A 281821-nucleotide genomic window follows, 5' to 3' on the forward strand; every position below is an offset into this window, starting at 1 on the left:
TCCGGCCAGGAGCCTCGTTCGCGGTTAGTGGGGGTGATGGGGCTGTGATTCCTGCCACCTGAGGCTGTGCTTCCGGGGAGACGGAGGTTCCAGGGATCTCGGAGCCGCCCTCTTCCCTGCTTTCTGGTGCGGCCGCCCTGCCCGGAGAGGTTGCTCTCCAGGGGCTGGGGTTCCAGGCCGGGCTGAGCTGCTCAGCTCCCCGAGGCAACAGAGCCCCAGGGCTGCAGAGAGTGAGGGCAGGCCTGGGGCAGCTTGGCCACAGGGTCTCCAGAGCAAGACGACCCCCGCAGGCCAGGGTCAGGGGCCACGTGACTCAGCTCCCCCAGGCCAGACACGAAGCTAGGACCCCCCTCGGGGAGCGCAGGAGCCTAACAGCCCCATGGGGCTGGCGCGAACCCTCCCCTCCGTGGCAACAAGCTCTGTTAGTGTAGTCATGGCAACCGTCTCCTGCTCGGGGCTGAGCCAGGGCTGAGGGCCCTTCCGGGGGGACTTGACTGTGTCTGCCCCCAAGACTGGAGGCGCAGCCTCGGCTTCCGCGGCCTATCCCATTACTTACACCCTTCCTGTCTTCTCACTTGTCCACTCGGCCATGGGGCCCAGGCTCCTTCCTAGCACCTCTGATTGCCTTCCTCTCACTCGTGGTTGCTGCCCAGACCCACACTGGGGAGACTGGCCGTGGCAGTGGGGCTGTCAAAGCTTCCCGGCGAGGACGGGCCCCTCTGCCCTGTGGCCCTGGGCGCGGCGGGGCCTCCAGCCCGTCACTCCAGCCCGGTGGGGTTCCAGGAGCAGCTACTTGCTTGTCCCAAGGGGCGTCCCAGGCGCTGGCCTGCTGCCACCTGCCCGGCTCCGCGGGCAGGAGAGCACACAACCTCCGCCACGGCCCCAGCCTCATTCGGTGTCGATATGGGTCTCAGGGGGCAGCGCCGTGTGTCCAAGGCCCCCCACTTCCACTCTATTGGGCGCCCACCCCACCGCTGCTGGAAGTATTGGGCCCGTTTCCAGGAACTTCTGTCTGGCTTTTTGCCAGGACCCACGTCTGAACCCCGCATGGCCTGACCCTGTCCCCATGCTGGGAAAGTGACCCCTGTGGGCGTGGGACCATCACCTCCACCTTGTCCTAAACCCACCCTTGCTGGCGACCCCTGCCCCTACTTCACTCCACCTTTGCCCCGGGTGGGCGGGATGTCATGGAATTGCCAGATTCCAGAGCCTGCCTTTAGAAGGGTGTGGCCCATGGGACGGGGCTGGGCAGGGTCCCCCAGGGGCCCCGTCGCCCTGAATCCAGTAGGAAGCCCCCCCGTGGGTGCAGAGCAGCCTGCTCCAGGCTTCCCCCACTCCATACTCCTTCCCCTCCGTTAGCTAAAGCACACGCACAGCAGGGTCCCTGCCCTCCCACCAGCCACCAGCTTCCTGGGATGCCTGGGGACACCACAAGCCTCTCCACCCATCAGTTGCATTTCCCCTTCCCTTCCCTGCACTGGAGGCTTCAGGGTCGTATCATCCCCCCTCACTCTAAGCCAGCTTCCAGACCACGAAGGGCGCTGCCACACCAGTGAGGGGGGAAACCCCGGGATGCCCCACCCGTCCCTCAGACACCGCCACCCCAGTCCCCGGCATCCTCGGATCCCCAGCCTGCCCAGCCTCTGTCTGCCAGGCTCTGGCCTCTCTCTGTGGTCCTGCCAGACCCAGCAAAACTGCTTCCAGGTCCCCCAGGGATGGTGGGACTCCAAGAAGTTTGAGGGGAGCTGTGTGTCGTAGGAGAGGACACAGGCTGCCCCGCCAGCACCCCCAACGCCACCCCTCCCGTCTGCTGTGGTTGGAGGGGCCAGGGTCAGCCCTGGGGTCTGCCTCCTGGGGCCACAGGGATGATGGTGTCGCTTGGTCATTTCTGGTCAGCTTTCCCTGCTTTGGCCGAGGATCAAAGTTGAAAGCTGAGGTAAGAAGAAAAATGGTCGTCCCATCTGATGGGGGCCCCGGAGAGGCCGACCTCACTCCTGAGGTCCCCCGGCTCATGGTGGCCGTGTCCAGCCTAGACCAGGGTCTTCTCGTCTAGGCCAGCTCAGTGGCTCCATCTCCCCCACACCCGCTCTGACACGACAGGTGTCGTGTGGTGACAGCTCTGGCTGAAGAAGCCTGCGGGTTGGTCACCCACCACCTGGGGCCCTGGTCCAGCCCTGACATGGAACTGGACGTTGGCCACGAAAGCCTTCATCTCCGTGCGACTTTGCGCCGTCTAGGACGTGTCGCTTTGAGATCTGTGTGCGTGTCTCACGGAGGAGAGGGGGCACACGCCTGCTAATGACCTGTGTGTTGCTTGGTGTCAACCAGGCACAGCCACCTTCACTTGGACACGAGCGTTCCCAAGTAGCACAAACGCCTTTCTGTTTAAAGAAACAAAACTCCCAGCACAAAACACCACCTTTATCCGGATGTGCCTGGCTGGGTCAAGGCCACCCCAGCCACTTTGGCTGCGACCAGGCAGGCTCCTGGCAGCACGATTATGGGCGCCCAATACGGGGGCTCAGCAAGCAGGAGGGTCGAGCCAGGACTCAGCTCTGGTCCTTGGTACAGCGTCACCCTCACCGGCCCCGCCACCCCCGAGCCGAGTGGAGTCGGGGCTCCCAGTGCCAGCCACAGCTGGATGCAGTCAGCCGGGTCCCTCTCCTTGATCTGGAGACAAAAGAGTAGAAAGTTAGGAGGTGGCACCCAGGACTCGCGGATTGAATCAAGCGTAATAACAGTGTCGCGGCTTCTGTTGTCTGCTGTTTGCGTTTCTGGTGGAGAAGTTATTAGTGTGGAGCCGGGGAGGGGGTCGCCGGTTCCCAGCCAGTCTACATCTTCTGGGCCCCAAAACACAGGCATCGGACGGGATGCTGTGTCCCTGCACACGGCGCCTCCAGGCCTGCCCTGACCACCAGCTCTGGACCCTCAGCCTTGCCAGGAAGAGAGGGTCATGCAGCCCACATGTCCCAGCCCGTGTCCACCCTGAGCTGTCTGTCAGCTTTGGTACAGAGCCAGTGACCGACCCACCTGACCTTTTGAGAGCCTCCTAGAGGCGGGGACTGGGCTGGGACTCCTGAGGGCAGAAGGGGGCTGCTGCAGGGCTTGGGGTGGTTCTGGGAAGACCCTAGAATTCTTCTCCTGGCTGTCAGTTGGCTGAGGCCAGATTGGGCTGCAGAAGGGAGACCCCGTCCCTCCCCGACCCTGACACCCTCCAGGCCTCTGCAGCTCCTGGGGCAAGAAAAGCTGACCTGGAAGACCGCAGTGTTCTCGCCGAGGGCCCAAGTGATTGCTGCGTGCCCAGCCTGGCAGGAGAGAGCCAGGATGGGCAGGTGGGCCGTTTAGAGCCCCCCCCCCCCCGCCCCCGTCTCAGTGCCTGGGAGGCACAGCTGAGGTGCTGCGTTTAAAGCAAAGGAAAAGGCCGCCACGGTTCACATGCCGTCTCCTTTGAGGGACCGGCTGGGCCTCCTGCTGAGCTAGTCTTGGCTGGGGCAGGGCCAGAGATTTTTCATTTCTTTCTCTTTTCTTTTTCTTTTGGCTGCGCCGCACGGCTTGTGGGATCTTAGTTCCTCCACCAGGGATCGAACCTGGGTCCATAGCAGTGAAAGCCGGCGTCCTAACCACTGGACCGCCAGGGAATTCCCAGATTTTGCATTTCTACCAAGCTCCCGGGGGATGCTGGTCTGGGGACACGTTTGAGGTCCATTGCCCTACCCCAGGGTCCCCCCAGCACTGCTGACGTGGGGCTGGGTCATCCTCTGGGGGGCTGTCCTGGATGCCCTGGGGTGTGGAGCAGCCTCCCTGGCCCCACCCACTCAATGCCAAGAGCCCAGCCTGGTCATGGCAACCACAAATGTCCCCAGACATCGCCCAGGGTCCCCTGGGGGCAGAATCACCCCCAGGGGAGACCCACTCTCCTAGAACCTAAGGCAGCTCACATTCTAGCAAGGGAGACAGATGATAGATGGACACAAAATGTGATAAGTGCCCTGAAGATAAGCAAGGTGGAGGGAGAGCCACGAAGGGAGACAAAGACTAATTTAGCAGTGTGGTCAGCGGGGAGTCTCTGAGGGCCTCACTGGAGTCAGAAGATGGGTGAAGAGCTTTTCTGGCAGAGGAAGTGGCCTGTGTAAAGGCCCTGAGGTCTCCCTGCATGTCATGGTCCTTTTCTCTGACTGATCAAAGCTGTCCGGCTCTCTGTTAAAGGATGCAAGTGTGGCAGGGGTTCATCCTGCTGATGGCTTAGGCTCCAGTGACCCCGCTCCTTGGAGGTGTTGATGACAACACAGCCCCGTATGTGCAAGAGCCCCTCAGGCCACTCCCAGGGGCTAGGCAGGTGGCTTCAGTGAAGGACCAGCATCTTCCACCAGAGGCTGGGGTCCAGCTCCCACAGGAGCTGGTGGGCAGAATTTGGGCTCGAGACACCAGCCCATTCATTTTTTAAGGCAAACTGTGTTTTGACAAATGACCTTCTTATTTTTAAATGTTGACACCAAAGTTAAAAACAAATAAAAACCTCTGTGGGCCAAACAGCATCGGTGAGAGGCCGTGGCGCCCAGCCTCAGCTTCGCCCACATAATTGTATTAATCCCTGGAGCACAGAAAGAACAGAGCATGAGACCCAGCCACCTTCCTCCCTGAACAGTGGGTCTGGAGAGCGGCCCCCACCCGGAGCAGCTGGCAGGAGGCCCATAGGCTGCAAGGCCAGGCGAGGAGCAGGGACCTCTCAGGTGAGTGGCTGTCCCTTTACATTTGAGAGGACTTCTGCAGATCAAGGACAGCCGAAGGCCAGGTGTGCGTCCCTGGGCCAGGCCCCCAGACAGCCTGGCACAGCAGAAAGGCTGGCTGTGGCTTCAGAACCTGATGGACCCGAGCTCCAGCCCCAGCCGGTCTCTTCCCAGCTGGGCCACCCCAGGGGAGCCGATCCCGTTCTCTGAGCTGATAAAACCCAACCCTCTCTTGCACTGGTGCATGAAGGCCAGGGCTCTCCCGGCCGGCTGCGGGAAAGGGGGCACTGCCGTCCTAGTTTGGGGTGCTCGGGTGGGCGTTGAGCCCCGTGCCTGGGAGAGCGAGGGGGAGACTCTGGGGCCTGTCCTCTCCTGGCTCATCCGGCCCGGAGCCTGGCCTGGGAGCTATAAATAGCAGCTGCAGGGTGCAGCGTGCCCACACTCCTAGGCGTGAGTCAGCCTGCCCCGGCCTGGGCTGGTGCCTGGAGGAGCAGAGGGCCGGCCCAAGGCTGGAAGCCCGGCCCAGTGCCCCTGGTCACTCAGAGACGGAAGCAGGCAGGCAGTCGGAGCGGGAGGGAGCAGGGCTGTCATCTCTGAGCTCCTGTGTGCTCAGCAGCCCCAGGAGGGTGGACGTCATGCCTGATAGATCACTCCCAGCGACGCTGGGAGGCAAGACAATGGTGATCCTCATTCACAGATGGGGAGACTGAGGCTCAGAGGAGCTCTTGGCCGGGACGTGGAGATCCACAGGGCTGTCTCCATCGCTGGCTGAGAGCACTTGGAGATGTGGGGCTGGGGCCAGGCCACCCTCTGTGGTGCCCCACATGGCCTAGGACAGGGCAGGAGTGGGGTGTGTCTGGGGGACAGCTCCAGGCAGCCGGGGTTGGATGGGGAACCGGAGGGGAGCTTGGGTCAGGTCGGGAGCAGCTTGAACGCCAGGCTGAGAAGCTGGACATTGACCCGGAAGTGAAGGAAGCCAGGGGTGGCATGAGAGCAGAGGAGTCTGTGCGGTGAAGGCCAGGGGAGAAGGAGGGCTGGAGGGGGCTGTCCTGGGAGGCCAGGAAGGAGGCGGGTGGGATGGTCCAGGTGCTAGAGGCCGGGAGGTGCAGTGGAGGGGCTGAATCAGGGAGAAATGGGGCCCTTCAAGTCCCCAAAGCAGGACGAACCTCAGAGGCCCGGCCTCTGGGGGAGCCAGATGGTCTTGGGGGCAGTGCCCACCTCTCCAAGGGAGCAGGAAGGGTCTGGCTCAGCCAGAGCCACAGACATGTTGGGTCAGCAAGAATCAAGGAGCCAAGAGCCAGAGGAGCCCTTGGGCTCCAGCTGACCATCTGCTCACACACCTCATGATGGGGAGCTCATCACCCTACAAAGAGCCTCTTTCACCCTCCGACTGCTCTGACCCCAGAAGGTCCCTCCTTGTGGGACCCTTAGTGTCAGCCTATCCATCGAGGGGTGCCTGCTTCTAACAGGCTTGGGCCCTGGGGCGTTCTCACACCCACCCCTGCCTGGTTCAGTTGCTGTTTCCCAAAGCCCAGTCTTCTCTGAGATGAGTCTCCACCCTCCCAGTCTTCAGGAGGGAGGGGTGATGGTACCCTGTTGGCCTAAATGTGGACACACAGAAGTCAACCGCACAGACGCTTCCCAAAGGCAAACGTTTATTCTCAGAGACAACTCCTATTTGATGAAGATAACATTTTCCTACCAGAAAACTGCAAATCCATTTCCCTTGTCTCCCTTTGTTCACCCCCAGCTTCAAAAGCAACTGCCCTCCCACCCCACCCCTGCCCCCAGCTCAAGGGCCCAAATGCCATCTCTGCCTTGGTGGCCTGCCCTTAGGGGCACCCACCCAAACCAAGTCCCACCCTGCCAGGACAAATCCCCCCCCACCCCCCCACCCCCCCACCCCCCGGGATGGAGACTAGTCTCCAGGTACGTCCCCACTGCCCCGAGCCCCCTTGGGCCACCTCTACCTTCTCATACATCTATTGATTGATTGATCGATTATTCATTCCATCAATGACCTCCCCGCTGGGGGGCCCTGCCCTGGACCCTCACCCCCACCAGCCCAAGGGTGTCCCGTTCTGTTCCCCCAGGCCCCTTGTCTGCAGTTCTGCCAACTGGCCCCTTCTCTTTGCTCCTGGGTGACCTCGGCTCTGCCCCCATCTTGCCCAGCGGCCGGCTGCTGGGTGGCCCTGGGGTGCGCCAGCTTCCTCCTGGGGAAGAAGACCCCACCCCTATGGCGTCCCTGGCAGGAGCCGGTGTTCACCGGGCGGGGGTCCAGATGGGGCGGCGGTGACCTTGCCCGGGGGCGCGGGGCTGGGGGGAGGGGCGGAGCGCGGCGCCCGGCGGCGGGCGGGGACGGGCGGGGACGGGCGCGGGCGCGGCGGCGGCAGCAGCTCCGGCGTGCGGGGGGCGGCGGCGCCCGAGCGGACACGGAGACGGCCAGCAGCAGCCGCGGCGGCGCCGCAGGGACGAGCGCCCAGGTAGGAGGCCGGGGCGGGGGACCGGGGCGCCGGGGCCCGCTGCGTCCCCCCGCGAGGCCCGCAGGTCCTCTCCTCGCGCGCCCTCCTTTGTCCGAGCCCCACCCTCCCCGGCCGCGGGGCCGGGCCCTCCACCGGACCCCGCTCCCCGGTCCGGCTGGGCCCCGGGCGGGCTGCCCTCCTCGTGCCCACCTTGGACAGCTCCCTCCCGGCATCACCCCTCCCCCGCGGTACTGACGGGCAGCCTTTCGGCCGAGCCAGCCCCTCCTCCGGCCCACAGGAGCCCCCCTGGGTCCCGCTGTCAGGGCGCCTCCAGGAGGAATCGAGTGGGCCCCGAGCCCGTCTCCCCGCACCGCCGCCCCCGTTCAGCTCTCCTGCTCCCTCTCCCAGCCGAGGCCCTCATCCAGGAGCCCCTCCTCTGGTGGACGGCCCTCCCCCACCACTTAGATCCTCCTCGGGCCCAGGGGAGCCCCCTCTCCTCAAACCCCTCACTGGTCACGTAGTCCCTATGTCAGACCCCCTTGGGTCAGGCAGCCCGAGCCCCCAGGCCCTCGCCTGGGTTGGGGCCTGCTTTCTGCACCTGAGGTCGCTCCAACCTCCCAGTAGCAGTGGGCTCCGGGGACCCAGGGCCTGGCAGCTTCCCCTGGCCCGGGAGCCTCAGGGTGGGCTGCGTTGCACAGGGGAAGGACCCCAGGCTGTGTAGCCAGCTGGGGCCGGGTTCAAATCCTGCTCTGCTCTGCCACCTCTCTGCTGTGACCTTGAGCCCATGCCACCCCCTTTTGCGACTTGGTGCCCACAGACCCCTTCCCCCAACCCCAGCCCATGGGAGGTGCAGGTGGCTTTCAAATGGCACCAGGTGGATCCCTGGTGTGGGTTTGCGGGTTGTTGAATGGGGCTCCGAGTCAGGGATCCCAGGCCGCGGTGGGCCCCTCCCGGAGGACACCCCTGCTGACAGGCCTGGAGCACTGCCAGGGGGTCTGCACCCAGAGCGAGGCAAGGGCTGGGTCTGGGGTGGAAGAACGGACGGTCACCAGCCACCCCAAGTCCCTCGGCCAGTTGTGGTGGTGATCCCTGGCTGCATGCTGATGAGCTCCCTTCTTGGGGTGCCCACCCAGGAAAGGGTAGCGACTGCAGAGCAGGCTGGCAGCCCTGCCAGCCCCCCACCCCCAAGTGCTATGCATGTCACCAAGATGCCTAAAAACAGTCCCCCACGAGTTAGAACCGCTAAAGCTCCTACAAGTTTGCCTGGCACGTAATTTGTGAGGTACGTGTCGGCTGTTACCTTCTCCGTATGTCTTTTTCTGACAAACCTGGTACTTTTGATCACTGAGGGCCTTCCCAACCCACGACCAGCCGAGTGCTTTACACCCTGGGCCTTTGTGATTGATAACCATGTCCGTCCATCTTTACTGAGGGCTCTGTGTGCCAGGCACCTGGCCAAGGGCTTTATCCAGCTTATGGCACTGCTTGTGCCAGCGGCTCTGTGGAGTGGGCACTGAGACTGCTCCCATTTCACAGATGAGAACATAGAGGCTCGGGAACATCAATTTACTTGCCCGGGTTTCCACCGCCAGGGTCTTTCACACCATTGGGTCTTGCTCCCCGCCCCCCACCCCCACCCCGCTCCCGCCCACCACACACACACCTGAGGGAAGTAGCATGGCCTGGGTGCAATCTTGCCATATCTTCTCTATCCCATTGTAGACCCGGCCCCGTGTTATGGGACCCTCAGAGATGGCTGAGAAGGAGGCAGGGAAGGGGTCTCTGCTGTTTCTATAAGTAAGGACGCAGATGCTTGGAGACAGGCTTCCTGCCTTCCCACCCCCAGGTCACAGTTCTTCTCCCACCTCCATCATTTCAGGAATTGCTGTGCTGTGTGACCTCCCGAGGTCACTGGACCTCTCTGAGCACAGGGTAGGGGAGAGGGGAGAAGAGGACCCCCTCGCAGGGAGTTCTGTTCCTACGGACACATCAGACCTGAGCGGGAGGCCAGGGCAGGCCAGACCATAGACTGGGTTTGGAGTTCAGGGAGCGAGGCTTTCTCTCTTTAGGCTAAGTTTTACTTTTCTCATCTACAGCCTGGGCTGCTGTGGGAAACCCGCTTCATGATTTGCAAATTCTTGGACCTCCAGCACCAGGATCACAGTTATGGGATGAGGGGAGGAGAAGAGCTTTAAAATGCAAGTTCCCAGGGCTGTGGCCCTGAACCAAGGGATTCACCACTTCCAGGGCTGAGGCCCTGCAGTCTGCATTTTAAAGATGCCCTACCACACAGCTCCCACGAGGTTGACGAGCCTCTGGGCTGGAGTGAGAGCAGGGAGCCTGTGATGGCCGGAGAGAGGCACCCCTTTACTTATTTTGTGGAGGAGAAACCTGAGGCTCAGGGTGGCAAAGCAGCTTGCCCAGGTCACAAAGCCAGGGAAAAGCCAGTGCCACCTGGGGGCTGGGGGAGCATGCAGGTGGAGAAAGCAGTTGGTGTGCACCCCACGGTGGCATCTCCATGCCTCTTCCAGCCCAGAGACCACTCCTCCCCCGCCGGGCAAGGAGTTTAGGCCCCAGATTTCGTTGAGGGGAAGCAGACAGGCAGAGGGTCTGGCTCTGAGCCTGTGTGCAGGGCAGAATGGCAGAGTCGACCAAATCAACCGGGATGCAGGAGAAATGCCGCTCCTCTGAGAGGCCGACCTTCCCACCCCCTCCTAGTGGGTGGTCGCTCTTGTCTGACACTCCTCTCTGTGCAGGGTCGGTCTGGGGTTCTAGCAGCCGAAGCGAGCCCTCCCGGCCCCACCCCGCACCGCCGCGTGGAAGATGCCTGAACAGAGCAATGACTACCGGGTGGTGGTGTTCGGGGCGGGCGGCGTGGGCAAGAGCTCCCTAGTGCTGCGCTTCGTCAAGGGCACGTTCCGGGACACCTACATCCCCACCATTGAGGACACCTACCGGCAGGTCATCAGCTGCGACAAGAGCGTGTGCACGCTGCAGATCACCGACACCACGGGCAGCCACCAGTTCCCGGCCATGCAGCGGCTGTCCATCTCCAAGGGCCACGCCTTCATCCTGGTCTTCTCGGTCACCAGCAAGCAGTCGCTGGAGGAGCTGGGCCCCATCTACAAGCTCATCGTGCAGATCAAGGGCAGCGTGGAGGACATCCCCGTCATGCTGGTGGGCAACAAGTGCGACGAGACCCAGCGGGAGGTGGACACCCGCGAGGCCCAGGCCGTGGCCCAGGAGTGGAAGTGCGCCTTCATGGAGACATCGGCCAAGATGAACTACAACGTCAAGGAGCTCTTCCAGGAGCTGCTCACGCTGGAGACACGCCGGAACATGAGCCTGAACATCGACGGCAAGCGCTCCAGCAAACAGAAGAGGACAGACCGCATCAAGGGCAAATGCGTCCTCATGTGAGCCCAGAGCGCCCGCCGCCGGCGCCCTGCTGTCCTGGCCCCAGGCCTCTCCCCACGTCCTGTGCCCCCGCTGCCCCCCTCCGCCCCCTCTTCCCTCTCCTCTTCCTCCTTTCCCCTCCCCCCTACCATCTCTTCCACTTCTTTCCCTCCAATGTCTCCGGCGGCGATGAGGCCCTGCCGAGCCTGTGGCAGACCTGGGGCTCCAGCCCAGCTCTGTCGCGCCACTCTGCCTTCCCCTCCCTCTTTGCCCCGCCCCCCGTCCTGTCTGTAGCCCTGCCAAAGCCAAGCGCTGGAGGTGGCCCCCTTGATCTGCACATGGGAAAACGGGGGAAGCTGCCTGTCCCCACAGGGACTCAGGAAGCCGGTTTTTCCTCCATCTCCGTGTCTCCCAGGACTCCCACCTCTGACTCTGCCCCCTGGGTGCCCCCAGCCAGACCTGCACCCTGCCCCTACATTAGATCACTGTGACCTTGCCGGGGAGGAGGGAGTTGAAATGCACATGGACCTCAGATTTTCTTTTCTCCAACTTGGTGTTTGACATACACTCCCCTCCCCCTTCCATCCCTCATGACCTCTGGCCTGTGCCCCCCTCCCCAGGTCCCAGACCACCCCTCTTGCCCCCGTCCCCACGGATTGGTGGGGGGCCTTGCGGGCTGGGTCTCAGGCCGCCAGGCAATAACCACAGGGCTCACAGCAGTGCCCCGCCAGCCCGGAATCTCACTCCTCGCCCCGCCTGGGCTTGGGGTGCAGGCAGGGGAGGTCCGGGACCGGCCGATGGCCACGGCACAACTCCAGGGGACTGTCTGGAATGAATATGGAGGGACTTCCCGGACATAGCCCGCAGACAGAGATCGAGACAGTTTGTCGCCACCGAGCCCAGGGCAGGGGACCCGGGGTGCTGGTGAGGGGTTGCCGGGCCCTGTCCAGAGGCAGGCATCTGGACCCAGCACCGGCAGGATCTGAGGGGCTGGATGCAGAGCTCTGCCCAGCCTGATTCCTCCCACCTACGGGGCCCCCCCCGGGGGGGGGGCGCACCCAGGAAGGCGTGGGTCCCTGCCACCACTGTGAGATTCTGTTTCTGTGAGTGTCTAGATGACACCACACTCACGGGACCCAGTGAGGCTGTGTCGGACAGTATGAAGGTGACCTGTAGGCCTGGGGTGGGGTGGGGGGCACCCATGGGATGATGCATTGGGCCCCTTGGTGCGCTGGGCGGATGGCTTGTGTCTAAGCGTGTGTGTGGGGCTCCTGTGTGTGTGATGGTCTGTTGTGTGATCCCAGTGTAGGGTGTAGGCAGGGGTGGCTCGTGTGGTTGCCAGGAGGACCAGACACCTGTGATGTGTGAGCCTTGGCACCTGCAAGAGTGTGACTGTGTGCAGCTGTGTTTTGGGGAGTGGGTTACGGGATTTAGCAGAGAGCATCTGTGGACCTGTTCGTCCCGACTGTCTGAGGAGCACCACGCCTGCTGCACTCTGTCGTAAGGGGGCTCTCAGCCCAACATCTGTATCCATCAGCTGTTGCTGGGGAACAGAGGAGCGCAAACTCAGCAACTTGCAACAGCACACATTTGTGGTCTCAGCATGAGGCCAGCTGGGCTGTGGTCTCATCCAAAGGCACGACCGGGGCAGATCCACATCTAGCTCATGTGCTCCTGGGCAGCATTCAGTTGCCTGTGGTCTCAGGACTGAGGGCCTCAGCTGCCTGCTGGCCGTGGCTGGAGCTGCCCTCAGCTCCCTGCCTCCTGGGCCTCTCCCTGGGGCCACTCACAGCGCTGGTGTCATCAGGTGCAAGGAAGCGGCACGTGTGTGTGTACGTGCGCGTGTGCACCCGCAAAAGAGCGGTCATGTGACCACATGGACTGTACGTGGGTAAGAGGGACTGTTTGTGTCCATCTTGGTAGCAGTGTGTTTTTTTCCTTCTGCATCTGTATGGCTGTTCACTCCGCAAATATTTACTGGGCCCACTGTGAGAAGGAGGGAGAGTGCGTGTGTGCACGTGTGTGTCACCGCCCGGCGTGTGGACAGGCCCACGGAAGAACAGGTAGCACCCTGTCTGAGCACTGCGGAACACCCCTGTCCTGTGGCGGGTCCAGGGCCCACCAGCAGCTGGTGTTGACCCCTCCCACTTGAAGGTGCCGGAGAAAGTGGGGCTGTGCAGGGGTCTGCAGCCCTTTCTCAGGGACACACCCTGATAGCACAATCTCCCTGGGGCTCTGCCTGCCTCCAGGCCTCTCCTGCCCCAGGCCCTGCCCCGACCTTGGGGTTCTCCAGCAGGAGGGGGCCCAGAGCCTGCCCCAGCTGCTGGCCCGTCCTGCCTCGGCACCGCTGGGTCTGGGGACCGTGCCAGGCCGCGCTTGCTGTCCCCGCCCCTGCCCCCTCGCCTCCCGCATGTGGGTGCCCCCCGCCCCCCGCTGTGGGGTCTGTGTAGCATTCGCTCTACAAATAGTCTTCCTGCAATAAAGAAGTGGATTCCGCATTCCCCAAAAGTGTGCCTTTTTTGGGTTGGGGAGGTCAGCTCGCTACCTGTAAAGGATGAAAGAGACCAGAAAGATGGGGGTGAGGGATGGGTCTGTGGGAAGAGTTCAGACTTTTGTGACGAGGACTCTGGGGCATCATGGGAACATTTCAGTGCTTCACCCCTGTGACCCCCACAAGAGATCACACCAGCCCTGCTGGACCCTGTACTTCCTGCAGCCATTGAGGTGAGCGGGCAGGCACTATGATCCTCATATTACCTGGAGAACAACCTGCAGGATGTAAAGCAACTATACTCCAATAAAAATTAATTAAAAGAACAACAACAACAAACAAACCTACAGGGCCTCAGTTTTCCCATCCACTAAATGGCTCAGGGCAGATTTCGTGAATTTATAAACATGGCCAGGACTAGAGTGAGAGAGCGAGGCACTCACCACATGTGACAAAAAAACTCAGCCATCTAGATACATATTTTACTGCAATATTTAATGTAGAGGAAGCCATGATGAACAGAACATCACTATTTTTGAAATAAAGACAGGATCTGACAGGGCTGGGGCTAGAGAGTAGCAAAGGAGGTGGTTTGCACCAGCGCAGAATCAGATCTTGTCTTTCTTTAAAATTTTAGTTATTTTGTTCATCATGGATTATTTCTGCATTTATTTTGACTTTTTAAAATATGGCATTTATATAGTATTTATCTGGATGGTGAGTGTTTTGGGGTGCCCCTTTAGGTTCAGGATTTGAGAAAAGTGCCTCACTTGCCTCACCCCAGCCCTGCCCTAATCTGTCTTTGGGGCTGCAAGAATCGCCAGACCTGATTTTTCAAGAGTGCCTAGAAATCTGGATTTCTCTTTGTGAAACAACCTGATTTTTAAATGTTGGCAACGAATTTAGAATTTTACAGCATTTGCGGGCCACCAGTTTGCAACCCTTGTGCAGACAGTAATTCCTCCTGTGGGATGGAGCTGGGGAGTGAGATGCTGTCCCCAGGCACCTGGTTCTGTCTGTGCACCGCAGGGGGTGAGCAGGGAGGTTCCTGCAGGGATGACAGCAGCCGTGGGGGGGCCCAGCTGGGAGGCCAGCAGCTCAGATCACAGAGTAACAGTGTTGCACAAAGTTCTGGAAGTCCCAGAATACGGTGGCTCCATCCTCCTGTATAAGAAAGCCTCCCCTCCATGACCGCTGGGTACTTTTGGAGACATACCAAATGTTTCCCAACATCAACGAGGGAGCATGTTAAAAATGCACATTCCAGGCGTTCAGTTCCTTTCAGGATTCTGGTTCATTCGATTTGGGTGGGGGCCCAGGAATCTGCATTTTTCAATCAAGGCCCAGGAGTTAGGATATTAAGAAACCCTGGACAGGGTTGGGCAAATGACCTTGAGTTTAACCTCTCTGAGACTCAGTTTCCACCCCTGTGAAACGGGGGGTAATATCGTCTCGCCTCCTAGCCTTATGCAGAGCGTTCAACGAGAGGAAGCAGTTATTATTATTGTCTTGCAGGTCAAGCGACTGATTAGGAGGGGATATTCTCCCCCCGCACGTGAGGTAGGATTCGGATTTGAAGCCGCGGCCCCACCCGGGATTCGAACTCGCGAAACGCCTCGCGCCTCCTCGACGTCACTAAGTCACCTCTGAAACTCGGCTCGCCGCCCCGCTGCGGGGTGCCCCACACGGTACCTATTTGCGTATTAGCATAGCTCCTCCCCCCTGCGCGTTCTCCCCTTGCGGGTGGCCAGCAGCAGTGCCACTCAACGCTCCGCCTCCCGGCCCCGCCCACGCCCCACGCCCCACCCCCTCTCCCTGGCGCAGCCTACCCCGCTGCCTGCCCTGCGCCCCGCCCCGAGCCCTGGCTCCCGCCGCCGGCGCCCGCGATTGGCCGCGTTGGGCGCCAATGCCCGCCCCGTGCGAGCCGCCCCCGCCCCCGCGGAGGGGAGCGAGCGCTCGCGGGCCCGTGGTGGGTTCGGCTGCGCTGCGTGAGGGGCTGGGGCGGTCGTGGTGGCGCGAGCGCAGGTAAGGGCGCGTGCGGCCGCGATTTGGGCCAGGGTCTGCCGCCACCGCCTCGAGTGCCGGGGGCAGGGCGCGGCCGGGGCGGATGGGAGGCCCGGGCGGCCGCGGGTGGCGAGTTCTGGAACGGCTGCGGACGGACTCGGGGGTCGGGGTCTGTGAGGAGGGGCCGGGGATCCGGCTTAGGGGTTGGGGTCGGGGTTCCTGAAGGGGGTGCTGGGCTGGGGGTTTGGGGTGGAGTTGGAGGCTGGAGCTGGGGGTCGAGGTTAGCTGGGGAGGGGACTGCGATGGAGTTGGGGGTCCCAGTGGCCGAGGAGGGTGATAGAGGAACTCGGGGTCAGGGTGAGCTGGCACAGGGCCAGAGAGCTGAGTTGGGGGGAGCCGAGGGAAGAGGGGGCGTCAGGCTCCTTTCAGAAAGCTTCCGAGGGCTATCAGGAGAAATGGAGAGTTAGGAGTCTGTGAGTGATGAGAAAGGAGGGGTGGGGGAGGGAGGTGGGATAGAAGCTGAGAGACAACCCCCCCCCCCCCCCGGTTTTGCGGGAGGTTGATTATTCCGGAGGAATTGGGGGGATCTCGGTTAGAAGTCAGTTATGAGGATTGTGGAGGGGAATCGCCTCCACTTTGGCTAATCACCTGGTGTAGAAGGGGGCATGGGGCAGAAACCCCTTGGCAAGGCAGTGAGCTGCAGGAGATGGGCTTTGGACACACTTTGCAAGTTCTGTTTCTAGGAGGCAGGGTGCAAAGGGGAAGCAGAAAGGCTCGTGTTGGTGACCGAATTTTTCAGGAATTTGAGGGCTCAGGAGCCCGGAATCAAAGTGGGAGTTTTGGGGACAATGATATTGAGGGAAGTGGGTGGCGCTTTTATTTTTCCTGGGGAGCGGGGGTTGCTCAGGGCTGGAAGGTGGGCGGTAGAAGACAGGCGTGATGAGCAGCAAAGAGCCAACGCCAAGTTCACAGACTTGTTCAGTCGCGTGCTGTGGTCTCGCACGGGTTGAGAGTGTAGCGGGCTCTGGAAGGTGGGCCTGTGTTCCCATGTCCACTCGGGCTGCTTGCTTGGCTGTGTCGCCTCTGGGGATTTAGTTTACTCCTCTGTAAAGTTGGAATAATAAAATAGGAGCAGGTACCTCACAGGATGGCTGCGAGGGTCAAATGAGGGGATGCGTGTACCTCGCACGCCCCTGGCACATGGCGAGGGTACATGTGCGTTGATAATAATGTTCTAAATTAAGGTTTTTTGGGGGGGAGGAAGGTGGGTGGGTAGAATTACTGGGTTGTCAGGGAGGGGAGAGAAGGAATCACTTGAAGCTTGACACCAGTCCCTCAATCTTGGGGTGCACATAAGAATCCCCTCTGGAGCTTTAAAAAAGAATCTGCAAAAACAATTGTTTCTTCATGTTATTAAAAATGAGGGGAGAACAACAACAACAAAAGCCAGGTCTACGTGCACCTGCCTGGATTCTGAAACTTTATCGAGGAACAAGCACATCTACTTAAGAGAAAGCTTCTCGGGTGGTTTTGATTAAGTGTACCCCACAGGAGCCATTCGGATGTGTGCCCTGAAGGGGACCACTGGGCCACGATTATATGAGCTTTACAGCTTGGGTTCACGTGACGGACCAGGGTCTTGCCCCTTGGCAGTGCTGACAAACATCGCACTGCTGGCATTGGGGCTGGGTCTGTGGGGGGCCGTCCTGGGCACTGGGGGGCGTGGAGTAGCATCCCTCGCCCCATCCACTCAATGCCAGGACTCCTCCCCCGCCAGTGTGACAATGACAGATGTCCCCAGACGTCACCCCCTGCCCCCAGGGAGCAGAATCACCCCTGGTGGAGACACCTTTCGGAAACAAAACTAAGTTATTTTCTCCTTTAAAGGTCACACCTCACCTTTGATCCTTAGGAAGTATGGCCATTCAGATTTGGGCTAGTTTTTATATCATCTCGTGTTCTAGTTTTGAGAGGAAAAAAAAAAAATCACACCGCTTTTAGAGAATTTTAGAAATGCTGACTTCTTTCTAGGTGGGTCTTTTGTGTGGCTTTTGAACACCTATACTGATTTTGAATATAGGATTAATTGATTGGCTGCAGTCACTGGAAGATGCCTACATTTGCGATTTGTTTCCTTGCCTGTAACCTAGTGCAGGAGGCTTCTACAGGAGCTTGAGTTCTTCCAGTGGTTCTTGGTCACCACCTGCAAATAATTGTCACGGAGGCCATTGTTCTCTGCTCCATGTTTCCTAAAGCCTGGGGCCCTATAGTTTGAAGGGAAAGACAACTGAATATGAATTACCCTGACACACAGACAGTTCAGCTTCCTGCTTACTGAGTGGAAGCATTTTTCTGGGTACACCCTGTTGTGGTGTAAAAAGTGCCTTCTTCTCACCAAAGTGTTATTACAGGTTTTCTCATTTGCATCTGGAAACAGTCGTCTTTAAAATTGTATTTCCTATGGCATTTGTGTTGTTTTCCTTTGGCTGTGCCGAGGGGCATGCAGGATCTTAGGTCCCCAGCCAGGGATTGAACCCGTGTCCCCTGCAGTGGAAGCGCAGTCTTAACCACTGGACCGCCAGGGAAGTCCCAGGCATTTGTGTTCTTGAAGCTCCTGTGTAATTTCTTAGGGAAGCGTGGTTGGGCCAGGCTTCCATGACTTTGGAACTTTCTGGAGCTTTCTAGAGAGGACGGTACCCAGGACAGTTGCATGAATGCTGGGTGTTGACCCAAACTTCAACCCCTTCCATTGCTCCCTGCAGGCTGCTGTGTCTTCACAGCCCAAGGGAGATGGGCTGAGCCACGTCTTTGTTCTGGGAAGGTTTGTCTCCTGCAGGCCCCGTCCTTGACGATGTCAAGGTTTGCCATGTTCAATGCTCATTTCAACAGCTCTGGACCTCGCTTTTCACCGCTTCTCTCTTGTGCTGCCCTTGGGCATGGCGTCTCCCTCTCTCTCTTCAGGGTCTAGAGAAAAGTGTTCATTCCGTATGTCACCCAGGAGACCTCAGAGACCTGACTGGGTCACTGAAAAGGTGGGTGACTTGTCCCAGGCACTCACATCCCGCCCCCTCCTCGTCCACACTGTGACGTTGCATCTTGTCCTGCAAGCTGGTGGATAGGGGGGCTTGTGGGCAGCTCTGAGACTCTTAACAGAGAGAGTACCAGTTCTCCCTGAGAACCTTGCAAAGGGCAAAAGTCTTACTTTTTTATTTTTTAAATTGAGGTACAATTGCCGTTTCATAAAACTCAGCCACTTTAGCACACAGTTCAGTTTTTTCGTACGTTTATCGAGCTGTGCAGTAATCTCTAGAAACCCGTCTTAGAACCTTCCATCACCTCAGTAAGATCTCCATCCCCATGAGCAATCACCCTGATTCCCCCTCCCCAGCTGACAACCACGAATCCACTCTCTGTCTCTGTGGATCGGCCTGTTCTGGATGTTTCCCATCAATGGAATCACACCCTGTGTGTCCTTCTGTGTCTGGCTTCTCTCACTGAGCATCGTGTTCTCAGGGTCCAGCCACGTGGTAGCGAGTGTCAGGGCTTCTCTCCTTTCGTGGCTGAGTGACGTTCCCGTGTGTGGAGGGACACATGTTTATCCGTTCACCTGTCGGTGGACATCTCGGCTGCTCCCACATTTTGGTAGTAAAGAATCGTGCTGCTATGTAAATGGCTTTTTTCCTGGGCATTTGACAGCCCACTAAACTGAAGCTCAGAGGTTGGGGGTGGTCATGCGGGCATCAGCACCCCCGGATCTGCCTTTCTCTCTCCTGTCTGTGTTTCTTCCCCCCTTGAGTTAAGTGTTTCCCCGTCTCTCGATCAGAACATCCCAGCTGGCAGATCAGCCTCTGGTCTCTCCCGCTCCGATGGGTTGACCCCCCCCCCCCCACCCCATGACCAGAATCTTCTCTCTAAAGCTGAGATTGGTTCGTCATTTTCCCGCCACCTTCACCAGCTCATCACCCACTCGACAAAATCGAGATTGCTCCCTTGGCCCTTGGTGGCACCGGGGAGTTGGGCCCACCCCACCTTCGGAGTGACCTTCACTTGGCCTCCAGTTACCACCGCTCCCAGTCCTCCTGGCCTCCCGCCCAGCTCAGGCCCCCCGGCTTTCCTGGATGGTGCAGTGTGCTGTCTCCTTTGTCTGAAATCTTCCTTCCTTCCTTCCTTCCTCTCCCCAACAAAGGCTGGTTGTGTGCCTATTTTAAGCTTCAGACCGGGTGCCAGGCTCCGGGAGCACCACGTGAATGGGACGCTTGTGTGCGTGTGGGGCGCAGCGTAGAGACGGGGCCCCCGGGGCCTTTCTGTCCCTGGCCCGGCTCTCTGAGTTGGGGTCCCTGGGGGTGGCGGAGATGGGGGCCCAGGCCTGTGTGTTCCATGAGCTCCCCAGGTACGCGGCGACAGGAAGAAGTCTGTTGGGGGGCGGAGAAGTGGGGATGACACCTGTGCATAGGACGTCAGGGGCAGAGGCCAGAGAGAAGGTTTGCACCGAGAAGTTTGCCAGGGCCAGGGTCTCCCCCCTCCCTGGGCACGCTAGACCCTGGGGCTGGTCATCCTCTATCCGGGGCCCTCCTGGGCACCGTGGCTGTGGAGCAGCTCCCTGGCCTCCATCCTGTCGATGCCGGGATGCAGTGCCGAGGGGGAGAAACTGATTTGTAGAAGTTGCTCCCCTTTTGGGATTTTCTGAAAATTAACTGTTTGGAGATGATAAAAGACAAAAAGATGACCCATCTTTGCAGTATGTCAATTAGTTTGCTTTTCATGACTGTGGGTGTGCATGGGAGTGTGCATGTGAGTTTCCGCAGCTCTTTGCTAACATGATGAGGTGCCGGGCAAGGGGCCAGGTGAATCTGGGGTGCACGTTAATTTGAAACCTGCCTGCCAGCTCTGCTTTGTGACAGTTACTAATGATCGTATCTTTTGTCCTTGGTTGTCAGGACCATGACCCCTGCCCCTGCCTTCTTAAGAAGCTCCTTAATTTGTTGGACAAAAAAGTCAAGAGAAATCAAAAACAGGAGATGAATCCAGCCAAGTCCGTGCAGCTCCCGTGCTGGAGCAGACAGGCTGTGGCTGGGAGGGTCAGAATAAGGCCCCGGCCCTACCAGCCCTGTCTTTGCCTACTTGTGTGACTTTCCTGGGGCCCCCGTAACAAAGCGCCACAGACCAGGTGGCCTGAAGCAACAGAAATCTGTCTTTTCCCAGTCCTGGAGGCCAGAAGTCTGAAATCAGTGTGGGTCGAGCCACGCTTCCGCTGGGGGCTCCGGGGCAGGGTCCTTCCTGCCTCTTCTGGCTTCTGGAAGGTGGTAGTTTCCAGCAACTCTTGGTGCTCCGTGGCTTGTAGATGCATCACTCTGGTCCCAGCCTCGGTCATTACGTGGCCATCACCCTGTGTGTCTGTCAAAGAAAACCCAGGACTGGACAGTAGTTAGAACAGTAAAAACAGACTTTACCCTGAAACGATTGCAACGGGGAAAAGAAACCTCAGTGTAGAACTAGGCTCCACTCTGAATACGGCATGGACACGCGGGGACGCATAGCCAGGGAGCCGGTGGGGGTCCGTGGATGGAAAATGGCCAAGAGGAAGCATAAGGGAAGATTCTGGTTAAAGGGACCTCTGAAGATTCCGGCTGCAGGTGGCCGGATCAGACATCACCTGGGGGAGGGGCTGAGGAGCCGTAGCAGGTATTGGGAGTTATCAGATGTGGAGGCTGGGGGGGGTCTCAGTCAACCAACTTAGCAGGATCCTTGTTAAAACTGGACGATGCAGAGATGAACACGGGAACCCAAACGTCGAGGTCCCATTGAAAAGTTCAAGGTAGCCTGAGTAGAATCGGGTCAAGGAGAGCATCTATATCAAGGCTCACGTGTGTCCACATTTCCCTCTTCTGAGGACACCAGTCGTTGGCTTAGGGCCACCCTACTCTGTGTGACCTCACTTTAGCTCAATGACACCCACAAAGATGCCATTTCCAAATCAGGTCCCATTCCTAGCTACCAGGCCTAGGCAGCGCACGTATCTTTGGGGGGGGGACACTGCACCCCACGCCACCTAGAAAGGGGTCACCCTCATGAGGTGGGAGTCAGCTTTTGTGGGGCACTGTGGTCCTAGTTTCTAAATGCGCTTTCCCCCTCTCCCCCCGTTCCCTCTCTCTGAACACCAGAAAAGTCAACATTGGCGCCATCTGACAGAAGATGGAGAACTCGGGGCCTGACCGGGCCCCTGGGAGGAAGCGGGAGTTTTCAAGTTCTTGGGGACAGGAGCGTGGAGGAGGTCACAGGTTACCTCGCAGCCCCGGGGAAGCTCTTGGTTATTTGTCCTCTGTAGGACGAGGCAGGAACACCCTCCTTGGCCACTTCCAGGTTGTACAGATCCAGTGAGGCACCTCTGGACGAGCTGGTGGGAATTTTCTGTAAACATGAGGCGTTCTTGTTATTAACGTGATGGGTTTGATGAAGGCAGGGTTTCTCCTCCTCGGCAGTGTGGACGCTGGGGGTCCGTCCGGTCATCCTCTCTGGGGGGCTGTCCTGGGCACTGTGGGGTGTGGAGCAGCCTCCCCGGACCACACCCACTCGATGCCAGGAGCCCCCACTCCTGATAGCCATAGATGCCCGAGACATGGCCCAGTGTCCCCCGAGGGGGCAGAGTCACCCGCAGATGGGAACCATTGGGCTGAACTATGTCTGATAAGATTTTACAATTCTATGATTGCACTAAAGTAAAAAGATACTTTAAAAAATTTTTTTAATTTTAATTATTTATCTTTGGTCGCATTGGGTCTTCGCTGCTGAGCACGGGCTTCAGTAGTTAGCTGCTCCACGGCATGTGGGATCTTCCCGAAGCAGGGCTTGAACCCGTGTCCCCTGCATTGGCAGGTGGATTCTTAATCACTGCGCCACCAGGGAAGTCCCCAAAGATACTTTTTTTTGCTTATTTCTTTTTGTTTTCTGTTTTTATTTTTTGGCTGTGCCGCACAGCATGTGGGATCATAGTTTCCAGATCAGGGATCGAACCAGCACCCCCTGCACTGGAAGTGCGGAGTTGTAACCACTGGACCACCAGGGAAGTCCTTTAATAGACTTTATTTTTTTTTAGAGCAGTTTTAGGTTCGCAGCAAAACTGAGCAGAAAGTACAGAGGTTTCCCATACGCCCCTGCCCCCCATGTGGACACAGCCTCCCCCATTATCACCGTTCCCCACCAGTGAGACATTCGTTATAATCAGGAAACCTACGTGGACATGTCACTATCACCCAGTGTCTGTAGTTGACCTGAGGGTTCCCGCTTAGTCTTGTATGTTCTACGGGTTGAGACAGATATATACGGACATGTATCCACCTTGACAGTACCATGCGGAATAGTTTCACTGCCCTAAAAATCCTCTGTGCTCTGCCAGTTCATCCTCCCTCCCCATTATTTTGTTTTTATGGGCAAGGAGCTAAGAACAGCTTAGTAACCTTGAGTGCCTGTAGGGACAGGTTTAACTCTGTAGTGTACGGAGTTTTATATGAATTATTCCTCCACGGTCTCCACTCCAAAAAGCCATGCTGTCCAAACAGAAACAGGATTTGAGCCTCAGATGTAATTGTATTTTTAAATTTTTTTGGCTGCGTTGGGTCTTTGTTGCTCCACGTGGGCTTTCTCTAGTTGGTGGTGAGCGGGGGCTGCTCTTCATTGTGGTGTGTGAGCTTCTCATTGCTGTGGCTTCTCTTGTTGCAGAGCATGGGCTGTAAGCGTGCAGGCTTCAGTAGTTGTAGCACGTGGGCTCAGTAGTTGTGGCTCGCAGGCCCTAGAGCGCATGGGCTTCGGTAGTTGTGGCGCACGGGCTTAGTTGCTCCTCGGCATGTGGGATCTTCCCGGACCAGGGCTCGAACCCGTGTCCCCTCCATTGGCGGGTAGATTCTTAACCACTGCGCCACCAGGGAAGTCCCTACTTTTTAATATTTTAAAATTTTATTTTATTGAAGTATAGTTGATTTACAATGTTGTGTTAATTTCTGCTGTACAGCAAAGTGACAGTTATACACATATATACATTCTTTTTTTTTTTTTTTAAATTTTGTTTTCTGTTACGGTTTATCCCAGGAGTTTGGATATAGTTCCCTGTGCTCTACAGTAGGACCTTGTTGTTTGTCCATTCTAAATGTAATAGTTTGCATCTACTAACCCCAAACTTCCATTCCATCCCTTTCTCTCCCCCGCTCCCCGCTTGGCAACCACAAGTCTGTCCTCTATGTCTGTGAATCTGTTTCTGTTTCATGGATAGGTTCATTTGTGCCGTATTTTAGATTCCACGTATAAGTGCTATCATATGGTATTTGTGTTTCTTTTTCTAACTTACTTCACTTAGTATGATAATCTCTAGTATCAATGTTGCTGCAAATGGCATTATTTTGTCCTTTTTTATGGCTGAGTAGTATTCCATTGTATATATGTACCACATCTTCTTTATGCATTCATCTGTCTGTGGACATTTAGGTTGCTTCCATGTCTCAGCTATTGTGAATAGTGCTGCTATGAACATAGGGGTGCATGTGTCTTTTTGAATTAGAGTTTTCTCCAGATATGTGCCCATTTGGTGGGTCATTTTTAGAGCTACTGAAATATCTGCAGGTTGAAAATGTGGATTGAGAGTCAGAGCATCTTGGAAAGTCAGTTGTGGAAGGGCCCCGAGATTGACCAGTCCAGGGGGCAGCGTGGCTTATGGGCCAGATCCTCCATCGCCATCTATTTCTGTAAGGCGCCTGAGCTAAGAATGGTTTTTCTGTTTGTTTGTTTGTTGTTTTGGCCCTGCCTCGCAGCTTGCGGGATCTTAGTTCCCCGACCAGGGATTGAACCCAGGCCCTCGGCAGTGAAAGCACTGAGCTCTAACCGCTGGTCCCCCAGGGAATGGGCCACCACGGAATTCCCAGAATGGTTTTTACATTTTTCTTTTTCTTTTTAATTGGGATATAGTTGCTTTACAATGTTGTATTAGTTTCTGCTGTATAACGCAGTGAATCAGCTATATGTATACATATATCCCCTCCCTCTTGGACCTCCTCTCACCCCCCATCCCACCCATCTAGGTCAGCACAGAGCACAGAGCTGAGCTTCCTGTGCTATACAGCAGGTTCCAACTAGCTATCCTTTTACACAGGGCAGTGCACATACGTCAATCCCAGTCTCCCAATTCATCTCCCTCCCCCGGCCCCCTGCTGTGTCCACACGTCAGTTTTCTATGTCTGCGCCTCTATTCCTGCCCTTCAAACAGGTTCATCTGTACCATTTTTAAATGGTTGAACAAAATCAAACGACGTCTGATATGTCATGACACATGAAAATTACAGAGTTCACGTTTCAGTGTCCAGAAGCAAAGTCTTATTGGCACAGATCCACATGCATCCGTTCACGTGTTGCTCATGGCGGCTTTCCCACCACACACGAGACGCTAAGGCTCTCAAAGCAGAAAATATTGATTCTTTGGCCCCTTCCAGGAAAAGTCTGGCCGCCCCTCTAGTCCAATTTGTGTGATTTACAGATGGCGAGACTGAGGCCCAGCAGTTTCCCGGGTTCATGGCAATGCTGGGACTTGAGCTTGGGGTTTCATAGCTTTCATGGTTTCATTTAAGCTCTAGTATCAGGAGAGCAAATAATACTTGACTTCTGAGACGTTGCCTCTGATGCTGCCTAGTTAGGAGCTTGGATTCCCATAGCCTTCTGGGTGAGCGGGGGTTAATGATTTGGGAACAGCTGTATGGAATGATTATATTTCCCGTAGCATTGTGCCCTACTGAGATGGATCATTGATTTTCTGTAGTGTCATGAGACGTGAGGGATACGCGTCTTAGAAATAACAGGCTTTTAGATTTAAAGAACCGTGGCCTCTGATAGCTCAAAAATAGGTCTCATTTTAAGACATCAATTATGTTTATTATAACGTTACTTAAAAATGTACAAACATCAAACTTTGTATATAAATGTCTGTGCTCGTAACTTTTACATAATGAACAGAAAAAAGCATGTAAAGTAAATGAAAACAAAATAGTAACACAGTGAAGTAATGGGCATCCAAATGCACATTCAGATGGACGCTTGTAATGTCAGGCGATGGGTGTCTTTTAGAAAGATGTTCCAAGAGCCACAGTTTGCCACGCAAAGCATCCCAGAGCGTCCCAGAGCGAGCTTGGAAAAGGCCAGGTTGCGGTGAAAACTAGGCTCCCTTCCCTGGGCTGGGGCTCCTTGCTCAGCACCTGCTGAACTTAGCACTGCCTTTCTCTTTAGGTTGAGAAACTGACAGATTAGTTCTTCCAGGCTGACTTGTAAATATTTGAGGCAGGAGCCAGAAATGGAATTTTTTTTCCCCTTCAAATTGCTACTGAATGAAATGCAGAGCTGTTCTTTTTTTTTTTTTTTTTTTTTTTTTCCCGGAGTTGTTTTTGACTTGAATGATTGACAGCAGGAGGTGGTGGGAGGAAGCTGGGCTGGTGGGGCTTTGGGGAAGAGCTGGGCGGTTTTTATTGTTTAAAAAAATAGATTGGCTTCGTTCTGTCTCTCTGTCTCTGTCTTTCTGTCTCTGCCTCTCTCTCTGTCTCTCTTTGTCTCTCTCCTTCTGTCTCTGTCTTTCTGTCTTTCTCTCTGTCTCTCCCTCTGTCTCTGTCTCTCTGTCTTTGTCTCTGTCTCTCTCTCTTTGTCTCTGTCTCTCTCTGTCTCTTTCTATCTCTCTCTCTCTCTGACTGTCTCTTTTTCTCTGTCTCTCTCTCTCTGTCTCTCTGTCTCTCATCAGACGGTTCCAGGAGCTTCTCAGGGACTGTGTAAAGAAAACAAAGCATGTCCAGTGATGTTCACAAACCTCACATGTGTGTGCAGTTTGGGGCCATGAAGGACAGGGGACCAGGGTTCTGGAACCTCAGGTTCCAGTCTCAGCTCCATTTCTTTCTTTCTTTTTTTTTTTTTTTTTTAATATTTATTTATTTATTTGTTGTGCCGGGTCTTAGTTGCTGCATGTGGGCTCCTTAGTTGTGGCATGAGAACTGTTAGTTGCGGCATGCATGTGGAATCTAGTTCCCTGGCCAGGGATCGAATCCGGACCCCCTGCATTGGGAGTGCAGAGTCTTAGCCACTGCACCACCAGAGAAGTCCCTCAGCTCCATTTCTTATTTCCAAATTGTCAAAGTCCCCCCTCCTCTGGGCCTCTGCTTCCCTCACTGTGAAATGGTGCATAGGATAAGCTGATACTCATGCCCGTCGCTCTGGGTGCCACAGCCAGCACCCCACGTGTCGTCTCTAAGAAGGATAGTGGACTGCATTCCGAGATCTGCTTTTTAAAAAAAATTTTATTGAAGTATAGCTGATTTACAATGTTGTGTTAATTTCTGCTGTATAGCAAAGTGATTCAGTTATACATATATACTCTTTTTCATATTCTTTTCTATTATAGATTATTACAAGATATTGAATATAGTTCCCTGTGCTCTATAGTAGGACCTTGTTGTTTATCCGTCCTATATATAATAGTTTCATCTGGTAATCCCAAACTACCTGTTTCTTTTTAATTAACTTTTTTTATTTTGGACTAATTTCAGGTGTCCAGAAAAGTCACAGAGGTAGTACAGAGAGTCCGGTGTACCCCTCACCCAACCTCTACAACCACCAGCATCCTGCTTTCCAGGGGTGCCTTTGCCACCCTAGGAAATCAGCATGGGTGCGTCACCATTGACTCAAGCCCGTACTGAGTTTGGATTCCACTAGCTTTCCCTGATGTCCTTTTCTGCCCCAGGGCCCCCTCCAGGATCCCACATGACATTTAGTCGTCACATCTTCTTAGCCCCTCTGAGCGATGACAGTTTCTCTAACTTTCCTTGTCTTTCATGCCTGGACAGCTGTGAGGAGGATGGGTCGGGAGTTTTGCAAGAAGCCCTTTGGTGTGGGTTAGTTTAATGCTTTTCTTGTGATTGGATCGAGGTTACAGATTTGGGGAAGAACCCACAGCTGAGTGCCTTCTCGTCCCGTCCCGTGGGTCCCCGACACCCACGTGGCATCACCCAGATGTTAACCTTGAACACCTGCCCCAGGTAGTATTTGCCCCCTCAGGTATGCAGAGGCCCAGATTAGTCTCCTCCCTGCCCCCCGTCCCTCCCCCGCCACCAGAACTGTTCCCGGACGGATGCCAGATTCTCCATCCTCTGTGCTGTGAACTTTGCCTTGCATCTTTGCAATGTGGTGTCAGCTTTCTCCTGGTTCGATCATACCCAGCGAAGGCTGTGCTCCTGGAAGTGACTTCAGGGAGTTGAAAACTCATTGTCTTGCATACTGTGGCCGCAGACACTGCTGGGTGTTGGGGAGAAACGTCTTCATCCTACTGTGAGACACATGGGTCCCACCCATCCCAAATCCATGCATTGGTGGGGGGCGGACTTGGACGGGTCCCTCTGCTGGTGACTGAAATCCCAGCGGAAGCCAGCCCTTCCTGAGTGTTCTGGCCCAGCTTTGCATAGGTGCCATGTTCTGATCAAAGGAGGGGGAGTTTTGAAACCCCAGGGAGTTTTTTTTTTTTTTAATATGTATTTATTTATTTATTCATTTTGGCTGCGCTGGTTCTTAGTTGTGGCATGTGTATCTTTAGTTGCTGCGTGTGGACTTCTTAGTTGTGGCATGCGGGATCTAGCTCCCCGACCAGGGATCAAACCGGGGTCCCCTGCGTTGGGAGCGTGGAGTCCCACCCCCTGGACCCCCAGGGACGCCCCCGAAACCCTGGGGGAGAGTTTTGGCACAGACGGCCCGAGGCTGGGAGGCCTCCTGAGGGCGCTGCTGCCCCTGCCCTCCCGCCTGGGTCCCTGCCTCCGAGCAGCGCCCTGGGTGCTGGCTCACACATTGGAGGAGCATCTGGCCAAAGCAGAGGGTTGCTGGAAAGCAGCCTGCTTTGTGGGGAGGTGTTTGGTGTGTCCTTTAAAAGTGAAACTGGGCACCCCGGGGAGATGTCTGGGAGAAAGCAGGCAGGAGTTGCCCCCGCTCTGGGACCTGGGATGGTGAATGGGACCCTTTGTTGCTCCGAAGCCTTTTTTTCAGTGGCCTCTTTACTCAGCCATCAACGTCGGATGGTGCCAGGGACGGGTGTAGGGACCATCCCATGCATGTTTCCCGCCGCCCCATGGGAGGGCCCTGCCAGTCATGGTAGTTTCTGGGAATCAGTAAATCAGTTTATCACATGCCAGACACCATCCCCCTTCCTTCTCCCCTACCCCTGCCCCTCTCTGCTCAGCACCGCGTGAGCACCCTAACTCACCTTCCTGCATCCACTTCCGCCCATTCTGATTTCTTTTCTCATCGTGGTGAGTTACACGTCGCTTTAAATTCACCACTTTAACCGTTTCTAGTGTACATCTCCGCAGCATTAAGTACATTCACGCTGTTGTGCGACCACTGCCCCCCTCCCGCCCCCGCATCCATCCTGCACCTTTTCATCTTGTGAATTTGCAACTGTCCCCATTAAACACTCCCCTGTCCCCCTCCCCAGCCCCTGACAACCAGGAACCCACTCTGACTCTGTGAATCTGCCTGTTCTGGACGTTTCCCATCAATGGAATCACACCCTGTGTGTCCTTCTGCGTCTGGCTTCTCTCACTGAGCATCGTGTTCTCAGGGTCCGTCCACGTTCATATTTTACAGCAGAATAGTATTCCTTTGTACGCATCTGTCACGTTGTTTTGAGGCATTCATCTATAGATGGGCGTTGAGGTGTTTCCACTTCTCGATTGCTGTGACTCGGGCTGCAGTGAACGTTTGTCTGGCTGTTTTCAGTCCTCTTGGGTGGATAACCAGGAGTGGCATCGCGGGGCCCATCATCTGTTTTTTTTTTTTTTTTTTTTTTTTGCGGTACGCGGGCCTCTCACTGCCGTGGTCTCTCCCGTTGCGGAGCACAGGCTCCGGACGCGCAGGCTCAGCGGCCATGGTTCACGGTCCCAGCCGCTCCGCGGCATGTGGGATCCTCCCGGACCGGGGCATGAACCCGCGTCCCCTGCATCAGCAGGCGGACTCTCAACCACCGCGCCACCAGGGAAGCCCCCATCATCTGTTTTTAAACCTCTAGATTGTTTGTGCTTCTCTGCCTGGTGGGATTTTCATCCATTTGCTGCTTCTCTCGCAGCTCAGCCCTGGGGGACTCTGGCAGGATTTGAGTTCTTCTGGCTGATTCCATTCACCGGCTCCCGCCTTCATTCTTGTTTCTGTACAGCCGGCCTGGGGCAGCTTTCTCTGCACTGTTGATTTGTCTCCCTCCTGCCTCTGGGGTCGCACTCCTGCTTCCTTCCCCTGGCCTGGAATGCCCTCTGCTCTCTGTTCTGACAAACGCCACCTCCTTGCTGCCAGCCTGACCCTCCTACGGCCCCCTGTTCCCTGTGCCTGGCTTCAACTTACTCCCGTGTCCAGTGATGCCACCCTGAACCCACCGGACTCCCAGCTACCTCTGCTCAGCAGTCGTCGGGGAACCTCACCCAGTTTTCTTTAGCCTGAGCTTCAGTGTTTGGTTGGTTGGTTGGTTTTCTCTATAAAGGAGGCACCTGCCTCAAGGGCGGTCAAGCAGACCACACAGAATGTTATGTCTAGTAGCCAGCAAGGATTAAATGTGCAGAAAAAAATGGGTTTTTTATTCAGACAAAAGCATGGAAGAGTGAAAAAAGCAGAAGCAAGCTGTGATTGATGGCCCCAAGGACGTCCCGGTTCTGGTCCTGGGGCCTGTGGACATGTCACCTCATGGGACAGAGGGGACTTTGCGGGTGGGATTAAGTTAAGGCCCCTGAGACGGGGATGACCCTGGATTCCCGGTGGGCCCAGCGTCATCCCAGGGTCCTTATAAGAGGGAGGCGGGAGGGTCAGAGGCAGAGAGAGATGGGAGATGCTGCGCTGCTGGCTGTGAGGATGCAGGAGGGGCCGCGAGCCAGGGATGTGGCGCCTCTAGAAGCTGGAAAAGGTGGGAACCGATGCTGCCCTGGAGGCTCTGGCAGGACCAGCCCTGCCCACGCCTGGATTTAGCCCCGGGAGGCCCAAGTCACACTCCTGACCCCCAGAACCATGAGAGAATCAATGTGTGTGTGTGGGGGGTTATTTTTTTACCATCTTTATTGGAGTATAATTGCCTTACATTGTTGTGTTAGTTGCTGCTGTATAACAAAGTGAATCAGCTATATGTATACGTATAACCCCATATCCCCTCCCTCTTGCGTCTCCCTCCCACCCTCCTTATCCCACCCCTCTAGTTGGTCACAAAGCATGAGTGGGTCTCCCTGTGCTATGCAGCTGCTTCCCACTAGCTATCTGTTTTACATTTGGTAGTGTATATATGTCCATGCCACTCTCTCACTTCGTCCCAGCTTACCCTTACCCCTTCCCGTGTCCTCAAGTCCATTCTCTACATCTGCATCTTTATTGCTGACCTGCCCCTAGGTTCTCCAGAACCTTTTTTTTTTTTAGATTCCATATACATGTGTTAGAATTACGGCATTTCTCTTTCTGACTTACTTCACTCTGTATGACAGTCTCTAGGTCCATCACATCACTACAAATAACTCAATTTCGTTTCTTTTTATGGCTGAGTAATATTCCATTGTATATATGTGCCACATCTTCTTTATCCATTCATCTGTTGATGGACACTTAGGTTGCTTCCACGTTCTGGCTATTGTAAATAGAGCTGCAATGAACATTGTGGTACATGACTCTTTTGGAATTATGGTTTTCTCAGGGTATACGCCCAGTAGTGGGATTGCTGGGTCATATGGTAGTTCTATTTTTAGTTTATTAAGGAACCTCCATTGTGTTCTCCATAGTGGCTGTATCAATTTACATTCCCACCAACAGTGCAAGAGGGTTCCCTTTTCTCCACACCCTCTCCAGCATTTATTGTTTGTAGATTTTTTGATGATGGCCATTCTGACTGGTGTGAGGTGATACCTCATTGTAGTTTTGATTTGCATTTCTCTAATGAATAGTGATGTTGGGCATTCTTTCATGTGTTTGTTGGCAATCTGTATATCTTCTTTGGAGAAATGTCTATATAGGTCTTCTGCCCATTTTTGGATTGGGTTGTTTGTTTTTTTGATATTGAGCTGCATGAGCTGCTTGTATATTTTGGAGATTAATCCTTTGTCAGTTGCTTCATTTGCAAATATTTTCTCCCATTCTGAGGGTTGTCTTTTCGTCTTGTTTATGATTTCCTTTGCTATGCAAAAGCTTTTAAGTTTCATTAGGTCCCATTTGTTTATTTTTGTTTATATTTCCCTTTCTTTAGGAGGTGGGTGAAAAAGGATCTTACTGTGATTTATGTCATAGAGTGTTCTGCCTGTGTTTTACTCTAAGAGTTTTATAGTGTCTGGCCTTACATTTAGGTCTTTAATCCATTTTGAGTTTATTTTTGTGTATGGTATTAGGGAGTGTTCTAATTTCATTCTTTTATGTGTAGCTGTCCTGTTTGCCCAGCACCACTTATTGAAGAGGCTGTCTTTTCTCCATTGTATATTCTTGCCTCCTTTATCGAAGATAAGGTGATCATATGTGCGTGGGTTTATCTCTGGGCTTTCTATCCTGTTCCATTGATCTGTACTTCTGTTTTTGTGCCAGTACCATACTGTCTTGATTACTGTAGCTTTGTAGTATAGTCTGAAGTCAGGTCGCCTGATCCTCCAGCTCTGTTTTTCTTTCTCAAGATTGCTTTGGCTATTTGGGGTCTTTCGTGTTTCCATAAAAAATTGTGAAATTTTTTGTTCTAGTTCTGTGAAAAATGCCATTGGTAGTTTGATAGGGATTGCATTGAATCTGTAGATTGCTTTAGGTACTATAGTCATTTTCACAATGTTGATTCTTGCAATCCAAGAACATGGTATATGTCTCTATCTGTTTGTATCATCTTTAATTTCTTTCATCAGTGTCTTATAGTTTTCTGCATACAGGTCTTTTGTCTCCTTAGGTAGGTTTATTCCTAGGTATTTTATTCTTTTTGTTGCAGTGGTAAATGGGAGTGTTTCCTTAATTTCTCTTTCAGATTTTTCATCAATAGTGTATAGGAATGCCAGAGATTTCTGTGCATTAATTTTGTATCCTGCTACTCTACCAAATTCATTGATTAGCTCTAGTAGTTTTCTGGTGGCATCTTTAGGATTCTCTAGGTATAGTGTCATGTCATCTGCAAACAGTGACAGTTTTACTTCTTCTTTACTGATTTGGATTCCTTTTATTTCTTTTTCTTCTCTGATTGCTGTGGTTAAAACTTCCAAAATTATGTTGAATAATAATGGTGAGAGTGGGCAACCTTGTCTTATTCCTGATCTTAGTGGAAATGGTTTCAGTTTTTCACCATTGAGAACGATGTTGGCTGTGGGTTTGTCATATATGACCTTTATTATGTTGAGGTAAGTTCCCTCTATGCCTACTTTCTGGAAGGTTTTTATCATAAATGGGTGTTGAATTTTGTCAAAAGCTTTTTCTGCATCTATTGAGATGATCATATGGTTTTTAATCCTTAAATTTGTTAATGTGGTGTCTCACAGTGATTGACTTGCGTATATTGAAGAATCCTTGCATTCCTGGCATAAACCCCACTTGCTCATGGTGTATGGTCCTTTTAATGTGCTGCTGTATTCTGTTTGCTAGTATTTTGTTGAGGATTTTTGCATCTATGTTCATCAGTGATATTGGCCTGTAGTTTTCTTTCTTTGTGACATCCTTGTCTGGTTTTGGTATCAGGGTGATGGTGGCCTCGTAGAATGAGTTTGGGAGTGTTCCTCCCTCTGCTATATTTTGGAAGAGTTTGAGGAGGATAGGTGTTAGCTCTTCTCTAAATGTTTGATAGAATTCGCCTGTGAAGCCATCTGGTCCTGGGCTTTTGTTTGTTGGAAGATTTTTAATCACAGTTTCAATTTCACTGCTTGTGATTGGTCTGTTTATATTTTCTATTTCTTCCTACTTCAGTCTCAGAAGGTTGTGCTTTTCTAAGAATTTGTCCATTTCTTCCAGGTTGTCCATTTTATCGGCATAGAGTTGCTTGTAGTAATCTCTCATGATCCTTTGTATTTCTGCAGTGTCAGTTGTTACTTCTCCTTTTTCATTTCTAATTCTGTTGATTTGAGTCTTCTCCCTTTTTTTCTTCGTGAGTCTGGCTAATGGTTTATCAATTTTGTTTATCTTCTCTAAGAACCAGCTTTTAGTTTTATTGATCTTTGCTATCGTTTCCTTCATTTCTTTTTCATTGATTTCTGATCTGATCTTTATGATTTCTTTCCTTCTGCTAACTTTGGGGTTTTTTTGTTCCTCTTCCTCTAATTGCTTTAGGTGTAAGGTTAGGTTTATTTGAGATTTTTCTTGTTTCTTGAGGTAGGATTGTATTGCTATAAACTTCCCTTTTAGAACTGCTTTTTGCTGCATCCCATAGGTTTTGGGCCGTCATGTTTTCATTGTCATTTGTTTCTAGGTATTTTTTGATTTCCTCTTTGATTTCTTCAGTGATCTCTTGGTTATTTAGTAGCGTATTGTTTAGCCTCCATGTATTTGTATTCTTCACAGTTGTTTTTCCTGTGATTGATATCTAATCTCATAGCGTTGTGGTAGGAAAAGATACTTGATGCGATTTCAATTTTCTTAAATTTACCAAGGCTTGATTTGTGACCCAAGATATGTTCTATCCTGGAGAATGTTCTGTGAGCACTTGAGAAGAAAGTGTATTCTGTTGTTTTTGGATGGAATGTCCTATAAATATCAATTAAGTCCATCTTGTTTAATGTATCATTTAAAGCTTGTGTTTCCTTATTTTCATTTTGGTTGACCTTTCCATTGGTGAAAGTGGGGTGTTAAAGTCCCCTACTATTATTGTGTTACTGTTGATTTCCCCTTTTATGGCTGTTAGCATTTGCCTTATGTATTGGGGTGCTCCTATGTTGGGTGCATAAATATTTACGATTGTTATATCTTCTTCTTGGATTGATCTCTTGATCATTATGTATGTCCTTTGTCTCTTGTAATAGTCTTTATTTTACAGTCTATTTTGTCTGATATGAGAATTGCTACTCCAGCTTTCTTTTGATTTCCATTTGCATGGAATATCTTTTTCTATCCCCTCACTTTCAGTCTGTATGTGTCCCTAGGTCTGAAGTGGGTCTCTTGTAGACAGCATATATACGGGTCTTGTTTTTATATCCATTCAGCCAGTCTGTGTCTTTTGGTTGGAGCATTTCATCCATTTACATTTAAGGTAATTATTGATATGTATGTTCCTATTACCATTTTCTTAATTGTTTCAGGTTTGTTATTGTAGGTCTTTTTTTCCTTCTCTTGTGTTTCCTGCCTAGAGAAGTTCCTTTAGCATTTGTTGTAAAGCTGGTTTGGTGGTGCTGAATCCGCTTAGCTTTTGCTTGTCTGTAAAGATTTTAATTTCTCTGTTGAATCTGAATGAGATACTTGCTGGGTAGAGTAATCTTGGTTGTAGGTTTTTGCCTTTCATCACTTTAATTATGTCTTGCCACTCCCTTCTGGCTTGCAGAGTTTCTGCAATCCCCTTATGGGGATTCCCTTCTATGTTATTTGTTGCTTTTCCCTTGCTGCTTTTAGTATATTTTCTTTGTATTTAATCTTTGACAGTTTGATTAATATGTGTCTTGGTGTGTTTCTCCTTGGATTTATCCTGTATGGGACTCTCTGTGCTTCCTGGACTTGATTGACTATTTCCTTTCCCATATTAGGGAAGTTTTCAACTATAATCCCTTCAAATATTTTCTGAGTCCCTTTCTTTTTCTCTTCTTCCTCTGGGACCCCTATAATTTGAATGTTGGTGCGTTAATGTTGTCCCAGAGGTCTGTGAGACTGTCCTCAATTCTTTTCATTCTTTTTCTTTATTCTGCTCTGCTGTAGTTATTTCCACTATTTTATCTTCCAGGTCACATATCCGTTCTTCTGCCTCAATTATTCTGTTATTGATTCCTTCTAGAGAATTTCAAATTTCATTTATTGTGCTGTTCATCATTGTTTGTTTGCTCTTTAGTTCTTCTGGGTCCTTGTTAAACGTTTCTTGTATCTTCTCCATTCAATTTCCAAGATTTTGGATCATCTTTACTATCATTACTCTGAATTCTTTTTCAGGTAGACTGCCTAATTCCTCTTCATTTGTTTGGTCTAGTGAGTTTTTACCTAGCTCCTTCATCTGATGCATATTTCTCTGTCTTCTCATTTTGCTTAACTTACTGTGTTTGGGGCCTCCTTTTCGCAGGCTGCAGGTTCGTAGTTCCCGTTGTTTTTGGTGTCCGCCCCCAGTGGGTAAGGTTGGTTCAGTGGGTTGTGTAGGCTTCCCGGTGGAGGGGACTGGTGCCTGTGTTCTGGTGGATGAGGCTGGATCTTGTCTTTCTGGTGGGCAGGACCGCGTCTGGTGGTTTGTTTTGGGCTGTCTGTGAACTTAGTATGATTTTAGGCACCCTCTCTGCTAATGGGTGGGGTTGTATTCCCGTCTTGCTAGTTGTTTGGCATGGGGCATCCAGCGCTAGAGCTTGCTGGTCGTTGAGTGGTGTTGGGTCTCAGCGTTGAGACGGAGATCTCTGGGAGAGCTCTCACCGATTGCTATTACATGGGGGCCAGGAGGTCTCTGGTGGTCCAATGTCCTGAACTTGGCTCTCCCATCTCGGAGGCTTAGGCCTGACACCCAACCAGAGCACCAAGACCCTGTCAGCTACATGGCTCAACTTGGTACGAGGGATGCTTGCCAGTGAATTAAGGTGCGAAAAAGACACAAGGCATAAATACCAAAGGTGTTGCATGTGGTGCCAACACTCTGGTTCCATGGAGTCCAATGTGTGTGGTTTTAAACCCTGAATTTGTGGCAGTTTGTTACAGCAACTACAGGAAACTAATGTGGTTTAGGGAACTACAGCACGGGTGAAGCTCTGTGTCCTCACAGCTTCTGGTCCGTGAGCTTCTGGTCTGTTTCTGGTCCATGACGCGGATCACAGTTCCTCCCTGTCATGGGCTGCACTGCACCCTAAAGGGAGTGTGGAATTTCCAACCGCACACTTTCCACCATGTCTGTGGCTGAGCCCGCAATGCAGGATTCTCTCCTGGCGCCTCCTGGAGACGTGTTTCGCATTATAGTTAACGTCAGCTGCGTGTCTTTAGAGGGGTTTTTATTCACTCAACCCAGGTTGAATCTTTCAGAATGTGCTAGAATGTGTGTTCCGGGGCTAATGTGCTGCCTTCCTGCCCACAGAGCTGCAGTTGCGTCTCTTTCCCCCTCCTTCTGCCCCAGGTCAAGTTTCCAGTGATGTACTGGTCACTGTTGTCTTGCATTTAACTTTGTGCATGGTGGTTCTCACCCAGGGCTGTGCTGGTCCCACGAGCAACTTCCTGCGGTGCCCCTCTGAGGGTCTGTCTTCAGATACGGAAACTGAAGCTCAGAACAGGGGAGCCAACACCCCAATGTTCATAGCGGCACTATTTATAATAGCCAAGATGTGGAAGCAATGTAAATGTCCATCGACAGAGGAATGGATAAAGAAGGTGTGGCGCATATATACAACGGACTATTACTCAGCCATAAAAAAAATGAAATAATGCCATTTGCAGCAACATGAATGAACCTAGAGATTATCATACTAAGTGAAGTAAGTCAGACAAAGACATATTATGTGATATCACTTATATGTGGAATCTAAAAAGTAGTACAAGTGAATTTATTTACAAAACAGAAACAGACTTAGAAAAAAAACCTTCTGGTTACCAAAGGGAAAAGGAGTGGGGTGGGATAAATTAGGAGTGTGGGGTTAACAGATACACACTATTATATATAAAACAAGTAAACAACAAGGATTTACTGTATCGCAGAGGGAACTTATATTCAATATTTTATAATAAACTATAATGGAAAAGAATAAAAATAAGAATACAGATATATTCACATCGTGTATAACTGAATCACTGCTGTATACCTGAAACTAACACAATATTGTAAATCAACTATACTTAAATTAGAAAAAGAACTGGGGAGCTGAGTCAGGCGGGACCCCAACCCCAGGCTGTACCACCCTGTAGCTCTTTGGTGAGACAAAGCCAATCACGCTGCCTACGTTTTGCACAGGCTTTTTTGTCTTGTCGAGGGAACCAGCCATGCTTCCTTCTGGCTGTGGAATTGGGTGTGTGAAGCTGGCATTGGTGTACCTATCTCCTAGCATTGAAAACTGTGGTCTCATGTGAAAAGATGCTCCACGTCAGTAGCCCTCAGGGAAATGGAAATGAAAACCACAGTGAAACACCCCTTCACATCCATCAGGATGGCTAGAATCAAAAGACAGACAATAACAAGTGTTGGTGAGGACGTGAAGAGGGTAGAACCTTGTGCCCTGCTGGTGGGAATAGAAAACGGGGCAGCTGACCGGAAAACAGTCTGGCAGCTCCTCAAAAGGTCAAACCTAGAGTTTCCATATGACCCAGCAATTCTACTCCCGGGTGTCTGCTTAAGAGAGATGACAATATATGTCCACACAAAAACCTGAACGTTAATGTTCACACAGCGTGATTCACAGTGGCCAAAAAGGTGGAAGCCACCCAAGTGTCATTTCATCAACAAACAAGCAGATATATGAAACTGTGGTCCATCTGCACACGGGAACATCACTCAGCTGTGAAAAGGGGTGAAGCCCTGACACTCCCTACCATGTGGATGGACCCTGAGAACACGATGCTCAGTGAGAGAAGCCAGACACAGAAGGACCCACAGGGTGTGATTCCACTGATGGGAAACGTCCAGAACAGGCCGATCCACAGACACAGAGAGTGGGTTCGTGGTTGTCAGGGGCCAGGGAGGGGGAGGGGGGTGACTCCTGATGGGGACGGGGCTTCTCTTTGGGGTGATGGAAAGTTCTGGAACTAGACGATGGTGATGATTTCACAGCTCTGTGACTATATTAAGTGCAATTGAATTGTACACTTTAAAATGGTTAAAATTGTAAATTTTATATTATGTTTATGTTACCAAAAAAGCCCCCCACCTATTGGTCTAAGTGGTGACATTTCAGGGCGTGAGCCCACTGGCAGTCCTTGACGGGCTGTGGGGGACTCCCGTTTCTGGCTGAGGTCAAGCCCTTGGAGCCATGATCTCTGACACGTTCTCGTTTTAAGCCCCGTCCTTGAGAGTCTGGCACAGGGGCGTGAATTCCTCTGCGTCTGGGGCTGCTGAGCAGTCACACCTTGGACGTAGGTCCTGCCAACCCTGGGCCCTAACCGGCCATGCATGGGACTTAGAAGGACGGCAGATGCTGTGGGGTCCCTGGGAGAAAGCAGTGAGTGAGGCAAGGCTGTGGGATTGTTGAAAGTCCTGCCCTCCTTTCAGGAAGGGGGACTCGGAGAGGGGGTAAGGTGTGGGGGAGGTGAGAGGTCAAGAATTATGGAACTTTCTGGAACCTTCTGGAACCGGGTGGAATGCAGGTGGCCTTGTGGCATAGTGGGACTTCGGGGTTGGAGTGATTGCTTAACCACTGGATGACTTTCTCCCTGCATGATTTTGGGCCAGAGGATGAGAGATTTTTGGATGGGGCAAGAGGGCCTTAGGGTGTCACAAGAATGGACTTGTCCTTTGAGCCAAAGGGACATTTGCACTGACATCTGTGGAAGGTTGGCAACGCACAGGCCACGCTCGGTCACTGCTAGGGCAGCGTCCAGTTACCCGGGAGTGGCTGGCGGGCCGGGGGAATATCTGTGCGCCGTAGACATCTGCGTTATTGTCTCGCAGGTGCAATCCCCGCCGTCTGCATTCCTCGCCCTCCACGCCGGATGTTCTGCAGGCTCATTGCCTCCAAAGCAGGGTCCCCCCCTCGGCCCTAATGACATTGGGGCTGGGTCATCCTCTGGGGGGCCGTCCTGGGCACTGTGGGGTGTGGAGCAGCATCTCTGGCCCCGCCCACTCAATGCCAGGGGCACCCCCATCCAAGTCATAATGACCACGGATGTCCCCGGACATTGTCCAGTGTCCCCTGGGGTGGGGTGGGGGAAGAACTGGTATGTAATGGGATCAAAGCCAAAGATAACGTGTTTGGAATTGTCAGCTGCTCTGTGATGCCCGTTGACATCAGAGCGAAGCTTGAAGCCCCACACTGACTCAGCACTGCCTGGAATGTTCTGTCTCCAGATGATGTTCCCAAACCGTCTTCCCTAGAAAAATTCTTGGTAGCACGTATGGAAATGTAATTAAGCGGCCGTTTTTCCTCTACGGGGATGACACAGATTTGGGTCTGTAATAAAGATGAATGAGTCCCTCTAGCCCTGAGGGCCAGGCCGGGCAGGCTTTCTCAGCTTCCCCACAGCTGCTGCGGTGGAGCCGGGTTGTCCTCTGTGGGCCCGTCCTGGCTCTGTGGGTGATGGAGCAGGATCCCTGGCCCCCACTTGCTCGATGCCAGGAGCACCCCAGTTGTGATGACCGTAGATGTCCCCAGACATGGCCCAGTGTCCCCTGGGGGCAAAATTGTTTCTCTTCTTCGTTGAGAACCTCTATGCAATATATGTGAATGTAAGTTTTTCTTGGTATCCTACAGGATCTTGGGGAACTGTTTCCCAGCTGTTCTCTGTGGGGCGAAGCCCACATATGAACCAATTTAGGTCATGGCTGTCCTTCAGAGCTGTCCTCAGGAGAGGGGCCACGCAAGCTGAGATTTGCAGTCTCTCACCAGCCTGGTTTGGTAAATAATGTTCCCTGCCTTTTTACCTCCGAGCGAGCGACCTCCTTCTCTCCTTGCTGGCCAGCATTTCCTGGTCTTTGCAGTCATGGGTTTTCAATGGATAACACTGAACTTGGCCATGGCATTCTCCCTTCCACTATTCCCTGAGCCTGGATGTCTCATAAAAGCCAGACTCCTGTTTCCTGTGATGGTCCGGGGGTTTAATGAGGCCCCCTCTGTGGCGGAGAGACCCTTTAGTTCCACCGTGCACCTGTCTCCAAGAATGTGATCTGTTTCAATTCATTTATGAATATGACCAACTGTCAGGATGGTTGGCACAGTCAGGACATATTTGAAGAATATAAAGCAGTTTGCAACCCCATAGAATGTTCCATGTGTTAAAACATTGGCAGTCCCAAGTGTGTAAAAATCTGGACTTTTATCTATTCTGGTCTCAGCCAGAGGGGGAGGCGTTCTGGCAGTTCTGTTTTAAGAAAAGTAGTACGATATATATACATATCTATAACATAAAGCATTGTTTTCTGAATCAGTTTTTATTTTTGGTGACACACAGCAGCACAGCTTTCAAACCTGGTAATGCAGAAAAACTGCCCGATGTAGTATTTGCTATCGAGTGTGAAAATCTGGTTATGATCATCAGCTAAGGATAATTCAGCACCCCCAGATTTCACATCGAAGCAGGTTGTCCTCTCCATCTTCAAACAGTCACCTTGGGAGACCTTGTCCTTGGAACATTGCATAGACGTGATTGCCTTCAAGAGCAGGCTGCACTGCTTTTGTATATTTCAAATATGCAAATTTGTATGTTTCAAATACATTTCGGATTTTCATCTTCAGAGAGTAGATTTGAATTTGGAAACAGTCCATATTAGCCTGCTAATGCTGCATAACAAGTCACCACACACTTAGCGGCTTGAAACAGCACACGTTTATTGTCTCAGTTTCCGTTTCTGTGGGTCAGGAATCCAGGTGCAGCTTAGCTGGGTCTTCTGCTCAGGGTCTCTCAGGCTGCAGTCGGATTGTCGGCCTGGGCTGCTGTCTTATCTCAACTGGAGAAGGATTGCTTCCAAGCTCACTCCTGTGGCTGTTGGCATGGCTTAGTTTCTTGTTGGCTGTTGGCTGGAGGCTGTTCTCGGTTTTTTGGCTGTTGGCCAGTGGGCCTCCCCAGCATGGAAACCTGTTCATCACAGCAGCAAAGGAGAGAGTCTGCTAGCAGGGTGGAAGTTACATTCTCACACACCATAGTCATGGAAATGACATCCCCAGCCAATGCCGTATTCTAGCGGTTAGAAGCAAGTCACAGGCCCCGCTCGCACTCAGCGGGGGGGGGGGGGGGGGGGGGGCAGTGGTACAGGCACGGGGACCAGGAGTTGGGGGTCGCTGGGGGACCATCTTAGGGTGCCCTCCACCCAGCCAAAGATCACTCAGTGGTGAGTAAGGTGGACGGCCCAACAGGAACAGGGTTGATTTTGCTTGAATGGGAGATATTATCATTGCCAAGTCACAGGAGTGTGTTTCTTCGGTATAAGGTTTTTGCTTTGTCTCTGAAAATGATTTCTGAGGATGCATCCAGAAATGTCATGAGATGGCATATTGCTTGGAGATAGTTTCTCAAAGTGGCTGTTTGAAGAGAAGGATGCCTACTTAGTTCTTTCATGGTGGTTAATCACCCAGCTACTTGCCTTGGATCACCTCATGTGTTAATGGAGAATTAGAGACCAGCCTTTGCTTGTTTCAAGGGTGACTTAGGATGGGATGAGAGGGAGGGTGGCATGCTTGGAGTACTGGATTTGGAGTCCTTCAGGTGTGGGTTGCATCCAGGCTGTGCCACTCAGCAGCTCTGTGACTTTGGTAAGTCACTTAACTTCTCTGAACCTCCATCTTCCCATCAGCAAAATGGAGATGTAAGGGTGACACATAGAAGAGAGCCATTAGTGGGAAAACTAGTGAAATCTGAATAAACCATGGAGCTTGGTTAATAGTAACATAGCAACGTTGATGTATGACAAATGCACCCTGGTTATGTGAGTTAACATTAGGGGAAGCTGGATGAAGGATAAACAGGAGATATCTGTATTATCTTTGTAACTCTTCCGCAAATCTAAAATCATTCCAAAGTAAAAAATTTATTAAAAAAAAAGAAGACTCTACTTTTCACCTTTAAAATGGTGACTATTTTTTTTTCTTTTTTTTTTTTCTGGTCGCACCCGGCGGCATGCGGGATTTTAGTTCCCCAACCAGGGAATCGAACCCATGTCACCTGCAATGGAAGCAGGGGTCCTAACCACTGGACCACCAGGGAATTCCCCTAAAATGGTGGCTATTAATAAAAGTAATACCCGTGTTGATGAGGGTGTGGACAGAAGGATAGTATAAGGTGGCATAATCTTTCTCAACAATAATTTAGTAGTGTGTTTCCGGGAACCTTAAAAATATGTAACGGTCTCTGATCCCTCAATGCCATCTCTAAAAATATATATTAAGAAATACATCAGTAATTAGAGATAATTACTCTAAAGTAATTAGAGTAAATAAATAATGCAGCAGCATTATTTATAAAGCAAAAAGTGGGAACAGTCTAAGTGGCCAATAGTAAGGAAATTAGTTCATCAATTATGATATATTAACTCAATGTTAATATATCATGGGCCATGAAAAACTGCGTCTTCAAAGAATACTTAGTGATGTGAGAAAATGCAGTGATAGAATGTTAAATAAAAATGGCAGAGGAAAAAGTGCCTAGTTGCTTTCCTTATAATTAAAAGCTAATTCCTGGGCCCAGAAGCTCAGCTGAAAGTTTCAAGTTTGCTTTTCTAGAAAGCCGTGGCCAATGCCCAGTAAATCATATGCGGAGATGTTCTGTATGGTGCCTGTGTCTTGGGGTGCATAGGCCCCTAACGTGAATGACAGTAGATGGGGTTACCCGTGCATTGACTGCCTGTGACAACACTGCCGCCTCTCGGAGTTAGATTTCCGGAGCCGAAATCCACACGGACTTCATCTCCACAGAGCAGCCTTTAAAGTACAAGTTGGGGGGCTTCCCCGACGGACCAGTGGTGAAGACTCCACGCTTCGATCCCCGGTTGGGGAACTAAGATCCCATATACTGGGCGCGCCGCGGCCCAAATTGGGAACTTTTACGATTAAAAACAACAACAGCCCTCCCAGCTTCTCAGGACACTTGGAGGAGCTGAGGTCATCGGGCCACTTCCCACGTGGTGGCAGCTGGGCCGGGAGCAGCGCCCCCTGCCAACAAGCCAGGTGTCGTGTCTCCAGGGACCCACAGCGCCATCACCCGCCCGCCTGCCTCAAACTTGTGACCGTGGGTCGGGCACAGAGCTCAGCGCGCTGCCTCCTCCTCGGGCCTCGAGGGGGGATGTTCCCGGACGAGCTGCTTCCCAGCACACAGCCCTCCAGGAGACGTTGGGGAGTCAGGGGAGCGTGGCGGATGCCGAACCGGTTACCCGGGAGCACTTTCTGATCGGCGCGAAGGACGCGGCTCGGGGGCCGGCATACGTGGGGGTCAGGAGAGTTGGGGCATGGGGTGAGGCTGGGAGAGCAGGAGGGAAGGCCAAAGAGGTGGTGCTGTGGGTTGAACTGTGTTTCCCCCAAAAGATATGTTCCAGTCCTAATCCCTGGTACCTGGGCATCAGGCCTTATTTGGAATTAGGGTCTCTGCAGATGTAACTAGTTAAAATGAGTCATGCTGGGGGACTTCCCTGGTGGTCCAGTGGTTAAGACTTCGCCTTCCAATGCAGGGGGCACGGGTTTGATCCCTGGTTGGGGAACTAAGACCCCATAGGCTGGTGCAGCCAAAAAAGAAAAAAAAGTGTACTAAAAAAAAAGAAAGAGTTATACAGATTTCAGTGGGCCCTACATCCAAAGGATGGTGTCCCTACAAGAAGGCCACGTGAAGACTCAGACGCACAGAGAAGAAGGCTGTGTATGACAGAGGCAGAGATTGGGCTGATGTGTCTACAGGTCAAGAACTTTAAGAATTCTTTAAGAATCACCGGCGGCCCCGAAAGCCAGGAGAGAGGAGGAAGCACTTCCTCCCTCACAGCCTCCGAGGGAACCAGCCCTGCGGACACCTTGATCTCGGGCTTCTGGCCTCCGGCACTGGGAGAGGACACATTTCTGTAGTTTGAAGCCGCCCCGCCTGTGGTCATGTGTTGCGGCCAACCCCAGGAAACGAATACAGTTGGTGAGGGTCAGGTCATGGAGTAAACAAGGTTTGGAAAACCAAAACAGAACCCCTCAGCAAGCCACATATTTGGAACTTGTCAGATATGGAACATCTGGAGGTGCCCGGATTGCTGCGGCCTGACTTTTGGTTTCACCTCATCTCTGCCTCCCTAGTTTGTTCTCTGAGTGACGGGTAGAGTCCAGCGCTTACTGCCAAGGAGTTACTTTCAATGGAGCAAGTGGTTTCCATATTTGCCACTGGGCCACGTCTGAGGGCATCGGTGGTTGTCCCGACCAGGGGCTCCTGGCATTGAGTGGGTGGGGCAGGAATACTGCTCCACACCCCACAGTGCCCAGGACGGCTCCACAGAGAATGGTCTGGCCCCGAATGTCCACAGTGCCAAAGGGGAGAAATCCTGTGTTAGTTATTTGGAAAAACAATTGAGTTAGGTCCCTAGCTCTTACGAGACACCAGAATAAATCCCCGATGGTCAGATGGTGTAAGCCAGGGTCACCCCTACTGTCTTTGAGTCACCTCCTCTCCCTCCCACTCAGGTGTGTATTTAAATGTGTGCAGCATCCCAGACCTCAGACGTCAGATGGTCACGGGACGCACAGCTTCCTGGGGGTCCGTGGGATCCCTAACCCAGGGGGTCTCACTGAGGGTGATTCTGCTCCCGGGGGACACTGGATGACATCTGGGGACGTCTGTGGTGGTCACGATTGGGGGTGCTCCTGGCATCGACGGGGTGGGGTTGGAGATGCTGCCCCACCCCAGAAAGTGACCGCAGTGCTGATGAGGAGAAAGCCTGGCCAGAGGTGACCTTCAGCTGAAAGCGTGGGTCTCAGCACCGGGCCCAGAGCTGCACCGAGGCAGCTGGGGCTCCGGGAAGATGAGCTGGGGCAGCTGTGCCCGTCCTCGCTCAGCACGTTCTACCCTCCAGAGGCTACAGGGCTGACCTTGCAGGGTCAGGGAGACGCGGTTCCCGCCAACACCAGAGCACAGAGCAGAAGCCTGGCTCCATCCCACGTGAGAGCGAGGTTGAGATGACAGCGCAGCCCACGGACCACAGCCTCAAAGGCAGACAGGCTGGGGGGCTGCCAGCCGCTAATCACCCCGACAGTCCCGCACACCTACTATGACACGCGCTCCCTGGGGCCGGGCTGGGGCGGGGTTGGCAGTCGGGGATTGGGCAGACCCCCTTCTGGCCGAGGAGGGGATAGATCGTGGGGCAGGCCTCCTTGGCCAGAGCCAGGCAGAACCAGCCCGAACTCCTTTCACTTCCAGGGAGGCTGCCTCTGCTGTCTTCATGCCTCCAACAGAGCCTTCAGTGAACACTTAGTCTGAGAAGAGAACCCTGCGGGGCTTTGAGGCGGTGAGAGAGGATCTTTGTGCAGACCCAGTAAACACTATGAAGGGCCGGGGGGTAAATATTTTCAGCTTTACGGGCCAGCTGGTCCTTTGTAGGAGCGAATGTCATAGCTGATGTGTAAGTGAATGGTTGTGGCCGTGTTTCAACAAAACTGTATTTACAAACACAAGGGGCGGGCAGGATTTGGCCCACGCGCCGATAGATCAGCACTGCCCATCTCCTTCTGAGGCTTCCTCCCAACTTGGTGGCCGAAGACTGGCTTTATTGCCTCTCGGAGCCTCAGTTTCCCCATCTGGAGAGTGAGTTTAATTACGCTCCTATGGACCCGTGTGTAGATTGTTAGCTGTTGTAGGTCAGTGGTTCTCATCTGGGATGTCCTGCCACAAGGGACACTGTCTGGGGACATCTGTGGTTGTCACGACTCGGGGTGATCCTGGCATCAAGGGGGTGGGGGCCAGGGAGGCTGCTCCGCACCCCGCAGCACCCAGGACGCCCCTGACAGGGAATGACCCGGCCTTGAATGTCTGCAAGGCCAAGAGGAAGAAACCCTGATGTAGATAAAAGTGTCCAATAAGTCAACTTGCAAAGACCAGGATGCCGCGTCGTATTAGCTGTCTGTCTGGCTTTCTTTGGACTACAGCTTCACCCTCATGTTCCAGAACTCTCCATCCATAAAACCGCTGCCCTCCCCCAGGCCCAGGCGCTGGCTGCATACTCAGCAGGCCTCGCTCCAGCACTGCCTGGGCGCCAGGGCCTTCCGAGTGGATGCACCATGTGGCCCGGATCTGCCTGGGATGTTCCAGAAGATTCCTCATGTGAAGCAGCCCCTGTGCCAGGGTCCACCATGGCTGTCCCAGGAGCCACTCAGTCACCTGTCTTTTCTCCCCCTCCTCACTCCTTTCCTGGGAGCAAACTTCCCCTGCTGATTGGCATATCCTGTTCTTAGCGTCTTTTCTTTTCTGGGCTTTATATAACCCTGTCATTATTGCATGCTGTCATGGGGACTTAATGTTCCTTCAATCACATTTCAAAGCCTTCTTGAACATAAGTAGCTAATTGTCATCACTCCCTTCTTTCCTTTTTCTTCTTAAATGAACTTTTCATTTCAGACTAGTTCTAGATTCACAGGAGAACTGGGAAGACAGTACAGAGAGTTCCCACGTACCCGCCCCCCCGCCCCCGCAACCATTCCCCCCCAACCCGGTTCTTAACATCTTACATCAAATCTGGTACATTTGTCCCAATTAAGGAACCAATACTGATATGTCATTATTAACTAAAGTCCGTACTTCATTTGGATTTCTTTAATTTTCCCTTGATGCCCCTTTTCTGCCCCAGGACACATGCAGGATCCACAGGACACTGAGTTGTCACATCCTCTAGAGGTTTTCTTAGACTCTCTGTCCCCAGGAACCATTTCTCCCTCTAGGGAAGGATTACTTGGGGCCGTTACCGGTGGCGATTTTGCAGACGGTAAACTGCCCTGTCTAGAATGATAAGAACATATTTTGCTCACCAAGTCGAGCTATTTTGGTTGCCTTTTGCAGCCAAGGTTGATAGAGAGGAGGTATTTGCTAACAGAAGTCGGCCCATCAATGTTTTTCAAGGTGATGGGGAAGCAACAGCCCCTTCTCTGAATCTAAGAGAAATGACGCCTCTGTGGCGGTGAGGTTTCGTGTTGCAGATGGCCTGGGATGATCTTGCTGGGTGATGGTGAGGGGCAGGCGGGGTCCTTCTGGTTAGGACCCGGGATCTAGTTTCCCTCTGCAGCGGTGCCTCCGTGTGAGCACTGGTGCCATCTCCTCATAGACCATCGTCCAGTCTGGGGGTCGCAAGCTACAGCCTCTGGGCCGGATCCAAGCCACCTGGGTTTGTAAACGTTTGTCGGCACAGAGCCTCACCCACTGGTCGATGACTGGCCAAGTCCGGTAGTAGCGACAGTGGCCAAAAGTATTTGCCACTGGCCCTTCACAGAAACACTTTGCTGAGCCCTGGCCTTGTCAGCAAAGCAGTTAATAGATGTTCTAATGTTATGAAGAAGTCCTACTAATAAAGAAGTTATACGCTATTAACAATATGCCAGGCACTGACTTCTGCATTTTATAGATGTTCACTTATTTAATCTGAAAAAACCAACCTGCTCAGGTGTGGGGTGCTGATGTCATTGCCATGTCACAGATTTGGAAATCGAGGCACAGGCGGGCCTTAGTCAGTCATGAAGGTGGGTCTGAACGCCACCCATGCTGCCTCTCAGATGCAGGAATATCTGTCCCCACCCACCCCCTTCCGGGGGACTGAGTGAAGCTATTTTAATTTTGAGTGGAAAATGAAATCTCTGTGTACATGGTTTTGTTTTTTTTTTCTGTCGGAAATTGGTCCTCTTCCCAAAGCAGTCGCCCGTTCCCCCATACGGTACAGCGCCAGGTGGCGGGGGGGTCTGATGATTGCTGCCTAGCACAGTGGGGTGATCCTGTCCCCAGGGGGACAGTGGCAGAGGTCTGGGGACGTCTGTGTTGTCACACTGGGGGTGCCCTGGGCCTCGAGTGGATGGGGGCAGGGATGCTGCTGTACCTCCACAGCACCCAGGACGGCCCCCCACAGAGGAGGACCCGCCCAGTGTCAGCAGGGCTGACGGGGGAGACCCTGTATTAATTATTTGGGAAAATATTGAGTCTGTTCCCTGCTCACATCAAGAAGCAGAATCAACCCCCAGGGGTCAGACGGTAAAAAGCAAGGAGGCCCCACCTTGTGTTCCATGGAGGAGGGTTGGGAGTCTCTAAGGCACCAGGACACAGAGCTGAGGGCAGCAGCCTCCTTCTCCCCTTTCTGCTGAGCCCCCAGAGACCTTTAGCCCCTGGGTCAAGCATGCCAGGACCTTTTGTCCCGTCTGATTGGGGTGTGCTGGCCCCTGATCTGTTCAGTCCCGTGGCTTTGGAGCAGCGTGTCTGCCCCTGGTGCCTCCCTGCGAGTCTCTGCCGGGGCTCAGAGCTCAGGTGGCGAGGCTCAGGCTGCCGTCCCCCACCCCCCAGGCTTCTCCTCCCACTTCATGCAATCAGAGCTCCTCAGGGTGACACATTTAGATGGTTGCTGTGGTGATGAGTGAAGGCTGGGGTGATAACTGCAGTGCGTGTCTATATTGAGCCTCCAGTGAGGCAAGGTGCGCCTGTCACACGCTGGTGGGATGTCGCTGTGGGAAGGGAAGGGGGCTCAGACCTCCCGGGCCCACCCACTCGGTTCCCAGAAGGGGCCTGGGCCGGGGGGGATCTGCCTATCGCCAGGTGCTGGGTCCCTGCCATTCCTGCCCGTGAGGGGCATGCCAGAGCAGAGGATCTCCACAGGGGGCAGTCTCGCCTCCCAGGGGACACTGGGTCACGCCTGGGACGTCTGTGCTCATCACAACTGGTGGAGGGGCTCCTGGCATGAGTCCGTGGGGACCAGGGATGCTACTCCACACCCCACAGTGCCCAGGAAGGCCCCCCACAGAACGACAGGCCCCCATGTCAGAAGGGCCGAGGGCAAGACCCTGCTTTAGGGAGAAGCATATCAAGGCAGTGGATTTGTTCAGTCTCAGAACCAGCTGCTGGTATTTCTTGATGATCTGTGAGACCCCAAAGGCTTCCTTTTCTTGTCCCAGTTGTTCTACTGCTGTCCCCTCGTTGAATTTACTGTGTCCCGTTAGTCTCTTGTGTCCCCCCCAGATGATCAGGTCTATAGATGGGAAAACAAGAAAATGAAAAATCCAATGCTGTTAGTTTCTTGCCGTTAGAAAATCATACTGGTTGAAAAAAATATACATGGAGCTGTCTGGTGAATCAGCCCAGATGGCAGGTGTATCGGTCATCTCTTGCTGTGTAACAAATTACCCTAAAAACTTAGTTTAGACAACCAACATTTACTCTCTCACAGTTTGTATGGGTCCGGAACTTGGAAACAGCTTAACTTGGTGGTTGCGGCTCGGGGTCCCTCGGGAGTCTGTAAAGCACACGTCAGCCAGGGCTGCCTTATCTGAAGGCTCGATGGGGCCAGAGGAGCTGCTTCCAGGATGGCCACTTACATGGCTCCTGTCCACATGGGCCCCCATGGTGCTGCTTGAGCCTCCTCACTACATGGTGGCCGGCTCCCTGAGAGCAGACGGAAGCCACACGTCTTTTTTTTTTTTTTTTTTACATCTTTATTGGAGTATAATTGCTTTACAATGGTGTGTTAGTTTCTGCTTTATAACAAAGTGAATCAGTTATACATATACATATGTTCCCATATCTCTTCCCTCTTGCGTCTCCCTGCCTCCCACCCTCCCTATCCCACCCCTCTAGGTGGTCACAAAGCACCGAGCTGATCTCCCTGTGCTACGCGGCTGCTTCCCACTAGCTATCTATTTTACGTTTGGTAGTGTATATATGTCCATGCCTCTCCCTCGCTTTGTCACAGCTCACCCTTCCCCCTCCCCGTATCCTCAATTCCATCCTCTAGTAGGTCTGTGTCTTTATTCATGTCTTACCCCAGCACACGTCTTTTATGACTGATCTCAGAAGTGACCTGCTATCACGGTTGTCATGTGGAATTGGTCACGAAGACCCTGATACCAAGCGGGAGGAGACTGCAGGAAGGCCGTGAATCTCAGGAGGCTGGAAGCATTGGAGACGCTGCCACAGCAGGTGAACGTAGCTCTGGAAATCAGTCAGGATGGGAACATTAGTTGCCCAATGTCCCTAAAAAACTAAAAGAAATGAAAGGGCACACCACCTGCCACCACAGAGAGATGCTCTATGGAGTGACTGAGATTGTGATTTTATCAGGAATTAGGGGCACAGTCCATTCCCAGGGCAATCTGGGTGGAGTCGCAATTCCTGGAACCCTACTTGGGATGCCTTTTGTCCACTTATTTTAGCCACTTTCACCCTCCTCCCCGCAAAGCTTTGACGACAGCAACAGGCTGGGTGGAGGACAAGTTTCTATGGTCCCATCTCTGCATTCCACGCAGTGTGGAGCAGAGGGGCCTCGCCAAAAGCGTCACGCCAGGAGGTGGAAGGGACTGAATCTCCCAGGCGGGGAGTGGTGATGGGAACGGGTGAGAGTCAGGCTGATGTGCGGAGTCTGGCCCACGCAACAAGAGAAGGAAAGAGGTTGCCTGCTGCCCGGTGCGATCTTGTAGAAATCAGCTCAGCACTGGCCAGAATATGCTTTCCATCGGCCGAGTGAGATTTGGGAGTAATCCCAGGGCGTGATTCTATTAGGGCTCTTGTGTGATCCGCTTGTGGGGCCTCCATGGTCCCCGGGCCTGGGGATGGCTGCGGAGTAGGATAATCCAGGCTGGAGTGGCCAGAAAATCTTGATCCTGATGGTATGATCTTGTTATGATACTGGCAGGGGCTTTGGGAGCAACGTAGAAAATCCATTTGGCCAGGATTGACCCAGCTTGTGTCTGGGTCCTGTTCACAACAGCCTGATGAATGGGCTGGTCAAGTGGGAGCGCAGAGCCGTTGTCTGGGCTATGATGGGCTCCCTCCTCCCTCCCTCCTTTTCTTTCTTTCTCTCATCAGAGTTCCTGGTTCTCGGTATAACCCTCCTAATTCGTCCCTCTTCTAATAGGCCGCTTTTTAGAGTACTTTTATTTTTTTTAAAAATTTTTTTATAAATTTATTTATTTTCAAAATTTTTGGCTGCGTTGGGTCTTCGTTGCTGCACGTGGGCTTTCTCTAGTTGCGGTGAGCAGGACTACTCTTCGTTGCAGTGCACGGGCTTCTTGATGGAGTGGCTTCTCTTGTTGTGGAACATGGGCTCTAGGTGGGCGCGCTTCAGTAGTTGTGGCTCGCGGGCTCTAGAGCGCAGGCTCAGTAGTTGTGGCGCACGGGCTTAGTTGCTCCGCGGCATGTGGGATCTTTCTGGGCCAGGGATCGAACCCTTGTCCACCGTATTGGCAGATGGATTCTTAACTACTGTGCCACCGGGGAAGTCCTGGGGACCTGCTTTTTTTTTTTTTTTTTTTTTTTTTTTTTTTGCGGTACGCAGGCCTCTCACTGTTGTGGCCTCTCCCGCTGCGGAGCACAGGCTCCGGACGCGCAGGCTCAGCGGCCATGGCTCACGGGCCCAGCCGCTCCGCGGCACGTGGGATCTTCCCGGACCGGGGCACGAACCCGTGTCCCCTGCATCGGCAGGCGGACTCTCAACCACTGCGCCACCAGGGAAGCCCGGGACCTGCTTTTTAAATGCAATGTTCTAGGGCTAGATTCACTCACATCGTCGGGTGTTACAGTGTGCAGTAGGCAGAATAATGGACCCCCAAAGACATCCGTGTCCCGATCCCCAGAACCTGTGAATGTGTCACCTGATGTGGTGAAAGCGACTCTGCAGATGGGGATAAGTTAAGGCCCCTGAGATGGGGATGAATGTCCGGCCTCTGAGGCGGTCACACCAGTGCACCTCCCTGCGGCCGCATTGCAAAAGGTCTTGTGCTTTTCCATCCGGGTCCTGCTGAGATGCTTGAGGGCTCCCCCCCACCCCACCCCGGGCTCAGCGAATCGGGAATTAAGAACGGTAGGTGGTTGGTCTCTAGCTCCTATTGCATTAGGTGCGAAGTGAAAAACAACAATTAAAAAAAGGAAAGAAAAAGCATTTTCCTGGAACACCCCACACGAGAGGTGGGGCTGCCACACCCATATGACCTTGGATGGGTGGAGGTCCCTGTCAGTGTCGGCCTCCTGGGTGTTCAAGCAGGAACCCACCCCGCATCGGGTGCAAACCTCTTCAAATCAGAGAGCTCCGTCTGCTACGAAAACCGAGAGGGTTCCTGGTTCCTACCCTCCACTCGGTCAAAATTGCCCGATGGATCATTACCTGACCTTCCAAGACTAGACAGGCCAGACCCATACACACAATAATAATTAGAAAATGAAGTAGTACTAATAAAATAATAATGGATTATTCCGATAAAACGAATAGAATAAGGAAAAAAATAAAATAATGAATAATTATGAAAGAAGATAAAAATAATTTTGGGGGGTTCATCAGTTTTATTTGTGTTAATTAAGCACAGCTAATGAATGAATACTTATTTATTCATGTCGAGGCAATTTTCTTTGCCAGATCAGTGAACAGTTTGTAAAGACAGAAAATCACCAGGCTATACCATGGAATCTGTGCAGTGAACAGAAATCACACTTTTGTAAATACGTTCTTCACACATACCAAATACTACTGTTGTTCTTTTTTTTTAAATTTTACTTATTAAACTATAGTTGATTTACAATATTGTGTTAGTTTCAGGTGTACAGCTTCAGATTCTTTTCCACTGTACTTTATTACAAGATACTGAATATAGTTCCCTGTGCTATACAGTCGGTCCTTGTGTATCTATTTTATATGTAGTAGGTATCTGCTAATTCCATACTGCTAAGTTATCCCTCCACCACCCCCCATCCCCTTTGGTAACCGTAAGTTTGTTTCTGTCTGTGAGTCTGTTTCTGTTTTGTAAATATGTTCATTTGTATCATATTTTATGTAAGTGATATCATATAATATTTGTCTTTGTCTGACTTACTTCACCCAGTATGATAATCTCTAGTTGCATCCATGTTGCTGCAAATGGCATTATTTCTTTCTTATTTTTTAAATATTTATGTATTTATTTTTGCCTGTATCGGGTCTTAGTTGTGGCATGCAGGCTTCTTTCTAGTTGTGCTGTGCGGGCTCCAGAGTGCGTGGGCTCTGTAGTTGTGGCACACGGGCTTAATTACCCTATGGCCTGTAGGACCTTAGTTCCCAGACCAGGGATCAAACCTGCGTCCCCTGCGTTGGAAGGCGGATTCTAACCACTGGACCACCAGGGAAGTCCCTCATTCTTTTTTATGGCTGAATAGTATTCCATTGTACATATACACCACATCTTCTTTATCCATTCATCTGTTGATGGGCATTCAGGTTGTTTCCACGTTTTGGCTACTGTGTATAGTGCTGCTATGAACATTTTTAAATAATAAAAATAATACATAATGAAAGAAGGTAAAAATAATTTTTAAATAATAAAATAATGAGGTAAGAATTAAAAATAAGTCATAAACATCAAATAATAAAATAAAGATTTTAAACAAAGAAATAATTAAATAAAAGCAATACTGAGTACCTGGAGTACTGAGTACCTGGCCGAGAAGGGGGCGAGAAGGAAAAATGGAGCAGCCACTTTGGAGAACAGTCCAGCAGTTCCTCAGAAAGTCCAGTGTGGACTTGCCAAATGACGCCGAGGTTCCACTGCTGGGATTGTGCCCGGAGAACGGGAAGCTCGCGTCCATCCACACAGAGATTAGCGGGAGAGACGTGCTGCAGTGGCCCCTTCCTGGCTGTGAGGTCTCCCGAGCTCCGGGGCGGCCACATGGCCGGTGGTGGTGGTGGTCCTGCCTGGCACCTGATGTCTGCTCCTGTGACCCAACGCGACAGCGCTAGGGCGGTGTGTGCACACCAGGCCCCGGGCGGCGACCGCCAGCTTTCCTCATTGCCATCCCTCCTTCATCTGACTTTTCTTTTTTTTGTTGTTTGTTTTTTTGTTTTTGTTTTGTTTTTTTGCGGTACGCGGGCCTCTCACTGTTGTGGCCTCTCCTGTTGCGGAGCACAGGCTCCGGACGTGCAGGCTCAGCGGCCATGGCTCACGGGCCCAGCCACTCCACGGCATGTGGGATCTTCCTGGACCGGGGCACGAACCCACGTCCCCTGCATTGGCAGGCAGACTCTCAACCACTGCGCCACCAGGGAAGCCCCTGACCTTTCTTGCAGAGTGGCCCGGAGGCTCTAGATTTTCATAAATGAGGCTCCAGAGAGAACTCAGTTCAAGAAAAGGGAGGTGCCTAAATGCACCGTGGGATCTGGATGGGATTCTGGCACCGACCGGAGAAGGACTTTTGTGGAGAAACCAGTGACATCTGGAGAAAGTGTGGAGTTGGTAGTAGTGTACCAATGTTGGCTTCTTGGTGGTGACAAACGCATACCGTGGTGATGGACATCAGAGGTTGGCAAATGAGCCTGGGGGTCAAATCCAGCCTACATTAGCCTGTTTTTAAAATTGTATTAATTAGCTATTTAAATTATAATTAATTAATTTTTATTCTGTAAAATATACATAATATAAAATTTCCCATCTTCACCGTTTTTAAGTGTGCAGCTCAGCGGCACTAAGCACACTCACACTGTCATGCAGCCATCCCCACCATCCATCTCCAGAACTTCCTCATCTTCCCAGACTGAAGCTCTGTCCCCATGGAACACTGACTCCCCAGCCCCTGGTCCCCACCATCTACTTCCTGTCTCTGTGGATCTGACTCCCCCAGGAACCCTCTGTGAGTGGAATCAGACAGCATTTGTCCTTCTGTGTCTGGCTTCTCTCCTTGAGCATCACGTCCTCAAGGTTCATCCGTGTTGTAGCAGGTGTCAGAATCTCCTTCCTTTACAAGGCTGAATAATATTCCACTGTATGGATGCAGTATACTGTTTATCCTTGGCCTGTTTTTATACAGCTTAGGAGCTAAGTGCCTTTTCCATTTTTAAAGGGTTGAAACGAACAAACAGGAATATGCAGCAGAGAGCCTGGAGCTGACAGATCCTGAATAGTGAACATCTGGTCCTTTGTGGAAAGGTTGGCCGACCTCTGCTCTAAGGTGTTAACATGAGGGAAGCCGAGTGGGGGTGTTTGGGAACACTCTGTACTAGCTTCGCAACTTTTCTCTAAATCCACAATTATTCCAAAATGAGAGATTTTTAAAGGAAAATTTGGGGAATGAGGGAGGTCCTTTTTTTAAAAAAATATTTATTTATTTGGTTGCACCAGGTCTTAATTGCGGCAGGCAGGCTCCTTAGTTGCAGGGAAGTCCTTCTGGAGCAAGATGTGAAACGCCGGAGTCGTGACTCAAAACCACCTAGGACTTTGCCTTGAAGCTGCGTGTGCCTTCTCCTCGTTTCTCTTTTTATTACAAGCGTTATTATTTTGTAACTTTGAAGATGATGATTAATCAGGTAGTGTGACACTGCTTCACGTTTGGGACCTCCCCGCTGGAGGATTCCAGGACATGAGATGCACCACCGTGGTTTTGGCAGTGTTTCTCTCTGCTCAGAAACTTTAGGATTTCTCTGTTCCTGGCCTGCAGAGCCCTCTGGAATCTAACTCTGGCTCAGGGATTGTCACACTAATTCTGTAAAGTCCAGAGTGTGTATATTTGGCTTTGCAGGCCTCGTACTCTCTGTGGCAACTACCCAATTCTGCGGTTGTAGCGCAGAAACAGGCTCAGACGATCCAGAAATGAAGAGGAGTGGCTGTGTGCCGATAAAACTTTATTTACAGAAGCAAGCAGTGGGCTGGATTTGGCCCATGGGCCAGAGCTTGTCAACCCCTGCTCTTGTTTATCATTTCACCTTTATCTAATATTTCTCATCTGCCTGTCCAGTATTGGGAAATGATTAGGAATTCATGCCTGGGGTCTGTCCGACCTGCTTTTAAGGCCTGGCTGTGCTCACACGTGACCTTGAGCAACTTACTTTCTTCCTCTGTACTCCATTTCTTCCTTCATAAGAAGTGAATTATAATATTTGTTAGGATAATTAACTGAACATATATATATATAAATGAGTGGGTATATATATATGTGTGTGTGTGTATATATAAAACAGCACAGAGACTGGCACGTATGTGTTCAAAAACTACTATTCTACTGTATGATTTATTTAAATAGTCTCCTATTGTATTAGTTAGTGCTGTGTAACAAATCACTACAAACTTAGTGACAACACACTTCTATTATCTCACAGTTTCTTTGGGTCAGGAATCTGGGTTTGGTTTAGCTGGGTCCTCTGTTCAGGGCCTCTCTCTCACTGGTTACAGTCAAGGTGTCAGCCGGGGCTGGGGTCTCATACAAAGGCTCAACTGGAGAAGTTGCTGCTTCCAAGTTCATATGGTTGTAGGCAGGGTTCAGCTCCTGTGGGGCCTTGGTTCTGGAGGCCACCCTCAGTCCCCTGCCATGTGGGCCTCTCCGACACAGCCGATGGCTTCACCAGAGCATGCACACTGAGAAGATGACAGTCTGCTAGCAAGATGGAGGTTGATGGCCAAAAGGCACGTGAAAAGATGCTCAAAGTTGCTAATTATTAGAGACATGCAGATCAAGGCTACAATGAGGAATCACCTCACACCAGTCAGAATGGCCATCATCAAAAAATCTGCAAACAATAAATACTGGAGGGGACGTGGAGAAAAGGGAACCCTCCTACACTGTTGGTGGGAATGTAAGTTGGTGCAGCCACTATGGAGAACGGTATGGAAGTTCCTTTAACAGCTAAAAATAGAGTTACCATATGATCCAGCAATCCCACTTCTGGGCATATATCCAGAGAAAACCATTATTCAAAAAGACAGATGCACCCCAGTGTTCACAGCAGCACTATTTACAGTAGCCAAGACATGGAAGCAACCTAAGTATCCGTGAACAGAGACATTGAGATAGAGGATGTGGTACATATACACAATGGAGTATTACTCAGTCATAAAAAACAGTGAAATAATGCAACATGTAGCAACATGGATGAACCTAGAGATTATCACACTAAGTGAAATAAGCCAGACAAAGACAAATATCGTGTGATATCACTTATGTGTGGAATCTAAAAAAAAAGGATGCAGATGAACTTATTTCCAAAACTTATGGTTACCAAAGAGGAAAGGTGGGTGGGGGAAAGGATAAATTAGGAGGTTGAGATTGACATATACATACACTACTTACTATGCATAAAATAAGTAACCAACAGGGACCTACTGTATAGCACAGGGAACTCAATATTTTGTAATAACCTATAAGGGGAGAGAATCTGAAAAAATATATATATGTCTGTGTGTATGTATAACTGAATCACAGTATGTATGTACTACGCTGTGTACCTGAAACTAACATGATATTGTAAATCAAGTATACTTCAATTAAAGCAAAAAGAATTACAAAGAAATGCAGGTCACAGCCTCATGGAACTTGATGACAGGAGTGGGCCTCGCCTAACACCACCCAGCTGTGTGGGGCTGGCCTGCTCACCCCAGATCCATAGGGCTCTCCGGTCTATGCCCTTGGCACCGACTGGATTGTGCAGAATCCTGAGAACTGGCGAGCACCTCCTGTGGGCCGGCGGTGACAGCAGTGTGAGCTGCCGTGGTGAGCAGAGCACACGCTATTCCTGCAGTTTGGGATCTCGCCTCTCTCGGGGGAGACTCAGCTTTGAACCATGTGATAATGGTGGGCACCAGGTGTCTTCAGGGGGGATGACAGTGTCCCGGGATTAGTGTGGTGATGGCACAGCCCTGTGAATCTCCTAAAGGACACTGAACTGGACACTTTATTTATTTATTTTTGGCTGCATTGGGTCTTCGTTGCTGCGCACAGGCTTTCTCTAGTTGGGGCGAGTGGGGGCTACCCTTCGTTGCGGTGGGCGGGCTTCTCATTGCGGTGGCTTCTCGTTGCAGAGCACGGGCTCTAGGTAGTGTGACTCGCAGGCTCTAGAGCGCAGGCTCAGTAGCTGTGGCGCACAGGCTTAGTTGCTCCGCAGCATGTGGGATCTTCCCGGACCAGGGCTCGAGCCCGTGTCCCCTGCATTGGCAGGCGGATTCTTAACCACTGCGCCACCAGGGAAGCCCGAACTGGACACTTTAAAAGGGCGAATTTTATAGTAGGTGAATTCTTTCTCAATTTTTAAAAAAGGAAAAGGAAAGGAAAGAGTGTGGATGAGGTGGGGCTCACAGGTCATAAGAAGTGCTGCCCGGGGGCTTCCCTGGCGGTCCAGGGGTTAGGACTCTGTACTTCCACTGCCGGGGGCGCAGGTTCGATCCATGGTTGGGGAACTAAGATTTTGCAAACCGAGCGGCACAGCCAAAAGAAAAATAGTCCTGCCTATGACAAGAGTGGGCGAATGTCCTATCCATGCAGGCCTCTGATCACCACCCTTCTAAGTTCTGTCTGCTTCCCTCCAGTGATTTATTTCTCCCTCACAGAGCTGGGCACCTTGCACCTGGCGTTTTCGTTGTCTGTGTCTGAGATTTACCGACCCTGCCTCGTCGGCAGTTCTGAGGGCAGGGTGTGTGGGGGGTCAGCAGGCCCCGGCTTCATGCAACCCTGTCTGCACCCCAGGGCTCTGCTGTCACCATCCTGAAATTTGTGATAGTTTTTGAACAAGGGGTCCCACATTCTCATTTTGCCGCCAGCTCTGCGGATTCTATAGCAGGTCCTCCTGATGGCCTCGATCCACTGCTGGCCCCTCACGGGGGGCTCGGGGTTCACCCTGATGGGAAAGTGAAATCCTAGCATCTTTGTCAATGAATATCACAGGGACAGCCTGGCGCCAGCTGGTGCGCCTCGCAGCCTGCTGTCTGTGGGCCCCGGGGACGTGTTCCTGTGGGCACAAGTTTCGTCCTCGCCCTTCTCTGCTCCAGTCTAAGCCAGTCTGGACTGAGCACAGCCGGGGTGGAGGCTCTGTGGTGGTCACCTCACTGCCCAAGTCCAGCTCCAAGGACTAGAGGACAGCCGGCAGCGGGCGTTTAGAGGGCTGGGGCGTGGGGAGATTTGCAGATGGTAGATGTGAGGGCAGAGAGAGAGACACCATCTCAACAATGATTCATAAGCTGCCCATGTTCACAGCAGTGTGATTCACAGTAGCCAGAAGTGGAAACAGCCCGAATGTCCATCAGCGGATGATGGATACACCCACTGTGCCCCTCCACACACGGGAACATCACTCAGCCGTGAAAAGGGGTGAAAGCCCTGACACTCGCTACCACGTGGATGGACCCCGAGAACACGATGCTCAGTGAGAGAAGCCAGACACAGAAGGACACACAGGGTGTGACTCCATTGATGGGAAACGTCCAGAACAGGCCGATCCACAGACACAGGGAGTGGGTTCATACTTGTCAGGGGCTGGGGAGGGGTAGGGTGGTGACTGCTCATGGGGACGGGGTCTCGGGGTGATGAGAACGTTCAAAGATTGATTGCGGTGACGGTCACACAACTTCGTGAGTGTACAGAAAGACCAGTGAATTGTCCACTTTATGCAAATGGTGTGGCATGAGAATTATATCTCAATAAGACCAAAAAAAAGGTGCCTGGTTTATCAGTCACCATCTCCAGGTTTGGCTAATGTCCCCGAGTCGCATAAGGAGCTGCCATTGGGGGACTGGGTGAAGGGTGCCCGGGACCCCTCTGTACTAGTTTCCAACTTGTCGTGAGTCTTTCTTTGATTCAAAAAACAAAAAGTTGAAGGATCGGAGGCGTAGTCGGTCCCTGCAACGTTGAGGCGAGTCTCGGCCTCTAGGTCTGTGGGCATGTTGCTCTGGCCCTCACATCTCTCATCCCTGCGGTCCACTGCTGCCCGGCCCTCCGCGCTCTCCAGGGCGCCCCTCTGGCCTCAGTGGCCAGAGCAGTTCCAGTCCTAGGCGGCGGGCCCGGTAGAGCAGATCCTGCTGCTGGAGGAGATTCTAGCCGCTCCAAGAGCCCAGAGGGCGTTCCTGAGGCCACAGCGCCACCTTCAGGTGACGGTGGGGATGTCGGTTCTCCATCCTGGCCTTTGATTGGCAACAAATTAGCCTCAACTCAGAGAAAGGGAACCAGCATTTAAATTTTTATTTTTAAATCATTTTTAAAATTTTACTTATTTTTGGCTGTGTTGGGTCTTCGTTGCTGCACGCGGGCTTTCTCTAGTTGCAGCGAGCGGGGGCTACTCTTCATTGCGTTGGCATCTCTTGTGGAGCATGGGCTCTAGGCATGCAGGCTTCAGTAGTTGTGGCATGTGGGCTCAGTAATTGTGGCTCGCAGTCTCTAGAGCGCAGGCTCAGTACTTGTGGTGCATGGGCTTAGCCGCTCTGCGGCATGTGGGATCTTCCGGACCAGGGATCGAACCTGTGTCCTTGCATTGGCAGGCAGATTCTTATCCACTGTGCCACCAGGGAAGCCCTTTTTTAAAAATCATTTTTAACTTTAAATTTTCATATTGGGGTATAGTTGATTTACAATGTTGTGTTAGTTTCAGGTGTACAGCAAAGTGGTTCAGTTATACATACACATATATCTACTCTTTTTCAGATTCTTTTCCCATGTAGGTTATTACAGAGTATTAAGTAGAGTTCCTTGTGCTATACAGTAAGTCCTTGTTGGTTATCTATTTTATATATAGTAGTGTGTGTATGTTAATCCCAACCTCCTAATTTATCCCTCCTCCCCACCTTTCCCCTTTGTTAAACAAACCAAAAGTTTGTTTTTGAAATCTGAGTCTCTTTCTGTTTTGTAAATAAGTTCATTTGTGCCATATTTTAGATTCCACATATAAGTGACATCATATGGTATATTTCTCTTTCTGACTTACTTCACTTAGTATAATCTCTAGATCCATGCATGTTGCTGCAGATGGTATTATTTTGTTCTTTTTTATGGCTGAGTAGTATTCCATTGTATATATGTACCACATCTTCTTTATCCATTTGTCTGTCGATGGACATGTAGGTTGTTTCCATGTCTTGGCTAATGTAAATAGTGCTGCTATGAATGTTGGGGTGCACGTATCTTTTCAAATTAGAGTTTTCTTCAGATAAATGCCCAGGAGTGGGATTCCTGGATCATATGACAACCCTATTTTTAATTGTTTGAGGAACCTCCACACTGCTCTCCATAGTGGTTGTACCAATTTACATTCCCACCAACAGTGCAAGAGGGTTCCCTAAATTTTTATATATTTTTTTAAATTTACTTATTTTTTGGCCATGCCGCGAAGAATGTGGGATCTTAGTTCCCCGACCAGAGATTGAACCCATGCCCCCTGCATTGGAAGTGTGGAACCCTAACCACCAGACTGCCAGGGAATTCTCTCCCTAAATTTTTTTTTTTTTTTTTTTTTTTGCGGTACGCGGGCCTCTCACTGTTGTGGCCTACTCCCGTTGTGGAGCCCAGGCTCCGGACGCGCAGGCTTAGCGGCCATGGCTCACGGTCCCAGCCGCTCTGCGGCATGTGGGATCTTCCCGGACCGGGGCACGAACCCGTGTCCCCTGCATCGGCAGGCGGACTCTCAACCGCTGCGCCACCAGGGAAGCCCCCAGAGCAATTTTTATGTCTATTCACAAGCGCACGACTCTTCCATGCGGACACTGCTAACACCCACCCAGCATTTCAGGGCCAATTGTGCTCAGCTAACGTGGTACGTTTGTCTTCCAGGGAGCGGACATTGGGTTCCTGAACCTCGGCGCTGAAGACAGCCAGGCCTCCAGCACAGGTCAGTGTCCTGAGGTTTTTCTTTTCTCCACGTTCAGTGTTTGCACAGGCCTTTGATTGGCAGTTCGGAGCCAGGATGAGTTAAGAGGTTGGGGTTTGCTGTCCAGGCGGCGTCCTCGCCATGCACGCCTGCATCTTCCCAGCTCTGCTTGTTTCTGAGGGCTTGTCTTATCCATCAAGAGGGCATGGCAGCCACAGGGAACGTCTTCTGCCCTTGGCTCTGGGAGCAGGGGCACAGAGCAGGGAGACTGGCAGGGTGGTCCGGCAGGGTGGGTCCTAGCGCACCCAGGATGGGCGCAGAGCGGCGCGGGCCCGTCAGTGCCACCTGCTTCCCAGCTCTTAGCTTCCTCCTCAAGAGGCTTAATTGGGGTCTACGGTGCTTCACTCCATTTCCCGTTGGCGTGGAGGGTGACCCGTCGATGGCCATCGGCCAGAGCAGAGCTAAGTCGTGGGCTGCGACAGATATCTGAACCCCGTCACCCACCGCAGTGGGACAGCAGGTTGGGAAATGTGGCGAAGGCCTCCGGAAAATGAAGTCAGGAGCAAAATAAAGCTCAGTCCCGGTCCTTTAACTCTTGCTCGCTTGTTTGTTTCTGGTCTTATTCCCAGGAGGACTTTGAGTAGCTTTTGTGACGTTTGAAGAGGAAATAGCATGAGAATGAATGAGGTTGCCCCATGGCCTGCCTGGTTCATTGACTGTAATTGTCAGGGACCACACTCCGTGCTTCTCTGATTCTGTCACAAATGTCTTTGCTACTTCCGTGGAGTTTCCTCTTTCAGGCCGTCTTTGGAATAAACTTCCGGTTTCTAACAAAAATACAGATGGATCTTTGATTCAGGTTGTGTTCAATCTAGCAAGAAATTTGAGGGAGATCTGACATCTTTATAACGTATATTCTCATTCAGTGTGTGTGTGTGTGTGTGTGTTTGTATAAATGAAAACATGTTAGACAAGAAGGCAGACACTAAATGATTCCATTCAGATGATATTTCCAGAAAAGGCAAATCTGTAGGACAGAAAGGTGACTCGGGGTTGCCAGGGGCTGGGGCGGGAATGGGGAAGAACTGTGCTTGGGCACCAGGCATCTTACAGGGCGAAGGGGAGGGTCCAGAACTGCGCGGGGTAGGGGTCGGGGTGGTCTCGTGACTTGGTGAACTGACTACAGAATCTTTGAGTTGTGTCCTTCAAACTGGCCAGTTCTATGCTGTGTAAAGTGAACCTCAGTAAAGTTAAAACGTATATATTTTAGCTCAGCTTGGGAGGGAGGCTGTGCCTGCAGACAAAGACCAGAAGCTGAGACTGGAACCCTGGGGTCCGTCTGGCCGGTTTATGCTCCGCCAAGGCCCCAAACAGATTCAGTGTTAACTCTGTTTCACAAAGTCGCCAAGTGGGAGGGGAGTTTGGAGAACAGCCCGGAGCCAGGTGAGGTCGCGCAGGGGGTATGTGTCTGTGCAGCGTGCGGGACGAGCTAGCCCCGCTCAACCCTTCTCTGTAGTGTTAACATCTGACCAACTTCTTGTAAAAAGAAAGTGAATTTAGACAACGACAAAGGAGAGGTAAGTCACCCCAAACCCCCCACCCATCGAGGACCACTGCTGACACTTCAGTGAGTGTCCTCCCGAATCTCTCTGTGAATTACTTCTCCCGCACGCGCGGGGTTTTGGAGAAGTAGGATTTTCTGTTTGATGTACGCACTCCCTTGATGGGCATCTTCCCTCATCCATAAAACCTAGATTTCCATCTTCTTTCCTGAAGCCGGATGTTACAGATGAATTATAACTTATTTCATTAAAAAAATTTATTTATTGAAGCGTAGTTGATTTACAGTGTTGTGTTAATTTCTGCTGTACAGCAAAGTGATTCAGTTATACGTATATATATATTCTCTTTTCATATTTTTTTCCATTATGGTTTATCACAAGATATTCCCTGTGCTATACAGTAGGACATTGTTGTTTGAATTATAATTTATTTCTTTTAAAATAATTTTATAATTGATTTAACTGGTCTTATTAGTAGGCTTTTTTGAGGGTGTTCATTTTCTTTTTCTGTTTTTCTTTTTTTCTCTCTCTCTTTTTAAATTTTGCTACGTTCTGGGGTGGATGTCCTTGTGCAGACTTCCTACATCCTTGGTTGCCCTTTGGGGTAAATTCCTGGAAGTAGGTTTGCCTTGTCTGTGAATTTAAGTCTGAGTGTTCTCATTTACATTTTTTTTTTTTTTTTTTTTTTTTTTTTGCGGTACGCGGGCCTCTCACTGTTGTGGCCTTTCCCGTCACGGAGCACAGGCTCCGGACGCACAGGCTCAGCGGCCATGGCTCACGGGCCCAGCCGCTCCGCGGCATGTGGGATCTTCCCGGACCGGGGCACGAACCCGTGTCCCCTGCATCGGCAGGCAGACTCTCAACCACTGCGCCACCAGGGAAACCCCCTACATTTTTAAAAAATCATATTTTATACATTTCCTATGCAACTTGAAATTCACTCTCTTTTTTTAAAAATTTTATTTATTTATTTATTTTTGGCTGCATTGGGTCCTGGTTGCTGTGCACGGGCTTTCTTTAGTTGCTGTGAAAGGGGGCTACTCTTCATTGTGGTGGCTTCTCTTGTTGTGGAGCACAGGCTCTAGGCGTACGGGCTTCAGTAGTTGTGGCTCACGGGCTCTAGAGCGCAGGCTCAGTAGTTGTGGCGCATGGGCCTAGCTGCTCTGCGGCATGTAGGATCTTCCTGGGCCAGGGCTTGAACCCGTGTCCCCTGCATTGGCAGGCGGATTCTTAACCACTATGCCACCAGGGAAGCCCTCATTTACATTTTGACCTTCAGCCGCAAAGACCTCCAGAAACACAGCATTTCCCATCCCAGGGTGCGTCTCCCTATCCTCCCAAGTTCAGTTTTAGGTCCTGGCCAACCTGACAAGCCCAGGTGATTTCAGCTCTTGCGTCCGGGCGTCCTTTTCGTGAGCACAGCCGTTCCTCTAAGGCGAATGGCGCAGCTGTGTCCTTTCTGTTGGGGTTTCTCTCCCAGCGATTTTTTTTTTTTTTTTGGCCCCGCCACACGGCATGTGGGATCTCAGTTCCCAGAGCAGGGACCAAACCCTTGCCCCCCTGCATTGGAAGTGCAGAGTCTTAACCACTGGACCACCAGGGAAGTCCCAGTGATGCGTTTAAATTCTATTTCTCTGTCTGTACGCCGTCCATTGCGAAATTTTTTCTGAGCGTGTCTTTGCACTTTGCTCATTGTGGGTTTTGTCATCGGGCATCTGAAACGTCTCTCGCACACCCACGTTCTCCTCTGTGTTCTGTGTGGCCTTCCTCCACCTGTCAAGATTATAAAAACAATTCACCTGCGTTTTGTTTCTCGTGTATTTTACCCTTAAATCCTTGCACCATTTGAAATTCAGCTGTGCTAGTGGGTCTCACGCAGGCATGATTCTGACCCCCTGCTCCCCACTCAGGGGACACTGGGCCATGTCAAGGGACATCTATGGTTGTCATGACTGGGGGGCTCCTGGCATCGAGGGGGTGGGGGCAGGGATGCTGGTCCACACCCTGCAGTGCCCAGGACGCCCCCCACAGAGGAGGGCCAGCCTCCCTTTCAACAGTGCCCAGTGACAGACCGCTGGGGGAGACAGAATTGTACCCTGAGCTGGTGCCCACCGCCGGCCTTGCAGGGGTTTTCTGTTCCAAGGAAGCCTACTCTCCTGTACGCGCTCCTGGAAGGGGGGAATCTGGGCTTTTCCTGATTGCTTTTTAGTCTCATAGTCGCTATGAGCACATCCTGTTTGCCAGGCCTTGTGCTCAGCATCTACAGGCGTCCTCATATCCAGTTCCCCACAGCACTGGGGGCGGGCAGGGGGGGGGGGTCTCCTGTTGCTGGGCCGCCGCCTTTCCAGGGAAGCCAGGGTGTCACCAAGCAACCCACCCATCCTGATGACAGCACGCTGATCCGCTGCACTCAATTTCTGCAGACACCAGGGCTAAAAGAGGACCCGGAGTTTGGGGTCTAGGGCTGGAGACATTCCCCAGAGTGCTGCGGTTCCCACTGGCGGCCACTAGGGGGCAGTGAAAGTCCACGGGGTCTCTGGCGGGGCCGGCCTTGAGCCAGGCAGGGATGTTGATGGAGGGTGTGCAAGGGGGCGCCCAGCTGTCTTCAGTCAGTCCTCCTGGAGACCCGTGACCACCCGTCCACGTTCTCCGAGACATTCTGGTTCAGCCCCCAGGGTCCCATGGTCACCCTGTTCTGGGCATACACACCACACCCCCCTGCCCCTGCTTGCAGACCTCTGTGGGTCCATTGGGTGTAAGAGGGAGGCACAAGACACGGGCTCTGTCACCTTGGCAGGCTCACGGCACCTGCACCCCCGAACCCGCCCTGGCCCCAGCACCCTCCAGTGACCGGAGCAGAGCCTGGACCAGGGAATGAAGGCCAAAGGGTGAGGGTGGGCAACTGGGTCTTGCTTCTGTGACTGTCTCCCCTGGCGCCTGGAGCTGGGCCAGCGGCTCTAGCCCCTGGGGGGCTTCCCCAGGCAGCCACCCTCAAAGCCTCCTTGTTTAGAGGAGAAACAAGCTCCCAACAAGGAAGGCGAGGGTAAAGAGACCCCCTGCATGGTCCTGGTGGAGGATCAGTGTGGCTGGGTCTGGAATGACCATGCCCCCTTCTCCCCCTTTGTGGCCATAAGGATTATGGGGTAGAAAGTCGGTGTCCCCTGCGGCACCCTCGGGCGTGTGTCACCTCCCAGTACAGTCACCTGGGCAGTGGCTGCCCGGCCTGGCCAGGCACGGGGTGACCCTCCCAAAGATTTCCTCCATCCCCTCAGCAAGGATTTCCCATTGTCTGCCCAGGCCAGGCTCTGGGGGACGCCAGTGAGCAGGGCGGGCAAAATCCCCAGCTCTCACAGGACTGATGTGTCAGTGAGAATCATGGACCCATTTGGGGTCTCTCCCTCTCAGGAGTGCTGACATCAGGGCCTGGACGCTGTGCGGTGTGGAGCAGCCTCCCTGAGCCCCTGGTTGTGACAACCACAGATGTCCCCAGGCATCACCCAGTGTCCCATGGGGGCAGGGTCACCCGGGTGAGACCCCTGCCTCACTGATCCCTCTCTCACTCTGTCTTTGGATGTGTTTAGGGCCCCACTGGGTGGATTTTCCTGTTGGTTTGGAAGCTCTGAGTGGCCACGACCACAGCCGGTTGGTTCCTGCCTCATGGAAGGGCTTAGCAAGTGTCCCTACAGCGTGGCAGCTGTCCCAGGGCTCTGGTGTGGGCCATCGTGGTGCTGGCTTTCCTTATGGAGGTGCCGTCGTTCTTTGAGCAAGAGCTGGGCTTTCCAATATGGTAGCTGTGAGCCCCAGGTGGCAACTGAGCGCCTGCCTGAAAGGGGGCCAAGGTGGAAATGAGAAGATTTTGCACGGACTGGGGTGATTCTTGGTTGAGAACGATTTCTCAGGCACTTCTCCGGCCCTCCCGCCCATGGTGAGAATGCAGAACTCCGTGACCTCCCAACAGCGGGGTGTTTTTCTGATAGCCCCTGTTCTCCCGGGAGTTTGCGAACATTTCTGCTGAAAGCGCCTATTGGAGCCCTTTATCTTGAGAGAGTGGCCCTGGTATGGGGAGCAAACTCCAACCCAGCGCGCAAGCCAGAGCGTGTTTCTTTCTCCTGGTTGGTTACCCACTTCTGATCTGTCCCGGGTGTGTTGAAACGCACATTATTATCAGTTCTCTCCATGGACAAGCTGTTCTCCTGAAAGAACTGCCAAGATAGACAGTTAAAAACCTTAAAACGTTCTGCTCACGGAAGGTCACGGCTTCTGCTGTCCCTGCCTTCCTGACAGAGCATATATGATACCTATGTAATTATGGGGTCCCGCGCGGAAACCGGCCAAGGGGGCCCCCGCTGCAGCCCACAGGGCTCAGAACCCTCTCCCTGCAGGCTGCAGCTCTGATTCTGGAGAGCAGGCCACGTGGTGCTTCCCATGGCAGCGGGGGCAGTTCAGACATGAGTTTGACCCCCTACAGCAGGGTCTCACCCTGGTGATCCTGCCCCCAGGGGACACCTGGCCGTGTCTGGGGACGTCTGTGGTCGTCATGACTGGGGAGTTCCTGGCGTGAGTGTGTGGGGGCCAGGGAGGCTGTTCCACACCCCACAGTGTCCAGGATGGCCCCCCAGAGGATATCCCAGCCCCATGTCAGCAGCACCCAGCGAGTGGGAGGAGAGACCCCTTCTCCACAAGATTTTTGCTCCCAGGATCAATCGAGATCACTCTCTTTATGCTCTACTGTGAGTTATTACCGTGGTTCCCACCCAGGCCCCACTCTTCCGACCCTGTGGGCGAATCCCCTTATGGACTGGTTAGCGCTGCCACCTGATTCTACCAGTCTGAGTATCGAGGCCCAGAGAGGCTCATGTCTGAAACAGCAGAGCTGGGCTTCCTCCCGTGGGGCAGCGAGAACTGGCTCAGCCCAGGCGGCAGCCAAGGCACAGAGACCCCTGTATCCCCAGTCACGGGCGCGTTGCTAGGCAACCACTTGAACAGTCAGCCTCCCTCAGGGCAGGGATGATACACACATGGGGTCGTAGGTGGAGTCACAGATTCAAGGCCTCGTTTGACTCCAAACATGCACAGGGTGACAGTCACATATGGTAAGAAGGTGGGGGGGCAGGGGAGGAGAGGGAGCTGCAGGAGGCTGAAGAGTGGCCCATTTGGGGTGGGCAGAAGGAGCTCCCCACACCCCAGGGCCAGTTCTCCACCCTGCAGTGCACTGGCCTGACTCCATCTGAGCCGGTGGGCTCCGAGGACGTGCCTCTTTCTCCTTATTCCCTCCCTTCCTGCTTCATTCATTGAGTCAGCCGATACCCCGCGGTGCCAGGCCCTGCCAGGCTAAAACACGTGTTTCTCTGTGCAGAAGCTCCCAGTACAGTGTACACAGTGGGTGTGTGTGACAGAGGACTGAGGCATGGCCTGGGGAGGGCCTGGGAGTTGGGGCGGGGGGCGGGGCCAGGGGGCTGAGGGTGGGTTGGGGACCTGAGCAGGTGCTGCCAACTGCAGGGTCACAGGGAACTGGGGTGTTGGGAGCTTGTTTCTAATTGCCATTGGTGTCCCCCCAAATTCAGATGGTAGAACCTACCCCCCAGTGTGGTGATAGTTGGAGATGGAGCCTTTGGTGGGTGTGATCTCGTGACTTATCATAAATACATATTTTGGACTTCAGCCATGTGTCCTGGCGCCCAGCTCCCAAAGCCCTTGGAATTTCCCAAGCTGTAGGAGCATTCCCTGCGTGTGACTAAATGTGACAGTGATTGTAAAACCCCAGGCAGTCTGCTCTGCCATCCCACGAGGAGTGTACTAGCTAGCCATTGCTGTGTAACAAGCCGCCGCAGGCTCAGCAGCTTACACCTCCCCTGTCTATCGGGGCAGAAGTGTGGACACAGTGTGGCTGGGGCCTCTGCTCAGGGTCTCACTTGGCCTGGCCAGGGCTGAGTTCTTACCTGAGGCTTGACTGGGGAAGGATCCACTTTCAAGTTCTCTCAGGCTGTCGGCAGGATTTGGTTCCTTTCAGTCGTCAGGCCCAAGTGCCCACTGCCCTGCTAACAGCATGCTAGGGATGACTCTTAGCTCTTGGAGGCCACTGGGTCCTGGCCCAGCCTCATGGTCTCCTCTGTGGGCTCCCTCTCCCCTCAGACTCTCACTGCAGGAAGGGCCCTGCCCTTGGACTGGGTCAGGCCCACCCACGTGATTTGTCCTTTTGATCAACTCAAAGTCAACTGACTCGGGGCTTTAAGTATACCCTCCAAATCCCTTCTTCTGTGCGAAATCACCTAATATGGGAAATGGTATCACGTTCACAGTCCTGCCCACACTTGGGGGTTGGTCCACAGGGGGCAGGGGTTTGGGGACTTAGAATCCTTATGGCCACAAAGGGGGAGAAGGGGGCATGGTCATTCCAGACCCAGCCACGCTGAGCCTCCACCAGGACCATGCAGGGGGTCTCTTTACCCTCGCCTTCCTTGCTGGAGGCACCGCGGGTGGGTCAGGGTTGGGGTAGAAAGGCGGTGCTTGGAGAAAGCATGCTTTGTCCTCGTCACAGCTAAACAAACCCATAGCTTCACCTGGTTTTTTTAATTAATTAATTAATTAATTAATGTATTTATTTATTTTTGCTGCACTGTGGGGCATGTGGAATCTTAGTTCCCCTACCAGGGATCAAACCCGTGCCCCCTGCAGTGGAAACTCAGAGTCTTAACCACTGGACCGCCAGGGAAGTCCCCTCACCTGTTTTTTTAAAAAAAAACCTTTAATTTGAAATAATTCCAGATTCATAGGAAGTTGCAAAAACCGTGCAGAGCGATTCCATGCACCCTTCCCCCAGCTCCCCTCAGTGGCAGCATCTCGTGTAACTTATGCACAAAAATAGGAAGTTGGCGTAGGGACTGCGTGTGTGCGGAGTTCTGGGCCCTCTGTCACTTGCACGGATTCGGCTCTGTTTAATTTGTGGGTGTGTAGGACCGTCACATGTCTGCAGAGTGGAGAGAGCTCTTCCTGCTGTGTTTGGGGGGGCTGGGAAAAACAGATACGAACATCTAACCTTGGGCGGCGCAGTGCCCCACGCTCGTCGTGCAGGGCTGTGCCTCTCTTTTCCCACAATTCTGGGCATCTCGTCTGCCGCCTTATTAGGCAGCCAGCCCTTCCAGTGGGTTTATTCTCTTGGGGGGGGTTGGTCTGCAATTCTGTGGAGGCTCCCAGCACCAGAAGGCTCAGGTTCAAATCCAGATGCACCCCTCACTCGCACGGGCACCCCAGGCAACTCACTTGCCCTTTCTGAGCACAGGGGGCGGGCCCGCTGTCACCACCGCGGTCCTGGCATCCACAGGAGGGCCGCCAGAGGGAGGAGTGACGGGGAGGGCTGGGAGTTATAGTGAGGTACCCCAGTTCTCTCTAGGGGGTGAGAACCGTCCCTCATCCTCCCCTGGCCATTCTGCCCAGGCTCCGAGGACTGCTGAGACATCCCGTTGTTGGAATCAAGGCTTCCTCAACTTCCCCAGAGTTCTCTGCCGTCTTCTCTGCGCCCTGAATGGTAGGCGCTCCCCAGGCGGTGGGGGCTTGGTGTGTGCTTCTTCCTCACGGGAGCCCATACAGTGGCAGCACCCCATGTCACTGCACCTCCCGTGGGAGGGGGAATTCCAAGATGGCACCAAAGACCCCCGCCCCCCTGGTGTCCACACACTGTCCTATCCCTGCTCCTCAGTGTGGACAGAACCTGGAATGGACGGGATGCCACTCTGTGGTTAGGCTGATGTGATATGGCCCAAGGGACTTTATAACAAAGACCCCTGATCGGTGGACTTTTGAGTTCGGTCATCACAACGATTGTCTGGGTGGGCCTGACCTAATCAGACGAGGCCTTACAAGAGACCAGAAGCCTATCTAGAAGGGTCACATCCACAGAGACAGGAAGTAGATGGTGGGGGCCAGGGGCTGGGGGAGGGGCTGGGGAGTCAGGGTTTCATGGGGACAGAGCTTCAGTTTGGGAAGATGAGAAAGTTCTGGAGATGATGTTGGGGATGGTTGTCCAACAGTGTGAGTGTGCTTAATGCCACTGAGCTGTGTGCTTAAAAATGGTTAGGATGGTTATGTGCTTTTTACCACAAGAAAGAGAGAGAGAGAGAGAGAGAGAGAGAGAGACCAGAGCAACAGCAGACACTCTCCTACTGGCTTTGGAAAAAGCAAACAGCCATACGCTGCCCGTGGAGGAGGCCATGGGAGCTGAGAGCAGCCGCCTCCCAACAGCCAGCAGGAAAATGGGGCCTCACTCCTACAACTGCAGGGAAGTAGACTCTGCCAACCAGTCAGATGAGCTTGGAAGGGGACCCTAAGTTCCTAGATGAGAGCTCAGCCCGGCCAATCCCTTGATTACAGCCTTTTGAGAACCCGAGTTGAGGGCCCAGTTAAGCCACACCCCCGTTTCCTGACACAGAAACCAGGAGATGACAAAGGGTGTTGTCTTAGACCCTAAGTTGGTGGTGATTTGTCATGCAGCAGTAGCTGATCGATACACCTACCCCGTTGACTTCCCACGCTCGTTCTGAAACTCACCTCAGCTCTGCCAATTAGAGATAATCATCTCCATGTCACAGAAGAGAAACTAGGAGCAGAGAGAAGCCGAGTGTTAACACGATAACTGTTCTGTGACATTCAAATTAGCTGCACCTGTCACCCCAGGCCGGATCGTAAGCTCCTTCGGGTCAGGGATCTCTCCCCAACTGCGGGCCGGATGTTTGGCGAGTGAAAGAAAGAATGAGGCTCAGGGAGGAATCCTCACCTGACCTCCTGAGCAGAGAGATGAGCCTGTGACCAGGACCGGTGGCATGGTGGGGCCAGCGGAGAATGTACTCATCGTGCACCGGAAGGAGTGATGACCGCACTCTGACTCCCTGGCTGAGTCAGCGGCCGGGGCCAAGGTCTGAGCTCGTGAGCCTCCTGGAATGGGACGCGCCGTCCCTGGGTCCCTGACTAACATCCCAGCCGATTCACAGCTCTGCGCGGATGAGGGGCGAGCTCGGAGCCAGGGCCCTCTGACTGCAGGACTCACAAAGCCAGGCAGCCCAGAGCCACAGAGAGCCAGGCTGCCAGCTGTGGGCGTCCTTGGCTCGAGCCGGGGCTGTGGAGTGAGGACAGGCATGCAGAGTAGGTGGGAGGAGAGGCAGCCGCACACGCACGTGCCCCCGGCAAACCAGCAACCAGGTCTCCCGCGTCCCAGGGCCGAGGGGCAGGGCCCGCTGGCCTCCTCGACACTGTGAACACTGAGGCCAGGTTGTTCTCTGTGCGGGGTCGTCCTGGGCTCTGTGGGGCGTGGAGCAGCATCGCTGGCCCCCACCCACTCGATACCAGGAGCCCCCTAGTCGTGACAATCACAGATGTCCCCAGACATTACCCAACATCCCCTGGGGGGTAGAATCACCCCAGTTGAAACCCTGGTTGAGTGAGTTGATGGTGACAACACTGCTTGAGGTGCTCCCTCTGGGGCTTCAGGGAGGCCTTCTTGGAGGAAGTGACGTCTTGAGTTGAGCATGCCAATGCCCTGGAGCCGATTGGGGTGGGAGGGACGCTCCAGGTGGCGGGAGCAGTGTGTGCCTAGGAGTAGAGGCTGGTTCCAGGATGGCAGGCAGGGGTGCAAGGTGAGGCAGAGGGAGCGAGGTGGCCTCGGGCAGAGACCACCTTATCCTCAGGGCAGTGAGGAGCCATAGAGGGTTCCAGCCCCACCCATGGCAACAATCAATTGACCTTGTTTTCCAGATTAGGAAACTGAGGCACAGAGAAGGTGAGGGTGCCCCAGTCGCCCCCAGCAGTGGTGGGCAGAGGCCCAGGGGGTTTCAGGGCCGTTTCTACAATGCTTGGGGGTGGGGCTGGGCACACCGGAGCCAGGCCCAAGAAGCGGCACCTGCCTCAGCACCTCCCAGCTCCTGACCCCTGGTCAGGCAGGCATCTGCTCCCGCCCTCAGTTTCCCTTCGGTAAAACTGGGGTGGTAGCTGCCCCGGCCACCCTGGGCTGCTGCCTGAGGAGATGAGGTCATCAGCTCTGCAATCTGTGTCCCTGGGCGGCACAGCGAGGGCTCTGGACGGATGGGAAGCGTGTCCTGTCACCCCACCGTCACTGGAGTTCTCTCACCCGAGCCCCACGCCCTTCCCCTTTCTGGGCTCTACCTTCCTTCTTCCTGAAGGTTTCAGGGGTCTTCCAGCTTCTCTGGTATCCATGGAAACCTGGGCCTGAGTGAGGGACCCCCAGGCCCTTCAGCAGGTTGCTGGAGAGCCCTGGACCCCTGCTCCCCATCCCAGGGCCCCTCCCCTTGACTGAGGGGGAGAAAGAAGTCGGGGAACCATAGGGACAGAACATGCCCCTGGCCCAGAGCCCACGCCCCTGGGAGGTGAGCAGCAGGGGTCCACCCTCTGCGGGTCCCGGCCCCGCAGCCACCAGGAAGGACGACAGCCAGGGCAGTGCTTCCATGTCCTGAGCTGACCTTGTTTTCCTGATCTCGGGGCAGGAACAGCTTGGCCAGCAGAGTGGACACGTCTAAGCTCAGTAAACAGCCAGGGAGCCGGGGGTGGGAGCTGAGGTGCCGGGTCCCCATGCCTGCCCACCTGCCCTCCCCTCCGTCCTTGGGAATTATCAGGAAAGCTCAGTGGAGCAGGTCCCTGAACCCTTCCCTTAGCACTCTAATGTGCTCAGCCACCTCCTGGAGGGTGGGGTGGGGTGGTGGGTATGCCGCCTGGTGACGGTCGCCTGTGTTGTGAGGCCACCAGGGTTGCCCTGTTTACGCATGGGCTGCGTTGCTGCACACACGGGCACCCAGGACAGACCCAGGCTCTTGTGAACATTTGGAGCATCTTCGTGTGTGTGTGTGTGTGTGTGTGTGTGTGTGTGTGTGTGGAAATACAAATGGCATTAAATTCACCATTTTTAAGTGCACAGTTAAGTGGCATTAAATACATTCACATTGTCGTGGAACCATCCCCACCATCCGTCTCTAGAACTTACTCATCTTCCCAAATAGAAGCTGTCCCCATGAAACACTGACTCCCCAGCCCCTCCCCCAGCCCCTGGCCCCACCATCTACTTCCTGTCTCTGTGGATGAGACTCCTCTAGGGACCTCCTGTGAGTGGAATCAGACAGTACTTGTCCTTCTGTGTTTGGCTTCTCTCACTGAGCATCGTGTCCTTGGGGTCCATCCACAGTATAGCAATCGTCAGAATCTCCTTCCTTTTCGAGGCTGAATCATTTTCCATTGTGTGGATGGACCACGTTTGTTTGTCCATCATCCGTCCGTGGATACTTGGGTTCTTTCTACCTTTTGACTGTTGGGAGTCATGCTGCTGTGAGCACAGGTGTACAGTTATCTGTTTGAGACCCCGCTTTCAATTCTTTGGAGTATGAAACATTTTTTTGTTCTGGTTTGACACCTTGGCCCCAGCGTGCAGGTCACCTGTCCACTCCCCCAGGACAGGGGGAGCCCAGTCTGAGCTGCAGAATCAGGGAGCTGGGCCAATACTTGGCTTTTCCCTCGCATATCCTCACTCGGGCCCAGACACCCCTAGGAAGAAAAATTAAGTTTTTGCGTAAATAAATATGCCACGGTACAAGAATTCAAAAGGTGCAAATTGTGTCCTGCGAAAATGGTGTCTCCCCTCCCACCTGTGCTCCCAGCTCCCAGCCTCCCTTCCTGTAAACAAGTGACTTACTGGTTTCCGGGTCTTTCCGCAGACATGCTCTGCATCCCAGGCACCCTTTGTGGCCATTAACTTTTGCAGGGCAAAGCTGTGTGTTCCTCAAAAGCTTCCACTGACAGGAGTGGTTCAGAGGGAGGCCGGGGCTGGGGGCCAGAGGGAGCTGTTAGGTCAGCAGGCCTGTGGGGCGTGTCAGCTCTGGATGAGCTCCCCTGCCAGGCGCTATGGAGCCACGGGGGCCCCACCCATCCCTCGCCTGGCCCCCCGCCTGTACACAGTGGATTTTTTTTTTTTTGGCCATGCCTTACGGTGTGTGGGATCTTAGTTCCCCAGCTGGGGATCAAACCCGCACCCCCTGCAGTGGAAGCAGGGAGTCGTGACCACTGGACCGCCAGGGAAGTCCCACAGTGGATATTTAATAATCATAACCTACCCCCATGTTATGGACTGAATGTTTATGTCCCCCACATTCATATGCTGAAGCCCTAACCCTCAGTGGGATGGTGTTTGGAGGTGAGGCCCTTGGGAGTTGATTGGGTTCGGTGAGGTCATGGGGGTGGAGCCTCTAGGATGAGATTAGTGTCCTTATATGGGGATGGAGAGGGCTCTGGTCTCTTATAAGGGGATGGAGAGAGCTCTGGCCATGTGAAGTCACAGCAGGAAGGCGGCTGTCTGCAGGCCAGGAAGTAGGCCCTCACCAGGAACCCGCCATGCCAGCAGCCTGATCATGGGCCTCCAGCCTCTGGGACAATAAGGAATCATGTCTGTGGTTTAAGCCCCCCAGTCTGCAGGGTTCTGTGATAACAGCCTGAATGGCCTAATATATCCAGTCAAAAATAAAATTTTAAGTAGAAGCAGTCCCCCCAAGGCACTGTGAACGCTTTTTTTTTTTTTTTTTTTTTTTTTAATTAATTAATTAATTAATTAATTTATTTATGGCTGTGTTGGGTCTTTGTTGCTGTGCACGGGCTTTCTCTAGTTGCGGTGAGCGGGGGCTACTCTTCATTGCAGTGTGCCGGCTTCTCACTGCGGTGGCTTCTCTTGTTGCGGAGCACAGGCTCTAGGCGTGTGGGCTTCAGTAGCTGCAGCACACAGGCTCAGTAGTTGTGGCTCACGGGCTTAGTTGCTCCGTGGCATGTGGGATCTTCCCGGACCAGGGCTCGAACCCGTGTCCCCTGCATTGGCAGGCGGATTCTTAACCACTGCGCCACCAGGGAAGCCCACTGTGAAACGCTTTTTGAGGACAAGAGTGGGCGAAGGAGACCCTCTGCTAACCAGAGGGGTGTTTGGAGGACGGACTCTTCCATAGGCTGTCAGAATGTGGGGAAGGGAAACCGCAGAGGGGTGATAGCGTCCTGAGACCACCGTAGCAGATGACCCCAGACTGGGCAGCTTAGAACAACAGAGACTTATTCTCCCACAGTCCTGGAGGCCAGAAGTCCGAGGTCAAGATGTCACAGAGGCTCAGGGGAGGGTCCTTCCTGCCTCTTCCAGCCTCTGGGGCTCCAGGCAGTTCTGGGCTTATGGACACATCAGCCCAGTCTCTGCCCCCATTGTCATGTGACCTTCCCTCTGTCTCTGTGTGTCTCTCCTCTTCTTATAAGGACACCAGCATTGGGTTAGGGCCCATCCTATTCCAGCATGACCTCATCTTACTTCAACTAATTACATCTGCGAAGACCCTATTTCCAAATAAGGTCACCAAACTAGTCTACTCAAGCTGCCACAACCAAATACCACAGGCCGGGGCCTTAAACAACAGACGCTTATTCTCTCGCAGTGCTGGAGGCTGGATGTCCCAGATCGCGGTGTCGGCAGGGCTGGTCCCCTCTGAGGCCTCTTTGCTTGGTGTGAGGACGGCCGCCTTCTCCCCATGTCCTCACATGGTCTCCCCTCTGTGCATGTCTGTGTTCTAATCTGTCTTCTTATAAGGACCCCAGTCCCATTGGCTCAGGGCCCACCCTCAGGGCCTCATTTTACCTTAATCTCCTCTTTAAAGATCCCATCTCCAAATACAGTCACAGTCTGAGGTCCTGGGGGTCAGGGCTTCCACACAGGAATTTGGGGGACCAGAATTCAGTTCATATCAGTCACCATCTGAGGTTTGGGGTGGACATGAATTTTGGGGGCACACTGCTCAACCCACCATGTGGGAGCTGGGTGGAACTCAGTAAGGGACTGTGGCGGGAGCGGGCGGGGCAGGGAGGGAGGGTAGGAGGGCGGGTCACAGGGGGAGGGGAGCCTGCAGCAGATAAAAGCCCAGTGGACCAGGCTCACTCTTGGCCAGAGCAAGTCATTTAGCCAAAATGTAACCTCTACCCGGAGCACGATGCCGGGAAGGGAGCCTTCGTGCCTTTGTAAATGAGAGTGGAAACCAGGGCTGGAGGAGGTCACCCAAGGTCACAGCACAGCCTTGACTGGACAGCATCTCCACCCCTCAAGTCCGTTCTGTGCACACTACCAGCTGTCCAGCCGGGGGTAACGATGCTGTGGAGACACCCAAGGGTCCCCCAGTGAGGCTGGCACCGTGGCCCTAGAATCCCACCAATCGCTGGGACATTTCCTTGAAATCTCTTTTGCCTGTAATTGCTTAAACGTGTTGAATTCTTACCCGAGATCTTTCCAGTTTGCTTTGAGGGAAAACCACTTTGACTTTTTCCTTCTTTATAACGTGCTGATCTTGCGGCACGAGCGCCCCCTGGGGGTGCCATGGGCACTGCCCTGGGGTGCAGTCGGGGGACCGGGTGAGGGCTGTTACTATGTCTGAGGGGTGACTGCAAGGTGGGGCAGTGATTGGGACACCTCGCGTGTAGGACATGGAACAGGACAGTGTCCTGTAGCCAAAGCGCGGGGCTGTGGGCTCTTTTTCTTTTACTGAGATATAGTTCACACAGCACACAATTCATCCTTTAAAGTGTTCAATTCAGTGCATTTTAGTACCCAGTTGTGCAACAGCCACCACTAGCTAATTCTAGAACATTCCATCACCCCAAAAGAAGCCCCGTCCCCACCAGCAGTCGCTCCCCCTATCCCCCTCCCCAGCCCCTGACAACCATGAACCCACGCTCTGTGTCTGTGGATCTGCCTGTTTTGGACGTTTCCCATCAGTGGAATCACACCCTGTGTGTCCTTCTGCGTCTGGCTTCTCTCACTGAGCATCGTGTTCTCAGGGTCCAGCCACGTGGTAGCGAGTGTCAGGGCTTCACCCCTCTTCATGGCTGCGTAATGGTCCACGGTGGTGTTTGCTTTTGAAAGATGTTATGCGACAGACATTTCAATGGTACTGGTATTCTGATGTCTGTTGGGACCCCACACCCTGTAGGTTTTGGCCTGATTTTATTTATTTATTTTATTTTTTATTTTTGGCTGCTCACGGCATACAGAATCTTAGTTCCCCGACCAGGGATGGAACCCTCGCCCCCTGCGGTGGAAGTGCGGAGTCTTAACTACTGGACCACCAAGAAAGTCCCTGGCCTGATTTTAAACAAGCACTTGCTACAAACTTGCTATAATGGAGATCAGCAGTAGCAGACTTTTTGGTAAAGGGCCAGACCTTAAATATTTTCATTTGCAGGTCAGGCTGTCTCTGCTGAAACGACTCAACTCTTGTATCTTGAAAGCCACCAGAGACAATACCTGAGGGAGGGGGCGTGGCTACGTGCCAGTAAAACTTTACAAAAAAATGTGCAGAGGACCGGATGTGGCCCTCGGGCCAGAGGTCACCAACCACTCTTTAGGACAGAGGTTCTCCAGCGTTTTGGTCTTGAAGGCTCCAAAGAGCTTTTTTTTAATTTGGGTTATATTTATGAAAAGTTACTAGATTCAAAATTAAAACTGAGAAAAATCTTAAGTATTTATTAATTCATTTACAAATAACAAGAATAAGCCCTAAATGGCATTTTTGTTTTCCCCAAAACAAACAAAGAATTAGTGAGAAGATGGCCAGGAAAAGCCAGAGGCTTTCACTGCCCAGAGGTGACTGAGGATACGTGAGTGGCGACAGAACAGAGTGTCAGGATCCTGGGGCAGGACATTGGGGGGAAAACTAGGGAAATCTGAATAAAGTGTTCCCATGTCACTTTCCCAGCTGTGACAAACGCGCCCCGGGGAAGGGTAGTTGGGTGAGGGCAGACGGCACTCTCTCTACTGTCTTTGTAACTTTTCTGTAAACCCCAGATTATTTCAAAGTACAGGTTTGTTGAAAAAAAACAGGACAGAACAAAACAACTGTGTGGTCGAGTGAGCACTCCACCACAGTCAGTGGAGGGTGAGGATAGCGTCGGGGAAAGTGGCTGGAGAAGCCGGGGAGGGGGTGATAGTGGCTGGAGAGTGAGTGGCAGGTCAGACCGTCAGTCAGAACACCGACCCGGCGCCCAGCACAGGCCGAGGGTGGTCGTAGGTGCCGGCCATGGTGGTGAATGAAGCCCTGCCCTCCAAGGACAGCGCTGGCACAGACACCCAAGTAAACAAGAAGGACAAAACAGGACTTCCCTGGCGGTCCAGTCCAATGGTTAAGACTCCACACTTCCAATGCTGGAGACGCAGGTTCGATCCCTGATCGGGGAGCTAAGATCCTGCATGCCGCGCGGTGCGGCCAAAGAAAAAAAAAGGGCAAGAGGAAGAAATCAGGAAATGTGCCTGGGGGAGCCGAGCAGAGAGATGAGAGCCCCGGGGTCCAGGGAGGTCTCGGAGGAGGTCTTGTCTACGTCCACGCCGGCTAGGGGGCTAGGGAGGGCATCTGACGCAGAAGGCAGGCGCCGAGGGTGAGGGAGCTCCAAGGGCTCCCTGGAGGCGGGGGCTTGCAGGGTGGGAGGTGGGAGGTGGTGGGCAGGGCATGGATAGTCGTGAGGCGTGACGGCCAGGCGTCCTGGAGAATGGCCCTCTGTCCAGGCTGGTCTCGTGCTTTTGATCAAACCGATGGGGGCCCAAGGCTCGCAGCCCCCGAGGCAGGGTCAGAGCTGCAGTGGCAAGTCGGGCTCAGCCCCGACGTGGCTTAACCCAGCCTCCCCAGAAGAGACCAGTCCCTCGTCTAGGCCAGTGGGTCTCAACCAGGGGCGATTCTGCCCCCAGGAACACTGCACCATGTCTGGGGGATCTGTGGTTGTCACGATGGGGGACGGGGTCTGGCATCAAGTGGGTGGGAGGCCAGACGGCTGCCCCACAGAGGACGACCCCACCCTGATGTCAGCAGCACCCGGGGGTGGGGTGGGGGGGGGACGGGGACCCTGTGTTAACTATTTGGAAAAAGCATTGAGTTCGATCCCTGCTCACGCTGGGCACTTGGGTTTAGAGCCAGGCTTGCACGCAGGTGGACTCCAAATCGCTCTCTGCTTGGAAACTCAAATGCCTGTGACCCTGGGCTTCCCTACCCTCCCGCACCCCCATCCTGAGCGTCCCCCCAGGCGCTGGTGGCCCACATGGCGCTCAGAGGGACGAGGCCTCAGAAACTCCTTCGTCTTGCAGCTGTGGTATCAGCGAGAGGATCTTCAGGGCCATGTACGAGATGAAAACCTGAGCCCCTTGCTCAGAAGTTTCCAGGAGATTCCAGACGGTGAGAGCAGAGCATTAAAGCAAGGGTGGGCCCTGGGCCGGCACTGGCTCAGCTCTGAGGTCCAGGCCAGGCGAGGGGAGGCTCTGGGCCCCAGGTCCCTCCCCCTTCCCCTGCCTCATCCCCTGCGGGTGCCCCCGCCTACGGGCGAGGCCGAGTGTCTGTCCTTGGCGCCGGGCTGTGTTTACTTCACCCGCCCCAGTGTGCTGGGCCGGGCTAACCAGGAAGGGGCTGGGAAAGACGGTCCTGCTCACGGGGCGGTCTCTAGGGCCATGGCTGCCGACCGGGGACAGCGTGGGGCCCAGGCCGCCCCCCCCACCCCAGCCGCGGGGGCTGTGGCTTCTTTCCCCCGGCGTGTTGCTGACGTGCAGACGGGACACGCCACCTGAGTGGTGTGGGAAGGAGAGGAGGCCATTCAGAGACACTGGGCTCACCCGACCGTCAGCAGTTTATGCTGGTGTCCAGTGTGAGCAGGGAGCAGGCTCAGTTTTCTCCCAAGTAATTAACCCAGGGCCTTCCCCCTCGGCACTGTGGGTGTGGGGCCGGGTCCTCCTCTGCGGGGGGCCGTCCCGGGCACCGCGGCATATGGAGCGTCCTCCCTGGTCCCCACGCACTGGATGCCAGGGGCACCCCCCGTCGTGACGACCACAGGTGTCCCCAGACTGTTCCCAGGGTGAGAGCCACCTCCAGTCCAGGCCCTCTGAGGGGCAGGCAGGGTGCAGAAGCCGAGGAGTCCCGCCCTCCTGGGGCAGCTGGGTCCCTTTCGCAGCACCTGCCGGGAACAAGCCTGGGGTCACGCAGAGCCGCCGCGGCCGCAATGCCAGGAACACAGCCCAGCCTCTGCTGGATTTCTTGGCTATGATGCAGAAGGGCTGGGAACTGTGCTTTCCAGGGATTGGGCAACCAGAAATCTCAGCATCTGTGTTCTCCGTTTCAACACACAGCAGCCCAGCAACCAGCAGCTCCATAGGTTCCTCACTCTGCTCCTCAAATATGTCCGCTGTCCACACGGGGCCCTGGGCAGAGGGGCTGACCAGCTGCTTCCAAAGTCATTTCTATTATTGGACCCAGACGGGGGGGGGTCTCATTGGGGCTGATCCTGCCCCAGGGGACACTGGGCCATGTCTGGGGACGTCTGTGGTCATCTTGACTGGGGCGCTCCTGGCATCGAGGGGGTGGGGGCCAGGGGTGCTGCTGCACACCCTGCAGAGCCCGGGACGGCCCCCCAGAGGATGACCCGCCCAGTGTTGTCTCCGGACTCCTTCTAGTCCTGGGAGCTCGTGATTCTGGTCTTGGGTCCACGGGATGATGCCAGGACGCTGGTGCAGCCCCCTCTCTGTCATGGGTGGGGGTCATGGGTCTGCAGGAAACGTGCCCCGTCTGAAGCTCCTGCACCCCTCGCACGCACGGCACGCTGTCCTCTGTGGGACGCGGGGATCGGGGAGGTGGGACGTCGTCCTGACGCCCTGTCTCCGATTCCTCAAAGCCCTTTCAGAGCAGCCCAGGGTCTTGACGGCCGCAGCCTCGCACAGTGATGTCAGCAGACAGCTCTGTGGCCGCTGGCCTGCGGCTTCCAAGAAGCTCACACCCGCTCCCGGGAAGGAGCTGCGGGGACCCGCCTGTTTCCAGCAAACTCTGTGTCGGGGAGCCGAGGGAGGTGGACGGGGAGTCAGGCCCCAGCCCAGGCAGCTCCTGCAAACCCCCTCCCAACCCAGATGGAGCTGCAGGTCCCACTGCCAGGCTACCGTCTCCAGGCTGAGTCAGGGCTGTGTCACGTGGAGGAAAGAAACGCCAGCTCAGCAGCCGCAGAGGCAGCCTTAGAAGCTTTGTCAGGTCATGTGACCTCCCTGCTCGGAGTACCCCCTCCCCAATCTCCCAAGGGCTACAGCTCACCTCTTAGTGGCCACAGGGCCTGTCAGCTTTTGACCTCGCTGCCCGCTACCCCAAAAGGCATCGTCTCGCCCCAGGACATTTGCACGAGCTGCACCCCCGCTGCCGCCACCTTCCCTCCAAATACCCACACGGCCGCCCCTCATCTCTTTAGGGTGTGTGCTCCAGTGTCCCCTTCCAGCGAGGGCTCTCCTCTCCAGCCCGTCCTTGAATCCCACCGACACCCACGGTCCTTCTGAACTGCCTCGCTTTTCTCCATGACGCCTCCGAGTAAAACTGTCTCTGTTTCATGTAGTTATTTGTATGCATGTTTCTCTCCCCCATCTAGAATGTTAGGTTCACCGGGCTTGCCCAGAGGTCAGCGGTCAGCACACTTTTTCCAGAAAGGGCCAGAGAGGGAATATTGTCGGCTTTGCAGGCTGACACTCTCCGTCAAGACGACTCAGTTCTGCTCTTGTAAATTACCGGTTGTGCCGCCTGCCAATAAAACTTTGTTTAGGAGAATTTGTGTCAGACGATCACGGAACGGAACGTGTCTTGGGGAACGTCCCACCGAGGATGACCCGGCCCGGATGTCAGCAGTGCCGCTGCGAGACCCTGCCTCTACCCCACACGCGTTGGGTTGTGACCTCTGGAAGTTTCCACGGTGCACAAACATTGGGTGGCCCACCCCTGAGCCTCACTCTTGCCGCAGCCTTCCAGGTGACCACACGTCCTTCTTACGGTCACACTCGTGACCGGCGAGGCAGGCTGGGCTTATCCTGAGGCTCATCCCGTGCTGGTCCAGCGCTCTCATCTTCCTCACGGGGCGCTGGTCGCCAGGCTTGGCCTGTGAGCACTCCTGCTTCGCTGAGTCCGCTCCGGTCGGCCCGGGAGCTGGTGCCGTGGGTCTTGCAGCAGTAACGTCAGCAGCCCCCCATGGGGTTCTCTTTCTGCCCCGCCCTTGCCCCTGCTGATGCAGGGAGACAACGACCCACAGAGGATGCGACATGATCGCCCTGCAGCAGCCGCCTGGAAGGCACGCGGGGTTTGCTGCTGCCCAGCCTGTAACGACATTCTGGGGTGGCTGTCAGGACATGAGGGGACAGAAGTGCCCATAGCTTCAGGGCCACCCCTCAAGGCACATTGCAGGGCGCCCCGTGTCCTTGATCCCAGCAGACCCTCGAGTCACTGCAGAAATCACTGCTGCGAATTCCAGAAACGTTCAGAACGGGCAGATCCACAGAGACAGAGAGTGGGTTCGTGGTTGTCACGGCCTGGGGGAGGAGAAGTGACTGCTGATGGGGACGGCGTTTCATATGGGGGAGATGAGAATGTCCTGGAATTAGATAGAGGTGATGGCTGTACAAATGCCAATGAGCTGAACAGTGTAACGTGATTAAAATGGTAGCTTTTATGTTACGTGCATTTTCACCCCCGCCCCCCAGGCCCAGATGTGCAGAGGCCCTGCACAGACCTGGTAGGCAGGGAGTGGATGGTGTTCACGAAGCTCCTCACTGCGTGAGCCTGCTCAGGCCACCAGGTAGGAGCCGTCCTCCCGCCCTCCCTCCATCCGTCTCTCCAGCTGATTTGGGCCCCAGACATGGCCCCTCAGGACGCTGTGGCCTTCTCGGGCTGTGGGACCCGTGGTTCTGGCAGGAACGGGTCAGGCTCCCCGACATCCCTCGGAGCCCTGGGGCAGGCCCAGGGAGCATGGCTCAGTGGGGACCTTTTGTGTTGTATGTGCCCGTCCTTTGTGCTTGTGGGGTATGTCACCCCCAGTGTGACAACCACAGAAGTCTCCAGACATGGCAGTGCCCAGGGGGCAGGACTGCCTGGATAGAGACCGGGTCTAGGGCAGTGCCCCAGGATCCGAAGTGAACATCCAGGAGCTGGGCCTGTGCAGAGGGGGCTGACCCAGCCTGGGCGAGGGGAGGGGAGGCCCCCGTGAGAAGCAACGTTTCAACCAAGGTGGTCCGGGCAGCATGCTCGCCCCTGTCCTTCACAGGAGGCCCGCGCCCAGGGCCCACCAAAGTGCTTTCACTTACGTTAAAATCAGTCAACCAAGAGTGAATGTCTTAAGGAATATATAATAACAACCCAGCCTGGTTTGTATTCATCTTCACAGCTGTGCAGTTAATAAACTATAACTTCCCGGGTTGCTGTTTGGAGGCAGGGGCCTACCAAGGCAAACCTGTCTCGGGCTCGCACCCCACAGGCACACCCCATAGTGCCTGGGAGGGCCGCCACAGAGAATGACCCCGCCTCAATGTCAGCAGTGCCGAGGGGGGGACCCCTGCATTTATTATTTGGAAAAATACTGAATTTGATCCATAGCACAGCTTAGACTCCAGAATAAATCCCCAGCGGTCAGCCGGTATAAACCAGGGTGACCCCCAGTGTCTGTGAGTCACCTCCTCTCCCTACCCCTCAGGTGTGTATTTAAGTGTGGGCAGCAGCATCCCCGGACCTCAGAGGTCACATGGTCATGGAACGAAGTCTCCTGAGGGTCCGTGGCATCCCTAACCCAGCGGGGGTCTCACCTGCCCTAAATCAATGCAGGTTTTGCAGGCCCTCCACCTTCATTCTCAGGCTCCTCGAGGGCTGGAACCCCTCCTTGTTCACCGCCGATACCCAACACCTGGGGTCCGCCTGCCACACTGCTGGGCGGACGTCGTGCTTCCCGTGCAGCCGTGGCCACCAGGTGGCAGCACAGCCCTCCCGCTGGCTGGCATTTCTGGCTCCCGGTTCCAGCATCCCAGAAACACCGCAGTCTAGACGCCCGCTGGCGGGATTCCTCTCCCCTGAAGTCAGCCTGCGGAGACCTTCGCGATCCTGATGTTCGGTCATCGTCTCCTACGGTGCACTTCCAGGCTGTCTCGCCAGGGGCCAGATCACTGGGCTGAGCGGCTTCACGGTGATCTGGGCAGGGGCAGCCCCGGCACAGCACCAGGGGCGCCCCCACTTCTCGGAAAGCGGGTGGGGAAGGGAACCGGCCCCCAGCAGATTCACTGCAGGCCGCCATCGGGGCCAGCGCAACCGGCTGAGCTGGGGGTGGTGGGGGTGACAGTTTCTGTGTACGACTATGGCCTTTCTCCCACCTGGCCCTCAGCCTGCCCTGGGTCTGTCTTTGAGTTTCTTCCCTTTGCTGCCTTTTGGGAACTGAGAGTCTCAAACTAAGTGATCAGAAGACAGATGTGCACACCCTAGGCCACACTGAAACCCATCCAGCCAGGGAGAAGCATACCCGGCCCGGCTCCAAGCCCCTTCTGAAATGGGGCGGCGTCTTGCAGAAGTTACAGCTGGTCTTTGTCACCCCTCCTTGGGCCGCCCAAGCTCACCCTCTGCGGCTGAGACCCTTGAAATGTCTTCATCCAACAATATGTGCCCCTGAAGGTTTGGGGGTGGAGACTGAGCAACGCTCCAGGCCAGGCAGGGCTGAGGGAAGTGCCCGCTGGTGCCACCTACAGAACAAATACTTTTCTAAGAAAGTGCTGACGTGCTTCCTTGAAGCCTGATAAGGTGGCAGTGTGGTGGAAAGTTTCCGGAGGGAAGCTCTGCTGACATGCGGAGAGGCCAGCGGCCTCCTCGCCCCCTCCCCAGCACACACACACCAGGATCGTCTTCAGGCCCTTCAGAAGGGCCTCACCAGCGTGTCACATCCGCGGCAGGTGCTTTGGGGTGGCACAGACCCGCACCTTGCCGCCTGCCCTGAGCCCTCTTCTCCTTCTTTGGGAAGTTTGTCCTAAGGGCCCTGGGGAATCAAGAGGGAGAGGGGCCTGGCATTCATGGAGAACCTGCCAAGTGCTGGCACTCTCATCCCCCAGCGACGCCAGTGATAGGGGCTTTATTCTGTCGACAAGGAAACTGGGACTTAGAAGACAACGCCAGCTGCCACTCCAGACCAACAGAAAACAAAAAATGAACCCTAGCTTGTACCCCGTTTCCGGTAGGTCATTCTGCGTTGTGCTGGCCCCTTCCAGGTTCTGGCAGCCGGGCTGATGGACCCTTTAACAGGCAGGACCCTTCTGGGTACCTGGACAAGTACCAGGACATGCTGGGCAAGCGTCACTCCCACCCTCCAGCTCTTTTTGCACAACTGGGATTCTAGAAATGTCCAAAATGCGGCTCAGAGAAGGGAACCTGAGGACCACTAGCAAGTAGTCAGCTGCGCTGGGTTACTCACTCGGATCCATCAGTCCCAAATCAAAGGGCTGAGACCAGGGTGCAGAGAGCCAGGCATTGGAGAAAAATCCAAGGGGGCACCAAAAACCTCAGTGATCAAGATAAAGAATATTGAATGTAAAGTGAAAATTAACTAGTTCAACTTCATTTTAACTTATTTATTTAATCTAATTAGATTTCATTTAAACGTAAAATGTTTTGATGTGACATTAGTATTTCTATTGAAAATCTAAAAGCAAAGCAAAAATCCATGATGAACTGAATTTCAAAATTTTAAATCAAGACAGGACCAGTCATTCTGATTTTTCCTCTTGACTGGGACTCCAAGATGGGTCTCACGGCACCGTTCACAATCCTGTCTTGATTTTAAAATGTCAATATCCGGGTTATGGTGGATTTTGTGCATTTGTTTTGACTTTTTTTTTTTTTTTTTTTTGCGGTACGCGGGCCTCTCACTGCTGTGGCCTCTCCCGTTGCGGAGCATAGGCTCTGGACACGCAGGCTCGCCGGCCATGGCTCACGGGCCCAGCTGCTCCGCGGCATGTGGGATCTTCCCGGACCGGGGCACGAACCCGTGTCCCCTGCATCGGCAGGCGGACTCTCAACCACTGCACCACCAGGGAAGCCCCGTTTTGACTTTTTACAACAGCGCATTAAGATATTTATCTTGATCGTTGGGTTTTTGGAGGGTCCCCTTCTGAAGATCCTCACTCCCCATCATCCCAGGGCTTGTAGATGCCTGTCGGATAGATGTGCGCCTACCGTTGTAAAGAGTTACACTTCCCAAAAGCCAGCTGCAGGCTGCAGAATGGGGAGGCCTGGTCTGGGGTGTTTCAGGGATGGCAAAGGTGAAAAGGGAGTCAGGTGACCCAGTGAGTCCACTCCAAGAGAATCAAAGAGATACTCAAGCATACACACCCAAGTGTATGTGGAACCCAAGTGTCCATCAGCAGATGATAGACAAACACAAGGTAGTCCCTCCACACACGGGGGCATCACTCAGCCATGAAAAAGGGTGAAGCCCTGACACTCGCTACAGCGTGGATGGACCCTGAGAACACGATGCTCTGTGAGAGAAGCCAGACACAGAAGGACACACAGGGTGCGACTCCACTGATGGGAACCGTCCAGAACAGGCAGCTCCACAGACACAGGGAGTGGGTTCCTGGTTGTTAGGGGCTGGGGATGGGATGGGGTGACTGCTGATGGGGACAGGGCTTCCTTCGAGAATGTTTTGGAACCAGATAGAGGTCGAGGCTGCACAGCACTGTGACTGCACTTTCAAATGCTTTACTTTGATTTTATGAAAACCTCATGTCAATTCTTAAAAAAGTTTGCAGAAGGAAGTGTGGCTTTAGAGCAGGTCCGGGCTGTGTTCACAGGCCTGCAGGCATCTGACGGAGGCCGTGGTGCTGGCCGAGAGGGTGCCAGCAAACCACAGACCTGGGAGGCCCCCGGGGCCACGGTGTCCTGCGCTTCTGTCCACCGCACGGGGGAACTTGGGGACCCTCCCTCCAAGCTCTTTGCAGGGGGAGGAGGGGGCCCTGAGCACCTCGGCCCGGGATGTCCGGCGGAAGCGAGGGAAGCTCTGCCAGAGTCCCCACCTCGTGACTCTGGGCTGAGTCCCAGACAGCACACATGTGCCTGCATCGGGCCCACGTGAGCCAGCTGCCTGTGTCCCATCGCGAACCTGCGTCCCTCGGGGAGCTCGTGTGCTGTACCCTCGGCTCCCACGGTGCTGGCTGCGCCGGCCACCTCTGTCAGAATATCCATGTGCCCCGCCCCCGGCCGGGTGTGTGTGTGTGTGTGTGTGTGTGTGTGTGTGTGTGTGCGCGCGCACGCACGCGCACAGAAAACCTCCCAGGTCCCGTGTGTCATCTCTGTTCGCAAGTCTGCCCTTGCATGGCATCGGGTTTCTATTTTTCACCGGGCGGATCCTGTGTAGGCAGAACCTTTGCTGAATCAGGTCTTACTCTCTCGTTTAGGCTTCTCTCCTCCTCTGTCCCTTCCCCGCCCCACCTCCCCTCCACCCACTCGCCACCTGCAAACGTTCTGACTTTGAGGTGTCGAAACTAATGTGTTTTGCGCACGGTGGCCCAGCAGCCAGCAGGCTCTGTCTCACCTTTCTCTCAAATGCCATCTGACCTCAGGAGCCCCTCAAGGGACTGCCTGTGAGCTCCCGTGACCTTCCCGGCATCTCCTCCGCTGTGGCCCGCGTGCGTGCTCTCTGACAGCTGGCCAGGCAGGAACCTGTTTGCTGCCGTTGGCTGCAGCTGCAGGCCAGGCTCTCTCAGGCTGCTCCCTAGAAAGCCTCTCACTTGTTTTTAGTGGTGACCACGGGTTAATCCTGACACCCACCACGCCGTTTCCCGCAGCAGGTGGCGGCAGCCCCGCAGCTTAAGTGGGGATGGATGGGGCATGCCGCCAGGGTGGGTCCCAGTGCCAGGCTGAGCCCCGGAGGCAAAGCTGACCCCGGGGTGGATTTTATTTTCCAACCTCATTTTTCTTGTTTTTTCTTATTTATTCGTTTTTGGCTGCGTTGGGTCTTCATTGCCACGTGCATGCTTTCTCTAGTTGCGACGAGCGGGGGCTACTCTTTGTTGCGATGCACGGGCTTCTCATTGTGGTGGCTTCTCTTGTTGCGGAGCACGGGCTCTAGGCAGGCAGGCTGCAGTAGCTGGGGCGCACGGGCTTAGTTGCTCCGTGGCATGTGGGATCTTCCTGGACCAGGGCTGTAACCTGTGTCCCCTGCATTGGTAGGTGGATTCTTAACCACTGCGCCACCAGGGAAGTCCCTTCATTTTTCTTTTCCCTTTTTTTAAAAAAATATTTTGGGCCATACCCTGCAGCATGTGGGATCTTAGTTCCCCGACCAGGGTTGGAACCTACGCCCCCTACAGTGGAAGCGCGGAGTCTTAACCACTGGACCGCTAGAGAAGTCCCCTCCCATCTTCATTTTTCAAAAAAAATTCCACCATTTTAATCTTTTTGAAGCAGATAATTCATTGGCATTTAGCACATCCACAATGTTGTGCAACCAGCACCACTGCCTGGTTCTGGAACTCTCTTGTTGGCCCAAATGGGAGCCTTACCAGCTCCGTGTGGAGGCATCCTCCAGGAAGACACCACCGCCTCGCCCGTTGCTTCAGCTGCCTTCTCTCCTGGGCAGGCCGCCTGGTGTTGGGCATGGGGGCATTCCTGTCAGCATGCACGTCGGCCCTGGAGAGAGACTTCGGGGTTGGCTGAAGAATGACTCCCCACCAAAGATATCAGGTCCTAAGTCCCAGGAACCTGTTAGCTGAGCAGGCGAAGATTTTGCAGGTGTGATTTAATGAAGCCTTTTGAGATGGGGAGATTATCCTGGTGGGCCCTTAATGCAGTCATAAGAAGGAGACAGAGGGACTTCCCTGGCGATCCAGTGGTTAGGACTCTGAGCTTCCACTGCAGGGGGCGCGAGTTTAATCCCTGGTCCAGGAACTAAGATCCTGCATGCCACGCGGTGAGGCCAAAGAATTTAAAAAGTAGAAAAAAAAAAAAAGAAAAAGGAGGAGGCAGGAGGAGATTCTGCACAGACACAGAGGAGAGGCCACAGAAAGACAGAGGCAGAGACTGGAAGGCCACGACCACAAGCTCAGGACACCGCGGCCTCCAGAGCTGCAGGAGGTGGGAAGGACCCTCCCCTGGAGCCTCCTGGGGAGGCGAGGGAGCGCATCCCTGCCGCACCTGGGTTACAGCCCAGTGATGCTAATTTCAGACTTCCAGCCTCCAGAACTGCAGAGAATAAATTTCTGCTGCCTTAAGCCACCAAATCAGTGTGGTTTGTTGCAGCAGGCCCAGGAAACTAACACAGACTGCACAAAGGTACCCAATCTACCCCCCAGAATTCAGTTGCTTTCCTGGGCCCTCCGGGCAGACTATTTCTTTTTTTAAAGAATAATTTTATTTATTTATTTATTTTTGGCCGCGTTGGGTCTTCGTTGCTGCGTGCGGGCTTTCTCTAGTTGCGGCAAGAGGGGGCTACTCTTTGTTGCGGTGCGCGGGCTTCTCATTGCAGTGGCTTCTCTTGTTGCGGAGCACAGGCTCTAGGCACCTGGGCTTCAGTAGTTACAACACGCGGGCTCAGTGGTTGTGGCTCGCAGTCCCTAGAGCACAGGTTCAGTAGTTGCGGCACACGGACTTAGCTGCTCCATGGCATGTGGGATCTTCCCGGACCAGGGCTCGGACCCGTGTCCCCTGCATTGGCAGGCGGATTCTTAACCAGTGCGCCACCAGGGTAGCCCCTGGGCTGACTATTTCTAAGGTGGGGGGAAGCCCCAGCTGGATTTTGCCCTTTCCACAACATCTGTCTCTGGGAAAAGCATTCCAACAGACCACACTCCATCCCTGAATGTGGGGAGGGGGAGATGCAGACTCTCGAGGTGAGAAGTGGAGAGCATGGGGAGAGGTCTTCTTGCCGTGGTTCAGAGGCATGGAGCAGAAAACGTCCAGTTCCTCAAAAAAGAAACATCCCTCCTGGGAATTCCAGTGATCTTTTGGCGGTCCAGTGGTTAGAGCTCAGTGCTTTCACTGCCGAGGGTGCAGGTTCAGTCCCTGGTCGGGGAACTAAGATCCTACAAGCCGAGCAGCGCGGCCAAAAAGAAAGAAGAAAAAGAAAAAAGAAACGCCCCTCCCTCTTGAGTTCAGGTGTTCAGGTCCTCTGTCTGTGAAATGAATCTCCGTGAGGCAAACTCTGAAATTCCTCCCAGCTCTAATGCCCTACAAAAAAACAAAAACAAAAACAATCTGTGAACAATGAATAAAAACAAGCTTAACGTTATCCTCCCAAATGCAGAAGCTGCATTCTCCAGATAGTTGGGTTTCCTATATTTAGCCCCCACTCAGTCCGCATGAGCCCTGCATAGTTTTGGGCAGTTTTGGGTCCAGGCTCCACGAACACAGGCCTGAGTTTGCATTTCCCAGCCTGGGATGATTAGATTCCTTGGGCTTCTCCAGAGAGCTTCCACCGTCCGGTCTGCAGCCTGGAGGGGTGGAAAGAACACAGCAGGTCGGCTCTTGGTAGCAGGATGCCCGCCCTGCCCCACCCTTTCACCCTCGCCAGCCCCCGACCTATGACCTCTCGACGCTTCTGTGCCCAGCGCCTGCCCCAGAGCCCAGGGTCTGGGTTCCAGCCTTGATCTGGCCTGTCCTCCCCGGCCTTACACTTCAGTGGTTGCTACTCTCACCCTCTGACCTCTTCTGGTTGTTAAATATCAACCTGGCTATAAAAGGCAATTCTGATGGAAGAAAAAGTGGAAAAGAGGAGAGGCGTGGCCTGCTGCCCGGGCTGAGACCGGCTTCTGCTTCGAGCCTGGCGTCTGGGACTCATTTGATTCCCAGAATACCGTCGGTGGTGGCTCATTCTGTTAGTGGCTCGTGCTCAGATGCTCCAGGGCCCTGGCCCCAGGTGTCCCCACAGTCCGCCCGCCAACCACAATCTCCCTTCATCTGCTCGCCGAGTTGGGGGCTGGTGTGACCTGGGGCCCTCACACAGTCTGTTCTTTTCTGCTGATTGCTTCTACCCGAGGCCCAGAGGGAGTAGAGCGAAGCCAGAGCCTGTGGGTGGTTCAGCCTCGGTGAGAATCACGTCTGGGGCCCAGCAGGCTTCCTTCCGGGGGACGCCTCCAACACGCTCCTCACAGCTTCTGGAAGGAGCGGGAAGGACCCTCTGGGATTCCCACCGCCTTTTCTTTTCCTGGCTGGCATCTTGTGGGGGCAGGTGACGTCCGCTCCCTTTCTGCAGGTGCCTCTCTTTTCCTGCTGCCCAGCAGTGGGGACACTGGCGGGAGGGCAGGGGTGACAGAGGCGTATACCGCATGGAGGGCCGTGAACCTGCAAAACGGCATGGGCCTCAGCGGGACCCCTCCATCTCATCACCTTGGAAACACTGGGCAGTCAGCGGTTGGTCGGATTGAACTGAGGCACGGTGGGTCTGGGGCTACCTACCCACAGCCAGAGTCTTTGGAGACGCAGCGTCCCAGGTGTATCCCGGGACTTGAGCTGCATGTGGTGGACTTGGGCAGGTCTGGTGCCGACTTTGAGCTCATTTTCCCAGCTGTGAAATGGAGAGGAGACCCTGCAGCAGGTTCTCCCTGGTAGCGTCCCAAGACTAAGCACTCCTGGCCTCTGTCACTCGCATTTTCTCACACATGTGTGCAGTTTTCCAGCAGTTACGTGGGTCTCATGTCACAGCAGATTGAACGCAGAAGCTGGCATAAGAATCCGGCCGTCTTCTGTTCAGACACACGGAACAGATTTGCAAAATGCAGCAAACAGCACTGTTCTCCCTAAAAAAAAAAAACTTTTTTGAAAAGCTGCTACTTGTCATTTGAAAATGTAGTCCTGCTAAAATTTTAGAAATAGGTTTTTTGGGGTTTTTTTAACACAAGCTGTCTGGGATCCTCGATATTTTTTTTAATAGACTATTTTTTAGAGTATTTTTAGGTTCACAGCAAAATTGAGAGGAAGTACAGAGTTCCCAAATACCCCCTGCACCACCACTCATGCACACTCTCCCCAATACCTTTTTATCATCATAATGATGTACATATATGTGGTTTTTTGGACGAGTTCCTCATCCAGAGATAGGATTTGCAAATATTTTCTCCCATTCTGTGGGTTGTCTGTTCACTTTCTTGCTGGTGTCCTTTGAAGCACAAATGCTTTTAACTTTGATGACGTTTCCCCATTTATCTATTTTTTTCTTGTGTCACTTGTGTTTTTGGTGTCATAGCTAAGAAGGTTTTACCTGTACGTACTTCTTTTTTTGTACTTTTTATTTGTGTTTAAGCATACTCTTTTTTTAAGTAATTTTATTTGATTTATTTATTAAAAAATTTTTTTGGCTACGTTGGGTCTTCGTTGCTGTGCACGGGCTTTCCCTAGTGGCGGCGAGCGGGGGCTACCCTTTGTTGTGGTGCGCAGGCTTCTCATTGCAGTGGCTTCTCTTGTTGCGGAGCACAGGCTCTAGGCGCACAGGCTTCAACAGTTGTGGCACACGGGCTCAGTAGTTGTGGCACACGGGCTCAGTAGTTGTGTGCAGGCTCAGTAGTTGTGGCTTGTGGGTTCAGTAATTGTTCATGGGCTCAGTAGTTGTGTCTCACGGGTTCAGTAGTTGTGGCATGCAAGCTCAGTAGTTGTGGCACGCAGGCTCAGTAGCTGTGGCTCACGGGCTCAGCAGTTGTGTTGCACGGGTTCAGTAGTTGTGGCTTGCAGGCTTAGTAGTTGTGGCACGAGGGCTCAGTAGTTGTGGCTCGCGGGCTCTAGAGTGCAGGCTCAGTAGTTGTGGCACACAGGCTTAGTTGCTCTGCAGCATGTGGGATCTTCCCGGACCAGGGCTCGAACCCATGTCCCCTACATTGGCAGGCGGATTCCCAACCACTGCACCACCAGGGAAGCCCACCTCATTTGCCTTTAAGGCAGAAGCTGCGGCGCATCTCATCCAGTTCAGTTTCCGTGTCTCCCGTAGCCTCTGGACAGGAGAACTTGGATGTGGGGACCAACCCTTCTGCCTCCAGAGTTGGTGTTGTTAGCTGCCATGACTGTTCCTCTAATTATTATCTTTTAAAAGATTAAAGTTGAGATAAGGCAGAACATCCTGGGGGGCTATCACTCAGTGAGTCCAACACGGCCGTTTTCCCTCCAGTGTCAGAAAAATCTGGGGTACCTTCACCTATATACAGAAGCAGATGGCTTGCATTTAGGGGTCATGATATTAAAAATAATAGGAAGAGAAGCGGTAATCACACACCGCAAGTCTTTTCACCGTGAGAGCATCTGGAACAGGGACTGAACGGGAGAGCTTAATTCGGCATCACCCATCTCACTCCGGGTGTGTCCTCTGTGGGTGCCTTCGCAGAATGGTGGGTGGACTTCCTTTCTGCTTGGTTTACAAAACTTTCCTCATGTTGTATTTTCAGTCCAGCTTACAATCATTGAATTCATGATGCCAAATGCTCAGATAATGAGACTTACCTTAACACCCCCCGCTAAACACAGCAAGCCGCTCCCAACTGCAATAATGTGAATTTTTGCAAATTGCACTCTGTTATAAGTGCATTAGGAACATTCATTAAGGGGTCAGCCCAACCTGAAGTCCATGAAAATGCTGGATGAGACCTTGGAAGGCCTGGAATTCCAAGGAGAAAACGCTGTTTTCAACCTTATTGTGGTTTTGGAGGCCACATTTCGGTTCACTTGTCACTCGTTTTTCTAAACTTCTTGCTTAAGTTTTTGCAAGTCATTTGGAGGCTGCGGATGGAACTTTTTCAAGGGAGACACAGATCGAGAAAAAGCATGTAGTTTATGACTTCCGTGGGTGTCAGCTGGACTTCCCTGCATTGCCATGCCTTTTTTCCTGCTCTGTTCCTCTGTGCCTTCACCCACCCACGGCTCCAAGTAGCAAGCACCCCGTGGGGGCACTGACCGCACAGCCCCAGGAGATGTGGGAGGGGTTGACTGACCTGCCCAGAGCCATGCAGCCGGGGAGTAGGAGTCCCCAGACCAACCTTTAGCAGATGCGCCACGGACGTTCCTTGAGCTGAATCAACAAAGGCCAGTTGCTTGTTCATGTGTCATGAGTTCCTCTAGATCAGGGCTCTCATCTGGGTGAACTGGCCCCCAGGGGACCCTGGACGATGTCTGGGGCATCTGTGGTTTTCATGACCGGGGGGGCTCCTGGCACTGAGTGGGCAGGGCCAGGGGTGCTGCTCCGCATCCCACAGTGCCCAGGACGCCCCTCAGAGGATGACCTGGCCCTGAATGTCCACGGTGCTGAGGGGGAGAACCCTGTCCCTACCCCATGGGCTCTGTGAACAAATGAAGTTCACTTGGCAAGGGATGGGCCCTTTTCTGTGAATTGACTACCTGCGGAAATGTGACCAATTAGTGTGAAATGCATGTTGATCAAATGTTAGGTACTGTATTTGAACCAATAAATGTGAATCCTTCTGCAAAAAAAAAAATAAATGAATAAAATGCAAGAGGCAAGGATCCCCGAGGGGTGGGAGCAGGGAGAGGGGAGACCACCACGTCCCTTCATTCAAGTGCTTCCGTGTTGCCTCTGAACTTTGATGTTCCAGACCAAACCTGGGTTGACAACCTACTTCACAACCTTAGAGAAATGCCCAGACTTCCCCGAATTTGGGGATTTTGGTACCCCCTGGCATGCAGGCCTGCCAAGGGATGAGGGATCGTCCTCAAGCTCTGCATCCTGCATTCCGGAGGCCGGCAGGGCGGGGCTGTCTCCGCCAGCACCCCTTGAAACGCTCTCAGAAACCAGACTGGTTTGTTTGGATGAGCTGAGGAAGGGCTGGGCCAGTGCAGGATTTATTTTGGTGAAACTGAAACCTCAGATCCCAGCGTAGATTTTCAAAAAGGCAGATAATCCCCGAGTCAGCGAGGAAAAGTGCAGTGCTCCCGGGGTGAGCCCAGGACAGCAGGCCAGCCAGCAAAGCACCACGTGGTATTTATGCTTGCGGAGCGAAGAGTAGGGCGCCCTTCCTGCGAGCAGGACCCAGTGGCATTTGGCTTATTTCCAGCCACACCTGGGGCACCCCGCTTCCTGCCTTGTCCTGCTCCCCAGTTCTCAGCCCCAATTCCTCACCAAAACTCGGGGGAACTGTTCCTTAGAAACTCAACTTCCCATTTTTGGAGATGTTTCTTAGAAACTAGACTTCTTTCCAGCTTGTAGTGAAGTGACCTTTTAGTTCAGCTTCAATCTTTTTTTTCCTTCATGTAAAAATAAATTAATACAGAAGTGATACTGGCTCAGTAGAAATCAGCATTCTCTCAATCTTCTTTTTTCTTTTTTTCATGATCCTTTTTAGACTTTCTTGTCCTAATTGCTTTATCAAAAAGAATAATGCTGGCAGTGGATGAAGACATACCATATATCTAAACGCCATGAGTTCATAATGATACTTTTAAAAACCTCTTAATTGTTGAACCCTCCTACACTGTGTGGGAATGTAAGTTGTGCAGCCATTATGGAGAACAGTATGGAGGTTCCTTAAAAAACTAAAAATACAGCTATCGTATGATCCAGCAATCCCACTCCTGGGCATATATCTGGTGAAAACTCTAATTTGAAAAGATACGTGCACCCCAATGTTCATTGCAGCACTGTTTACAATAGCCAAGAAAGACATGGAAGCAACCTAAATGTCCATTGACGGATGAATGGATAAAGAAGATGTGGTATATATACAATGGAATACTACTCAGCCATAAAAAATGAAATAACGCCATTTGCAGCAACATGGATGGACCTAGAGGTTATCATACTGAGTGAAGTAAGTCAGACAAAGACAAATGTCATATGCTCTCACTTATATATGGAATCTAAAAAATAGTACAAGTGAACTTATTTACAAAACAGAAACAGACTCATAGACATGGAAAACAAACTAACGGTTACCAAAGGGGAAGTGGTGGGAGGGATAAATTAGGAGTATGGGATTAATAGACACACACCAATAAATATAAAATAGATAAACAACAAGGATTTACTATACAGCACAGGGAACTATATTCAATATCTGGTAATAACCTATAATGGAAGAGAATCTGAAAAAGAATATATATACATATATATAGCTGAATCACTTTGCTGTACGCCTGAAACTAACACAATATTGTAAATCATTTATAGTTCAATTTAAAAAACCCTTAATTGTCCACCTTTGGAGGTTGCTCATTTTTGGGAAAAATTCAAGTTCTGGTAATCAAAGAGTTGATGAGAAAAAATTCTCCTATGGAAGACCCATAAAATACTAACAGCACGGGGGCTTCCCTGGTGGCACAGTGGTTAAGAATCCACCTGCCAACGCAGGGGACATGGGTTCGAGCCCTGGTCTGGGAAGATCCCATATGCCGCGGAGCAGCTAAGCCCGTGCGCCACAACTACTGAGCCTGTGCTCTAGAGCCCGCGGGCCACAACTACTGAGCCCACGTGCCGCAACTACTGAAGCCCGCCTGCCTAGAGCCCGTGATCCACAACAAGAGAAGCCACTGCAATGAGAAGCACCGCAATGAAGAGTAGCCCCTGCTCCCCGAAACTAGGGAAAGCCCACACGCAGCAATGAAGACCCAACACAGCCATAAATAAATAAATAAATAAAAATTTAAAAAAAAGATGTTGGGGGTGTAATAAAGATCACCACAGTTAAAAAAAAAATACTAACAGTGCAGGTACACTGTGTATCTGTTTATGTGTTGTCTGTACAGCTGGGCTTCATGCATAGAAAGAGTTAGATTTTTCTCGCCTCCCGGGGAATCGAGTTTCACCCCCTGTCGAGAATGTATTTATAAATAACACAGGCATGAGAAAGTGGAAATCTCCAATCGCAAGCCCTGCTCCCTGGAATTAACCCCCCGTCGAGAGTGTGGGATAGATGGGAATGGATGGTCATTGACACAGGGACAGGAGGCCGAGTGTCCAGTCTAGATTTGCCCACAAATTTTAATTGTGAGTCGTGGGCAAGTTTCTTTGTTTTCCTACATTTCAGCTTCCTCATTTGTTTGGTGGAATAAAAACCATCACAAGAACGTCGTGAGCATGAAATTGGATAATTTATAGAAAAAGCCAAGTGCAAGGCCAGATGAGAGTAATGTGCTAACTAAATGCTCCCATTTCACCTCTGACCTTTCTTTCTAGACTTTTCCTGTGCACGCACCCATGGAAGTGCGATGTGTGACGATGCTGAGTGCATTGCACTTTTGCCAACCCAAGCCTTAGCTGGGACTATCCCAGGTGGCCTGGGCTGAGAGCACGTCCCTTTGTAGTGACTGGGTTCTGCTGGGTTCCTCAGATGTTTGGGACCACACTTTAGGTTGATTTCTTAACTCCAGGTTCTAAGCCACGTGGGGTGAGAACAGGACTATGGCTGCCAATCCCCAGGGAAGCGCATAGGCTCAGACGGAGGTGGGCATCTTACTGCACTTCTGCACTGCCGGGTGGACTTTCTGTCTAGTCTCTCTTCCCCTAAGGATGCAGCCCTATGGGGGTCCTGGCCTTTTAAATATATATATATAAATATAAATAAAATTTTATTGTGGTAAAAGACACATAACATAACATCACCTTAACCATTTTAAGTATAAAGTTCAGTGGCATTAAGTTCATTCACACTGGGCTTCCCTGGTGGCGCAGTGCTTAAGAATCCGCCTGCAATGCAGAGGACACGGGTTCAAGCCCTGGTCCGGGAAGATCCCACATGCCGCGGAGCAACTAAGCCCGCGAGCCACAGCTACTGAGCCTGCGCACTACAACCCCTGAAGCCCACGCGCAATAACGAAGACCCAGCGCAGCCAAAAATAAATAAAATAAATTTTAAAAACAAATTCATTTACACTGTTGGGCAACCATCCACACCATTCATCTCCAGAACTTTCTCATGTTCCCAAACCGAAACTCTGTCCCTTTTACGTTCCCTTTCTGATATTTCATTTTTAGAGTAAAGAAATTTTGCTACAACCAGTTGCTGTATGTTAATCTTGTATCCTGCCTGCTACCTTGCTGAATTCGTTTATCAGCTCTAGTGGTTTTTGTATGGAGTCTTTAGGGTTTTCTATACGTAGTATCATGTCATCCTCTTATAATGACAATTTTACCTCTTCCCTTCCAGCGTGGATACCTTGTTTATTTTTCGTGTCTGATTGCTAGGGAGGGCTTCCAATACTATATTGAATAGTGGTGGTGAGAGAGGGCATCCCTTGCTTGTTCCAGATTTTAGTGGGAAGGCTTTCAGCTTTTCACCGTCGAGTATTATATTGGCTGTGGGTTTTCTGTCCCCTTTAAACACTGATTCTCCATCCCTTCCCCCAGCCCCTGGCCCCCACCATCTACTTCCTGTCTCTATGGCTTTGACTCCTCTAGGGACCTCTTGTGAGTAGAATCAGACAGTATTTGTCCTTCTGTGTCTGGCTTATTTCACTCAGCATCATGTCCTCAAGTTTCATCCACATTGTAATGTGTGTCAGAATTTCCTCCCTTTTTTTTTTTTTTTAATTAATTTATTTATTTTTGGCTGCATTGGGTCTTCATTGCTGCACACGGGCTTTTCTCTAGTTGCGGTGAGCAGGGGCTACTCTTCGTTGTGGAGTGCAGGCTTCTCATTCCAGTGGCTTCTCTTGTTGTGGAGCATGGTCTCTAGGCACATGGGCTTCAGTAGTTGTGGCACGTGGGCTCAGTAGTTGTGGCGCCCAGGCTTAGTTGCTCCAGGGCATGTGGGATCTTCCCGGATCAGGGCTCGAACCTGTGTCTCCTGCATTGGCAAGCAGATTCCTAACCACTGCCCCACCAGGGAAGCCCTTCCTCCCTTTTTAAGGCTGAATAATATTCCAGTGTTTGGATAGACCACGTTTTGTTTTTCTGTTCGTCTGTTGATGGACACTTGGGTTGTTTCCACCTTTTGGCTATTGTGAATAATGCTGCTATGGATATGGGTGTGCAAATCTCTGTTTGGGTCCCTGCTGTCAGTACTTTCAGGCCTACACCCAGAAGTGGAATTGCTAGATCATAGGTAATTCTATGTTTAATTTTTCGAGGAAGCTTCATACTGTTTTCCATAGTGGCTGCACCATTCTACATCTCCCCACCAGCCATGCACAAGGGTTCCAGTATCTCCACGTCCTCACCAATCTTGTTCTTTTCTATTATTGCTTTTTAATTTTTATAACAGCCATCCTAATGGGTGCAAAGGGGTATTTCTTGTGGTTTTGACTGGCAGTTCTCTAATGGTTAATGCTGTTGAGCATCTTGTCACATGCTCATTGGCCATTTGTGTGTCTTCTTGGGAGAGATGGCCATTCAGGTGCTCTTTTTTTTTTTTTTTTTTTTTTTTTTAATGCGGTACGCGGTCCTCTCACTGCTGTGGCCTCTCCCGTTGCGGAGCACAGGCTCCGGACACATAGGCTCAGCGGGCGTGGCTCACGGGCCCAGCCGCTCTGCGGCATGTGGGATCCTCCCAGACCGGGGCACGAACCCGCGTCCCCTGCATCGGCAGGTGGACTCTCAACCACTGCACCACCAGGGAAGCCCTGGGCGCCCATTTTTTAACCAGGTTATTGTCGGTTTAATAGGAGGAGTTCTTTATGTATTCTGGATATTAACCCCTTATTGGATATATGATTTGCAGATATTTCCCTCCATTCTGTGGTTTGCCTTTTACTCTATCGGTAATCTCCTCTGATGCACAAAGGTTTTAATTTTGATGAGGTCCATTTTTTGTTGTCGTTACCTGTGCTTTTGGTGTCATATGTAACAAGTATGTACCCTTCATATACTGGGGTGGAAAGGACACTTTATCCCTGCAGCCTCTCTCCCCAGAATCCATCACCCCAGTCTAACTAGGAGGAAAACATCAGACAATCCCTTGCAGTGGGACTATTTCACCAAGTATCTGGGCACCTGTGGCCTGCTCAGGCTGACACATAAAATTAACCATACAACGCCTAAATGTAGCATCTGGTCCTGGGTGGGATCCTATGACAGAGAAAGAACACTGGGGAAATGCTAAGGAAATCTGAATAAATGTGGATTTTAGTTAGTAATGATGTATCGATATTGGTTCATTAATTAAGACAAATTGCCATATAATGCCAGAAATTAACAATAGAGGAAACTCGGTGTGGGGTGCATGGAAGCTCTGTACTATCTTCACAGTTTTTCTGTAAACCGAAAACTATAAATTAGAAAGAGAAAGACACTATAAACACAATAGCAACACCAGGGTGGCTGAGCCCAGCAGCCAGTCTCTCAGCCTGGCAGCCGATGCGCCCCTCCCACCATGCGGGTGTGCAGCCCTCTGGCGTCTTGATTCTCTGCTAGTTTTCTTCCTTTTTGTGAGCCCAGTGTTAGTTTTCTTTAATCTGGTATTGCTTGGGCTTTACAGGAAGGGAGACATAGGCAATGCAGTCTGCCTTGTTGCTAGAAACAAGTCCCGTGACAGAAGGAGATCTTTTTCAGAACAAAACAAAAACATAACAACTATACTTTTCTGCCTTTAACAAAAACTGAACAGTGTATTTTGGCTCTCACTTTTTGTCAGTACAATAAGTATGCTGTATTTAACGTCCCTAAATTTTAGTTTTACAACACCTGTAGGTTCATAGCAAAATTGAGGGGAAGGTGCAGAGATTCCGCATATGCCAGCCCCCGACACATTTAAAATTTAGTCATTGACAAATGACCTTCCACAAAACTTATACCAATTTAAACTCCCTTCAACGGCACCATTGCCCCCACAGCCTTACCATAATGGTTAGTAATTAAATGTAAAAGTTTTGCCAGTCAGTTGTGTGAAAAATGATGTCTCTTTGATGTATTAATCTTCATTTATTTGATCATTAGAGAGATTGATCACCCTTTCCCTCTTTCTTTCTTTCTCTTTTTTCTTTCTTTCTTCCTTCCCTCCTTCCTTTCTTTCTCTTTCTTTCTTTCATTCTTTCTTTCTTTCTTTCTTTCTTTCTTTCAGCTGTTTGTATCTCTTCAAGTACCTTTATTTTTCCTGAGATTTTCTTCTTATTGACTTGTAGGTGCTCTTTACATGTGATGGGCACTAACACTTTGTCTATTGCATATGCTGTGAGTGATTTTTCCAGTTTGTTATCTGTCTTTTTATTGGCTTTATGGCTCTCACCCATTCTGAAGCTCCCAAGTGTAGAAGAGAGTTTCCTTTAGTCATTAGCCCTGGGAAAAACTTTTCCTCTACATTGGTTCTTTAGTTGAATAGCTTTGTCCAGGAGTTGGGTGTGAGAGGAACTCCGGGTCTCATGCTCAGTCCCCCATAATCTCTCCCTTAAAAAAAAATCAATTAACTTTTTTTTTTCAAATGACAACACACTGAAAAATTCAGGAAATAACAAAAAGGCATAAAGAAGAAGCACAAATGATATTATATTTTTCCTCTTAAATGCCACCACTGCTTTTCAGTGTGGCTTCAGAAAAGCAAGGTTTGCCCTGAAGCTCTGCAGGCCTGGTCAGTCCTTGGAGACACAGGTGATGGGCAGCAGCCCCTTATTCCAGGGCGGTCTGTGGGGTCTGTGGAACGCCAAGGTTGGATCCCACATGCATCTCTGGCATCTTACAAGAGAGAGAGCGGGGCAGAGTGGAGACAGCGTAGAATTTTGGCAAATAGCATGGGCACATAGGAGTATTCCTTACAAATCTTGTAAGAGGTGGCAAGGAGGGCTGATTATTTTTACCCTCCACATCATCGGTTCACAGAGCCTTCTGAGCGAGGAGCACTTGTTTGTGAGTAGAACATGCTGCGGGAGAATTTTCTGCCTTGTCCTCTGAGAGATGTTGTGTTGCTAGGTTATCAAGAGCTTCAGGAATCCAGGGAACAGTGTACTAATAAGAATCATGTTTAGGGGTTTCCCTGGTGGCACAGTGGTTGAGAGTCCGCCTGCCGATGCAGGGGACACGGGTTCGTGCCCCGGTCCGGGAAGATCCCACGTGCCGCGGAGCGGCTGGGCCCGTGAGCCATGGCCACTGAGCCTGCACGTCCGGAGCCTGTGCTCCGCAGCGGGAGGGGCCACAACAGTGAGAGGCCCGCGTACCGCAAAAAAAAAAAAAGAATCATGTTTAACTTTGAAAAATAAAATAGGTATTGACATTTTTAAAGGATAAGAATAGTATTGGATCATGGTTTGCAGCTCCTGAATTCTAGTTGCAGTTCTACCGTTTCAAGTGTGTGTGTGTGTATGGAGGGATGGACAGATGGATGGATGGATGAATAGATGAATGCATGAATAAATGGATGGATGAACAGATGGATGGATGGACGGATAGATGGATGGAGAGAGAGAGAGTGACAGTTTTATTGACTAGTTCACATAATTCTACCATTTCTAAGCCTCAGTTTTCTCATCTATAAAATATGTGAAAATGATTATGCACTCAATAGAGTAAAATTGAAAACCACCCTCCTGTTCTCCCTCACCTGTTCTGTTTCTCCCATAGCACCTCTAATTTTTTTTTTTTTTTTTTCGGTACGCGGGCCTCTCACTGCTGTGGCCTCTCCCATTGCGGAGCACAGGCTCCAGACGCGCAGACCCAGCAGCCATGGCTCACGGGCCCAGCTGCCCCGCGGCATGTGGGATCTTCCCGGACCGGGGCACGAACCCGTGTTCCCTGCATCAGCAGGTAGACACCCAACCACTGCGCCACCAGGGAAGCCCTAATCTTTTTTTAAAAATGATACTCTTAAAAACCAATGAGTCGGAAGAATTCATTTGGATAAAGGGCCCGACCTCTTGATAATGTTGTTACTTATCATTTATTTTCTAACAGCTTTATGGAGTTAAAATTTATATACTATAGGGAATTCCCTGGTGGTCCAGTGGTTAGGTCTCCTTGCCTCTACTGCAGGGGACATGGGTTCAATCCCTGGTCGGAGAACTAAGATCCCACAAGGCGCATGGCCAAAAAAAAAAAAAAAAGAAAGAAAGAAAGAAATTGAAAAAAAATAAAATGGACATTAAAAAATTTTTATATACTATAAACTTTACCATTTTAAGTGTACAATTCAACAGTTTTTAGTATATTTACAGAATTTACAACCGTCACCACCATCTACTTCCAGAACATTCTCATCACCCCCAAAGGAGACCCCGTCCCCATTATCACAAGATGTTGAATCTAGTTCCCTGTGCTAAATGGTCATAAACATCGTACAGCCCTCCATGCTCAGGACCCAGGGGCACCAGATCAATGTTTTATTACCCTTCCTGCTCCCATGGCCTGGATACGGGAGGAGGGGACCAGATTAAGGCAGTAGAGGTGGGAAAGATGCAGGAAGGCCGAGAGGCAGGCGGGAGATTTGAGGAGCCATGTGAGAAGAGGCCTGCCTGGGGGACAGCACGGGGGCCCCAGTGTCACACCTAAGTCATCAGGGAGAACGATGGTGCCACGCGGCCCAGCGGGGGAGCCTGGAGGAAAAGGGGACCAGCTGGAGGAGTTCGTGGGGTGACCAGCCATCTGGGCCACCCTGGTTTGCCAGGGCTGAGGGGTTTCCAGGGTGCAGGACTTAGAACACTCAACCAGACAAGTTGGTCCCCCTGAGTTTGGGGTTCCCACGAAGCAGCCAAGGACAGATGCGTCAGCAGACAGTTGGGAGCGAAGGTGGGAGGAGGATGGAGAAGAAATACGGCCCCAACGGAACAACGTTCCCACAGGGCTGGCGTCTGGCTCCAGCTGCCCTCTGTCCCCACCCTGTTCCCGGCCAAGGAATCGGCCCTTTGACCTGCCCTGCCGAGCTCTGGGCAGCTGTTGACTTTCAAAACAAAAACTGAAAACCTCATGACGTGTTTTAAGAGGTCTGTTTACTACCTGTCCCTCTGCAGAGAGCCCGTCATGGGCTTATCTCAGTGGGACTTTCTAATCTGATGCCCTTCTAGTTGTCCCGAGGGAGTCAATGAGACCGTAAAGGCCAGTCGTAGTTCGGCAGGACCCCCGTGCCCCCCACCCCCCCACCCCGAGCCCTTGCCCCGTCCCCACCAAGCTCAGGAGAGACTCGTGGCTCCAAGACTAGCTTGGTCTCTCAGCGGCCTGTTGTGCGCTGCACTGCTGCCATGCAGTTTCTACCCAGATCTGTCATCTGCACGCAGAGACACGGTCTTCCTTCTTCCTCTCCAATCTGGACGCCTTTTATTTCATTTTCTTGCCCAACTGCCCTGACTGGAACTTCCAGTACACATTGAGTAGAAGCAGCAAGAGTGCACATCCTTGTGTACCCCCTGGTGACGGTGGAAAGGCGTGCAGTCTTTTACTGGGAGCATCCTGGTGGCTGTGGGGTTTCTGGGATACCCTGGATCAGGTTGAGGAAATCCCCTTCTTTATTTCTTTGGTTGTGCCGGGTCTTAGTTGCAGCCAGCGGGCTCCTTCGTTGTGGCTTGCATGGAAGTTCCCTTCTATTCCTGGTTTGGTGAGTGTTTTTATGACAGAGGAGTGTAGAAAGATGTCACGTCTTCATCTGCATCATATTGAGATGGTCTTGTGGGTTCTGTCCTTTATTCTGTCGATGGGCTGTATTATGTGGACTGTCAGATGTTAAACCGACTGTGTATTCCGCCACGTGGCCGTGGGGTAGAATCCTCTTCATATGTCGCTGGGTTCGGTTTGCTAGTATTTTGTGGAGGACCATGGACGTTTGATCGATGCACTGAAGAAGGGATTACGGAGGAGGAAGAGGAGGTGTGGCTGAAAGGTGTGGCATGGCGGGGGGGTTGCTCTCGGAACTGTCCTGTGTCTTGACTGTGGGGGGAGGCGTGAATCTACACATGCACTGAAGTTACATAGAATGACGCACACACATGCATGCACAGGACACCGGGGACATCTGACTAAGCTCTGTGGGTTGTGTCAGTATCAATTTCCTGGTTGTAATGGACTGAATGTCTGTGTCCCCAAAATCCATATGCTGAAGCCCTAACCCCCATGGGATGGTACTTGGAGGTGGGGCCTTTGGGAGAGGATTAGGGTTAGGTGAGGTCATGAGGGTGGGGCCCCCATGGTAGGGTTCGTGTCCTTGTAAGGAAAGGAAGAGAGACCAGAGCTCTCTCTGCCATGTGAGGTCACAGCAGGAAGGCAGCCGACTGCAGGTCAGGACGTGTACCCTCACCAGGAACCTGCCACGCCGGCACCCTGATCTCAGACTCCAGCCTCCAGAACCAGAGAAATGAATGTCTGTGCTTTAAGCCCCCCAGCCGGTGCTATTGTTCCTACAGTCCAAGAGGACGAAGACACTGGTTATGATACTAACTATAGTTATGCAAGATGTTACAACCGGGGGAGGTCGGGGGAAGGGTCCACAGTATTTCCTGCACGTGGTTTTTGCAACTTCCTGTGAATCTGTAATGACTACAAAAGTTTTAAAATTTACTTTTTAAAGCAGAAATTAAAAACAAGAAAGGCACTGAGTGGAAGAGAGTGGCTAAACCCACACAGGCCAGACAGCCCCCGAGGGTGGCCCTGGGCCCAGAAAGGGACTGTGTGTGTGGAAGCTTCCACCCAGGACAGTGCAGGGCAGGGCCTCCAGCACGTCCTCTCTCTGAGCTCAGAGAGGCAGCACAAGCTTGGCAGTCCCCTTGTGAAAATGGAGCAGTAGAAGTGCCGGAAGCCTTTGAGCAGAAGAGGACTGGTGATGCTTTTAACGCCACCAAGAATTGCCAGCCACCCTGAGGTCAACAGACTTTTCCCATAAAAGGCCAGGTAGCAACTGATTTTGGCTTTGGAGATGAGGAGGTCTCTGTTGCAGCTATCCAACTCTGCCACACAGCCTCCAGAAGCTACTCGTAAAGGAATGTGGGCGGCTGTGTTCCAATAAAACTTTATTGACAAAAGCAAGCAGTGGACCAGATGGGGCCTGGGCCATGCTTTGCCCACCCCCCGGCTGAATCTGGGCGTGAGCACCTTGATGAGAGTCACCGTAGACTCCCCTTTTGCCAGAAGTTGGTGAATAAGCAGCAAGAGCTTCTGCTTCCTTAAGTTCAAGATCGCGGGCACGTGTCCAGGGACCATTAACTGGATGCAGAGAATGGCAGAGGCCTGCTGCTCCACGGCCGCAGAGATTGCCTTAGGGCCTGTGCTGTGAAGTGAAATACGTCTCACAGGGACCATCAACCCGTTTGGGGACGGGCCCAGCTTCCTCGTGTGCCTTTGGGGTGTCATGGCTTCTACGTTGCTGGTTGTATCTACCTACCTGTCTACTTTCCTATCTATCTACCCATCTGTCATCTAAGAATCTATGATTGTATGTATGTTTCTGTCATCTCTATCTATTTATCTATCTATCTATCTATCTATCTATCTATCTATCTATCTATCTATCATCTGTCTATTCATCCATGTGTCATCTATCTAAGAATCTATGTATGTATATTTTTTCTATCATCTAGCTAGCTAGCTAGCTAGCTAGCTGCCTACCTACCTACCTACCTACTAGAGAAGCCATGGGTTCACACTGAGATCCCAATTCCAAGCCCATCCCTCCACGTTCCTTGTCGCCTGCCCCTTTGCATGTTTGCAGATGCTTTCTCGAAGCACAAGAAACAAGTCTCTGAGCATCCCCAGTGTGTTTCCCTTTTTGCTCAAGGACACCACCTTCATGATCTCACCAGTCTCTGCCCCCCTTGTCGGCCCCCACTGCCCAGCACCCCTGCCCTGCCCCGTGGTCCCAGGAAGCACCCTGCCAGCTCGGTGCCCTGGGTGCCAGCGTGGCTCCCCACCCCCTTCTCTGCTAGATGGGGGACCCCGCTGCCTGTCCCGCCAAGCCAGGAAGCAAAGGTGCAGGGCATGGCCTAGACTGTTCGTGCTTCCTAAACATACGCTCAGGAAACAGAGTGAAGTTGCAGACGAGAGTGGGGGAGTGTGGGCGTTGATAAGTGTCTGCCGAGTGGGGTGCCGCCACAGGGCTTGATGCTGAGAGCCGTGTGGCGCGGGCACCGAGAAGGAGAAGACGCAGATCTAACCAAGCTTCCCTTCCACGAAATCCTGCAGTGAGGGACCCCGTCCTTAGCTGGGGGTGGATCTGCACCTCTGAGTTTTCTGGGAAGGAAAACTCAGCAGCCAGCTTCCTGCAGAGAGAAGCCAACCGGAGCCTGTGGGCAGAGTGCACTGCCCCCGCCAGCCACTCTCTCTGACTCATTGTGTCTTCATGACCTTGTTTCCTTCTGAGCCCAGAGCCCAGCATCAGGCCTCCTCCTTCCTCCCTCTGACCCTGGTGGGGTGGGGAAGGGTAGGGGGAGGCTGGCCATTACCTAGCAGGGGTCTTGCCCCAGGTGACTCTGTGCCCCGCAGGGGACACTGGGCCATGTCTGGGGACATCTGTGGTCATCACAACTGGGGGGCTCCCGGCATTGAAGGGGTGGGGGCCGGGGATGCTGCTACACACCCCGCAGCACCCAGGACGGGCCCCCACAGAGAAGGAGCCCGCTGGTCAGCAGGGCTGGGGGTGGGGGGGACCCTGGCTAAGATGAATCCCCTTCCCCCGGGAGACCAGTCATGGGGCTTTCCTAGTATCTCTGAATTCTGTTTCATGAGTGTTGGCCGGTGCTCCTCCTGAGAGCTCCTGGAGGCTGAGACAGCATCATATTCCTTTCATGCTACAGTGGTTGGCACTATGCTCCTCAAGTTAATAACCTTCTTTTGAAATGTACAAGCCCCCAAATGACTCAGCAGCCCAGCTGTGCTCCCCTCCAGCCCCTGGCTGGTCAGTGATCATAGCCTGCGCAACCCATTCCCCACAGGCCTGGCGCCCTGTTGTCATAACGACCAAAGCCCCTGGCGTTCCCAGGCCCAGGTGCTAGATCCAACAGCTCCCCCAGGTCCCCGGGACTCTCCCAGACCTCAGCCTTGGCTCCGCTGCAGCTGGGATTCTCATCACAGAAATCACTGACCAAGGAGCGTCCATCCATCTGTCTGCCGAGGACCTGGGCAGCATGTCGGCCGTCAGAACCCTCCCCAGGTAGACAGTGTAGCACAGGGGGGTGCAGATGAGATCTAGCGGGCAGGAGTGACCCTGGATCCCATCAAGAAGGGGTTTGGTCCACATCCAGAAGCCCAGGAAGGGTCTGACTGCAGCACCTCCCCGATTTCTTCCTAGGTCTGTGAGTCAGCCGTGGTGAAGCCCCCAGCCCCATGCGGGCCTCACCTGGTGATCCCGAGGTGGCTGAGACAGCTTTGCTCATCACGACTGGGGGGCTCCTGGCATCCAGTAGGTGGGGGCCAGGCATGCTGCTCCACAGCCCACAGTGCCCCACAGAGAAGGACCCGCCCCGAACGTCCGCAGGGCCGAGGGGGAGACAGACAGGAACACAACAGAGATTTATGGGGTCAGGCTTTGGTCTCAGAAGGATGGCAGCATGTGGGGAGGACGCAGAAACGGCCAGACCAGAGGTGGGGAACGGCCCTGGAGAGCACTACGGGTGTTGCAGGACAGCAGCCGGTGGGGGCTGGCAGACACGGCAACTGGTCTGCTGTGGACAGAGACCCAGCGGCCAGGGGTGGGGGGGCACGCAGAAAGGAGGGAAAGTTCTTGGAAACAAATACACGGAGGAGACGTGTGCATTTGTGTGGAATATATGTGTGTACGTGCATAAAGGTGTGGCGGTAAATCTGTAAATATCTATCACAATCCGTCTTATCTGTTTATCTTATCTATCCTTTACCTATCATCTCTGTATCTTTTTTTTTTTTTTTTTTTTTTTTTTTTTGCGGTACGTGGGCCTCTCACTGTTGTGGCCTCTCCCGTTGCGGAGCACAGGCTCCGGATGCGCAGGCTCAGCGGCCATGGCTCACGGGCCCAGCCGCTCCGCGGCATGTGGGATCTTCCCAGACCGGGGCACGAACTCGTGTCCCCTGCATCGGCAGGCGGACTCTCAACCACTGCGCCACCAGGGAAGCCCCTCTGTATCTTTTTTTTAATCTATTTTTGTTAACATCTTTATTGGAGTATAATTGCTTTACAATGGTGTGTTAGTTTCTGCTTTATAACAAAGTGAATCAGCTATACATATACATATATCCCCATGTCCCCTCCCTCTTGCGTCTCCCTCCCTCCCACCCTCCCTATCCCACCCCTCTAGCTGGTCACAAAGCACCGAGCCGATCTCCCTGTGCTATGCGGCTGCTTCCCACTAGCTATCTGTTTTACATCTGGTATATATATGTCCATGCCACTCTCTCACTTCGTCCCAGCTTACCCTTCCCCCTCCCCGGGTTCCCATCTATGTATCTTATGTATCATGTATTTATTTGTCATCTCTCTATAGATCATCCACGTATTGATTGATGTCACCTGTCTATCATCTCTTTCTCGTCTGTATAAAATCTGTCTATTGATCTGTCATCTGTTGATGCATAAACTACCTGTCATCTCTCTGCACAACACGTTTCTCAGGGGACCACTGGGCAGTGATTTGCAGGCACCATGTCCGTGACCCTGCATGTCTCAGCGAGCACCTGCTGTGACACCCTCACACGTCAGCACAAAACCAGAACCTTATAGCACCTGCTATCCAGACCAACAGAATTTTCCACGTCGCCCCTCGAGCGTGTTTTCGGGGCTGGTGGCTGCTGTTCTCTGGGCTCCAGAGCCCTGCCGCGATCCCACGCTGCCTCTGGTGACCACCCTGGCCTCCGTCCATCAGGGAATGGAGTCTTTCTTTCCTATGAAAGTGACCCCTTTTCTAGAGCCCGAGCATCTTATGGAACGTCCCACCTTCTGGATTTCCTATTCCTCCCGTAAAAGAAGGAGAAGGCGGGGCTTCCCTGGTGGCGCAGTGGTTGAGAGTCCGCCTGCCGAGGTAGGGGACACGGGTTCGTGCCCCGGTCCGGGAAGATCCCGCATGCTGCGGAGCGGCTGGACCCGTGAGCCATGGCCGCTGAGCCTGCGCGTCCGGAGCCTGTGCTCCGTGACGGGAGAGGCCGCAACAGTGAGAGGCCCGCATACCGCAAAAAAAAAGGAGAGGACGGAAGCTGCCCCTCTGTAACAAAGGCAGAAGGAAGGAAGGGCTCAGAAAACACCTTTCCCAGCCCCGACAGAGAACTGTGATGGCAAAGCTCGGCATCATCACACGCTGTGCGAGCTCCTTGACCGCGTGACAGTCACCACACACGGGCAGCTTACACCAGAGATTTATGTTCTCTCGGTCCTGGAGGCCAGAGGTCAGAAATCAAGGTGTGGCACAGTCGTACTCCCTGCGGAGGCTCCAGGGCAGGGTTCTTGCTGCCTCTCCCAGCTCTGGGGTCCCTGACAATCCTCACATCCCTGGGCTTGTGGCCGTATCACTCCAGACTCTGCCCCCATCATCACATGGCCGTCTCCCCGTGTGTCTCCGTGTCCCAAGTTCCCTCATCTTCTCAGGACACCAGGGCCACCCCACTCCAGTACGACCTCTTGTTAACTTGATCACATCCTCAATGACCTTATTTCCGAATAAGGTCTCGCTCACAGATCTGGGGGGTCCAGGCATGAACATGCCTTTTTGGGGGGATACAGTTCAACATGCACAGATGCTGACACCACTGGGGGAATGTGTAGGGGCACAGGAGGGTTACCAAAAGACGATCTATCAACTGCAGCGGGGAAGGACCCTCGGCAAAGACCCAGCCTCCCCCCGCGTCCCGCAGCACGTGGCTCGAGCTGCCACACAGCCGCCCAGGACCGTGTTACCGAACAAACGCGCTCTGGCTATCAGACCTTGTTGCAGGAAACTGGGGCGGGGTTATGGACCCACCAGGAAGCACTTTGCCGGCTCTGATCACCTTTTGAATAAACCTTCTCCTTCTTGGATAGTTTTAGATTCACAGACGAGCCACAGACGGGACAGAGTGTGCCCATCACCCACCCACCCCCGTGTTGGCACCTGACACCTCCCGGCCATCCGTGTGCATCAGCCTTAATGGGACCCCAGCGTTTATTCGGTTGTCACCTTCCATTAGTGTCCCCTGTCTGTCCCAGGACCCACGTGATGACAGGCTCCTTGGGGCTGTGACCTTCTCGGGCTTCCCTTGTGTTTGATGATTGGGACAGTTTTGAGGACTGGCTGGGAGTCTTGTAGAAAGTCCCTCTCAGGGTCTGTCTGGTGTCTTTCTCATGCTCAGGCTGGGGCAATGGCTTTGGGCAGAGAGACTGCGGAGGTGAAGGGCCCTCTCACCAGCACATCCAGGCTTGCGCTGCCGTGTGACTTAGCGCTGTTGGTGAGCCCGGCCAGGCCGTGTCCACCTTCTCCGCCGTGGTGAGGACTTGAGGTCATGTTTGTTTGGACCCACTTGTAATATTTATTCTGCTTTCCCACTGGGGGGATGGTTGTGCATCCGTTCTCTCTTTTTTCACTTGAGGGAATCTTGGCTCAGCAAAAACCCGGCTCCAGGGTCTGTGTGTCCTTCCCGCCTGCCCCGTCCTCTGTCTTGGCTCACGGACCTGGCGCCCCAGCTCACAGCTTCCCGGCCACACACGTCACCCCAGCCACCTCCCCGTGAGGCCCTTGCTCTGAATTTAGGGGCCTGCTGAGCAGATGGGAGGCTCGGCAGGGAGCTGGCAAGGTGCTCTGGACTGTGGGAAGCGTGAAGCCACGGCTTCTGCACCAACGGGGGTGGCACAGGGTGCAGGCTGCGCCCCCCAGCTCCTTCTCATGCCGTCACCGTGTCCCAGGACACCAGGCCCAACCAACACGTGGTCCACGGTTTGTAAAGTGGTGAAAGGTCGGGTATTTTTAAGTAGCTTTTCCCCCACCATCTATGAAAATGATACTTGTTCATTGTTTAAAATTTTTTCAGAAAACACACAAAGGTTTACAGAAAAAGAGAGATACTGAGAGTCACTGAACTGTACACTTTAAGAGGGTATGTGCGTGAACATACCCCAATTGAAGTTGAAATTTGCTAATTTAAAATTAGCAGAAGTTCACCACTGTTAAAATACCCTCCAGGCTGTCTTTTTCTAACCGTTTGTTTTCAATATAGTTTCAAATTTACCAAGAAGTTGTAAGAATAGGACAAGGAACTCCTTGTACCCTTGATATCCACGTTCGCCGACTGCGTACGTCTACTTTATTATTCTATTTATAATTCTCCTTCTCTCCCTGTGTGTGTACGTGTACGTAGACGTGTGTATGTATACATCATACGTAGATAGGTGTGTGTGTGCATATATGTACATACACAGTTATAGGATGTAAACTGTGGTATGTATAGTTATATGGTTATCCATACACATACAGTGGTATATATATGTAGTTGTACATGTATGCAAATCAATTTTTCTGAGCCGTTTGGGGCTAAGTTGGAGACATTATGCCCCTTAACCCTTAAATCCCTCAGGGTATCTGTACTAAAAACAAGGACATTCTCTTATGGAACTACAGGACTGTTATCAAAATCTGGAAATTTCACATTGACATGGGCTAAGCCACGGTCAAATTCTGTCACTGTCAAATTCTGTCACTGTCCCCATGTCGTCTTTCACAGCCATCCCATCCCAGACCCCTCATTGCATCCAGGTGCCCCAGCTTGTCCGCCTCCTTGGATCAAAGGCCAAAAATAACAGTTCATTGTATTACCTATAATTTTTTGATGATGACGGTTTTAAATGTTTCATGATGGCCATTGTAATAGCAATGCTTTTTGCAGATTGTCTGTGTGCATTGTTAACAGTTCATTTGGAAGGTTTTAAGGTCATTTGCAACTTAGGGAAGAGGTGCAGAAACAGTACAGAATTCCCTAATACCCTTCACCCAGCTTCCCTTGGTCCATGTCTCTTCCATAATCACAGAACATTGATCAAAGCTGAGAAATCAGTCTTGCTGCAGTTACTACTAAAGCATGGAACTGATTCGAATTTCAGCGGTTTTTCCATGAATGAACTTTTCCCATTGTCCGTCCTATCCACTATCCCACATTCATTAAGTTGCTTTGTTCATCTCTCATTGATTTGTTGGAAATCTTTATATATTAAGGACAACATACCTGTGACAAAATATATCCCATTTTGCCTTTTCATTTTGTTGTGGGAAATTAGGAATCCCATAGACCAAAGTCCTAATCCCAGCCAGAGACGGGGGGCAGGTCTCATAGGAACATGCCACGTCCTGCGTTAAGGAGAGTTATGGGAACAAACATCAGACACCCAGCAGGGCACAGGCCACACGCCAGGCCCTCCACAAACTGTTCCCACACCTTCCCATCCCCCCTAAACATTCGCTGTTCCCCTAGCGTGTGTTGAACAAACAGCCACACATGATCGTGTGAAAAACCTCAGGATTTTACCCCACAAAGTTGTGCTGGCCATGAGCCAACGTCATCCATCTGAGCCAACATCTGTTGAGTGAGGAGGAATGAGTGGGACCTCACCAGGCACTTGGGGGTGGGGGTGGGGTGTCTTCTGGTCTCCCCGCTGAAGGAGAAAGGATGGTTCCCCGGAAAATGCGGAGCAGGAAACTCCATCCTTGCAGGGCAGGGCACAAAGCCCTCGGTGCAGCCGGCATCCAGGCTGCAGTCAAACTGCTCATGGGTTTGACTGCAGGTGTGACATTGCTGCCTATTCAGGACGCCAGGGATGAACACGCCAGAGAGAGATGAGCACAGGGCCAGTTCTCACCCTCCTGCTGTTTGGGAACTCCGCTGATCCCTCCTGGGAGCCCTCCTGGGCAATTTGCAAGTGAGGAAATTGACACCTGGCATCCAGGCCGCCCCATCCCCATCATTCTGTCACCTAGACCATCCTTTTTTTTGTTGTTTTTTTTTCTCTAGTCTCATTATTGGGGACTTTCTGTCCTTAGGACAAACTCCTCTGGGGGCAGGGAGGGGCCAAACCACAGATTAATGACTTGTCAGGCTGGGATTGCTCAAGAAAGTACTTCTGACGCGGGGACCGCAGAGAGCGTTCTGCAAGTTTCATGTCAAATCTTCCTCACGGCCTGATATGGGGCTAAAGAGGGGAGAAGAAAGATGGGCCCTCAAGAACTGGGGAGGGGACTTCCCTGGTGGTCCAGTGGTTAGGACTCCGTGCTTCCACTGCAGGGGGCACGGGTTCGATTCCTGGTCGGGGAACTAGGATCCCATGTGCTCCGCGCGGTGCAGCCAATAAAAAAAAAAGAACTGGGGAGGGACATGTGGGCCAGCGAGGGCTCTGCTGTGCAGACGGGGCAGAGGTCATGAGGACCTGGGCTGGGGGCGGGGCGGGGCAGGGCAGGGTGGGTAACATCAGCTTCGGTGCTTGGGCCCTGATCACCCCGACACGTCCCTCCCACGGCTCCCTACATAGCTTGTCAGACATTTATTGGGTGTCTGCTCGGGACCAGGTGCTGGGGATCGCTTAAAGTCCTGATGTAGCCTAGCAGTGTGGCTGAAGAGGAAATGGCCCTCAGGCAGAGTGCCCAGGGGAGAGCAAGGCCAGGAAGGCTTCCCAGAGGAGGCAGCTGAACTGAGTTTGAAAGAAGGGCAGCCTAGAGGCCATCAGCAGGCCTGTGGGTGGGCCTGGGACGGGGAAGGGGAGTTCAAGAGAAGGTGGAGTCACCTAAGCCGGGAGCATGCCCCCCACCCTCCAAGTGCCGTGGGGATGAGCAACTTGGAAAGTTCTCTCTGTTTGAGATTCCTCGTTTACAGAATCAAAATCGTGTTCTCTCTCCTGCCTCATGGTCCTCGCCAGCTCTGAGGACAATACTTGCTGAGCTTTCTGGGGCCGCCTAGCGCTGCACCAGAAACCTGGGGGCTTAAACTGCAGGGATTTGTCCCCCACAGTGCTGGAGGCTGAGCGTCCAAGGTCAGGGTGTCGGCAGGGTGGCTCCTTCTGAGGGAGGGACTGTTCTGTGCTCTCCCAGCTTCTGGGGGTGCTGGCAGTCCATGGCGTCTGTTGGTTTATAGAAGCGTCACCCCATCTCTGCCACCGTTGTCACATGGCCTCTCCCTGTGTGCGAGTTTGTGCCCAGGCGTCCCCTTTTATAGGACACCATTCATATTGGATTAGGCCCACCCTACTCCAGTGTGACTTCACCCTGAATAATTACACCCGCAGTGACCCTACTTCCAAGTGTCTTAGTCCAGTCAGGCTGCTGTAACCGAGCGCCAGAGACTGGGGGCTTATGCACAGCAGCGTTTATTCCTCACGGTACTGGAGGCTAGAAAGTCCAAGATCAAAGCACCGGCAGATTCCACATCTCTTGAGAGCTGCTGATTCCTGGTTCACAGTCATCCGGCTTCTCGCTGTGTCCTCATGTAGCAGAAGGGCAGGGCACTCTCTGGAGTCCCTTTATAAGGGCACTAATCTCATTCATGAGGACCCCACCCTCATGACCTAGGCACCTCCCAAAGGCCCCACCTCCTGATACCATCACATTGGGGGTTAGGATTCAACATAGGAATTTGTGGGGGGACTCAATTCAACCCATAACCCCGTCCTCACCCATGAGAGCACATAAGGAGGAGGAGCATTACAGCTCAGCAAGCCAGGACAGGTAGTGATGGACTCCAGGGCCTGGGCCCACAGGGCCAGTCGGTGTTAGCACATCCTGGGACCCCAGGCTGCCCGGAGGTCTGAGGAGCATACCACCACCACCCAGCCTCCCTGCAAACCACACCAGTTATTAAAATGGCTTGATTTAATCATGGGTGATGGTTTTTTAAGAATTCTTTTAGAACAGTGTGTGTGGCCAGCAGAATAATGGTCCCCAAAGACATCCATGTCCTTATCACCAGAACCTGTGGACGTGTCACCTCACAGGGCAGAGGGGCTTTGCAGGTGTGGTTAAGGCCCCTGAGATGGGGATGACCCTGGATTCCCGGTGGGCCCAGCATCATCCCAGGGTCCTTATTAGAGGGAGGCGGGAGGGTCAGAGGCAGAGATGGGAGACGCTGCGCTGCTGGCTGTGAGGATGCAGGAGGGGCCGCGAGCCAGGGATGCGGCACCTCTAGAAGCTGGAAAAGGCGGGAACTGATGCTCCCCTGGAGCCTCCGGAAGGACCAGCCCTGCCCATGTCTGGATTTTAGGACTTCTGACCTCCAGAACCATGAGAAAATCAGCATGTGCAGCTTTAAGCCACTAACAGGTGGTATTTGTTATGGCCGCCCCAGGAAACTCACACACACCGTTACTGAGGAGTTGGGACTTATGACTGTCCTTTGCTTGTTTGGTGACTAGAAAAGCATCCTTTAAGCCCTCTCTCCTTGGTTCTGCGAGACCCCTCAGATGGGTGGCCTGTCCTTGCGTGTCACTGAGGAGGTGACCAGATGCCCGTCTCCCCTCTTGTCACCACAGACATTTCCAGACCTGTGGGCAAACGCTTCCAACACCTCCAGCGGAACCGCTTGTGTGCTCAGGTCCCAGCCCTGGGCCCCACTGTCCGGTTCCTGCCCCATGTCCACCCTGTGACTTTCCCACTTTCCCTTCTCCCTGGGCGCCCGGCTCCCAGAACCAGCCCCCGCGGTGTCCCGGGTGAGTCACCAGCCAGAGCTCTGGGTGCCCACCTGGCCACCCCTCTGCAGGATCGTGACCCAAGGCCCGGGAGGGCGGGAGGCCTGGGAGCCGCCTCCTTTGCTCTGGTTAACGTGACACGTGTCAGGTGCATCCGGGCGGCCACCTCCCGGGCCTCTGCCTCTGGACCTGTCCAGGAAGGGGCAGGACCCCAGGAGTAGGGGTCCCTCCAGAGTAGGCAGGCCATGCGGGCCAGGGTTGGGGAAGAGGAGCAGTTTGCAACCTCGGGATGTTTGTCCATTTCACCGTCCCTCCCAGCCATTTCCTGGCCCTTCGCAGACAAGCAGTGCTGGCGGCCGGCCAGGGCTGGTGGTTTTCCACGCAAAGGGGTCAGGTCAGGCTGGGTCCACACCCCTGACCTGGGAGGCAGCAGACAGGGGTTCCAGGCCTTGCTGTACCCCTTTCTACACCTAACACCGTGGACACAGGGGCCGGATGATTCCTGGGGGGGTGGGGTGGGGACAGGGATGCTGACCCTTACCCGTGGCACCCTAACCCGGGACGGGTCCCCAACAGAGAAGGACCCGGCCCGGCTCAGCAGCGCCAAGGAGTCTGAAGGCACAGCAAGCAGGTGCTTCTACATCCAGGTCCCCCGGATCCTGGAGCACGGTAGCCAAGGCTGCCCTTCACCAAGTGAGCAGTCCTCAGCCTGCAGGATGGGCGTCTGTTACCCGCGCCCCAAGCACAGTTTCTTGAGTTATTCACATTCTGCCTCGTTCCACAAAGAATTGAGGTGACCGTCCAATCCAGTAGAAAAACACAAACCTCTTTATGAAATCGAGCAGGGGGCGAGTCCCCACGGGGCCGCCCTTGGCGCTCCAGTTCTGGCACCGGCTTCTCCGAGGGTCCTGGGCTACGGAGGGGCTCGGGCCCAGCTGAATCTCAGTGAGTCTCAGAGCCTCATCTCTAAAAGTCTTCTCTGTGCTGTGGTAGTGCTGCTTACGAACACCATACACTTTGTGTGAGAACGCTCTACTTCTCCTTTTTGATTTGTTGATAAATATAAGTATATAGGGTTTCCCTGGTGGCGCAGTGGTTGCGAGTCCGCCTGCCGATGCTGGGGACACGGGTTCGTGCCCCGGTCCGGGAGGATCCCGCGTGCCGCGGAGCGGCTGGGCCCGTGAGCCATGGCCGCTGAGCCTGTGCGTCCGGAGCCTGTGCTCCGTGACGGGAGAGGCCACAGCAGTGAGAGGCCGGCGTACTGCAAAAAAAAAAAAAAAAAAAAAAATATATATATATATAAAATATGCGTGCATAAGTATATACATATAAATATATAACACATGCAGACAGTGTATTACATACGTGTATATGTGTATGTGTGTGTGTGTATACGTGTGTTACATATAATGTGTGTAACAGCCAGATCCACTGCTGGAAGGCCCCTCCCCGCTTTAGGGCGCACCCGGCAGGCATCTCAGCCTTGGAGCCCCAGCACAGCCGCCTCAGGCAACCTTGAACCTTCTCTGTCTTTTCTCAGCTCCGGGGCCCAGGGGGATGGTCTCAGGCATGTGCTGACTTTATTCAGTGATCTCCACCCTCCCCTTCTGGTACCAGGCCTTGCATAATCCCCTCTACCTGAGTGTGCGTGAGACCTGTGACTGCCTCTAACCAGGAGAAGGTGGCAGAGGTGACAGACGTCACGGCCATGAGTGGGTTATGTCCTGTAAGACTCCCATTCAGCAGGCTCCCCTCGATACCCTCCCTGGCCAGCCTCGAAGAGGTCAGTTGCCACATATGAGAGGGTGTGTGGAGGGGGCCCTCGTGGCCAGGACCCAAGGGCGGCCTGTGGGAGCCGAGCGCCGAAAGCAGGGACCCCAGTCCTGCAGCTATGGGGAGGCTGGTGTAGCAACAGCCTGAGGGAGCTCGGAGGTGGGCCCTTCCCCAGTCGAGGTTCTGATGAGATGGCAGCCCCAGCCCTACCTGGATTACAGCCTCAGGGGCCCAGTCCCAGCTTAGCTGTGCCCTGAATCCTGACCCCCCAAACCCTGAGATACTAGATGGTGGTGATTTGTTGCTCAGCATAGAAAACAAATCTGCTGCCCTGGCGCCCCAGCCTGCGAGCCTGCAGAGGAAACACAGAGCCTACAGAGCTTTGCACATGTGACGGGGGGCCCGGGTGACTGTATGCAGAGTCAGTGAGCTCAGAACAAAAGGAGTGCCCAGGCCGCCTGATTTCCAGATGTCTGAGGCTGGCTGGCAGCTGCTTTTAGCCCCTGCCCCTCCCATGCTGCTGACCCTGTCCCCCCGCCCCCCGCCCCCGGGCTCTGCACGTGTCTGGGAGCCACAGTGGCCTAGCAGGAAGGGGCCAACCCCACCCCGTGCAGACTCCCAGCACCCCACGTGCAGGCCGGGACGGAGCTCGCTGCTGGATGCGGCCCCGGCGTGTTTGTTTTTATTGCCGGGCTCCCAGGCCCTCCCGGGCCGCACATCTGCACGTCATCTGAGGCGGCCCCACCGTGGGTTGGGAAACTCAGTCTTGGTGGCCGTCAGCCCCGCGACCCCTGCTCTGGGAACATGCGTGCATGCGACGTGGATCTGAGTGTCTGCGTGTGTGTGCGTGCATGAGGGCGGCGTCCCTTCTCCTGGGCTGTTCATCTCCCAGCAGCTCTCCAGACGAATTCCCAGGGGTGGCAAACACGCGCGTGTGCGCGCACACACGCACAACAACCCAACCAGTGTTTCTTCACTGGTTCCCCGACAGCCCAGGGACAAATGTCCCCCCCAAAGCAAAACAAAGCATGACATCCAAACACTGTCTTTCTTTCTTTCTTTCTTTTAAATATTTATTTATTTGGCCGTGCTGGGTCTTGGTTGCAGCACGCAGGCTCTTAGTTGCAGCACACAGGCTCTTAGTTGCAGCATGCGAGATCTTACTTGCAGCATGCAGGATCTAGTTCCCTGACTAGGGATCGAACCCCGGCCCCCTGCATTGGAAACACAGAGTCCTAACCACTGGACCACCAGGGAAGTCCCCTAAATAGCGTCTTTCATGGGGTCACCCAGCAGGCCTGTGGGAGGAGCCATGAGCCCATTTAATAGATGGGGATAGTGAGGTTCAGATAAGAATGGGGCTTAGAACAGGTATTGATGTGGAGAAAGTGAAACGTTCACTGTTGATGGGAATGAGAATAGGGCAGCCGCTATGAAGAACAGTCTGGTGGTTCCTTAAAGAATTAAGCATACAGGGACTTCCCGGTGGTCCAGGGGTTAAGACTCCGCGCCACCACTGCAGGGGGCACGGATTCCATCCCTGGTCAAGGAACTAAGATCCTGCATGCTTCACAGTGTGGCCAAAATTAATAATAATAATAATAATAATAATAATAAATTAAATAAAGTAAATAAAAAATTTTTAAAGGAATTAAGCATAGGACTTCCCTGCTGGCGCAGTGGTTAAGAATCTGCCTGCCACTTCAGGGGACATGTGTTCAAGCCCTGGTCCGGGAAGATCCCACATACCACGGAGCAACTAAGCCCGTGAGCCACAACTACTGAGCCCGTGCACCACAACTACTGAGCCCACGAGCCACAACTACTGAGGCCTGCGTGCCTAGAGCCCGTGCTCCACAGCAAGAGAAGCCACCGCAATGAGAAGCCTGCGCACCGCACGAAAAGCAGCCCCCACTCGCTGCAACTAGAGAAAGCCCGCATGCAGCAACGAAGACCCAACACAGCCATAAATAAATGAATAAAAATTCATTAATTTTAAAAAAAAGGAAGGAGATTCTGACACCTGCCACGACCTGGATGAACCCCAAGGACGTGATGCTCAGTGAAATAAGCCAGACACAGAAGGGCAAATACTGTCTGATTCCACTCACAGGAGGTCCTGGAGGAGTCACATCCACAGAGACAGGAAGTAGATGCTGGGGCCAGGGGCTGGGGGAGGGGGTGGGGAGTCAGTGTTTCATGGGGACAGAGTTTCCTTTTGGGAAGATGAGAAAGTTCTGGAGGTGATGGTGGTGATGGCTTCACGACAGTGTGAATGTACTTAATGCCGCTGAGCTGCACACTTAAAAACAATGCAGATGGTGAATTTTATGTTAAGTGTATTTCCACCGTTAAAAAAAACAGAAGGTCTCACAGCGTACCTACCCTCTGAGGCGACCCTCTGCAGGAGGGCTGCTTTCCTCCCCAGCACCCACGTCTCTCTGCACACTCCTAACTCTAAGCCTTTGCTTGAGCCCCTGGCCTCGCAGAATTAATTTTTAAAATTTAAACAGAAAGCAGGCTTTCCTGGAGAGAGCGCTCGGGCTCCGGCTTGGCAGACACCGACATATGTCCATGGTGGACCGTGCTGTCGAACTTAGGGTGGGATGACCAGGTGCAGGTACACTGAGCATCCAAGACAGGTGGTGGGCGGACCACAGTGGGGGCAGGGTGGGGAGAAGCCAGGTGGGTTTACCTGGACTCTGCCCAACATAGGTGTGACGGCTCCCGGAAGACCCAGGCGTGGAGGTGAGATGAGGCATCTTCAATCTCGGGCTGTCCCGGCTCCTCGGGGCTGAACTCGAGGCCTCAGCCTCTTTCAACAGCCGGTCTCTGGTCTCTGCCCCTCGAGGTCTGTCACATCCATGCAGTGTTCTTCCAGCTTCTTCGAGACACAACACCATGGGAGGTGAGGATCGATTCCGTGTTTGACGTTTCTCTGCAGAGAGCAGAGAAGCAGCGTGACCGAGGACACGGGGCCCAGACAAGGTGTGTGTGTCTTCGGGTCATGTCCCTCTGACCCACCTGGCCTCCATCAGCACATAACTGGCGGCGGAGGGGCACCCAGAGCTGTGACCCACACAGTGTCCATTCAATCGAGGAAGTCCACTCCTTTTGACCCAACTTAATCCTCTCCAGGAGCTCTCCACATCAGTACCTGGAGACCTGCCTCCTTCTTTTTCACAGCCACGTAGTATTCTGCTGCTTGGCAAAGGCAGGGAGCACATGTTTTAGGTTTGCAGAATGATGCTGGCTCAAGAAGAACAGGCTTTCTGTATTTAACTGCCAAATTGGGTCATTGGCAGGAGCTGCACCGGTTTAAAGCTCCAGCAGAAATGACCACAACTGGCAAATCCACACGGACGGAAAACGGATTCGTGGTTGTCACGCCTAGGGTGCCCCTGGCATCAAGGGGGTGGGGCCGGGGAGGCTGCTCCACACCCCACGGAGCCCAGGACAGCCCCCCAGTGAAGAGGACCCGGCCCGGTGTCAACAGGGCCAAGGGGGTGACCCTGATCTAGTATCATATCAACAAACTATGGGACTTCCCTGGTCGTGCAGTGGTTAAGAATCCGCCTGCCAGTGCGAGGGACATGGGTTCCAGCCCTGGTCCGGGAAGATCCCACGTGCTGCGGAGCAACAAAGCCTGTGAGCCACAACTGCTGAGCCCACGCGCCACAGCTACTGAAGCCCGTGCGCCTAGAGCCTGTGCTCTGCAACAAGAGAAGCCACCGCCATGAGAAACCCGTGCGCTGCAACGAAGAGTAGCCCCCGCTCGCCGCAACTAGAGAAAGCCCACGTGCAGCAACGAAGACCTAACGCAGCCAAAAATAAATAAATAAATATTTTTTAAAAAAACACACAAAAAAACTATGCATCATCGTACGTGCTTGTTCTTCAAGAATTTGGACAATTACGATCTGTTTTGTAGCCATTATTATCCCCCAGTTAGTCAGACAGTTAGACTTAATTCTGTGTTTACTGGATTCTACCAGGCTTTTCAGTTTCTCCCACTGATGAGTTGTGTTTGTGTGTGTGTATTTGTATATACATATGAGTGTTTTGTGTATGTGTTATGTGTATCTCTGTGTATATGTGTTTTATTGTGTGTTTTTATGTGTATTTGTATATGTATATTTGTATGTGTGTTTATGTGTTTGTGTGTATTTGTATGTGTGTGTATGTGCGTATGTGTTTCTGTGTTTGAGGGTTGTGTATGTGCGTGGGTGTGTATTTGTATGTGTATGTGCGTGTGTGTGTGTGTGTATGTGGGTGGGTGGGTGGGTGTCTGCGTGGGTAAACCCACCATCCGCGCCTGCCCTGCGTCATGAGGGTGGTTCCCAGACCAGCTCTGTGGATGCTGGTCCCCAGGTCCTTCCCTTCACTCTGCACATCTGAGCAGCGTCCCGGAAAGGATGCGGGACTCTCCCGTCACCCAGGGCCAATGCTGGGTCCACTAGCGCGGCGCTGCCTGGTGGTCTCCCCTCTGGGCCCCTTTCTCCTCTGCCTGGAGCTTGGAAGGTCTCCCCCTGGACCGGCGGCCACTGTAGCTCAGAAGCCACCGAAGACATGTAAACAAGACGAAACAGAAGACCCCAGAGGAGACACGGATCAGCTGATGGAAAAGGCGAATTGTGTCTCAGGGAAAATCTCCACAGACAGGATCACCATCAACATGTAACTTGAACAGATGGAGCTTCCAGACCAGGGGTCGCAAACCACAGCCCAGGGTGACGGCGTGTTTTGTAAATAAAATTGTGTTGGCACGCGGGCAGGTCCATCCATCTACACGTGTCCGGCCGCTTTCCTGCTGCGGGGCGCAGTGAGCAGCTGGGACAGGACTGACTCCAGGGGCTTTACAGGAAAGGGTTGCCAGCTCTGCTTTACAACCTCCATTTAGACCTTTAGCAGTGGGCGGGCGAGGGTTCGGGAGAGGTCGCCGCAGGGGCAGGGGTTGCCGAGCCCCAAATCCTGGTCTCTTGTCGCCGGCCCTTCCCCACCGAGTCAGACCAAGCCAACAGCCGGGGGTGTGTGTGAGTTCCCAGGGTGGCTGTAACAAAGTTCCACACAACAGAAGTGTATCCTCTCCCAGCCCTGGAGACCGAAGTCCAGGATCAAGGTGTCGGGAGGGCTGGTTACGTCTGAGGACGCGAGGGAGGGTCTGTCCCAGGCTCTCTCCTAGGCTCTCTCCCAGCTTCTGGTGTGGCCGGCCGCCCTCGGCCTGTACACGCCTCAGCCAGTCTCTGCCTCTGTCTTCACGTGGCCTTCTCCTTGTGTGCGTATTTGTGTCTAAGCGTCCCCTCTCATAAGGACACCAGTCATGTTGGATTAGGCGCCCCCGCTCTGGCATGACCCCATCTTCACTAATTACCCCTGCAACAAACCTCTCTCCAAATCAGGTCGCATTCTGAGGCCTGGGGTTAGGGCTGCCACATCTGAATTGGGGGAGACACGATGTGCCCCATGCCAGGGTGTGTGCTTCCTCCAAGTGTCTGCTCCGAATCTGGAGAGAAGTGCCCGGGCTCAGCAAGTGTCGGGCGATGGCGTTGGGGCCTGGGCAGGGGGACAGTGAAAGGCCGCAGAGGGTCACGGGAAAGCACCCACTCTCAAACCAAACACATTCTGCAGGGGCTGGCGCCGATCTCCTCCTCACCAGGAGCCCCTGTCTCCGCGGCTCCCCCATGCTCTCAGAAGCTGGACGGCGGGCCTCGGAGGCCGGCTGGGCCGAGTGCCAGGTCACAGAGAATGCGTCCTGCTCAAAGGCCAGGCTCTGCTCCTCTGGCTTCAGTGACTTCTCGGAAAGATGGATGTGTCTGGTGCTGGCCTTGCTGCTGCTTGGAGAGCAGGCACCCCCCTCTCCCCAGTCTCAGGCCTGCCTCTTCCCTCCCCCACAGCCCGCTCTTTAGTTTGGGTGCAGAGGGCCCCCCTGAACCTCAGATCGTCCTCGATTCCTCCCCCACGTTCCCAACCACTTAAATTCCTCTTCATCCCCATCACATCCTCCGTCCACACCCCTCAGGGTTCTCATCCGGGCTGTTTCCACCTGGTCTCCAGGTCTGCTTATCCATGAAGCCAACGAGAATGCTTTAGTTTAACATCAGAAGAAAACCATGAATATACTGATCCAGCCTGGATGGTGTCCATCTTTACACCAATGTGGTCGTAAAGTATGTTCAATATTTTTTTATGGAGAGGGACCTTGAAAGTCATAGTGAGGCCCTGCTTTTGTTCCTTCCACCCTGGACCCATCACTGCCTGTGTGGAAACTTCCTTCGGCCCCAGGAAGAGGCCCAAACTCTCCACACAGCACGCACGTCCATTTTGGACCACACCTGCCTGGCTCTGGCCACTGGCCCCCCATCTACTCTGCTCTGACCTCCCACATCCTGGCCTGAACTCGGGGTATCATCCAGCTGGGGCCTCCCACCAGGGTTTACCCAACCTTAAGCTCTGGGCCTGGACACTGTCTACTGTAGGAAGCTTGTTGTACTTTTAACTCCGTTTTTTTAAAAAAAAAAAAAGATTGAGCCATAATTCACATACCATAAAATTCACCTATTTAAAATATGCAATTCAGTGTTTTTGGCACATTCATAAGGTTGTACAATTATGGCCACTACCTAATTCCAGAATATTTTCATCACCCCCCCCCCCCACACACAAATAACCCTATACCCCATTCAGTCTTCCCCAGCCCCTGGCAACTCTGAATTCACTTTCTATGTCTGGGAATCTGCCTGTTCTGGACGTTTCCCATCAGTGGAATCACACACTGTGGGTCCTTCTGTGTCTGGCTTCTCTCACTGAGCATCGTGTTCTCAGGGTCCGTCCACGTGGTAGCGAGTGTCAGGGCTTCACCCCTTTGCGTGGCTGAGTGATGCTCCCGCGTGTGGAGGGACCACACTGTTTATCCATCACCCAGTGATGGACATTTGGGTCATGTCCAGTTTTTGCCTGTTACGGAGGATGCTGCTTTGGACATTAGTGCACACTTCTGTGTGGACGTGTGTTTTCATGTCCCTTGGGTACATACATAGGAGTGGAACTGCAGGGTCAGAGGGTAATGCTTTTAGCCTTTGGAGGAGCTGCCATTCCTTAACCTCAGAGGCTGTTCGTCCCTCCAGCTCAGGGTTCTGCAAACTACAGCCAAGGGGGTGGGATCTGGCCCTCTGCCTGTTGTTGTAAATAAAGTTTTACTGGCATACAGCACGCCCATGACATGTTGTCTACGGCGGCTACTGAGTTGAACCTTTGCCACAGAGACTGAAATATTTACTATCTGGCCTTTTATAGAAAAAAGCGTGTTGATAAGTAGCACTTAGATGACACACTGTGATCGTCTATTTATGCATCTTGAGAGCCCCTCCCTCTACTTTGCTCCTGCGGAACAGAAAGCTCCCCACTGGCGGGAATGTGATCTTCTGTTTCTGTTTCCTACCATCATTAAACGTGGACTCATCACCCCACCCTCGCCTTCCGGGAGCATTGAACCCGTGGAAAGCCTGGGCCTCCCTTTCCTGTGGGTGCGGGCCGGCCTCACCCGGGGGTCCCGCCCTGGCTGCCCGGTGGAGTCACCAGGGACCTCTGCAACCGGCCACACCCAGGCCAGCTGCCACAGTTCCCCCCCCCCCCCCCGGGCAGACCGCAGTGGCCCCTCCAGAGGGTTCCAAAGCTTGGGAACCCCGGGTAACTGGTTCCTAATCCCAGATGTCTGCGGTTCCCATGGATATAGTCCCAGAGGCAGGGAATCCACAGACCATTTCTCCCATGCAAACAGCCTGGATGTATCAACCCTGCAAGGTGCAGGCATCTCAAGGGGGTTTGGGGTGCCTTCTCTGTACTCCCCCAAATGCCCAGAGCCAGTCAGTCCAGCGGTGGGAGGGGAGCCCTTGTCACTCAAGGTCCCAGCTCTCACAGCTGCAGGGACGTGCATCTAGAGACTTTTTTTTTTTTTTTTTAATTTCCTGAGACTGCTGTAACAAAGGGCCGCAAACTGCATGGCTCAAACCAGACATTTATTCTCACACATTCTGCAGGCCCGAAGTCCAAGCTCAGGGTGTCACAGGGCTGTGCTCCCTCCAGAGGCTCCAGAGGGGGACCCTTCCTGCCTCTTCCAGCTTCTGAGGCTGCATTGTCCTCAGCTCGTGGCCGCATCACCCCAGTCTCTGCGTCCGTCTTCACGAGGCCTCTCCCTGTGTGTCTGAGTATCAAATCCCACCCCCATTCCACTTTCTCCGATAAAGACACCAGCTATTGGGTGTAAGGCCCACCCTGAATCCAGGAAGCTCTGGTGGGGGGTGGGGGGACGGGACGCAGGGGGCACGACATGGATATTTGAGGGGCAGCATCGGACCCGCTATAACCAGTGGACATTATTTTTGTTTAGGCAAAAAGTACCCAAACTAAAAACGAACACCAGACGATCTTTCCAGAGAACGGTCACCCCACTTTGCAACCTTTCCTTTGATTTCTTCCTGCCATTTCCCCTCCCACGCCAGCTACCACCGTCATTGCCTCGATGACTTGTTGTTTGCCCTTGTGGAAGCGCATCAAATCCTTCTTGGTCCAGGGAAGGATGGGAGGGTAGGTAGAAACGTTTAACTCAGTGGACAGTTAAGGTGGTAATCGTGTTGCAATAAATAAATGTATCAGACTGACACAGGAACACCTGAAGCTCACACAGGGTTGTGTGTCAATTATGTCTCAATACAAATACATTTTTTTAACGTCTTTATTGGAGTATAATTGCTTTGCAATGTTGTGTTAGTTTCTGCTGTATAACAAAGTGAATCAGCTATATGTACACCTACGTTCAATACAAATACATTTTTAAAAAGTAAGTTGAACCACTGTAAAGCAACTATACCCCAATAAAGATGTTAAAAAAAAAAAAAAAGTAAGCTGAGGGCTTCCCTGGTGGCGCAGTGGTTGGGAGTCCGCCTGCCGATGCAGGGGACACGGGTTCGTGCCCCGGTCCGGGAAGATCCCACATGCCGCGGAGCGGCTGGGCCCGTGAGCCATGGCCGCTGAGCCTGTGCGTCCGGAGCCTGTGCTCCGCAACGGGAGAGGCCACGACGGTGAGAGGCCCGCGTACCGCCAAAAAGAATTTTTAAAAAGTAAGTTGAGAGTAAACAGTTGTATTAAAAATTCCTACTTGAGGGAATTCCCTGGCGGTCCAGTGGTTAGGACTCCAAGCTTCCACTGCGGGGGTCACAGGTTCGATCCCTGATCGGGGAGCTAAGATCCCAAAAGCTGTGCGGCACAGCAAATGAAATGAAATGAAATAAAAATTCTTACTTGAAATGAATCCACTGAAGGGATTTAAAGACGTTAACTCAATAATCCTAGAGCAGGAACTTTGCTCAGTGGAGCTCTGCCCCCCAGGGGACACTGGGCCATGTCTGGGGACATCTGTGGTTTTCATGACTGGGGGGCTTCTGGTATCGAGGGGGTGGGAGCAGGGATGCTGCTGAGCCCCCCACAGTGCCCGGGACGGCCCCCCACAGAGTGACCCGGGGCCCCAACGTCAGCGGGGCCGATGGAGAGAATCCCTGTCGTAAATACTGAAGGTGAGGATAGCTTTCAACTGAAAAAATATATATATAATGTTTATTGGTCATTTAAAAAAAATCAGCTGTAGGTGTGTCTCCGTGCAGCTGTGACAAGTTGGGCCCCCCCCTTTTGAGCCAGGCTGAGGGCACGAGGGGGCCATGGCAGCTGCTCTGGGGCATCGCGGGCCCCCAGGGTACCTGGTCTGATGTGAACCTTCCGAATCCGTTGGATTTTTGCTTCAAAGCCCCGAGTGGGTGGAGGGCATGAGTGCTCGCCCGGGAGCCCAGTTTCCTTCTGAGAAGCAGAATGCAGAGTAACTTCTAAGAGAAGTGCCTGAGGAAGGGGATTACCCCACAGTCTCCCCAGAAGAGCTGGTGAAAATCAACAAGAAGCACTTCTGGTTTCTTTCACTGCCTAGGCAGCTTCCTCTGCCGGGCGCTGTGCTCTCAGGCATCTCTGAGATTTAAAAAAAAAAAAAAAAAAGTAGATGATCTATTTTTGAATCCTTCTCGGAGAAGCCCTTGGCAATTGAACAGCTGAGCTGAGACCAGCAAGGACAAGAGCTTGCGCAAAGGCACCCAGAGGTGGAGCCGGGAGTCCTGGGCAAGGACAGGGTCGTGCAGAGAACAGGACCCGGTCCCCCACCGACCCCCCCCCATCCAGCCCTGCTGACATCAGCCGGGCATCCTCTTGGGGGGCTGTCCTGGGTGTTGCGGGGTGTGGAGCAGCATCCCTGCCCCCATCCACTCGATGCCAGGAGCTCCCCAGAGTACCAACCACAGATGTCCCCAAGCACCGCCCAGTGTCCCCTGGGGGCAGAACTACCCTAGGAGAGACCCCTGCCCTAGTGACCCACTCCCCCAGCTACACACACACACACACACACACACACACACACACGTGAAGACCTCCCCCGTGTCCTGCATGTAAAGCAGGGCCTTGCTTATGAAAAAGCACAGAGTCAGGGGTTCTGGAATTTTCCTCCCTCTGTCTCATGGGTGAGCCATGGAGCTGCATGTGTCTCCAGAAGCACCAGGGACCCTGCCAGCCGGGTCTGCAAAGCAGCCGTTAACACCTTTCTCAGGAGAAAGAAGGGAAATTCAACTTCTGACCCGTAATAAACACTCAGCGAGTGTGATGACCCCAGCCCAGCCCCATCCCCCCACCCAGGCTCCACCCTCCAGGAAATGAGGATAAAATCAGAAGGGACCTAGGGAGCCAGGCCTCCTCAGCTGTACCCGTGTCAGCCCAGGACCCAAGGCCTTTCCGCTTGACCCAGGCCACTCAGCCCTTGATCCTGGAGCCACAGCTGCTACATCTAATAATTCGGGTTTCGTTCAGTTAAAAAATACTTTGGGGACTTCCCTGACGGTCCAGTGGTTAAGACTCCGTGCTTTCAGTGCAGGGGGCCCAGGTTCCATCCCTGGTCGGGGAACTAAGATCCCACCTGCCATGTGATGCGGCCAGAAAATTTAAAAATAAAAAAATACCATTAAAGAAATATTTTATTGCTTAAAAAAAAACCCGCTAACCATCATCTGAGCCTTCAGCGAGTCATAATCTTTTTGCTGGTGGCAGGTCCTGCCCCCGGGCTGTGGACGGGGTGGCCGTGGCCATTTCTTAAAATAGGGTAAGAATGAAGTCTGCCGAATAGGTGGCCTCTTCCTCTCACGAACGGTTTCTCCATGGCGTCCAATGCGGTTTGATGGCATTTTATCCGCAGGAGAACTTCCTTCACAGTTGGAGTCAATGCCCTAAAACCCTTTGTCAACTAAGTCTATGTCCTATCCTCAGTCCTTTGTTGTCATTTCAACAGTCTCCCCAGCTTCCTCACCAGGAGGAGATTCTTCCATCTCCAAACCCGCTTCTTTGGACTCAGCACACTCTTTATTCCTTGCGGGAACGTGTTGCCCCAAACCTGCAATTTGTAAAGAACGCGATATCCGTGAAGCGCGATAAAACGAGGTATGCCCACGTATCACGTGTCATATCCGTCGGGTTATTTTTATCATCGTTGCCTTAGTTCGCACCTCCTGCAGTGCTAGGCACCGTCTTTGTCTTGTTTCATCCTCACCGTGACCCCGAGAGTGATGCCGTGGGTCCTCATGTTACAGACAGGGCATCAGGGTTCAGAGAGCCAGTGGGCCGACGTCCAGACCAACACCCCGAGCCAGGGCCAGAGCTCGCTTAAAATCCCCTCCCTGCACCTCAGCTGGGCCAGAAAGACCAACTGCTCACCCCCTCTGAGCAGATGCTGGCTGGCTGTCTTCTAGAACATTCTAAAATCTTCTAGGAAGTTCTTCTCACCTAAACAGCTCATCCTGCAATCGGAATCTGTACCCTCTTTCCCATCCTCACGAGTGAAAGTCAGGACGGCCATGATCATGAAAATGATGATAATAAAATAAATCATTCCATCGGAATAGTGATTCACTGCAGGAGGAGGCCCTGGGATGCCTTCGGGGGTCTTGGAAATGTTCTACGTCTTGATGCAGGTCATGGTGACTCAGGTGCACACACTTTTTAAATGCATGCATGGTCTGTATGTGAGCAAACTGTACACTCTTCTGTAGGCATGTCCTACTTTTAATAAGAGTGTGGCAGGAACTCCCTCGTGGTCCAGTGGTTCGGATTCTGCGCTTTCACTGCCGAGGGCCCGGGTTCAGTCCCTGGTCATGGAACTAAGATCCTGCAAGCTGTGCTGCGTGGCCAAAAAAAAAAAAAAAAAAAAAAAAAAGTGCGGGACAATAACAGGTGTCTGAATCCAAGAACCATAGATTGGTGCCCATGCCTGGCAAGGCAGTGAGTAAGTGGGTGAGCAGCCCAGTGACTCCGATGGGACTGTTTTGCAATCTTTTTTTTTTTTTTTTTTTGCGGTACACGGGCCTCTCACCGTCGTGGCCTCTCCCGTTGCGGAGCACAGGCTCCGGACGCGCAGGCTCAGCGGCCATGGCTCACGGGCCCAGCCGCTCCGCGGCATGCGGGATCTTCCCGGACCGGGGCACGAACCCGCGTCCCCTGCATCGGCAGGTGGACTCTCAACCACTGAGCCACCAGGAAAGCCTTGCAATCTTTTTGAAGGTCAAGTTGGGAGGTGGATCAAGTCCTCTATACCTTTAAACTCAGGGTTTACACATAAGAATTCATCCTCAGGGGCTTCCCTGGTGACGCAGTGGTTGTGAGTCCGCCTGCCGATGCAGGGGACGCGGGTACCGCAAAAAAAAAAAGAATTCATCCTCAGGAAAAAAAAAAAGAGAGAGGCACACACAGAATTCCCTGTGCTTTGATATTTGCCTCATGTGCATTGATTCTCATGGTACAATGATTTAAGAAGAGGAAAGAATCAGAAACAACCCAAACATCCAATAATGGGCAACAATAGATATACATAGTACTACTGCTAAAAAAAATTGTATTATAGTATGTAAATAGTACTATACATAGTACTACTGCTAAAAAAAATTGTGGTACATAAATTGTGGTACATCCACAAAGGTCCTGTTGGTAAATGTAGCATTAGTATCCTGGACAGGACCCCGGAACAGAACAGACATTGTTTGGCGGGGTGGAGTAATGGTGAAACCCAGATAAAGCCTGGAGTTGAATTCAGAGTAAGGCGCCTGGGTCCATTTCTTCATTTCGATGAGATGCCGACCTTAAGAGGAGCTGGCTGAGGGCACGTGCAAACCCTCTGTGCTGTTTTTGTCACTTTTCTGTCCGTCTAAAATCATTCCAAAATCAGTTAGAAGAATTTGTGACGGCATGGGAAAATAGTGGTTCCCCTCACAATGTGATAGATAGTAAGCAAATTAAGAAAATTTGTAAAGGAAGGTGATCAAATGGCATGTAGGACCTGAATTTGTAAAAATGGACAGGTATGTGTATATGCCGTGAAAAATCCAGGTGGTGGGACTATGGATGATTTTTTGTTATTTCATGTGATTTCTAGATTTGGGAAAATGCAATTGTGTTCCTTTCATGGTCATAAAGAAGAGAAAATATGTATAGAGTTGATTCTTGTCATTGGCAGCGGTTCTGGGCCATAAAGTCGCCGCAAACACTGAATTAGTGAACACCGCACCACCACTCCTGGGGACACACAGGGCCAGGATCTCATGAGCCTCCGTCACCCCATTGTCACGCCCGATTCCCACTCACACTCGTGTGATGTGCGTTTCTGTTTAAAGGCGCCTAGTCTGATAGCAGTTGTTGATTCATTCACGGCGGGGCTGTAACCCTGGCCTGAACAAAGCTCATCTAACACACGTACTGTCCCCGTGAGTACGACACCGCCCTCCTGCACTTGGGACGCTGGCCGGCACTTCAACTCTACACTGGGGGGCCATTTTAGAGGCAGAATCGCCCGCCAAAATCCCCAAAATGCCCAAAACATAGCCCTAAATGGTGAAAAGGACCCTGGTTACCACCCGGTTCCACTCCAGCTGGGAAGATGGTTGTGGGTGACTCGAATGTTTCACTGCTCTGTCTATGTCCTCTAATGACTGCACACACCCACCCCCAAGTATCAATCTGGGGGTTACAAATACAATCTAGCCAGTAGGTGAATTCCCAAGTACAGAATCCGAAGGTATCGAGGCTTGACCCTATAGAACACTTTCCGTGGCCCGTTCCCACGCAGGCCTGTTGGCATCCACACAGCAGGCGGGCCCAGCCCTCGCCGGGAGCATGGGCTGGTGCTGAGGTGCTGCCTTTGCGCCCCGACACCCCGGTGCCCCAGCACACTCAGCCCAGCAAAGGTGTGTCTCCCCCTCCAAGCCCCGGGAGCCCAGTGTTGACCTTTAGCAGGAGCTGGGGTTCCCCCGCCTCAAGGGACCAGGGCAGGAGCGCCCCCTGCCAGATGCCTTACTCTGTGTCTGTGTGTCTCACCCAGCACTTCTTAAGACAGGGGTCTCACCTGGGGGTGACTCTGCCTTCAGAGGACACTGGGCCCTGTCTGGGGACATCTGTGGCTATCGGGACTGGGGGGCTGCTGGCATCGAGGGGGTGGGGTCAGGGACACTGCTTCACACCCCACGGTGCCCAGGACGCCCCGATGTCAACAGTGCCGGGGGGCAGAAGCCCTGCTTTAGAGAAAGCTGCCCCAGGGACTTCCCTGGAGGTCCAGTGGTTAGGACTCCGAGCTTCCACTGCAGGGGGTGAAGGTTCGATCCCTCGTCAGGGAACTAAGATCCCGCGTGCCACGCGGTGTGGCCAAAAGAAATAGTGAAAGCTGCCCCAGCCATCTCCTTCCTGTGGCTGAGACTCGGCTGGGTCTTCCCCCCCGCCCCGTGGTCTCTGATGCCAGCCCCCTGGGGCCCAGGGCCACTGAGAAAGGCTCGGTGGCCCTCGGCGCTGGCCCTGGAGTGGCAGCAGCAGCATGTCCCTTTGTGTAGGTGGAAAAAACCCTGTAGGTTTGTGGAGGGAGCTAATGTTTGTGAAGGAAGAGGGGCCGGCTCTCCGAGACCGAAGGGGACCTGGAGGGAAACAGCCTCGCCCGAGGCAGGCCCCGCAGCTCAGGAAGCCTGGCCTGCACTGGGCAGGGGCTTCTCTTGACCTCCCCACAGCAAGCCCGCAGTGGGATGGGCCCCAAGCAAGGGCCTGCCTAGAACTCGAGGGTGGTCTAGCTGCTGGCTTGTGAACTGTGGTCAGTGGCCCGGCAGCTGCCGGGGGTCCCCGCCCCCGGAGCACAGGCTGAGGCATCCTTCTGGCCGAGCAGGACGTGTAGCCCTGCAGCAGAGGACAGGCCTCCGTAGCCACAAATGGGAGGCTGGTGCTGGCCGCCTGGAGGGGACGGGGTTACCGCTCACCTCTCCCTCCTGGCCTTGGTGGGTGCCTCCCCGGGCGCCGCAGTATGGAGAGTGGGGTGGAGGCTGGCGTCCAGCCTCAGGGTCACCCTGACAGCTGGACGTGGCGGCCCCAGGGCCCCTCATTGCTGTGTGCATCAATCATCAGACAGAGACTGGACTCCGTCCAGGGTTCCGCTTGGAGCAGTGGGTCCCATCCCCCGGAAGGCCAGCGGCTCCAAAGTACCAGAGCCCACCCCGCCCCCGGGGTCGGATCACGGGGACTTCCATACTTTCCCGGTGACCTCCTGGCCCCAGGCAGCCAGCCTCAGATCCCTCGCCTTCCTGGCCCCGTATACCTGTCACCTCTTCCACTCGGGGTTAATTGCTTTGCCCCGAGATCGCTTTTTCCACCTCTCCCTTTTTGGCCCCGGCAAGTGGCTTCCATCAAAACCGAAAACCAGACGTGGAAAAACCCCAAGCGTGACACATCAAGGCTCGGTTCCATTTCCAGGCTTGGGGTCCCCGTGTCCTGAAATGGAATAATACAAGTTCCAGACAAAAACTCAACTCCCCCCTCCCCAGAGAAACACAGTTGTCTCTCCTGAATGGATCGGTTGTAAAGAATAAAGTGAAATCTCCAGAGGCACCCCCATTCCTTCTCTGGAGGACACGGCGGGTTCCAAACCAAATGCCACATTTTCGGTGACAGCCAAGTATCTCTCTGAGAAAAGCTGGAGCTAATTACGTTAAAAATATTTAACCGTGATTTTTTTTTTTTTCCTCTCTCTCTCTCTAAACAGGGTCAAACAGTGCTGCTTCTTGGAAAAACTGAAAAAGGTATGTAGCGTTTTCTCTTACTTCACGAGCTTGGAATCCCTTGTTTTTGAGCAAAGGAACAAACAAGCCAGAGTGTTTCGTGCGCACATGACACACTGGGAATTGTGTCACCGTGAAACGAGCTCCGGGCTCCCAGCCAGGAAACCCGAGTTCAAATCCCAGGTCCACCTCTGAGAGGCTCTGCCATGTCTGGGCGGGTTCCTTTCATCTCCCTGCAGAGGAAATAACACTCTGTGACTTCCCAAGCGTGGTGCCGGCCGTTCGCGAAGGGGGCTGTCCAGCAGGTTGGAAATGTGCGCCTTTCCAGGAAGTGGTCCGTTTCGTGTAGATTACCTAATCCGCTGGCAACCTTGGTCCCCAGCACCCTCCTACAGCCCTTCCCACTTCCAGGAGCTCAGTGGTCACGCTTGGCTCTGGTCCCCGGCATCTTACCCCTTTTTCTCCCCATCAGTCTGGCTAAAGGCCAGGATCACCCCTCTTCTCAAAGGACCAGTGTCAGTTTCTCAGGCCGCCCTCTGGTTTCTCTGGTCTGTTTCATTTATCTCCGGCTCTGTCATTTCCTTCCTCCTGTGGGCTTTGGGTTTCGCTTGCCCTTCCTGTCCTCGTTCCTTCAGGTGTCAAGTCGGGTCGTGGATCTGGGACCTTCCCCGATGCGCCCTCTGCAGCTGTCACTCCCTGCCCCCAGCGCCCGCATCCCACAGGTTTCAGCAGGTCGCGTTCTCAGGCCAGGCGCTTTCCACCTTCTCCTCAGCCCCACTGCTCGTCTGAGCGCGTGTGGTTTAATTTCCACGGGTTCCGTGACCGCTCTGGGAAGGAAAGGGCATCGGGAAGCCTTTCTCGGTGGCTGGACGTTGTTGGGAGTATGGCTGAAATGGGATTCTCTTGGGACCCTTCGTGGGGCTCGCTGAGAACATGGAGGGAGAGCTGGTTTGAGGCGGGGGGCGCTTCGCTCTGGACCCCCGGCTTCACTGCTTCGGCCCTGAGCCTCTCGGAACACCTGCTTCATACAGCTGGAGGGGGGTGGGGTGTGAGGCCCGAGGACACGGGGCTTGATCGGCTGTGAGGTTTGGGGGTCCGAGGTGGAGGTGGCTAGAGCAGAGGCTGAGACAGAATCCCCTGAAGTCGCTCGCTGGGGCCGCCATCACAAAGTACCACCGACTGGGGGGCTTGCAACCGCAGAAACGCGTCCTCACGCGGTTCCGGAGGCCGGAAGTCCGAGATCCAGGTGCGGCAGACCGCCCCGCCCCCCCCCCCTCCCGCCCACTACAGGCTCCGGGGAGGGTCCTCCCTGCCTCTTCTGGCCTCTGGTGGTTTCCAGCATCCCTGGAGGCCTTGGCTTGTGGCTGCATCCTCCCAGCCGCTGCCTCCTCTTCACATGGCCTCCCCCGCGTGTGCGCATGTCCCATTCTCGTGTAGACACCAGTCACTGCATTTAGGGCCCCACCCCAGTACAATCTCATCTTAACTAGTTACATCTGCAGTGACCCTATTTCCAAATGAGGCCTCAGGTATCAAGACTTAGGACTTGAATGTGTCTTTGGGGACACACTTTAGCCCACAGCCCTCCTGGCACTGTGTGCCCTTTGCAGCCAGGAGGTCCCAGAGGGTACCCAGTGCCCATGGCACTGGGATGGCAGCGCTCTGGGCCACAGAGAAGCCAGAGGGCGCTGGGACTCCCTCCCCGTCTCTGAGGGACTGTGTGCTCTCCCTCCCTCTAGGATCTTCCTTCGGGGCTTCCCCTCAAGGCCTCTGGTTTGGCCAGTGCCGCCCTGGGCGCCCCCCACCCCCGGCAGCGGCCCCGGTAGGGGAGACGGGCTTTCATCTGCAGCCCCCACGCGGCTCCGTGAGCAGAGCTAATGCCCCCCTTCAGCCCCGAGCCCCCGTGTCTGCCACGTCTGAGCAGGGTCAGAGTCTCCAGCAACCACCCCCGCCAGCACCCTCAGCCCAGGCTTTCATGCTTCCAGGCACGGGGTGCTCACTCCCTGAGTCCCAAAGGGCTTTGAGCAGTGGCCGCTGATCGGGGTGGCGGCCCGGCTGAGTCCCTGGGACCCGGGTCCCTGCCGCAGCCCAGGGTGTGGCTTGGAGCGCTCATTTCACGTCCCATACCTGCGAGATGGGGATGAGAACTCCCAGGGGGCCTAAGGAGGACTGCAGACGCTGACGCAGGCCTGGCCCACGCAGGGCTCCTCGTTAACTGTAGTGCTCACACGTGGAGGCTCACCTCCCTCCTGCCTGCACTCCTCGGGCCCTTTTGCCCCTGAGGATGCCACACCTCTCTGCTTTGTGCGGCCTGCAAGCGGCCCAGGCAGAGCCGGCCCAGGGTGAGGAAAGCCGGGCACCCGCCCTGAGCACAGAACTTAAGGGGGCATTGAAAATGCAGTCATCGCTATGCTGTATCTTAACATAGCAATATGTCCTAAAAATCAAAATAAATGCCCCCAAAAAAATCCATGGTCAAGATTTTTTAAAATTTATTTTTTTGGCCGTGCCACACGGCTTGTGGGATCTTGGCTCCCCGACCAGGGATCGAACCCTCGCCCCCTGCAGTGGAAGCTCAGAGTCCTAACCACTGGACTGCCAGGGAGCTCCGAAGATTAGAATTTCAATTAAAGAGGGGATTGCTGGGCTTCCCTGGTGGCGCAGTGGTTGAGAGTCCGCCTGCCGATGCAGGGGACATGGATACGTGCCCTGGTCTGGGAAGATCCCACATGCCACAGAGCGGCTGGGCCCGTGAGCCATGGCCGCTGAGCCTGCGCGTCCGGAGCCTGTGCTCCGCAACGGGAGAGGCCACAACAGTGAGAGGCCCGCGTACCATCAAAAAAATAATAATAATAAAGAGGGGATTGCTTTGTCCTAACCCCAGCCCCATCAGATCCTGTCCCTAATGAAAAACCTTGACATGTGATTCATCATGGATATTTTGCATTCATTTTGACTTCTTAAAAAAAATACTGCATGAAAGTATGTGATCACGGTGACCAACTTTTCGGTGCCCCTTAGATTCTGTGCCTGGGGCGGGCGCCTTGCCATCCTCACCCCAGCCCGGCTGGCGAGAACGGTGGTGACAAAGATGATGACTTGAAACGCAGGTACTCCCCAGTGGTCACCAGATACCCTCATCTTGGTCTTTTCACGCTCTCCATCAGTGGACCACAGGTCCGCAGCCCCTTTTCCTGATAGGGAGGCCAGTGCTCAGTTGCTTCTGGTCCCCGGGGACACACACGTGTACAGGGATCACAGCAGAGCCACCCCCCGCCAGGCTCAGGTGTCAGGAGAGCGGCTGGGGCCGCGGCCGCATGGCCTCGTGCTGCAGGGTTAGGCCCACACACTACAGCACCTGCCAGCGGGGAGGACACAAAGCTCCAGCCCATGACTTCGGCCGGCTCCACCCGGGCCCCGGCCCACTCCCAGGCACCTGGCCGGCCCACTGCTGACCATCCCCTACCACTTCCTCATCCCCCGCTGCAGACCCCACTCGGCAGCCCGGCTGGTGTCTGTCAGGTGCCTCCTGTGAGCCAGACCCGGCTGCTTGGTCTCATTTTGTCCTGGTAGAAGCCTTGGGGAGCAGGTTTTCTCATCCCCATTTTATAGGTGAGGAAGCTGAGGCTCAGCAGCAGAGAGACTCAGCAAGGCCCCGGGCTGGTGGACCATGGGGCCAGGGTTCCAGCTCCTTTCTCTCCACCCACAAGGCACCTGGCAGTCCGTATTAGTCAGGGTTCTCCAGAGAAACGGAACCAACAGGATGTGTGTACACAGAGAGTTATTTTAAGGAATTGATTATGGAGGCTGCAGGGTGGAGACCCAAGAGCCGACGCCAAAGGCAGTCACTGGAGAATTCCCTTCCACTCAGGAGAGGCCCTCCACCTCCACATCCCCCGCAGTCTCATCCAGAAACACCCGCACAGAAGTATCCAAAAGAACAACTGGCCACAGACATATCTGGGCATCTCGTGGCCCAGCCAAATTGACACGTAAAATTAACCATCCCATAGTCTTTTTACTTTTTTTTTTTTTTTCGCGGTATGCGGGCCTCTCACTGCTGTGGCCTCTCGCGTTGCGGAGCACAGGCTCCGGACGCGCAGGCTCAGCGGCCATGGCTCACGGGCCCAGCCGCTCCGTGGCATGTGGGATCTTCCCGGACCGGGGCACGAACCCGTGTCCCCTGCATTGGCAGGCGGACTCTCAACCACTGCACCACCAGGGAAGCCCCTTTTTACTTTTTTTTTAAAGACCACGTTCCATTTTTTATTTTATTTTATTTACTTAAATATTTATTTATCGGCTGCATCAGGTCTTAGTTGCGGCACTCAGGATCTTTCGTTGTGGCTCACAGGCTTCAATCTAATTGTGGCGAGTGGGCTCAGTAGTTGTGGCATGCAGGCTTAGTTGCCCCGTGACATGTGGGATCTTAGTTCCCTGACCAGGGATTGATCCAGTGTCCCCTGCATTGGAAGACGCTTTTTTTTTAATTTCATTTATTTATTTTTGGCTGCGTTGGGTCTTCATTGCTGCGTGAGGGCTTTTCTCTAGTTGCGGCCAGCGGGCTTCTCTTGTTGCAGAGCATGGGCTCTAGGCACGCAGGCTTCAGTAGCTGTGGCTCACAGGCTCAGTAGTTGTGGCTCACGGGCTCTAGAGCGCAGGCTCAGTAGTTGTGGCGCACGGGCTTAGTTGCTCCGCGGCATCTAGGATCTTCCCGGACCAGGGCTCGAACCCGTGTCCCCTGCATCGGCAGGCGGATTCTTAACCACTGCGCCACCAGGGAAGCCCTGAAGACGGATTCTTAACCACTGGACCACCAACGAAGTCCCAGTCTTTTTTCTTTTTCAAATTTGTTAATGACAAAGTCACAACTTGGCACCAGGTCTATCGACCGCAAGCCCAAGTTCCCTCCCACCCACCCACCCACCAGGTTTGTATTGGTGATGTGTTCTGAGGAAATGGAATTCTGCTTGGTTGAATTCTTTAATTCAAAGATAAACTCAGCACAGATCATCTCTTTTCCAATTATTGGGTTTGGGAGAATTTGAGCAGTGGTGATTTTGCCAACTTCTCTCTTAGAAACAAAAAGATGGGACTTCCCTGGTGGCGCAGTGGTTAAGAATCCGCCTGCCAACGCAGGGGACGCGGGTTCGAGCCCTGGTCCCAGAAGATCCCACATGCCGCAGAGCAACTAAGCCCGTGCGCCACGACTACCGAGCCCACGTGCCGCCACTACTGAAGCCTGCGTGCCTAGATCCCGTGCTCCACAACAAGAGAAGCCACCGCAATGAGAAGCCCGCACACCTCAACGAAGAGTAGCCCCCGCTCACTGCAAGTAGAGAAAGCCCGCGTGTAGCCAAAAAAAAATAATTAAATAAACAAGTTTAGTTTAAAAAAAAAAGATGTCATTTGACCAGTTTCCTGCTGAACAGAGACTAGCATTATCAGAATTTTCTTGGTCGTATAATGCAATGAAAAAATGGTAAAGAAGTCTCCAAACATACCTGGGCATCCTATGGGCCAGCCAAGCTGACATGTAAAATTAACCATCGCATACTCTCCCGGGCTGCATGGCCCCTTGCCCACCTGGATAGGACCCCTCAGAGCCCTCGGGGGCCATCACCACTTTCCCTGAGAGTCAGGGTGGGGCCAGCAGTGGGAGTTCAGTGAAAAGCTACAAGCTCAGCTATTTGTACAGAAATGTGCACAGCTGCACGACTCACAGCAGCCGAAGGTGGACACACTGTCCATCGGTAGATGATGGATACACCCACCGTGCCCCTCCACACGCGGGAGCATCACTCAGCCACGAAAGGGGGGGCGTGCAGCCCCGACACTCACTACAGCGTGGGCGGACCCTGAGAACACGATGCTCGGTGAGAGAAGCCAGACACAGAAGGACACACAGTGTGTGCTTCCATTGATTGGAAATGTCCAGAACAGGCAGCTCCACAGAGACAGAGAGTTGGTGGTTAGTGGTTGTCAGGGGGCTGGGGAGGGGGTGGGAGTAACTGCTGATGGGGACGGGGCTTCTTTTTGGGGTGATGGAATGTTCTGGAATCAGAAAGAGGTGATGGTTGCACAGTAATGTGAATGCACTAAATGCCACTGAATTGTACACTTAAAAATGGTTAAAATAGCAAATGTTATGTCACATATATATATTTTTACAGTCTTTAAAATTTAATAATGTAATATACCAAAAAAACCATTGAGTGAGTGAACATTTTCAGTGGTGAACTGTTTGTTTTCTGACTTTCTGTCTCAGCGAAGCTGTCAACAGGGAAAAGAGGAGGAAGCACAGAGCATGCTGAGGGGTCGGGGGTGGACTGTGAGAGCCGTTGAATCACAGTGATTTGTTTTCTTTCCCGTGTTCCCAGCATCTCGTGGCTACGCCGGGGTAACGGGGACAGACGTTGGGAAATGTTCCGCAGGGCAGGCGTGAGCGGTGAAACACAGGAACAGAATTCTAGTCCTGCCAGGCTCGGTCCCTGCAGGTGCTTGGCATGACAGAGCCCCCATCCCTGCCGTGCCTGGTGCGGTACCCATCTGGGTGCAAGTGAGACCCGCCGGGCACATCTGCAGGGAGTGCTGGCGGGACAGACAGCAAGGGAGGAGGCAGGGCTGTGATTTCCCAGGTGGGAAATCCTGGACTTTCGCAGCAGGGTTCCAGGTGATTTGTTTTAAAAGGCGGCAAGGAGTGATGAACGGTTTTCTTTCAACATGGCTCTTTGGCTTGGAATGGATGGATCAGCAAACTTCTCTCTTCACTGATGTGGTTCCTTCCCCGCCACAACCTTGGGAGTCACGGTTGGCCACGGCCTGGGGCTGGCTTCTCAAAGCAGGACACACAGCGGTACCTTCCTAGGGCAGTCATTTTAGTCAAAGGCTTTGGGGTCAGGAGGGAGATGTTATTATTTTTTTTATGTTAGTTTTGTATTTTCTATTTGTATCATCTTTACCGTCACACAGATTAATTTAGGAGTGGCAGGCCCAACTGACATGACATCGTAGGAAAAAATGAGGGAACGTCGACAGGCCACATCAGGCCGCATCCCCTTGCATCTCCTCCGGACCTGGGTCCTCTCTGCAGGTTGTGCTTCTCTGCTGTATTAGCTAGCGATGCTGCATGACAAATACCCCCAAGCTCCACCCACTTATTATCTCACAGTGAGTCAGGGGTCCAGGCACAGCCTAACGGGGTCCTCTGCTCAGGGTCCCACCAGGCCACCATCCAGGTGCCAACTTCTTACCCAGAGGCTTGACTGGGGGAGAATCTGCTCCAGGGTCCCTCGGGGTGTTGGCAGAATTTGTGGTGCCTGCAGCTGCAGGACTGTCGGCAGCTCCTAGGGGTCACCCACCGCTCCTGGCCACATGCACTTTTTTTTTTAAGATTTATTTTTATTTATTTATTTGGCTGTGCCAGCTCTTAGTTGCAGCATGTGGGATCCTCGTTGCGGCATGCAGGACCCTTTAGTTGCAGCATGTGGACTCCCACTTGCGGCATTCAGGATCTAGTTCCCCGACCAGGGATTGAACCTGGGCCCCTGGCCTTGGGAGGGCAGAGTCTTACCCGCTGGACCACCAGGGAAGTCCCCACGTGCACTTCTTTTTTCTTTTTAAATAGATTGATTTATTTATTTACTTTTGGCTGCGTTGGGTCCTCATTGCTGCGCGCGGGCTTTCTCTAGTTGCGGCGAGTGGGGGCTACACTTCGCTGCGGTGCGTGGGCCTCTCACTGCGGTGCCTTCTCCTGTTGCGGAACACAGGCTCTGGGGGCACAGGCTTCAGTAGTTGTGGCACGCGGTCTCAGTAGTTGTGGCTTGCGGGCTCTAGAGCACAGGCTCAGTAGTTGTGGCGCTCACGCCTAGTTGCTCCACAGCATGTGGGATCTTCCCAGACCAGTGCTTGAACCCGTGTCCCCTGCATTGGCAGGCGGATTCCCAACCACTGAGCCACCAGGGAAGCCCCCCACCTGCACTTCTTAAACACAGTCGCCTGCCTCATCAGGCCAGCAAGGAGGGTCTCTAGGGGCGAGGGCAGAAGTCCGAGCAGCTCTGCCTGGCCTTCTCTGAGAACACACCCACCGGCTGCCCTGCACCAGTCCCTGAGGATCCCATGAGGTTACGTTCGCGCCTTCTGTGCACCTTCTCCACTTCCTGTGTGCAGTGCGGCCCGAGGCACCTCTCCCAAGTCCTGCAGAGACCCTGAGAGCTGGGCACCCAGCCCCAAGGCAGCCACGGTTCCCCTTTCCAGCGAGAGCCGCAGGAGACCTCAGTGCTTCCTGGGCAGCCCTGCACTTGGCCGCATTTCTGCATTAACGAGAAAAGGCGTCATGGAATTTGGACAGGCGAGAAACGGGATGTCAATGTGAACAGAATCAGACACTTCATCTCATTGTTAGAAATTCCACGCAGGTCATCGAAACCTCGTCTTGGGGCAGAGACCGCCGGGAAGCTGAGATTAACTCCCTCCCGCCAGGCGCATTCTACAGACCCAGTGCTGGTCCTTGCACCCCTGCTGCCTCCTGTGGATACCTGGGCCCCGAGATCCCTCCTTCCCTCCCTTCCGCTCACTGGGGCTCCTTGGACGCTGGGCTGTCAGTGGGGTAGCTGTGATTGGCCCTCTGGAAGGTTCCGCAGTGCTCCCCAGCCGTGTCCCCAGATGAGGACACAGCCCAGCAACACCTCCGTTGGGGCCGAAATTTGCATCCCAGACCAAGACTGCTGCTCCTCTGCCCCCCCCACCCCCGGCTGCTGAGTTTGAAGGTCAAGCTTCCAGCCAAGACACACAAGGGTCAGCACCCGAGTAGGGGGTTCCGTCCAGATGTCCTAATGCTTTGTTTTAGTGCCAGGCAGCCTGAGCTTTGACCCCATGCCCCTGTGTCCGCACCTCGTGGGCACCTGGGTCCCCTCGGGAGTTCGGACACTGAGGATGCATGGCCGGGCCCGGAGGAGGTGCCCGGGGGCCACGTTGGTGGCCTCAGCCCACCTGGGCTTCTCAAGTGAACCCAGTGGGACCAAAATAATGTATATATTTCACAGGAAAGAGGCTCCCAGGCTGGCACACTCCTAGGCCATTCATAAAGGGGTCTCCCCCTGACCCCCAATCCACCCAGCACTGCTGCCATAGCCCAGCCGTTCTCCGTGGGGGGCCGTCCTGGGCGCTGCGGGGTGTGGAGCAGCATCCCTGACCCCACCCACTCGATGCCGGGAACCCCCCAGAGGGAAGACCAGACATGTCTCTAGACATCCCCAGTGTCCCCTGGGGGCAGGAGCGCCCCGGTGAGACCCCTTGTTCTAGAGTCTGGCACCTCACACAGGCACATCTCTGAAACCGTTCAAGTAATCTCACCATTGGCCCTTTTTTTTTTTTTTTTTTAAACATGAAAAATGTCCCTAACTACAGCTAGCCCTTAGGGAGAGCCTCTGGGTCTGTTTGGTTCCGGCACTTTCTAACCACATCAGAGGTGGAGTAACCTGCTCAGTAACCACTGGTCATTCTGATGCTGGGGTGTTGAGGCTTCAGTGCCCTGGGTGTTGGCTGTCAACCCAGAACCCAGAGCAAAGAGCTGGAGGCCATGACCCAGGCCCAAGGTCCATCCGCAGCAGCACGTGTGCCCCGGGCAGGCCATCCTGAGCACATGCCCGCGAGTGGCATCCACTACGGACTTCAGGTGCGGCCAGTGCTCTGCCCCTGGCAGCCTGATCCTGGGGGCCTGTCCTGGGAGAGAGATTGGCCCTGGGGAGAGAGTGAGTTCCTGGAAGGAGCCTCCTTGGTAAATGCCCTGCACTGCAGCCACCAGTCCCTTCCGTCCAGATGGCCCTTTGGTGCCCAGCTTCAGCCACGGACCCCAAAGATGTCCCTGTCCTGTGGATGTGTCACTTCACATGGCAGAGGGGACTTTGCAGGCAGGGTTAAGTTAAGGCCCCTGAGACAGGGATGACCCTGGATTCCCTGATGGGCCTAGCATCATCCCAGGGTCCTTGTAAGAGGGAGGCGGGAGGGTCAGAGGCAGAGAGAGACGGGAGATGCTGCGCTGCTGGCTGTGAGGATGCAGGAGGGGCCGCGAGCCAGGGATGCGGCGCCTCTAGAAGCTGGAAAAGGCGGGAACCGATGCTGCCCTGGAGCCTCTGGTAGGAACCAGCCCTGCCCACGTGTAGATTTTGACCCAGAGGACCTAGTCAGACTTCTGACCTCCAGAACCGTGAGATAATCAATGTGTATGTTTTTAAGCCACCAAATTTGTGGCAATTTGTGACAGCAGCCACAGGAAATGCAATGCCAAGGGATGTCCAGGGAGCTGTGTATACCCCAAGAAGGGGTTCTGGTGCAGCCTTGTGCGTGGACAGCAGACCAGGGGCTTCTCAGAGAGGGTGACACTTCATGGGGTTTTGCAGAATGTGTAGGAGTTTGTCCAGGCTCAGGTGGGAAGGCCTGGACCTGCCCTCCCCTCTCTCCCAGCCTCCTGCCCTTTGGCTCCAAGCTGCACTCTCACGGGGCCAGGGTGATGGCATTTCCTCAGTGCCGGGAAGCCGAGAATGGGGGTGACACCCTCCACGGGCGCTTGGCGTGCTGGCCCAGCCCAGTGCCTGGCTTGCACACCCTCACATGACTGCAGTCATCCTCCGGGTGCACAGAGAGGGCCCTTTCTTCTGCTCCCGCATTAGCCACATCGTCACCCTCTGTCATTGTCCGCCCACCTCCCGGCTCGGGCCAAGGGCGGCCGTTTGCCCTGCAGCTCTGTTTTTCCCTCGCTTGTGGGCACCTCATTCATTCCCCTTTTTCTAGCCTTTTCTAAATATAGCTGCCAAGGGACCCGATTTAGCCTGTGCATAAAAGGACCGGCTGACAGGGAGTCACAAGACGCTGGTCTTGGAGTGGGGTGCAGGGCAAGCCTCCTGCTGGGAAGCGTCTGCCTGCCAAAGACCCAGCCGGTCTTTTGCGGCCCCCACGTCCCACCAAAGGTCATGATGCCCAAGGTCACAGAAGCCATCACGTGGCCAGCCCTCCCCACGCCAGGCCAGGGTGACCTCGACCCTGGAGAATCTCGCGCCCAGCAGGGAGGCCCGGATCCCGGAGCCCAGAGCCAGCCCTGGCTTGGGGGAGCGGGGGGCGGGGATGCCTGCTCGGCTCCTGGTTGTTGGGGGGTTCAAAGAGGTTTTGTCTCCTCACTCCTAGTAAAGTCCAAATGCTAGTGTGGCACCCGTGGCCCTCCGCAGGTCCCCTCTGTCTGTGACCCCTCTTGGAGCCAGGGGTGAGGCCAGGAGGCCTCCGCATCCCGGATGCTGGGGACACCGCGAGGCACCTGCCCCTCCCTCTGACTTTCTAATGGCGTGTGCACGTTTCTGTAGGGTCTAGGGCAGGTCTCTCCACCTCTGGCACTGCTGACGTCGGAGCTGGGTCATTCTCTGGGGGGTGCGGCGTCCCTGGCACAGTGGGGTGTGGAGCAGCCTCCCTGGTCCCACCCCCTCAATACCAGGAGTCCCCCAGTCGTGACAACCACAGATGTCCTAGACATCGCCCCTGATGGAGACCCCCTGTTCCAGGGGCTTCCATGCCATGGACTGTGACGCAAGGGTATCCCCTGGAGGCGTGCAGGTCCGAGGCCTCACGCACACAGTAGGTGTGTAAGAAATGCACGTGGGCACAGCCCTCGGTCAGCCAGCTCCCCGGGCCCTGCAGGAGGGCAGCTTGTTCAGCGAAGCCCAGAGACTGTTCTCCCAAACTTCATCCCTTTCTGTTTTGCTTTGGGATTGTTTATCCTCTTTCATCACAGCAGCCCGCCTCCTCTTCTTCTCAACACCATGTACTGGGGGGCGGTTATCCCCGGGGTGGGGGAGAGCCCGCTTTCTCACCTGCGTCTCATTTGTACTCCTGTCGAATCTGGCTGGAGGTTTGTGTTTTGGGGCGGGGGGTTGTTCTGTTACCTTCCTGTTTAATGGCAGGTGGGGATGGGGGTCAGCCTGCCGGGCCCTGGGAGGAAAGAATTCAGAAGCTTGGTGAGCTGTAAAGCTACCGGTTCTGGAAGTTTTAAAGCAAAATGAAGGCTGTTTCTGTTCTCTCTGAGGACAAGGAATTACTGCCCTCCGCCTGCCTCCCCTCTCTTCCCTTCCCCTCCCGAGAGCAGAGCTCTGTGGGCTGGGGACGAGGGCCAGGGACGCAGGCTCCCGCTGCCAGCTGCCCCCCTCCCTCTGCAAGGCCACCTTCTTGGGGCTCTGACTCACCCAGCTCGCCGGCCACACAAGCCCCATCCGCCTGGATGAGGAGGCTATAGAGGAGGGTTTCAGAACCGCCTGGAAGCAGCAGGCTTTCTCTGAGCTGAGATTCACTGAGACCAACTTCCTGTGCCGTCAGGGGATGAAATGCATGTGGCACTCATGTCCCAGGGAGCAGGAACCACGGGGAGCAGGTTGGCCGCTAATGGGAGAAGCTGCCAGAAACTCCTCTGGCTTTAATGCTTTACCTGTGTCTCAGGGCTGTTAACAAAGAGAATGAGTGCCCTGTCCACGCTCAGCGGAAGGAGTGGGTGCCAGCTGGAATTGTCCCCGGCCCCATGGCCAGCGTCTAGCATGTAGAGTGCTGGAAAGAAGCCAGCCCAACAGTCAGGAGACCCCACTCAGGCCTCCCCTGGCCATTGTATCAGCTGTCCGTGCTGCGTAACAAGCTGTCACAGACCCAGCAGCTTCCAGCTCTCAGTTCTGGAGGTCGGCAGTCGGGCCATGGTGTGGCTGCCCTCTCTGCTCAGGGTCTCACCAGGCTGCAGTCAAAATGCCTCATCTGGAGCTCATTCATATTGTTCCAGAATTTGGTTCCTTGCAGGTATAGCAGCGGGGTCCCCCCCACCCTTGCAGCCACCCCCATTTCCTGCCACCCGGCCATCTCCAGCTTCAAAGCCAGCAACACAGGGTCTCCCTTGCATGGAATCCCTTTCACATTCACTCCCCTGATTAGAGCAGGCCCACCAAGGGTATCTCCTCTCTGTCACCTGTGCCACACGACACGGCCCAGCCCAGAGCTAAATCCCTTCCTATCCTCGGGTCCTGCCCACACTCTAGGGGAGGGTATTGTACAAGGTCACTGGGGGTCGTCGTAGATGTGGGAACAGCCCCAAGGATCCCTTGCTAGATTGCTGGTGAAGGTCGGGTGTGACAAATGCCTTGTCATTGCAAGTGGGCCCCCCAGAGGACGTAGGCCCTCCTGTGCATGGCCTAGGGGGTCACTCCAGGCCACAGGTGAGATCAAACGCGTTAGCCCTGACTCAGGATGGGCCCTGAAACCAACACCAGACAACAAAAAGAAAACCCTCATTCCTGTTTCCCGTGATTCTCCTTATTGTCTTTAACTGTAAAATTCAGGGCAGAAGCATTGCTGTGAGGGGTTCTGACCCAGTACTTCTCAACTGAGGGGGCGGTCCTGCCCCCCCACCCCCGGGGACACGGGGCCATGTCTGGGGACACCTGTGGCGGTCATGACTGGGGGGCTTCTGGCATCAAGTGAGTGGGGGCAGAAATGCTGCTCAAACCCCTCAGTGCTCAGGACGGTACCAGTGTCAGCAGTGCCTGGGGGACAGACCCTGAACTAGTCTGTCCTCCTCAGGACATTACGTGGCCTTTGAGGGACACTCTGTCTCTGAGAGCCAGGGCCTCCCAACCCACCTCATCCCAGGCCTATGGGCTCGTGCTGCTTCTGGAAGTTGCGGCCGCAGCTCCCAGGGGAGCAGTTGTCTCACACTGAGTCCCCAGGGCTGCGGGTCCATGTTCAGTGCACAGAACTGAGAGCCGGGCCGGGACTGTGCCTGGGTATCCGCCTGCCACAGGCAGACCCTTCAGCCAGGGAGGGGTCCCCAGTGGCCCCCTGGCTGCACAGCCTCTTGGGCCACCAGAACCAGGAGCCGCTCCTCAAAAGCCCTGCTCACCTCGCCAGCCGCATTTTTCACATTCTTTTCCCTTTACGCAGCCCAACCAGCCAACTTTCTCAGAAGCCTCTGTGGCATCCCATTCTTTCTCTTCTGGTAAGAAAGCAGCCTCGGCGGCTCGGGTGTCAGTTTATCCAGTGGGCTGGGAGTGGCACTCTTTCCAGCTATGAGAGCTATGTGTGGAATTCACAGGGATCGCTGGCATTTTTGTGTCTTGCTGTCACTGCTTCCTGTGCAGCTGGAAAACACCTCTGAGGGTGGAGATGGCATCACAGGCTGAGCAGGGGGGCACGTCTGCTCTCTCTGGCCTCTGAGTCTGCCTGCCAGAGCCACGCCCGGCAGGTTGGGGCTTCCCTAGATGCCCAGGGTGTGTGCCTGATCCACTTTCCCCTGAGCCCTGCTGCTCAGGGCTCGGAGCTCCAGGGTTCCGGCAGGGGCTGGGCACCCCCAGGCCTGCTGTCTCCTTCTTGGCTTTGCCCATGAGGGCACGAGGCTCAGCCCACCCACGCCCAACGAGGTCTCGGGTACCTATCTGCCACACATTCCCCCCCGCCCCGCAGCCGTGAGCGATCTGGACACACAGTCACGCCAAGTATCTTGGCAAGACACAGAGGCCAAAAGACATCTTAGAGGTCCTGCATCCGGGCCCGTCCTGCCGCCTTAGAGAGCGCCCGTTACTCCGTCTGACTCGCCCAGGCGGAAGGAAGCAGGCTCGGCCGCCAGGAAACACCAAGCCCACGTCACCAGGAGCAAGGGGACAGAAACGTATCGTGAGGCCTGGCGGGGGGTCCTCTGCGGGGTGCAGAGGTGATGATGCAAAGGTCTCCCAAGCACACACGTGCAGCCCTGTCGTAAGCTGGCAGGACAGTCTGCTCAAGTCCTTGGGGAAAAGCGTCCAGGACTCCGAGAGCCCCAGAGTCACTTACAAACCACCAGACGGGAGGCGCAACGCTGGGAGTCTGCTGTTTCATCTCACTCGGGGTTTTCTCTGACCCTGGTGGCCGCACAGGCCTGCCCCAGTGTAGTCGATGTCCCCGGCGTTCTGCCCCAGTCCTTCTCCAAAGCAAGAAGCCGTGTGAGGGTCCTGGCACCATCCCTCGTATGTGGAGGCCCTCAGCCCCGGGACCACTGTATATCTAAACCCCTTTGCCAAGTGCACTGGGCCATGGAGGATGCAGAGACCGTGCCCCTCACCCTCTGAAGCTTGCCTCTGGGTGCAGGGGGGACAGAGCTATGTGCTGGGACCCACCCAACTGCCCCTAGATCTGGTCTCCCAGTAAGCCCTGGTTTGGGAATTAGATTCAAACCCTGGCCCGACCTCCACCCGCTGCGTGGTCTCGGGAAGGTTATTAACATACGAACGTCTTCAAGCCTCAGTCTCCTCATCTGTAAAAAATGGGCACAGAAGTCCCTTCATGATGCCCAACATCATGGTCCTCCCCAGTAACAGAGAATATGAACGCACTCCATCACCTGCAGAGTACACATGAAGCTTGGCACTCCAGTGCTCTTGTCCACAAGCCAGAGACACACAGCCTATATATTTCTTGGTCCAAGTCAAACAAACCACTGATTTTTCCCATTTTCCACTTTCCTCCTGATTAGGAAAATATATGGCTACCCTTCAACAACAGCAAGATGAGGGCTTTTCTTTTTAAAAATGTTTGCTTAAAAAAAAAAAAAAAAGTTTGCTTAAAAAAAAATAATTTGCTTAAAAATGTTATTCCATACACATGATGAAATATTACTCGTGAAAAGGAGCGAAGCACTGACACTCAGTACAACGTGGATGGACCTTGAGAACACGATGCTCAGTGAGAGAAGCCAGACACAGAAGGACACACAGTGTGTGATTCCATTGATGGGAAATGTCTCGTTTCTCTTTAGAATTTCACCTTGGGATGGTTTTAAGCAGAGAAGTCACACTGTGATAAAGAAGTCACACTTTTACCCAGGGGGCCAGGGTAAAAGATATTTCTGAGAAAGACATCCTGAGAGAAAGACATCAACCCAGTCCCCAAGGAACCGCCAGGCCTTGGGAGAGACAGGCAGACAGGTGTGCCAATCACCTGGATGTAACGCAGGTCCCCACACAAGATGTGAACCCACACAGGGAGGCCCAGGATGGCACGTTGCATTACCTTGGGAGCACCCACACCCGGAGAATGGAGTCAGATGGTGGAAAAGGAGAACTCTGGTCCCTTCAGCCCCTTATGAGGGCACCAATCCCATTCACGAGGGCCCCACCCTCAAGACCTAGGCACCTCCCAAAGGCCCCACCTCTTGACTAACAAATAGGGCTTCAACATGCATTTTTGGGGGGTGGGGGACAAAATATTCAATCCATAGCAGGCAGGATAGGGGGTGGGGGAAGAATTCCTGGCAGAGGGAAGTGAGTGACAGGCTTTGACTTTGTACTTGGTTTGTGAGGCTGCAGGGGCCCCAGGTGGTTTCTGAGTAGGGCAGGGACAGACTCAGGTGCATTTTCAGAAGTCACTCTGGCTGTTAGGAGGAGGGATGGAGGAGGTGGGTGGACGCCCCTGGCTGGGGATGGGGAGTCTGCCTGGGGCTGCTGAGGGCTGGACCAAGGAGAAGTCTCCAGGGACAGGTGGCCTGGTCCCCCATCACTCTGGCCTTGGACCAGTCGCAGCAGATGGAGAAGTATACATGTTTTTTCAGATACCGACTTTATTTTTTTTTTTCTGTGTGTAAAAATCACACAATTCAAATGAGTGACCTCCTGAATTAGTACCTCCGGGTGTGGGAGGACTCCAATCCCTGAAACCCAGTAACCAAAATAGCATAATTTAAAATAGCATCATACAATTTTCAAGGCAGAACCTTAGAGCATCTTCTGTTGATGGACTAGGTGGAGGTAAATATCGAATTAATGGCTCTTGTGATTCTTGTGTGTTTTCAGGGCTGTTCACTTCCTGTTTATTTTTCCATGGGGACTTTAGAATTATTTTATCAAATTCTTTCCCTTCTTCAACATTTTGGTTTTGTTTTGTTTTTTTGCATCTTCTTACATTTCCCACCTTCTATCTGGGGTCATTTTTCTCTAATATCTTTTTATTTTACCTTTAATAAGGCAGGTCATCTGGAGACAGTCTTCCTGTTTGTCTGAAAATGTCTTTATTTTACCCTAATTCTTTTTTTTTTTAATTAATTATTTTTGGCTGTGTCAGGTCTTAGTTGTGGCACACGGGCTCTTTAGTTGTGGCACTTGGGCTTAGTTGCCTCGCGGCACGTGGGATCTGAGCTCCACGACCAGGGATCAAACCTGCATCCCCTGCATTGGATTCTCAACCACTGGGCCACCAGGGAAGTCTCATTTTTACTCTAATTCTTGAAGTTGATTTTCACCAGTTCTAGAATTTTCACTGGATCCATGAAATTGTTGGTCCTTATTCCTCTGGCAGATTATGTTTGTTTGTTTTGTAATTAAGTGATTTTATTAAGGTATAATTCCTTTTCAGTAAAATGAACAGAGCTTACATATGTAGTTTGATGAATTTTGACAAGTCTATACACCTGTGTACACTAGCACCTCAGTTGAGATAGAGAACACCTCTAATGTCTGTTTTCTTTCACCCTTTGAGAGTCCCACATGTGGCTTCATCTGTCAGTAGGTTCTTCTTTCCCTTGTGCAGTAGTATTCCACGGTATGAATTACCGCAGTTTGTTTATCCATCCTCCTGTCGACAGGCATTTGGGTTACTTCCAATTTTTGCTGTTACAAATACAGATGTATGAACATCTTGTACAAGTCCTTTTGTGGAAATATGTTTTTATGTATCTTGGGTAAATTCCTAAGAGTGGAACTGCTGGGCCATAGGTTAAGTATGTGTTTAGCCTTATAAGAGTCTGCTAACCCACTTTCCAGGGTTGTACTGTCCTGTGCTCCCATCAGTAACGTGTGAAAATTCTGATGTTTGTACATCCTCCCCAATGCATGGTATTGTCGGTCTTTTAGATTTTTGCCAACTCTAAGGGCTGTGAAGCAGTCTCCCACGATGGTTTTCATTTATACTTGCCCTGATGACTGAGCTCATTGGTCATTTCTCTGTCAATTTCTAAAATGTTTTTCCTGCCTGAGGTTCTAGGCCTTCTTGAATCTGTGGCTTAGGGTCCTTTTTTTTTTTTAATCAGTTTTAGGAAATTATCCATCACTATCTCTTCCAAGACTGCTTCTGCCCCTTTCTCTCTCTCCTCCTTCCAGAGCTCCAGTTACATGCGTGTCAGAACTTACTGCATCCTCTGTGTCTTATGCCTTGTCTCATGTGGTCCATGCTTCATTCTGGATATTTCCTATCTTCTAGTTCACTAATTTTCTCTTTAATTATCTTTAATGATACTGCTTCTTCCATTGTGTTCGTTTCAGATATTGTCAGTTTCCACACATCCGTTCAGTCTTTTTCTTTAGTTTCCAATTCGCTGCTAAAATTCCAACCTCACATATTTAACATAATTAATATAGTTATTTTAAAGTCTGTCAATTCCAGTGTATCAAACCCCTGGGAGCCTGTTTGTATAGTCTGTTCTGCTAATTTTTGTTCATGTGGTCCTGTCTTCTTCTATGCCTGGTCATTTCTGATTGTGTGCTAGACATTGTGACTGCTGACTTGTTTGTAGAAATAATTCAAAGCCTAAGATGATGTTGTTTTCCACCAGAAAGGATTCATTTTTACTTCTGTCCAGCATCTAGGGCTGCTAGCAATCTAAGTTCACCTCAATCCAGTATCGGGGACTGAGGTTATTCAGAACTCAGCTACAGTCACTGTGAGGGCCTGTCTGCTTCCTGTGGACCCTTTTCTTAGAAGGCAGGACTCTTTTGTCCTAGCTCATACCAAGGATGAGTTCCCCAATCTCTCTCCCCTTAGGAGGCCCTGGATCTCAACCTCTGAGCCCCTAGCCTTGTGACGGCAATAGCCACTTGGCCTCTTAGCAAACCCTCCACCCCAGTAAAGAGCAGCCCCAAAGCCAGACTCCTGGGTTTCCATCCTCCCCAGATCCTGGATGGAAATCTTCACTATCTTAATAGCTCGCCAGTCCCTTCAAGCTTCTCTATTCCATGAAACTTTGCTAGTTGCCCTCGTCAGGAGAGCGTCCACACGAGCTGGCCCACCATCGTTGGAGTGAAATCTGCAGATAGAGGGTTTTTTTGTTGTTGTTTTGTTTTTTATTTATTTATTTATTTTTGGCTGCGCTGGGTCTTCGTTGATGCATGCAGGCCCTCCCCAGCTGCGGCGAGCGGGGGCCACTCCTCGTTGGGGTGCGTGGACTTCTCATTGCGGTGGCCCCTCCCGCTGCGGAGCACAGGCTCCAGGCACGCGGGCTCAGCTGCTCCGTGGCACGTGGGATCCTCCCGGACCAGGGCTCGAACCCGTGTACCCTGCACTGGCAGGCGGATTCTCAACCGCTGCGCCACCTGGGAAGCCCCAGATAGAGGTTTTAATCCAAAGTCCAGGTGGCTGAGGAGGAGGCCATGAATGTATCAATAGATTAGCGTGAGCTTAGAGCCACAGAACGACAGAAGGGAATCCATGCTTAGCTTTTTTTTTTTTTAATTTATGTATTTTTGCCTACGTTGGGTCTTTGTTGCTGTGCATGGGCTTTCTCGTGGTGAGCGGGGGCTACTCTTCGTTGCGGTGCACAGGCTTCTCATTGCGGTGGCTTCTCTTGTTGAAGAGCACGGGCTCTAGGCGTGCAGGCTTCAGTAGTTGTGACTTGCGGGCTCGGTAGTTGTGGCTCGCGGGCTCTAGAGCACAGGCTCAGTAGTTGTGGCGCACGGGCTTAGTTGCTCCTCGGCATGTGGGATCTTCCCGGACCAGGGCTCAAACCCATGTCCCCTGCATTGGCAGGCGGATTCTTAACCACCACTCCACTAGGGAAGTCCCTCCACTCCTAGTTTTAATACAATCCACTTCAGACTCTGCCCCACTTTCCCCCAGGCCAGGTGGGCTTTGTGACGCCCTGCCCCACCCAGCCCCTGGGCAGATGAGTGGTGTGGCCACCGAGGGGCCAGCAAAGTCCGAGGGCAGGGAGATTTCCTAGTAGCTTCCAGCAAACCGGCCAGTGCACACTCACTGTGCAGAGGAGGTCCAGGCACCTTGTCTCTCCTCCCTCCTCCCCCGCAGCTGTGTTTATATGTGGCAGTTGCCACAGGTTCCTGAAGGAGGGCCCTCCACGTGGCTGCCAGCCTCTGGGGCCCCCATCCCCCAACATAGGAACTTGGGGACCTGGAGGTTGGCCAGGCCCTGCGCCGAGAGGGAGTGTCACTCTGAGCATTGAGCAGAGCTCACTGGAGCTCAGAGGGGGGAGGTAACTTTCCCCAAACCACACAGCTTTGGGAGCTGGGACAGAATGCAGGTCTGCCACTTTCCACAGGGGCTCTGCCTCCCCCTCTCTCCCCCCAGGGCTGTGCTCTTTCCTCCTTCAAATGTGTTCTTGGTTGAGTTTGAGGCAAACTCTGAAACTCTGGCCCCGTGTGACTTCTCCCAGCCACAGAGGTTGTTGGATGCTAAGAAATTCTTTTTTTTTTTCTGGCCAGGCCAAGCAGCTTGTGGGATCTTAGTTTCCCTAACCAGGGATTTAACCCGCCCCCTCAGTAGTGACAGCACAGAGTTCTAACCACTGGACCGCCAGGGAATTCTCAGATACTAAGAAATTTAAACCCTCTTTGAAACAAACTTCTGTTCCATTCAGTACCATTTCACTTCAAACTGGACTATTTCAATTCCAAAAAACTTTGCATTTTGCCTAAATGAACCTCTTTTAGCTGCTGGGTTTCTTCTGATAAGAGAGTTCCACAAAAGCCTTAGATTCTGTCCCCTGGGGACACTGGGCGATGTCTGGGGACATCTGTGGCTGTCACAACCGGGGGAGCTCCTGACATTGAGTGGGTGGGGGCCAGGGATGCTGCTCAAACCCCTACAGTGCTCAGGACGGCGCCCCAGAGAATGATCCAGCCACAAATGTCAATGGGGGTGCTCGTGGAGGCAGGTCTGCAGGCAGGTGTCCTGGCTGGGTGAGGGATGCAGGAGAAAGGGACTTGGATCTCAGTCAGAGATAGCGGCCAGGAAAGGCAACATTTAGACCAGACCTTCCTGGAGGGGTGAGTGGTGACAAACGTCCCGTCTGCACACATATGAGTCGTGGGAGGGCTGGTAGAACCTGAGGCCGGTGAGTATCGGGCCAGCAGCAGTGTCCCAGTTTGATATTGTCCCACAGTCACATAAGATGTCACCATCGGGGGAATCGGGGAAAAGGGTGCATGGCACCTTGTACAATTTTTGCAACTGCCTGTCAGTCTGTGATTATTTCAGAATACAAAACAGCGCAGTTTTTTACTTGTGTGTGTATATTAGGATCTTTGCAAGTTTATCCCCTGCAGCGACTTTGGAAACTGTTTGAAAATGTTTAACCTGTAAAGTTAAACATACACCTGTCCTAGGAGCCAGAAATCCCATGCCCAGGTATTTCCCCAGGAGAAACAGAAACTTAGGTTCCCACAAAAACCTGGACATGAATGTTCACCACGGCTTTACTCACAATTGGTACTGGCTACGGGGCTGTATGCATTTCTAAGTTCTCATCGACTGCATGCCCCAAAGCACGGATTTTACTAGATGCAAGTTGTACGTTAATGGAAACCACTTCATTAAAGGAAATCATAAAAACAATTATTAACCAGACTGTCAATTTGAGGTTCCCCTTCTGCCTTTATCCACATATGTTTTAGTACAGTGGTAAGTAGCCACACATCCTCACTTTATCCATCTCCCTGTTTTTTCATGAAACACCTCCTCTGGGCTCCCCATCTTTGGGTACCATTTATAACAGTTGCTCCACTAGGAAAACACCCCACTGAATTAGCCATTCCCCCGTTGCAGGACACATGGTTTCATTCAATTTCTCACTATTATAAATAACACCGTTGTAAACACCTTTCTATATATAGCTTTTTATTTCTCTTGATTTTTGTTCCCTCGGGATAAATGCCCCAGCAAGGGATTTGAGAGGACAGCCTTGTAAGCTCCTGATGTCCAGTTTACGAGGCTGAGATTGGCCAACAATACCAGAGAGTCGGGGACGAGCATATCCCTACCTGCGTCAGGTGTCGCTCTTCCTGCAGCCTTCCTGGTGTCCTGGGTAAATGAAGTGCTGGCAGCCCATGATCCCTCCAACCTACTTTCGTCAGTTGCTAATGAGGCCACGCTTTGTTCACTTTGTGTTTTACCGGTTAAATTACTTTTCACATGAATTCCTCGAGTGAGTCCTCTCCCGATATAAAATACCCAGCTAAGGTATTATTAACATGACAAAGAGGTCGCTTTCCAGTGTATCGTTGCCATGGATCTTCCTAGGTCGCTGGTCTTGGGTTTTAGTTTTATGGGTTTGCCGTGAAGAAGTTCTGAATTGTTGTATACAATCATAGCTGTTGATCTCCACTCGTTCTGTTGCTTCAGTTGCTAGGGGGTAACGTCTCTGAAACAGAAAATCGACATTCTGTACATTTTCACTAATCTGTGTGTATCTTCTTTTTCATCCTATGACTTGTTTTGTTTTGTTTTTTACTTTGTGGCCACGCCGCACGGCGTGTGGGATCTTAGTTCCCCAACCAGGGATTGAACCTGCGCCCCCTGCAGTGGAAGCGCAGAGTCTCAACCGCTGGACCACCAGGGAAGTACCCATTCTATGACTTTTTTTTTTTTTTTTTTGCGGTATTGGGGCCTCTCACTGTTGTGGCCTCTCCGGTTGTGGAGCACAGGCTCCGGACACGCAGGCTCGGCGGCCATGGCTCACGGGCCCAGCCGCTCCGCGGCATGTGGGATCTTCCTGGACCGGGGCACAAACCCGTGTCCCAAACCCGTGTCCCCTTCATCGGCAGGCGAACTCCCAACCACAGCGCCACCAGGGAAGCCCTCGATGACTTTTTATATGGAATCTCTTTGGTTGGGAAAATGAAGCCTAATATAATCCAGAGGTTTCCCCCCTCCAACTCCGGGGGGGGGGGGGGTGGGGAGGGGGTGGCTCTGCCCCTGGGCCACACATGGCCATGTCTGGGGACGTCTGTGGCTGTCACGACTGGGGCCCTCCTGGCATCGAGTGGGTGGGTCCAGGGAGGATGCTCCGCACCCCGCAGCGCCCAGGACGGCCCCCAACAGAGTGACCTGGTCCCAGTGTCAGCAGGGCCTTGGGAGAGGGACCCTGTTCTAACTCGGTGTCCCCCATCCTGCCATCCCCCAGCTCGCCATCGAGAAACACCACCTCCCCCAGTTGTGTTTAATCCTCTTGTGCATTTGAGCCTGGCCTCTGGGCTCAGGTCTGTAACACTCCAGTGATGACCCTCCCTCTGGAATCAGCGCAGCCTCACAATGCATCCTGGCGTGCTCGGGGCCTTCACGGTCTTTGCCTTGCAGCCATGCACCCGCCATGCTTCTGTGGGATCCAGCCTGACCCTGGTGACTTCCTAGCCCTTTACTGGGAGGCCAGCCAGGGCCTGCTGTCGTCTGTTAAGTTTCTATTTTTAGGCAAACCTCACCCCAAGTCATGCCCCCAGCCTTGCCACGCTAGGACCGGCCGCTCCCCAGGCGGAATCTGACCGCTACCTGCAGCCCCAACCGCCTAACCCCTCCCTCCTGCTTCCCAAGGCCCTGCCCGGCTTCCAGGGCCTTCCAAGTCTCCATGGGCCAGGCAGGCCCGGCCAGGTCAGGTGCCTGGAGCCGTCACGTGTCTCTGGCAGGGAGGCAGCTGGTGAGGAATGTTCCCGGGCTGACTCACGGCCACTGCCTGTCCTGCGAGAGTTGACCTAACCCCGGGGGGCACGCGGTGAGGCGGTGACTGGCCGTGACACTGCCAGGACCGGGACGTCGGTCTGCTGTCTGGGCCGCCGTGATGCACCTATGTCTGGTCTCAGCTGCTCATGAACACACATAGATACAAACTGACACACGTGCATGCACACGCATGCAGGCTCACACACGCACGTACATGTAAACAAATGCACGCACACGTGCATGCACACGCACAAGCACACACACCCCAATGCAGCCCCCTCCGGCAGTCCGCCCGGAACAGAAAGCCAGCAGCACCAAGGGGCTTAGAGCTGACGAGGGAGGCCATGGTTTGGGGTGTCGCACGGGGTAGCCGGGCCTCCTAGGGTCCTGGTGGACACTCTGAGTGTGGGTGCTGAGCAGGACTCCCCGGCCTTCCAAGGAAAACATGCTGTGAAGCCACCCCATTTGTTCTCTGTCAGCATCTATATTTAGCGCTGAGTAATTTAGGTATTTTTAAGTCGAACCAAGGGCGGTTTTCCCTGAATTGGATGTTTTGTGACCACTTTGAAGCTCTCTGCTGAATCAGAGCCCTCTGGAAGCCCACACGTGGGCCCTGTATGCCCAGAGCAGACACATTCGGGCCTTTTCTGACCCAGAAAGGGGCCTGGGTGTCTGGCGGGAAGGCAGGCAGCCAGTAGTGTGGAAGGGATTTTTTTTTTTTTTTTTTTAATGGAACTTGGATGGAGATCACTGTAGATTCACACGCAGTCGTACCAGATCACAGAGAGAAAGTCCCTGCATCACCTACCGAACACAGATTCCTGCAGTTTTACTTGTGTGTGTACATTAGGATCTTTGCAAGTTTATCCCCTGTGCAGACACGTGAACCCCCCACACACAGTCTAGATCTCCAGCACTTCACACAGCATGAGGACCCGGTGTCCACCTGTCCACCCAGACCCCTCCCCAGGCCGCCGCCCCCCTGCAACCACAAGCCTCTCGTCCATCTCCACGACCCTGTGGTCTCAGGGATGTTCTCTACGTGGAACCGCACAGCATGTGGCTCTGAGGACTGGCCTTCTCACTCCACGCGATCCCCTGGAGGGCCATCCGAGACGTGCACGTCCACGGTCCGTTCCTGTTTATTTCCGAAAGGGAAATTTTTTGAGAACCTGAACTCTGCCTTTACTTTTCTGCAGCTGCCCCTCTGGGAAACAGACAGAGGTACAATGTATGATGACAGAAGCACATGGTGCTACTGAAAGACCTGGGTAAAAGCCAGCCCAGTCGGGCGGCTCCCCGGGACTCCTGAACTTGGGCTCTGCACCCCACCATCCCGAACGAACACTGCATGGACCCACTGGGAGCGTCTTCAACCCGGGCCACGCGCACACTGGGGCCAGGTCGTTCTCTGATCCCACCTCAATGCCAGGAGCCCCTCTCCCTGTCGTGACAACCACAGACGTCCACAGGTGTCGCCCAGTGTCCCCTGAGGACAGGATGGCCCCAGTTGAGAACCACTGTCCCAGGGCTCACTAAATGTAGATTGGATGGAGAAAGAATTTTCACAACCTTAAGGGACAGAAAAATTTTGCATAACTGAATTATAAAGAATAAATTTACATCACTCGTACATGGCTGGTGGGAATGTAAAATTGTGTAGCCACTCTGGAAAACAGGCCGGTGTTCTCTTAAAAAATTAAGCAGTCGCACTCCTCAGCATTTATCCCTGAGAAATAAAGTCTTATATTCATGCAGAAGCCTGCACACGGACGCCTGTGGCAGCTTTCTTGCCGACACAGCCAGAACCGGGAGCCGGCCCAGGTGTTCTCGGACAGGCAGAGGGTTACGGGGCACCTCCACACCGTGGACCTTTACTGCAAAGGAATGAACTGTGGATAAGCACAGCCACAGGGGTGGATCTCCAGATAATTAGGTCGAGTGGGAAAAAACAGCCAATCCCGAAAGGCTCCTTACCGAGTGGTTCCATTTAAACAGCATTCTCCGGACTTCCCTGGTGGTCCAGTGGCTAAGACTCTGCGCTCCCAACGCAGAGGGCCCGGGTTCGATCCCTGGTCGGGGAACTAGATCCCACGTGCCTCAACTAAGACCCGGCGCAGCCAAATAAATAAATATTGAAAAAATAAATAAATAAATAGCATTCTCCTCATTAATTGAATATGGATGTAAGTCAGGTTAAGATGGTTTTTTTATCATTTTTTTCCTACATTGCATGCTTTGACTTTTTATTTGAACGACAGTGAAACTTTGACTTTTTAACCGAAGTTGAATGGCATTTGTCTTAATCCTGCCCGGTTATAGACCAAATCATACCTAGAAGATGTTGGCGTTAATTTTACTTACACGAGCCATTTCCTGTTTAAGTGGCCTTACTCTGTCTATTGCATTGTTCTTGCCAAGTCTAAGCTCTGTCGTGCTGGAATTCTTCTAACACTGAATTTGTGGGGTAGAAACGTATCATGCGCTACACGTTTTATTCATAATAAACTAAGTTATAGCCTATTGCAACCTTAAATAAATAAACAGCATTCTCAAGGCCATGGTACTAAAGTATAAAAGGTGAACAATAGCCATGGCCTGGCCACCTGGCTGTGGCCCCTGGAGGGAGGCATGAGGACCCTAGGGGTGGAAGTGCCCCCCATCTCCCCTGTGTCAAGGTCAGCATCCTGGTTATGACGTCACTACAGCCTTGCAAGATGCTGCCGCTGGGGGTGGGGGGGAACCAGGCAGCGGGTACACGGGCCGTCTCTACTGTTTTCTACAAATGCATGTGAATCTATGGGCATCGCAACATTTTAAATTTAATTAAATTTTAATTTGCTGGACAATTGACCAAATGAAGGAAGGAAACAGGCCCAGGCCCTGCAGAGAAGGGGTGGGGTACCCAGGACCCACGGGTACAGGCTTCCCACGTGATCTGCCTTGGTCCAGAGCCAGGGGTCTCGCCCCTGGGCGACTCTGCCCCCAGAGGATACTGGGTCATGTCTGGGGACATCTGTGGTTGTCACACTGGGGGTGCTCCTGGTATCAGGTGGGTGGGGGCCAGGGAGGCTGCTCGACACCCCACAGGGCCCAGGACGGCCCCCAAGAGAGAATGATCGGCCCCAGTGCCAACAGTATGGGGGGAGGGGACCCAATGCAGGAGCAGGAATCAGAGAAAACTCCCCTCATTCTGAGCCAACCAGGAGCCGATGCAATGGTTTTGTGAGCTCTCCTGGACCCTCAGTGGTCATGTCCAGTGAGCACTTACCCCCGACCAGCCACAGGAGGGGACTGTAGGAGAAGATGTGCTTGGCTGAGCCTCTCACTGTGACCCAGGGGCACAGGTGTCATGGCTGCAGGGTGGCGGGGCTTCAGGGCCCCCTGAGGTTTCCGGAAGTGGGGCATCCCTCCTCAACGTCCTCCACCTGCAGTCCTGGGGCGTCATGAGCCAGCTCACATCTGTCTACTTCTCCCCACAGCTCTCTGGACGACAGGGGCCCAGAGCTGATGGCAGACAATGTCAGCCACTAACAACATAGCCCAGGCTCGGAAGCTGGTGGAACAGCTCCGCATCGAAGCCGGGATTGAGCGCATCAAGGTGAGCAGGGGAGAGAGACCCCCGGGCGCGCCCTCAGCAAACGGTGGGCACGGAGGCTAGCAGGACGGTAGGGGTTTGCACTCGGCTCTGCCTCTCGCTGTGTGACCTTGGGCCACTCAACCTCTCTGAGCCTCAGTTTTCTCAGCAGAAAATACAGCTGATGTAAACCTACCTCATGGGTTGTTGTGACGATTGACGTGCCAGCATGCTTTATAAGCAGAGTGGGACCAGAGGCAGGCCTCGAGTACTGCTGTGAGCCTGTCCCAGCCCTTGGGGTCCGTCCCTGGACGGCCCCAGAGAAGGCCAAATCAGGCCCCTCCAAAAGGGTCAGCGTGAGACAGTCACTTTCTCTTCTGTCCCCTCATCCTCAGAGCTCTGTCCAGCTCCCCTGTTGTGACAGATGCAAAGAGAAGTCAGAGTCCCGGCCCCAGGGAAGAGAGGACACAGGGCCTTTCACTGTTTACTTTCGCCACTTCTGCGTTGATTGCATTTTTTGAAATAAGCATGTTTGATTTTTAGCTAAAAAAAGAAAAAGGACAAGCAGTGCCTCCTAGCAAGCGCTTAACCCAAAGGACAAGCAGTGCCTCCTAGCAAGCGCTTAACCCATCAGGGACCAGGAACATGCACAGCAAAATAAGATAGTGTGTAATTGGGCAGCCAGCCCTGCGGGCTTTTTTTCTTTTTTTTAATTTGCATAAAGTTAACTGTTTTTAAAGTGCACAATTCAGTGGCATTTGGTGAACTCAAAATGTGCAACCATCATGACTAATTCCAGCACATTCCATCACCCCCAAAAAGAAGCCCGTCCCCATTAGCAATCACCCCACATCCCCTCCCCAGCCCCTGACAACCAGGAACCGACTGTCTGTCTGTGGATTTGCCTGTTCTGGACGTTTCCCATCAATGGAATCACACTGTGGGTCCTTCTGTGTCTGGCTTCTCTCACTGAGCATCGTGTTCTCAGGGTCCGTCCACGTGGTAGTGAGTGTCAGGGCTTCACTCCTTTGCATGGCTGACTGATGCTCCCGTGTGTGGAGGGACCGTATTTGTTTATATAGCTGAATCTTAAGTCCACGAGTGGACATCAGAATGACATCCAGGGCTTTCAAAGGGTATAGACCAACGGGCCAGTCATGGCCTCCTACACGAGAAAGCTGTCTGACACTTTTCGAAATCACCTTCTCACCAAACCCATGTCCACTTTGCAAAGGACGGTGAGCCACCTCCGAGAAGCTGATTCCTGCCCCAGACCCCAGCTTGTGGGTGGCTAGGTGAGGACCAGGGAGTCTCCATCCAGGGAAGACACGGGTCATTTATGCTTCCACATTAGCCGTGCTCTAGCTACGCACTGGATTAGTCAGGGATATATGACTATATGTTAGAGACAGAGAGGGAGCATGAGAGGTAGTTTAAGGCGTTGGCTCACGCAGTCATGGGGCTGGCAGGTCTCAGGGTGGCAGGGCTGAACCACAGGCTGGAGACCCAGGGAAGAGCTGATGCAGCTTGAGTCTGAAGGCCGTCGGGAGGCAGAATTCCTTCCTCTTCGAGGGACCTCAGTCTTTTCTCTGAAGGCCTTCAACTGATTAGATGCGGCCCACCCACATTATGGAGCGTCACCAGTTTTCGTCAAAGTCCATCGATTTAAATGTTAATCTCACCTTAAAAAGACCTTCGTAGAGACATCTAGGCTGGCATTTGGCCACACAGCCAGGTACCTGGCCTAGCTAAGCGGACACATAGAATCAGCCGTTACTCCACGCATCTGTTTCAGGCCTTGCTTCCCTCAGCACGGTCATCACCCAGTCACTGCTGGTCGCGGGTTAGGAACGGATGGCCCGGCAGTGCGGACACGCGACCCCATGTGGCCATGGGGCAACCCCTGTCGTCGCCTTGCACCTCCAGCCCAGCCAGGTGGGAAGGAGGCTGCCGCACCCCCCGGGTGGTGTCGTGGGGGGCGCCTCCCATGAGGCGTCTGAATGTTCCAGGACTCTGAGCATTCAAAGCATTCCTTGGGGCTGAAGGCAGAGCAGCCCCGGTTGAAGTGGTTTCCTCTCAGCGCCGAGCCAGCCCCGGCCCTGGCGGAGGCCGCTGACTCAGGAGGCCGCTGACTCACCCGCCCGTTTGATGTCGGGAGGGCTCCCCCGCGGGCGGCCTTTGAACGTGGGGAGGAGCAGAGTCGGGCGTGACCGGTCTCCCTCCCGTCCCGCCTGAGGTTTTGAGGCCCCAAGACGGCGACTGGGAGCGCAGGGCCGGCCTGAGTGAGAGGCCGGCAAGGCGAGACGGAGGGCGCGCAGCATCCAGGGGCCCCCGGGGGCTTGTCTTCCAGGCGGAGCAGTGGAATCTGAGCCCGGGGCCCTGGCGCCCGGGGCGGCAGCTCTGGGGCGCAGAAGACCCTCCGCAAACTTTCCCTGCCCGCCACTCTTCCGGGTGGGAAGGGGACTGCCGAGGGGTCAAGGCCGCGGAGATGCGCCCGGGACTCGAGGGCCTCCCCCCCCCCCCCCCCCCCCCCCCCCCGGTTCCCACAGCGGAGCCGCGGTGCTGCCAGCAGGGTGGGCCCCACCCACCCACCCGACACTAGGCACCGCTTTACCCACGTCAGCTTCCCCAGGGCTGCGATGGGCCCTCCCTGCATCTCCTCCCTCCTCTTTTGGGGACCCTGACGCAGGGGGTCCTAAGTGTCAGCCCCCTCACCACGGTCACCGACACCGCGACAGCTCACACAGCACAAGAATCAAATGCCGAAGGCCTCGTCCCGCCTCTCGGGCGATGTACCTGCAGGGCTCTCCCCGTCAGGTCCTTTCTTCGACTGATTCCTCCCCTGACCCTTCCCTTCAAACTCCACACAGCCCCCTCTGGAGAAGGTTCAGTTCTTCTGCTTACTTGATCTTAAATTTCCGGTAAAATACATATACGTAACATAAAATTTACCATTAGTGATACTTAGTACATTGACATTGTTGTGCAACCTAATGCGCCACCACCTAATTCCAGAATATTCCATCACCCCAAAAGGAGGCCCATCCCCATGAGCAGTCACTCCCCAGCCCCTGACAACTGCCCTCGGTGTCTGTGGATCTGCCTGTTCCGGACGTTTCCCGTCAGTGGAATCACATCCTGTGTGTCCTGCGTCTGGCTTCTCTCACTGAGCATCGTGTTCTCGGGGTCCATCCACGTGGTAGCGAGGGTCAGGGCTTCTCTCCTTTCTGTGGCTGAGTGACGTTCCCGTGTGTGGAGGGACACGGTGTGTGTCTTCAGGTGACGGGCACTGGGGTTATCTCCACCTTTGTGCTGCTGTGGACACGGCGCTTCGGCCCCTTCTTATCTTTCCTCTCTTGTCCTTGTGCCCACACACAGGTCTCCAAAGCCTCCTCCGAACTCATGAGCTATTGTGAGCAGCACGCCCGGAACGACCCCCTGCTGGTGGGAGTCCCCGCCTCGGAGAACCCCTTTAAGGACAAGAAGCCTTGTATTATCCTATAGCTCTATCTTCCCTCAGCTCCTCCCTGACCCCGCCCCACCCCCACCCCAGCCAAGGCATCATTCAGTACACAGTCAAGCAAAACTCTTCATTCCAAAAGAAATGCAAAAAGTTGCCGTCACCCAGGTCGGGTAAAATGTATCCTCTGGGTTCAGATGGATTTTCAGACCCAACATCGCAGCCCTGTCGGGGGCCGGGCTCCACCACCACTTCTCATGGGAAATAGCTGAAATGCCCAAGCAACGCGGTAACGATTTTTGAAAACGGCGTTGCCATTTAAGTCATGGTCTAGAGCCAGAGCTGGGCGGGGAGACGGGAAGGAGGTGGGTGAATTAGCCGCTGGCGTGGCTGACCCGGCCCGGTGGCGAGTCTCACACAGTTGGCCATTTGTGAGGACTTCAGCCAGGTTGATGATGTGATGCCTTTGGCCAGGGTGTGTGAAGTGGACAAAACTTGGGTGGAGTTGGGAGGAGGGACATAACGAGCTTTTTTCAGAAATCTTTCTCCTTTTCATTTAAAACCTTGTAATTCCGTACCGCTAAAATCGGGTGTCACTGGCTGAACTTGTAGCTAAGCTGGGTTGTGTGACTTGGATTTCAGGGGCCGGGAGGGGGGCTTTGCCTGTGAAACGCACCCCTGTCACCCAGGGTCACCCAACTGTGTGGCTATTGTGTGGCATGTGTCATCCGACAGCCATGCTGAGGCCTCCTCCCTTTCCTGGGGACCCCGCCCATCCCAGAAACGGATTTTCAGCCCATGGCTCTGGTCACTGCAACGGCCAGCTGTGTTTTCTTTAGTTTTAAGCACGAGACATCAGCGTGGGCAGTTAGAGGCTATGGTCATATTTGGCTCTTCCGTGTTTTGTTCTGTTTTTTTTCCACTTTCTGCATCTCCATGGCCATTTTTCAGACAGAAATGCAGCCTGGGGAGGCCAGCCTGGGGCCCCCTGGTGCTTCGGGGTATAAAAAGGTGCGAGGGAATTCCCCGGTGGTCCAGTAGTTAGGACTCTGCGCTTCCACTGCAGGGGGCACGGTTTCGATCCCGGGGAACTAAGATCCCGCAAGCCGGGTGGGTGGCTGGCCAAAAAAAAAAAAAAAAAAAAGGTGTGAAATTGTCTGGAAGTAGCCGCAGAGGCCCTGGAGATGGGATCCTTTGCCCAGAAATGGAGAGGCACCGGCAGTACTCCCCTCTGTGCTCACACCCAGCCGCCCGGAGCATCTGTAAGGTGTCGTGTAGTTGATGGTGAGGGCGGGCTGGGGGGCTCTTTTACAATTGCTGTTTCCTCTGTTACAACAAAAACATTTAAAGAGGTGGAGGCAGAAGGACGGGTCAGATGCACACCTGCTTTCGGCCGCCTGATCCCCGGTGGCCCACCTGCCCGTGCAGCCCTGTGGGGGCAGGGTGGGAAGTCAGGATCCCAGGGCCCCCCCCCCCCCCCCCAGCAGAAGGGCCGCACGCGGGCTGGTGGGACCCGGAGCCTTGAGCTCCTCTCCCGACGCCTCTGCTCCCCTCGCGCCCCTGGGGCTCAGACCGTGTACAGCTGAGAAGGCTGGCGGGATGCCCGGCACCCCCATGGCCGGCTCCCGCGGGGTACAGACCCAGGGCCAAGCTTCTCCCCAGCACCCAGCTCTCTCCGGCCGGTCCGGGAGCACCTGGGGCTTCGGGGAGCCCGCTCTCCCACCCATGCAGGTGGAGGGGGGAAGCCACAAAGCCCCCCACCCCACGCTGCTGCCCCCGTACACTGCGCAGACAGCCAGCGGCCCAGGGGCGCCTGGCCTGCCCACGCCTGGCAGCACAGCAGGACAGAACAAAGCCTGTTCCAGAAACCCCGGGCGCACCCCACGGCTGGGGGTTGGGGAAGCCAGGGCACAGCGGGGTTAGCCCGAGGGTCAGAGGGGCAGCTGGTGGAGCGAGTCTGCCGGCGAGGACAGCCCACCAGCCATCTGCCGACTGGTCACCCTTTGCTCTGTCCGGGACAGAAGCCTTAATCCCTTCAGCCTGAGCTCGGTCTGTGCACACCCAGCCGTCCTCCTGCGCCCCTACTGTCCCGGCCTCCCGCTGCCAGGCCCCGAAGAGGACAAGGGATCCTGGTGCTGAGGTCACAGGTCCCCGGGCCCAGGCCTGCCCTCTCTCTCGGGCCCCTGCCCTGCCAGCTGTGCCAAGCCTATCCCCACCGCGTGTCCCCGCCGACTGACCCCGGAGAAGCCAGTGGGAAGCCAAGCCCAGGACCCCTGGCCGATGAGGTGGAGGGACCCGAGTTTGGCAGCCCCATCGCTGGCGGCCGATGGCCGCCCCACCCCACCCCCACAAGCCCTGAAGCAAAATCGCACCGGGCCAGAGGCCCCCGAGTCAAGACCCCAGGGACCCAGCGGTCTGGGTAAACTGAGGCCCAGAGAGGGGGAGGACCACCGTTCCCCAGCCCCGCCCCATGGCCACACCTGCCCAGCTGCCTCCCCAGGTGCCCGCAGCCTGGGAGCCCAGGGAGGTGGCAGTGGGCAAAAGCCCCACCGTGGGTTTCTTTCCAGCGGAGGAAAAAGCGCTCTTTTCCTTTTTTTTTTTTCTTCTTCGACATCAGGGTCCCCAGCATAGGCCTGAAGCATCAGGGCACACACAAGCTTGTGCTTTCCTGGTGCAAGTGTCAGCGTGAAACCATGGTTTTCAGGGCGTTGGGGGACTGTAAGTGCCCCGCGAGGCCGGGAGCCGGCAGTGGCAGCGCGGGCCTCGGGGAAACCGGCGCCTCTCAACCACATCCCCGGGGGAATTAAGGACATAGGCACCCAAAAAAGGCAGTCCTGGGCGACGCGGGGTTTCTGTCTGCAGCCTGCAGTGTTTCCTGTGGGCCTGGCCCGGCCCGGCCCCTCCCCCATCCTCCCTAAAGGTCACCCCCCAGGCCAAGAATTAAGTGACTCGGTTGTGACCTCCAGCCCCCTTGGACGGATGGAGATGCAGAAGGTGCTCTTTCTTCCTTTGATGTCTCGGCCACCCTGTCCTGTCGTCGCTGGGCCTCCAGGCAGCTCATCCATCTCGAGCCCGGGGCGGGCAGGAAAAGGCCATTGGACCCCCGCCCCAAGCATGAGTGACCAGGGGCAGTTTCCGGGCCACGGTGAGGCCACCACAGGTCGCTCGTCCTTCAAGAACCTGCCGCGGGGCGCCTTGAAAAGAAGCCATATGTCGACACCACTCCCCCACTCCCCTCCCCCCGCCCCCCCCCACCCCCGCCCGTTTCCTCCTCTGTCCTCAGAGACCATTGCCAAACATTGTAAAGACCGGTTCCCGGTTCTCAGAAAGCAATCCGTGGTTCTAGTGGGTTCTACCCCATCTGCGTTTGGATGTCCAGTGCTTTTTATTTCTGATTTTTAAAAAATTCCAGGTGTGCCACACCCACTTTCCTGCAGTGTTTGAATATTGTGTGGAATTGTTAATACCAAGTGAATTAATGCACAATAAAAAGTCTCACTGTTCCTTTCCTCCCGGCTCCGACCCTTCCTTGGCTCCCTGGCCGCTGCTTGCGGGGTGACAGGGCGGGATCTTGGCTCCGGCGGAACGGCTTCCCCTTCACCCACCACTGACCCAGCTGCCCCGGGAAGAGGCAGCGTGGATAGAACCGGGCTTCAGGCAGCAGCACAGACGAGGGAGCTTCAGCTTCTGATCTACAGTGGGAGAATTTCGGGGGAAGCTATCTGAGGAGCTCCAGGCGTGTAAGCCGCGGGTCCCACGGTTTGGAGGGCCGTGGGAAAGCGCCACGCTCCTCCGAGAGCTTGGAGCCTGTGAAGATCTTAATCTTGCCCCTTCCTGCTCTGCGTCACCCAGAGACCACCCTCGACCACCAGACTCCCAGGAAAAAGTGGAGGGAATCTTGGCCCTGCTCCATAGCACACCACGAAGAGTTAAATCTTTAGTAATGGATCTGTAAGTGGGGGACTCTGGCCCCTGAGCGGAGAACTTTCTTTGTATAAGCTAAGATCCTACGTGCCGTGCTGCGCAGAAAGAAAGAGAGGGAGGGAGGGAGACATGGATGTATCACTGTTTATTTTTTTTTTTAAATAATAAAACGTTTATAGATTCAGCTGCATTAAAAATTGTCCCCTATGTATCAAATATATAAGATTAGGGAAAGGAGGGGGGAGGGATAAATTAGGAGTATGGGATTAACAGATACAAACTACTATACATAAAATAGGTAAGCAACAAGGATTTACTGTATCGCACAGGGAACTCCATTCAATATCTTATAATAAATCAGAATGGAAAATAATCCAAAAATATATATATATGAAGCTGAAAAAAATTTTTTTTCTCCTGGAAAAATAAGTATAAGATTAGAAAGCCGTTCTGCTGTACCCCTGAAACTAACACAACTTTGCCAATCAACTATACTCCAATATAAAATTAAAACTTTAAAAAAAAAAAAAAGATTAGGGCTTCCCTGGTGGCGCAGTGGTTAAGAATCCACCTGCCAATGCAAGGGACACAGGTTCGAGCCCTGGTCCGGGAAGATCCCACATGCCGCGGAGGAACTAAGCCCGTGCACCACACTACTGAGCCTGCGTTCTAGAGCCCGCGAGCCACAACTGCTGAAGCCTGCATGCCTAGAGCCCGTGGTCCACAACAAGAGAAGCGTGTCCATCCATGGATGATGGATAAACAAGACATGGTCCATCCACACAGTGGAATATATTATTCAGCCATAAAAAAGAAGTAAATTCTGACACATGCTATGACATGGGTGAACCTTGAGGACATTGTACTTAGAGGAGCCAGACACAAAAGGACAGATACTGTCTGATTCCACTCACATGAGGTCCCCAGAGGAGTCACATCCACAGAGACAGGAAGCAGATGGTGGGGGCCAGAGGCTGGGGGAGGGGGTGGGGAGTCAGTGTTTCATGCATGGGACAGAGCTTCAGTTTGGGGAGATGGGAAAGCTCTGGAGATGATGGTGGGGACGGTTGCCCGACAATGTGGATGTGCTCAATGCCACCGAGCTGTGCACTTAAAAATGGTTAAGATGGTACATTTCATGTTCTATTTTACCACAAAAAGAAAAAAGAAAACCTTACCCAACGTCCACCTGAATGGCTAAAATGTAACAGATGGGCGTTGCCGAGGACACAAAGCAACCAGAACCCCCAGGGCTCACTGGTGGGGTGTGAAGGGCTACAGCCAGTTTGGGAAAAGGTCCTGCACTTCCCTATAAAACTGAACACACACCTACTCTCTGACCCGGCGATTCCACTCCTAAGTGTTTACCTAACAGAAACCAAAACACATGTCCGCAAAAAGTCTTGGAAGGAATGTCAGAGCAGCTCTTCTCCCCATAGTCAAAACCGAAAACATCTCATCTTGGTCCCCTATTCAGCAACAGGGGATCAAGCCACTCCTGCCCCGGAAGCCCCTCAGCCATGTGAGGGACAAACCACCCACCACCAGGGACAGCCTGGGTGGCTCACAAGTCCACAGTCAACAAATAGCCTTACACAGAAGGATGGCCTGCATGATTGCGTTTATAGGAGGCTCTGGACCAGGCAAGCCTGTGCACAGGACCCCAAGGATGTCCACATCCTAACGTCCAGAACCTGTGCTCACGTCCCCTCACAGGGCAGAGGAGACTTTGCAGGTGGGATTAAGTAAGGGCCCCTGGATTCCCCGTGGGCCTCAGTGTCATCACAAGGTCCTTATGAGAGGGAGGCGGGAGGGTCAGAGGCAGAGAGAGACGGGAGATGCTGCGCTGCTGGCTGTGAGGATGCAGGAGGGGCCGCGAGCCAGGGAGGCGGCGCCTCTAGAAGCTGGAAAAGGCGGGAAATAAGGGAAGGAAGTCAGTCTGCAAAGGCTACACGCTGTATGATCCCAATTTGATGACATTCTGAAAAAGGCAGGACCATGGAGCTGGTGAAAGGATCACTGGCTGCAGGGGTTGGAGCGGGGAAAAGCAGGAGGAACAGGTGGGTCAAGGGAGGTTTTTAGGGCAGGGACACTTCTGTAGGACAAGGTCCTGCTGGACACAGGATGACATACGTTTGGCAAAACCCACAGAATGTACCCCAAGAGTGACCTTGAGGGTCACCCCTGGGCTGGGCAGGGTGCAGATGCAGACCCCGGCCCCATGGCAGGAGGGGAGCTGGCTCTGCTGGGTGGGAGGCCAGGCCCGGGGGACGCCTGTGGCCTCCAGCATCCAAAGAGGCCCATTGGGGTCTTGCCTGGCGGTCCAGTGGGTAAGACTCTGCGCTCCCAATGCAGGGAGCCCGGGTTCGATCCCTCGCCGGGGCTCTAGATCCCTCATGCATGCCACAGCAAAGATCCGGTGCAGCCCAATAGATAAATATTCAACAACAACAGAAGCCCATTGGGCATTGTGCCGCCAAAGAGGAAGGAGGGCTGGAGACCACGGCTCACCCTTCACGCTAGACTGTCCCCAGGGCTGGAAGGCCCCCCATTGTCGTGAAACTCCTTTCCCACCCTCCTACATGCAAATATCTTCCCGACATTCTGGAGGTTCAGGGCAGGGTCCCTGCTGCCTTCTCCAGCTCTGGTGGCTCCTGGCCATCCTTGGTCCTCGGCTGGTCCCGCATCTCCCCAGTCTCTGCCTCTGTCATCACAAGGCCTTCTCTGTGTCTGTGTGGTCACTCCTGTCCCTATAAGGACACCCACCATCGGATTCAGGGCCCACCCTACTCCAGCATGACCCCATCGGATCTATTACATCTGCAAAGACCCTGTTTCCTATTTTTTTTTCTTTTTTGGGGGGCCACGTTATGAGGCATGTGGGATCTTAATTCTCCAACCAGGGATGGAACTCGCGCCCCCTGCAGTGGAAGCTCGGAGTCCTAACCACTGGACCGCCAGGGAAGTCCCAAGACCCTGTTTCCAAGTGAGGTCACATTGTGAGTTTCTAGGTGGGTAGGAATTTGGGGGAGACATGTATCAACCCAGTACTACAGATACTTCCAAATTCTTTCGTTTGGCTGAGGAAACATCTCACTGTGTTCTCACCAAGCACACTTCCTGCTTTTATTTACTAAGGGCCTATCCCGTGGCATACAGTCCAGGGACACAGAGTGAGATCAACAGATTCTACAGTCATCACTCCCAGAGGATCTCCTCTGAGACACGGGGAGAGGGCTTTAGAGCTGGCCTAAGGCATTGGGTTGAGTTGCGTCCCTCCCCAAAACCTATGTTTGAGTCCTAACCCCAGTACCTGTGAGTGTGACCTTGTACAAAAAGGGATGTGCAGCTGAAATCAAGTTAACAAGGTCACACTGGATACGAGTGGACCCTAAATCCAATGACTGGTGTCTGCACAAGAGAAAGGACAGGGAGATCTGGGTACAGAGACACAGGGAGACACACAGCGGGAAGGAGACCATGTGGCGTCAGGCACGGATCCAGTGATGCAGCCACGAGCCAAGGATCGCTGGCAGCGCCAGAAGCTGGAGGAGAGACCTGGCGTGGTTTTGCCCTCAGAGCCTCTTTTTTTTTTTTTTTTTCCTGCTATCTTAAACTAGGAATGTCACATAGCCAGGAACGTCTGGGCGTTTACCTGGAGCTGGGAGATGGGAAGAAGTGACAGCTCAGGCTCCGGATGGAAAGAGCTGCCCTGGCCAAGGCAGGGGGACCTGACACGGGAAACTGGGAGGAGCTGGGTGTGCTGGAGCAGGGGAGGGGGAGTGGCAGGACCCGAGGCTGGAGCGGCAGAGGGCAGAAAACGGAGGGCCTTAGGGGCCGTGCTAAGGGGTCTGGAATGTTTCTAAGCAGCTCTGGGAACCCAATAAACAGGACAACAGCCAGCCAGAAAGGGCTGCCACAGGGACCCCTGAGTGGAGTGGGCCATCTGGTAAACAAGAAATGAGAATGACCATCAGTCACCACACAAACCCAAGACACCAGTATCGTTTTCAGAATCTGCCCCTTCCACCCAGGAGTTCACTGAAACCAAGAGGGGAGAAATGGCAAATTCTGAGTCACAAAGCTTCTCAGTGGGACCAGCTCCATAATTTGAGGGCCCCTTGTTCAAAAATTACAAATGTCAAGATGGTAACAGCAGAGCATTTAATTTTCTGAGTGCGTGGGCAGGCGGTTGGGTGCCGACGCCCACAGAGCCCGCCTGCCTCTCAGCAGAGAAGCTTGCAAGGCGGTTTGTTCAGAAGACAGGAACCTGTAACCGTTCTTGCATTTGCAGCCAACATTTCTCTTTCTTTGCCCGTGCCATGCGGTATGTGGGATCTTAGTTCCCGGACCAGGGGTTGAACCCACACCCCCTGCAGTGGAAAGCACGGAGTCTTAACCGCTGGAAAGCCAGGGAAGTCCCTGCAACCAGCCTTTCAAGAAATTCGATGCCAAAGTGTTCACTGACCTCGAGTTCTACTTCACAAAAACTTTGTTCAGGAGATGGCGTAAATTAGAAAAAAAAAAAAAATCTCTATGTCCCTTCCAAATCAAAATGACAGCATCTTATTTACGAAATGAAGAGGCTCATCTTTAACTGGGATGTTCAGAGACAGAGCCATCACATCACAGCAGCCTCTGTAGCCAGGTCCATCGCACAAGGGCCGTTCAAGCACGACATGCTCATTCGCTCTTCTTTTTTTTTTTTTGCGGTATGCGGGCCTCTTACTGTTGTGGCCTCTCCCGTGGCGGAGCACAGGCTCTGGACACGCAGGCCCAGCGGCCATGGCTCACGGGCCCAGCCGCTCCGCAGCATGTGGGATCTTCCCAGACCGGGGCACGAACCCGTGTCCCCTGCATCGGCAGGCGGACTCTCAACCACTGCACCACCAGGGAAGCCCCTCATTCGCTCTTTTGATCTATCAACACAAAATGCTGAGCAGTGCAGAATGGGGACGTGAATATGGTGGCGAGAACAGGGAATTAACACGCCAGATCTGTATCCACCTCCGTAGCTGCCCTTAGAGCCTCTTTAGATTCTGATGCTGTCTCCAAAAGGAGCTGAGAGGCATAGACTGACAGTATTGAAAGACCAGACCCATCACACAATTTTAAATCTGCAGCCTGTCAGCCGACCACACCTCTCGTAGTGCGCAGTGAATTCCCGTGTCTATAAATCCTGTCGTCGCTTTGCAAATCCTGTATTCTATTTTCTCCACCACAATCTATATATTTTTTCTTCTGCAATTTCTTTAGCCTATTTTGACATTTCTTCCTCTTCATCTTTTCAATACATTTAAAGACCTCAACGGGTGGAACCTGACCGGCCTTCCCTGGGACCTTGGGCAAGTCACTCTAACCCACGGGCGCTTAGTTTCAGAGTTGAGAGCAAGGCCAAATCGCCAAATGAGACCTTCAGGGGTTCATCATGCTGATAAGAGACACAACCCACAACCGAGATGAAATTCACACAGATACCACTAGGTCAAAATATCAAAAGTAAGAACTGTAAGGATCCTTCAATCGTTCCGGAAGACTAGTCCTACCATTCTTTCACCACTTTTTTTTTTTTTTTTTTTTGGTCTTTTCAAGTAGGAAAGTAAGTTTTTTAAAAATTTGATTTAAGTATAGTTGGTTTATAATGTGTTAATTTCTGCTGTACAGCAAAGGGATTCAGTTATGCATGTATTTTTTTTTCATATTCTTTTCCATTCTTGGTTTATCACAGGATATTGAATATAGTTCCTTGTGCTATATAGTAGGACCTTGTTGTTTATCCATCCTATACATAACAGTTTGCATCTGCTAATCCCAAACTCCCGATCCTTCCCTCCCCACCTCCCTGCCCCTTGGGAACCCCAAGTCCGTTCTCAATGTCTGTTTTCACCATTTCTGTAACTTCAGGTTCGTTGCCCTACAGAAGGAGATGCAGCACATACACACACACAGAGGCACAGTCGTCCCAGTGTTAGACGGGCACGTTGGGTTCTTGGGGAAGCAGAATGCCTTGTGTTCAGGTTGCTTATTAGAAAGGACTTCTGGGATCACCAGATGTGGAAGAGAGAGGAAGGGGCCTCAGGCTACCCCAGGGGAGCTCTGGAGCTGGACCAGCCTTGCAGAATTGTCCCCTGTTGGGCCCAAAGACAGGACTCTCTACCTCCATGTTGATCAGCCATTGGATGGGCTGCCTCCAGGACGCTGGGACCCGGGGCTGGGCAGCTGTCTGCAGCCGAACCATTTCCTGAAGGGGCTGACAGCTGAAGGGTGTCCACTGACAACACCCCCAGAAGCCGGGGCAACTCGTCCCTCCCTCCGTGAAGGGACATGGCAGGTGTATCTCCACGCCCACCAGCCCCATCCATCCTGAGCTTTCATATCCAACATCCTTCTGTGCATAAACGTCTGGCACCAACAGACTCTAATGAAGAGAAACCTTTGGAAATTGGCTGACATCAACAAGAGAAGGATAACGCGTCCCACCAGCCAAACTTCACGTCGCACACATTTTATTTACGATTAGAAAGTTTGTTTTTGTACTCAGGAAAGGGTAAGCAAGACTTTTAAGAGGCTGTGGTGCAGAAGCAAAAGTGCTTATCTAAGCGATGACTTGAGTCCTGTTTATCAGCACTTCTGCCTTTGACCCGCAGCCAGCCTCAAACCCTGCCCCCTGGGATGGTCCCTCCTCCGAAGCCCGCCCACTCACTGGTTCCCACCCGCTGAGTGGTCTGTGAGATTCCTTCGCAAGCAGCGGCTGGGCTGTGAAGCCCGGGCAGCCAATGAGGTGGGCTCAGGATTCAGTCTCCCCCAAAGATGCAAAGAGATGGAGGGACAAGAATCCCACACGAGAGGGCTTTGGCGGCAGCGGCAAAGCCTCCTAGATGAGGGGGTTCCCCCTGGGTGGCCACATGAGGCTCAGCCCTTTCTGCGGGCCACGTGTGGCTGATCTGGAGAAGCCAGCGCTGAGTTTACAGTGGCAAGAGGGATGCAAGGCCTCACTGGAGAGCCGGCGCTAAGAACACGGGGCTCTTTCTCACCAGAATTTATCACTCTGGGAAGAACTCCAAGCCCAAGCTTGAGAAAGGCATTTTCCCTCTAGTCAGAGCCCAGTCTGCGTCCTGCCCCGAAGCAGAGTGGTGGGCTGGAGGCTGGACCAGCCAGCAGGTGGCCAGGGTCACATCTTTCTCATGCCTTCCGTTTCCACAGCCAATCTCAGCAATGTCTGCAAACTCCCCTCCTATCAGTGAGAAAATGAATAATCAGATAGGGCATCATTAGGATTCTGGAACAAGTACTTGTGACACACCCCCTTCTAGAGTCTCAAGTCCTAGGTAGGAGGTCGGCTTTAAGCAGGAGAAAGGCGAGTTTCTACTCTACAGAACATTCAGGAAAAGCTCTGCTTGCATCGCCCCCAACCCACTCCCCACGTGTCAGGAGAATCTAGATGATTTTGGGTTTGGCAAACACTCACGTCCCCATCCTCACAGCCACGTGGAGCTGTCCAGGTGGAGAGGAGGAATTTCCAGACCAGGGTCTCAAAGTTTCATGGGACAATCTGGGCACACCTATGGGGTCAGAGCTACGGTCCCCCACGTGTGAAAGGCTTAGGGGTAAAAGAAAGCAGTTCCCTTGGGTCGTGGAACTGCTCTCCCAGCAACGTCCCCCCACCGGGAGGAAGTAGTGGAAGCTGCCCTACGGCCGACATTCCTGCTGCTCTTGACTCTCTGCCAGCCTCATCCTGACCACCTTTGGAGCAGAGAGGAAGTGCCCTTCACGTCTGGTCTCCTTCCTGGCCAGCACACTTTGAGACATTCCCTCTGGAGTCCCTCTGACTTCAGAAAGCACCTCAGATCCGGAGGGCCCAGGATCCTGGAACCCACTGTCTTCCTGTGACTGTCCGGGAGGGTGGGAAGAGGGGGACGGCTGGACAGTGGGTCTGCACGGCCTCTGAGAGCAGTCCAACAAGAGGCAGCGCTGTGAGATGAAAAAAGAACGAGCAGGGCAGGTTCCGCCACCAACTCAGCTGGGGGACTTCAGCAACTCAACTCTCTGCGTCTCAGTTTCCTCGTTTCACTAGTAGCACCAAGGCTGTTGTGAAGATATTTAATGGGCGTAAGGTACATAAGAGGTATCCAACACGTAAAACTGGCTGAGGGTTTAAGATGCTGTAATGCCCTTGACATTCCCCTGGCCTAAGGGACAAAGCAGACAGGCTGGGACCTGGGACGCTTTGCTGCAGTGCTTGCACCTGGACAAACATCTCCTCAAGCAACAGAATAGGAAGAAACTATAAGGGACTAAAAATAAGTGCACGCATGCGGAGTTGGGACAAATTAGGAAAAATAAGATACAAAAAGGGCAGAACCCAACTGCCACTTCTGAGGTGCCGGAGCAAAGGCAGGGTCCTGTGCATGAGCCCCGCACACAGCACCACCAAGGGTGTGGCCAGACCATCTAAGTCACCTGTCTGGCCTGACCCCTGTATCCCCCGCTATCCTCACCCCACTTAAGGGAACAGCTCACCCCTCTTCGGGGATCCAGCAATGGAAGCTGTTACTTGTTTTCCCTCCCTCAGGCTTCAACACAAGTACCAGTAAAGCCTTGCCTCCTCTGGCCTCATCAATTTCTATTGATCAATGAATCCCAGGTCGGTATCACAAATAAGTGACAACTGTCTCTTTCAACTCCCCTCGGGGCGCTTCCACCCAAACGTTGAGCCCGAGTTTACTCTCCGTTCCTGGGCCTTATCTCCCCTGCCAAACTGCCCTCTCTTGGACAGACTCAAGAGGCCTGCAAGAAATCACCCTGCACTACGGGAAAGGTAAAAAATAAACTTAGAGAGGACATCGCCCGCGGTCATGGCTGCTGTGACCCAGGGCAATGCTCAGAAGGGCGAGCCTAGGCGGCTCCTCCTTCCATCCCGGCACTGAGGTCTGCCAGCCGGGCTGACTTCCCCCTTGGCCGGCCGCCATTTCCTCTCCGTTTCCTGCCCATTTCTCCGAAGATGGGAGGCCCCTGAGGAGGAGCCGGCCCGCTTCTCGGAAGGGGCGCCCCGCCTTCGCCCTGCTTCCTGGGCTGGCCTGGGGGACCGGGGACTGGCCTGCGGGGCCGAGGCCTCCGGCCCGAGTCCTGAGAGGGGCCGCTGCGGGCTACCACAAGCTGTACCCCAAACTCGTGCAGCACCTGCGCCGCTCCAAGCGCTTCTGCGCCGCCCCCGCCCCTGCCCTTGCCCTTTGCGCCGGGAAGCCAGCACGAGGCCCCGCCCACCACCAGGCTCCGCCTCCGCGAGGCTGCGCAGAAGGCACCAGAGCGGGGGAACGCGCATCCTCAGACCCTGACCCTAAGGCTCGGCGTCTGATTGGTCGACCGTCTCAGCGAGCCAAGGAGGGATGCGCCTGTGCAGGCACGAGAGGCGGACCCTTCAGCACAGGGCCCGCCCACTCCGAGGGGTAAAACAGGGTGAGAAGCCTCTGGAAAAGCGCTAAGTGGGCTCCTAGGCGCAAAACGTGCCTTTGTACGTGAGCCCGTTCTCCACACCAAGGCCAGTGTCATCCTAACACACGTATTGGCTTATCTGTTGCCTCTGAGTAAAACCCTTCCCTGTTCCAATAAAGATGTTTAAAAAAAAAAACCTTTCCCTGGTAAATTATAACTTGTGGTCTAGTCACGCATGGGAGTACTACACATCTATTCCTTTTTTTTAGTGTATGACTCAAATATTACATACCTATATACTTTTTTAAAAAACGGATTTTTTAGGGACTTCCCTGGTGGCGCAATGGTTAAGAATGCCTGCCGGGCTTCCCTGGTGGCGCAGTGGTTGGGAGTCTGCCTGCCGATGCAGGGGACGCGGGTTCGTGCCCCGGTCTGGGAAGATCCCACATGCCGTGGAGCGGTTGAGCCTGTGAGCCATGGCCGCTGAGCCTGCGCGTCCGGAGCCTGTGCTCCGCAACGGGAGAGGCCACAACAGTGAGAGGCCCGCGTACCGCAAAAAAAAAAAAAAAAAAAGAATGCCTGCCAATGCAGGGGACACGGGTTCGTAGCCCTGGTCCTGGAGGATCCCACATGCCACGGAGCAACTAAGCCCATGTGCCACAACTACTGATTCCACATGCCACAACTACTGAATCCCGTGCGCCTGGAGCCCGTGCTCTGCAACAAGAGAAGCCACCGCAATGAGAAGCCCGCGCACTGCAACGAAGAGTAACCCCCACTCCCCGCAACTAGAGAAAGCCCAGGCGCAGCAATGAAGACCCAACACAGCCAATAAAATAAATAAGTGAATAAAAAATATTTTTAAAAATTCTTTTTTAACTGTAAATATGTCCCAAGTATAGTAAATATAATAGTATTCTACTAAAAAAAGTATTTGTTGTTGTTCAAAAATTTCACCAGGTGTCTTGAATTTTATCTAGCAACCTTATTTATAATCATGTGTTCATCATTGTGACCACCTGGTGGACGTGGCCACGGACCCCTGTGCTCCACGAGGGCAAGCACCTGTCAGCTTCTGTGCCTCATTTGTCGGGCGCTCAGCAGGGTCTGGCCAGAGAAGGTGCCTGTGGTAGGCTGAATAAGCCCCGCCCCGCCCCTCCCCGCAAAGATGTCCGTCCTAATGCCTGGAACCTGTGAATATTTTCCAGACTTTGCTGATGGGACTAAATTAAAGATCTTGAGATGAGGATGATCCTGGATTCCCCCTGGCAAACCCAATTCGTCACAAGGTCCTTGAGAGAGAGACAGAGACAGAGAGACAGAGACTGGAGACTCATCAGAAAGAGAAGATACGATGCCCGAAGCAATAGAAAGGGCCACATGATGTGGGGCCGTGAACCAAGGGCTGCGGACGCCTCGAGAAACTGGAAAAGGCAAGGAAATGGATTCTTCCTCAGAGCCTCCAGAAGGAGCTTGGATGGCCTTGCGGAAACCTTGATTTTAGCCCAGTAATACGGACTTCCAACTCCTGACCTCCAGAACTGTAAGATAATAAATCTGTGTTCTTTGTGGTGACTTATTACAGCAGCAGTAGGAAACGCATACAATGCCCCACAAATATTTGCTGAGTGAGTGAAGGAACGGATGGAAAGAATGCAAAAGGCAGCTTTGGAACACGGCACGGGTCAGAGCCAGCAGCGTGAGGAGTCATCTGGCCTCCCGTGTGTCACCAGTCATGAGACCCTTGGTCCGTGAAGTTATCCCAGGGCCTCGGTGGCCTGATCTATAGCACGGGGTCACTCCTGTGAGCCCCAAGGACTGTAAGGAGTACGGAGGTGGCTGGAGCATCGTCGCGAAGTGTGGAGCGGGAACCCAAAATGTTCCCCTCGGCTCCAGGCAACCATCGCGGCATCCTTTCTGGGGCCACCTGCTCCATCACCTGCCCAGGACCCAGTTCTAAGATCTCTAATCCTTTCACTCACTTTTTTTTTTTTTTTTTTTTTCCGGTACGCCGGCCTCTCACTGTTGTGGCCTCTCCCGTTGCGGAGCACAGGCCCCGGACGCGCAGGCTCGGCGGCCATGGCTCACGGGCCCAGCCGCTCCGCGGCATGTGGTATCTTCCCGGACCGGGGCACGAACCCGCGTCCCCTGTATCGGCAGGCGGACTCTCAACCACTGCGCCACCAGGGAAGCCCCTCACTCACATTTTTACAGCAACTCTATTGTGGTTATTACCCCATTTTCCTGAAGGAGGTGGCTGAGGCACAGAGAGGTGGAGTCACTACCCCAAGGTTAAGCCCAGCTGTTAAGCTGTAAAGTGTGGATGGAGATGAAACCATCAGGGAATGAGCCTCAGATGGGCCCCACTCCTGCCCTGGGTTCTGTGTGCCTCGGTTTCCCCTCACCAAGCAGATGTTCCTCTTGGGGACATGAGAGCCCCCAGCCGAAGAGTGTGGAACTCAAGATCCACTCTCCGCAGAGCAGACGTGTCACAACCCTGAAAGGAGGTGAAAGGTGAGTCTGGGGAGCCCCACCCTGTCCTGGAGGTGGAATGCAGATGTAGTAGGTCAAGGATTCCGAGAGGCCAGAAGGTCTGGCTCACGTGGGACGTGGGAACGCCCTTGAGAGGCCCCTCCCCCCGCAACCAGGAAACATGGGGGTCTCCCCCCTCCAGGTCTGCCCCAAGGGAAACCCCCACTCCTGCGGGCTGTGTGTCCTTGTCTACCCTTTTTGATCCAGGCAAGCCTTGGGTCAGCCAGGAGGAGGAGAGGCGGACGGCCAGCCTGGGTGGAGGAATCCCCAAACCGGCTAAAAATAGCGGTGGAATTTATTCCAACACCTTCCCAAAATAGAAACCAGCCTCCCCGCCCGACAAAAGGCCCGGGCAGCTAGAGAAGGGGGTGGGGTTTCAGGAAAGGTGGCCTCGGGCCACCCCTCCCCTCCCCGCCCCCAGGTCCATTCTCCCCAACCGTCCACCCCCAGGGCTGGCTGTGCGCAAAAGGGCAGCGGGGTGATCCGGGCACCCAGGTGGGTCGGGACGACCAGGAGGGGGAAGGGACCTTGGAAAGTGGAGTCCCTTCCCTCTCCTCACTGCCCTGGCCCGAGGGCTGCTGACCCGGGAACTGGGAGAGCCAGAGCCACGTGGGCTAAAAATAGCCAGCGCCTCCTCCCAGGCTATTTTTAAAGTCCATTCGCCCCGGCCTCAGCACTAAGGCAGCCAGCCGGTGGGCACACCCCGCCGGGCAGCCCGGGCTCAGACGCGGGCACCGCCTCTGGCCACCGCAGGGGCCAGGGCTGGAGACAGACCAACAGGGTAGACAGATCTGGCTTGAGTGCCCGACTTGCTGGGTGGCGCCAGGGCAACCCAGGCCCTCTCTGAGCCCGCTTGCTGCGGAAGAGAGGGAGACAATCACGTAGCGGGGTCCGGACCCCAGAAGGCGCTGGGCAAAGGGGGCTTCCGGCCCCGGCCCCTCACTCGGGACTCGGTGACGACTCTCTGAGAACCCCGAGATGAGGACGGAGCAACGGCCTATGCGCCAGGCATGCAAGCCTCACAGATGAGGGCCCACGGGCCTCAGTTTCCGCATCTGGAAATTGGGGACACTGGCAGCGCCTGGCTCAGGACCGAGCAGGTACAAAGCGCAGCGCACGTGTAGGCAGCCTGAGTCACTTTCATTTCTCCGGTTTCCCGCTCCCGCCCACCCACCCTGGCCCTCCCCGCCCAGGCCGGCTCCAGAAACGCTGGGGCTGATGTCATCCCAGTCGGGTCCAGCCTCCCCGCGCGGCCGACTCAGGCCGGCGCCGCCGTCACAGGCGTTCCTGCGCCAGGGAATCCCGGCCTCCGCGCGGAGGGCCCAGTGGAAACCCGTGACGCCAGCGCCCGCCGTCGCCGGTTTTCCGGCCGCGGCGGCAGGGCGGGGCGGGGCGGGGCGTGCTCCCGCGGCCCCCCACGCCCAACGCCGGCCCCGGGAGCGCGCGCGCACGCTCCCCGAGCGCCGAGTGCCCCGGCGCCCGCAGGGACACGCACTTGCGCGCCTGGGGGGTGCGGGCGTGCACAAGTTCATGGAGGAGATCGCGCGGGGAAGGCACCGTGGGCCTGAGTGCGGGGCCCCGGCTGGCTCTAGGGAGGGCGTGTCTGTGATATGCCCAGCCTGGACACACACACACGCATATACACACACACGCGCGCATGCACGCACACGCACGCACACTAATGGGTGTCGGTGGCCTGTGGGCGTGGGGCCGCGGCGATGACTCTGGGCCTGTTCACCGTCTCCCCGCCAGTCTGGGAGCTAATTACTGTCAGGTCGAGACGGCTTGGCTGGAAAGATGAACAAATCGCAGTGTGTCTGCAGCACGTCTGGTTCTGCAGGCCCCATCAGCGTCTGTTCCGGGGGTGTGGGGCGTGACAACCGCGCTGCTTGCTGCGTGCACCGTGGGGAACCTTGGGCGTGTGCGTGGGTCCTGGCGGGCTTCGGGTGGGTGGTAGAGGCAAGAGCTGTGTGTGTGTGTGTGTGTGTGTGTGTGTGTGTGTGTGTGCGTGAGAGAGAGAGAGAGATCTGTGGAAGGGTTTACTCTCCTTATGTATAAAATGCGTTAATTATAGTACTCACCTCCTTGATTATGAGGACTAAATCAGTTAATAGATGTGAGGTGTTTATGCACCGTGGAGCCCAGTAACCCCACTCCTAGGTATTACCCAAGAGAAATGAAAACGTAGGTGCACACGCAGACCCTGCCATGAATGTTTGAAGCAGCTTTATTCCTAATCACCAGAAACTGCAAACAACCCAGCTATCCATCCCCAGGTGAACAGGTAAACTGAGGTCAGGCCATACCATGCAATACGTAGTCAGCAATAAAGAGGAACCAACTAACTTTGAAATATTGACACTCGGTGAGAGAAGCCAGACACAGAAGGCCACACAGGGTGTGATTCCATTGATGGGAAACGTCCAGAACAGGCCAGTCTACAGACAGAGAGTGGGTTCCTGGTTGTCAGGGGCTGGGGAAGGGGGTGGGGAGTGACTGCTTACAGGGCGGGGCTTGTTTTGGGGGGTGATAAAAATGTTTTGGAATTAGAGATGTTGGTTGCACAAGTCTGAATACACTAAAAACCACTGAATAAAGTCTATACGTCTTAGTTGCATTGTGCTGAGATCAAGGACCAGACTCAGAAGGCCGGGTACTGTGTGATCCTACTTATGCGACTTCCTGAAAAAAGCCAAACCGTAGGGACAGAGCAGATGCATGGTGGCAGGGGCTGGTAGTGGGGGAGGGGATTGACTCCACAAAGGGGCAGGAAGGGACACCTGGATGGTGGCCTGCTCTCCGTCTTGATTGTTAAGGGTTACACAACGGTATGCATTTGTCAGGACTCACCAAATTGTACCCCTAGAAAGTATGAACTTGTTGTTTGCGAATTAGACCGAATTAGACCACTATACGTCTGGCTTCAAAAAAAAAAGTAAGGTGTTTAGAAAAGTGCCCAGTACTTAGTAAAGCAACAGTAGACGCTACCTGTTACTATTATTGCCATTGGTGGTGGTGCTGGTGGTGGTGTGTGTGTGTGTGTGCGTGTGTGCGTGCAAGTAGCCCCAAACCCGTGAAACCAGATCCCCGAATATGAAACTTGGATTCTGGGGACACCTGGAGCCCATCTCCAACACATACACACACACACACATCTGTGAGCACACACACAACACACAAACACATAAGCACATACATACAAAAATACATTGCCCAGGGACTTCCCTGGCGGTCCAGTGGTTAAGACTCTGCGCTTCAGCTGCAGGGGGCACAGGGTCGATCCCTGGTCAGGGAACAAGGATTCCACATTGGGGGGCGGTGGGGGGGAAAGCATGTGCATAGAAGCACACACAAAACACATCCACACGAACACACGCACACACACTTATAAAATACACACGTGTTTACATACACACAAATACATGTGCAGGCACACACAGGCACCCACAAAAACACTCACACCTACACAAATACCATGTACACACAATTACAAAAAACAAACACGCATGCACACTCATACACACAAAAACGTCCACACAAATGCATGTCACCTACACATACACACAGGCCAAACACACACAGGCACACACACACACACTCCAGCAGGGCAGGAGCCCCATCTGGAAGCTGGGCTGGGAGCCCCTGGGACAGGACAGGAACGGGACGTGTGTCTGTGTGTTCCAGATTGGGTCGCTGTGAGCTGTGTGTGTGTGTCTGCCGAGGTGGGCGTTTCTGGGCCGCCAGCCTCACTCTCTGTCTCCAGGACACAGACAGGCCCCCTCCCCCCACACGCCTCCTCCTCCCGGCTGGTCCCCACCTTCCTGTCCCCACCCTGGCTGCAGGCCGTGGGAACCTACTGTTTGGGCTGCAAGAGTATGAGAAAGAAGAGGGCCCCGGCCAGGGCGGCTGCTTCTCGCCGTGTCTCTCCCTTCTGGGCCTCAGTTTGCTAGGCCGTAAACTGGAACGATGGTTTCTGGGGGTATCTAGGAGCCGCCTCTCCAAGCCCCCCGTCCTGCACAGCTGTGACCCCGCCAACTCTGGCTGCATGTCAGTCTGAAGCCTTCTGCAGAAATAGCCTAAGACTGAGGAGAAGCTCAAACGGAAATCCCAGGCCACAGGGCCACCTGGTAACAGAAGTTCAGAGGATCGGGGGCGGAGTTCATTGCACCCTGAGGAGCGCCTCCAAACCCAGCTGTGGACACCCAGTGGCCTTGGGAGGGGAGGCCAGGAGCCAGGTGGCGGGTGGAGAGCCCAGGCAGAGAAGGGGGGAAATTGTGTGCACAGGAATGTGTGTTTATCCTCAAGGCCTGTGTGTGCACACCTGACTCTGGTTTCTGCAGGTAAATGAATTAAGGTGGCCTCAGGTGTTTCCTGGTCAGTGCGCATGGTACCCACAGGTGTGTGCAGGTGTGAGCTTGTTCACACCCCTGCACACATGCCTAGAACGTCTGTCCAAAGGATCTTTCTGTTGTTTCCGGATGTGCAAGTGCCCAACACGTGGTGAACACTGGGCACGTAGTTGCAAACTGATGCGTCCACTTATTCACTGGTTCACTCCACAAATACTTAGCGAGAACCACCCACCTGGGTGCTAGAGACACACCAGGAGCCTAAGGGCGAACACGGACCCTGGGGCCATCGCCTGTGTTGTATGGTTAGCCCGCAGCCCACAAGGGCAAGCCTGTGTGTGTGCACGGCACACACACTGGTGTGTGCGCTGCAGGGTTCGCACACGCAGACACGCGGGGTGTGTGCGCGTCCCCAGTGGTTCCCATGCAGGCATGTGCAGGCTGGGCCCGGCTCCTGCTTGGCACGGACCCCCGGCCTCACCCCTCTGCCGAGAGTGCCCCGGGGCCGGGTGGGGCCCGGCAGGCCCGGAAACCTCTCGCAGCTGCTGTGCTCAGTTTCAGGGAAGCCACCCGCTGCCAGCGAGCTGCCCGCAGAGCCCACCTGCCTTTGCACCTGCCCCCTGGGCTTCCAGGAAGGCCGGGGGGTGGGTGGGAGGCCCTGCCCCCAGCCTTGCATGCCTGAGTCCACGGCCCGGACCCACCTGGTGGAGGGGGTGTGCAACCCGCTTTCTCTCGAACCTCCAGAGCCCCGCACAGCTGGGACGAGCAGAAGAGACTCAAGCAGAGGAGGGTCCCTCTCCAGGAGGGGAAACTGAGGCACACACAAAGGCTCCTTGCAGAGGGTCCCGGCTCTCAGTGGGTGCCCTCCACGCTGCTCCCACCCCAAATCTGCTGGCGTCAGGGGTCTGCACAGCAAGCATTTGAACTTGGAAAGAGTTTGCAGTCCTGGTGACCACACACGGTGCTGGCCAACGCAGGTGTGCTGTCTGAGGGTTTTTATCTGCTCGTGGTACCTGCACAGACGCGGGTATCTGAGGGTACAGACGTCTCCACTAACGGGCATCGGTGAGCGTGCATGTACCTCTGTACAGAACGATGCGGGCACACGCTCAGGTGCCACACACGGGTGTTTAATGTCAGCATCTGCGTGCCCTGCGCGCTGGCACTCACGAAGGGATCCGCTCTCTGCAGGTGTTTGTAGGCAGGTGAGTGTCTGCACACAGTAGGCCTTGGCGTGCAGACAGGGGTCGGCCCACAGTAGCCTTTGCAGGGAGGAGTGGGGTCGGCCCTGCACGCAGATCAGACCCGGGCTGACCCAGTGGGCGTCTGCAGCCGGAGAGGAGCTCCCCGCCGTAGGCCTCGTGCGCGCAGACCCGCGCCGCTGCGGCCGGCTCCCCCCATCCCCCGCGCCTGGCCGGGCAGGTCAGGCGGCTCCGGCGGGGCGTGGGGCGGCCGGCGGGGCGGGGAGGCTATTCCGGGCGCTGGCGCGGCGCCCGGGCCCTGCGCGCCAGGCCGCCCGGGGAAGGCGCCTCTCACAAAAGGAGGGTCTGTGCAGACGCCCCGCCCTCGGCCCGGCCGCCCGCCGCCAGGGGCTGGGAGTGGGGAGACGCCGCCGGGGCCGCCGCCGGCCTGGACACCACCCCTCCATGCCGGGGCGGCCGCAGACAGCGCGCCTGGCGGGCACCGCAGGGAGGCTGGCACCGCGGGGCACGGGAGGGGTTCGGCGGCCGGCGATGGGGGCTCCGATCGCGCACGGGCTGCGCGCCCAGGGCGCACCCTCGGGGGCGCCGGTGGGGGTCGGGACGTAGGGAAACGAGGGGGATAGGCCCCTGCATTTCGCCCACTCGGGGATTTCTGTCTCTCACACACCCGCCTCTGTCTCCAGTTACCCAATTTAAGGAACGAGGAAGCCGGGACTCCTGCCTGCTGGGGAGGGAGGGGCGTCTGGGGCCTGGGTCGGCGCCCTCCACCCCACCCCGAGTGGCTGGTGGGAGGGTGAGGTGGAGGGAAGGGGTAATAAGGGTCGCCCAGGCCCAGCGTTTTGCGAAGTGCTTTGGTGCATTATGTTTTCGCCTCGCCACGTGGGAGGGCAGTTAGATTTTCCCTTTTGCGGAGAGGGAAACTGAGTCAAGCTTGCACGCGCCGGTAGCCAGTTAACCGTTGAGAGTAGATTCGAATCCAAAGCTCCGCGGCTGCCCCCTCTGCCACCCTGCCAGCCATCCCGGAGGCATTTATGGCGCAGCGGCACAAACGCCGCTCCGCGCCTGCACGCCGGCGATTGCGCGCTCACGCCTGGGGCGGGCGCGCGCACGTGTGCAAAAGGGTCTTCGGCTGCCCCGCGATGCGCCTCACCCACCCCAGCCCAGCACAGCCCCAGACCTTGGGAACCCGGCGCCCGGGAGCAGGGGGTGGGTGGGAACCAGGAGGAACAACAAGGCAGGAAAGAATGGGGAGGTGCTGCGAAGGGACCCCACACACACAGATGCAGCTGTGTGTGTGTGTGTGTGTGTGTTTGCGTGCGCCCGCTACTCCCCGGGCATCCTAGGCGGGGGTGTCACTCGGGTTGTGTGTCACTCTGGGTCTCTGGAGGTGGTCACCGTGGGCCCGTGGGTATCTGTGTGCAAGGCTGTGGGTGACTGGCGAACTTGTCCATCTGGTGCTCCCTCTCCACACTGGGGTGTGGGCTCGGGGGCGGTGGCAGGCAGGCCTCCCAGAATCTTTCGTGCACAACTCCAGGGGGCGTCATTTGCAGACTTTTCCCTTCCAGCAAAGACATGCTCCTCCAGCACTCCCCACCCGCCTGTGCCCAGGGCACCACTTTGACCCTGAAGATCTAGCCAGGAGGCCACGGCCTCTGCCCGGCCCCTGTGGTCAGGGAGAGAAAAAAAAGAGCAGGTGAAGCAATGGGGGAACCGGGTGGTGGGGCACCGCCGGTGAAGGGACCACGGGCTGGTTTGCAGAGGGAAGGGGAGAGCTGAGGACAAGAGGGACAGGGCCAGAGGTCCCACCCCGACCCCGGGGAGTAAGCATGGAAGCATTATGTAGAAGCCCGGCCCAACGCTCTTCCCAGAAAGCACGTGGTTTCCTTCTGCAGCTTCCTAGAAAGGGGGAGCCCCCGCTCCAGCAGACATGGGTACCCCCAGGGGCACCATCCTACCTACTGAATGGGAGGAGCCAGAGGTGTGAAGCTGAGGCGGGGGCTCCCGTGCACCCTGAGGTCTGAGAGCCACTCTTCCGAGATGCTAGCTACCCACGTCTCCTTAGCCACCCAAGGGGACAAGCCCCAACACCACACAGCTGTCCTGGGGCCTTTCCTGGACCCACTGTGGGCAGGCAGGAAGTACCAGGGAGTCGAAGCCCCCAGGAACAGCCTGGAACAGGAAAGGTGAGGTTGGTGGATAAATAAATCCCGCCCACCACTTCCTCTCTGGCCCGTGTGTGCACGCTGGAGGCTGCATGGTTCCTTATCTGTGTGTCTAAGGGCAGTGGCCCAGGTGTGTGTTTTCGTTCGTTCAGGGTTACTTGGGCCGCCGCTGGGGCTAAGTTGGGAAACCAGAGTAGACAAGACACAGAGAGGTGTCAGTTGCATGTGAGCCTAGGGGTCTCACGTGTCCAGATGTGTGACTGGGAATTCAGGTTTGGGTAATATTTGGGGGTTATGGGTTGAACTGTGTCCCCTCGAAAGATGCGCAAGTCCCGACCCCCGGTACCCGGGAATGAGAACTAATCTGAAAATAGGATCGTCGCAGATGATCAGGTTAAGATGAGGTCCTCAGCGTGGCCCTCATCCATCGTGACTGGTTTCCTTATAAGAAGGGGACATTTTGGGGGAATTCCCTGGCAGTCCAGTGGTTAGGACTTTGTGCTTTCACTGCCGAGGGCGCGGGTTCGATCCCTGGTCAGGGAACTAAGATCTCGCAAGCCACGTGGCACGGCCAAAAATTAAAAAAAAAAAAAATTTAAAAAGAAGGGGACATCTGGACACAGAGACACACATAGAAGGAAGAGATGTGAAGATACAGGAGAAAAACATCTAAGAGGCAAGGAACACCTGAGGCCACCAGAAGCAAGGGAAGCCTGGAGAGATCCGCCCCACAGCCCCAGAAGGAACCAGCCCGGCTCACACCTTTCCTCAGATTTCTGGCCTCAGGAACTGGGAGCCAATAAATCATGCAATAATCATGGCACCCCAGTTGGTGACCCCAACAGTCACCTCTTTCTGTGGAACAGACTGTTTTGTCCCTAAGGGACACACTGACCAGCCAAGTGCTGGGTCCTGGCCAGACACAGATCCAACCACCCAAACACGTAGCCACACAGTTTCAGAGACCAAGCCCTACTCACAGGGACACAGGCAGAGAGGCCAATGCTGCCACGCACAGGTAGAAGGAATCAAATAGTCACATACCAGCCAACCCTTCTGGAAGGCTCTCCCTTCTGCTCTAAGTGCCTTACATATCTTCACTCCGTTAATGCTCAGGACGCCTGAGAGATGGGCACTCTGATTAGTACGCCCATTGTACAGATAAGGAAACTGAGCCCAAAGAGGTGAAGCAATCTGCCTAAGAGCGCGGGGCCGGCAGCCTCCACGCCAGGTTCCAGCTTCCCCGGAGAGGTGGTGTCACTGCGTCTGGCCAGGACCCAGCACTTGGCTGGTCAGTGTGTCCCTTAGGGACAAAACAGTCTGTTCCACAGAAAGAGGTGACTGATGGGTCAATCTCTGGTTATATGTAACTCGGATCCGGGCTTGAGTCTTCGGGCCACAGCGTTGAGGAAGTGCCAAGTGGGTCCCACGAGGGGCTTGGCCACGAGAGGCCTGGAGGCTGAGAAAAACACGTTTCTCCCAACCCTCTTGAATCTGCAGCCTAACACAGGAGACGGATAAGGAGCAAAGGATGACAGGATGAAGTTGTCGTTCCAAACACGGCGGGGCAGGGGAAGTGGGCAGAGCCAGGAGGCAGGCTCTCAGGGGTCTTATCTGGAGGGTTCCCTGAGGAGGACATCTCAGGTGAGGACAAGAGGGTGCTGGGTGTTAGCTTGCGGAAAGGGAGGGACGAAGGGTTCTGGGCAGAGGTTAGAGGGCCAGGTGTGCAAGCAGCGTCTAGGCCCAGGGTGTGTGTGCCATGCCGCATGCCAGGGGTGGGGTGGGATGAGGGTGCGGTGCCTTCCCAGATCCTGGGCTGCGGGGAAGTGCTAGTGCTGGGGCCCACAGATGCAGGGCAGGCGCTACGAGTCCAAACTTTGGTAGTGACACACCCTGCAAAGTGGATGAGCCCCCAGATGTCATGCAGGTGAGAAAAGCCCGACACAGAAGGCCACAGAATGTGTGCTTCCACCTGTATGAGACGTCCAGAAAGTTTTATTTCCAGGGAAATCCAGAGAGATAGAGAGTGGATTCGTGGTCGTCAGAGGCTGGGAGAGGATGGGGGTCACTGCTCATGGGCTCATGGGGACGGGGCTTCTTTTTGGGGTGATGGAATGTTCTGGAACTAGATCATGGTGATGATTGCACAACTGTGTGAATATACTAAAAACCACGGAATTATACTTTAAAGGGGGTGAATTTTATGACATGTGAATTATATCTCATATATATGCACATATGTATATATATATATACACACACATATATATATAAAGTTCTAACTCTGAATTACTACCTGTAAGAAGCAGAGAATAACAGTACCTATCGTGGCGTTGCTTTCAGAAGGATAAGTGATGGCAGGGCTGAGGGGCTGGCCCAGTGCAACGACGTCAGCTACTATCATATCATCTCTCCCAGTATCGCTGCCCTATGTGACTGTCTCACTCCTGGCCCCCCAGCCCGGTCCCCAAGTCCAGGGGGACATTATGGGCTTCATGACGTGCTCACAAGGCCAGTCCCCTTTCCCGGGCAGGGAGGGTTCACGGAAAGAGCGGGAAGCGTACACACCATTGAGGCCTCGGGACAGGCAGCACATCTGTATTTACACATGTCGACACGCGTGTGATTCCGTGGTCGTGTCCACTGTGGCGTGTGTGTGCACAGGCGCACGTGGGGTCAGACGCTTGACGGAGCCAGCGTGTTTAGGGGACAGACTTGGAAATGGAGCTCAGAGAAGCCACGTGCCTAAGGGGATGGGGTGAAGCTGGAGTCTGAGCCCTCCACCCAGAAGTGCTGGGGGGACCCATGTGGGCAACAGTGTGTATAAGGTCTGGAGAGCTGTGTGTGTGTCTCCAGATGTGCCTGCGTGTGTGTGTGTGTGTGTCTCAGGCCCGAGGGTGCAGGTGTGGTTGGAGGTGAGCGTGGGTGCCCTGAGAGGAGAACCATGCACACCCAGCTGGGGAATAGCGTCTTCCTGCACTGTCCTGCTCCTGGCACCCAGCCCCCAGCAGTGGCAGCCCCGGGGAGGCGGCACCTGCAACAGTGACCGAGCCTTTGTGACCTGTGGCCACTCCTCCCTGAACTCTGGCGGGGGGGGGGGGGGAGCGTATTGGGGTGCAGCCTGCCCCCTCTCCCTGTCCCCCTGGGTTTTCAAGACTCCTGACCAAGCCGTGGCTCCTCCAGTCTGGACCTCAGGCTCCTCTTCTGGAAAATGGGACAACGGCATCGTCCTCAGTGGACAGTGGTCAAGTTAAGGGTGTCTGCACCCAGAGACGACCGAATCAGCCGAGCTGCTGTTAATACCTCCTCCGAACAGCCGTTGGATTCTGGGCTCGGTCAGGAAGACTCAATGCTTTTATTAACGACAGCAAGAACAACAGCAAGAGTAGTAATGACATTAATGAGAATAATGGGAGAACTGGTATCAGAACGTAAGAGGCATGACCCTGCAAGTTCGCACGTTCGCGCGGTGGCAGCGGAGAGAGCTGGGGTTCACCTCTCCTGGGAAGCCACGCCCCCTCTGAGAAGCCACGCCCCCTCTGCGTCGTCAGTTAACCCCTAACCCTAACCTGCAAAGTAAATGAGCCAAATATCGAAGTTGAAATCAAGACAGGGTCAGGAACGGTGCCCGCAGAGAGGCAAAGGGACAAATCGGCTAATCGTATCTTGATTTACAGTTTTGGTCCCCAAGGGATATTCTCTCTCTCTCTCTCTCTCTCTCTCTCTCTCTCTCTCTCTCTCTCTCTCTCTCTCTCGTTTTTTTTTTTTGTTTGCATTCGAGTTAGAAATATATTGCTTGAAAATATTCTTTATCTTGCCCACCGAGTTTTTGGTCTCCTGCTGTCTTAAATTTTGCACGGAAGGCGTGTGCCGCTCGCCTCACCCTAGTCTCGGCTCTGCTAATTCGCAGGGTGGCTGTGAGAGGATTAAAGGAGATGCTTCTGGAAATGCAGGGGACAGTAAGTGTGCTGATAATAGTCGTAGTCGTAATGATGGCTAATCCTTTTTATACATTGAGTCAGAGGAGCTAATCTAAGGAATATGTTTCATTTGACCTCAACAATCTAGGAGGTAGGTAGCATTTATTATCCCTATTTTTCAGAAGGAGCAACTGAAGGCACAGAAAGGTTAAGGTACCAGCTCAGGGTCACACAGCTGGGGTCCCACCCATGCCCTGTATCTCCTTGGACCCCAGGGGCCTGGGGTCTTGCTCCCACTGCACCGGGGACTTAGCGAGGAGAGAGTCAGAGGTCATGCGGCCCTTTAGTCTGGCCAAGGTCAGGATGGGGACAGAGCAGCCCACACCCGCGGGCGGAGCCGGCCGGGAGCTTCTCCTGGGTGCCCCGCCTGCCTCGACAGGGGGAAGTCCAGGTCACCGTTGGAACAATGAGCCCAGCCCTGTCCACCTCAGTCCTTCCCCATTGATGCCCCCCACTGAGGTCCCTCAGCCTCTGCTCCCCTTCCCCTCTCTGGGCCCCATCTCAGGGATCCTCCCCATCTCCCCCCTCCCCCCTCGCAGTCCCTTCTCCACCCCTCGGGGCTTCAGGCCCCTCACCACCCAACTCCAGCAGTATCCCCTCTCTCCCCTCAGACTCCTTCCTCCTCTCCTGGAGCTCAAGTCTCCTCACTCCCTTTCCCCCCACCCCTACAGGGATTCCTTCGGCCCTTCTCCCCCTCCCGCTCTGGGTTCCCCCTCGCCCCACCTCCATCCCTAAACCCCTCCTCTTCAAACTCCCACCTCCACCCCTCAGGGCTCGGGTCTCTCCACTTAGAATCTCCCCTCCCCCAAATCCCTGCAGAGATTCCTTCCAACCCCCTTTAGACCCGCTGAGCTCCCCTTTCCCCCCTCCACCCCGCGGGGCTCGGGTATCTCCTCTTAGCATCTCCCCTCCCCCACCCCCAGAGGGATTCCGCTCCCGGGGGCTGGCGCGGGCGTTGTCCCTACTCCGGGCTGCATCTCGTTTTCCTCCCTCCCCACTCCCGATCTCCCCTCAGGAGGGATTCCCGCCCCTCCCCCCCCCCCCCCCCGTCTCCCTCTGGGATTTCCCCCTTTCTCCTTCCCTCCCCCATCCTCCCCCGGCGGGGCTCCCCCCAGCCCCGTGACTCCCCGGGGCCGTCGGGGTTTTCCTCACTCGCCCACGTGGGGTTCCGTGGAAAGGTCGCGGCCTACGTCTGGCCCCTGGGTTACCTCCCCACCCGGTTTCCAGGCCGCGGGGTGCGGGGCAGAGGTGAGGAGGTGTTGCACCGGCTCCGCGAGCCCACCCCGCAGACTCGGCGCGGGAAGACTGAGGCTGGAGTTCGGGCTGGGCCGCGCTCCCAGTTTCCTGCCCCGGGCCAGGGGAGTCACCGCGCCTGCGAGTTCAGGGGAAAAGGAGGTGGCCGGCCAGGCCTCACAGTTTCGGTTTAGAGGCAAAATGCAGCAGCGTGCCAAGCCCAGCTGGGCCGGGAGCACGACTTCCTGGGGTATTTTTCTGCTTGTTGATTTTAGTTTGGGGAAAGAAAAAAAAAATTCTTTTTTTCTTTACAGTGGGAGGGAGAAGGCCTGGGTGGGGGGGTTGCTCTCTGGGGGATCCCCAAAGCTCTTCCTGCAACGCCCAAGCCCAGGGGCAGCTCTGAGCTCCAAGCCCACCTCGCTGTGTGGTCGAGGTGGCCCCTTGACCTCTCTGGACCTGGGCTGCGGTGGCAGCCGGGCGGGCAGGGGCTGCAGCCAGCCCCCAGGGGTGCGTCTATATGTGCCCAGAGTTTGGGGTTGGCTCAGCGAGTAACAGCGGCGGCACGGCGGCCAGGTTTCGTAATAAACCGGTCTTTTAATTGCTCGGGGGCAGGAGGAGGGGAGAAGAAAAAAAAAAGAGGCAAAGATTTGTTGGACTTGGGTGGCGCCGGTTGCAGAGAGAAGAGGACTGTTTTTGCAAGGAGCCTGGAGCAGCTAACTCGGACTTAAGTAACACTTCCTGGTGAGCCTGCAGGAGGGTGGCGTGGGCGGCGCCAGTGCTGTTGGAGCGCAGGGGAGGTGGAGGTCCTGGTCCCGCACTGAGGCCGGCGGTAAATACACAAGAACCCAGAAGCTTTAACAATTTATTACAAGGCCATCATAGTAGAAGTAAAAATATATGTATCTGTAAGCTTCCCATCTTTCTTTCACCGATTCAAGTAACAAGTGCAAGTAACAAAATAGATTGTCTATTTAGTTTGCAGACTGGGAGTTCGCCGGTAGAGAGCAACATAGCCCTGGCTCCCAAGTCCCAAAGTACTGTCCTGGCCAGGGTGCGGACCCTCGGCCCACCAAGGCCCGTTTGCACATGTCAGCTCTGGTCTCAAGGAGGGGGGCGGGTACTATCAGTCCCACCCCACCCCTGAAGTGTGGAGTCTTGGCCCTCCTGTGGGGGGGGCACAGCTCCCCCACTCCAGCTTCTGCTCTGTTGCCAGGCCTGAGCTCCAGGGTCCCCTCTCTTGCTGGCCTGGGTCCCATCTTCTCCTCACACAGTGGACGCTGCTGGCGCTGCTCCAGCCCCGGCGCCCTGGGGTGGCCGCGCACTCCCTCTCCTGTCTTCAGCCTCCAACGATCCTGCCCCCGACGGTCTCATAGGTTGGGTTGTTTGGGGGGGTTCTGGGAGGGAGGGGGAATCAAATATTTATTTTATCGTGTTTTTTGGCAGCAACAGGTTCTGACGCCGGGCAGGGTCTCAGCGCTCCTGGAGGGGGATGTAGGGGACCCACTGGTTGTTCTCCCTGCTCTCTTCGCAGTAACTGGCAACCTCCACCAGGCCGTGGCTTTTCCAGGCGTCTGTGTGAGGGTTCTGTGGGAAGGCGAGGAGACGGGGTTCAGTGGGAGCCCCAGGAGTGGCTGGGGATCCCCCCTCTCCCAGAGCCCCTTTGGGGAAAGCAGGCTGGCTCAAAATAGCTCGCTGGGTGACTAAGGCCCCGAGACCCGGCCGTCTGCTCACGGGGACACGCCGAGCATGGCTGAGCGCTGAGCTGGTGCTGACCGGCCAGATCGACTTTGTTGACAAACACGGGCCCAGGTGCCGGGGTAGGGAGGGGGCGGGGCGGGGCCGAGGCCCAGCTCACCGTGACCAGGAGGCAGTGCAGGTCCCGGGCCTCGGTGGTGCCCTGGGTCTCGGCCGGCTCGCCCAGCAGCTGTGCCAGGCGTTGCATTCCTGACACCCGCACGATGTCAATGTCGTTGTCACAGCAAAAGGACTGGATGAGCGTGAAGTGGATCTGCAGAGCGATGTCGTCCTCCTCCTCCTCGTCAATAGCCAGGAGGCACAGGACCACGCTGTCAGGGTCCCTGAGGAGCCAGAGTGGGATGGTGGGTCAGCTGGGGACTGGGGAGGGGCCATCGTTACGGCGGGGAGTTTGCAAAAGCAAAGAGAAACCGCAGGTGCGCAAGGGATCGCGTCTGCATGCAGATAAATGGTGGGGGAGAAGACATTGGGTTCAAAGGATGGCGGGGTAAGGCAGGGGCATAAAGGCAGTGACTGCCTGCAAATGATGCCGCACCGGGATACTGCAGCCTCCACCCCTCAAAAAAAATAAGGCAGAAAGACCCTCGACCCACAGTGGGGACACTTGGGGGTGTCCCAGCCCCATGCAAGAGAGGGATGCAGCAAAGAGCGTGCAGAGCGGAGATCCCCACTCGCGCCCAGCCCGGTGCCGGGGTCTCACTCACACATTCATCAGCTTGGCCGACTCGTACACCCCCACGGTGAGGCGGTCCTGGCGCTGCGCAGCCACCAGCAGCTCCTCCACCGCGGCGCTCACCGTCTGCATCCTGGGGCCAAGAGAGACGGGGGTCACGCTGGGCCGGCCACGGGGCGCTCCGGTCCCCGCCCGGCCCGGCCGACCTTAGGCGGCAGGGGCCCCGCTACTTACTTCTGCGCCGCGTTGTCGCACGCCACGAGCTCTTCCAGTGTCATGTTGCAGTTATAATCCACAGTGGAAAACAGCCCCACAACAGTTCCAAGGAAGAAAATGCAAAGTCCGAGGCCGGAGAGCCCAAAGCCTTCCTACGGAACCCAATCGTTCGTCAAGACCTTCGGAAGGCAGCGAAATCCTCCCCAAATAAGGCGGAAAAAAATTGCAAGTGCCTCAGCAAGGATAATCCAGGGAGCTGCAAAGAAAAGCCTGACGTCCTCGGCTTCAGCGACCTTAGCGCGCGGCTGCCGGCGCCGCCATTTATAGACTTGTACAAACAGGGGCGTGGCCCCGGTGGTTCATCCGCCCCTCCTATTGGAGAAAAAACAAAGGCGAGAGAAACCCGCGCTGCGGTTGGCCGGCGGCGGGGAGGGGGCGGGGCGCCGCGAGGAGGCGCCCCACGTGGGGGCGAGAGCCGGGAGGGGGGCGCGGGGCGGGGGGGAGGGAGCCGGGGGAGCTTGAGTGCCAGAAAAGAAAAAAAAAAAGCAGAAGTTTTCTCCTGATTTCCCGGCAGCCGCACCGCGTTTCGGGGCGCGCGCGGGATTTCCAGCGCGCGAGGCGGCCCGGATTTTCGGGGGGGCCTGGAAACCCCGGAGAGTCCCCGGCCCGCGCCTTTCCAGGTTCTGCTGGGGTTTTGCACGGAGAGGGAGTACGGTTTGCAGCCTGATCCTTTCTAGGTGGTGGTGGCGGGAGTCTCCCCAGGCTTCAGGGACCCCAGACCCTGGGTGGCTTTACTTTCTGGGCCTCTGTGTCCCTATCTGTCCAATGGGAATGCACTGCTGGCCTCTTTGGATTGCAGTGAGTCCTAAATAAAATGAGGGGTGCACGGTAAGCGTTTAACAAGAGGTGGTGGTCGCTGGAGGCCGCCTCGAGGTACCCAGAAACGGGGGCTGCAAAGCCTAGGGCCGGGTCGCCCCTCCCCACCCGCCGCGAGTTTCAGGGTGGGGCGCGCGTGGGAGGCGCAGGTGGCTCGGCCTCGTGGGCTCCGCGCCCCCTGCAGGCGCCTCGCGTTGCGAGGTTCTGACCGCACGTCCGCCTCGCACCTGACCGTGGGGGGAAATCGAGGCCCGGGAGAAGCTAGGGGAACCGGTTCCTGCGTGCGTCGCGCGCTGCCACCTGGGCGCGCTTGCAATGGTGGTCGCCGCCTTTATTTCCTCCCTCCGGAGCGGGCGCTGAACGCACCTAGCGCCCACTGGGCACCAGGCTCCCCGTTATCACGGTTCATTTAACCCCCAAGGATGCGGGAAGCAGGGGCTACTCTCATCTGCAGGATGCAAAAGGGGAAACTGAGGCTTGGTGAGGCCTCCACTCTCTCAAGCCCCCGGTTGTTTCGTGCTGGAGCCACACGTGTGCGCCAGCCACGGCCGCACGCTGGGACGGCCGCCAGCCTCGCCACCTCCCCTGGTAAGCAGTTCACGAGCCAGGCGGGCAGGCCCGCGTGGGACTGACTACCACGGCCGAACGGGGGCTCCCGATGACTCACAGCTGCGCCCCCTCCCCCGCCAGCCTGGGGTCTGGCCTCCGCCCCGCGGCTCAGTTCCTCCAGCTCCCGGGCTCGCTGTCCCGCTGACGCATCGCGCCGCCTCCGCGCCGCCCACCTTGGGGGCGCGAAATGTCCCGGGGGCTGCGGGGTGCAGCGGCGCCACCTGGTGGCCGCGCGAGGTCCCTGCGCCCGCAGCGCCGGAAGGGACAGACCGGCGGGGGCGGGGTGAGGAGGAGGAGGCCTGGGACTGGGGTGGCAATTGCAATATTTTAAATACGCAATATTTTATATGTGAAACATGTATTTAATAACTTTATAGTTGCAATATTTTTTAAAAATCAACTAAACTACTGCCCAGGGGCGCCTGCTTTTGTTTTTTTTAATTTGGTTGTGCTGGGTCTTAGTTGCAGCTCAAGGGCTACTTAGTTGCAGCTCCAGGGCTCCCTAGTTGCCGCACGTGGTCTCCCCAGTTGCTGCATGCGAACTCTTAGCTGCAGCATGCACGTGGGATCCAGTTCCCTGACCAGGGATTGAATCCGGGCCCCCTGCATTGAGAGCGTGGAGACCCAGCCACTGTGCCACCAGGGAAGTCCCCTGGTTTTTTTTTTTAATGGTAAAATATTCATGATTTCGATCACTTGTAAGTATACCGGTCAGTGGAATTAAATACATTCACGATGCTGGGTGACAGTCATCGTGATCCTGACCCAAACCTTTTCTAGCATCCCCAGAGTAAACTCTTGGGAATTAGACATGAATTGCCCCCAACTCCTGACACCCACCATTCTACTTTCTGTCTCTATAAATTTGATCCTTTAGAGACCTCCTGTAAACGAAATCATACTGTATTCATCCTTTGGCGTGTTATTTTACTGAACATAATGTCCTCAAGGTTCATCCATGTTGTTCATCCATGTGTGTGTCTGCATTGCCTTCTTTCTCAGGCTGAATAATATTAGACTGTAGGGAGGGGCCACATTTAGTTTATCCATTCATCCGTTGATGGACACATGGGTTGTTTCCACCATTTGGCTGTTGTGGACGCCGTTTTTGTCAACAAAGTTTTATTGGAGTGAAGGGCAGGGTGTAGGGTGGGGGGAGTGAGGTATTCACCTCTGACACACATTTTAAGGGAATGCCACAAAACTCAGTCATCAAGATAAACAGTATTATAGGGACTTCCCTGGTGGCCCAGTGGTTAGGGCTCTGAGCTTCCACTGCAGGGGGCACGGGTTTGATCCCTGGTGGGGGAACTAAGATACCACAAGCTGCATGGTGTGGCCAAAAAAATAAAAAGATATTTTTTATTTAAAAAATTTATGCCAAAATAGCCCCACCCGTGATGAGCAGAAATCAAGGTTTTATATACAGACACCATCTGACAGCGTCGGGGGTGGAGGGCAGGGAGGTGAGTTGTGCACATGCAAGGTCGGATCCTGTCTTTATTTGCAGTTTTGATCTTTTATTCATCATGGATTTTTTGGTATTGATTTTGACTTTTGAAAATATTGCATTAAAATATTTATCTTGAGGATTGAGTTCTGGGCACCCCCTTAAATTTTGCTCCTAAGGTGAATGCAGCCCTGAGAATGTGCCTGTCTGCTCCTAGGAGAGAGAGGTGACCCTGTTTACCGGGGAACCCTCACCACCCTCATGGAGAACACGTGAGTTGGCAACTTCCCCAGCCAGGAAACCGGGCATATCTGCACCCGCGTTGCAAATGAGATCCCTTGTCTTTAGAATTGATAAACCTAAGCGCTTTAAAATTTAATTTTGCATTGCATTCAAGATACGCATAACAGCAAACTTTTCTTGAGCATTTACTACGTGCTTAGCCTTTTGTAAGCAGTTTCTCCTTTGATGCCCTGTGAAGCAGCACTTGTGTGATGGTTGCAAGTTTATAGGGGGTGGAATAGAGACTCAGGAAGATGGTGCTGTTCATCCAAAGGCACGGAGCTCAGAGTTGTCCAAGGATATTCCAAGATACTCCAGCTATTCCAAAAGGCAGGGGTTAGGACGGGCTGTTTGGAGTCTAGAGGGAAAGAGAGGGAAATTGGGGGTCGCAAAATTTAAAGGGGCACCAAAACCTTGCTCATCAAGATAATCTTTTTCTCTCATTTTTTATCAAGCTAGAAATCACATACCATAAAATCCACCTTTTTTAAAAAAGTATATTTAATTATTTATGGCTGCATTGGGCCCTTGTCGCCGCGCGCAGATGCTCTCCAGTTGTGGCGAGCAGGGGCCACTCTTAGCCGCAGTGCGCGGGCCTCTCACTGCAGTGGCCTCCTCCGTTGCAGAGCACCAGCTCCAGGTGCGCAGGCCTCAGTAGTTGTGGCATGCGGGCTCAGTAGCTGTGGCTTGCAGGCTCTAGAGCGCAGGCTCAGTCGTTGTGGCACACAGGCCCAGTTGCTCTGTGGCACACGGGATCCTCCTGGACGAGGGCTCGAACCCATGTCCCCTGCATTGGCAGGCGGACTCCCAACCACTGTGCCAACAGGGAAGTCCCAAATCCACTCTTTTAGAGGATCTAGTTCGGTGGGTTTCTGTAGAGTCACAAGTTTGTGCAATCATCACCACTAATCCAGAATGAGATAAATATATTTTTTCCTTTTCTTTTTTTGGCTGAGCCATGTGGCTGGTGGGATCTTAGTTCCCCGACCAGAGATTGAACCTGGGCCCTCAGCAGTGAAAGCACAGAGTCCTAACCACTGAACCGCCAGGGAATTCCCGAGGTAAATTTTTTTTTAATGTGATAGTTTAAATCATAATGCACGCCAAAACACCCATGATGAATGGAATATTAAAATTTCCCATCAAGACAGGGTCAGTGACAGTCCCTTACCAAGCCATATTGGAGCCCCAGACGAAAGGAAAACAGTATGATTGATCCTGTCTTGATTTCAAATTTTGATAATGTAGTCAGCATAGATTTTTTTGCATTAAAAATTTTTTTTTTAAATATTGCATTGAAATATGATTTTTCATTGTGACTGAGCTTTGGCCTCACCCTCGTTCTGGCCCTGCTTCTTGGGACCCGGCCTTTAACCCCCACCACAAGCAAACCTGGGAGACAGGAGTGTTGTTACCAGTGGACAGAGGGGAAACCAAGTGTCTAGGAGGTTGGGGCATTGGTTTTGCCTTGGGGGGTGGATCTGGGTTCTCTCCCAGCATGGCAGCTGGAATGCTGCAGGGTTAGGAGTCCCAGGGCTGGGGAAGGACATTTGAGAGGTGAGTGCAGAGCTGGAGGCCCCTTTGCATCATAGGAGGTGTTATGGACCAAAAGTTTATGTCCCCCAAATCCATATGCTGAAGCCCTAACCCCCATGGGATGGCGTTTGGAGGCGGGGCCTTTGGGAGGGGATGAGGGTTAGGTGAGGTCGTGAGGGTGCCCCCCCCCCCCCCCCCCCCGGTAGGATTTGTGTCCTGGTAAGGAGAGGAAGAGAGACCAGAGCTCTCTCTGCCATGTGAGCTCACAGTGAGACCAGGAAGCAGGCCCTCACCAGGAACTGGCCACGCTGGAACCCTGATCGTGGGCCTCCCACTTCCAGGGCGGTGAGGAATCATGTCTGTGGTTTAAGCCCCAGACTGTGGTGTTCTGTTATGGTTACTCAAGCCAGCTAAGACAGGAGGGGTGTGAGGGGCAGGGATGAGGAAAACGGGGGCTCAGGCCAGGGGTCGGGGGTGACCAAGGAGACTTCTGACTGCCTGGCTTTGAATCCCCTCCTGACCAGCTACATGAACTCGGGCATGGCATCCCGCGCACGAGACCCCTGTGCCTCAGTTTCCCCCTCTGCAAAATGGAAATAACAGCGTTATCTAGGAATGTCCTGAGCACAAAATGCATTCAATGTGGTCCACACTTAGGAGAGGGCTCTGTGCGTGGTAACTGCCCTCTAAATGGGGGAATTAGGGACTTCCCTGGCAGTCCGTTAGTTAAGACTCTGAGCTCCCAATGCAGGGCGCACAGGTTTGATTCCTAGTTGGGGGACTAAGATCCTGCATGCCGCATGGCATGGCTAAAAGATAAAATAAAACAAAACTTTACAAATAAATAAATAAATGGGGGATTCAGGAGTTGATTGAAGGCCTACTGGGTGCTGATTCAGCACTGGGGGGGTGGTAACGCAACTACTTCAGGTGGAGTAGTCAGGGTGGGCTTCTCTGAGGAGGTGACATTTGAGCTGAGACCTGAGTGATATAAAGAAGCCAGACCGGGGAGGCTGTGACGGGAGAGGGCTCTGGGCACAGCACATGCAAAGGCCCTGAGATGGGGGCACACCTGGCACAGGCGAGGATCCCTGAGGAGTTCCGGATGGCTGGAGCAGAGTGACTTGGGGGAGGGGAGAGGAGATCAGGAAGGTGGGCTTTGGGGGCTGCAGGTGGGGTCTGGATTCGACCCGGGGTCAAAATAGCAAAGGAGGCCTTTGGCAAGCTTGAAGCAGGGGAGGGACTGGCCTCTGACATCATTTTTTTTTTTTTTTTTTTTTCAAAGATGAACAAGACATGATTCTGGTCCCCAAGGAGAGGCTTCCGGGTAGAGGTGAGTCATCATCTGAACTTCTAGACGTTGGGAAGACAGGATGTGCTGGGAGGAGGTGGAAACAACACACACCAGGTGGCAGAGATGTCAAGGGCAAAGCTGAGGAGGCGGGGAGGCCGGGGTCACATATGGGGATACTGAGGAGGACATCGTCGGTGGGGCAGGAGTGGGGGAAGCAGCCACAGCAGGAGGAGGTCGGGATGTCTGTGACTGTGACATCCGGGGGAGGGGCTTGGTAGAGGCATCTCTGCTCTGAGGTCAAGCTTGCCTGATTCAAATCCCACTCCATCCCTCATAAGCTGTGTGTCCTTGGGTTGGTGACCTAACCTCTCTGAAACTCCCTCCTTTCCTGGGAAAATCAGGTTGTCGAAAGGCTTACAAAAACCCACGTACAGCACTTACCTTGAAAGCCACTTGAAGCCACGCCCTCCCTCCCCGGACGTCAGTGTCCCCCATAGCCGGCTCTCCCTGCAGTACCCAGAGGGATCCCTCCAAAACCATCTGCTCACCCTCCAAACAAAGCCCCAGTGGAAACCCATTCCTGCTGTTCTCTGAATGTGCCCGCATGGTCTTACCCCAAGGCCTTTGCCCTTGCCAGTTCCTCTCCCTGAGCACCCTCCCCTGCCCGTGCTAGCTTGCCATGTCCCCCTCTCAGTGCCACTTCCCCTGGCCACCTGTGAAACGTTTCACGCCCCCACCCACATTTCGACTCCCCCTTTTTTCCTTAGCGCACAACACCGTCTAACATACTATGCCTATTCTTATTCATCCGAATCATTCTGTGCCTTCACTCAAGTGTTGGCTTCACCAAGCAGGAGTTGCCATCTGTTTTGCTCGGTATGGTGTTCGTAGTATACAGTAGGTGCTCAATAAATAGGTTCTGGTCTGAATGACTGAATGAGACCCCAGCAACCGGCTGAGGGGCTCGGCATTACGTTAAAAGATGCATTTGGGGGAGTTCCCTGGTGGCCTAGTGGTTAGGATTCCGGGCTCTCACTGCCATGGCCGGGGTTCAATCCCTGGTTGGGAAACAGATCCCTCAAGCCGCGCAGAGCAGCCAAAAAAAATGCATTTTTTAAAAAAGGAAAAAGCATGATTCTCATGTGAATATCCACTCGACGTGCGTCAGAGATTGCATGGAACTCGTAAATAATGAAGGGACATGTAAGATGTCTTCTAGGCCATCCGGTGGCTGAAATGAATTTGTTTAGTCAATGCAAAATGGATACAGGACACCACCTAGAGGGGTGGGATAGGGAGGGTGGGAGGGAGACGCAACAGGGAGGAGATATGGGGATATATGTATATGTATAGCTGATTCACTTTGTTATAAAGCAGAAACTGACACACAATTGTAAAGCAGTTATACTCCAATAAAGATGTTAAAAAAAAAACAAAATCAAAAACAAAACAAAACGATACAGGGCAATCATCATTTTTCCATCAGATAATTTACAGTTCTATGGATGCAAGGAGTTTAGCCCATTATTTGCTTAGAAGACATGGTTCCCATAAGGCAATCCCCACTTCAGACACCATCTGTCAGCTGGGGCCCTTGGGACCACCTTCACTTGGACCAGCTGGCTACAGATTTGAGGTCCCCATAACTATCCTCGGGTTCCATAATTCACCAAAATGACTCAGTGTACAGTTAGAGTGTAATAGTCTCCTAACGAACATGTTGGCAGGGCTGTTTCCTCCTGGAGGTTCTGAGGGGGAATCTGTTCCAGGCCCTTCTGGTGGCTGCCTGTGGACCTTGGCTTGTGGACACATCCCTCCAGCCCCTGCCTCCATCTTTACCTGGCCTTCTCACATGGCCTCACCTCTCTGTATCCAAATCTCCCTCTTCTTACAAGGACACCAGGCATTGGACGAGGGCCCACTCTGATCCAGGATGACCTCATCTTTTTTTTTTTTTTTTTTTTGACTGTGCCACCTAGCTTGTGGGATCTTAGTTCCTGGACCAAGGATTGAACCCGTGTCCCCTGCAGTGGAAGCACAGAGTCCTAACTACTGGACTGCCCGGGAAGTCCCCAGGATGACCTCATCTTAATTGAACCAATTATACCTGCAAAGACCCAGTTTCCAAACAAGGTCCCATTGACAGGTTCCAGGTGGGGTGTGAATTTGGGGGGACACTATTCACCCCAATACAGACAGTGAAGATTTGGGGCTCCCAGATTGGAGGGGTACAAGGCGTGCAGCCAGGTCAGCCACCAAGAGTGAAAGGCTGTGAGTTGCCCTGCATGGGGTGCAGAAGGGGTCGGAGGTGGGACTAACTTCACACCCTCTCTCTTCCCCAATAACTAATCCATCAACTTTGGCCCCCAGACAGATCTCAAATCGATCCCCCCACTCCATCCCTTGGTGCACCATCAGCAAGCCCACCCCTAGTATTTTTGGGACCCATTACAAGAATTCAAGAGACCTGCACAACCCATGGCTAAGGGCTCAACAATTATACACCAAGTAACACACTGCTGAATAAAATAGAACTATCCTCCCACCTGACAAAGTCTCCAGTGGATTAAAGATGGCAGCATCAGGACCACAGTGAGATACTGCTTCACATACACTGGGATGGTTACGGTCAAAAGACAGATAAAAACACATGTTGGGAGGATGTGGAGATACTGGAATCCGCGTGCACTAATGGTCGGAATGAAAAATGGTGCAGCCACTTCCCTCCCCTTTATCTGGGCTGGGTCTGTGACGGCCTTGACCCGTGCAGTGTGAGGGAGGTGACACTGCCAGCCTCGTCACTTAGCTTCAGGAGGACGGCAGGTACTGTCCTGCTCTCAGGGAGTCCTGAGATATCTCATAGGAAGTTTGTGCTGCATCAGTGGGCCCTGGAGAGACCCTGAGTCTACACAAAAAGGGAGAGGGGCTGGCGAGGCACCACCCCCTGTCAATCCCACATGGGACAGAAGAACCTCCCTGCTGAGCCCCACCTGCATTCCCAACCCATGAAATCATGAGACATAGTAAAGTTTGGGGGTAGTTTGTTACACAGCAACAGATTCGAATTGAAACCTGCAAAGCCTCCTGGCAAGTCCGGTTCACATTTAGAACTCTCAGACTCCTGGCAGTTCTGCCCTGGAATGTGGCAGTGTGGGCAGAGCTGGCCCCAAGCTGGTGGCCTGCTGCCTCTGTTTTGAGGGTCTCAACATCCCAGGGTTGGTCCTGTATTGTGAAGGTCCTCACCTGCACACGGAGGGCACCTCAGCTCACAGATCCACACTCCCCACAAAACAGCTGCCTTCTGCCACCCCTGGGTCCTGGGAGTGTACAGACTGGGGGCACTGCCTGCCTTGCGGGGGAAGCACCCGGGCTTGGAAATAGGGGATTCCTGAGTGCTGGGTACTGGAGCGAGGCCTGGAAAAGGAGGTGTGGGGAGAGGTCCAGAAAGGGGACAGGCGGGCTCTAAGTGAGGCACTGACCCCAGCCCAGGCCACTGCAGTCCCTCACCTCAGTGACTTCTCAGCATCCTCTCCACCTGTGCTGGCCAGGCAACTACTGCACCCTTGAAATGCAGCCAAAGCCACTGAGTAACCGAATTTCGAATTGAATGTCATTTTAATTAATTAAAACCCACAAACAGAAGTGAGGTAAAATACTTTTTCGTTAAAGACAACTTTATTTTTTCCTTAAACCACTGAAAATTTAGCACCCAAGTTGTGATAGGCTGTGAGTATGAAAAACACACTGGGTTTCAAAGACTTGGTGTGGAAAAAAGAGTGGAAAATATCTCCTCAATAATTTGGTTAATTATTGGAAAAGAATATGAAAAAGAGGGAATTCCCAGGGCTTCCCTGGTAGCACAGTGGTTGGAAGTCCGCCTGCCGATGCAGGGGACGCGGGTTCGTGCCCCGGTCCGGGAAGATCCCACATGCCGCGGAGCGGCTGGGCCCGTAAGCCATGGCCACTGAGCCTGCGCGTCCGGAGCCTGTTGCTCCGCAACGGGAGAGGCCACAACATTGAGAGGCCCGCGTACTGCAAAAAAAAAAAAAAAAAAAAAAAAAAAAAAAAGAGGGAATTCCCTGGGGGTCCAGTGGTTAGGACTCGGTGCTTTCACTGCCGAGGGCCTGGGTTCGATACCTGGTACCTGGTCGGGGAAGTAAGATCCCACAAGCCTCGCACTGCAGCCAAAAAAAAAAAGAATATATATATATTTATAACTGAGGGACTTCCCTGGTGGTGCAGTGGTTAATAATCCGCCTGCCAGTGCAGGGGACACGGGTTCGAGCCCTGGTCCGGGAAGATCCCACGTGCCGTGGAGCAACTAAGCCCGTGTGCCACAACTACTGAGCCTGTGCTCTAGAGCCCACGAGCCACAACTACTGAGCACGTGCGCCACAGCTACTGAAGCCCGCGCGCCTAGAGCCGGTGCCCGTCAACAAGAGAAGCCACCGCAGTGAGAAGCCTGCCCACCGCAACGAAGAGTAGCCCCCGCTCGCCGCAACTAGAGAAAGCCCACACGCAGCAACGAAGACCCAATGCAGCCAAAATAAATAAAAATAAATTAATTATATAACTGAATAACTTTGTTGTAAAGCAGAAATTAACACATTGTAAATTAACTATACTTCAATAAAATAAAAAAGTAATTTGTGTATGTCGATTACAATATTAGTTAGAATATTTTGGGTATGTCAGGTTAAGTAAAACATTAAAAATTAGGGACTTCCCTGGTGGTCCAGTGGTTAAGACTCCACGCTGCCAATGCAGGGGCCACGGGTTCCATCGCACATGCTGAGCGCGGCCAAAAGATTAAAAAAAAAAAAAAATTGAGATATAATTGACATATAACCTTGTGTACGTTTCACGTGTTGATTTGATACATTTATATGTTGCAACGTGATTACCACGAGCAGTTAATACCTCTATCCGGTCACATAATTATTGCGTAATTATCGTTTCTTTTTTGTGGTGGGATATTCTGTTTCTATTGGAACCATGTTGTTCCACACAGCAGTCTGAGGGAGGTTGTTTTTTTCACTTTTGAAACACAAAATACATCAAACACACAAAGAGCATCTATAATTTATGCGTGCAGCTAAGAATAGAGACATTCACAACCGCCCAGCTTTCAAAACACAACCACTATGCTGACTTCTGGGTTAATCACGTCCCCACTTTTCCCTTCAATTCTCTAACATTTGTAGCATACTGAAATAACGTATAAGCTAGTTTAGCTGGGTTTCAAATTTTATAAAAACGGAAGCATACTGTAGATATTCTTCTGCACTTTGCTTTTTTTGCATGATCTTATGTTTGGGAGGTCATTCTGTGTGTTAGTTTTCCACTGCTGTATAATATTCCACTGTGTGAGTCTACACAAAGGTGTCGGTGTGTCCCTTCTTTTGTGTGTGTCCTTTTTTTTGTTTTACATCTTTATGGGAGTATAATTGCTTTACAATGGTGTGTTAGTTTCTGCTTGTGTCCTTTTTTTATTTAAAAAAATTTTTTTGTTGAACTACAGTTAATTGACAATGTTGTGTTAGTCTCAAGTGTACAGCAGAGTGATTCAGTTATACATATATATATATTCTTTTTCAGATTCTTTTGCATTATAGGTTATTACAAGATACTGAGTATAGTTCCCACTGGTCTATATGGGATATCTGGGCCATTTTCATTTTTTGTTTCCCTATTACAACAAACAGTGAGGGTTTCAAAACCCAAATCAAATCCTCTCTTACATGATAAGGAACCAAGACAGCCCCTGGATAATGGCCAGCAAGGACATGAATCCTTCCAAGATCAGTACAAATGCCCTGGGGAGTCAACCCTGCCCCAGGGACGCCTTGTCTGCAGCATCGTAAAGCCTGGAGCCAGCCCACCCAGCTAAGCCCCACCCCGCTTCCCAACCTGTGGAAACTGAGATAAGAAACATGAGTGGCTTTAAGCTACCGTGTTTTGTTACCCAGCACTAGATGACTAATACACGGGTGTTACATGTGTTTCCTTCTCTAATACTGTACTTGTCTCCACCCACTGGAAATTCTTATTCCTTGCCATGTCCACCATCCTGGAGTGTGATTTTGTGCTGGCTGGTCCCTCTCCCTGGAAGGCTTCTCCCCACCTGTTCACCTGGTTGGTCCCCTCCTTCTCTTCGAGTCCTTGCTCAAATGCCACCTTCTCCAAGAGGCCCACCCTGTTTAAAAATGCACTCCCCCTCAGGCTTCCCTGGTGGCACAGTGGTTGAGAGTCCACTTGCCGATGCAGGGGACATGGGTTCATGCCCCGGTCTGGGAAGATCCCACATGCCGTGGAGTGGCTGGGCCATGGCCGCTGAGCCTGCGCTGAGCCTGCGCGTCCGGTCTGGGAAGATCCCACATGCCGTGGAGTGGCTGGGCCGTGAGCCATGGCCGCTGAGCCTGCGCGTCCGGAGCCTGTGCTCTGCAACAGGAGAGGCCACAGCAGTGAGAGGCCCGCGTACCGGAAAAAAAAAAAAAATGCACCCCCTAGCTCACATGCTCCCAAGCCCCTCACCCTGCTTTTTCCACCCCTCCACCTTATTATATTCTAACATGCCATAAAATTCACTTATTCATTAGGTATCTGTTTCCTCTGTCTTCCTACTTCATCCTTGTCAGCTTCCCAAGCGCAGGGATCTTTGTTTTGGACATTGATACAGCCCCAGTGCCTGACAGGCGGAGATGTCAATCAGTATTTGTTTGTTTCTTTGGCCACACCACGGGGCATCTGGAACTTCCCTGACTAGGGATCGAACCCGTGCCCCCTGCAGTGGAAGCGGGGAGTCTTAACCACTGGACCACCAGGGAAGTCCCAATATTTGTTGATTTCATTATTCCGGAACCCATTTAACAAACAGCTGTCCCTTCGGCCCCAGCTCTCTCCTTGCCCCCAGATTTCAGTTGGGATTTCAGGGTTCCAGCCCCAGATTCCTGAGTTCTGATCCTAGATTCCAGGTTTAGCCTCCAGGCTCAGGAATTGGGGTTCCAGAACCCGCCCTCCTCCAGGCTCTGGAATCAGGGCCCTCCAGATCCAGGGTCCGGAATCCCAGCTCCCCAAAACAGGCTCCCGAATCAGGGTGCCCAAAATTCAGGCTCTGGAATCTCCGCCCCCCCCCAGATCTGGAATCCACAGCCCCCCAGATCCAGGCTCTGGAATGAGCCCTCCCCCACCCAGTCCAGACTCCAGAATCCGCGGTCGCTGAGATCCAGGCGCCGGAATTCAGGATCAAGGCTCGCGATCCGGGCTGGGAGCCAGCGGCCGCCGTTTCACTGAGATTTTGAAAAATCTGGCGCCAAACTCCGGCGCGGAGCTTGGGCGGCGGCGCAAAGGGGGAGGGATAGGGGAATGGGGAAGGGATGGGGGAGGGAGAGGGGACAGGGCCTGGCCGGACCTTCTCGGGTTCGGTGATTTCTCGCCCACCGCCCGCACCCTCCACCCTCAAAGCAGGCAGCAATTAGCCATTAACTTTTCTAGCTCCCTGGGATCAGAGGGTCGCGGATTCGAACCCCGCTTCGTCCCGCCCCTGCAGGGGTTCCCGGGACAGGTCCCCGGATCGCCCCGTGCCTCAGTTTCCCGTCCTGGAAACGGGCCGAGCGCCACCCCTCGCCGCCGCCGCGTGTCGCGCCTGGGGAGCCCGCGGAGTGCCCAGGCCTCGGGCTCCGGCGTGGGGAGGGGTTCTGGCCGCAGCTGCCGCCGCCCCGCCCGTTCAGCGCCAAAATTTGAAAATTGCCAACGCCTCCCAAACTGAACAAGGGGAGTGGACGCTCCGGCCGCACCCACGGGAAGCGCAGGGCTTTCTGGGAGTTGGAGTCTGGCCCCCGGGGGGCTCCGCGATTGGGGGGGTGCGGAGGGCTCACGGCACAGGTTAGGGCGGAGAGTAGGGGCGCAGCCGCGGAAAGGGGGGTTGGGGAGGATGGGGCGCGGGGAACAGCATTCCTGGAGGAGGGAACAGCACAGGCAAAGACCTGGAGACGGATGGGGCACCCACGTGCCAAGAGGGGCCAGCTCGGTGGGCGGCCTGTGGGACCCTGCAGGGCCTTGAATGGCAGGCTACTGGGTGGCCCGGGGCGGTTGTCAGCGGGACCTGTGATGGGGAGGGGGTTGCAGCTAAGTCTGGGGGTGGAGGGGGGGAAAGGTGACCCCATGCAACCCCCAAACCTCCATCATTTTTCTCCCCTCGGGCCCCCGCCTCCTGTAGTATCACTTATTCCTATTTTGCTTTAAACGCCCTCACGTTGTACCAACTGTGTTTTGCATTCGGTGTTCCTACCGTTATGAGGGAAAGGCGACGACATACGGTCCCCAAGTATGAGCTAGTTTTTGAGAGGCTAGTCACAGCCTGGCCAGGGACTCGTGCCTGCCTGGGTGCTGGGGCAGGGCAGGGGGCTTTGCTTCTGGTAAGAGGGGAATGTGCGTGAGTATCAGGATTCAAGACAGGAGAAAAAAAAAAAAAAAAGGCTTCCCTGGTGGCGCAGTGGTTAAGAATCCCGCTGCCAATGCAGAGGACACGGGTTCGAGCCCTGGTCCAGGAAGATCCCACATGCCGCTGAGCAACTAAGCCCATGCGCCACAACTACTGAGCCTGAGCTCTAGAGCCCGCCACAACTACTGAGCCGGTGCGCCACAACTACTGAAGCCCGCGCACCTAGAGCCCGTGCTCTGCAACAAGAGAAGCCACCGCAGTGAGAAGCCCGCGCACCGCAACGAAGGGTGGCCCCCGCTTGCCGCAACTAGAGAAAGCCCGCGCGCAGCGGGGAGGCCGTCCCACCCCACACCCCAGAGGGCTGGTAAAGGAATCCAAGTTCTCAGTGTGTGATTTGCTGGGGTCCCCGAGGAAGGTTGTTTGCACCAAGTCCCCCGAGGTGAGATGTATGGGGGGGTGGCGGTTCTCAGGGCAGAAAGAACAGCGGGCAAGTTCCAGGGTTAGAGGAAGGAAGTGGTTCTCCACTGAGGGTGATTTTGTCCCCTCGGTGACATGTGGCAACATCTGGGGCCATTTTTGGTTGTCTGGATCGGAAGGTATGGTGGTGCTGCTGGCATCAGGTGGCCGGGGTGGGGGGAGCGCAGCGATGCCACCTGACATCCTACAATGAACAGGATGGTCCCCCCACAGAGAGTGATGGGGGCCAAATGTCCACAGAGCCGAGTTGGACAGACCCTGCTGTATCATTTTGCCTCTTCTAGGCATTTTATATGAGTGGACTCATACGCTGTGTGACCTTTTGTGTCTGGCTTTTTTTTTTTTTTTTTTTTTTTTCGGGTGAAGTAGAAAAGAATAGCTTTATTGCTTTGCTAGGCAAAGGGGGACACAGTGGGCTCACACCTGCCAAAAACTGTGTCCCAACCTGGGGGGATTTGGTGAGGAGTTTTATAGCAATAGTTCGAGGTGGGGTGCTGCTGGTAAGGATTAGGGTGTGTGAAGGGCCTGTGCTCCTTTAATCTGGGCTCAGATGGTCCCTTGATGAGCTTCTCAAGGTTACCAAACTGTGACCTTCTCTCTGGAACATCTTCCATCTGGTGGGGGGTTTTGTGCTGGTCTCAGGACTTAATGAAGCTCAGGTTCTTGATGTCTCATCACAGAAAGAATTCAGGGAGGGACAAAACGATAGGTAAGAAGTGGATTTATTTAGAGAGAAACACACTCCACAGACGGAGTGTGGGCCATCTCGAAGGCAAGAGAGGCCTGTGTCTGCCTCCTTTCACTGAACATTTTTTTTTAAATGGAGGTATAGGGCTTCCCTGGTGGCACAGTGGTTGAGAGTCCGCCTGCCGATGCAGGGGACGCGGGTTCGTGCCCTGGTCCGGGAAGATCCCACATGCCGCAGAGCGGTTGGGCCCGTGAGCCATGGCTGCTGAGCCTGCGCGTCCGGAGCCTGTGCTCCGCAACGGGAGAGGCCGCAACAGTGGGAGGCCCGCGTACCCCTCCCCCCCCCAAAAAATGGAGGTATAATTGACATAACATTAGTTTCAGGTGTACAAACTAATGATTCGATATTTGTATATCCTGGGAAACGATCAACACCATAAGTCTAGGTGACATCCGTCACCACAAATAGTTAACAGGGTTTTTTCTCATATGATGAGAATTTTTAAGATCTACTCTTTTAGCAACTTTCAAATATGCAATATAGTATTATTAACTACAGTCACCATGCTGCCCATTACATCCCCAAGATATTTATTTTATAACTGGAAATGTGTACTCTTTGACCCCCTTCACCCACTTCATACCCCACACCCACAGGCACCAATCTGTTCTCTGTTCATATGAGCTTGGGCTGTACACATGAAACTAACACGACATTGTAAATCAACTATACCTCAAAACAAAAACAAAACCCAAAACACACATACACAAAAGAAAATGGCAAAACTTTGCTTATGGACATAAAAAGAAATTCAAATAAATAAAATAATTTAAAAGATGATTCAGGGCTTCCCTCTTGGCGCGGTGGTTAAGAATCCGCCTGCCAATGCAGGGGACACATGTTCAAGCCCTGGTCCGGGAAGATCCTACAGGCCGCGGAGCAACTAAGCCCGTGCGCCACAACTACTGAGCCTGTGCTCTAGAGCCCGCAAGCCACAACTACTGAAGCCCGCGCACCTAGAGCCCGTACTCCACAACAAGAGAAGCCACCACAATGAGAAGCCTGCGCACCGCAACAAAGAGTAGCCCGCGCTCGCCGCAACTAGAGAAAGCCCGCGCAGCAACGAAGACCCAACACAGCGAAAAATAAATAAAATAAAATAAATAATAAATTAAAAAAATAAATAAAATAAAAGATGATTCAGGGTTGACAGCAATTCAGGAAAACAGACAATCTCATACATTGTTGCAAAAGTGTAAACTGGTAAACCTCTTCAGAGGACAACTTGACAGTATCTACATGAGCCTGGGGTATTTTTGATTTTTTTTTTTTTTTTTAATTCCACATATCGGTGAGATCACCGAACATATTTCTGAGGTTCCTTCACCACCCCACCTTTAATTTTAATGAATCTCCAAAGAGGTAGGTAGGTAGGTTATACAAGAGGGGAAACTGAATCCCGGAAAGAAACCCGGTTTCACGCATTGGCCCAGCTGGGATTTGGAGCCCGGCGGTTTGGCTCCGGGACAGCGCGGGAAACTGAGCGGGAGACTACAGCTCCCGCCACGCCGCGCGCGGCGCCGGCCGGACTACAAGTTCCAGGCTGCCCCGCCGCGGCGGCGGCGGCGGGCAGCGGGCGCCATCTTGGTCGGCGGGTCGGATTGAATGAGCCCGCCGAGCCGCGGCCGCCGTTCCGAGCCGCGCGGGCCCCGAGCCGCTGCCGCCGCCGCCTCCGCCGCCGCAGCCGCCATGGCCACACCGCCGCCCGGCCGCGCGGGCGGGCCCGCCACGCCGCTGTCGCCCACGCGCCTGTCGCGGCTGCAGGAGAAGGAGGAGCTGCGCGAGCTCAATGACCGCCTGGCGCACTACATCGACCGCGTCCGCGCGCTCGAGCTGGAGAACGACCGGCTCCAGCTCAAGATTTCCGAGCGGGAGGAGGTGACCACGCGCGAGGTGGGCGCTGGCGCCGGGGGCTCTCGCTGGGGCGGGCCGGGCTCTCAAGGTCCCCGGGGGGCTTCGGGGACGCCCCTGCGAGAGGGGGAGACTGGGGCGGGCCCTGCCCACCGAGGCGTCCCCAGGGGGCTTCGGGGGCCCCGGCGAGGATCGCACGCTTGGTTGGGTCCCGGCCTCTGAGTGTCCCCGGCGGGTTTCGGGGACCCCTCCAGTGCGAGAGGTGGAGACTGTTTCCGGCCCCGCCCATCGAGGGGTCTGGGGAGATCTCGGGGTCCCTCGAGTGAGGGGTGCACGCCAGGGCGGGCTTCTGCCTCTGAGAGTCCCCGGGGAGGTTCGGGGGGCCTGAGTGAGGAGTAGAGGCCAGGACGGACGCTCACGAGGGATTCCCCAGGGGTTTCTACTCCCTCTCCCCGTACGAGAGGTGGAGACTGGCGCCGGCCCCGCCCCCCGAGTGATCCCCTGAGAAACGTGCAGACTAGGGCGAGTCCCGTCCTCTGGTGGGTCGGTCCCCAGGGTATCTGGGGGGCCCCGAGTGAGGGTGCACCCTGGAGCAGGTCCCCACCCACCAGGGGTCTCCTGGGTGTTTCACGGATCCCATGAGTCTGGGGCTGACCAGTCCCCTGAGGGGGGTTGGCCTGAGTGAGGGGTGCAGACTGGGCAGGTCCCCTCCTCTGAGGGAACCCCAGGGGACCTTGGGGGTGTTGTGCCTGGGGAAGTGAAGGGGGGGGCCTGCCTGGGCAGGGGGAGATGGGGCAGGCTCTGCCCACCAAAGGATTCAGGGAGTTCTGGGGGGTCCCTGAGTGATGGGCTGTGAGCCAGGGTGGACCCCACCCCTAAGGGAGTTGTGGGGAGTCTTGGGGGATGTGTCTGGGTGTTCGCGTGTCCTAGGAGAAAACGGGGGAGGTTCTCGGGTCTCTGGGGAGACTGGGAGGCTCAGACCCTCTGAGGGGGTCCTGAGGAGGGGTGGGGGGTCTCAGGGGGGTCTCTGGGGTGAGTCAGTGGTCTCAGTTCTCCTTGGAACTTTGCAGGGGTCCTGTAATGAATCCTGGGGAGTTCGGTGATTGGGGTGGGGTTAGGCAGGAGGTTCGGTCTTTTACCAGAGCCTGGGGTGGGCGGGGGTCAGAGGGGGGGAAAATCTGATGTCTCCCAGGTCCCATGGGAAATTCGGGAGGCCCTTAGTTGGGCCCTGGGACCCCTTGGCTGGTGAGCAGGAGCCTAGTAGTCTGGTAGCCCCTGCCCTGTCCTGGGGGATGTGAGGGGAGCGGGAGGCATGAGTTCTTGGGGAACCAGCGGGAAGTTTTGGTGCAGACTGAGGGAGAAGGGGCTGGACAAGCCCTGTCCCCTAAGGGGATGTGAGGGCTGGTGTCTGGGGGTCCTGAGTGGGGTGTGTCCGGACTGGCTGCCAACCTAGTGCCCTCCTTTTCTCCCCCTGGCACCCCCCGTCCCAACCCCAGGGCAGTTCCTCAGAATAAGGGGGAGGGATGCCCACCATGTGGTTCCCCTGTGGGCCCCGTGCAAGAGTCATGGTCTGAAGCTGGCACTTAGCGCTCTGAGCCTTGGCCTCCCACTCCGGAGAATGGGCCCAGTGACCGACTTCTGGGAGGAGAGCCTCAGGGACCTGGGGAGGTGGGGGGGGGTCATTTCTGGGAGCCACGTACCCTCTGTGATCTTGGGCAAATCACTTAACTTCTCTGGGCTCAGTTCCTCTTCTGTAAATTGGAAATAATAATAAATACCTACTTTGGGGGCTTGTTTGTGGGGCCATAATGAGTTCACGTTTGTTTTGTAGAAAAAAAGCAATGAAATGAAGGATCCCGTGGGTTCTGTTGTCCCTGTTTTATGGTCCCTAGGATAGGGATGGGCCCAGAAAGTGTGGCTTGGGCATCCAGGGAGGTAGAAGACTTGGTGGCTGGTGGTGCTGTATTAGGTTGCCTGAGATTGGGTTAAGGCTCGGGATCCAAACCCTGCTTTTAATTTGTGACCTTGGGCAGGTCACTCAGCCTCCCAGAGCCTTGGTTTTGTTGTCTGTACAATGGGGCTGGAGTGGCCCGACCCAGAGCGTGGCCGCCTGCTTCAGCAGTGCGTGCAGGTCCTCGGGATGCAGGCCCAGGTCCCCCCTGCCAGGCTGGTCAGCGCCCGGGATCATTCCCCCGAGCCTCTTGTCCCACCTGCGGGCTGAACCACCGTGCTGACCTTTGGGGGTGGCGGCCTAGTGGGCCTGATGGACGTGGGGTGCTGGCCCCCACTGGATAGATGTTGTGCCCGAGAGTGCATGCAGGGGCTGGGCCTGGGGAACTGGATGTGTCTGGGCAGCTGCCGAGGCTGGTTGGGATGCAGGACTGCTGGGTGGGAGCAGGGGAGCCCAGCCCCACGGTGAACACCCCCCAGGGCTGTGCTCAGGATCTGGGGCCACCCAGGTGACAGGCGTGTTTGCAGCGGGAGTGGGGAGTTCCCACTAGCTTGCTGTCCTAGAGCTTGGGGGTGAGATGACAAATGCCCCTCTCAGCTGGACAGTGGAGAGAGCCAGTAACCTACTGGAGCAAGAGGTGGTGTGGTCATGTGGGTGGCGCGGAGGGAGTGACCTGCAAGTGGCCAGGATTACGGAGGGGCGGACCAGGCAGGTTCAGGGAGCCGCCAGGGCTCAGGCTGGAGCAGGTGGGATGAGGCACGGAGGGCGTGGGGGGCATGGTGTGTCAGGCCTCCCAGAGGGCACTTTACCTGTTCAGCAGCTCCTCACCTGGAAGGAATCTGCCCCCAGGGGACACTGGGTGATGGCTGGGGACATCTGTGGTTGTCACACTTGGGGGGGGGGCAGGGATGCTGCTCCACACCCCGCAGAGCCCAGGAGGGTCCCCCACAGAGGATGATCTGGCCCCAAATGCCATCAGTGTCAAGGCTGAGAAGCCCTTAAGGAATCCTGTGATGATGCAGTTTAAAATGTTGTGAGCACACTGTGTGCTTGTAATCAATCCGAAGGGTCCAGGGGCATAAGGTAAAAGGTCAGATTCCCATCCACAAGCCTGGGCTGGCCACTTGTAGACTCTAGCCTTTCCCATCGGAAGTCAGATGATGCATCTTCTGGCCGGGTGAGCGGTACTGGGGCGAATGCCACGTGCAGATGTCACTGGAGGGTTTCTGGGAGGCTGGGGGCTGGCCAGATTTCTGTTTGAGAAGGATCATGGGTGCTGAGGGGGCAGGAGTGGGCCAGGGAGGGATGGGGGTTCTCTGGGGAGCCTCCGCATCCGGATGTTGAGTTCCTCTGGGTTCGCTTTCTTCCCCCTTGCTGCCCAGGTGTCCCATTGCTGCAGGGGTCGGAGGGTGCTCCCCAGGTGGACCCCGGGAGCAAGAGCTGAGCTGGGCTCTGGGAGTTTGGGGAGGGCCGGTGTGTGGCTGTGGTTCTCAATCCCAGGGACGCAGGCGGGTCCTCACAGGGTAAGTCTGGGACCCCAGGAAAAGGCCACGTCGGGTGACGCGAGCCCTGCTCCTCCACGGCAGCACATTTGCTGGGAATCCTCAAGCTCGGTGATTGCGCAGCACCGGCCGAGAAAGACAGAACTAAAGGCAGAACTAAACACTTGTCCCAAGTGTCACAGTGCAGGGAGGCACAGGCCTGCCCGGAGAACCCCCGCTCACTGGTCTGAAAGAGCCTTTGTGACATTGGCCATCTGCGCGTCCTCCTCTAGATAGAATTTTCTCCATCGTCCCAGTGCTGTCGATTGGGTTCGGCAGATGTTTTCTGGAAAGGACTGGAGTTGTTCTCAGCTTTGTGGGCTGATGGTTTCAGGCTTGAGCACTCAGCTCGGCCTTTGTGGTGGGGAAGCTGCCCTGGGCAGTACATGGAGGAATGCGCAGATTGCCTGACAATAAAGCTTTATGTATACACACTGAAATGTGCACTTCATATGGGTGCCTGTGTCATGAGATACCTTTTTCTTTTTTTTCACCCAGCCAATTTGAAAACATAAAAACCATTTTAGTCCCACAGGCTGGACAAAAACAGGTGGTGGGCTGGAATTTTGGCGCCTGGGCCTGAGTTTGCAGTCCTGGCTGTAGAGGACTGCCTTACTAAGCCACACAGATGGGTGTGCATATGCGCGCACACGCCCAAAACGCTGTCAGAACCGAGCACAGACACATCTCGGGTCCCTGCGCTGCACAGACACTGCATTTTTACAAATTGAAGGTCTGTGGCAACACTGCCTTGGGTAAGTCTGTTCCCTTCAGGTCTCTGTGTCACGTTTTGATCTTTCTCCAGATATTTCCAGTGTCTTCATTTGTGTTATTTGTTATGGTGGTCTGTGATCAGTGACCTTTGATGTTACTATTGCAAATAGATTACAACTTGCTGAGGCTCAGTTGACAGCATTTTTAGCAATAAAGTATTTTTATTAATTAAAAATTTTTTTTATTTATATATATTTTTGGCTGTGTTGGGTCTTCGTTGCTGCGCACAGGCTTTCTCTAGTTGCAGCAAGCAGGGGCTACTCTTCGCTGCAGTGTGTGGGCTTCTCGCTGCAGTGGCTTCTCTTGTTGCGGAGCACGGGCTCTAGGTGCGCGGGCTTCAGTAGTTGTGGCTCACGGGCTTAGTTGCTCCACGGCATGTGGGATCTTCCCGGCCCAGGGATCAAACCCATGTCCCTGCATAGGCAGGTGGATTCTTATCCACTGCGCCACTAGGGAAGTCCTAATAGGGTATTTTTAAATAAGGTCTGTGCATTGTTTTTTTTTTGCCACAAGGCTATTGCACAGTCAATAGACTGCAGGATAGTGTGAGCATAAATTTTTTTTTTTAGCTGAGCCACGCGGCTTGTGGGATAAAGATCCATTCCCAGGGATCAAACCCACGTCCTTGGCAGTGAAAGTGCAGAGTCCTAACCACTGAACTGCCAGGGAATTCCCTGGGCATAACTTTTTTTTAAAAAAATATTTATTTATTTAATTAATTTATTTATTTGGTTGTGCCAGGTCTTAGTTGCAGCAGGCAGACTCCTTAGTTGTGGCATGTCGGTTCCTTAGTTGCAGCAGACGGGCTCCTTAGTTGTGGCATATGAACTCTTAGTTGCAACATGCATGTGGGATCTGGTTCCCTGACCAGGGATCAAACCTGGGCCCCCTGCATTGGGAGCGCAGTCTTAACCACTGCGCCACCAGGGAAGTCCTTTTGTGTATAACTTTTATATGTACTGGGAAGCCAAACAATTCGTATGACTCGCTTTATTGTGATACTCGCTTTATTGCAGGGTCTGGAACGGGACCCTCTGTGTCCCTGAGGTCTGCCTGCTCTTTAACAAGACCCCCGAGAGTCACCCAAGATGGCCTAGGACAAGTGAGGCCCTCGCCTTGGGCACGGAGTCTAGTGGGACGCCCACATTCTCGCTCACAGAGATGAACGCACGATGTATTTTTTTTTTTTTTTTTTTTTTTTTTATTTATTTATTTATTTAGGCCGCACCAGGTCTTAGTTGCTGCGTGCGTGCGGGATCTAGTTCCCCGACCAGGGATTGAACCCAAGCCCCCTGCATTGGGAGCTTGCATTCTTACCCACTGGACCACCAGGGAAGTCCCCGCACGATGTATTTTGAATTGCTCAAGCTTACTTCTTTTTTTAAAAAAATTAATTAATTAATTAATTATTTTTGGCTGTGTTGGGTCTTCGTTTCTGTGCGAGGGCTTTCTCTAGTTGCGGCGAGCGGGGGCCACTCCTCATCGCGGTATGCGGGCCTCTCACTGTCGCGGCCTCTCCCGTTGCGGAGCACAGGCTCCAGATGCGCAGGCTCAGTAGTTGTGACGCCCGGGCTTAGTCGCTCTGCGGCATGTGGGATCTTCCCGGACCAGGGCTTGAACCCCTGTCCCCTGCATTGGCAGGCAGGTTCCTAACCACTGCGCCACCAGGGAAGCCCCTCGAACTTACTTCTTGGGTCAGTGTTAGGTGTACAGGCAAAGGTCGAGGGCGGTACTGGGTCCCCATCAGCATCTCACGTCAGTGTGTCTCACAGCTCGCTCTCCGACAGTGCTGCATCACTTCAGCTTTGCTCAGATCTGAGCTGACCACCATCCTCTCTGCCCCAGGACCCCTGAGGACCCCTGTGACATCCAGGTCTCCCATCTCCCGGGCCCCTGTGGGATGTGCTGGTTCCCCACCTTTCCTGGTTCCTGGGGCCCTGGCAGCTGTGAGGTGGGGACAGGAGTGTCCCCATTGGGGTTCATCTGGTGTTTTCTCATGGGCAGGCCGGGTTAGGGGTGTGAGTGGTACCTTTTTTTTTTTTTTGGCCGCCCCGCGTGGTACATGGAACTTCCCCAACCAGGGATCGAACCCACACCCGCTGCAGTAGAAGCACAGAGTCCTAACCGCTGGACCACCAGGGAAGTCCCCATGAGTGGTATCTTAATGGGATATTTTAGAAGTCGAAATTAATGCTGACGTCCACTGTGGGTAAGCATCAGGCGCACATGCAGGATCTCGTGCTGGGTTTCCTGCCCCCTGAGCCCCAGCAGTTTCTGTTCCGATCTCACCATGATGTCCTGTCGTGTTGGTCCATCTGAGCCCCTCGTGCCATGAGGGGAGGCTGGAGAGACAGGTCCCCAGTAGGAACCCAGCCTGTGGGGCTGGAGATCTTGTCTGAGATCCCTGCCGAGGTGCCAGGCCCTCCACTGGGGTTAGGAAAGTTCTGGAAGGTGACTGGATGGGCGGGGAGAGAGGGCAGAGACACATCCCCTGCGTGTCCCCCTCTCGGAATTGCCCCCAGCGGACTGCTCCGCCCCGTACCTTGACGGGTCAGGAGAGGGCAGTGTGCTGTCCTGTGCCTCAGTTTCCCCATTTGTGAAATGGGGCTAAGAGCCCATACCCCCCCCCACCTGTGGGATGAAGTGACCAGGAGTGCTGGATTGAGGTGGGAGAGCCAGGCCCCAGCCGGAGAGGGTGGGAGTCTGAGATCAGACTGGCTATTAAATCCCATCTCTTCTGGATTTGTTCTGATCTGCCTGGGACATTCCGGTTTGAACCCTCAAAAATCCCACATCCTGGGGCTTCCCTGGTGGCGCAGTGGTTCAGAGTCCGCCTGCCGATGCAGGGGACACGGGTTCGTGCCCCGGTCCGGGAGGATCCCACGTGCCGCGGAGCGGCTGGGCCCGTGAGCCACGGCCGCTGAGCCTGCGCCTCCGGAGCCTGTGCTCCGCAACGGGAGAGGCCGCACCGGTGAGAGGCCCTCGTACCGCAAAAAAAAAAAAAAAAATCCCACATCCTGGAATCCCCTCGGTCCCAGGCAAACGGGGATGGTGGTCACCCAACCAAGTGGCAGGCCCTTGGCAGCTCCCCTGAGCCTCGTCAGCTCAGGGGCCTTTCCTGTGCAAGGGAGGGGAGTGACCCTCCCAGGCCTTAAGTTGACCTCTGACCCCTGGCACAGACACTCACTGCTCTGTTGTAGTTTTGTGGGAAATGGTGCCACTTTCAAAGCCAGCTGCCTTGTCACCCTTTGCCTTCTGTGTCAGCCCCCAAAAGCGTTTTAACCACTTTATTGAGGTATAATTCCCGTCTCATGCAGTTCACCCGGTTAAACTCTGCTCTAAGTTCAGGAGTGGTTAATATATTTGGAGCTGTGCAGCCATCTCCCCAAAGGAAACCCCTTCTTGGGGAGGGGCAAGATAGGGTAGGGGATTAAGAGGAACAGACCATTACGTATGAAGTAAATAAGCTACAAGGATATATTGTACAACACAGGGAGTATAGTCAATATTTTTTAGTAACTATGAATAGAGTATAACCCTTAAAAATTGCGAATCACTGTGTCATATACCTGAAACTTATATCGTACATCGACTATATCTCAAAAAAACCATAACAAAACAGAATTGCACTAAAAAAAAAAAAGAAGCCCCGGCCCCATTAGTGGTCACCCCCTCACCCTCATCCAGTCGCTTGACATGAACCCACTGTCTGTCCCTGGGGGTTTGCCTGTTCTGGACGTTTCCCATGGATGGAATCACACACCGTGTGTCCTTTCTGCGTCTGGCTTCTCTCACTGAGCATCGTGTTCTCAGGGTCCGTCCACATTGGAGCGAGTGTCAGGGCGTCGCCCTTTCTCACAGCTGAGTGATTGTCCCATGTGTGGAGGGACCACATTCTGTTTATCTGTCATCTGCTGATGGGCATTTGGGTTGTTCCCACGTTGGGGCCATCAGGAGTGATGGGGCTGTGAACGCACGCGCATGGGTCTTGTGTAAGATGTGTGTTATTTCTCCCGGGTAGATTCCTGGGGGTGGAATTGCTGGGTTGGTGGTTGCTCTGTTTGTCCATCTGAGGAAATGCCAGACTGTCTGCCGTGGTGGCTGTACCGTTTTAATCCCCTGGCCGTGCGTGGAGGTGCCGATTCCTCCCTAACCTCACCAGCACTTGTTATCGACTGTCGTTTCCACGGTAGCCATCCTCGTGGGGGGAGGTGGTGTCTCACTGTCCTGTTGGTTCCAGATATTTGTAAACATGCTCACGGCCCTGTGCCCCTTGGCGCGGGGCAGGGAGGCTGACGGGAGACCTGAGGTGTGTGCCCAGCTGGCAGGTGTGACCTAGCAGCGGCCAGTGATGGGAACCAGTGACCTGGACAGGCTGGTGTGGCCCGGGGCTGGTGGGGCAGTGTCGGGGTGAGCGGGAGCCGTGTTGGTGGGGAAGGGTGGGCTTCACCTCGGCCTGGCTGTCCCCCCAGGTGAGCGGCATCAAGACACTGTACGAGGCGGAGCTGGCTGATGCCCGCCGGGTGCTGGACGAGACGGCCCGGGACCGAGCCCGGCTGCAGATCGAAACTGGGAAGCTGAGGGCCGACCTGGAGGAAGCCAACAAGAGGTGGGGCTGCAGCCGGCACGATGTCACCTGATTCTGGGGCGCACAGGGGCCCGGGGCAGGGGTTGTCGCCCTGTGTGAGGTGGCGGCTCCCGTCTGAGCGGGGCCCCTGGCTCGGGCAGCCCTCCTGGGAGCGGGCTGTGTGGGTTCTGGGGGCCGCTGGGTGGGTGGGGGCGGCCTCTGTGGCCTGGCCCTCCGGCCGCCCCGTCTAGAGCCTTTATCCCCCAATATAATTTGGCCCCAGGAAGAATTAAAACCCAGCAGCTCTCCTGGGACTGAATCCCTGGTAGCTGGTAGCCCTGTGCCTCTCCCCTTCCCCAGAGGAGGGGTGCCCCAGGTCACAGAGCCCAGGCGGGGGCGGCGGGTGACCTTTTCTTCCCGTTCTTGAGCACCGTCTCCCACCTGCTCCCGAGTAAAAGGCTCAGGAAATTTGGAGGACAAGGCGGTGCTGATGGTGATGGTAGCAGAAGGAATAGTGATGTAAACTCATGGAGTGTTTAGATAAAGGACTCCGTGAGGGACACCAGATCTTCTCCTTGCTGACGGCGACCCCAGCAGGTCCTGGCTGGCATCAACTCCGGTTAGAGGGGAAGCCGAGGATGAGGTGTGGGGAGGAGTCATCCATGGTCCCTTCGTGTGGCAGGGACCAGGACTGAGGCCTGGACCCGGGCTCCAGTCCCCGTTCATAGTCCCAGCAGAAGCTGACTGCCACCTTCACGTTTGCAGGGTTCTTTTTCATTTTTTTCTAATTAGTAGACTTCTAAATTATCATTAATAGGGATTTTTTTTGTTTTTGTTTTTGAACAGTTTTAGGTTTACAGGAAAATGAGTGGAAAGTACAGGTTTCCCCAAATCCCCCTCCAGGGTCCCCGATGATGACCACCTTGCAGTAATGGGTGTGCCGCCTTGTCATGATTGAAGAGCCAATATTAATACATGCTTCTTAGCTGAAGTCTGTAGTTGACATAGGGGTTCTCCGTTGGTGTCCTGCAGTGTCTGGGTTTGGGCAAATGTACACTGACATGCGTCCACCATCACAGTATCACACAGAGTAGTTTCACTGCCCTGAAAATCCCCTGTGCTCCTCTGACTCATGCCTTCCCCCAACCCCTGGAAACCAAAGATCCTTTTTTTTTCCCAAGGATCCTTTGACTGTCCCCACATAGCTCTGCCTTTTCCAGAATGTCCTGGAGTTAGAATCACTGTGTGTCGCCTTCTCAGACTGTCTTCTGTCACTCGGTGATGTGTTTCTGGTTCCTCCGTGGAACAGAACAGAGAGCCCAGAGACAGACCCGCACAGTATAGTCACCTGGTCTTTGATGAGCAGCAAAGGCAATCTGTATACTTTTAAAACAACCAGGTAAACTGGATATCCCATCAATTTATTACTTTTTTTTTTTTTTCCATTTTGGCTACACCTCCCGGCTTGCGGGATCTTGGTTCCCCGACCGAGGATTGAACCCACGCCCTTGGCAGTGAAAGCGCGGAGTCCTAACCACTGGACCACCAGGGAATTCCTAATTTATTACATTTTTTAATTAAAAAGGGGCTTGAGCTTCTTGGAGAAGATTAGGAGAATTCTGGAATTCCCCCGGCCCCTCTCTGGCCCTGAACCTCCCAGACACCTTTAACCTGCGTGTTGCTCCTTGTCTGGGCCGAGAGGTCACGTTTCTTTCTGCTTATCAGAGTCACAGATACTCCCTGGCGAGAAAGCAGATAATGCATTTAATTTCAAGAGAAAAATGAAAGTCTCCATGAGCCTCTGCCCAGACAGAATCTCCGAGGCCAACCTGGTGCATTTCTGTTCCACCTTTTTAAATTTAAACTCAAGGTGGATGCCGTCAGACAACACAAGGCTTTCCTGACCTCGAGCCTGGTCATCGATGGCACCTGTGTCGTGATGCCGGCCCAGCCCCTCGGCCGTGTTCCAGGCTCCTGCGACAGCTTAGGGTAGCAGCTGTGCCCACTGTCGGGCACCCGGGCTGGTGGCTTTTGCTTTGGCCCCTGCTCTGGGAGGAAAGCTTCCCGGGCTGTGGGCACTCACATCCATAGGTGCGTCGCCCAACAGCCTTGCTTCCTGCTCTTCAGCTCAGAGCCCTCGCAGACAGGTGTGGGTGGCACGTGACAGTGAGCAAGGTGAACCTCCTGACGGGTTACAGCAGTGCTTTTCTTTTCCTACCAAATATATCGCGAAAACCCTGTGATGATGGAAACACAGGTCGTCAAGTGGAGGACTGACAGGCCGGGTGCTCCTGCCTAATCCTCCAGGAATTAGGGCTCCAGGGGAGGAATCTGCTTTCGCACCTGGAAGCTGTTAAGAAGCAGGCACGTTAGCCAGTGAGGGCTGCTGGCACCCCTGCTTTCTGGACCATTTTGTGTCGTTATGCAGAGCCCTAGAATGGGGTGAAGACGTCTAGAAGTCTGTCACGTTTCCTGATCCCTCTGCTGCTGTCGCCCTCGCCTCGTGGCTGACCTGCCCGCGCGCCTCACTCCTCTGCACTCTGCTCTGCCCGACGCCCCGATCCTGCCAAAGACGAGGCCCAGCCCCTGGCTTCATGGCTCCGGCTCAAGGGCCACGCCCAGCAGCTCCTGCCCCGCACACACCCGTCCCCTCCCGCTTCATCCAGCCTCGGACCGCGCCTGGTCACAGCTGAGGGCAGCACGTTGCACTGCTGTCTGCACCTATGAGAAAGTTCTCCATGAAGACAGGGGTGTTGGCAGATGTATCTCTAGTGTGAGGACGGTCTTTTCATGAAGCTGGTCCTCAGGAATGATGTGTCAGATGGTTCTAGTTTCCCCAAACCCTCCAGGGATGTGGGATTTGCAGCCCCACGCCGTGAGTGGAAGAACCGGGGCTGTGTGGCTTAAGCTCAGGAATGTGGGCTGCAGGCCCCCAGACCCTCATAGAGGCCATCGTGCAACACCTGCACAGAGCTCCTGTGAGGACAGGGTCAGCCTGGAGGCTGAAGTCACCGGACTTTATGCCCCGTCCCCTCGAACTGGTGTGGTGTTGCCAGTGGTTGTCACCCACGGTGGTCCTGCCCCCAGGGGACACCTGGCGTGGTCCTGGGGACATCTGTGGTTGTCAGGACCAGGGAAGGGGGTGGGCTGCCAGGGCTGCTGCTCCATCTCTTGCAGTGCCCACTGGGAGAGACCCTGGCTGCCCCCCTGCTGCTGGGCAGTTTCAGTTCCTTGGTGGGGAAGTGGGCAAGCTGTCAACCCCAAGGAGATTTAGAGCAGCGTTCAGAAATGTTCCCCCTTTTTTAAGAGTTGTGTGTTAGAAAAGTCGATTTGGCATCTTAAATATTTCATGTTGGAGATAATTGTCTGTTAGAAGCTGGGCAAGCCCGCCTAAAATAGCTTAAGTTTACAAATGAGATTGACTTTTCAAAGACCGAGGGTTTTTTTTTTTTTTTTTTTGCGGTACGCGGGCCTCTCACTGTTGTGGCCTCTCCCGTTGCGGAGCACAGGCTCCGGACGCGCAGGCTAAGCGGCCATGGCTCACAGGCCCAGCCGCTCCGCGGCACGTGGGGTCTTCCCGGACCAGGGCACAAACCTGTGTCCCCTGCATCGGCAGGCGGACTCTCAACCACTGCGCCACCAGGGAAGCCCCAGGCCGAGGTTTTAATTTGTTACTTTAATAAATTATACACAGGGAATTCCCTGGTCATCCAGTGGTTAGGACTCGGCACTTTCACTGTCAAGGGTGCGGGTCGATCCCTGGTCAGGGAACTAAGATCCTGCAAGTCACACGGCGTGGCCAAAACGAAAAAAAGTAAATAAATAAATAATACATTAAAAAAAAAAATCAGAGTTCTCCTCTAAATGACCCTTCCTGTGCCCAAAAGTCTTGGAAAAGGACATGAAAACCCACGTCTTGAGGGTTATTTTGAGCGGCTGGCGGGGTCCCCCTGATACAGAGTGGGTTTGAAGATGGGGCACCTTTGGTGCCAAGAGGTGAGGCCCTGCTAGTGAGAGGGATGCTAGGTCGGGGCCCGGGGCCCAGAGGCAGACGTGAAGTTGGCCTTGGGCATCGGGGCTGCCTGCTAACTTCTGCCCCTGACTTTCAGCGCAAAGAAGAGGGAGGGCGAGCTGACGGTGGCCCAGGGCCGCGTCAAGGACCTGGAGTCCGTGTTCCACCAGAGTGAGGCAGAGCTGGCCGCTGCTCTCAGCGACAAGCGCGCCCTGGAGAACGACGTGGTGGAGCTGAGGGCCCAGCTGGCCAAGGTAGCTGTGGGTGGGCTGCAGGCCCCCAAGGACCGCCTTCTGAGGCAGACAGCGTCACCAGCTGCTTGTCCCACGTCTTCAGGCGGAGGATGGGCACGCAGTGGCCAAAAAGCAGCTGGAGAAGGAGACGCTGATGCGCGTGGACCTGGAGAACCGCTGCCAGAGCCTGCAGGAGGAGCTGGCCTTCCGCAAGGACGTCTTTGAGGAGGTGGGGCCCCGCCCGGCGGAACCAGGGTGCTCCCTCCTTCCCGCGTCACCCTGATGCCCACCTTTATCGTCACGTGGCCGTCTCTCTCTGTTTCTGCCCTGCTCCTCTGTGTCTTCCAAGGACACTTGTCCTCAGATTTAGGGCCACCCGGATAATCCAGGATGGTCTTGAGACCCTTAACTTAATCACATCTGCAAAGACCCTTTGTCCAGGAAGGTCACACTCACAGGTTCTGGGGACCAAGACATGGGCACACCTTTTGGGAGGGCCCCAATTCAGCCCCCTGCAGACCCTCCCCCGTCTCCTCATCGCTGGGCCTCGGGGCTCCCCGGGCCCTCCCACCTCATCACAGCCCATTGTGCTGTCGTGGTGCAGAACAGAACCCTGGGGGCTGGGCCACTTCCCGCGCTCACTCTCTGGAAGAGTGCTGGCGGGAAGGGTGCCCATGCAGCCACAGAGCGGCTTCCAGCTCCAGCCAGGCCCCGCTCTAGCCAGAGCGGCCAGAGGCACCGAGAAGAAGCTCACATCTGTCAGGGATCCCGTGAGGAGGCCACGTGGTGGTGGTGGGGGCGGGGTGGGAGGGTCCCTGAGGCGGGCCTGGGGGCGGGGTGGGCATTCCGCTGAGGTTCCACCACAGTACTTTATAAATGCTTGGCTTTCTTTAGAAACAATTCCTATTGTTCCACAAAACAGTGCCAGAGATGAGTGACTGATGTCTGTGGAGTGAGCGTCGTCAGAGGCCCTGAGCTCTGGGGCTGCCCCCTCTGCCGTTGACTCCACCGCTGTCTAATCAACTCCTGGCACATGTGGCTGGGACATCTGTCAGCTGGTCACTGTCTCGACCCACTGCTGTCCTGTCTCGGACCTCAGACACCCGGGATGGGCTCCATCAGGAATTCTTTTTTTTAATAACAGCTTTATTGAAACATTCCCATACCAGAAATCTTTCAAAGTTTACAATTTAGACTGGATTTTTAGTCCATTCACAGAATTGTGCAGCCATCACTGCTTAATTCCAGAACATTCTGTCACCCCCCCCAAAAGAAACTGTACCCGTTACCATTAGCGTTCCAGTTTTTTTTAATATAACAAAACTACTTTAAAGTATACAATTAATTTAATGAAATTTAGCACATTCACAGTATTGTGTAACCATCACCTCTATCTAATTCCAGAACATTCCATCACCCCAATAGAAGCCCCGTCCCCATCGGCAGTCACTGCATCCCCCTCCCCAGTCCTTGACAACCACGAACCCACTCTCTGTCTGTGGATCTGCCTGTTCTGGACGTTTCCATCAGTGGAATCACACCCTGTGGGTCCTTCTGTGTCTGGCTTCTCTCACTGAGCATCGTGTTCTCAGGGTCCATCCACGTTGTAGCGAGTGTCAGGGCTTCACCCCTTTTCATGACTGTGTTGCTCCCGTGTGTGGAGGGACACGTGTGTTGGTCGGCCGTCAGCTGGGAGACGCTGGGCAGCTGCTCTTCAGTGGTTGTGAACCGTGTCCTCGGTCCAGCCCCTGGTGGGGCCGGGACGCTGGTGATGAGGCCGGGGCGGTGAGCGCGCGGCTGTGTCCCCAGGAGGTGCGGGAGACGCGACGGCGACACGAGCGGCGCCTGGTGGAGGTGGACAGCAGCCGGCAGCAGGAGTATGACTTCAAGATGGCCCAGGCACTGGAGGAGCTGCGGGCGCAGCACGATGAGCAAGTGCGGCTGTACCGCCTGGAGCTGGAGCAGACCTACCAGGCCAAGGTGCGCATGTGCGCCGCCCTGCCCCGCCAGCGCCGCGCCCAATCCCGCGCGGGCTCTCCCGGGCTCTCACGCACTCTCGTGTCCCCGCAGCTGGACAACGCCAAGCTGAGCTCCGACCAGAGCGACAAGGCCGCCAGCGCCGCTCGGGAGGAGCTGAAGGAGGCCCGCATGCGGGTTGAGTCCCTCAGCTACCAGCTCTCCGGCCTCCAGAAGCAGGTGACTCGCCAGAGCCCCCTGACCCCTCCTCAGGCCCCGTCCCGTCGTCCCTCCCGCCGTCGTCGGTGCGGGGAAGAGGCCCGGAGGTGGCCGGGCTTCCCCCTGTGACGCGCGTGGACCCCGCCCCAGGCGAATGCGGCCGAGGACCGGATCCGGGAGCTGGAGGAGACCGTGGCCGGGGAGCGGGACAAGTTCCGGAAGATGCTGGACGCCAAGGAGCGGGAGATGACAGAGATGCGGGACGTGATGCAGCAGCAGCTGGCCGAGTACCAGGAGCTGCTGGATGTCAAGCTGGCCCTGGACATGGAGATCAGCGCCTACCGCAAGCTCCTGGAGGGCGAGGAGGAGAGGTGGGCGCGGCGCGGCGGGGGTGGGGGTGAGGCGAGCGTGTTGTCCCGGGCCGGGCGGGTTGAGTCACCAGGCACCCCGCGACCCCGCCCCCCAGGCTGAAGCTGTCCCCCAGCCCGTCATCGCGCATCACCATCTCGCGGGCCACATCGAGCAGCAGCGGCAGCAGCGTGTCCGTGTCCGGGCGCCTGGGCCGCAGCAAGCGGAAGCGGCTGGAGGTGGAGGAGCCACCGGGCACGGGCTCCAGCGGCACCGGCTCCAGCAGCAGCAGCTTCCGCCTGGCCCAGCAGGCCTCGGCCTCGGGCAGCATCAGCATCGAGGAGATCGACCTGGAGGGCAAGTTCGTGCAGCTGAAGAACAGCTCGGACAAGGTGAGGCCCCCACCCAACCCGTGGGGAGCCCGCTGGGTCTTCTCGGAGACGTGGGCCAACGCCCGTCCCCTTTGCCAGGATCAGTCTCTGGGCAACTGGAGGATCAAGAGGCAGATCCTAGAAGGGGAGGAGATCGCCTACAAGTTCACGCCGAAGTATGTGCTGCGGGCCGGCCAGACGGTCACGGTAGGTGGCTGCGGAGAGGGAGTGGGCAGGATGTGCGGTGCGACTGGGATGGGGTGGGGGGACCGGAGTGCGGGGGGAGAGCATTACAGGGACGGAGCCCCGGCGCTGAGAACAGCTGCCTGCTGTCACAGATCACCTGTGTGCCAGTGTTTCTTCATCTGGGCTTCCCTGGAGCCCTTGGGAGGGCCTAAGTGATGTGCTGGGGGTCCATGGTGGAGATGGGGCTGAGTCCAGACCGTCTGGGCTGTCTGTCCAGGCACTGGCGAGACACATGACAGCCAATAGGCATGGACTCTAGGGCTTCCGATTCCAGCCTGGCCCGTTTGCCCTGGTCACTGCGAACCTCAGTCTCTTTTTCCATACCCTGGTGACTGTCATCTCTAGCCAGGACCCAGTAGGGCCAGGAGGATTAAACACCCAGGGCATCGAGGGAGCCTGTGATAGAGGGCCGGCTGGTGGTACATGCCACTGGGACCGGAGCTGACATTAACCGTGAGGCCCTCCTGTGTCCCCAGGTATGGGCAGCCGGTGCAGGGGTGGCTCACAGCCCCCCGTCAACGCTCGTGTGGAAGAGCCAGAACAGCTGGGGCACGGGCGAGAGCTTCCGGACCATCCTGGTCAATGCTGACGGGGAGGTGAGCACCTCCCTCTGCCTCGGTCCTGGCATCCCTCCTGGGGTGGGGACTTGGCCAGCAGGGCACGTGAGCGCAGCTTGGGCCTGGTCCTGGGCATCCGAGCATCCTGACCACCTCGCCTGTGGACCGGGCCCCCAGCACCTGGGGTGGCCGTCTGCAGCTGCTGTGTCGTCTTGCACAGGAGGTGGCCATGAGAACCGTGAAGCAGTCCTCGGTGGTGCGGGAGGCCGAGGACGGGGAGGAGGGTGAGGACGAGGCGGCCGAGTTTGGAGAGGAGGATCTTTTCCATCAGCAGGTAGAGGCTCCCAGGCGGCACGCGCACACTCGCACGTGCACACGCCTGTGGGCCCTGTTTACGCGGCTGCTCTGGGCACCTCCCAGGTCTCGCCCTGGCTCGGCCAGGCCGCAGAGCTCACAGCCAGAGGCAGGCCATGGAGCCAGCTGCCCTCGCCTCCCGGGCTTGCTTGTTGTGTGGACCTTAGGGTACTGGCCCGGGCACCCTGGGAGTGGGGTGTTCAAAGCTTGTTGCATCTCAAAGTGACTCTGGTGGAGCCCTGAGGGTTCTCAGCGAACCCCCTGTTACCACGTTTCCTCCAGAGTGGGGTGCTGGTGGCTTAATAATGGCTTTGGGGGAAAGGTGGGGAGCCAAGGAACCACACTGAATGAGATATAAGTGCAAGATGCTCCGGGGTCTGAAACAATTGTACCGTGTTCTGTAGCTCAGAACAGAGGTGAGGGAGACATGGAAGGTTCTGGAACAGGGACCATTGAGGCTGGGGTCATCTTGCTGGGAGCTGAGCTTCTCATGGTGGCTCAGGCCCTGCCCCGGTCCAGGCCCTCCTGGAGGGGGCTGGGGCCACCAGCCACCTTCCTGGCCTCCTCACTAGTGCCGTCCTTCCTTGCAGGGGGATCCGAGGACCACCTCTCGAGGCTGCCGCGTCATGTGAACCGAACATGCCTCGTCACACGTCTTTCTTTATCCAGGGCCACTGAAAACTATTTTTATATCATTGGCTTCTTTAGTCCTTGGTACATTTCTAGAGAGTTTTTAAGCGAACTGCCAGAGCCTGGGGGTGGGTCTCTGCTGAACTTTCCTGTCGCTGGGTTTCCCTGGGCCCTTCATCACCACTGTCCAGAGTGTTAAGTGCCCCGTTCTCACCTTTCGGTTGAGTTTGGGGCCCAGGAACCGAGTGGCTAGCGGGCTTTGGGCTGGGAGTCCAGGGGGCCCGTCCAGCGCTTCGGTCTCAGCTGCAGCCTGGGGTCAGGGCGGGAGAGGAGGCCTGAGGTGGACAGAGCAGAACTGCACGTAGGAATCCAATAGTTGTTTGTTTTATTAAGCTTTTAAAAAAAACAGATTCAGAATCCAGGTTCTGACCTGGTGGGGGGAAGGGGCACCCTGTGGAATTTTGGTGGCTCAGCCAACCGAGCGCCAGAACAAGGGAATCGCAGGCTTTTACCGTCAGGCCTGGGCTTCGGGGTTTGTCACAATTTCTGCTCTGCTCTCAGGAATTGGGGTGCGTGGGGTCGGCCTCCTGGCTCCCTCTCTGGCTGCTGGAACCTCACGTTTCTGGGGCTTTCTGCAGTTGAGTTTCTCACCTTACGGGGATCCGTTATAAGACTTGTCCTCAGGTAAGCCTTGAGGGGACAGGTGTGACGAACTGGGAAACAAATGCCTTGGGCTCCAGCACGATGTCCACCTGTAACCACCGCTTCCCACCCTCCTGTCGGAGGAGGGTGACTTCAGGGCGAGACGCTGGACTCCCCGTTCTCCGACTCTGTGCCTTGTGCACAGGGCACGCTGACTCACGTGTATTCTTGGGCATATACTAATATCGCGGCTTCCTCTGTAACTTCTTACTGAAATGGTGTTTCTGAGACAGACCTGCCCGGGCCAGTTGACCCCTATGGGATGGCTCCATGTCACAGTCCAGCTTCTGGCCGCCTGGCCACCCCCTCCCTGCATCAGCTTACCTTCGACGCCTCTGCCACGTAGATACACAGAAGTTATTTTTTTAACGGATATTTATTTTTTTACATCGGTCAGTACACACATTGCCTGGATCCCACCTCAGGGGCTCATGTATGCCAGGGTCACCAGGACAGTCCCCCGAGGGGGTAGCATTGGGGCGCCTGTCTCTGTGGGCTCTGAGGCCCCAGACGGCAAACTTCTTTCAGAAAGCGCAGCTCAAGTCTTAAAAGACGCAATACTGAGCCATGGAGGTGGCCTGCCCCCACCCCAGGCCGGGAGCAGCCCGCCTGCCTCCTTTCCCTGGGACTTGATCGTGGCGACGAGGGCCCGAGGCCAGAGCCCCGGGCCGGGAAGGTGCCAGTGGCCGACAAAACTAAGCTGCTGCTGAGTCTAGAATCCCCTGCGGACTCTGGCTTTAAGTCCGAGCATCTTTCCATGGCCACCTGAGTCCCTGGACCGCGGGCTGTGTTTCCTCTGTGAGGTCGCAGGCTGTCTTCCTTCTCCGAGAAGTAGCAGGAGCTGAGGGAGCGTGAGGGTCTGGGGAGCCTGGTGAGATGCTGGGAGGGTGGGGCTAGGTGGCACTCAAGCAAGTGGGAACTGCACTGGCTACATCCTTCAAGGTATTTTGAGAGTCCCTGGGGATCAGAGGTCTGTCTTGGAATTTGGGGTCTGAATTGCTGAAGCAGTTTTGCAGGCTGGGCTGGAGGACAGGAAGGAAGGGAGAGGGCCCCACCCTCCCTGCAGGCCCAGAGGTCCTGAAAAACAGCCCAAGGGCTGCCCTAGTGCCTGCAGAGCCCCTAGGCTCACTGGTAGGGGTTGTTCCCAGCAGATGAATTTTCTTGCCTGCTTGAGATCTTGGGTGGAGCCTGGAAGTGGCCCAGAGAGGCGCTGGGATGCCCTTGGCTGGTGGGGGGAGGGTGCACTGGACTGGTGGCCACTTGTGGCTGGAGGCTCGCGACCGTCATTGGTAATCAAGTATTTGAAAACACGGAGCAGAGTCCAATGTTGCAATGTCAGCCAGGGCCTGGGAAATCGAATTTGCATTTGTCCTTAAACATACTTAACATTAAGCCACTTAAAATGATGCAGAAGCGATTCTTTTTTCTAAACCCCTGTCATGTGATGAGGAGCACCCTTCCGGAGAAAACCCACTCTTTCCAGCCCCGGGGAGGGACGGCCTCCGGGGATGTGGCCGGCAGGAATCAACCCCTGGGAGACACCAGTGCCTCCCCCCGCTCCCCGCCCGCAGTCTGGGCGCTCAGCTGTTGCCACAGCAGCCAAGCTCAGACTTGGGCTCGTTTTTACCCACACCGTCTACCCAGCAGTTCTATTTATATCAGCCTATCCGAGCTGGGACTGACATTCCTCAAGGACATTAAAGCTACTGGAAAGGTCTTAATTCTGAGCCCGAAAGGGATCATCAGCACTACACGCTAGTGGGCTCGGTTTCAAGAACTCGGCGGTTTGGACACGTTTCAGAGATCTGTTGGTGATTTTTACGATGCATGCCAAACGTGTGGTCTTTTGTTTTCTCCGATTTGTAATACACGTTTTATGACTGGAAACTTTTTTATACAACACTCCAATAAACATTTTGGTTTTAAATTCTCCCTCTGAGTCTACTCCCACGCCAGGCTGCTGAAGCAGGAGCCCCAGCCCCTAGTGAAGCGGGTGTCTTGGGATCCTACCCTCTGACCCCGCGGCCCCCTAGTTTTCTGCATTCTTTTCCCACCTGATGCACTGGCACTCCGCAGTGCTTTTGGTCACGTGACGCCCTGGTTTAACACCCCGCCCCACAGCCCAAGGCGCAGTATAGACGCTCCCACCGCCCCGTGCGCAAGCGCGGAGGGACCCTTGACGGGGCGGAGCCTGAGCGCGGAGGGGCGGGCCTCTGGTCCCGTGTCCCGCCCTTCTCCCCGGAGTCCTACGCAGGAAACCGACTCTGGTCCGCCCTTGTCTGCGCATGCGCGGGAGGACCCGCGCGGCCTTATTAGAGCTGTAGTCCCGCCCCCCAGCGCGTTCGGACGCCATTTCCCGTGGGGCCGTGCGGTGTCCGACTTCCGGCGTGGGTGCAGGTGGGCACACGCTGCCGCTGTCCGGTTGACTTTGCGGAGCCATGGAGGGTGGCTTCGGCTCGGATTTCGGGAGCTCCGGCGGCGGGAAGCTGGACCCCGGGCTTATCATGGAGCAGGTGAAAGTGCAGATCGCCGTGGCCAACGCGCAAGAGCTGCTGCAGGTCCGGGGCGGGGGCGGGGGGCCGAGGGTGGCGGGGGCCGCCGGGGGCCGGCGTCGCAACTGAGGGCTCGCGTGTCCCCACAGAGGATGACGGACAAGTGCTTCCGGAAGTGCATCGGGAAGCCGGGGGGCTCCCTGGACAATTCGGAGCAGGTAAACGCGGGGGGCCGGCGGGGTTTGGGCCCGGACCCGGCGGGGAGGCCTCTGCGCGTGCACGCGGACTAACTGGGCGACGCGATGGGGCCGCGGCGCGTGCGCAATCCGCTGCCGGGGTGGGGGCGCTGGCCGCGGTCCAGACCTGAGCCGTGCGCCCTCCCCGTCCCCAGAAGTGCATCGCCATGTGCATGGACCGCTACATGGACGCCTGGAACACCGTGTCCCGTGCCTATAACTCGCGGCTGCAGCGGGAACGAGCCAACATGTGACCGCCACGCGCCAGCAGGCCACCCCCATCCTTGCCCTAGTCCCGGACCCATTTCCGTAAATGCTGTTTGTGAGGCGGGGGCCAGCCTGTGCGTACTGCCTGCCAGAAGTTTATGAGAACAGGATTGGTGCTGGGACAATTGGGACTCTTCCCGGCCCCTCCGCCTACATGCACACGTGTTAGTGGGTGTAGCTTGGGTCTTGGGAGAGCCCTGGCTCCGCTGCCACCGCCCCTTGTGCGCCCGTTACCGAATTAAGTCCTGTGGACCCTGCTGGGGCCGCAGCAGAGTTGACATAGCACGAGTATTATTCAGTGGCCGAATAAATGGAACAGCGGGAGCTAAGTTCACAGCTGAACTTCTCACCCACCTGGCGAGGCGGGATTTAATTTTAAAGGGAGGAGTGAGGTTAATGATTGGGAGGTACACGCATTAGCCTACTGGGGAAGGGGCAAGGCTTTTTTGAGGGAGTTGCGCGGGGCGGGGGGGGGGGGGGACACCGTTTTTATCCTGTTTCGGTCTTTAATGTATGTACTGGCCTCTGGTAGGTGTGTCATTTAATATGTTAATATAGTAAAATCAACACATAATGAGGTTCAGGGTCTGTTGGGGGTTGGATTTGCCGCCATCTTGGTCCCAGCTGGTTCCACTTGTTTTTTTCTTTGTGCGTGTGGCTTCGTCTCTTATCTCTGGACCCTTTAACTTACAGATTTATGTTCACTCCTGCTGAAGGTGTGGTGGGGAGGGTGGCAGATTTTGAGCAAAGACCTGGCTTAGATCTGGCAACAAAACGCCCCCTTCCCTTGTTACTGCTCCTCATTCTTGAGGGGGCACTGAAGGGCGAAGGTTTGAGTGCTGAAGCTGCTTTTTGCCGAACGTGGGTGTAGTTTTTTTCTGGATTTCTGACTAACCTAAAATAAGTTTGATTGTCACCAGGATGCAGTCCCAGTTGCTTGTATTCTTGTGTTAGTATCATCTGAAGTTTGATGGTTTCAAGCCGTTTACTAACGAAGTTGACAAGGCAGTCAAGGAGACAAGGCCCGAAGGTGAGCTGGAGGATGATAGCAGTTAGCGGGCCAAGCAGTGGAAGAAACCAGTTCAGCTGCGGGGGCTCTGCGTGACCACATCCCAGATGGAGCTTGGTTCTTGACCTTGTGTTTTTTTTTTTTTTTGCGGTACGCGGGCCTCTCACTGTTGTGGCCTCTCCCGTTGTGGAGCGCAGGCTCCGGACACGCAGGCTCAGCGGCCGTGGCTCACGGGCCCAGCCGTTCCGCGGCATGTGGGATCTTCCCAGACCGGGGCACGAACCTGCGTCCCCTGCATCGGCAGGCGGACTCTCAACCACTGTGCCAGCAGGGAAGCCCTAATTTTCCTTTTTTATTTTTTTTATTTTAAAAAATTTTTTTCGCAGTACGTGGGCCTTTCACTGTTGTGGCCTCTCCCTTTGCAGAGCACAGGCTCTGGACGCGCAGGCCCAGCGGCCATGGCTCACGGGCCCAGCCACTCCGCGGCATGTGGGATCTTCCCGGACCGGGGCACGAACCCGTGTCCGCTGCATGACCTTGTGCGTTACATCTATGTAACCACTGAGCTTGTTCATAGATCTCTTTTATGTTGACCTCAGTCTGACCAGAGTTATCGACGTACATGCAGCAGGTTTCATTCAAAACTGCACAGACTCCCCTTTGCTCAGCCAGAAGATAGTCAAGGGCTAGCCTGTTGTCGAGAACAACGTTTGCTAGTGAGTCTAGAGGAGTACGGGATCCTTATAAGGCAACCTCCGTGTTTTTAGACGAATTCTCAAGGGCCGGTGTGAGATCTTTTTTTTTTTTTTTAAATTTATTTATTTTTGGCTGAGTTGGGTCTTCGTTGCAGTGCTTGGGCTTCTCATCTTGGTGGCTTCTCTTGTTGTGGAGCACGGGCTCTAGGTGCACGGGCTCAGTAGTTGTGGCTCGCGGGCTCCAGAGCGCAGGCTCAGTAGTTGTGGCGCACGGGCCTAATTAGTTGCTCCACGACATGTGGGATCTTCCCGGACCAGGGATCGAACCCGTGTCCTCTGCATTAGTAGGCGGAATATTAACCACTGCGCCACCAGGGTAGCCCCCCGGTGTGAGATCTTGTAGAGTGATTTCATGGTATGTGAGACCTCCCCAGGGGGCCACCAGTCGGAGAGCTATCCCTGCTCCTGCCAGAATGAGTCCCATTGTCCTTTGATCTCAGGGCTAGGTGATACCGGTGTTATGAATGGTTATACCTAGGTTCCTAGAACTTGGCCGGCCTAGTGTGCATTGTTTCATAAATTGGGCATTATTTAAGCAAGGAGAGGCTAGAGCCCACCCCAGAGAAGGGAAGGAGTTGGGGTTGTTCTCATGGGGCAAGTGGTTTATTCTCGGGCCACAAAGGAACCAGGTACCCAGGGGGAGTGCATGCCTAGCACACTTCTGAGGAATTGAACCACCTCCCTAAGTGGCTAGCCCAAGAGGGGGTTCCCTTGCAGTGTGAGGGGAGAGGCCCACCTGCGTAGCAGGGGTCATTGGGGGGTTCTTGACTAGTGGCTTTTCCCCAGGCCTCAGCAGGGCCCCACACTAAACCCCAGACAACTGGTATCTTCCCTCCCCCAAAAGTGCATCTCCCGTCTGGTCCCTGTGTGTATTTGTTGAGTGGGTGCAGAGGGCACCAGTGGGTGAGATTTCCATAGGAGTCAATCCCGGGGCACTGAAATTGTGGGGTAATGGAAGAAGCAGTGCTCAGAGTCCGGAGCAGCCCCAGGGCATTACTGCAAGCTTCTCCCTTTGGTGGGGGCTGCTGACATGGGCAGTGGCCGCAGGACTGCACTTTAGAGTGAGTGCTTTGTATTTGCTGGAGATGTTGATTTCAGGGATGAGATCCACGCTGGAAAGCTGCGTTCAGGAGGGGTAGGTCTAGCAGGTCCGTGAGCCAAGGTGAGAGTGGTGCTGTCATTCTTAGGGGCAAAATGCAACACCTTTAATCCACAGGCATCACTTTGTGGGTGGGGGTGACAGACCAGCACTGGGATAGAGTCTGTCCACAGGCTGTAATCCCCGAGAAACGGACTATTGCGTTAAGCTCTCATTTCATGTGGACAGTTATAAGGAACAGGCTTAGCCAATTGCTAAGCCTGTCCACCACATTACTTATCTATCAGTAAGTTCTTCCTTTTGAAAAGTAACTTAAGGGGTATAACAGGTTCACAGGTGTGTGCAGTGGGTGGCTCAGTAACTTCTTCCTCAGGTATGGGTGCTGCCTTCACTCTGGTATGGTGGGTCCACGGGGCTGTGCCGTGGAATTGTCAGGCAGTCTGAGTGGTCAAGATCACTCGCTAAGGTCCTGTCCACTTGGGGTCTAACTGGTCTTGTGGTTTTCCTGCCTTCTGGGTTCTCAAATAAGCCTAATCCCCAGGGGAGAAAGGATGGAAAGTGATGTCAGAAAGGGAAGGCAGTTCCGGATCCCTGGAGGCGTGTAAAGCTTTGCTTATTTCCCCTTTCTGTAAGGCGTATTTCGGTCGCTCCATATCCCTCAGGTTGGTCTTGGAGCCAGGTCCTTCAGGAATGGGCCTCCAGTACATGAGCTCATGCGGACTCAACCTGAGCTTTCCTTTGGGGGCTATTTGCATTCTTTTTTTTTTTTTTTTTTTAATTTATAAGTTCATTTATTTTGGGCTGTGTTGGGTCCTCACTGCGCGCGGGCTTTCTCTAGCTGCGGTGAGCGGGGGCTGCTCTTCGTTGTGGTGTGCGGGCTTCTCATTGCGGTCGCTTCTCTTGTTGCAGAGCACAGGCTCTAGGCGCACGGGCTTCAGTAGTTGTGGCATGTGGGCCCAGTCGTTGTGGCTCTTGGGCTCTAGAGCGCGGGCTCAGTAGTTGTGGCACACGGGCTCAGTAATTGTGGCTCGTGGGATCTAGAGCACAGGCTTAGTAGTTGTGGCGCACGGGCTTAGTTGCTCCGCGGCATGTGGGATCTTCCCGGACCAGGGCTCAAACCCGTGTCCCCTGCATTGGCAGGCGGGTTCTTAACAACTGCGCCACCAGGGAAGTCTGCTATTTGCGTTCTGAAAGGTGCTGTGGGGGGAAGGGACATCCAGGGTTGGTAAGTGTCTGGGCCTAGTTTCTCCAAGTTTCTTTTGAGGGTTTGATTTGTTCTACTTTTCTTGAGGACTCTGGTGTCCAAGTGGAGTATAAACCCCATGTAATTCCTAGAGCTCTAGAGAGTCCCTTAATTTGGGAAACAAAGGCAGGCCCACTGTCACTCTGGATGGACTTGGGGAGCCCAAACCGAGGGATTATTTCCTTGAGCAGGGCCTAGGAGACCTCCAGGGCAGTCTTGGTTCAGGTGGGAAACGCCTCGATCCGGCCGGGGAAGGTGGCAGTCACAGCCGGCAGGAGTCTGGAATTTCCTCGTGCCTGGGGCGTTACTATAAAACCAGCTGGCCAGTCCTGACCTGGACACGTGCCTTCATATTGGGTGGCGGTCGCTGCCTTGACCCCAGTGGTGGCTGTAAGTGTTGGGCTTATTCCAGAGGCAGATAGGGCACGCTTCATCCCCCTGTTTAAGGAGATGGCGGAGATTGGGGGTAGTCATGGACATGATGAGCCATTGATACAGGCCTCCTGCCCATAACGTGTGCTCGGGCCAGCTTCCCTGGTGGCTTGCAGTGCAGAGGCCAGCGGGGGGAACCGTCACCCTGGGTATCCTGGGCTTTTAAAATAGCTGCATCCCAAAGGCTTTTCCCTTTCCTTTGGGGGGGCGGATGGGAGTTAGTGCCTGGGGGACCGGGCAGGAGTGGCACCAGAGCTCTGTCCCCACCCTCTGCTGCTGCCCTGTCTGCCCCGTTGTTTCCTCTTATATTCCTGCTTCTCTTTTGATGGCTTCTGCGGTGAATGCCTGCTGCTTCCACAGGCAGGAGTGTAGTCTCCAGCGGCTACATCATTTCTCCCTCATTCTTCATCTGTTTGTTCCCTGAGGTCAGCGTTCCCCTCGCCCTCCACATGGCCCCGTGAGCGTGTAGGCATTGACGGCTTTCCTTTCCCCGGCTCTAGTGCCCCGATTAGGACACTTAATCTGGGGAGTTAACGGGGCCCTCTGAGCAGAGCGGCCAGAGGGCAGAGCTTTAGCCTGCACCCCTTGAGCGATGGAAACCACCTGGGCCACCACGTCCTGCCTTTCGTGTCCCATCTTTCATAAAGCTCCTCCCGTGGGTGAGCCACTCTGAGTCTGCATTCTCTCTAGGGGAGCTCTTCAGGTCAGGCCGACGGGGGTAACCCTGTTCCATAGCTTTCTCACGACCACGGGTTAATCTGGGGCCTGGCTGAGGTAGCAGGGGGGCAGGGTGAGGACACTACAGGGCCTCAGTCACAGACGTGTTGTCTAGAAGTGCGGCTTGGACTTGCAGGGTTATGAGGGGCTGGAGGTGGTGGGAGTACCAGATGGTCAGGGCCCGTCCAAAGGTTAATTTGTCAGCCTCTCCGAAGAGCTGAGAAGTACCAGCTCCAGCCCGTAAGCACGGAGGACACCCTTTAGCTACGACCTGGAGTCAGAGGTCCCAGTTTTGTGAAAAGTCCCCTGGGGCAGTTCCTCCTCTCTCGTGTACATATAGATGGAGGGGACGGCTCGGCTCAGGTCGTGGAGAAGGCGGGTGTGGCTCTCACGAGACAGCTTTTCAGTTCCAGGAGTGCCTGGTCACGATTGGGGGTCCACTCCAAAAGTCAAGGTTCTTCCCTTTTAATTGTTCGTACAAGGGCTTAATAATTAAGCCAAAGTTGGGAATCCCTATACAAGCATCCCCAGGAAACCCTGGAGCTGCTTTCCCTTACTAGGGGTGCCTGCCGTCTGGCACATCAGCCCCTTCCTCTCCTTAGATGGTGCCCTGTGCCCCTTCTCTACTATAAATCTTAAGTGTTCTACCCGCTGGAGGGGGAGCTGGGCTTTTTCCTTTGAAACTTCCTGTCCACTCTCCGTCAGATGATTGAAGGCGTTAGCTGTGTTACAGGCTCTTTGGTGGGGCTGGTGATAGGAGTGTCGTCCGCATGCTGAAGTATAGTTCCCTGTTCTAACTCGAGCTCACCACGATCTTCAGGGCAGAGCCACCCAGCACGGCTGTTTCCTCGTGCTGTCAGGGTTCCTGCCTTTCGATTGCAAAATCTTAATGAGATTTTGGGGTTAGGGGCACACAAAGAAGGCATCTGTTAAGTCTAACAGAGTACCAGGTCCTCTCAGGGTTTAGGGTAGAGTAATGTGTATGGCTTTCGCACCACAGGGTGAATCTCCTCCGTAGCTTCATTTATGGCCCAGGGGTCCTGAACTGGCTGGTATCTCCCATTCGGCTCCTTTACCGGCAGAACAGAAGGGTTGCTAGGGCACTGGCAGGGTCTGAGAAGCCCTTGCTTGAGTGGGCTTTGTGCCCACCAGCGCTTCTTTGCTTAAGCGGTGTTGCTCTGGGTGATTGTGGCCGGGTCGCACCTTGATTAGGACCAAGCGGTGCCCTCCTGGCTCTGCCCACAGTGTTGCAGGACCCTACAGAGGGATTAACCCCCTTAAGGATAATTGGGCCATTAAAAAAATATTTAATTAATTTATTTGGCTGTACCGGGTCTTAGTTGTGGCACGCAGGATCCTCCTTGCGGCACGCGGGATCTTTCATGGTGCGTGAGCTCAGTAGTCGTGGTGCACGGGCTTAGTTGCCCCATGGCACGTGGGATCTTAGTTCCCCGACCAGGGATGGAACCCAGACCCCCTGCATTGGAGCGTGGAGCCTTACCCCCTGGGCCATTATTTTTGGCCGAGGGCAGTAGCACTAGGGCTGCAGAACGGAAGGGGGTCTTAGGTGTTTCAGTGGTAAGGTTTTTGTCTCAGATAAAGTGTAGCTGCCAATCTGTATAGTAGGTCTCTTCCTATTAGAGGAATTGGGCGTTCCGGGACATAGAAAAATGAGATAACATTCTCTCTTCCAAACCACACTCAAAAGAGCTCTATAAAATTACGTTCCTGTGACTCCCCTTCCACTCCCATCCTTGTACATTTTTCTTTGGTCATCCTGTCTGGTTGGATGTTCAGGACTGAGTAGGTAGCCCGTGTGTGACTAGAATGTCAACCGTTCTACCCGCGACGGTCAGGGTCAGCCGAGGCTCCTTCAGGGAGCCCCTGGGCCCCTTCAGCCCTCTTCTTCTTCCCCGTGTGGTACCAGCGAGGGTAGGCCAGGACACCGTGGTCCCCTTGGCTTCCTTCCGAGACCTTTGGGGCACCCCCTTCCAGTGGCTCTGCTCCAGGCACTGTGCACCCTGATTGGCCCTGAGCCCCGCCCTCCACTGTGGGTGTGGTCTTCGAAACCCTGGCGACTCATGGATGTCACGGGGTCCCTTCGGTGGTGGGGAGGAGGGAGCACCATCACAGGGTGGCTGGTGACCCTGAGTCACGGAAGCCGGAATACTGCCATTTGGTTCTGCTCGTCTGCCTGCCTCAGCATCCGCCCCCAGATCCCGGTTCTTGAAGCCCCGAAATGCTGGCTCCAGCCCTGGGAGGGGGCCTGGGGGCCTTGTCTCCAACGTCTGTCGTTTTCTCCTCGTGTCTGGGCGCTCTGGGAAGTGGAATGGGCCTCGAGAACGGCCTGTCCTGCCCCTGACCCCAGGCTCACGTCCGTGTACACGCCGGCACTCCTGAGGCATTCCAGGAAAGCCGGGGGGGTGGTCTCCCTTCCGCCCCGGATGATCCCTGAACCCTAGTCCTGTTTATGGGTTTCTTCTTTGCCAGATGAATGCCCTCCACAGTCACACCCCTGAAACGCGTGAGGTGCTGCCGGCCGTTTTCCTCTCAGCAGCCCCACCCAGGGTCCGTGCTGGGAACGGCCTGGATTCCAGGCTGGTGTAGAGCGTGTCCTGCATTATTTTGATGGGTCTCATCAGCTTCCTCCCTTGCACTAGCTATAATCAGTGCCTTTTCTTCCCCGGAGAATAAAATGTTCAGGAGGGTTTGGACAGCCGCCAAGTGGGGAAGTGGGTGTGAATATCCCCTGGACTAAATTAAGGACTCCCTCGGGGTATCCTTCAAACCCTTGGATCTATCCTTCCAGTTATGTAGATCTGGGAAGACAAGGGTACGTACATATGGTCATACTGCCCCCTCCTCTGGGGACCTCCTGAAGGGGGAATAGCCCACTGATTCCAAAGGGCTGGTACTGAACGCGGCTACGGGTGTGCAGTGGACTGATCCGCGAGGGAGCTGTGGAGAGATGGAGGTGGGAGAGTCGGGGAGGGGGCAGCAGGTAGGGGGTGGTGGATTGGGGGGAGTAGAAGGCATCAGGGAACCAGGAGAGGTAGGGGTAGATGACTCAGGAGTCTCAGGTGAACTGTCAGAAGGGGAGTAGCTGCCCTTGGTGGAAGGAGGAGGTCACGAGGACCCTCAGGCTGAGACTCCAATACCAGGAGAGAGATTAGAAGTAACCTCGCGTTTTGGGGTGTTTTTTAATTAATTAATTTATTTTTGGTCGTGTTGGGTCTTCGTTGCTGTGCCTGGGCTTTCTCTAGTTGCGACGAGCGGGCTTCTCATTGCAGTGGCTTCTCGTTGCGGAGCACGGGCTCTACGCGCACGGCTTCAGTAGTTGTGGCACATGGGCTCAGTAGTTGTGGCTCGCGGGCTCTAGAGCGCAGGCTCAGTAGTTGTGGCGCACGGGTTTAGTTGCTCCGCGGCATGTGGGTTCCCCCTGGACCAGGGCTCGAACCCGTGTCCCCTGCCTTGGCAGGTGGATTCTTAACCACTGCGCCACCAGGGAAGTCTGCTATTTGCATTTTGAAAAGTGCTGTGGGGAGAAGGGAGTTCCAGGGTTGGTAAGTGTATGGATCCCACACCAGGAGGTCTCAGTGCTCTAACTGAAAGCTGAACCAGTATGCTTAGGGGCTGGAAGGGGAGGCGCCCTCTGAGAGGGCCTTGGTTACAAGGCCTCCTTTTAATTCAGCGACTTGACATTCCCAGACCCGTTGTGGGGCTGTAGGAGATACTCAGTGTAGGTGGGTGCTTTCAGCCACCAGTCCCTGGAGGTAGGGTGAAGGCGGAGTAGGAAATAAGGGTTCTCTCTCCAATCAGGGGAATTGCCCGCAGGGCCTCCCTGGCAGGCAAGGAGGTCTGTTCAAAGAGGGCGTGTCCCTGCTCGGTGACAGGTAACCAGGCAGGGAGGCCGAATGCCCATCTGGCATGTATCCAATTTTCTCTACTCTCAGCTACAAGGACCCAAGGCCTTTGAACAATGTGGAGGTCCTCTTCCTTCCCCAGCCAGGCAAAGTGATTTTCCTGAAATGTGGCAAAAACAAGATTTTTAAAGCATTTGTGTCTCAGAGGAGGGATCCCTAGGGACCTGCGATGGAGGGCAGTGGGGAGAGACCTGCCTGAGAGAGACGTGGACCCTGCCCGGGATGGCCAGTTAGGGCAAGAGGAAGCAACACAAGATGTGCTCTTGGGTTTCCGAGGAGAGCCTAGAGGTGGGAACTCTGCAGCGGTGGGGCCGAGTGTTCTACTGCGTGCTTCCAGTTGGCAGCAGGCCTGGCGCTCACCTACCCTGGTCCACGACCAACGCACCCTTTCACGAGAGTGTGTTTGGTGGCGAGCGCCCTAGTGGCCTGTGGGCACTCAGCCTGTACCTGTGGTTGCGGCACGTGCTACTTCCAAGAGCACTAGGACAGGCAAGGCCACACAGATCAGAGCCTGACGCTTCCCTGCGCCGAGAACAGAGACTAGGGCGCACATCACACACGTATGAAACAAGGAGGTGTTCTTGCCACGCCATGGCGTCTGGAGGGCTTCCTGTCCAGTCCAGTCCCCTTGCCAGGAACCAGTCAGACTGGGAACCAGTTGTGCGATCTCGCCTCTCCCCTTGCCAGGGGGTCGGCTCTATTTAGATGACCAACTGACCAGTCCAGTCCTCTAGACTGAGGTCCGTCTCCAACGAGACGACCAGGATCCTTTCCCTTAACTTGCCAACCCTCACAGCCAAACCTCGGCCGGAGTGGGGTCAGCGCCCACCCCGTGTCAGGTGTCCCCTGGGCACTGCCCCGACCTGTAGCAAGCATCCTTGCTGTAGCTACGCAGCGCGGGGGACACTCCACTTGATCCTTGGCTGCTTTTAGATCTCAGACTAAATTCAGTAGTCCTCACTGGCCCAGAGGTTCAGAACTGGGGCAAACTGCCCAGTTATTTAGCTGACCTTGTCAGCCCCGGGTCAGTGAGTTCAGCCCCGAGTTACAGGACGGAATGGGCCCCACGTTGGGTGCCAAAATTTGTTCCCGAATTAAATCGTATGGACCCGCTCGCCTCGCCAAGGCTGGCTGCCTCGGGATGGGGGTGGCGTCCTTTTTCCATTCGAGTTCGGGAGTGGGTGAATAAGGAAGCAGAAGCTGACATGCGCAAGCTTTATTCAGTGGCCGGAGACTGGAGAAGCGAGAGCTAAGTTCACAGACGAACTTCTTGCCCACGTGGTGAGGGGGATTTAATTTTAAAGGGAGGAGGAGTGAGGCTAATGATGGGGACCCATATGCAGTAGTCTGCGGGGGAGGGGCAGGGCTTTTCCGAGGGAGTAGGGGGGGTCACCCCCTTTTTATCCTGTTTTGATCCTTAATACCTGGTCCTGGCTGCCGGTAGGTGTGTCATTTAATATGCTAATGTAGTCAAATCAGCGTATAACGAGACTTGGTCTGTTGGAGGTCAGATTTGTCGCCATCTTGGTCCCAGTGGTTCCATTTGGTTTTTGTGTGTGTGTGTGTGTGTAGTTCTGGACCCTTTAACTTTAACTTAAAAAGATTGTGTTCACTCCCGCTAAAGGTGGGGGGGGGGGGTCAGAGGGTCGTGAGCAAGGACGTTTCTAAGGGTCGGGGCGGGAGAGTTGAGCAAAGACCTGGAGCAGCTCTGGCAACACGCTCGGGGCGATCAACCTCATGCCCTGGGCATAGCATCCGGGTTTGGACGTGGGAGTTGTGGCCACATCCCTTCTGAACCGTGACCTCCTGGGGTCACACAAATAGATGCTGAGTACGGCGCAGAGAACCCTGTGCGTCTCCCCTCTAGGGGCCTCTGTGGGGACTGAGCCTCAGCGCCCCCCTCCCCTTCTTTCCCGAGCACTCCTGGGTTCCGGGTGACAGGGAGCGTCGGTCACATAAAAGGGAGCCTCGAAGGTGAGGCTGCCCAAGGCTGGGGGTGGCCCTCTCCGGGAAGGCCTCCCCGCCCCCACCTTTCCTCCCACCTCTGGGCCCTGGCTGAGGGGCGGGCAGTCGTCGTTTCTGTGACATGGAGGGCTGAGCCAGCGGGCTGCAGACGAGGGGCTGTGTTTATTGGAACAAAATACGCAGTTAGATTGCACCCCAGTTAACCCACAACCCCTCCACCCCCCGCCTGCCACCTGGACCCCCTCCTCTGGAAGGGTGGCCGGCTGGTTCCTGCCACCTTCGCGTCGCTGGTCCCAGGCCTGGGCAGCCGTTTGGCGGTCACTCTTGGATGTTCTGCCCGATCCAACCTCTCACAGCAGCCACCCGGGTGTAGACGCCTGGGAACTGGGGTCGCCCACAGCCATAACCCCAGCTGGTGACCCCAGTTAGCACCCACCGGCCAGAGGGCTCCCTGCAGGCCAGGGGTCCCCCAGCGTCACCCTGAGGAGAGGAGAGAAGAGAGGAAAGGAACTCAGAGCAGGCAGTACCTCCCCGGCAGCAGCCAAGGGTGGGCTGGCCTGATCTGCATGCTCCTGGGCCACCACGGGAGTGTCACCTGGGCTCCCCCTGTGACCCCAGATAGTGGCTTCCACTGTGAGCCTCACTCGTATTATCTGGGAAATCGGTTCAGTGCTCGGGCGAGCGTTCATCCGCCTGGCAGACATTGGTGGGCACCCACCTGTCGGTCCAGGAGCAGAACCGGGCCTCAGCCCGCAGCCTCTGCCCGGCCTGCTCCTGATCCTCTGAGGGGCGGGGGAGGGTGCAGTGGGGGGAACGCCGGCTTCTTAGCGGTGTCCACGAAGTGGCTGTCCAGTGGAAACTCGGAGACCCAAAAGGTGCCCTGTTTGATCTAACTGAGGAAGCACACCGCAGGGTGGGGCCTGGCTCGCGGCGCCCCGGTCCAGTTGCACAGTGCGCTCACCGAGCAGCTGTCCACGCCGCCCTGTGGGAAGCCCGCGCACAGCATGCGGCTGCTGATCTGCACCGGGTAGAAGCGGCGGCACGTCTGCTCGCTGAGGAGGCGCACGGCCGCCTTCTGCAGCTGCCGCGCCATCGAGCCTGCGGGCGAGAAGGGACCTGGTGGGCCGCGCCCTCCCTGCGCCGTTGGGACTCCCGATGGGGGCGCAGGCGGGGTCCTTCCCGACGCCCCCGGACCCTTAACCCTCGGGGGGCGGGGGGCCCATCCGCGCCTACCTCCCTCGCGCACGGAGCCCCAGCCGGTGATGACGCAGCGCGCGCCGTCGGGGGGCCGAGGCGCGGGCTCGGGCAGGCAGATGGGCCGCACCAGGCGGCTGCGGCGCACGGGCCCCGCCAGCTCCAGCAGCGCCACGTCGTAGTCCAGCGTGTAGAGGTTGTAGAAGGGGTGCTTGTGGATGCGCGCCACGCGCTCCAGCTGCCCCTCAGCGCCGCTCAGGAACGGCGTGCCCAGGAAGGCCGCCCACTGCTTGGGGTCCCCGTAGCTGCGGGACGTCGGGGACAAGCGTCCGCCCGGGTCCCCGCACCCCGGCGCTGCTCGCCCTGAGCTCCCCGGCACCCTGCCCCGCGGGGGCTGCGTCCGCGGTCGGCTGGGGAACCTCAGATCGGGCACTTGACCTCGGTTGAGTCGTCCCTTTGTCCTAGAACAGCAGGGAGGACGAGGGGGGCCCCCGCGCCTGAACGCGCCCAGCCGGCCCCCAGGCACTGAGGTGACACCACAAACTATGTCCATTTCCACCTAATATTACGGCTCTCCAGCCTGCCCACCCGCTGTGAGCTCGGCACCGCGAGGCGCACCCTGAGCTGGGTTTCTCCGTGGAGGGCAGGCCCCTGGCCTGGTCCTCCTCTTGCGCACCCTGCCAGGAAGGGGACCCCACTGGGTGACCTTTAGGGTGGTGCCAGTCCGAGCAAGATGGCTAGGGATGGAGCTGTCCCGCTGGCCCGGAGACCCGGCCTGGGGCCGCCCCGTTTGGTGGGGGTCGGGCACTGGACTTCGCCCCGCTGCCCTGTGTGGCCAGGGGAGGGCTGTGCGGAAGAGGGTACGGCCTGGGGCAACGGGTGTCGGGAAAGGGCTTTGCAGGCAAAGGCGCGGAGGCGCCACACCCTGAGTTTTCGGGCTACGATTGGGTCCCGGTGAACCACGGACACGGGCCATTCGGGGCGGGCGGGACTCACACGTCAAAGCAGTGCGCTGCCGACAGCAGCCACCTCTCGGCCACCAGCACGGCTCCGCAGCGGTGCTCCCGCCGCCGTAGCCACAGGCTCACCTGCCACGGCCACTCCCCGCGGCCCGCGGCGCTGCCGCCCACGATCCTGGTCAGTGCTGCTGCCGGCGCCAGGCCGCAGTCTGCGGGAGAGGCGGGCATGGGTCGGCGGTCAGACCACGCCTCCTCCACGCAGACCGCCCAGCTTCGCCCCTGCGCGCAGTCCCGGGTAGCGGCGCCTGGGAGCAGGGAGTGGGGTGGGGGACCCACCTCGGGGAAACGCCTTCCCCCAGGGACCCTGGGCCTGGCGCTTGGTCCTACAAACGAGCCTCTTCTGGGCTTTTCTCAGATAATGCATTTAAGTTTGGTTCCTGTAACCTCAGCCTTGGGGCCTCACCTCCCCAGCTGGGGGCCAGGCCAGCATCCCCTGTCGCTCCCCACTCCTCCCAGGCCTCTTTCAGGTCCCTAGGAGCCAAGTTCCCTGCTGCCCCAGGGCCTTTGCACACCCCAGCTGCTTCCCAGGAGGCCCTGCCTGGTCTCACCAGCTCCTGCACTGGCTGGTCTTCCTGGACGCCCTGTCAGGGGCTTTTTACCTGGGTCTAGTGACCCAGTGTCCTTCCCAGGGTAGTCCCAACGTCCTGTGACAGACACCCTTCCCCACCTGCAGCACAGGGTGCGTCCTCGGAACACAAGAGTAGGAAGACCAAACGGGTAGCTCCGAGGAGTGCTGCAGGGAGTGCCGTCAGCACCCGGGGCGGGGGCGCGCTCAGGTACACATCTGATAATTCCCACAGGCTTTCCAGCTCCACAGCCAGTGCCCCCTCCCCAGCCCTGTCTCCCACCAGCCAGCCGCCTCCCCTGCCCTCCATGGTCGGGGAAGGCCCTCCTGTCCCCACACCGAACAATATGTGCCATGTCAGGAACCCTCCTCCACCTCCTGGCCCCCACGTTGAGAACTGTAGCTACTGGAAAAGGAAGAATCACCAGGCTGGAGGCCTGACCCAGAGACAGCCGGCTGCAGCGTTAACAAGAACCAGTATTTTTCTCCCAAGGACACGCTGCAGCCGTAAAGTATCAAAACGCCCCCTCCTCTGAGTATCCCTGCTGGACGGGCAGGGGCAGCGAGTTCCCCTTGCGCCTGGAGGATCTCAGTCACAGAGACTGTGCCCCGATTTCCAGCCCGGTCCGGCACCTCAGCTGAGGGGTCTCTGGACTCGACTTTCTTGTGGTACCCGGAGAGGCACGTGGTCTGCTTTGCTCTGAGCCGGTCAAACTCTGCTTCCTCTCAGCATCCCCTCCACCCCTCTGCCCCGGATCCCACAGCGCCTGCCTCTCCCTCTGTTGGGCGAGCCGCCCCTTGGTTCTTTGGTGTGCGCTGCCCTGCTGCAGCGAGCCCGTAACCCTCACTTTGTGGGTGCAGGTCTGTGTCTGGGGACTTGGGCTGACTGGGCCAGCCTCTGTGTGAATGTGGGGGGCAACAAAGGGCGGGGAACAGAAGCTGGGCCCCATTCTAAGCTTGGTGCCCGGGACACTGTGGGCATCTATTTGGGCCATAGGAAATTGCCTACATTAGATGGGCCATGTTCTCTGTCTCATCTGTCAGCCAGTTACTGCCCTGTTGTACCCCCCTTAGGCCTGTGGGACCAGCCGTTACGTGTGCATCTGCCCTGTCAGTGCCGGGTCCCTGCCGTCGGGGCCTACGATGGTCTGACTTGTGTCCCCTCCACAATTCGTAAGTGGAAGCCCCTGACCCCCAGAACCTCAGGATGGGACTTTTGGAGATGGGGCCTTTAAAGAGACGATTGAAGTAAAATGAGGTTCGGGTGGCCCTAATCCAGCATGACTGGTGTCCGTATAATAAGAGGAGATTAGGACGCAGACACCCACAGAGGGGAGACCACGTGAGGATGCGGGGAGAAGATGGCCGTCCTCACACCGAGGAGAGAGGCCTCAGAGGGTTCCAGCCCTGCCGACACCCCCATCTCCACCCCCCAGACCGGGACGCTGTCACAGCAGCCCTAGCAGGTGACACAGGACTCCCGCCACCCACCCACGTCACTCCATTTCTCTGGGTACCTGGTAGCTGGGAGTCCACAGTGGTCTCCGTGGCATGTGGAGGTGGTGTCTGTCCCCTAGTGGTGGTGGTCATGGCGGTGGTGGTCCTGTTGGCAGGTTGGCTGGTCACCCTGCTGGTGGCCCACGGGGTGGGTCTGCTGGCCACGACCCCCAGGACCGTGAGGCCAGCCGTCGTCCTGGCAGGGTGACTGCTGGTGGGCGTCCTCGTGGTGGACGGCGGGGGCGTGGAGAGGGAGTGGGAGGACATGATAGCGAGGATCCAGCCCTTCAGCCGGGTGATGCGGGTGTACACGCCTGGCTTCCTGGCCTGAGCACAGCCGATGCCCCAGCTCACAATCCCCGCCAGATAGAACACGCCAGGCGTCTCCTCACAGGCCAGGGGTCCCCCAGAGTCACCCTGAAAAGGAAGGACAGAGGGCCGCTGACCATACCGGCACCCTCTCCGCAGAGGCACCGCCAGGCGCTCCCGTGCTGCCACGAGTGGGAGAAACTCCTCAGCAGAGCTGGACACGCACAGGACCTCAGCAAGACGGGCCTCACGCCCACGTGGGGCTGTGAGACCTTGTGTGACCTTGAGCAGGTCACCTCTCTCTGAGCCAGGATTGCTCTTACTTTTGCATTGGAAACAAAACAAAACAGCAGAAAACCCTAAAGAAAAGAACTCTCCTGGGCAAGAATACACAATGGGAAAAAGACAGTCTCTTCAGCAAGTGGTGCTGGGAAAGCAGGACAGCCGCATGTAGATCAGTGAAGTTAGAACACACCCTCGTGCCATGCACAAAAATAAACTTAGAATGGCTTAAAGACTTAAATGTAAGCCGTGACACCATAAAACACCTAGGAGAGAGCATAGGCAAAACATTCACCGACATAAATCGCGCCAATGTTTTCTTAGGTCAGTCTCCCAAGGCAATAGAAATAAAAGCAAAAATAAACAAACGGGACCTAATCAAACTTACAAGCTTTTGCACAGCAAAAGAAACCACAAAAAAAAAAAACAGAAACGAAAAGACAACCTACAGAATGGGAGAAAATACTTGCAAACGATGCAACCGACAAGGGCTTAATCTCCAAAATATACAAACACCTCATACAACTCAATAACAAAAAACCAAACAACCCAATCGAAAAACGGGCAGAAGATCTAAATAGACATTTCTCCAAAGAAGACATACAGGTGGCCAACAGGCACATGAAAAGATGCTCAACATCGCTAATTATTACAGAAATGCAAATCGAAACTACAATGAGGCACTACCTCATGCTGGTCAGAATGGCCATCATTAAAAAGTCTACAAGTAACAAATGCCGGAGAGGGTGTGGAGAAAAGGGAACCCTCCTACACTGTTGGTGGGAATGTAAGTTGGTGCAGCCACTGTGGAGAACAGTGTGGAGGTTCCTTAAAAAACTACAAAGTAGGGACTTCCCTGGCAGTCCAGTGGTTAGGACTCCATTGCTTCCACTACAGGGGGCACGGGTTCAATCCTTGGTCGGGGAACTAAGATCCCGCATGCTGTGCGGCGCAGCCCCCAAAAAAACTAAAAATAGAGTTGCCATATGATCCATCAATCTCACTCCTGGGCACATATCTGGAAAAGACAAAAAATTTAATTCAGGGCTTCCCTGGTGGCGCAGTGGTTGAGAGTCCGCCTGCCGATGCAGGGGACACGGGTTCGTGCCCCGGTCCGGGAAGATCCCACATGCCGCGGAGCGGCTGGGCCCGTGAGCCATGGCCGCTGAGCCTGCGCGTCCGGAGCCTGCGCTCCGCAACGGGAGAGGCCACAACAGTGAGAGGCCCGCGTACCGCAAAAAAAAAAAAAAAAAAAAAAAAAAAAGTTTAATTCAAAAAGATATATGCCCCCCAACATTCAGAGCAGCACTATTTACAGTAGCCAAGACATGGAAGCAACCTAAATGTCCATCAACAGATGAATGGACAAAGAAGATGTGGTACATTTATACAATGGAATATTACTCAGCCATAAAAAAGAATGAAATAATGCCATTTGCAAAACCATGGATGGACCTAGAGATTACCATACTAAGCAAAGTAAGTCAGAAAGAGAACGACAAATACCATATGGTATCACTTACATGTAGAATCTAAAATATGACACAAATCAACTTATTTGTGAAACAGAAACAGACTCACACAGAGAACAGACCTGTGGTTGCCAAAGGGGAAGGGGAGGGGGGAGGGTAAATTAGGAATTTGGGATTAACAGATACACACTGCCATATATAAAATAGGTAACAAGGCTTTACTGTATAGCACAAGGAACTATATTCAATATATCTTGAAATAAACTAATGGAAAAGAATATATATATGTATATACGTATATACATACAGACGTATAACTGAGTCCCTTTGCTGTACACCAGAAACTAACAACATTGTAAGTAAATTATACTTCAGTAAAATAAAAAAAATTTAAAGCATGATGTGCTGTAGGTTTCCATTATATGTCTATCATAGGGTTAGAATTTTTAAATTTTTGAATTAAAAATGTTGTTAAAAACTATCAGATGCTTTTTTTCTGTGATTTTTGACAATTACCCTGTTTCTCCCCTTCAGTGTACTAATGCAACGAATAGCACTAATGGATTGTCTTGTGTGGAGCCAAACTTTTTATGACATCAACTCACTTTGGTTGTGATGTGTTTCCCTTACAACACATACTCTGCCGGCTTGAATTTGCTAATGTTTTATTAAGGGTTTTTTCATCTATGCTTCTAAGTAAGACTGGCCTATGCATTTCCTTTTAAAAAATTTTTTTTTCTTTTTTTTTTGCCATGTCACGCGGCTCGTGGGATCTTAGTTCCCCAACCAGGGATTGGACCCAGGCTACGGCAGTGAAAGCGCCAAGCCTAACCGCTGGACCACCAGGGAACTCCCTGAATTTCTTTACCTGTGTATTTCTCTGGCCTTGATAGCATGGTTCAGCTAGCTTCTTTTTATGTTCTGGAGCTGATTTGTTTCCCCTTAAAAATGGGTCAGCCACGTGTCAAGTGTGACAGGGTGGTCATATACGTACTCATGTATGATTAGCTTTTCTTCAGTTAACATATACGAGACAGCTTTTAAAAATCAGTGTGTATATATTTTGTGTAGATCTACCACGTACTTTGAAACTGCTGTCTCATCTTCTGTTTGGACGTATCACGATCTCTCTAAACCGGGTCCCTCCTGGACTCACCTGGCAGGAGTCAATCTTGCCCTCCAGGAACCCCGCACAGATCATCCTGTCCGTGAGCGAGAAGTTGTAGAGGGCGCTGCATGCCTTCTGGTCTATGATGCCCACGGATGCCCGCTGCAGGAGGTCAGGCTTGGTGGCTGCCAGGACAAGGAGACCACCCCCGAGGGCCGCTTACACAGGGACCACTGTTCAGTAGCCGGCTTCACTCTGACCACAACCCCAGAGGGAGGTGCCATCCCCGTCCTACAGGTCAAGGCCCAGAGGCCCACGGCCTTGCAGGGGTGTAAAGTCACACAGTGAGAAGGAGGCGGGTCCCACCCTAGAATCTCACCACTGTCCCTGTGCGGATTCCCTAGCACCTTGGGTGACCTGCAAGGGGGCTACTCTGAGGTCTCAAAGGGAAGCACAAGGGTCCCCAAACTTTTTCCATAAAGGGCCACAGAGTAAATATGTTCTGCTTTACAGGCCAGACAGCCTGTTGGGACCACTCAGCTCTGCTTTTGTAGCAGGAAAGCCGCCCGGGGGCTATCAGTGAGTGAGTGGGCGTGGCTGCGTGCCAGTAAAACTTTATTTATAAAAAGCAGCCGCACTGGGCCCATGGGCCGGAGTTTGCGACCCTGAGTTAGTGGAGAGGTGAGTGGTCTGCGGGCGGTGGGACCAGAGCCCCGGGTGGGGGTGGGGGGGCGGAGGCTCACCGTTTCCCTCCTGCGTGTTGCCCCATCCAGAGATCACGCACTTGCGGCCCACGGGGAACTTCTGGATGGCCAGGGGCAGGCAGACAGGCTGCACGTACTTGTTGAAGACCAGGGGCCTGGCCAGCTCCAGCACGGCCACGTCGAAGTCCAGGATGCTGGGATTGTACTGGGGGTGCAGCACCGCCCGCCTGAGCCCCATCTTCACGGGGCTCCCGCCGACGCCCGAGAGGGACGCGGTGCCCAGGTGGGCCCGCACCAGCTCCACCTTTGTGCTGCCGGGAAGGGGCCGATCAGACTCCCTGCCGCCCCCCGGGCACCGGGCAGAGCTGCGGGACCCAGGCCCCGGGGAGGGTACCATGAGACCGTGGGCAAGGCAGGGAGGCCCCCCGGGCCTCATTTCCTTCTGGGACAAGAAGGCATGAGAGACCCCCACGGCTTTGTGGCAATCAGAGGTCAATGCCACCTGCCCTTGAGTGGAGGGGAGGAGCCTGCCCCCCAACTCGGCCCCTCTGTGTCCCTCACAGACCAGCTCGACAGGATCCTCCCAGAAGCCACTCCCCAGAGCCCCCTACTTCTTCACACTGCCCCCCATCCGCCCCCTACCCCGCACCCCGCAGCTGGACGTGACCCTGGCCACGTGCTGGGTCCTAAGTGGTCTCCGCATGCACGGGGATTTGATGGTGGGGGGGACCCGGTGATGACGGGGGAGCCGAGGGGGCCTTACTGGTTGAAGCAGTGGGCGGCAGACAGCAGCCAGCGGTCCCCCACCACGGTGGCTCCACAGAAGTGCCGGGAACCCTCCTTCAGGCTGACCTGCCAGGGCACCTCCCCGGAGGCGGCCCCGAACCCGCCCACGATCCGGGTGGGCTTCTCCAGCGCCGGCCTGGCCCCGCACTCTGCGGGGACGAGACAGGAGGGCCCGCGCATCTCAGCCCGCTCGGCGGGCGGCGGGACCACCCTGGTTCCAGAGGGGCCTCGGGACACAGGGCACAGCCTCCGGGCTCTGGCTGGGCCAGGGCACAATCATCCCGTCACACACATGAAGAAATCGAGGCTTAAAGGAGCCCTAAGGTCTCAAGTACAAGTACGCGGCCCAGCTGGGGGGATATGGGCGAAAAAGAAGATAAAATCACAGCAGCCCTGTCCCCACCAGTGAAAATCACAGCAGCCCTGTCCCCACCAGTGTCAGCACGGCAGACACAGGCCACAGCCCAGGCGGCTCTGGACAAAGGCAGAGTCGGGTTGTTACGGGCTTGGGGGCAGGGTGGGTGCAGGCGACTTTAAATGAGGCACAGTTAAACAATTACACTCCAATAAAAAATTTTTTAAAAAATAAATAATAAAATAAGCAGAAAAAAATGAAAAGAAGTTAATTTGATACTCATTTCCATAGGCAAAAACAATATATCAAAATTTTTTTCATTTTTGTTACATATAACTTTTTCTATATTATGTGTCGTGCGATGTTTATTTGATTGTATGCACGTGTCTGTACCCCGTGTACGTGTGTCTTTAGCAATATATCTTTGGCCAGGTACACAGTACTTTGGAAAACTGGTATGTACTCAACATAAATCATGTATTCTTTCTAATGGGAGTGTACTTTACTATTCTTTCCTACTCTTTATTTTTCAACATTTAATAAAGATGGGAAGCACATCTTAATTGACTTTGTATACCACTGTCTGTCAGAATTTCACGTTATTAATTACAGTACAAATCTTGAATTGTTAAATGATTGAGTGGGAGCGACCAAGAGTAAAGGAGATTTTTGTGTTAAAAACAAAAAAAGAGGCAGAGTTTCAACTGGCTTTGAGCCTTGCAGGTCTGTGAGACCACGAAGGCGGATCAGGGGCAGATCCGGGCAGTGACTGGACCTGGGTCCTCGGAAACCACAAAGTCGAGACAGGTGGAGAAGTTGTGTGCTTCGTGTGGGTGCTCGTGTCTGCGGTGACCCCAGGTCAGTCGCTCTCCCACCCTGGCCCCATCGTCACGGTCACTGGCCTCTTGCTGACCCTTCGGGATATTCTGAGTACACCCTCCTCCAGGCCGGCAGTAGGTGTCATCAGGCAGTAAATGTGAAAATAGCCTTTGCCTGGGCGTTTGACAGACATCACTAATGAATCACCTATCTCTTCCCCACAGACAGCTTCGGAAAGCCAGTACCAATCCACCCAACCCCGCACGGAGCAGACACCCACTTCTGCTGTCTCCCCAGAAAGTACCTTGTGGCTTAGATGCAGTGGCTGAGTCGAGAGGCACGGCGCTGGGGGCCAGCGTGGGCCTGGTGGGTGTGTTGACCACCGGGCTCTGTGGGCTGGTGGGCCAGGCGGTGCTGGGGATGGCCGGGGCAGGAGCCGCCGTGGGGGCCAGAGGCTTGCTTGCAGCGGCAATGGCCTCCACGATCCAGTCACGCAGCCTGGTCACCCGGGCGTACACCCCCGGACGCCGGGCTTCTGCACAGCCGATTCCCCAGCTCACGATGCCGGCCAGGAAGAACCTTCCGGAGGGCTCCTCGCAGACCAGGGGGCCCCCCGAGTCGCCCTGGGAGACAAAGGCACACCCTCAGGAGGGGTCGGGGCTCCGTGGCTGCAGCCGGTCCCAATCCCAGAGCCACAGGGTCAGAGAAGGAGCCCTGGTTGGGGGCCTTCTCCCCACGCGCTCACGAAGCACATGTGGGCTGATACCTCACATCTCGGAACCTCAGTCTCCTCTTCTAAAAAAATAAAATAGGACAGTTGGACTATGAGATCTCTAAGACCTCTTTCAGTTCTACCACTGGCAGTTAAAAACCCAACCCAAATAAGCAATATCCCCTCCTCTCCTTAGCCCAGCAGACCCTGGGTAATGTCACCAGTGGCTTAGGAACCTCCAGTCGTCATGCAGCGTCCTCCTGCAGGGCCGCATCTGCCCTCACTCATCCTGTCTTGCTATCCTTTGCCTTCTCACACACACCCATCTCACCGCAACTCTTTCATCCTTAAACACAAGTTCTCTCTTACTATTTCCCGCCATTTTCTCCAGCTTCTGGCTCTGATGTGGCACCCTGAGCGCATGTAGCAGCCGCTCCCCACCCACCAGGCCTTAAAAAGGAGAGCAAAGATATAAACTAAAAAGAAAAAGGAAATCCACAGCCATGTGACAAACCAAGCAGAGGAAATCTTGGTGGTGGACCAGCAACAGAAGACTTCCCCCTTCCGGGGAGAGGGGAACCTCGGGCGGAAACCTGGGGGCCTTTCCCAGCCACCTCAGGGGCTGGCAAGGCGTCGTCTGGGGCCTCTGGCTTCTTTCCCAGGCACCGGGCTCACCTGGCAGGAATCCACCTTCCCATCCAGGTAGCCGGCACACAGCATCCTGTCGGTGAGCGAGTGGCCATACAGGCTGGCGCACAGGGCCTGGTCCAGCAGCTCCACGGTGGCTTTCTGCAGCATCTCCGGCTTGACCACTGCCCAGCATGGGGAGAGACAAGCAGGGTGAGCACTCCAGGACCCTGGCAGCCACCCCGAGCCAGGAGGCTGAGCTTCTGTTTCCCCAGCTGCGGTGGAGCTGCTGCAGCCCCAGATCAGAAATGAGCCAGGTCCATCAATGCCCACTGACCACCCTCTCGGCCTGGACAGCTAAGTGGCATCAAAGTTAATGCCCCAAGACTAGGCTCCTCCCCTCCCCTCCCCAAACCTGCCCGCCCTGAGCTCCCCCTTACCTGCTGGAATCTTTTCTTAGTCCAGCCGTAGCCCCATCTTGGCTAAACATTAAATCAGATTACATAACCTTTTCCTCAAATGCTCCAGGGTGTCACCCCCACCACCACCCGCCCAGCTCAATCCAAATACCCAAGCTTGGACCACCTACCCTGGCACCCCAGGCCCTTTGCACATGCCGTTCTGGCTGCCTAGAATGCTTGTCCCTGCAGAATCTGTCCGCCTTCCTCCTCTCATCTCCTATTTTAAATTGCAGCCCCCACCCAACCCCTGCCTTACTTTTCTCCATTCTGTACATCACCATTTGCCACTTATCTTGTTCATTATCTACTGCCCCCTGGAATTGTTCTGTCTGGGTATGGTAGCCACTGCCCACATGAGGCTATTTAAATGCAGACGGAAATTCATTACAATGAAGTGAAATGTAAGACTCAGTTTCTTGGTAGCGCTAGCCCGTGTCATAGGGCTGCTGGCCCCCCCGTTGTGGATGGCACAGATGTGGCTTGTGTCCACCACTGAGGGAAGTTTTATTGGGAGGCGCTGGTCTGGACTGGGGGCTCCATGTGAACAGGGGTTTCTGTCTCATTTGCTTCCTGCCCAGTCCCTGGAGTAGGAAGCCTGGTCTTAGCTGAAGTGTCACCATCTCAGTCCCTTTCCTAAAGCTGTCCCCGCCCCCAACTCATTTTTCCTACTGGTTTCCTTCCCAGCATTTACCACCATCAGGTTACAGTCGATATGAGGCAGTTCTGTTCTATAAAATTACCCAAACACTGAATCAGTGAACACTGCCCCACTGCTCTGGGGGTTTCACGGGGTCAGGTTCCTGAGAGCCTCTGGTCACAGCTGATCCATACGTACATAACCTCATGATGGTACGTGTGTTTCTGCTTAAAGACACTTCACTTAACATACACTGTTGATTCGTTAACACCGAGCTCACAGCCCACAGCGCTGTAACTCTTGCCTGAACGAAGCTCATCTAACACACGTACTTTCTGCCCGTTAGGCACATCCCAGCCCTCCTGCACTTAGGACGCTAGCCAGCACTTCAGCTCTACGCTTGGGGCCTGTTTAGATTTTGTGAAACCTGCCACAAAAAGCACAAAAATGCAGGGAAAAAAAGTGGCAGTAAATAGACCACGAAAAGGACACCGGTCTCCAGTCTGAGCTGAACCAAGAGGCAGGGTATTGCCCAGCTCCACCTCAACTGGTAACGACTCAAATTGCACATCAGGGAACAATCACAGATTCCCCCCACGAGTATCCACTTGGGGAGACAAATGAATTTTAGCGAGTAGGCGAATTTGCAAATACAGAATCCGCGGCTAATGAGGCCGGACTGTGTGTTGCTTGCTTGGCTGGGCTTTGCTGGCTGCCTGGAGAGGCTGCGGGCGGTATGGTGCTTACGGAAATCCTCCTTGAGGTAGCCCCAGCCCGAGATCAGACACTTCTTCCGGGGCGGGAAGACGTGCACGGCGGCTGGGAGGCACACGGGCTGCACATGCCTGCTGAAGGGCAGGGGGCCACCCAGCTCGAGCACCGCCACGTCGAAGTCGGCCGTGTCAGAGTTGTAGAAGGGGTGCGTGATGATCCGGGCCACTCGGGCCCGCACCGTGCTGGCCTCCGAGCCGCTGAGGTACGTGCTGCCCGCGTAAGCCACCCACTCGGTGGGGTCTTGGAATCTGCAGGGCAGACAAATCCCCGCTCAGAGGCCCACTGAGGATGGGGCCGGAGGGTGAGGCACTCACCCAGCGAGCAAGTGTTAAGGAGGCGCCCCAAAACTCAGCCATCGAGACTAATAATATTTTCGGACTTCCCTGGTTTCGCAGTGGTTAAGAATCTGCCTGCCAATGCAGGGGACACGGGTTCGAGCCCTGGGCCGGGAAGATCCCACGTGCCGCGGAGCAACTAAGCCCGTGCGCCACAACTACTGAAACCTGCGCGCCTAGAGCCCGTGCTCTGCAACAAGAGAAGCCACCGCGCTGAGAAGCCACGCACCACAATGAAGAGTAGCCCCCGCTCGCCGCAACTAGAGAAAGCCTGAGCGCAGCAACAAAGACCCAACGCAGCAATAAGAATAATAATATTTTCATGTAACATTGTCAAAAATCAGAATGATTGCAAAAACAAAAACAAAAACAAAAACAAACATGGTGCACAAATTATCAGTATTTTAAACAAAGACAGGATCCAACACGGCTGGGATTAGGGTGAGGCGAGTGAGGCCTTGAATATGGACTGGCTACTAGATAACGTTGTGTGGCTGTTTTAAATTTTCTTGGGTGTGATAGTGGTATGTGGGTATGTGACAGACTCTTTTGTCTACGTGCACAAATGCATGCGGGAGATTCGGAGGCCATGTGTCATGATGTTTTCTACTTAATTTCAAATGGTTTGGCAAAGATATGTATGTATGAATGTGTGTGTGAATAATTACAGGTGCAGATAGATGGAGAGAGTGGGAGAAAAAACGAATACAGTGAAATAGTAATAACTTTTGAAATCAGATACTGGCATATGGGTGTTTGTCCTATTTTTTCATCTTTTCTACTTAAATATATTCATAATAAAATATTAAGAGAAACGAAATTTAAAACGATGAAAAAGCAACCCTTCTTGCCCTGAATGTCACTGCTTATGTGACCTGTGTCCACCAGACCATCATTTCCTGGGGCAGGTTTCCCTGGAATTCCCAGCAGGCTGTTCCATTAGTGACCCTGGGGCAATTCGTAGGTAATGGTTTCCCAGGGGAACCCATGCTTCCTATTGCCCTGTCCTGTCCCCGAGGACTCCTCAGATGGAAATAACCAAATAGCAATGCCTGGCACTGCCAGAGGCTTCCAGAACCTTCTCCCACCTTTGGTGAGCTCCATTCTGATTGGCCACTCTCATTGTTAAAGATTCTGACCATCCTCAACAACAACAAAAAACCAGTTCAAAACTGGGCAAAGGGACTTCCCTGGTGGCGCAGTGGTTAAGAATCCGCCTGCCAATGCAGGGGACAGGGGTTCGAGCCCTGGTCCAGGAAGATCCCACATGCCGCGGAGCAACTAAGCCCGTGTGCCACAACTACTGAAGCCTGCGTGCTCTAGGGCCCGCGTGCCGCAACTACTGAGCCCACGTGCTGCAACTACTGAAGGCCACACGCCTAGAACTTGTGCTCCGTAACAAGAGAAGCCACTGCAATGAGAAGCCTGCGCACTGCAACAAAGAGTAGCCCCCGCTCGCCACAACTAGAGAAAGCCTGCACACAGCAACGAAGACACGACACAGCCAAACAAACAAAAAAAGTGGGCATTGCTCCCAAGAAGATGGAGCAATGTCACACAAATGTCACACAAATGGCCAATAAGCACATGAAAAGACGCTCAACATCACTAATCATTAGGGAAACGCAAATCAAAGCCACCGTGAGACATTACTGCACACCCATTAGGATGGCTATTATTAAAAACAAACAAAGTGACAAGTAATGGCCAGGATGTGGAGAGACTGGGAGATCGGCCAAGATGGCGGAGTAGAAAGACCCTGAGCTCACCTCCTCTCAGGAGCGCACCTAAATCACAACTACCTGCAGAACCACCATCGATGAAAAAGACTGGAACCTACCAGAAAAGATCTTCTCCAACCGAAGGCAGAGAGAAGGAACCGCAACAAAATGAGAAGGAAGGGCGGACTCACGATATGATCAAACCCCGTGGCCCCTGGTGGGGGACCCACGGACTGGAGGAGAATTATGCCGCAGAGGTTCTCCCACAGAGCCCCACGTCAGGCTCCCCAGCCTGGGGGTCCAGCACCAGGAAGAGGGTCCCCCAGAGCATTGGGCTTCGGAGGCCCACAGAACTAGTCGCAGGAGCCCCACGGGACTGGGGGAAATAGAGGCTTCACTCCTAAAGGACACACAGAGAATCCCACGTGCACTGGGACCCGGGGCAGAAGTAGTCATCTGATAGAAGCCTGGACCAAACCTACCTGCTGGTCTCGGAGGGTCTCCTGGGGAGGCAAGGCGCGGGCGGCCATGGGTCGCCCTGGGGACGTAACGTTGGCGGCCGCCATCTTGGTTCTTTAGTGCGGAGACCCGGCCCCCCCCCACCCCGCCATAGACCACAGGCGCTAGTGCTGGGACGCCCCAGGCCAATCAACTAACTGGGCGGAGACACAGCCCCACCCATCAGCAGACAGGCTGCCTTAGACCCCCCCGCCCTGAGCCCACAGCTGCCCCTAGACACAGCCCTGCCCACCAGAGGGCCAAGACCCAGCTCTGCCCATCAGTGGGCGGACACCAGATGCAAGAAAACCATGATCCCGCATTGAAGGCCAGACCCTAGCCCTGCCCACCAGTAAGCCAAGGCCACCTCTGGGACGCTCCAGAACCCATACCCAACTGTAGCCGAAACCTGCCCCCACCACCACCACCAATGCTCTGAAACGAGCTCTGGGATCCCTGGGCCCTGCAGGCAGACCCCAGGAAGCAGCTCTGCCTGCCAGGAGTCGGGCACTAACCCCAGGGTCTGGCTCCACCTGCCAGTGGCTGGGCAACAGCCCCAGAGTCTGCAGGACCCTGACTCTGCCCACCAGTGAGCCAGCACTAGCCCCAGGCCCCCTAGGATCCCACAACCTGCTACCTCGTGACCAAGCCCCGCTAAACCGCAGCCAGCAGCATCCACATAAGACAGGGCCTGGCAGCCAACCAAGCCTAGCAGACCGCCCACATAGTCAGCCTGCGACAACAGAAGGACCCACGCAGCCAACCCCTAGAGCATGTAGCTTGGGTGATGAGCGGGGAGTGCACTGCGGGGATGCATAGGACGTGTCCTCCAGAGGCCACTTCTCCAAGGTTGAGAGACATAACGAACCTACCATACACATAAAAATACAAACAGCAACTCAAGACAAAATGAGGTGACAGAGGAACGTGTTCCAGACAAAGGAACAAGATAAACCCCCAGAAGAAGAACTAAGTGAGGGAGAGATAGGCAACCTACCTGAGAGAGAGTTCAGGGTAGTGATCGTAAAGATCATGGAACTCAGGAGAGGAGCAGATGCACGGAGTAAGAAGTGAGACATTTTAAACAAAGAGAAAATATAAAGAACAACCAAACAGAGATGAAGAATACAACAACTGAAATGAAACATACAGTAGAAGGAATCCAAAGGAGACTAAACGAGGCAGAAGAACAGATCGGTGAGCTGGAAGACAGAGTAGTGGAAATCACTGCCCCCAAAAGAAAAAAGAAAAAAAGAATGAAAAGGAATGAGGACAGTTTAACAGACACTAGGACAACATCAATCGTGCTAATATTCACATTATAGGGGTCCCAGAAGGAGAAGACAGAGAGAAAGGGCCTGAGAAAATACTTGAAGAGATAACAGCTGAAGACCTCCCTAACTTGGGAAAGGAAACAGCCAGCCAAGTCCAGGAAGCACAGAGGGTCCCATACGGGATTAACCCAAATAGTAACAAACCAAGACACATCATAATCAACAAGACAAAAATTAGAGAGAGAATATTAAAAGCAGCAAGGGAGAAGGAACAAATAACATATAAGGGAACTCCTGTAAGACTATCAGCTGACTTTTCAGCAGAAACTCTGCAGGCCAGAAAGGAGCGGCATGATGTATTTAAAGCGATGAAAGGGAAAAGCCTACAACCAAGAATACTCTACCCAGCAAGGCTCTCATTCAGATTTTTTTTTTGTGCGGTACGCGGGCCTCTCACTGTTGTGGCCTCTCCCGTTGTGGAGCACAGGCTCCGGACGCGCAGGCTCAGCGGCCATGGCTCACGGGCCCAGCCGCTCCGCGGCATGTGGGATCTTCCCAGACCGGGGCACGAACCCGTGTCCCCTGCATCGGCAGGCGGACTCTCAACCACTGCGCCACCAGGGAAGCCCCATCTCATTCAGATTTGATGGAGAGATCAAAAGCTTTACAGACAAGCAAAAGCTAAAAGAACTCAGCACCACCAAACCAGCTTTACAATAAATGTCAAAGGAACTTCTCAAGGATGTGGAGAAATTGGAACCCTTGTGCACTGCTGGTGGGAATGGAAAATGGGGCAGCTGCTGTGGAAAACGGGATGGTGTTTCCTCAAAAGGGTAAACACAGAATCACCATATGACCCAGCGATTCCACCTCTGAGTTTATACCCAAAGCAGTTGAAAGTAGTGACTCAGATACTTGCACACCCATGTTCACAGCAGCATTATTCACAACAGCCAAAAGGCGGACACAACCCAAGTGTCCGTCGATGGATGAAAGAACAAACACATGTCCATCCACACACTGGAATGTTATTTGGCCACGAAAGGGAAAGAAGCAGTGACACACACCACAACGTAGATGAACCTTGAAAACAGGTTAAGTGAAATTTCAGTCACAAAGGGACAAGTACTGTCTGATTCGACTCACAGGAGGTCCCTGGGGGAGTCAGATCCACAGAGACGGGAAGTAGATGGTGGGGGCCAGGGGCTGGGGGAGGGGCTGGGGAGTCAGGGTTTAAAAGGGATAGAGTTTCAGTTTGGGAGGATGAGAAAGTTCTGGAGACGATGGTGGGGATGGTTGCCCAACAATGTGAGTGTGCTTAATGCCACTGAGCTGTGTGCTTAAAAATGGTAAATTTATGTTACATATATTTTGCCACAATTTAAAAAAATTAATGCATTCAGGTTTAACAAAAAGAAAAGAGAGGGAGGGACTTCCCTGGTGGTCCAGTGGTTAAGAATCTGCCTTCCAATGCAGGGGACATGGGTTCAATCCCTGGTCAGGGAACTAAGATCCCACATGCCACGGGGCAACTAAACCCACGCGCCACATCTAGAGAGCCCGCACGCCGCAACGAAGAGCCCGCGCTCCGCAACAAAAGTTCCCACGTGCCGCAACTAAGACCCGACACAGCCAAATAAATAAATAAATATCTTTTAAAAAGGAGAGGGAAGGAAGGAGGGAGGGAGGGAGGGAGGGAGGGAGGGAGGAAGGAAGGAAGGAAGGAAGGAAGGAAGGAAGGAAGGAAGGAAGGAAGGAAGGAAGGAAGGAAGGGAGGAAGGAAGGAAATAAGTTCCAAGGGGCTCTGAAGACACCCAGGAAAGGTGGCATTCCCAGAGTGGAAGGTAGGTGGGATAGAGGGGTGGGGTGGGCTCTGAGCCCTCAGGGACGTGCACTCACTCATTGAAGCAGTGGGCAGCAGACACGAGCCACCTGGCGCCAATGACGGCGGCCCCACAGAAGTGTTCGTTGTTTTCTCGGAGGCTGACTTGCCAAGGGAACTCCCCCGGGGATGCCTCCACACCGCCCACAATCCTGCCGGCTGTCCTCCAGCCAGGCTGCAATCCACAGTCTGCAAGACAGAGATCACTATCCAGGACCCCCAAGAAGGCAGGAGTGTGGCCGCGTTCCTGGCACGTCTGTCTGCAGTCTGTTGTCCCCATGGCCCCCGCATTCAAAGAATGCCAAGGATGCCAGCAAACCACCAGAAGCCGGGAGACCACATGGAACAGATCCTCCCTCACGGCCTCAGAAGGAACCGACCCTGCGGACACCTTGATCTCGGACTTCTAGCCTCCAGAGCTGGGAGAGAATACATTTCTGTTGTTTAATCCACTCAGCCTGAGGTCCTGTGATTCAGCAGCTCTAGGACAATCATATCCTAAAGTTAGCTATATGGATGTTACGTACCTATGTGACCAACCCCCAACACAAACCCTGGACACCAAGCCTTGGGTGAGCTCCCCTGGTTGGAAGTACTTTGAGTGTGTTGTCACATATGGTGCTGGGAGAATGAGTTACACGCTGTCCACATGACGCCACTGGGAGAGGATAACTGGAAGCGTGCTTGAGCTCGGTCTCTCCTGGACTTTGCACCTTTTGCTTTGCTGATTTTCATCTGTATCCTTTCACTGTAATAAGCCATAACTACGCATACAACAGCTTTACTGAGTTCTGTGACTCCTTCTCGTGAGTCACTGAATCTGAAGGAGTCTTGGGGACCCCCCGACCACACCTGCCAATTTCAGTCAACCTCTATACCATCCTCCACGGCCAGGTACCAGACGCTATGAATGTCTCCCTCACCATGTATTTTGCAAGTTTCAAAATCTTTATATGTCCATCTTTTCATAGGATGCCGTGTCTCTCTGTTTATTTAGTCTGCTTTTATGTCCTTCAGCAATGGTTTGTAATTCTAGATAATTATTATTATATACAGGACACAAGTTTATTTTATTTTGTGTTGCTATTAATCAAGACTATGATCTTTTCCATTATATCTTCTAACCTGTTATTAATTGTATAAAGCAAAACAAGAGCCTCCTTTATGTGTATTTATCTTATCTTCCCCTTATTGTTGAACTGTCTTATTTTTCTGATATCCTTTCAGTTAATTTATTGATTCATTTAGAGAATCAAATTGAAATTATGATAGTTTTCCTTCTTCCTTTCCAATATTTAAACCACTGTTCTCACCTTACTGCATGGGCTAGCATTGCTAGAAAAATGCTGACTACTCTTACAGCATTTCAATTGTAATTTTCCCTTGCTCACATCCTTTTGGTGACTCCCCACTACCTATAGGACAGACCCCCCAGTTCCTGGCATTCAAGGCTTCCCACGGTTTGACCTGATTTTTTTCTCCTTTTCTCCCGAGGCTCTCCACTCCACACACCTCAAGGTCTCCCTTCTCTGCTTGCCGCTCAGGTTTCCTGTCATATCACAGGTGCCCACTCCCTTTCTCTGCCCCGCTCCAGTGAATGCCGGGACCACATGTCTGTGTGTGATGGGCACAGTGGGCCAGAGAGCCAGCACTTGAACCTGGAAAGGGGACATAGCCCAGAAAACAGGCCAAACAGGCAGACTGACCACAGTGGGCCTCATCGGAGCCATCAGAGCAGTCCGCCGTGTCATCACACTCCGGGTTCACCTTTGTCACACACTGGCTGTTCCCGCAGGAAAAGGCATTCCCTGGACAGTGACCTGAGGGCAGACAAGAACCGCGTTCCTGACCTCACTCCATCTCTCCCGCCTGCTCTCCACGCGGAAACTCTAGAGCGTGGAAGGCATCTCTTCTCTGCTTCCTTTTCTCTGAATGTCTCTGAAATAATTTTCTCAGAATTAGTACAGAGATGTGACACTGAGAATGCTAGTCAGCACCGGGGCCAGGGCTATGCAACCTAAGCGTATGTGTGCCGTGTATGTACTTTTACATTTCTATCAGCCACGTTTTATTTATTTATTAATTTATTTTAATTAATTTATTTTTTGGCTGCGTTAGGTCTTCCTCGCTGCGTGTGGGCTTTCTCTAGTTACGGCGAGTGGGTGCTAATCTTTGTTGTGGTGCGTGTGCTTCTCATTGTGGTGGCTTCTCTTGTTGCGGAGCACGGGCTCTAGGCACGTGGGCTTCAGTAGTTGCGGCACGCGGGCTCAGTAGTTGTGGCTCGTGGGCTCTACAGTGCAGGCTCAGTAGTTGTGGCACACGGGCTTAGTTGCTCCGCGGCATGTGGGATCTTCCCGGACCAGGGATCGAACCTGTGTCCCCTGCATTGGCAGGCGGATTCTTCACCACTGCACCACCAGGGAAGTCCCGTCATGTTTTTAAAAAGTAAGAAATAGGGGGACTTCCCTGGTGGCTCAGTGGATAAGTCTCTGAGCTCCCAGTGCAGGGGGCCTGGGTTAAATCCCTGGTCAGGGAACTAGGTCCCACATGCATGCCACAACTAAGAGTTCACAAGCCACAACTAAGGAGCCAGTGAGCCGCAATTAAGGAGCCCACGTGCCACAACTAAGGAACCAGCAAGCCACAACTAACGAGCCCGCCTGCTGCAACTAAGACCTGGTGCAACCAAATAAATACATTTTTTTTAAAGAAATAGGTGAAATTAATTTTTAAAATTGTAATAAAGTACACATAACATAAAATTTGCCACTGAAGTGTAAGTTCACATTTGGGGGCCATACTCTGGGTGGGGGGGGGCTGTCCTGGGCACTGTTGAGGAGCACCCCGGTCCCACTCACTGAATGCCAAGAACACCCCCCATCGTGACGACCACAGATGTCCCCAGACATCACCCTGTGTCCCCTGAGGGGGCAGGATCACCCCTAGTTGGGGACCATTGATGTAAAGCTAAATAAATGTATCTGTACATGTGTCATGAGCCGTCTGGGAGGAAAGTTACCAAAATAGTAAAAGCAATGAGATTCCAGGTGATACCTACTCTTTTTTCTTTTTTTTCCCCCCAAACTGTTTTTTGTCTTTTCTTTTAATAACAACTTTCCATCACTTAAAAACAAAACAAAACCAATAATGCCTTCTCTTAATCATGCTTGGCTCTGAATAATTCAAAATGCCTCACTTTTAAATTGTCTGCTCACACAGATATACATTCTTTTTCGTATCCTTTTCCATTATGGTTTATCACAGGATATTGAATATAGTTCCCTGTGCTATACAGTAGGACCTTGTTGTTTATCCATCCTATATGTAATAATTTGCATCTGCTAATCCCAAACTCCCAATCCTTCCCTCCCCCACCCCCCTCCCCCTTGGCAACCACAAGTCTATTCTCTATGTCTGTGAATCTGTTTATGTTTTGTAGATAGGTTCATTTGTGTCATATTTTAGATTTCACGTATAAGTGATACTTGTCTTTCTCTGACTTATTTCATTTAGTATAATAATCTCTAGGTCCACCCATGTTGCTTTAAATGGCATTATTTCATCCTTTTTTATGGCTGAGTAGTATCCCATTGTACACATATATACCACATCTTCTTTATCCATTCAACAAAACATACCTGATTTTAAGTCTCTTTCTGTCAGCAGCTCCTTCTGGCTCCCTGCAGCAAAACGGAGAAGAGATATAAGCTCATTTAGCAAGCACTGAGGTTCTCTGACAACATCGTATTGCAAAGCAGTGGTCTCCGCTGTCCACCTGGGATCCACTTAAATTCTGACTTAAATCAGCAAAGATGAAATCAGATGAAATATTCCATTCCTCACGATAAGAGCTCAACAGCTGCGTGGGGCAGGTGGCTGCCAGAGTGGATGGCACCGACCCAAAACATTTCCATCCCCGCAGAAAGCTCTCTTAGTGCTGGCGAGGTTACTGAGACTCACTGAGTGTGTCGGGAGTGGTGGAGAGGGGACTGTAAATGTCCTGCAGGGCAAGGTCAAGGCTACAATTTTAAAATCTGAGCAGTCTGACCTCATGCCTGGCTCTCAAATCACAACGCACAGCAATCTTAGAATTTTAGAGCATAACATCTACCCTTATTTCTATACCAGGGGCCAGGAGCCAAATCCGGCCCACCACTTGTTTTTGTAAATAAAGTTTTATTGATACACAGTGGTGTCCGTTTGTTTATATAGTGTCTTTGCTGCTTTTGTGCTATAATAGCTGAGTTGACCCATCTGGACAGAGACCCAATGGGTGGCAAAGATGAAAATATTTATAGGTTGCCGCCCCCTGGTCTAGACCATAGAGGGTAAAGCAATGGGTATATGTTTCCTTGTCACCAAGAGGGGCGATTATGGAAAACCTCCAGTTTAATGCGACTTTCACTTGGCTCCCCTTCCCCAGCATGTCCCTCCAGCCCCTCCCAACGTCACCCTGTCTCTGGGGCCACTCGCCTGTGAGCTGGGCGGACACGATGGTGCCATAGGGGGCCAGGGGGATGCCGCGGCCCTGCAGCCTCTCTCGGAGTCCCCGCTGCAGCAGCTCCTCCTCCAGGCCCAGGCTCGGTGTCCACAGGGCCGGCTGTATAAAGTGCAGCCGAAAACGCACCAGGATGCTGGCGTTGCCCTCCCTGCGGGGAGGACACTGGCCCTTGAGAGGGAGGGCGCCTCTTGGCTGGAATCTTCTGCAGTCTCTCAGGCAACCACCAAGCTTCCTCCACCTCCAAGGAGGCCCCAACTCACCAGTAACTGAGCACTGTGCAGCCCACACAGCTGGCCTCCAACTCTGTCTCCCGAAAGCTGCTGACAAACTACAACAGAAACAACCGTGGCAAATGTGAGACTCTGCGGAGACTCCCTCGGGGGAGAGCTGGGAAGGGGGTGGAAAAGCATCTCCTCTTCAACTCCACGTGTGCGGCCAACTCACAGAACTAAGAGACAGGACAGGCATCTCGGAGTCGTGCCTATGAAAATATAGCTCCGCCAACAGATGATGGAGAAACCCCACGTAGTCCCTCCACACACGAGAGCATCACTCAGCCATGAAAAGAGGTGAAGCCCTGACACTCCTACAACGTGGACGGACCCTGCGAACACGATGCTCAGTGAGAGAAGCCAGACACAGAAGGACCCACAGGGTGTGATTCCACTGATGGGAAACGTCCAGAACAGGCAGATACGTAGACACAGAGCGTGGGTTCATGGTTGTCAGGGGCTGCGGGAGAGGGGGAGGGGGTGACTGCTGATGAGGGTGGGGTTTCCTTTTTGGGTGATGGAAGGTTCTGGAATTAGAAGTGATGGTTGCACAGCTTTGTGAATGTACTAAATGCCACTGAATCAGTCACTTTAAAAGTGGATAATTTCAGGGAATTCCCTGGCGGTCCAGTGGTCAGGACTCGGCGCTTTCACTGCCGGGGGCCCGGGTTCAATCCCAGGTTGAGAAACTAAGATCCCACAAGCTACACAGCGTGGCCAAAAGAAAATATAATAATAAAGAAAAGGATAATTTTATGTGAATTTTACATTAAAAAAAAATTCTGTGGCTGAGCCCACTTTGTGCAAGCAGATGCTATCAGGAAGGTCCTCGTCCTTCATGTGCTGTTAGGGTGACCACTGTCCGCGTCTCCTAGGATTGTCTCGCTTTGGGCACCGAAGGGCCCACATCTCTCCCCTCGGCAGCTCACGTCACCCACACGTAGGGTGACCATGTAACCCCATTCATCTGTTCTCCCAGTGTGGTCACTGACAGCGTCCCTGTCCCCTGGCAGAATGTCCTGCTTAGGTGCTAAATCCTATGGTCACCATCCTCGCTCCCTAAACACACGTGATGCACGGTCATGCCCGTTCATTCGCTCATCTAAAACACCATTAATCCAATTTGCTTCTCTGAACCGCACCCTCTGAGTCCACATCCCCATGGCCCACACTCAGACCTGCACCGTCCTGTAGAACATTCCACAAATTTCCAAAATGTTCTACACCTGCCTCGCCCCATATGGCAGCCGCCGGCCATATGTAGAAGCTGAGCATTTGAAATGTGGCTGGTGCCACAGAGGAACTGATTTTCACATTTTGTTCAATTTTAATTAATTCACGCTTCAATTTCAAAACGGATACTTGATTCAGTCACTGGAAAATTCTTAAGTATATTTGGAGCATCTCGGGTCTGTAAACGTTACAAATTCTAAGTAGGGATGGAGTTTTCCGAGTGGAAGCTCAGTATCCACCCTGAGATGTGAGTGTAAAAGACACACCAGGTTTGGGGGACTTCCCTGGTGACGCAGTGGTTAAGAATCCACCTGCCAATGCAGGGGACAGGGGTTCAACAGCTACTGAAGCCTGTGCGCCTAGAACCGGTGCTCTGCAATGAGAAGCTACCGCAATGAGAAGCCCACACACCGCAACTAGAGAAAGCCCGCTTGCAGCAACAAAGATACAACGCAGCCAAAAAATAAATAAACTTAAAAAAAAAAAAAAGACACACCAGGTTTGGAAGCCTCAATACAAAGGAAAGAATGTAAACTATCTCATTAATACCTGCTTTATATAGGTTGATGACGTGTTGAAATGATAACATTTTGGATATTCTGGGTTAAATAAAATGTATTATTCAAAATAATCTTACCTGATTCTTTTTACTTTTTTTTTTAAAAAGTGGCTACCTGAAAATGTTAAATTACGCATGGGGCTTCTGTTACATTTCTACTGGACCATGCTGCTTTAAGATACGGGATTGAGATTAGCAATACGGCCCATGTGCTGAATTAGAATCACTGCCTGTTTTTGCACACATCACGGACAAGAATGGTTTTTACATTTTTAAATGTAAAAAAAAACAAAAGAAAAATATTTCACGGTGCATGAAAATGGTATCAAATGCAAATTTCAGTGTCCATAAATAAAGGTTTATTGGCACACGGCCATGCCCACTCATCCATGTCATCTATGGCGGCTTTCAGGCTACAGCACAAGGCCCAGCAGTCAAGACAAACTCTCTGGCCCCCAAAAGCCAAAAATATTGACTATCTGGCCCTATTACGGGGAAAATTTGCTGACTCCTGGTCTAGATGATGGTGACTCCTAACTGTCCCCCTGCTTCTCTCACATCTTATCACACATTTAAAATGAATCCTTACCTAGTCACCTTTCTCTTTCCCTTAGGATAAAATGTTAAACAATGTTTTAAAAGTCACCTACCATAAAAACTCACCTTTTACAAGTGTGCAATTAGATGGGTTTTAGTATATTCACAGAGTTGTACAACCTCATCACAATTTTAAAACATTCTCATGACCCGAAAAGAAGCCCCATTCCCGTCAGCATTCACCCCCATCCTCTCCCCAGCCCCTGACAACGAGGAACCCACTCTCTGTGTCTGTGGATCGGCCTGTTCTGGACGTTTCCCGTCAATGGAATCACACCCTGCGTGTCCTTCTGTGTCTGGCTTCTCTCACTGAGCATCGTGTTCTCAGGGTCCGTCCACGGTGTACCGAGTGTCAGGGCTTCACCCCTTTTCATGACTGAGTGATGCTCCCGTGTGTGGAGGGACCACAGTTGTTTATCCATCACCTGTTGATGGACATTTGGGTTGCTTTCACTTTGGGGCTGTTATGAATCACGCTGCCATGAACATTCGTGTACAAGTTTCTGTGTGGACTCACGGTTTTGTTTTTCTGGGGCAGACACCCAGGAGCGGAATTGCTGGGTCAGATAGTAACTCCAGACTGTTTTCCACAGTGGCTGCCCCTTTTCATATTCCTACCAGCCACGTAGGAGGGTTCTGATTTCTCTACCGAAATGCAGTTTACAACCTTTCAACGTGGCCTACGGATCCTGCAGCAGTCAGTTCCCATCAAATGCTACCCTCCCCTGCATACTGGAATGCATCAGCCCCTGCCCTGTTCACCCCATGGGGCCCCCTCCCTACCTCAGAGGCTGCCTGGGCCTCCCACTGTTCTGCTGCCTCAGTCAGAGCCCCTGGCCTCCCACTTGGCCCCCCTGGCTCCCAGAGCCCTCACCAGCGTTTCCAGAGTGGGCGTCAGCGTGCGGTAATAGTCTGAGGTCTCCTGCTGCAAGCTGGGGGCAAACCGGATCCCTCGCAGCTCGGCTGTGTGCTCCACATTGACACCCTGTGTAGAGAGGGAGGCTGCGGACAAGACCAGGGCCCCGTGAGAGCGCCCACCTGCAGGGGCAGGGCTCAGCCAAGCCGGCCTCTGAGGCCCCCCCATCACCCTGGGGCGGTCACCCCCAACAAACGGGGGGTGGGCTGACTTCCCGGGGGTTGAGTGATTATTAACAGTGCTCCCTTATCAGCTCTCACCCATCACCCACCCAAAGGCCCCCAGGTACCCAAAGCCCCAGGCATCTCCAGGTTTCCCTAAGGGGAGGACTGGATCCTAGCCAAAAATGGCTGAAATGGCCTCAGAAGGAAGACCTTCCCTCGACTCTGGGACAATTCCCACCTCCTCCCTGGGAAGGGGCACCAAATACCCCAGGGGCACAGCCAGGGGTGCCAGGACCCTCGAACCCCGGTCCATGACACCACCCTCTGAATAATCGTTTCCAACGGTTGTCAAAAGTACACAACAGCAAAGAAGAACAGTCATACAATGTTGTAAAGAATACAAGCCTACATGATACATGAAGACACGTGTTTCTAACTGTCGAAAATACGTGAGACTGGCAAATGGGTCCGTCAGTCAAAAATGATCATAATTACAAAATTAAAAGACTAGAAGTAGGGAGTTCCCTGGTGGTCTGGTCTAGTGTTTAGGACTCAGTGCTTTCCCTGCTGGGGCCTGGGTCCAATCCCCGGTCGGGGAACTAAGATCCCACAGTCCATGTGGTATGGCCAGAAAAAAAAAAAAAAAAAACTTGAAAAAATTTTTTTAAATTAAGAAATAGAAGTAGCAGCCACCTACACTGTGAAAGCTGGCTCGCAGCTCTATTTATTTGAATGAATATTCGACCAGCTCGATATTTAGATATTTGTTTATTCAATAGATAGAAGAGTCTAAAGTAATTCTAAAATTGGTGTGTTTTCTCATGCAAGGAACTAAAAAGAAAGAAAACAAGAACCCTGCCGTGTAGACCCATGTGCTTATGTTCTGGGCCCCAAATAAGCCTCACACTTTCCCTCTGAAATAACCATGGGCTCCCAGGCAACTGGAGAAACAGCCCAGCAAGGGCCCGTGTAAAATTTTATACTTCCAAATAAATTTTTGGGCTGTCTGGGAAGGGGACAAATTTGAATTGTAATTTAAAAATTGTTTTTAAATTTTAAGTTCTTCTTAGAGCCTTCCTCAGTTTCAGAGGTCCTGCTGGAGATTTATCTACCTGTTATCCCAAAATGTAGCTGTGCCTCTAGACTGGAGGTGTGCAACTGTCCCCTGTCTCTCCCTAGCGTGAGGACACACGGACACACGAACACACGGCCACCCCCCACCCACCAACAGAGCCCAATTTTCATGCACTTCACCCCACAGCCACTAGAGGGCCTCTGTCAGCCGTGCCAGGCTCTGAGTTATTCCAGATACTCACAAATATATTATATATATCTTAAATATATATATATATATATTTTGGGGGGGGGTACGCAGGCCTCTCCCGTTGTGGAGCACAGGCTCTGGACGCGCAGGCTCAGTGGCCACGGCTCCCGGGCCCAGCCGTTCCACGGCATGTGGGATCTTCCCATACCGGGGCACGAACCCGTGTCCCCTGCATCGGCAGGTGGACTCTCAACCACTGCGCCACCAGGGAAGCCCAAGGTTTTTATTTTTATAAATGTATTTATTTATTATTTTAATTTTTGGTTGCGTTGGGTCTTCGTTGCTGTGCGTGGGCTTTCTCTAGTTGCGGCAAGCAGGGGCTACTCTTTTTTGTAGCGTGTGCGCTTCTCATTGCGGTGGCTTCTCTTGTTGCAGAGCAAGGGCTCTAGGCAGGTGGGCTTCAATAGTTGTGGCGCGTGGGCTCAGTAGTTGTGGCGCACGGGCTTAGTTGCTCTGTGGCACGTGGGATCTTCCTGGGCCAGGGCTCGAACCCGTGTCCCCTGCATTGGCAGGCGGATTCTTAACCACTGTGCCATCAGGGAAGGGAAGCCCCTCTCAAGGGTTTTTAAAAAGTTCATTTCCCTACTGGTCTCCATTTCACCCTGGTTGTGAATCTTCATTAAGCAACTAAGACCCAGCGCAACCAAATAAAAAATAAATAAATATTAAAAACAAAACAAAACCAAACACATGGTATTAAAAAAAAATAAAGAATCCCACTGGTGGGAAACCTGAAATTTGCAGGTATTGCCTCGACACACAGGCACCCACCGCCTAGCCCAGGACTAAGTGCAGCCACACTCAGAACCCGGTCCCATCGCCTTGCTGTTGGGTGGCCTCTGTGTACTGCATGCTCAGCCCTTTGCCCTGGGACACTTTTGAGCCACTCCCAGGCATCTTAGTGCAAGCTGCCTGCCATGCGGACCCGTGCAAGTCTGTGGCCACTCACCCACAAGGACTCCCAGGGTGACCATGACGATGCTGGTGGCCACCATGGCCGAGAGGGCTGCCCGGCAGCATGCGGCGTCTGTAGGCTGGATGTCCTTGGTTGCCCTGGGCGCCAGCTGTAAGTCACCGGCGGTGGGCTCCATGGCTCCCAGACGTGGGGACGGCAACCTGGAAGCCAGCAGAAAAGAGACAGAAAAAGGAGGTCAGAGCTGGGGGCGTTTCTCTTTCCCTAAGCAAGGGTCTTCCTTGTGCAGACGTGACAGCCATCAACAGCGCCCTAGGCGTCGGGGGCTCGACGCAAAACATAAAAACGGATTCAACATGATTGCTGGCTGGGCTGGCACACGCGGGATCCCCATGGGGCCCTTGCTGGGAAGAGCATGTATGAGTTTCCTGCACTTGCTATAACAGATGACGACAAACCAGTGGCTTAAAGGAACGCAGATTTATTATCTTACGGTTCTGGAGGTCAGAGGTCTAAATGATAGAAGGCTGTGCTCCTTCCGGAAGCAGCCGTCTGCAAGCCAGGAAGGGAGCTCCCGCCAGAAACCAACACCGCCGACACCTGGATCTTGGACCTCCAGCCTCCAAAAGTGGGAGAGAAAAAATGTCTGTTGTTTAAGCTGCTCTGTCTATGATATTTGTTCTGGCAGCTTGAGGTGACTGAGACAATTGCACAGAGATCCCACATAACTCACACCCAGCGTCCCTAATATAAAGTCTGGTACATGTGTCACAATGAATTAACCAATTTTTTTTTCTTTTTTTGGCTGCACGGCACGCAGGATCTTAGTTCCCTGACCAGAGATCGAACCCGTGCCCCCCTGCGGTGGAAGTTGGAGTCTTAACCACTGGACTACCAGGGAAGTCCCTTAACGAACCAATATCGATACACTATTACCAACCAAAGTCCACAGTGTATTCAGATTTCCTCAGTTTCCCCCTAATTCCCTCTTCTGTCCCAGGACCCCATCCAGGATCCCATGTGAGAGTCATCACATGTCCTTGTGACCTCTCTGGGCTATGATGGTTTCTCAGACTTTGTGATGCCCTGGGTAGTCCTGATATTTTGCGGAATGTCCCTCTTTGGGGGTCTGTCTCATGTTTCTCTCATGGTGAGACCGGGGTGAAGTGGGGGTCGTCTGGCAGACCTCCCCCCCTCCAGGCCCCACCATCCACCCCTCCATCTCTGCTCATGGGGTGTCTGAAGCAGCCCCTCCACTCTTGGTCTGGGTGAATGTCTCCTCCTTCAGGAAGCCCTCTTGACCTCTTCCACCCCCAGCTACAGACCGCCCTCTGTCACATTCAGGGAGTATCCTCTCTGCAACCAGCTCTTCCCTGAGATTCCACATCCATCCATCCCCCTGGAAAATCCTCATCACAAAAGACTCACAAGACACTCAGATATTTGTTGAACGAATACAGCTTGTGGAATAGTCACCTGCATTGGGTTTTGGTTTCCCAGGTGTGCCCAGTGGACAGAACACAATCAGACCGTTTTCTAAATGCATTGTGGTTGGCAACACAGCCCCAGGGTGTACTGACCTCATCTATCTGTTTTTTTGGTCAGATCTCAACTTGATCTTTATTATTTTTTATTTATTTATTTATTATTTATTTTTGGCCGCGTTGGGTCTTCGTTGCTGCACACGGGCTTTCTCTAGTTGCGGTGAGAGTGGGCTTCTCACTGCAGTGGCTTCTCTTGTTGCGGAGCATGGGCTCTAGGCGCTTGGGGTTCAGTAGTTGTGGTGTGGGGGCTCACTAGTTGTGGCTCGTGGGCTCTAGAGAGCAGGCTCAGTAGTTGTGGCGCCCATGTCCCCTGCATTGGCAGGCAGATTCTTAACCACTGCACTACCAGGGAAGTCCTGACCTCATCTTAAAGGTAAATGTCTAGTCCAGGGTTGGCTGGCTTCACACCTTGTTTTTATAAATAAAGTTTTATTGAAACACAGATATGTCCATTTGATGACATCAGTGGTTCCTAACTGGGAGCAATTCTGCCCCCAGTGGTGACACATGGCGATGTCTGGAGACATTTTGGGTTACCGCAACTGGGGGTGCCCCCGGCATTTGATGGGTGGGGACCGGGGATGCTGCTCAACACCCACAGTGCCCAGGATGGCCCCACACAGAGAAAGATCCAGCCCAAGATATCAGTGGTGCTGAGTCTGAGAAACCCAGAGGTATATATTAACTTTGGCTGCCTTCGTGATGCAGTGGTGGAGTTGGGTGGTCAAGACAGAGACTGATCTGGTCTGCAAAGCTGAGCATATTTACTCTCTGGCCCTTTCGAAACATCTGCCCATCCTGCATAAGGCCATCCCCAGCTGGTGAGTCATCACTAATGCTTTGACGCAGAAGAGGATTTGCAAATATGAATGTCAGAGTTTGCCCTGCTGTCACAATGCAGGTGCCGGAAGAGAAGCCTCCTCCTTCTGCTGGCGGCTCACTCTCTTTGGGGTGGTGGATTCACCCCAGGGTGGCCCACAAAATACTGCACCGTGGTAACCTGGCCCACTAAACACAACCTGAGAGCTCGTCAGCCCCTGAGAGATGGAAGGAACGCCATGGTAGACAGAATCCAAGATGGCGGCCATGACCTGAGGCCCTCAGTCCCGCAACCACAAGGAACTGAATTCTGCCCACAACCGTGTGAGCTGGGAGGTGGATCCTTCTCTAGTTGAGACTTTGGATGAGACGGCAGCCTCGACTGACACCCTGATTGCTGTCTTGTGGGAGACCCTGAGCAGCAGACCCAGCGAAGCCGTGCCCAGACTCTCGACCCACAGACACCGAGAGGTAATAGATGTGTGTTGATTTAAGCCACTAAGTGTGTGGTGATATTGTTTCGTGGCATAGAAAGTAAATACATTGCCACTTCACCCATTAAATGCTATTTGAAAGTCAACCGTTGGGTTCGTTTTTAGGGAGGATGCAGGGTAAGAATAGCTGTGCGATCTAACAACTCTGGCATCCAGCTTCCTCCTCTGTCTAATGGGCAGAATGCAACGCCTGCCGTCTGGTTGATTTCTCCTCTCCAGGATCCAGGATCTCAGGATCTCAGTTCCAAGAAGCAGGCTGAGCTCTGGCGCTTTTGCTTCTGAAACTTCTCTGGGTCAAGAGCCAACAGATTCACTTAAGGCTGTTGATTTCTGCTACTCGCTACTAAAAGAGCCTTGAATGTGTTAAGCCATCCCCAGCCCCCTGCTGGATAATTCTCTTCCATTCATGAGACCTGAACAGACCTTTGCTCCAAACCCAGCGCGTTCTCAGCCTGCAGAGAAGCTTTTTTCTCCAGAGGGGATGAATCACCTTTACATCTCTGCAGAGCTGGATCTCATTACCTCCCCTCTGCCTCTGCTCCCCCGGGGGTGCTGGTCCAGCGTGGGCGGAGAATGATTCATACCTGGCCTCTGACACACTCTTCCCCATTTGAACACCACAGAGAAGGAAATGGGGGGACAATCCCATTCCATTTCCCTTGACAGGGCTCCATGAAGGTGCCCACTCAGCCAGGTGCTTCTCTGGAGGGAGTAGAGCTGTTCTTGAGGCCCGTACAGATGAACGGCAGGCCTGGGTGTCAGATAAAATACGGTCAAACCTTCTGGTAACGGACTGTACTGCTGAATTGAATGAAGAAGCGTTTTCAGAACTCTGATGGAAAACGGATGAACTCATAAAAGTGCCAACAAAAGATCAAGACGAAAAAAAAATGAATTACATGGGACCGAGTGAACCAATGAGGATGACTATAATTCTGGTGACTTTCTGTTTGAATAAAAAAAAAAATCCCACAAGGACTCAGAGGCAAAAAAATATACAAATCGATTTTCACTGCAAAGTAAAGGAGCCGTTACAGTGGAGGATTCCTGGACTGAATGTCAATATCATGACACAGTGTCAGTGTGTTTTGTGTTTGGTAATTGCAGTCATTGTTGCTTTTGTTGTGACCATCCATTTACCAAAAAAAAAAAAATACAGTCAAACTTGAATTTCAGATTGACAAGACATAAACAACCCTGTGACGGTTGATTTTGTGTGTCCATGGGGCTAGGCCATGGTGCTGATTTCTGGTCAAATATGATTCTAGATGTTGCTGTGAAGATGTAATGAACATTTAATTCGTTGAGTAAAGCAGATAAGCCTCTGTAGTGTGGGTGGGCCGTATCTAGTCAGTTGAAGGCCTTAAGAGAAAAGACCAAGGTTCCCCCCGCCCCTACAAAAAAGAGAGAATTCTGTCTCCAGATAGCCTTTGAACTTGAGCTGCAACTTTTCCCTGGGTCTCCAGCCTGCCCTGCAGACTTCAGATTTGCCAGCTCCCATGGCTGTGAACCGATTCCTGTCTCTCTGTCTGTCTCTCTGTGTGCATCTCTCTCTCCATTCTATTGGTTCTATTTCTCCGGAGAACCATGACTCATACAGTTGCTAATATGTCTTGCACAAAATTTGGGACATACTTGTACTAAGAAAAAGAAAAGTATTTGCTGTTTGCCTGAAGTTCAAATTTATCTGGCCCAGCCAGAATGTCCCATCCTATCAGGATAACATATCTCGGCTGGGAATAGCCACTCTGTGCCTCACTGCCACCAACCGGAGTCAGTGAAAAAGGGGAGCTGTGCAGGGGTGGAGGGCGGGCGAGGCTGTACA

General features: G+C 54.0%; 6 protein-coding genes and 1 non-coding gene across 11 annotated transcripts in view; 5 read left to right on the top strand and 2 right to left on the bottom strand.

The window, feature by feature from the left end:
* The first annotated feature begins 10012 nt into the window (after positions 1 to 10012).
* DIRAS1 (DIRAS family GTPase 1) lies at positions 10013 to 10609 on the top strand. Its single transcript, XM_032628966.1, has one exon. The coding sequence runs from the start codon at positions 10013 to 10015 to the stop codon at positions 10607 to 10609; it is 597 nt and encodes a 198-aa protein (XP_032484857.1).
* A 4393-nt stretch (positions 10610 to 15002) lies between these two features.
* On the top strand, positions 15003 to 166078 carry GNG7 (G protein subunit gamma 7). The gene is made up of 5 exons (XM_032628630.1): positions 15003 to 15101; positions 61521 to 61578; positions 135254 to 135290; positions 162452 to 162570; positions 165925 to 166078. Exons 4-5 carry the CDS (start codon positions 162490 to 162492, stop codon positions 166048 to 166050), a joined length of 207 nt encoding a protein of 68 aa, XP_032484521.1. The 5' UTR covers positions 15003 to 15101; positions 61521 to 61578; positions 135254 to 135290; positions 162452 to 162489; the 3' UTR covers positions 166051 to 166078.
* Positions 160981 to 161053, top strand: TRNAG-CCC. The gene has a single exon. It is a non-coding gene; the product is annotated as a tRNA-Gly (tRNA).
* A 29590-nt stretch (positions 166079 to 195668) lies between the features above and the next one.
* On the bottom strand, positions 195669 to 197760 carry GADD45B (growth arrest and DNA damage inducible beta). 2 transcript variants are annotated; one of them, XM_032629093.1, is made up of 5 exons: positions 197698 to 197754; positions 197483 to 197616; positions 197280 to 197381; positions 196676 to 196898; positions 195669 to 196404 (listed from the first exon to the last, which is right to left on the bottom strand). In XM_032629093.1, exons 2-5 carry the CDS (start codon positions 197524 to 197526, stop codon positions 196291 to 196293), a joined length of 483 nt encoding a protein of 160 aa, XP_032484984.1. In that variant the 5' UTR covers positions 197527 to 197616; positions 197698 to 197754; the 3' UTR covers positions 195669 to 196290. The 2 variants fall into 2 exon arrangements, with proteins under 2 accessions (XP_032484984.1, XP_032484983.1); XM_032629092.1 differs by having other exon boundaries at positions 197483 to 197760.
* A 16999-nt stretch (positions 197761 to 214759) lies between these two features.
* Positions 214760 to 235418, top strand: LMNB2 (lamin B2). The gene is made up of 12 exons (XM_032625286.1): positions 214760 to 215072; positions 223769 to 223905; positions 227973 to 228129; positions 228212 to 228337; positions 229918 to 230088; positions 230179 to 230304; positions 230434 to 230654; positions 230750 to 231023; positions 231102 to 231209; positions 231725 to 231844; positions 232026 to 232139; positions 232750 to 235418. Exons 1-12 carry the CDS (start codon positions 214785 to 214787, stop codon positions 232789 to 232791), a joined length of 1884 nt encoding a protein of 627 aa, XP_032481177.1. The 5' UTR covers positions 214760 to 214784; the 3' UTR covers positions 232792 to 235418.
* Positions 235419 to 235828: 410 nt separating this feature from the next.
* Positions 235829 to 258077, top strand: TIMM13 (translocase of inner mitochondrial membrane 13). Of its 4 annotated transcripts, none has more exons than XM_032625289.1 (3): positions 235829 to 236004; positions 236133 to 236201; positions 257964 to 258077. In XM_032625289.1, exons 1-3 carry the CDS (start codon positions 235930 to 235932, stop codon positions 258066 to 258068), a joined length of 249 nt encoding a protein of 82 aa, XP_032481180.1. In that variant the 5' UTR covers positions 235829 to 235929; the 3' UTR covers positions 258069 to 258077. The 4 variants fall into 4 exon arrangements, with proteins under 4 accessions (XP_032481180.1, XP_032481178.1, XP_032481181.1 ...); XM_032625287.1 differs by having other exon boundaries at positions 235841 to 236049; XM_032625290.1 differs by lacking the exon at positions 257964 to 258077 and adding an exon at positions 236375 to 236828 and having other exon boundaries at positions 235844 to 236004.
* TMPRSS9 (transmembrane serine protease 9) overlaps positions 245171 to 281821 on the bottom strand; it is a 58388-nt gene continuing 21737 nt past the window's right edge. The window contains exons 2-19 of the mRNA XM_032625291.1: positions 277176 to 277342; positions 274697 to 274824; positions 271422 to 271489; positions 271130 to 271309; positions 270299 to 270336; positions 268367 to 268480; positions 266678 to 266849; positions 260924 to 261198; positions 259127 to 259263; positions 258044 to 258362; positions 256543 to 256714; positions 255819 to 256090; positions 255124 to 255260; positions 251925 to 252321; positions 249820 to 249991; positions 248863 to 249128; positions 248591 to 248727; positions 245171 to 248109 (exon numbers count right to left, since the gene is read on the bottom strand). Of these exons, the coding sequence (XP_032481182.1) occupies positions 247948 to 248109; positions 248591 to 248727; positions 248863 to 249128; positions 249820 to 249991; positions 251925 to 252321; positions 255124 to 255260; positions 255819 to 256090; positions 256543 to 256714; positions 258044 to 258362; positions 259127 to 259263; positions 260924 to 261198; positions 266678 to 266849; positions 268367 to 268480; positions 270299 to 270336; positions 271130 to 271309; positions 271422 to 271489; positions 274697 to 274824; positions 277176 to 277317 (3288 nt within the window). The 5' untranslated portion in view covers positions 277318 to 277342 and the 3' untranslated portion in view covers positions 245171 to 247947. The remainder of the gene's footprint in view (positions 248110 to 248590; positions 248728 to 248862; positions 249129 to 249819; positions 249992 to 251924; positions 252322 to 255123; positions 255261 to 255818; positions 256091 to 256542; positions 256715 to 258043; positions 258363 to 259126; positions 259264 to 260923; positions 261199 to 266677; positions 266850 to 268366; positions 268481 to 270298; positions 270337 to 271129; positions 271310 to 271421; positions 271490 to 274696; positions 274825 to 277175; positions 277343 to 281821) is intronic.

The sequence above is a fragment of the Phocoena sinus genome, chromosome 3 (genome assembly GCF_008692025.1).
Source record: "Phocoena sinus isolate mPhoSin1 chromosome 3, mPhoSin1.pri, whole genome shotgun sequence".
In the NCBI taxonomy this organism is placed as follows: Eukaryota; Metazoa; Chordata; class Mammalia; order Artiodactyla; family Phocoenidae; genus Phocoena; species Phocoena sinus.

Coding starts and splice junctions, on each gene's coding strand:
- TIMM13 (XM_032625287.1), top strand. CDS start 235,930: ATGGAGGGTGGCTTCGGCTCGGATTTCGGGAGCTCCGGCGGCGGGAAG. Junction 236,050..236,132: donor ACGCGCAAGAGCTGCTGCAG/GTCCGGGGCGGG, acceptor GTGTCCCCACAG/AGGATGACGGACAAGTGCTT. Junction 236,202..257,963: donor CCCTGGACAATTCGGAGCAG/GTAAACGCGGGG, acceptor TCTTCCCCACAG/ACAGCTTCGGAAAGCCAGTA.
- GADD45B (XM_032629092.1), bottom strand. CDS start 197,526: ATGACACTGGAAGAGCTCGTGGCGTGCGACAACGCGGCGCAGAA. Junction 196,899..197,279: donor TCGGCCAAGCTGATGAATGT/GTGAGTGAGACC, acceptor CTGGCTCCTCAG/GGACCCTGACAGCGTGGTCC. Junction 196,405..196,675: donor TGCACTGCCTCCTGGTCACG/GTGAGCTGGGCC, acceptor GCCTTCCCACAG/AACCCTCACACAGACGCCTG.
- GNG7 (XM_032628630.1), top strand. CDS start 162,490: ATGTCAGCCACTAACAACATAGCCCAGGCTCGGAAGCTGGTGGAACAG. Junction 162,571..165,924: donor CCGGGATTGAGCGCATCAAG/GTGAGCAGGGGA, acceptor GCCCACACACAG/GTCTCCAAAGCCTCCTCCGA.
- LMNB2 (XM_032625286.1), top strand. CDS start 214,785: ATGAGCCCGCCGAGCCGCGGCCGCCGTTCCGAGCCGCGCGGGCCCCGA. Junction 228,130..228,211: donor TGAGGGCCCAGCTGGCCAAG/GTAGCTGTGGGT, acceptor CCACGTCTTCAG/GCGGAGGATGGGCACGCAGT. Junction 231,845..232,025: donor TGGTCAATGCTGACGGGGAG/GTGAGCACCTCC, acceptor CGTCTTGCACAG/GAGGTGGCCATGAGAACCGT.
- DIRAS1 (XM_032628966.1), top strand. CDS start 10,013: ATGCCTGAACAGAGCAATGACTACCGGGTGGTGGTGTTCGGGGCGGGC.